The sequence below is a fragment of the Tachyglossus aculeatus genome, chromosome 4, assembly GCF_015852505.1.
Source record: "Tachyglossus aculeatus isolate mTacAcu1 chromosome 4, mTacAcu1.pri, whole genome shotgun sequence".
Taxonomy (NCBI): domain Eukaryota; kingdom Metazoa; phylum Chordata; class Mammalia; order Monotremata; family Tachyglossidae; genus Tachyglossus; species Tachyglossus aculeatus.
Window position 1 is genome coordinate 123,148,004 of NC_052069.1, and position 288,358 is coordinate 123,436,361.

At 43.3% G+C, this 288,358-nt stretch overlaps 1 protein-coding gene and 1 non-coding gene across 10 annotated transcripts; both read left to right on the top strand.

Annotated features, from left to right (window-relative positions):
* Window positions 1-66,826: 66,826 nt before the first annotated feature.
* LOC119928023 lies at window positions 66,827-66,964 on the top strand. The gene has a single exon (XR_005450984.1). It is a non-coding gene; the product is annotated as a small nucleolar RNA SNORA7 (small nucleolar RNA).
* Window positions 66,965-132,318: 65,354 nt separating this feature from the next.
* TNC (tenascin C) lies at window positions 132,319-240,653 on the top strand. Of its 9 annotated transcripts, XM_038745918.1 has the most exons (28): window positions 132,319-132,539; window positions 162,009-162,598; window positions 165,924-167,237; window positions 167,686-167,949; window positions 171,192-171,307; window positions 172,926-173,082; window positions 173,543-173,812; window positions 174,376-174,561; window positions 174,787-174,876; window positions 176,202-176,465; window positions 185,433-185,705; window positions 188,167-188,439; window positions 189,158-189,427; window positions 190,294-190,563; window positions 193,039-193,311; window positions 202,521-202,793; window positions 204,076-204,348; window positions 211,599-211,721; window positions 212,644-212,787; window positions 215,060-215,179; window positions 220,629-220,772; window positions 222,240-222,370; window positions 225,126-225,258; window positions 229,745-229,896; window positions 233,324-233,420; window positions 234,537-234,698; window positions 236,811-236,974; window positions 239,928-240,653. In XM_038745918.1, exons 2-28 carry the CDS (start codon window positions 162,142-162,144, stop codon window positions 240,036-240,038), a joined length of 6,504 nt encoding a protein of 2,167 aa, XP_038601846.1. In that variant the 5' UTR covers window positions 132,319-132,539; window positions 162,009-162,141; the 3' UTR covers window positions 240,039-240,653. The 9 variants fall into 9 exon arrangements, with proteins under 9 accessions (XP_038601846.1, XP_038601847.1, XP_038601849.1 ...); XM_038745919.1 differs by lacking the exon at window positions 190,294-190,563 and having other exon boundaries at window positions 132,320-132,539; XM_038745921.1 differs by lacking the exon at window positions 188,167-188,439 and having other exon boundaries at window positions 132,320-132,539.
* Window positions 240,654-288,358: the final 47,705 nt, after the last annotated feature.

Genomic DNA, 288,358 nt, shown 5'->3' on the forward strand with positions numbered 1-288,358 from the left:
GAACACACATGCAGGAACAGCTGGGAAGGGCGAGGGGATTAAAAATGAGTAGTTCTCTCGGGAACAGAAGCCGATTCAGGGTAATTCTATAAAGTGAGAACTGAAGGGAAAACAGAGCAATATTCTGTTGAAATTGCAGAAGCTGTCACTCTTAATAATCCTCGAGAGCTCGTGCTGAAAATAAGCTTCCCTCAAGTGAAAGAATGATGGTGAGGTACGGGTAATGAATGTGGCAGAGGAGTCAGATAACAAACAGGTGGAGGTCTTCAGCCAGCTGCCAGGACACCATCCCTCCACAGACTGAGCCCTCCCGTGGGCTGGAAGGAGTAGTCTCAAAGGAAGGAATGTTTATGGGAACTTCCAGGGGTGGAGAGGCATGACAGCTTTGAGATAGACTGGAGTTGGGTTCGTTCATTAGTAATGGAAGAAGTGCTTGTCACAGGCAATGGATGTGGGGTTTCTCTTGACCTGGATGGTGAATTATCCCAAGCAGGAAAGTGAAATGTCGTGTGTGTGTGTGTGTGTGTGTGTGTGTGTGTGTGTGTGGTATGTGTGTGCATGCGTGTGCATGTACGCGGGTTTCTGTGCATATATTGGCTAGGTTAAACCAGGCAGCGGATTGGGTGGGCTTTTAAGAAAAGGGAGGAAAATGCAGATAAGGCTGGCAATTTCTTAAATAAAATGTATGGTATTTGGCTACCAGCTAAATGGAAAAATTTTCAAATCTCTGGACCTAGCAGATCCAGGGGGAAGAATAGAAGTGAGGCCTCAGACACCAGCTTGCAGATTTCTCCTAAGACCAAGCAGCCCATGAGATCTATATTGGCTCCTTCCTGCCCTGAGGGTCTCGTGCAACCCTTCTTCTCCCTCGGTCCCTAGAAACAGGCGACTGACAGACCAGCCCTACAAAGAGGTACTGTACCCTCTGACTAAAGCCCACTAAAAATGTCCAATTACTGAATGCAAAGCCTGTCAAAAACAGAGCTGCTACTGCTTCCGCAGACTGCCTGGGTTGAATTGGCCCCGGCTCCTGTTGAGTGGAGCTTTTCATTCCTTTGTATATTTTAACGTTTTCTTCCACCCTCCCCCACCAAAAAATAGGGCAGATTTTTTCATCCAAAACCCTTTTCATCATCATTCCCTCAGGAAATAGGCCCTACCCAGCACTTCTTGGACATATGAAACCTGCACCATGCTGCATAAACACTTTAGAACATTCCCTCCCTTGCCTTGCTGTCCTCCCCAACTAGGAGAGCTCATTGAGAAGATATATATTTTCCAGCTGTTTGAATTAGGTATGTAGGGCTGTTTGGTTTTTATTCATCCCAGTCATTAAATAGTTCATTGGATTCTTTGTGTTCTTTCTGGAAGCTGGTTTCACATTGAAAACAGAACAGAAAGGAAAAGAAAGAAGAAGAAAAGAGAGCCGGAGGAGGGAGTGGAGGAAGTTCAGACGAAGGGAGTCATATCTCCTCTGGCACTTGGGTTGGGGCAGAAAAATCTGCTGCATTTTTCAGAGCAGTGTCTGCCCCTCTAGATTGTGAAGTCCTTGTGGGTAGGGAACATGTATACCACCTTTGGATACATTGTAATCTCCCAAGCACTTAGTGCGATGCTCAGCATACAGTAATGCTCAATACATACTACTGATTGACTGGTGTCATTTTGGCCAGAGACAGTTTGGCCTTGAAAGGGTACAGGGCTATGGCATAGTGGATAGAGCACAGGCCTGGGAGTCAGAAAGGTATGGGTTCTAATCCCAACTCTGCCACTTGTCTGCTGTGTAACCTTGGGCAAGTCACTTTACTTCTCTGGGCCTCAATACCCTCATCTGTAAGACGGAGATTGAGACTGTGAGCTCCATATGGGACAGGGACTGTGTCCAATCTAATTTGCTTGTACCTACCCCAGAGCTTAGTATAGTTCCAGCACATAGTAAACACTTAAAAAAATGTCATAATCATTATTATTATTATCAATCAATCAATCAATCGTATTTATTGAGCGCTTACTATGTGCAGAGCACTGTACTAAGCTCTTGGGAAGTACAAATTGGCATCACATAGAGACAGTTCCTACCCAACAGTGGGCTCACAGTCTAAAAGGGGGAGACAGAGAACAGAACCAAACATACCAACAAAATAAAATAAGTAGGATAGAAATGTACAAATAAAATAAATAAATAAATAAATAAATAAATAGAGTAATAAATATGTACAACCATATATACATATATACAGGTGCTGTGGGGAAGGGAAGGAGGTAAGATGGGGGGATGGAGAGGGGGACGAGGGGGACAGGAAAGAAGGGGCTCAGTCTGGGAAGGCCTCCTGGAGGAGGTGAGCTCTCAGCAGGGCCTTGAAGGGAGGAAGAGAGCTAACTTGGCGGATGGGCAGAGGGAGGGCATTCCAGGCCCGGGGGATGACATGGGCCGGGGGTCGATGGCGGGACAGGCGAGAGCGAGGTACAGTGAGGAGATTAGTGGTGGAGGAGCGGAGGGTGCAGGCTGGGCAGTAGAAGGAGAGAAGGGAGGTGAGGTAGGAGGGGGCGAGGTGATGGAGAGCCTTGAAGCCCAGGGTGAGGAGTTTCTGCCTGATGCGCAGATTGATCGGTAGCCACTGGAGGTTTTTGAGGAGGGGAGTAATATGTCCAGAGCGTTTCTGGACAGAGATAATCCGGGCAGCAGCATGAAGTATGGATTGAAGTGGAGAGAGACACGAGGATGGGAGATCAGAGAGAAGGCTAGTGCAGTATCATTAGGAATTATCTCAGACAAGTGTATGGTTTAGTGGAGACAACTCAGGATGTAGAGTCAGGAGACCAAGGTTCTTCTCCTGGTTTTGCCACTAGCCTCAGAAGTGACCTTGGACAAATCACCTTAACTTCTCTGTCTCTCAGTTTTCTTATCTGTGAAATGGGATAATACTCCTGTTCTCCCTCCCTCTTAAAGTGTGAGCCCTGTTGGGACAGGGACTGTGTCTGCTCTGATTATCTTGTACCTACCTCAGCCCTTGGCACATAAGTGCATAACAAATAAGGTGATCATGAGAATAATATCAGGAGGAAAGGAATGGCAGAATTGCTTTCAAGTTGCAGTATACCTTTCCCTGCAAGATGGTTTTCCTCTATCCTCTCTAGTTTCAAGCCAGCAACCTTTACAAAAGTCAGCAAGCTACAGAGACATGCTTCTGACTTGAAAAGGCATCATTGTCCCAAAAAGCCACTCCTTTCCTTAGTTGCTGATTCAATTCAAGTTTCTGCCCTTCTTTCATAGGGCCCCTAACGGTTCAGGATGTGGAATTAACTCCTAGTGGGGATACTATGTCTCTTAAAGAAAAGTCACTTCACTGGTACTCAGTAGCTGACAGCTTCTCAGTTTAATCAGGTAAAATCTAGAAAGGAGTATTTCTTAGCAAAACGTGTGATGTTATTGAACACAGAGTTTCCAGCTGAGAGCGGGTGCCAGATTTTTCAGAGGCAGAGAAAAAAAAGCCATTTCCTCATTTGGCTTATGAGTTGTCTGAAGTAAATTCTTTAGACTTGTCAGCCTTGGACTGAAGGATGGTATTTGCCTCTCGCCAATGAATGGTCACTTATAGAAGAGCATTTTCCTTGAACTGGAGTACTTTTTTAAAATGATATTTGTGCCAGGCACTGTTCTAAACTCTGGGGTAGATACAGGGTAATCTAACTGGACACAGTCTCTGGTCCCACATTGGGTTAAGAGTCTTAATCCCCATTTTACAGATGAGGTAACTGAGGCACAGCGAGGTTAAGTGACTTGTCCAAAGTCTCACAGCCAAGTGCTTACTATGTGCCAGACACTGTACTAAGCGCTGGGTAGATACTAGCTAATTGAGTTGGACACAGTCCATTTCCCACAAGGGGCTCACAACCTTAATCCCCATTTAAAATAAAGGGTAATTGAGGCAAAGAGAAGTTAAGTGACTTGTCCAAGGTCACACAAGCAGATGAGTAGCAGAACTAGAATTAGAACCTAAATCCTCTGATTCCCAGGCCTGTGCTTTTTCCACTAGACCATGCTGCTTCTTAGATTTAAGATGCCAAGAAAGCTAGGTCCTATACTCGAATGACCACAATTAGATGAAGCAGCATCTTTGCTTGAGGGGTATTTCTGCTGCTACTGCTATTGTTGCTACGTAAACACTTTTAAACCAGAATGAATGGGAAAACAACCACAATAGCAGGGTTCAGATATGACCAGAACCTGATGAGTGACTCCTCTGGCCAAACAAACATGCTTTCACATGGGAAACTGGGGAACTGCAGGGGCCATAACTGAAATGTGCTTGAGCCCAGCTCTGAGGCAGCTTACCGGCAGTCTTCTGGATAACCCAAATTAGACTGGTTTGTTCATGTTCTCTCTGTTTCTGTCTCTCTCTCTCTCTCTCTGTCTCTCTCCTACATATTTTCCATCCATCAATCATATTTATTGAGTGCTTCCTGTTTGCAAAGCACTGTACTAAGCACTTGGAAGAGTACAATATAGCAGAGTTGGTAGATGTGTTCCTTGTCCACAGCCTACAGTTCAGAGAGAAGCAGCATAGTGTAGTGGATAAAGCACAGGCCTGGGAATCATAAGATCATGATTCCACCACTTGTCTGCTGTGTGACTTTGGGCAAGTCACTTCACTTTTCTGGGCCTCAGTTACCTCATCTGTAAAATGGGGATTGAAACTTTAAGTCCCATGTGGGACAGGGACTTTGTCTAACCCAATTTGCTTGTAACCACCCCAGAGTTTAGTACAGTGCCTGGCACATAATAACTACTTAAATGCCATAATTATTGTTATTATTATTTCTATAGGAGCTTAATGATGAAAAAATATTCCAACTTAGGAAGCATCAAGATGAAGAACCATGGTTTGTCCCTGTTAGCACAGTTACCTGTCAGTTGGGAGGTTGCCAGTGATTCTTCCTCATGAAGCCATGTTTAGTCCTGCAGCAACTGTATGTACAGGCCATAGAACCTGTGTGTGGCCCACACATTCTGAGAATGCATTAGAGAAACAGCGTGGCTCAGTGGAAGGAGCCCGGGCTTTGGAGTCAGAGGTCATGGGTTTGAATCCCAGCTCAGCCACATGTCTGCTGTGTGACCTTGGGCAAGTCACTTAACTTCTCTGAGCCTCAGTTACCTCATCTGTAAAATGAGGATTATGACTGTGAGCCCCATGCAGGACAACTTGATCCCATTGTATCCCCCCAGTGCTTAGAACAGTGCTTTACACATAGTAAGCACTTAACAAATGCCATAAAAAAGGGGGATACTGCACAAGGCAGGGCATGATGGAAAGGGTGAAGCTGGAGAGCTTTCCTGTAATAGCTCTTTAGGGCACAATTCCCCAGGGTGTGAGGGGGAAAGGTTTGGAGATAGAGTTCATATATACAGCTTGCATTCCTAGTATCTTCTCTCCTAGCTACCAGCCTCAAGAAGTGTGTCCACCAAGGATTCTGTGATCCAGCCAGGTGATAACCAGGAATCAGCTAGAGGTGAGAGGCAGGTGTGCTGGACAGCTAGTGAGAGAGTCTCTTCTTTCTAAGGCTAAGAAGATCCCTCCTACTTCCATAGGTGTGAATGTAATAATAATAATCATTATTATGGTACATGTTAAGTGCCAAGCACTGTAATAAGCACTGGGGTAGATACAAGTTAATCAGGATGGATACAGTCCCTGAGCCACATGGGGCTCATAGTCTAAATCCCCATTTTACAGGTGAGGTAACTGAAGCCCAGAGAAGTTAAGTGACTTGCCAAGGTTACACAGCAGACTTGTGACAGAGCATGATTAGAACCCCTGATGTCCTAACTTCCAGGCCCATGTTTTATCAACTTATGTGAAAATTAGGCTGAGAATGGATAAAGCTTAAGTGTGGAATACCAGTCCACTGGAATACCAGGACAGGAGGGAGCAATGCTGGCTCAAACGTCTTCTGTTGGGTGCTTCCTGCATTCATACTTCCCTTCCTCCACTGCCAGAGGCTCATTGATCATTGTCTAACCTACCCCCCAAGCCCCTTACTCACATACTCAAGGATGGTAGAGGGCCAGCTTGAACTTGGAAAAGCTTGGATTTTATAACTCGAATTCCCCTGGGCTATGCTACCTGGCTCTGGCCCAGGCTCAGTTTGCCAATGGCTTTAGGAGTCCCTCTCTAAATGGGAGACTCGGTTCTTGTACCATGGGACTGACTGGGCATTTATCTCAGTAGAGGTAATGTGAGTCCCCTGTAACTCTGGAAGGACTTGAAGAACAACACGTTGATCTCCAGGACCTAAACCGCCAATGCTCAGGAAGCAAGTAGCACATGATCAGGTTCCACTGAGAAGGGGAAGGCTCTAAGGTACAATCCTTCAACATGTAACACACTGAAACAAATGCCTGTTGCCATGGAAATGCTCTACTGTGGGATGAACAAATGCATCCTGAATAGTTTCCATCCAAAAGGCTTACTGGGATTTGCCACTTTAAATTCTCTTTCATCCTTCTACTGGAGTCCAGCTGGAGCTAGAATTAGTGATGGTTTAAAAGCCTCAAAAGACTTACTGATTCAGGTCCAAAGGGCCCCCAAATTTATGTATAAACCTTCAAATTTGGAAATCTCACAAGGGTGGCATTCTCATAAAATCTCCACCCACATCCCTCATCCTCAGCCACACATCCACTCATATTTATACATCTGAGCAGGAAATGCAATAACATCCAGCCAAACTGATTTTCAAAGCATTAGGTTTTGGCAAAGGTCACAAAGCATGTTTGCCTTAAATACATCCCTGTTTATTTCTAATCCCACACATGCTTCTGGCAAAGGATAATCACAGTTGCTGCACCATCATAAGCAACTCATGAAAACACTGATTAGGGAATTTTTGGAGTCATTTTCCTCCAGAAACTGGAAACTGCATTTTGAATACCCTCCTCCAACCACCACTCCCCTGCCTCCATAAAGTTCAGATCCATTTAAGACAGATTCAGGGATGTGAACACTGAGTTCTAAAGATCTCCAAGAAAATGAATGTCCTGTCTGCCTTCCTCCAGGCCTAGGGATCAAGGCTAATATGGGCAAGGCAAAGAGAGCAATGGAGGCAAGATCTGCCAAATTCAAGACAAATTCCTGTCCTGGGCAAGCAGAAATGTTATCTGGAAAAGGCCAGGCTTCACTTGTATTGACCTTGCAATGGCCCGGCCACAGTACTACGTACTTTCTCACCCTGTCTTCCTCCTGACTTTCTCTTCACTGTGGACAGCACCACCATCTTCCCTATCTCTCAAGCCCGTAACTTTGGCATTAGCCTCAACTTATCTCTCTCATTCAACCCACATATTCAGTATGTCATAAAATACTGTCAGGTCAATCTTCACAGTATCGTTAAAATCCTCCCTTTCCTCTCATCGAAATGGCTCCTGGATAATCCAAGCACTTATTCTATCCTGCCTCAGCTTCTTCAACTGCATCCTCACTGATGTCCCTGCTTCCTGTCTCCCCCAACTCCAGTACATACTTCACTTTGCTGAGTAGATCATTTTTCTATAAAACCTTTCAGTCCATGTTTCCCCATTCCTCAAGTAGCTTCGGTGGTTGCCCATCCACATCCACATCAAATGGAAAATCCTTCCATTGGCTTTAAAACACTCAACCATTTTGCCCCCTCCTCCTTAGGTCCCTAATTTCCTAATACAACCCAGCCCACACACTTTGCTCCCGTAAGGCCAACCTAATTATTGTACTTCAATCGTGTCTATCTTGCCACTGACCTCTTGTCCGTGTCCTGCCTCTAGTCTGGAATGCCCTCCCTCTTCATATCCAGCAGATGACCACTCTCCCCACCTTCAAAACTTTGTTTTCATTTCATTTTTCTAGCTGCACACAGTTGCAGGTGAGCGCAAGGTCCAGAAAGTGGACAATTGCAGTTTTGCATTTCCTCCTGATTTTGGGCTAACTCTACTAGTATGTTTGGTTGACAACTCAAAGGCAGCATGTCCAAAACAGAATTCTTCATCTTTATACATAAACCCTGTCCTCCCCTTGACATTCCTATCACCATAAGTAGCATCACCATCTTTCCTGGGCAGGAACATGCAAACCAACTCTAGTATATTGATTTCTCCTAAGTGCTTAGTACAGTACTCTGCTCCAGAGCAAGTGCTCAATAAAGTTAATTGATTGACTGATTGTCTCACAAGCCCACAACCTTGGCATTATCCTCAACTCATCTCTCTCATTTAACCCTCACATTCAATCTGTCGCGAAATCCTAACAGTTCTTCCTTCACAAAATCCCTAGAGCCTGAGAAGCATTGTGGCCTACAGTAAACAACATGGGCCTGAGAGTTGGAAGACCTGAGTTCTAATCCCTTCTCTGCCTCTTGTCTGCTGAGTGACCTTGGTCAATCACTTCACTTATCTTAGCCTCAGTTACCTTATCTGTAAAACGGGAATTAAGACTGTGACACCCGTGGCACATAATAAGCTCTTAACAAATACCATTAAAACAAAAAACAAAAAGCAAAAAAACCCAAAAAACCCTCAAAACTAATCTTGTTTGTCTCCTTCACAAACCACAAACTCCACTTCTCTATTGCTAACCTATACTCCATACCTCAATCTCGTGTATCCCTCTACCAACCCTTCTCCCACATCCTCCCTCAGGTTTGGAACTCCCTCTTTATATTCGACAATCTACCACTCTCCCCACCTTCAAAACTCTCCAGGACCCTTGCCTGACTAAATCCTCTTTTACCCTATCTGCCCTTCCCTCTGCATTGATTATATAGTTGGCCATGTACCCCTTAAATCCTTAGATACCCATCTCAGCCCCACAATATTAATATATATCTTTATATTTTATTATTTCCCTTATCTTTAATCTATTTTATTATCTGTCTCCCCCTGAAGAATGTGAATTCCTTGTGGGCAGGAATTGAGTCTACCAACTCTGTTGTACTCTCCCAAGTGCAGAGTACAGTGCACTGCACACAATAAGGGTAGAATAAATACCATTGATTGATTGATTGAAACAGAAGCAAGAAGTTTGTTCAGGATATGTCTTTCCAGAATGCTTACCTTTCTGAGGGCAGGACTGTGAAAGCAGCCTATGGGATAGACTTAGAAGAGCAGGTGAAAGAGTGGCTGCAGGGTCTGACTGAGGTAGCAAAGTTGTTTAATTGAAGACGAATGGCAGCTGCCACAAGCAAATCCCAGGCTAAACAGGAGCAACTCAATGGTGGGATAGGTTGAGATGATTCACAAATAACAATCCTATCAGAATTAAACATCTGAGCCATGCTTTCTGATCTTGAAGAGCAAAGACGAAAGATGCTTAAAACCCTGAGGCAACTTAAACACCCATTAAGTTCAAGAGGCTTCATTTAATTTCCCGTGCAAATCCCCAAATGTGGCCTTTTTTCAATCAATCAATCAATCAATCAATCAATCGTATTTATTGAGCGCTTACTATGTGCAGAGCACTGTACTAAGCGCTTGGGAAGTACAAATTGGCATCACATAGAGACAGTCCCTGCCCAACAGTGGGCTCACAGTCTAAAAGGGGGAGACAGAGAACAGAACCAAACATACCAACAAAATAAAATAAGTAGGCTAGAAATGTACAAGTAAAATAAATAAATAAATAAATAAATAAATAGAGTAATAAATATGTACAACCGTATATACATATATACAGGTGCTGTGGGGAAGGGAAGGAGGTAAGATGGGGGGATGGAGAGGGGGACGAGGGGGACAGGAAAGAAGGGGCTCAGTCTGGGAAGGCCTCCTGGAGGAGGTGAGCTCTCAGCAGGGCCTTGAAGGGAGGAAGAGAGCTAGCTTGGCGGATGGGCAGAGGGAGGGCATTCCAGGCCCTGGGGATGACGTGGGCCGGGGGTTGATGGCGGGACAGGCGAGAGCGAGGTACAGTGAGGAGATTAGTGGTGGAGGAGCGGAGGGTGCGGGCTGGGCAGTAGAAGGAGAGAAGGGAGGTGAGGTAGGAGGGGGCGAGGTGATGGAGAGCCTTGAAGCCCAGGGTGAGGAGTTTCTGCCTGATGCGCAGATTGATCGGTAGCCATTGGAGGTTTTTGAGGAGGGGAGTAATATGTCCAGAGCGTTTCTGGACAAAGATACTTTTCAAGTAAGAGTGTCAATCACCTCTCAATTCAGTAGCTTTAAAGTATGCAGTGCCCTTAGAAATTAGTTCAGGGCTCAGAAAAATAGTTGGGAACATAGTTTTCTGGTTCTTTGACTTTTATAATAACCTTTTATAACACCTCTCTCATGTGTGTGGTAAGTTAAAGCCCCCTCTCTATCTCACAATGTCTCAATGTGACCAAAGAGATTCCCTACATAGAGAAAGGCTTTTCCCTTTGCAGAAATGAGACAACTCCAAGGTTCAGTGTGTTTAGTCATTAATCCGTGACCTTTCCTGAGTGGCAAAAGCATTGATATGAGTTTCCATTTTCTGATGGTTTGTTCAGAGCACATCAAAGTTGAAATGGTAGAGTTTGGGGTGGAATTCTTTTGATATCTGTCATAAAAGAATAAGGGGAATGTGGTTTAGGTGGATCAATCAATCGTATTTATTGAGCGCTTACTATGTGCAGAGCACTGTAGATGGGTGTAGATGGGTGGATGGGTGTGTGTATGCAGCATATACATTTTATTTCAGCAGTCAACTGGAATTTCTTGCTTTTGAATATGTACAAGTAAAATAGAGTAATAAATCTGTACAAATATATACAAGTGCTGTAGGGAGGGGAAGGAGAAAGTGGGGATGGAGAGGAGGAGAGTAAAAAGGGGGCTCAGTCTGGAAAGACCTCCTGGAGGAGGTGAGCTCTCAGTAGGGCTTTGAAGGGAGAAAGAGAGCTAGCTTGGCAGATGTGTGGAGGGAGGGCATTCCAGGCCAGGGGATGGATGTGGGCCAGGGGTCGATGGAAGTACAGGCGAGAATGAGGCACAGTGAGGAGGTTAGCAGCAGATTTGACTGCCCACTGTGTGCAGAACAATATCCTATGCAATTAGGAGAGTAAAACTGAGGTAAAAGACACAATTTTTGCCCAGAAGTTTACAATAATAGGAGAGAGAGAGAGAGAGAGAGAGAGACAGACAGACAGACACAGAGAGAGAGAGAGAGAAAGAGAGAGAGAGAGCGATGCAAAGCACAGAAGCAGCATGGCCTAGTGGAAAAAGCAAGGGCCTGGAGTCAGAGGACCTGGGCTCTAATCCCAGCTCTGCAAATTGCTTGCTGTGTGACCTTGGACAAGTCACTTAACTTCTCTGTGCCTCAGTTTCCTGAACTGTAAAATGGGGATTAGCCGGTCTCCCTCCAACTTAGACTGTGAGCCCTATGTGGGACAGGGACTGTGTCTAACCTAATTAATGTGTTTGACACATAGTAAATGCTTACCAAATACCATAAAATAAAACAAACAAAATTATTCTCACAAACAAGGAAGAACAGAATGAAGAAATGGATAGGTGAATAAGTACGTGCTGAACTAGAAGCAGGTGGAAATTGATATTCATTCAATCATATTTATTGAGCGATTGATATGTACTGCAATGCTAAAGGAGGCTGTGGGTACACAACTGCTGATGTGGTAGTTGGGAGCATATGACCAGCAGAGAAGAAAATCAATACGGGGATGCTCTCTATTATCATTTTCCAGGAATTTGAAATTGAGCTAAATTTGGTGCTTTTCCCTTTTTTTAATGGTATTTGTAAAGTGATTATTGTGTGACAGGCACTGTATTAAGTACTGGGGTAGATACAAGATTATCGGGCTGGACACTATCCATGATCCGATTGATGTTCACAGTCTTAATCCGAATTTTACAAATGATGGAGACACAGAAGTTAAATAACTTGCTCTAGGTTACACAGTAGACAAATGGCAATGCTGGGATAATAATAATAATAATAATAATAATAATAATAATAATAATAATATTTGTTAAGCACCAACTATGTGCCAAGCACGGTACTAAGCACTGGGGTGGATAGAAACTAATTGAGTTGTTCACAGTCCCTGTCCCATGTGGGGCTCACAGTCTCAACCCCCATTTTACAGATGAGGTAACTGAGGCCCAGAGAAGTGAAGTGACTTGCCCAAGGTCACATAGCAGACATGTGGAGGAGCTGGGATTAAAACACATGACCTTCTGTCTCCCAGGCCTATTCTCTATCTACTATGCCATGCAATTATTCTTAATCATTCTTATAAATTATTCTTAACAATTTAACAATACTTTCCAATTAATATCCTTCAGTTGCTCTCCAAATCCTTGGAATATGACCCCTAAACTTTTCCCACTCCCTTAAAAGGAAACACAATTGCAAAGTAAACATCCAGGCCTTTTCTCACCTCCTCCAAGAGGCCTTCCCAGATTGAGCCCCCTTTTTCTTCTCATCCTCCCATCCCTCCTGCCCTGCTTCCTTCCCCTCCACACAGCACCTGTATATATGTTTGTACAAATCTATTACTCTATTTATTTTACTTGCACATATTTACTATTCTATTTAGTCAGTTAATGATGTGCATTTAGCTTTAATTCTATTTGTTCTGATGACTTGACTCCTGTCCACATGTTTTGTTTTGTTGTATGTCTCCCCCTTCTAGACTGTGAGCCTGTTGTTGGGTAAGGACCGTCTCTATATGTTGCCAACTTATACTTCCCAAGCACTTAGTACAGTGCTCTGCACACAGTAAGTGCTCAATAAATACGATTGAATGAATGAATATTTGTGTATGACACGGTGTGACAAACATTCATCTGCTCCAGCACTTAGAACAGTGGTTGGCACATAGTAAGTACTTAACAAATACCATCATCATTATTATTATTCTAGCCCCATTAGCCAGGCTGAAATAGAGACAACAGACATTATTTTAACCTTCACCATAAAGTGAAATGTATAATAAATATCATTTGAGCCAAAAGATTATTGTCACAAGCAAAGATGAACAGGTAAACCTCATTTTAATACACTTACTTTCTAATATTTCAGCAATTAAATCTCTCCCATGTGCACAGGTGCCCTCTTATCAGACTCCATAAGATTCATGTCTGACAAAATTTCTCATCCTAGTTCTACTTTAGTTAATTAATTGCCTTTCAAGAAGAAGAAAACTATAGATTTCAATTATCATTCCACGTTTTCCCTTCCAATCTTTGTACTATCTTTACCCTAAACAACATTTCTTTACCAAATTTCAATATTCCAATTTATCCAAAATTGTACAAAAATGGAACACATTTCCTTACTTTTTTTTCCTCTACACATTGAATTAGTTCCACAGTAAGCATAACAAGTCAGGATTCCTTGTTCAAACCATCATGTTTATACTGATATACAGCCCATCTTCTAGGCTGTGAGCCCATTGTTGGGTAGGGACCATCTCTACATGTTGCCGACTTGTACTTCCCAAGCACTTAGTACAGTGCTCGGCACACAGTACATGCTCAATAAATACAATTGAATGAATATAAAGACTTGATTATATACCTCTTTTACTAATTTAACAAAATCTAATGCATTAGAATTTCAGATAGTGATTAAATCACCACTTCAACAGGCATTTCTAGCCTGGGAGAGCAATTGCAAACTCTCACTCAATCACCTCCTTTGCAATTTCACATTTTACTACCTGATGTGGGAGGCAAACATTTGATTAAGGAAGGTGTCTTTTGATTGAAGGAGGCCACCCTTTGCTTGAAGGAGGGGCCTTCTCTCAAACAAATTTCCTTTGATCTTTTAAACTGATAGTTCCAGCCCGCTAGGGTTCTTAGTCATTCATTCATTCATTCAATCATATTTATTGAGCGCTTACTGTGTGCAGAGCACTGTACTAAGTGCTTAGGAAGTACAAGTTGGCAACATATAGAGACGGTCCCTACCCAGCAGTGGGCTCACAGTCTAGAAGGGGGAGACAGAGAACGAAACAAAACATATTAACAAAATAAAATAAATAGAATAAATATGTACAAATGAAATAGAGTAATAAATACATACAAACATATACATATATACAGGTGCTGTGGGGAGAAGAAGGAGGTAAGGCGGGGGGATGGAGAGGGGGAGGAGGGGGAGAGGAAGGAGGGGGCTCAGTTTGGGAAGGCCTCCTGGAGGAGGTGAGCTCTCAGTAGGGCCTTGAAGGGAGGACGAGAGCTAGCTTGGCGGATGTGCGGAGGGAGGGCATTCTGGGCCAGGGGGATGACATGGGCTGGGGGTCGACGGCAGGACAGGTGAGAACGAGGCACGGTGAGGAGATTAGTGGCAGAGGAGCGGAGGGTGCGGACTGGGCTGTAGAAGGAGAGAAGGGAGGTGAGGTAGGAGGGGGCGAGGTGATGGAGAGCCTTGAAGCCGAGGGTGAGGAGTTTCTGCCTGATGTGTAGGTTTATTGGTAGCCACTGGAGATTTTTGAGGAGGGGAGTAACATGCCCAGAGCGTTTCTGGACAAAGACAATCTGGGCAGTGGCGTGAAGTATGGATTGAAGAGGGGAGAAACAGGAGGATGGGAGATCGGAGAGGAGGCTGACACAGTAATCCAGATGGGATAGGATGAAAGCTTGAATGAGCAGGGTAGCAGTTTGGATGGAGAGGAAAGGGCAGATCTTGGCAATGTTGTGGAGATGAGACCAGCAGGTTTTGGTGATGGCTTGGATGTGAGGGGTGAATGAGAGAGCAGAGTCGAGGATGACATCAAGGTTGCGGGCTTGTGAGATGGGAAGGATGGTAGTGCCATCAACAGTGATGGGAAAGTCAGGGAGAGGGCAGGGTTTGGGAGGGAAGACAAGGAGTTCAGTCTTGGACATGTTGAGTTTTAGGTGGCGGGCAGACAACCAGATGGAGATGTACTGAAGGCAGGAGGAGATGAGATCCTGGAGGGAGGGAGAGAGAGCAGGGGCAGAGATATAGAATTGGGTGTCCCAACAAGGCCCTGAAGGAAAGGCATTTGGGTTTCCTACACCGCAACCCCTCCCCTGCCCCAGTTTCAGATTCCTTGAAACTAACTGGGTGGATTTAAGCCGTTCATTTAAACATAACCCACTCTACATACAGAAACTCTTACACAATCGACTCTACACACAGACACTCTTACACAAATGGTTGGGGGGTGGGGGGGGAACGTTCCCAATCTGAACACATTCACACAATCTTTTCAACACTTAAAACAGAACCTGGGACACATTCACACTCTTCCACAAACAAGAGGGTGCACCCAATGCCAACACATGGACACAATCTTTTCATTCATTCATTCAATCGTATTTATTGAGTGCTTACTGTGTGCAGAGCACTGTACTAAGCGCTTGGAAAGTACAATTCGGCAACAGAGACAATCCCTATGCAACAATGGGCTCACAGTCAAAGGGGATGGGGGAGACAGACAACAAAACAAGTAGACAGGTATCAATAGCATCGCTACAAATAGAATTATAGATATATACACATCATTAACAAAATAAATAGAATAATAAATATGTACATATATACACAAGTGCTGTGGGGCAAGGAGGGTGGTAGAGCAGAGGGAGAGAGTAGGGGTGATGGAGAGAGGAGGAGAAGCAGAGGAAAAGGGGGCTCAGTCTGGGGAGGCCTCCTGGAGGAGGTGAGCTTTCAGTAGGTCTTTGAAGGGGGACATACAATAATAATAATGATGGTATTTCTTAAGCACTTACTATGTGCAAAGCACTCTTCTAAGTGCTGGGGGGTACAAGGTGATCAGGTTGTCCCACGGGGGCTCACAATCTTAATCCCCATTTTACAGATGAGGTAACTAAGGCACAGAGAAATTAAGTGACTTGCCCAAAGTCACACAACTGATAAGTGGCGGAGCTGGCACTAGAACCCATGACCTCTGACTCCCAAACCCATGCTCTTTCCACTGAGCCACACTGCTAGTTTGCTGGATGAGTGGAGGGAGGACATTCCAGCCCAGAGGTAGGATAATAATACTACTAATAATGGCATTTATAAAGCACTTACTATGTGCAAAGCACTGTTCTAAGCACTGGGGAGGTTACAAGGTGATCAGGTTGTCCCACAGAGGGCTCACAGTCTTAATCCCCATTTTACAGATGAGGTAACTGAGACACAGAGAAGTTAAGTGACTTGCCCAAGGTCACACAGCTGACAAATGGCGGAGCCGGGATTTGAACCCCTGACCTCTGATTCCAAAGCCCGTGCTTTTTCCACTGAGCCACACTGCTTCTCAAATGTGGGCCAGGGGTCGATGGTGGGACAGGCAAGAGCAAGGCACATGAAGAGTTTAGTAGCAGAGGAGTGGAGTGTGCTGGCTGGGCTGTAGAAGGAGAGAAGGGAGGTGAAGTAAGAGGGGTAAGGTGATGGAGTGATTTGAAGCCAACAGTGAATAGTTTTTGCTTGATATGAAGCTTGATAGGGAACCACTGGAGATTTTTGACGAGGGGGGTGATGTGCCCAGAACATTTCTGTAGAAAGATAATCCAGGCAGCAGAGTGAAGTATAGACTGAAGTTGGGAGAGACAGGAGGTTGGGAGATCAGAAAGGATGCTGATGCAGTAATCTAGTCGGAATATGATGAGTGATTGTACTAACAAGGTATCAGCACTTAGAACAGAATGGAGTTCCTCTGACTCCAGGACCGTGCTCTTTTCACTAGTCCATCCTGCTCCCAATATAGCCTTGTAGTGGCCCAGGACACAAGCTGAGTTCAAACAAACCAACAAATAGGTAACCCAGGAAGGCTGGGCTCAGGGCCCGTGGTCCTCAGGACTTTTGTGATGCAGTGCATGAGCATGTCCAGGGGAACTCTATGGCCTGTCTAGCTGTCTAGGCAAAGTGGAGCCTACAATTCTCATTGTTTACCCATCCAATGGATGGCATCCTGAACAGGCAGAAAGTCACCATTGCCCATATTCCTGCTGAGTCCTTCTCCGACCCTGCAGAAGTCAGATCAGTTCCTGGAGATGGCAAACCAATGTGGCCAATGGCAGAAGTGCCCAGGGCCCAAGTAGCCATAGAAGAAGCTGCAGCTTCCAGGTGGCAATCAAAGCACAGTTCCTGCCCTCTTTCCTTACCTACTGTCTGGAAACAGCACAAAAAGAGAAAACCCTTTTTTGATGCTTAGTCTAGATAATTCAGATGCCACTTTTCAATGAATTGGTTGTATTGCACTATGAGAATTTGGCGGGCACCCAACCATGGTCTATTCAGTGTCTGGAATCTTCCATAGCTGCAGTGATCTAAATGTTTCTGGTCTTGCTTCAAACAATCTAATCAGTGGTAGCAATCAATCAATCAATCAATCAATCATATTTATTGAGCACTTACTATGTGCAGAGCGCTTGGGAAGTACAAATTGGCAACACATAGAGACAGTCCCTACCCAACAGTGGGCTCACAGTCTAAAAGGGGGAGACAGAGAACAGAACCAAACATACCAACAAAATAAAATAAATAGGATAGAAATGTACAAGTAAATTAAATAAATGAATAAATGAATAGAGTAATAAATATGTACAACCATATGGGAAGGAGGTAAGATGGGGGGATGGAGAGGGGGATGAGGGGAGAGGAAGGAAGGGGCTCAGTCTGGGAAAGCCTCCTGGAGAAGGTGAGCTCTCAGCAGGGCCTTGAAGGGAGGAAGAGAGCTAGCTTGGCGGATGGGCAGAGGGAGGGCATTCCAGGCCCGGGGGATGACGTGGGCCGGGGGTCGACGGCGGGACAGGCGAGAACGAGGTACAGTGAGGAGATTAGCGGTGGAGGAGCTGAGGGTGCGGGCTGGGCTGTAGAAGGAGAGAAGGGAGGTGAGGTAGGAGGGGGCGAGGTGATGGAGAGCCTTGAAGCCCAGGGTGAGGAGTTTCTGCCTGATGCACAGATTGATTGGTAGCCACTGGAGATTTTTGAGGAGGGGAGTAATATGCCCAGAGCGTTTCTGGACAAAGTTGCTTCAGTGCATTTAATCTAAGGATTTTCTAGAAATTTATTCCTGGGAAAATAGAAACAATTTGTCTTTATTTACATATAATGGCTCCAGGGACATGGCTAGATTAGATCATTGAAATGCACAAGACTTGTCTCCTGGCTAAACTATTGGGAGGAGTTTGGTATTCATCAGAAGAAAGCTGAGAACAAGTCTTTAGGGTTTCCTCTGAGATGCAGAAATTGCACTTCTGAGAGGAGCCTGAAATTCTGCTACTCCTGCCATTTTATTTGTTTTTTTTATTTATTCATTTTTTGGTATTTGTTAAGCACTTACTATTTGCCAGGCACAGTACTGAGCTCTGGGGTAAAGACATGCTAATCAGGTTGGATACAATCCATGTCTCACAATGTGGCTCACATTCTTAATCTCCATTTTACAGATGAGGCAAATGAGGCACAGAGAAGTCAAGTGATCTGCCCAAGGTCACCCAGCAGACAAGTGGCAGAGGTGGGATTAGAACCCAGGTCTTTCTGATTCCCTGTCCCGCCCGTGCTCTATCCACTAGGACATGCTGCTTCTCAGAGTGGCCTTTTATATTTATATATAACATCCATATCTTTCTTTATATCCATGTCTTTTATATTTTAATCAGTCTAAAATATTTATTCAGCTCTTGCTCTGTAGAAAATACTATACTAAGCACTTGGGAAAGTACAATACAATAGAGTTAGTAAAAAAAAAAAACCCATCCACAAGGAGCTTTCAGATTTTGGTTTTCTTTCCTTAGATTTCTCTTCTCAGCCCCTTTTCCCCCTTATTATTAAATGGTGAGCCTCTTGTGGGCCAGGGATCCTGTCTATACCTCATCAGAGTACTTCTTTCCCAGTGTTTAATATACTTCTTTGCACACACAATACACGTTTACTAAATTCTATCCCTACTACTACTACGAGGCCCAGAGAAGTAGTCTTACCATCCTATATTAATGAGTATAAATCAATATTTGACTGGGAATTATTTCAGTTTCAAGTTAATCATAAGCATACCATAATCATAAGCATAATAAGCAGACCATAATCATAATCATAAGCATTATTTCAGTTTCAAGTTAATCAAGAGCAAACACAGATATGGCAAATGTGATGTTTTAAGATGACTATTCAATCAACTGTGCTTATTTACCTCCACTCAACAGTAGATATTGAATGTCTTCTGGATGCAAAGAGAACACTGAACTAGACACTTGGGAGAGTAGAGTGCAAGGGAAAGACCTGGTCCCTTTCCTTGGAGAGCTTATCATTTAATCTTGGGGGGTTTTTTCCCCAATAATTTGATTCCTAAATTCAAAATATTTCCAGACCAATAATGACATTTTTCTAGTTCCTAGAAATAGCACACTCAAAGAAATAGGAAAGTTCAAAAGAAAACCCCATGAAGCTGAAATCAGTTCAGACATAAACATCAGTTCAGTCAGGGCCCAACCCATAGACATCGTTATGATTAAAGAGAGGAAAATATGAGCCCTACTTCTCCTCCTGAATAGTTTATGGCGACATTAGCCCCTACTGCCGAAAACAAAGAGAGAACATTAAGCAGACACTTAAACAATCATTAATGATAGCATCCATCTCCATTAGCAAACTTCAACAGCGACCTGGAAAAGTTCCTCGGAAAAGTTTGATAAAACTGCCCCTCAGAAGTCTGTAGAAGAAGAGTAAGTTGTTACCTTGAAGTAATAAGCAGCCCCAGAGCAGTCAATATATGGGGAAGTATTGGGAATGGGGGAAAAAATAATCTACCCAATAGCAGAAACCATTTGACTTAGTTGGCCAGATATACTATGTGAGGGGTGGATACAAGCAATTCAGGTTGGACACAGTCCCTGTCCCAAGTGGGGCTCACAGTGCCAATCCCCATTTTACAGATAAGGGAACTGAGGCCCAGAGAAGTGAACTGACTTGGCCAAGGTCACACAGCAAACAAGTGGTGGAGCTGGCATTAGAGCTCATGACCTTATGACTCCCAGGCCCATGCTCTAGCCACTGTGATGCATTGAGGATGTAGCACACAAACTCAGCTTTCTGGAATTGCCAACGACAAAAACACTGTAAACCCCAAACCGACCCAAAACTCTGTCCTAATTTACAACTTTGCCCTATAACACGTGTGTTTGACCTATTGAATTTCAAAATAGTGATCAAACTCAATGTAAATAATGCCTGAATTCACTCATATTTACTGTAAATTCAAAAATAAGACAGTCTCATGAAAATATTGCCTAGCTACCAAATTTCCAAACTGTTGCCCTGGACTGCTGACAGAAAATGTTTTCCTCCCTACAATGTACAGACCCTCTCATCTAAACATCTTTTATCATCTCTTATAAGGAAATGACTCTACTGAATTTCCATTTTTTCTAGCTATCCTCAGAAGTAATCCAATTAATCCTTATTGTGCCTCCTTGAGTTTGGAAAGGGGTAAGCCCAAAGCCTGCTTGCTATTGCCTCGCTGTGGCCTTGAAAGCACTTAAGGGTGAGATAACAGGTCTCCTTGTGAGCTGGAAATGTGTTTATTAATTGTTCTACTGTACTCTCCCAAGTCTTACTTAGTACAGTGCTTTGCACACAACAAGTCCTAAATAAATATTATTGAATAAATAAATGAATGAATGAAGTGTCTGCTTTTTTGGAGCCACAAGCCATAACCCAAGGAGGCTACAACAGGGCCAGTATGGAGTCCCTGGATTCTCCAGCAGCCATGAACTCCAAGCAGGGGGCAAGCACAATTATCCCATTCACCTTCCTTCCTCCCCTTCTTGTGACTACAGTGAACTTAGAACATCTGGGTGTATTTCCTCAATGCAGTTGAAGGGAACCTCCACTTCACTTGGAGCCCCCATTTCAGTCAGGGGTAAGACCCTAAGAAGCAGGTACTTCTGCAGGAGGCCCCATTTCTTGGAGAATTTGCTCTTCTGAGCCTTTCATGGCCTTAACTGGCTTGCCACACTATGGCCTTGCCTGCTCCAGCCTAGTTCACACCAAGTCCTTCTTGGGTTCAGTATTAGTATTAGTTCAGCTTGGAATTGATTGGAGAAATAGTAATGGCAATTATTAAGTCTTCAATATGTGCTTATACTAAGCACTTAGAAAAAATACACAGGTGAATATTAGACACAGTCCCTGGCTCTCAAGGAGATCAAAATCTGAGATTGATTTGTGAGGTACAGATAGCAGAGTGGCCAAGCCAGAGCTGTTTTCAATTGTGTTTTCTCACAAAACAATGTGGTCATCTCACTCCTAACAGTAAATGTCTCAGTGAAAAACTGCAGGGGACTCCCAACTGTTCCTGGAACAAATTGAAAGGTCAGGGCTTGGGACTCAATCTTCTTGTTAGAGTTTCTCCTGACCAAGGGACTAGCTTTTATCTCTTTTCCATCTCCTATGTCTCCTCTTTTCTTGCAGTGAAATATTTCTGCTTTCTGGAACAAAGGCACACTAAAAGGAACTATAGATCAGCTATTTCAAAACCATTCTAAATCTACCCTCGGACTTTTCCATATTAGAATTACTGCCCTCTTTCTTGAATTCACATTATCCTGTGGCTTAAGGAGCAGAATGGCCTAGTGGCAAGAACACAGGCTTGGGAATCAGAGGTCATGGGTTCAAATCCTGGCTCCGCCAATTGTCAGCTGTGTGACTTTGGGCAAGTCAACTTTTCTGTGCCTCAGTTACCTTATCTGTAAAATGGGGATTGATACTTTGAGCCCCACATGGGACAATCTAATTACTTTTTATTTACCCCAGCACTTAGAACACTGCTTGGCCCATAGTAAGTGCTTAATACGATCATTATTATTATTATTACTAGTACTGTCAATTCTCTCCCATAATGCCTGTTCTCACTTCAGGTTTTGGATACAATGCTATTGGAAAGTTAGGGAATATTCTTCCAACAACATATGCTTATCTGGGAGTAAAGCGACATGGTATCCAAAAAACAGTTCTATGCATGTGTGCTGTGTCAGTCAAGACTTGCCAACTGCAAGTTTTCTTTCATTGTCATTATTATTATTAGTAGTAGTAGTAGTAGTACTGTCAATTTTCTCCGATAATGCATGTTCTCACTTCAGGTTTTGGATATAATACTATAATGAGAAGCAGCGTGGCTCAGTGGAAAGAGCCCGGACTCCCGAGCTTTGGAGTCAGGGGTCATGGGTTCGAACCCCGGCTCTGCCAATTGTCAGCAGTGTGATTTTGGGCAAGTCACTTAACTTCTCTGTGCCTCAGTTCCCTCATCTATAAAATGGGGATTAAGACTGTGAGCCCCCCATGGGACAACCTTATCACTTTGTAACCTCCCCAGCACTTAGAACAGTGCTTTGCACATAGTAAGCGCTTAATAAATACCATTATTATTATTATTATTATTGGGAAGTTAGGGAATATTCTTCCAACAACATATGCTTATCTGGGAGTAAAGCAACATGGTATCCAAAGAAACAGTTGTGTGCATGTGTGCTGTGTCAGTCAAGACATGCCAATTGCAGGCTTTCTTTCATGTAGGATTTATTAAGAATGTAATCTCCGTGTTAACAGAGAACCTACGGTAGAATCATCAAGGCAATTTCTCCCCCTCTTCCTGCAGCCATTCCATTGAATTGACAGGGCAGACCAGGAGTATCCATGGTGAGCTTTGCAGTTTTCCTGAGTAGCTGAAGAGCCAAGCTCTTAATGATTGCACTGAAGCCTGAGGGATCAACCAGCTGTCAAAAGCTGGGGCATTTTGAAACCGGGAATTCCGGAAGGCTTGATGAGGTCACTGTATGCCTCTGTCTCGACCCTTTATTGCAGGGCCACTTGCTAGAGATTACCTCATGCTAAAAGAGTTCATGTTTCTGGATCCCCTTAGTCCCTGGCCCAGCTGTTCCAACTAGTAAAATGACTTTTAGCTTGTAAAAAAAAACAACTCTCCAAATGTCTAGTTATGGAGGTTACCTAGAAAGTAACAACCACACTCAGGATTATAATTATCCTCTGTACAATGTAAAACTAATTTGTTGGTCGCAAATATTTCCTAGCTCTCTCTTTTGAAACCCCTTTAAGATAGTTGCATCTACCAAACCAGAATCAAGAAGGCCAAAATAGTTTCTGGGATACTGAGAGTGTAGGGGTGATGGATCATCAAACTTGATATCAAGATGAAGGTTTATGAAGCTGTTGTGGTATCCAACCTACTGAGATTTGTTTCTCCCCACCTTCATAGCCTTATTAAAATCACGCCTCTTCTTAGAGTCCTTCCATCATCATCATCATCATCAATCGTATTTATTGAGTGCTTACTATGTGCAGAGCACTGTACTAAGCGCTTGGGAAGTACAAATTGGCAACATATAGAGACAGTCCCTACCCAACAGTGGGCTCACAGTCTAAAAGGGGGAGACAGAGAACAAAACCAAACATACTAACAAAATAAAATAAATAGAATAGATATGTACAAGTAAAATAAATAAATAGAGTAATAAATATGTACAAACATATATACATATATACAGGTGCTGTGGGGAAGGGAAGGAGGTAAGATGAGGGGGATGGAGAGGGGGACGAGGGGGAGAGGAAGGAAGGGGCTCAGTCTGGGAAGGCCTCCTGGAGGAGGTGAGCTCTCAGTAGGGCCTTGAAGGGAGGAAGAGAGCTAGCTTGGTGGATGGGCAGAGGGAGGGCATTCCAGGCCTGGGGGATGACGTGGGCCGGGGGTCGATGGCGGGACAGGTGAGAACGAGGCACGGTGAGGAGATTAGTGGCGGAGGAGCAGAGGGTGCGGGCTGGGCTGTAGAAGGAGAGAAGGGAGGTGAGGTAGGAGGGGGCAAGGTGATGGAGAGCCTTGAAGCCCAGGGTGAGGAGTTTCTGCCTGATGTGCAGATTGATTGGTAACCACTGGAGATTTTTGAGGAGGGGAGTAATATGCCCAGAGCATTTCTGGAGAAAGATAATCCGGGCAGCAGCATGAAGTATGGATTGAAGTGGAGAGAGATACGAGGATGGGAGATCAGAGAGAAGGCTGATGCAGTAGTCCAGATGGGATAGGATGAGAGCTTGAATGAGCAGGGTAGCGGTATGGATGGAGAGGAAAGGGCGGATCTTGGCAATGTTGCGGAGTTGAGACCGGCAGGTTTTGGCTTCCCCAACTAAGCCTTCATATCCCCTACTCCCTCTTCCTTCTGTGTCACCCTTACACTTTGATTTGCATCCTTGATTCACCCCACCCTCAGCCCTACAGCACTTATGAATATTTTGGTAATTATTTTAATGTCTGTCTTCCCCTCTATACTATAAACTCCTTGTGGGCAGAGGACATGTCTTCCAACTCCGTTATATTGTACTCTCCTAAGTGCTTAGTTCAGTACTCTGCCCATTTTAAGCACTCAATAAATATGATTGATTGATTGACTGATTGAATGTATCTATGATGAAAGACATGTCTAGCTTCTGGAGCAGTTTTACCAGTGTCACTTAGGATCCCTACTTAACTCCAAAGGGCAGGACAAGATGAAGACTTGAAATGCATTCAGATCATAGGTACTGAGGCAAAACCCAGTGAATCAATCAATGGTATTTACTGTGTGCACAGCACTGTAATAATAATAATAATAATGATGATGATGGTATTTGTTAAGCACTTACAATGTGTGAAGCACTGTTCTAAGCACTGGGGGGATACAAGGTGATCAGGTTGTCCCACAGAGGGCTCACAGTCTTAATCCCCATTTTACAGATGAGGTAACTGAGGCAAAGAGAAGTTAAGTGCCTTGCCCAAGGTCACACAGCTAAGTGGTGGAGCCGGGATTCAAACCCATGACCTCGGACTCCCAGGCCCGCACTATTTCCACTGATCCACACTGTACTAAACACTTGGGAAAGTGGAGTACAATAGAATTAGTAGATATAATCCCTCTCCAGAAGGAGCTAACAGTCTACAGGGGGAGACAGACATTAAATTATGGATATGGACATAAGTGCTAGGGAGAAGGGTAGGATGAAAATCAAGTACTTAAGGGATACAGATCCAAGGGCAAGGGCAATGCAGAAGGGAAAAGGAGTAGGAGAAATGAAGTCTTAGGGAAGCTGTCTTGGAAGAGTTGTGATTTGAATAAGGTTTTGAAGGTGGCGAGTGTGGTGCTCTAGCACATAGGAAGGGGGAGTGAATTCCTGGACAGAAGAGGAAGGATATAAGCAAGAGATCAGAAGCAAGACAGATGAGACCAAGGTACAAAGGGTAGGTTAGTGTTAGAGGTGTGAAGTGAGTGGGCTGGGTTGTAGAAGGAAATCAGTGAAGCAAGATAAACCAATGGTAAAGTATTTTCTTTAATGAAGAGTGAATGGGCATCCACTGGAAATTCTTGAGGAGTGCAGAAACAAATAGAATGATTTTTTTCTTTTTTTTTGAAAAATGATCCAGACAGCAAAGCAAAACATGGACTGGAGTGGGAAGAGACAGGAGTCAGGGTGGTCAGAGGGAAGGCTAATGCAACATTTGAGGCAAGGTATGATCAGTGGTTGGATCAGCCTAGTAGCATTTTGGATGGATTTGTGTAATATTGTGAAGGCTGAACCAACAGGATTTGGTGACAGATTGAATATGTACATTCAATTCATTCATTCATTCATTCATATTTATTGAGCACTTACTGTGTGCAGGGCACTGTACTAAGCTCTTGGGAAGTACAAGTTGGCAACATATAGAGACAGTCCCTACCCAACAGCAGGCTCACAGTCTAGAAGTGAGAGAGCTAAGTCAAGGAAATAACCTTGGCCAAGGTTACAGACTTGTGAGATAGGGAGGATGGTGGGAAATCCAGGAGGAGAACAGGGTTTGGGTGGAAAGATAAGGAATTCAATTTTGGGCATGTTATTTGAGATGTTGGAAGGACATCCAGATAGAGATGTCCTAAAGGCAAACTACAGAGAAGCAGAGATGGCAGTTAAATTTGTGGAAGTGAATGAGTTCTCTGAAGGAATGTGTGTTGATGGAGAATGGAAGGAGACTCAGAACTGAGCCTTGATTCACACCAACTATCAGAGGGTGGGAGAAAGAGGAGGAGCCTATGAAAGAGGCTGAGACAGAGAAGTCAGAGAGTTAGAAGGTAAACTCAAAGAGAATAATGTCAGCAAAGCCAAGGTTAATGTTTCCAGGAGAAGGGGGTGGTCCATAGTGTTGAAGGCAACTGAGAGGTCAAAAAGAATAAGGGTGGAGCAGAGACCATTGCATTTAGCAAGAAGGAAGTCTTTGGGGCAATAATTGTGGGGGACCTTGGGGTCAAGAGAGTAGTTTTAAGGAAAGAGAATACATGAGCATGTTTAAAAGCAGTGAGGAAAAATTAATTGGGAAATGAATGGTTGAAGACCGTAGTCAGGGAGAAAAGAAGAGAGAAGGCAAGTGTTTACATAAGATACAAAGTGATGGGGTGGGAGATGCAGGTGGAGGGGGCAGATTTTGAAAAGAGTTGGGAGATCTCCTCCTGAAATAATGCTTGGAAGCATGGGAGAGCAAAAGAGGAGGAGGAGGAAGAAGGGATTGGAAAGATGCAGGAGATATTTTAGGAAGAGAATGCCTGATGGTTTCAATTTTAATCAATATGTGACCAGGTCATTGGGAGAAAGAGATTGGGTGGTTGAAGTTGGACAGGTGTTTGAGGAGGGAGTTAGATGTATGAAATAATAATGATGGTATTTGTTAAGCACTCATTATGTGCAAAGCACTGTTCTAAGTGCTGGGAGCATACAAGGTGATCAGGTTGTCCCATGTGGGGCTCACGGTCTTAATTCCCATTTTACAGATGAGGTAACTGAGGCACAGAGAAGTTAAGTGACTTGCCCAAAGTCACACAGCCGATAAACGGTGGAGCCAGTTTAGAACCCATGACCTCTGACTCCCAAGAGCATGCTCCTTCCACTGAGCCACACTGCTCAACTCAGATCTCTCATTTACCCCACACATCCAATCTTTCACCAAAAGATTGCCAGTCTCACCACCACAACAATGCCAAGATCCGCCCTTTCCTCTCCATCCAAACAGCTACCTTGCTGGTTCAATCTCTCATCCTATCCCGACTGGACTACTGCATCAGCCTCCTCTTTGATCTGCCATCCTCCTGTCTCTCCCCACTTCAGTTTATACTTCACTCTGCTGCCCAGATTATCTTTGTGCAGAAATGCTCTGGGCATGCTACTCCCCTCCTCAAAAATCTCCAGTGGCTGCCTGTCAACCTACAAATCAAGCAAAAACTTCTCACTCTTGGCTTCAAGGCTCTCCATCACCTCGCTTCCTCCTACCTCATCTCCCTTCTCTCCTTCTACAGCCCAGCCCGCACCCTCCGCTCCTTTGCCTCTAAACCGCTACTTTGCTGGTTCAATCTCTCATCCTATCCCGACTGGATTACCGCATCAGCCTCCTCTCTGATCTCCCATCCTCCTGTCTCTCCCCACTTCAGTCTGTACTTCACACTGCTGCCTGGATCATCCTTGTGCAGAAACGCTCTGGGCATGTTACTCCCCGCTTCAAAAATCTCCAGTGGCTGCCAGTCAACCTACGCATCAAGAAAAAACTCCTCACTTTTGACTTCAAGGCTCTCCATCACCTCGCCCCCTCCTACCTCACCTCCCTTCTCTCCTACAGCCCAATCAATCATATTTATTGAGCGCTTACTGTGTGCCGAGCACTGTACGAAGCGCTTGGGAAGTACAAGTCGGCATCACATAGAGACAGTCCCTACCCAGCCCACACCCTCTGCTCCTCTGCTGCTAACCTCCTCACTGTGCCTTGTTCTTGCCTGTCCCGCCGTCGACTCCCGGCCCACGTCCTTCCCCTGGCATGGAACGCCCTCCCTCCACACATCCGCCAAGCTAGCTCTCTTCCTCCCTTCAAAGCCCTACTGAGAGCTCATCTCCTCCAAGAGGCCTTCCCAGACTGAGCCCCCTTTTCCCTCTCCTCCTCCCCATCCCCCCTGCCCTACCTCCTTCCCCTCTCCATGGCACCTGTATATATGTTTGTACAGATTTATTACTCTATTTATTTTACTTGTATATATTTACTACTCTATTTATTTTGTTAATGATGTGCATCTAGCTTTATTTGTTCTGATGACTTGACACCCATCTGTGTGTTTTGTTTTGTTGTCTCTCTCCCCCTTCTAGACTGTGTGCCCATTGTTGGGTAGGGACTGTCTCTATATGTTGCCAACTTGTACTTCCCAAGTCCTTAGTACAGTGTTCTGCACACAGTAAGCACTCAATAAATACAATTGAATGAATGAATGAATGAAATAATAATAACTGTGGTATTTGTTAAGTGCTTACTATATGCCAGGCACTGTACAAAGTGCTGGAGTGAATATAGCCAATTGGATTGGATGCAGTTCCTATCCCACATGGGGCTCCCAGTCTCAATCCCCATTTTACAGATGAAGTAACTGATCCCAGAGAGCCGGGATCAGACCCCATGACCTTCTGACGCCCAGACCCTTGCTTTATCCACCATGCCACACTACTTGGCGAAGTCAATGGAAAGGAGGCAGTCAAAAAGGATGAAGAAATGATGCAGGGTAAAAGAAAAAGCAGCATTAAGGCATGTGAGAAGGATGGGGATAGTCCAATATCTGTATTTTCACCAGCAGTGCTTTGCAGTTTGAGGACAGGAGTGGACGAAGCATACTGTGGAGGTGATATAGGGTTGCAGGTTAGGGGAATAAGATAGGAAGAGGGATAGGGGAGTAAGTGAGTTGAATTCAGTGGTGAGAGCAGTTTTGAGAGCATCAAATTTTTGCCAAGAGAACTGTAGCATTTTTCTGAACAGCTTATCTAGAGCTTTTTTGGAACATGGAAAATAGCAAGATAACCAAGCAGCTGCTGCAAGATGCCTTGAAAGGGAACCCCCCTTCCTTCCCCCATGCAGGGAAGGCAGAATAAGCAATTTGAAGACATGGTAAAGGCAGCCTGGAAAATAAGACACTCTGCAAACAGAAAACACATCTTGGTAGCCAGGAATGATCTTCACCTGTACACAATGTGGAATGAAGTGTATGTATTTACAACCCTACTAAAGAAGACCTTTTTCTGGATGTACATTTTAAGTTTTGAAGCTTTTGCCTTCTCTTTATGAGGTTAAATGGTTAGCATAAGGCCACTGGATGGATTAAAAGTCTCTTCAGTTTTCTTTAGAATGATGACTTAAATTCCACTGATCTAGGGTTCATTCCACCCATCTGCTTTCTGTTGGAAGTTATGTTGTGGGGCAAAATAAAACGGTGTTATTTGTTGAGGCCAAAGGAATGGACGAGTGGAAGAAAATAGCTTGTCGGCCTCCAAATCTGGTTTTCATAAGAGGAGAAGATGTTCTTTATAGGAAACAAATATCCTAGGACATCTTCTGTCAAACTGAGACCCTTGGTTTCTTTGTATTTCCCAATCCAGTCTACAGGGCTGATTCAGTATGGGCCTGAAGAAAGTTGGAAAAGGGAAGCTGCCTTATCATCAGAGAATGCCATATCTTAATGAGCAGACTGTATAACATAATTTGAGGTTAAAATGATTTCTGAGCATTCTAGGATTAGCATGCTCATACGTCTGCACAGAGCTGTGGGACAGCTGAATTGCCCCTGTGTTGACTGGCATAGTGGCAAGCTAACTCAATCATCACTTATTTCTTATACTTATATATGTGTACATATACATATATTTATATATATGTATATATAAATGTGTACATGTGTGCATGTGTGTGTGTGTGTTTCTGTGCTGATTTTAGAGGTGACACTCCTAATTGTGATACCCTGACCAGCTGGAAATGAAATGATTAATTTGTTCTGACTCTCTTCAACATTATCTGCACCTAAATCTAGATCCTTGCTGCCCTGACAAATTTATGGCTAGTGAATTGCCATATGGAATTTCTGAGATAATCTTAAATGAAGCCTGCCCTCTGGCCACCTGGGCTGCCTGCCACAGGGGGCTCCAAAGGTCCATCTGCAAGGCTACATAATTTGACTGTGCCAAGATATGTCTGCAAATCAATTTTTTCTATGTTTGAGAGTTTCCCTCTCAGTTCCCCATTTTCCAGCTGCTTGGGCATCCTACCATTGCCCATTCTCCTCCAGTTGAATCTGCATTGCTACAGTCCTCTAGCCTGTAAGCTCAGTGTGGGCAGGGAATGTGCCTGTTTATTGTTATATTGTATTCTCCCAAGTGCTTAGTGTTCTGCACACAGCAAGCACTCAATAAATATGATTGACTGACTGCATTGCTGTGAGTTTTGCTTATGAGATCCCCAAGTAACAGGACCTAATTGAAGGCTCTTCTATACTGCTATTTGGTTTTGAGAACACAGGTGATGCTTGGGAAACTGTTCACATATCTGCATGAGACTTCTGATCTTGTTCCTGAAAACTCACAAGGAACCACTTATTCCAGTAGTGGTTCTGTTTTTTAAAGAAATACTCACTTGACGCAGAGAAAATGTGATTTTTTTACTGCAGTCACAGTGTTCAAAGGGGCTTCATTAGTAATAGTGATAATAATTATTATTATAATTGTGGTATTTAAGTGCTTACTATGTGCCAAGTATTGTACTTAGGTGCTAGGGTAGATAATAAGGTAATCAGATTAGGTATAGTCCCTTTCTCATATGGGTCTTATGGCCCAGAGGGAGACCTTAAGAGCAAATCTCTCAGAATGTATTGGTCTGAGACCTCAAGCTGGTTCCCATTTGAGGTTACTCCTTGTTAAAGCTTATCATGGGCATATGCAGTTCTGGCTTTCCAGGGCTCCTTGCTGAGAGACTTTTCATGTGGCTTGAGGTTGTGTTGGCAATTCAGGGTCTTACTGTGGGTTGTATGAGACAATCACTGCTGTAATTTGTATTGACTAGTTGCTGGGAAAATCAGATTTAGTTCGAGACACTTTCAGGACAGAACCCTTACTGCAATATGTGCTCGCTTTATTTCAAAAGCACACTGTACTTCAATCCACATTTCCCCACTCCTCTAAAACCTCCAGTAGTTGCCCATCCACCTCCTCAAACAGAAACTCCTTGCCAATGCCTTAAAAGCACACAACCAGCTCACCCCCTCCTATCTTTCTTCAATAATCTCCTAATACAACCAAGCCACATACTTCATTCCTCTAATGCCACCTTACTCACTGTAACTTCATCTCATCTACCTCCCACCAAACTCCTGCCCTTATTCTCTCTCTGGCCTGCAACTCCCTCACTTTTCATTCACAACAGACATTACTTTCCCCATCTTCAAAGCCTTATTTAAATCACATCTTCTCCACTAAGCCTTCCCCAATTAAACCATCTTTTCTTCTACTTCTCTTTTCTGCACTCTCTATGCCCTTGGATCTGTACCCTTTAAGCACATCATATTCACCCCACACGCAGCCCCACAGCACTTACATGCATATTCATAATTAATTTTAATGTCTATCTCCCCTTCTAGTCTGTAACTCTTTGCAGGCAGGGAGCCTATCTACCAACTCTATTGTATTATACTCTTCCAATCATCTAAGTGCTCTGCACACAGTAGTGCTCAATAAATCCCACTGATTGAATGAATGAAGGAAGACGAGGCAGGTGGGGAGTGGGGCAGAGGTGAATGGATTACGCAGGCATTTTCTGATCACATCCACAGTTCACCTTCTGGAAAAATCATTTCAGGTCTCGAAGTCACAAGGGATAGAGCCGGGGGAAAACAGGAGGGAGGGACACAGCCTCATCTGGTCACCCTAGTGCATAGATTTCCCCGGGCCCCTTAACTGGATTTAGAAAAGAAATAAGGATGTTCATTTGGACAACTGACATCAGTGCTTTTTCAGGTCATATCACCAGCTGTTCCAATATTCCAAGACTTATTTCTATCAACCTCCTCACAGATTTTCACGCCAACCATTTACCTCCCTGCTTCCAGTCTCTCCCCCTCCAGTCGATACTCCACTCTGCTGCCTGAATTATTTTTCTAAAATATCATTTTGCACATGCCTTTCCAGTCTTTAAAACCTCCAATGGTTGTACAACCCTCACCACATAAAACAGAAACTCCTAAATGTAAATTTTAAATCACTCAATCAGCTCTTCTGACCTTATCCTCACTCCTCTCCTACTTTACAATCCAGCCCACACATTTGGTTCCACTAATACCAATCTGCTCAATGTGGCTTCCTCTTGTCTCTCTCATGATTCAACCTCTTAGCTTACAACCTCCCTCCTGTCTAGGCCTCTCTTTCTTTTCTCATCTGGCAGAACACTGCTCCCCCATCTTCAAAGCACATCTGAATTTTCATCTCCTCCAGGTGGCCTTCCCTGATGAATCCCCAGAATACAAAGTCAGAGAAATCCATCAAACAACTGGGATGTCAGATTTGGGGAGGGAAGAAAAGAGTGAGGGATGGGTTGCAGGCCAGAGTGTCAAGTGTGAAATATACTTTGAAGGTTGCTTAGGTAAAAAATAAGATATGAGGAGAGCAGATATGTAAAGTGTGGTGAGTTAGTGGAGAGCTTTGAAGGTATGTATAAGGATCAATTCAAGTCTTCTGCTGGCTTCCTTCCTGTCTTACCATACAACTTTATTCCAATTAATGCTGCCTTCCATGGATCCAATCCTCACTCAACATTATTCTCCAGTTCCTGAGATCACAGGTTTTAAAGAAGACCTTCAGAGGTCACCTGGTCCAACCCCCTCCCTCCATTCAGGTTCCATCAAAACCACCTTGAAAAGATTGCAGTAGAAGGGATTTGGATCACTGTGAAAGAAGGACCTTCCTTACACACAGGGTGTCACTCAAATTCAACTGAAGAATCCCTTCATTATCATTATGGTAATTGTTAAGCAGGCACTATGTGTCAAGCACTGTTCTAAGTGTCTGGGTAGATTCAAGGCAATCAGGTCAGATGCAGTTACTGTTCTACAGTAAGTTCACAGTCTAAGTAGATGGAGACCAGGTATTGAATCCCCATTTTACAGATGAGGAAACTGAGGCACAGAGAAGTTCAGTGACCTACCCAAGGCCACACATCAGACAAGTGGTGGAACCAGCATTAGAACCCAGGTCTGACTCCCAGGCCTGTGCACTTTCCACTAAGCCATGCTGCTTATTCTTTCTCTTCAGATCTTCGATTAAGCATTTCCTCTTCTCCCACTCACTTCTGAATCACCCCTGAACTTGGATTTGCATCCTTTATTCATCCCACCCTCAGCACACATAGTACGTATGATACATAGCTGTAATTTATTCATGTATGTCTGTTTCTCCTGCTAAACTGTAAGCCCCCTGTGAGCAGAAAACATGTCTACCGACTCTGTTTTAACTCTCCCACAAGCTTAGTAACAGTGCTTAGTACACAGTAAGCATTTAATAAATATGATTGATTGAAAACACCTGGTATCCATGTGCACTGGATGGCAGCCTCAAGAGTCTCTTTTAGCCGCTGGTTCATATAACTGAATGTCTGAGTTAAAGCTCCAACATCCCCTCTTCTCCCACCTTGTGACTCACTGATTCTTTTTTTTTTTAAATCAGTGGAAATCATTTTTTCCTGTTTCCTCTTCTCATTGTTTCATTCTCCAGCTGTTCCACCATGTAAAACCCACGAACTTCCATCTCCCAACGTCCCCAAGGATTCTGGTGTAATTTGTTCAACCTATAGATAAGCCAAGGAGGCATTAATCCTGCTCATGAAAACACTCTGAAGAAGGCATATTTCATCTGCTTTAGGCTTGAGTCTGTCTACATAATAGGCAATGAATCACTTATTACAAAGCATTTTTTATGGCTTCATAATAAAGTGCAGAAAAATAATTTATTTCTTGATGATTACTGTTTCAATTAAAACTAAAGTAAATTTGAATACACAAAAATCTACACTTAAACTGAGTCAGTTTAGAAAGCAAATTTAAGCAATGTGAATTAGACTATAAGCTCTTTTTAAGTGGAGATAATGTCTACCAGTTTTATTGTATTGTACTCTCCTAAGTTGTATTGTATTGTATTGTACTCTCCTAAGTACAGTACTTGCACACAATGCAAGCTCAATAAATATCATTGATTGATTGAGTCACTGGTTAAAGTTCTTGGCTATTTTCAATTCACATAGGAGCCTGAATACCACATGCATCCAGGTCTCCTTTGAGCCAGTAGTTCCATTCTTGCAAAATTCCTCACTTTGCAGTATTCACCAGGCTGGATACTGGGCCCGTATGCATACACCCATGTGCACAGTTCTCTTTCATCATGCTGCATTCAAATGGGCTCACAGTTTTCAAAGAATGCTAGCTAATTCCCAAATAGATTCTAACCAAAAAGCAGAGGGAACATGTTTTAGGGCAGAACTGAGTATCCTCTGGTGCCATGTCACTCCCCAGAAGGAAGCTTACTGGTGTGGATGTGGCTGAGCCTAACCAGGCAACAGCAACTGATGAATGGGATGACCATTTCATAACCCATGCTGCCTCCTTTTGCCCTCTCCCTTTAAAAAACCAAACAGGTTTTCCTAAATAACAAGCGTTGGAGGATGTAAATGGCCAGAATAATAGTAATAATGATATATGTGAAGCACTTACTCTATGTTAAGCACTGTAAAAAGAGCTAGGGTAGATACAGTCAGGTTGGACACAGTCCCTATTCATACCATAGCCTGGATTAGTGGAAAGAGCTTGGCCTTGAGAGTCAGAGGTCATGGGTTCTAATCCTGGCTCTGCCACTTGTCAGCTGTGTGAACTTGGGTGAGCCACTTAACTTCTCTGTGCCTCAGTTACCTCATCTGTAAAATGGGGATGAAAACTGTGAGACAACCTGATGACCTTGTATCTACCCCAGCACTTAGAACAGTGCTTGGCACATAGTAAGCACTTAACAAATACCAACATTATTATAGTATAGCAGATAGAACATGGGCCTAGTACTCAGAAGGTTATGGGTTCTAATTTCAGCTTCACCACTTGTCTGCTGTGTGGCCTTGGGCAAGTCACTTCACTTCTCTATGCCTCGGTTCCCTCATCTGCAAAGTGGGGATTAAGACTGTGAGCCCCATGAGGAACAGGGACTGTGTCCAACCGAATTTGCTCGTATCCACCCCAGCACTCAGTACAGTGCCAGGCACATAGTAAGTGCTTACCAAATACCACAATTATTATCCTACATGGAGCTCATGGTCTCAAGGGGAGGAAGAACCACTATTTAATCCTCATTTTACAGGTAAGGACACAGACACAGAAAAGTTAAGTGTCATGCCCAAAGTCACAGAGCAGGCACTGGTGGAGGTAATATTAGAATTCACATTTCCTGACTCTCAGGACCTTGAACTTTCTACTAGGCTATACTGCTTCTCAGGGTAATTGCTGCTGCTCTTCATTCCACCAATCAAGGATTCAGGCACCACCTGTGAATGCTTCTCATAATTTATTTCTCTCAATTCTTCCCAAGGACTAAGTTGAACACCAAGAAACCCCATTCTTAAACTAATACTGAAAGGTCATCCTGAATATGATTCCATTTCAAATGCTTACTTTCAGTTACAGGGCAAGTCACTTAACCTTTCTGTGTCTACGTTTCCTTGTCTGCAAAGTGAGGGTAAGATACCTATTCTCCCTTCCACTTAGATTGTGATTTTCATGTGGGATGGAGATTGTGTCATATTTTTTTTGTATCAATCACAGTGCTTGATATATAGTAAGCATTTATTTGCCACCATTATTCTTAGAGGTAAAAGGCTGGGCAAATGAATATAACTCAGAGCAGTTCATTTAGTCCTTGTTAGCCTTTTGGTGGTAGGAAAATGCTTAAAATGTTATAATCATTATTACTATTATTATCATCATCATCATCATTTGTGTTTTTCATTGGCTCATGTAAATCTTCTCTCCCTAAATTATGTATAATCAAGTTGTCATCATTGATTTTACTGGCTATATTTTCCAGTAATAAAATATCATGAATAAATGCTATGAATCCTTCTTATTGCCAAGTAGTCACAGTGCAATTGGTTTAAGGCAAAACATCCATCACCAAACTTGCACATATTCTATCAGGCTGGAAGGTAGCATTTCTTACAAAGGCAGGAGAACAGAAGTGTCCAATGAGAATGTAGTGAGTTTCACTTAGAATTCTGGTTCTGCCACATGTCTGTGTGTGACTTTGGACAAGTCACTTCATTTCTCTGGGCCCCAGTTACCTCATCTGAAAAATGGGGATCAAGACTGTGAGCAACATACAGGACAGGAACTGTGTCCAACTGATAAGCTTCTATCTACCCCAGTGCTTAGTTTAGTGCCTGGAACAAAGTGCATAACAAATATCAAGAAAAAAAAGATGTGAAAAGCTCTATAGCCCCTACAGAAATCAAGCCAGCTTTCTAGTACCATTCCCTTCCAAATAAAAAAAAGTCCAATAACACATGTATACTGCCTCTCCCTAGAACAAATACCATTTCACATCCCATTCAAAATCTAGAGAAAAAATCAAACTTATTTTTATAAAGCAACCCAATCTCAATGTGGAACTTCACAAAAACTCCTATGCAAACTTGACTTCACTTGATTTCAGCAGCAGAACCTCCAGTGCCATAAAAAGATCTCTGTTTTAGCCACAGCCAGGGAGCACAAGGGCTTTCCATAACACTAAACCAAATCCTTTGAAAGAAAGCAGATCTTCCCCATGACTCACAAGACTTCTAAGGGCTTTGGGCATTTGCCAGTGGTTGATAGGATTACTCTTGCTCCAACCACAGAGGCCTTTTGCTCCAGGAGATATTAAAGAGCCCCAGAGGTGAAGGAGGGCAGAAGGATACTATTGCATGTAAAAGCTGCCCCACTGTGCTTTGTAACTTGAGTTGCCAAGGCTAAGAATTTTCTAGGCCAGTTGTCAGATCCAGACTGGAAGACCCCTATATAAATTTAAACAGTTTGGGGATTTACAAGTTTCACCTTCCAGGCAATGGAGTAGAACTTTGCAGAAGTGAGGCATAGTCACACCCTTTCCCACTTGCTGCAATTTAATTCTGCTGGGGAGCAAGACACTTGAATGGAACATATTTTCTGGTGAAACGGATTTGGTTTAGATGCTGCTGGTTCTTTCCTATCCCATTACCTTTTTTCATTCATTCACTCACTCGTATTTATTGAGCTCTTACTGTGTGCAGAGAACTGTACAAAGGGCATGGAAAAATACAATATAACAATAAAGACACATTCCCTGCCCACAACAAGCTTAAAGTCTAGAGGGGAGACAGACACAATGTTTATTTATAAATAAATAAATTACAGATATGTACATAAATACTGTGGGGCTGGTAGTGGGGATGAATAAAGGAGCAAGTCAAGTCTCTTCCAGGACTGATCCCCTTCCACTATCACCTAGTTGAAGTGAATATCATAGTTGTAACAAACGCTCTAAGATAATGTCTTGGAATAAACATCCCCACCCTCTATTAATCAATCAATTGTATTTATTGAGCACTTACTGTGTGTGGAGCACTGTACTTAGCATTTGGTAGAGTAAAATATAATAATCTGAGTTGGTTGACACATTGCCTGCACACCATAACCTTCTTACATTGTAAAGGGGGAGACAGACATTTCCATTTATTCATGAATTATGGCTATGTACATAAGTGCTGTGGGGCTGAGAGGGAGGAATAAAGACGGCAAATCCAAGTGCAAGGGTGTTACAGAAGGGAATGGGAGAAGAGGAGATAAGGGTATAGTCTGGGAAAGTTTCTTGGAGGAGATGTGCCTTCAATAAGGCTTAGAAGGAGAAGAGTAATTGTTGGATGTGAAGAGGCAGGGTGTTCCAGGCCAGAGACAAGACAGAAGATGTCTTGACAGCAGGAGGAGGAGGGAGAAGAGAGGAGGGAGGAGGGAGGGATCAGGGCTGAAGATGTAGATTTAGGAATCATCTCCATGGTAGGTGAAGCAATGGGGATGAGTGAGCTCTCCAAGTGAGCTGGTGTCAATGGAGAATAGAAGGCGAAGCAGAATTGAATTTTGAGAAACTCACAAAACTAGAGTGTGGGAGACAGAGGAAGAGCCCACACAGAGTATTGACACCTGTCTACTTGTTTTGTTTTGTTGTCTGTCTTCCCCTTCTAGACTGTGAGCCTGTTTTTGGGTAGGGACCATCGCTATATGTTGCCAATTTGTACTTTCCAAGCACTTAGTACAGTGCTCTGCACACAGTAAGCACACAGTAAATACAATTGAATGAATGAAAGAGACTGAGAATGAGCAGCCAGAGAGATAGGAAAAGAACCAGGAGAGTACAGTGTCAGTGAAGTCAAGTTTGGATAATGTCTCTAGGAGAAGGGGATGGTGAACCGTATGAAAGACAGCTGAGACATCAAGGAAGATTAGGATGGAGTAGAGCTCTTTGGATTAGGTAACAAGTCATTTGTGACCTTTGATAGGGCATGTTCTGTGGACTGAAGGGGATGGAAACCAGATTGGAGAGGGTGGAGGAGAGAATTGGACGAGAGGAACTTGAGACAGCAGGTGTACATAGCTTGCTCAAGGAATTTAGAGATTGGGTGATTACTAGAAGGAGTTATAGGGTCAAGGGAGGGTTTTTTTAGGATAGGGGAGACATGACCATGTTTGAAAGCATAGGGTGAAAAGCCATTGAAAAGCCAACAGCTGGAGATGGTGATCGGGGAAGAGAGGGGAAAGTGCTTTGATAAGGTATGAAGGGATGGGGTTAGAGGCACAGGTGGAGAGGGTGGATTTTGAGAGAAGGCAGGAGACCTCCTCTTGAGGTAATGTTGAAAAACATGGGAGAGTTGAAGATGGGGCAGGAGGAGAGAGAGAGACTGAAGAGGAGCAGGGGAGATTTTAGGGAGATCAGGCCTGACAGTTTCAATTTTCTCAATAAAGTAGGTGGCCAGGTCTTCAGTGGCCAGAGATGGGGAGGTCAGGGGAACAAGAGGTTTGAAGAGGGAGTTATACAACTGGAACAACTGGCGAGAACATTGAGTATGGGTGTCAATAAGGATGGAGAAACAATTTTGCAAGGCAGAGGAGAGGGCAAAGTTAAAGCACACAATGATAAACGAGGTACAAGGTTGGCCTCTCAAAGCTGGGCAAATAGTATTTCAATGTTAATCTACGTCTCTTGGAAGTTGATCCTCCTAACCTTTCATGGATCCTCACTGTCCTAGTGAGGACTCCCTCTTGCACATGAAGTTGAGAAATGACTGGCTAGATAGGAATGTCTAGGGACTGTCTGCAGAGGGAAGGAGGTCACAGATGAGTGAAATCAATGATCTTTACTGAGCATTTACTGTATATGGAATATCCTCTTTAGTCCTTGGGAGAATACAGCAGAACTGAAATATGTTACCTCTGCCCTCAAGGATCATATGATCTAGGATGAGGAAAGAACATTAAAATAAATTACAGTTGGGGGAAACTACAGAGTATTAGGATACGTACATATGTTCTGTGGGAGTGGAGGAAGGGATATGGACTCAAGTGCAAAGTAGATGTAGAAGGGAGTGAAAATAAGGTGGGGAGAGGAGAGGTAAATCAGGGAAGATTTCCTGCAGGAGATATAATTTTAGTAAGGCAACAGCCTGGAGATTTATTTGGCTAAATCTCCCCATGGGACTCACCTGTGTTATGCCAAGGCTGGTTACTTTGCAGAAGAAACCAATTCCCCTGTCCCAGAGTGGAGGTAGAAGTCTGCAGCACAGTGAGGTTATTTAGTCTAGTGGGAACCCTTGGAAGATAAGATGTGCTAAAACCAGCCCTTGCAGGTGGGTTGTGCATGTGTGTGTGTGTTTGTGTGTGTGCGCGCACATGCATGTATACAGAGATGTTCAATTGGCAAAGGGAGCTTCTGGCACTCAGGGAAGAGGGTTTCCACTGCAGACTAGGAGGAAAAAAAGACAGAGGTGTTGACTGAGGAGGCTGTCAGAACTACCTAAGAGCAGTTCCAAACCCCCATGGCAGTTCTCAAGGTTGGAGCAGAAAGGAAGTCCTGAAAAGGAGAATATTCAGCCGGATGGGAGAGAAGCAAATTCTTAGCTAGAACCCTGCTCCAGCTGATGTCACAGTCCTTCTTGTATCACCAGCACCATTCTGAGGAGGAGAACCCCTCACAGGAGGCAGAAGCAGGTTGTGCAAGTGGTCATGCAAAAATTGAGCACAAAAACGGCTGGGTGCATGGCATCCAGGATGATGGCATGGTGACCTATCTAGTGAGTGCAGAAAGAGGGTGTTGTTAGGCTTTCAAAGTGGGGGAGAGGGGGAAAAGGAGCTAGCATTTATTGTACTTGTGGCAGATAGGTTTGGAGGCCAAATCTAGGTTGCTAGGCAAAAGAACAAGGTCCAGGACTGACAAGCTAGCATGGTCTGAAATACTGCTGGTTTCCAGGAAGGGGATGGACAGATCCAGATGTGATGATAATGGTCACAGAAGGGGTTTAAAGAGATGTGGAACTTGGACTCAAGCAATGGGCTCCATCTGAACCAAAGTGTCACCAGGCAATGGACACTAACAAAGAAAAAGGCAGCAGAGTAGCTTTAGACTACATTTGTTTGAAGAAGTTCTAGAGGATCAGAATGGGATATAGCAATTCTGTCCCATGTTAGATTGCATGGCAGAGTTGTCTGTGGGATTCCTGGACACTTTTTGTTAATTTGCTCTGAAATGAGTCCCTTTTAAGTGGAAAGAAAATCAGGGGAAAGACTGCTATACATAAATTTTCCATTTTTACAAAGATAGATTGTCATTATCCAGAAGTATACCTGCAATTCTAGCATGCCCATTAAAGCCCCACATTGGCTCTCATCCAGTAGTGTTGAATGCAGCAATCTAGCTTGAAGATGGGCCAACAAATGGCATTTCTGGAAATAGTGGAATTGATGTCTTCTGGGATAACTGACTGGGTTTGCAAAACACCCACATTGCTCCCCAGTTTTTCAGATTTGACCAAGAACATGGCCTACAAATCTTTCCCAAGAGGAAGGGGCACCATTTAGCATGGTCCAAAACCCAACTAGGTGGCTTCTGAGGATAAATAGCTTTGGTATCTTCTATCACTTCAGTCCAGATCTATATCACTGTCACAATGCACTCAATGGGAAATCTGTGACCTGACACCAGGTGCAAAACTATATGGGCTTCAAGACCTCAAACCTCCCCTGCACTTTCTCCTAATTCCTCAGGAGCAGTTTACCATTGCACCTCAAATGCAGGTGGTAGGTGGGTCCCTCTAGACTGTAAGTTCATTATGGGTAGGGAATGTGTTTGTTTTACTGCTGTATTGTACCTTCTCAAGCACTTAGTACAGTGCTCTGCACACAGTAAGCATTCAATAAATATAACAGTAAATATGGATTGAGAGAGTTTGGAATTGCCTGGGCAATGGTTGTCATTCCATGTGCAATGCTCTGGCCAAAGTGTTGTTGAAAACAGTCCACAGACCCCCAACCCGGCTGATAATTGTCCTGATTTTTACCTTCCAGAAACATCCCTGCAGTTGGGAATGCTAGTCGCATTTCCCATCCCACCTCCACACACCCCTACCCACATCCCAGCCATTGGAAAAATTAAACCTGGAACAGACAAAAGAAAATCACATGCTATGGAGTGAACAGACCCAATGATGTAATTGGTCTTTTCCATCCCTAATTTCACATTGACATCACTCCTACCTCTTGGCTGCCTGAGAAGCCTGAGACCAGGCTAGCCAGATCTGTTAACCAGCTGAGTCATAGGTGGTGGTATGTCTACTTACTTACTCATGAGCTCTGGAGAACAGGCACATTTTTTCTGTTTGCAAATCTTGCAAGTCAAACTCCCTGCTGCTCACCCCACACCACTGTTGCTGTGTGCTATAACTGTTTCAAGAAGGAAAATCTTCAGTTTCTGCTGAAGTATTTAACACTTCAAATGCTATCTCAATATACATGATAGTCTATAACCAGACAGCTAGGGCCAACACCACCTCAGTGTTTCCATTATAAAACCAATGTGCCGAATTTTATATCTTACTTGTCGAACTGGAAAGATTGCCCCTTCATCCCAGGGATGTAACATGGGCTCCTCTATATGATGGGGGAAAATTCCATTTGAGCGGTTTAACTTTACACACACACACTAAAAAAAAAAATCAAAAGAGACTGAAGCTAGTGCTTTGAGATTTCTTTTTTTCTCCACACTAAAATTGAAACCAGTCAGTTATAGGGCCTGGGAGGAACCAAGCAGGGTGTTTTAGGGGGGAACAATAACAAAAAAAAAACCCTAAATATATGTTTGGGTACTAAGAAATGTCAGAAAGAGAGAGTGAACAGAATCTGTTTTACCATAGGATGAATGCCTAAATTGATTACCCAATCTTTCTGAACCTCTCTGGGGGAACTGGCTCTTGAGAAAATTCTAGTAGTTTCTATCCTAATCCTCCTGGACCTCTCAGCTGCCTTTGACACTGTGGACCACCCCTTCTCCTCAACACGCTATCCAACCTTGGCTTCACAGACTCTGTCCTCTCCTGGTTCTCCTCTTATCTCTCTGGCCATTCATTCTCAGTTTCTTTTGCGGTCTCCTCCTCTACCTCCTATCCCCTTACTGTAGGGGTTCCTCAAGGGTCAGTTCTTGGTCCCCTTCTGTTCTCAATCTACACTCACTCCCTTGGTGAACTCATTCGCTCCCACGGCTTCAACTATCATCTCTACGCTGATGACACCCAAATCTACATCTCTGCCTCTGCTCTCTCTCCCTCCCTCCAGGCTCATATCTCCTCCTGCCTTCAGGACATCTCCATCTGGATGTCTGTCCATCATCTAAAACTCAACATGTCCAAGACTGAACTCCTTATCTTCGCTGCCAAACCCTGCCCTCTCCCTGACTTTCCCATCACTGTTGACGGCACTACCATCCTTCTCACCATCTCACAAGCCTGCAACCTTGGTGCCATCCTCAACTCAGCTCTCTCGTACACCCCTCACATCCAATCCATCACCAAATTCTGCCGGTCTCAACTCCGCAACATCACCAAGATCCGCCCTTTCCTCTCCATCCAAACTGCTACCCTACTCGTTCAATCTCTCATCCTATCCTGACTGGATTAGTGCATCAGCTTCCTCTCCAATCTCCCATCCTCCTGTCTATCCCCACTTCAATCCGTACTGCATGCTGCTGCCCGGATCGTCTTTGTGCAGAAATGCTCTGGGCATGTTATTCCCCACCTCAAAAATCTCCAGTGGCTACCAATCAACCTACGCATCAGGCAAAAACTCCTCACCCTCAGCTTCAAGGCTCTCCATCACCTTGCCCCCTCCTACCTCACCTCCCTTCTCTCCTTCTACAGCCCAGCCCACACCCTCTGCTCCTCTGCCGCTAATCTCCTCACTGTGCCTCGTTCTTGCCTGTCCCACCGTCGACCCCTGGCCCACGTCCTCCCCTTAGCCTGGAATGCCCTCCCTCTGCACATCCACCAAGCTAGCTCTCTTCCTCCCTTCAAAGCCCTACTGAGAGCTCACCTCCTCCAGGAGGTCTTCCCAGACTGAGCCCCCTCCTTCCTCTCCCCCTACTCCCCCTCCCCATCCCCCTGCCTTACCTCCTTCCCCTCCCCACAGCACCTGTACATATGCATATATGTTTGTACATATTTATTACTCTATTTATTTATTTTACTTGTACATATTTATTCTATTTATTTTATTTGGTTTATATGTTTTGTTTTGTTGTCTGTCTCCCCCTTCTAGACTGTGAGCCCGCTGTTGGGTAGGGACCGTCTCTATATGTTGCAAACTTGTAATTCCCAAGTTCTTAGTACAGTTCTCTGCACACAGTAAGCACTCAATAAATATGATTGAATGAATGAATGAATGTTTATTATCATTATTATTATCATTATTACTATTACATATGTTCAGCACTTACTCTATGTCAAGCCCTGTACTAAGCACTGGGGTAGACACAATTAATCAGGTCTCACAGATGGCTCACAATCTAACTAAGCACTTAGTACAGTGTTCTGCACACAGTAAGCACTCAATAAATACGATTGAATGAATTAGGAGGGAGGACAGGTATTGAATCCCTATTTTACAGATGAGGAAACTGAGGCAAAGAGAAGTTTAGAGATTTGCCCAAAGTCACACAGCAGGCAAGTGGTGGAGCCCAGGCCCTCTGACTCCAAGTCCCGAGCTCTTTCTCTTAGGTCACACTGCTCCTCGTGGAAATAAGTGGCTAGGGTAGGCAGAACAGTGTTCTGAGCACCTCCTTGTGAATAGCTCTGAATTAGGTATTTGGAGTATACAAAGAAAGTTAAAAAAGAATAGTACCTGCTCCTGGGAGCTTGCGATCTGATTGTTAAGGTGATCGATGACAATCCAAAATATCTTCCAGCTAGAATCCTTCATTTCTGTATTTTCAGAGAGATATGAGACAGTCTGTTCCTCAGTCCTGAAGCATTACAATTGAGTATCTCCCATTTTAGTAATACCATAATAATAATGTCCATCGAACATATACTAAGTGCTAAACATTGCGCAGATCCAAGAGAATCATACAGTCCATGTCCCACATGGGGCTCACAATTTAAGAGGGATGGAAGGCAGGTTCCTTATCTCATTTTAGAGATGAGGAAACAGGCAAAGCTAGAATAAATAACTTGCCCTAGGTCACATGGCAGATTAGTGGAAAAGCTGGAACTTGAATTCGGGTCCTTTGATTATTTCCCCTAGGCTATGCCACCTCCTACATTTGCATTCAATCCTATGGTATTCTACAGGGTAAAGATGCTGTCAACACACACAAATGCCTGTAGTACCTTCCTTCTCAATGATTTTGCCCCACTGAAGCTGCCTTAACTGAAGCTCCTGGGTGAACTGGTTAGACACATCCACTGGGGTAGACTGTAAATTCCTACTGTGCAGGGATCACATCTACTAACTCTATTGTACTGTACTTTCCACAGTTCTCAGTACAGTGCTCTGCAGACAGCAAGCACTCAATAAATATAACTGATTGATTGATTAACAATTCAGTTCACTGGGAACTTCTGTCTACTGACTGGGCATGGATACACATAATAATAATAATAATGGTGATGATGATGATGGTATTTGTTAAGCATCATCATCATCATCATCATCATCAATCATATTTATTGAGTGCTTACTGTGTGCAGAGCACTGTACTAAACGCTTGGGAAGTACAAGTTGGCAACATATAGAGACAGTCCCTACCCAACAGTGGGCTCACAGTCTAAAATGGGGAGACAGAGAACAAAACCAAACATACTAACAAAAAAAAATAAATAGAATAGATATGTACAAGTAAAATAAATAAATAGAGTAATAAATATGTACAAACACATATACATATATACAGGTGCTGTGGGGAAGGGAAGGAGGTAAGATGGGGGATGGAGAGGGGGACGTGGGGGAGAGGAAGGAAGAGGGTCAGTCTGGGAAGGCCTCCTGGATGTGCCTAGCACTGTTCTAAGAGCTGGGGTAGGTACAAGGTAATCAGGTTGTCCCACACGGGGCTCAAGGTCTTAATCCCCATTTTACAGATAAGGTAACAGGCACAGAGAAGTTAAGTGACTCTCCCAAAGTCACACAACTAAGTGGTGGAGCCGGAATTAGAACCCACGACCTCTGACTCCCAAGTCTGTGTTCTTTCCACTAGGCCATGCTGCTTCTTTTTTCACCTCCAAAAGGAAGGAAAACCAGTGCTTAGAACAGCACATAGTAAGTGTTTAACAAATGCCATCATTATTATTATTTATTCCAAAGTGACTTCTTTCCCATTGGCCCCAAAAGTTCAGAAGCTACTAATCATAGGCTTCAAGGCTCTCCATCACTTGCTCTACCTTCATCCACAAGCCAACAACTTGTATCCTTACACCACTCAAGCTCATTTTAAGACTGTACCCACCACTTGATTCCTACCCCCCCCCACCCACAGCCACTTTCTCTTACTAAAATAATAATAATAATTGTGGTATTTCTCAAGCATTTACAAAGTGCCAAGCACTGCACTAAGCACTGGGGGAGATACAAGATACAGGTCAGACTCAGTCCTTGTCCCACATTGGACTCACAATCTAAGTAGGAAGAAGAACAGGTATCTAATTCCCATTTTATAGATAAGGAAACTGGGGAATAGAGAAGTTAAGTGACTTGCCCAAGATCACACAGCAGGCAAGTAACAGACCTGGGGTTAAAATCTGGGTCTTAGGCCCATGCTCTTTTTGCTAAGCCACACTGCAACCCTTGCTATTCTTCCTACCCACTTAGAGTCAGATAGGCCATAGCTCTCCCTATTTTATAAGCCCTCCTGAAATCCCTTCTCCCTGAGAAATCTTTCCTAATTCCCACCACCCCAACTTGTTTCAACCCAACAGTCTCTGTAAACACTTAGTTTTTTATCCCAATCCTCAGCACTTACATACGAGTTCCCTGTGGGCATGGATTGTGCCTACCAACTTTGTTAAATTCTACTCTCCCAAGTTCTTAGTACAGTGCTCTGCACATAGTAAGTGCTCAATAATTTATTGATTTAATAACAACTATTGATTGATTGACATGTACATTCAATTCTTTAATCAGATATTCCATCCTGACATAGTCATGCTTCTCTCTGTTATGCCTTTGATCTTTTTCCTGCTGCTACTCTTGGGTAAATAATTTGTGCTGGTCAGTCTCCCCTATTGGACTCTGAGCCCCTTTAGGGCAGGGATTGTGTCTTTTGTCTCATTTGTATGCTCCTACATGATATACCCAGTGCTCTGTCCATAGTAGTTGTTCAATAGATACATTGGTTGATCAATTACCCTCTGAAGACATTTGGAGGTGTTCCTAATCTCTAGCCACAGAAAAGGGGCTGGAACATTTTGAAACTCTCCATGAGAGACCCTGTAGAGCCATGCATTGTTGTGACTGGTCTTAGCCTTGATCGCAGCATTTCTTGGTAATCTAAGAGACCTTGGATCAGTTCTCTAAGTTCTTATACCACAAAGCAAGTGCCACCAGTATCCCTCCATCTTCTAAAAATATGTCTAGACATTAAGAGTTCAGATCTGCAGGGACAACCAGGGGATAGATCCTCCAATTCAACTAACTGTTAATCATCCTTTATCTAGGATTCTTCCAGTTCTCCATCTACTAATAAATACTTTCAGGAAATTCCCTTGTTAACTGACTTATATGACAACACAAGTTTGGACTGACCATGAAAGCAGCATTCTTGTTTCGATTAATAATAAAAATGACCAAGGGGAGAGAGAGAGATAGATCCTGGCACCTTAACACTCCTTTTGGGAGATATGAAGTGTGTTTGTGTGGTGGGGAAAGCCAACATCAAAAGCAGCCAAGCAGCTGCTGGGGTCATTACTAAATACTTCTTGGGTACAATACCTCAATGCTTTTACATGAGAATATTCATTCAACATCCCCCCAGGAGCACCAGACTTGGTTGCAGCTTCAGTCCAAACCAGCTGAACTCCGTCTGGATTACTACCTCATGGAGGAGAAGTAGTACGTTCACCAGAGCTCGGGCTCAGATCAGCTTCCCTTCGCTAATCAGAGAGGATCGGTGAGTTCACACTTCAGGAATGCTCAGCAAAAAACCACAACAAGAGCACGAGCAATAGGAGATGAGGAAAGTCTGTGCACAGCAGACTGACTTTTCAGCGCACTTCAAATTGGGATGACTTTGGGCATGGAGCACTGGATTTTCTGACTCATTCCCACCAAATGCCTTCAAGCACAACTCTGAGATCCCATTCCTTCTTTTCTGCCAGGAATATGGGATTTCCTAATGGTGCTGGCCTAGTGAACCAAAGAAACCCCTGGACCATCTGTCATTCACTCATTCATTCAATAGTATTTATTGAGCTCTTACTATGTGCAGAGCACTGTACTAGATGCTTGGGAGAGTACAATATAATAATAAACAGACACATTCCCTGCCCACAGTGAGCTTACATTCTCTAGGGGGAGACAGACATTAATATAAATTACAGATATGTAAATAAGTTCTGTAGGACTGGGAGAGGGAATGAATAAATGGAGCAAGTTAGGGTAAAACAGAAGGGAATGGGAGAAAAGGAAAGGAGAGCTTAGTCAGAGAAGGCCTATTGAAGGAGATGTGCCTTCAATAAGGCTTCGAAGAGGAGGAGGCTAATTATCTGTTTCATATGAGAAGGGAAGGCCTTTCAGGCCAGAGGCAGGACATGGGCAAGAGGTAGGCAGCAAGATAGACAGATCGAGGTATGGTGAGAAGGTTACTATTAGAGGAACAAAGTGTCAGTCTCACATTGGTCAACTACAAATATTTGTTAAGCATTTACCATGTGCCAGACGTCATACAAAGTGCTCGAGTAGATACAAGCTAATCAGTTTGGACATAGTCCATGTCCCACATGGAGCTCACAGTCTTATTCCCCATCTTACAGATGAAGTAACAGGAACAGAAAAGTGAAGTGACTTGCCCAAAGTCACATAGCAGATAACGGGCAGAGCCGGGATTAGAATCCAGATCCTTCTGACTGCCAGGCCCGTGCTCTATCCACCAGACCGCAGAACTCTGGATGGTACATCATTTAATTTCCCTTGTGCAGACCTAATTTATGGTTATGCTTCCGGGGCCAGCTACAGTGCTGCCATTCCAGTTGCAGGTCACTAATTAATGGCCACCACTGAAGAAAACAAAGCCTGCTGACTAGATACCATAGTGCTAGAACAGCTGATCCAAATGCCTACTTAGAACATGAAGACTAGACAAGGAAACAAAATCCTTTTCCCCCAGGTCTGATCTCCCAAACCTAAAAGTCCAGGTGAGTGTGAAGTGCTGAACCAGAAGGACCAGAACTGAAGTCAGCTTCAGCCTCAGATAGTCCCAGAAGGTCCCAGAACAAAGGATCCCAGAAAAGCAAAAGATCCCCATCAGGGTTCTGGGACTAAAAATTAGTCCAATTTCACCTCAGGCCTAAGGTTAAAGCTGGTTCACAATAAGCCCAGGGTGGTTCTCAGACTTAAATGAGCCATATTTTCCAACCCATCTCTGTGCCCCTCAAACCATCTTTGCACCCTCCATCCACTTTTTCCCCCTTCTGGACTATTTCAAAACTTGTCTGACTAGGAAAGGAGGGAAATCACCCTGGACTACCAAATATTTGCCTTGATTCATTTTTTTCCTGGTAGTTACGGGTCCAGTCATCCACCACTTCTATTAACTACACTGTGAAACCAGAAATGCTAAATTTATTTTCAACCCCAGATGTCGAAATCCCTAATTGGTCCTTTGAAGCTTTCATTCTTTTGCCTTGTTCATCATTTTCCTTCTTTAGGTTTAATGTTGAAGATTTATTTCTGAGGCATCTGTAAAATGTCTCTGATCCCAAAATAATTTGCAGATGCTAGGCTTGTCCGGGAAGTGAAAAATAGTTTGCCTAGCAGAAAGAACATGGGCCTGTAAGTCACACTTGCCTGATGTGTGACCTTAGGCTCATGCTCTGTTCACTAGGCCACACTGCTTTTCTTGAAGACAATCATTAGCTTGTCTTCACCAGCACCATCTTCTGCCTCTCAGATAAAAGAAAATATCTTAGATGCATGTCTAAATGTCATAATATAAATAATAGTAATACTAATAATTACAGTGGTTTTTGTTAAGTGCTTACTATGTGCCAAGCACAGTAAAAAGTGCTGGGGTAGGTACAAGATAATCAGGTCCCACATGGGACTCACAGTCTAAGTAGGAGGGAGAACAAGTACTGAATTCCCATTTTGGAAATGAGGGAACAGGCATAGAGAAGTTAAGTGACTTGCCCAAGGTCACACAGAAGACAAGTGGTGGAGCCTGGATTAGAACCCACATCCTCTGGCTCCCAAAAGACTATATCATGGACTATATCACAGTCCAGCAGGACTTGAAACACACATATATCATTAGTGACACACAGAAACGAGTGCTAGATCAACTATCAGCCCATACACCCCTAACTCTTGCTGATGGGCACAACCAGGGCATAAAATGGTAATATCCAAACCATCAAGATGACTAAATATTAAGCTGCTAGAAAATTAAGGCATCTTCACAGTGCTCAGGAACAATATCACAGCATCCTAATTGGAACAAGGAACCCCAGCTTCACGTATCAACAAGAACAGCAAATGGACATTTCCCAGAGGAACTGTCAACCAGGATGCCATCAAGATATATATATATATATATATATATATATATATATATATATATATAGCAAAGAGATATCAAAGGATATAGCAAAGAGACAACATCAAGACTGGGTTGATGAAACTAAGTCAGATTTAAAGACTTTAACAGAACAGGAAATGCATCAACAACTCCTAATATCATCAATCGTATTTATTGAGCGCTTACTATGTGCAGAGCACTGTACTAAGCGCTTGGGAAGTACAAATTGGCAACATATAGAGACAGTCCCTACCCAACAGTGGGCTCACAGTCTAAAAGGGGGAGACAGAGAACAAAACCAAACATACTAACAAAATAAAATAAATAGAATAGATATGTACAAATAAATAAATAGAGTAAAAAATATGTACAAACATATATACATATATACAGGCGTATATATGTCTTAATAGCTTAAGACCCTAAGAAAACAGAGGTCTACAAAAGTTCATCTCCCCTTACTCCAGTACACCTCCATTTGGATGTTGTGCCGGCACCTCAAACTCAGCTTGCCTAAAGCAGAACTCATGTTTCTCCCTAAATCCATTTCTTCCCCTAACTTTCCATCTCAGTCAGTGATACCACTATTCTTCCTGTCCCAGAAGCTCACAGTCTTATTGTCACCCCTGACTCTTCACTATCATTCAATTTTCATATCCTATCAATTGCCAAATCTGGCACTCATGCACATCTCTTGGATCCACCCTTTCCCTTCTACTGAAACTGTTCCCACTGTGGTAAAATCTCTAGCGTTACCATTGCTAGACAAATGCATCAGCCTCCTGAGTGGTCCCCCAATCTCCATCCCCTCTCCTCTCTGACCTATATTACCTGCTGCTGCATGGATCATTTTGCTGAACAGCTTGATTTACCTCCCTTCTCTCCTCCAAATCCTCTACTGGTTTCCTCTGTCTCAACATCAAAAAAAAGGTTTTACAATTGGCTTTAAGGCTCTCCACCACCTGGCCATACCTTATCTGCTCTCATTACCTCCAGTTCCTCAACTCACTGTCATTGCTCCTTCCAAGCCAATCTTTTAGCTGTATTTTGCTCTCACCTCATCCACCCCAATCCCCTTTTTCCAAGTTGGGATAGTTCTCTCTCCCCAAATCCAACAGATCACAGCTCTTCCCACATTCAAAGCTCTTCTAAAATTCCACCTTCTCCTCCTCCTTCTAGTTTTCTGCAATTGATTTCCCAGAATCCCAAAGCCATATCATCTCTTTAGCCAACTCTAGCACTTACAAACATGGTTACAAGTTCTGTGTATATGTGTATGTGTGCACACATGTGCACTCATTTATTTTGACTAACTCATAATTATTTTTGTTTATCTCTCCTGCCAACATGTAAACTCCTCATCATCAGGAAACATGTCACTTCTTTATTCTTCACTTTCTAAATGTCTAGTACAGTGCACTCCACCAAGTGGGTACTTGATAAATGCTGCTATAACTGCTACTAGTACTAAACTAAGAAACGTGCACTACCAGTGGTGGGAAGCTAACGCTGAAAAGATCCAGGGTTGTAATGAACAGGAAGAAAAGAACTAATCACCAAAGAAGTTGTGTTAGAATGTGGAAGGAACCACCCTCATCACAAAGAAAGATGAAACCATAGGTAAATGTCAAGAGAACACTAGATTATAAAATTAGATTGTAAATTCCATGAGGCCAGGGATCAGGCTTCCTTCCACTGAATGCTCCCTAGCACTTAATGCAAGGCTTGTACATTCGCTAGGTGTTCAGTAAATACCAATAATGATGATGAAGAACACAATAATGAAAAAGGAGGCTATTCTAGACGTAGAAAACCAGCCAAGATATGAAGACATAACCTCAGCATCCATTTTTAAAGACGTAAATCAAAGCCAGGAGAAACAGAAGAGCATCCAAATCTGAGGTCATTCCTTCAGAAATCAACAAATACAAGGGGGACTCAGTTCTTAAACATCTACATAAACTTATCTTCAACATAGGGGATGGCCTAACATATCAAAGTTGCCATCATTTCAAGAAGAATGGAGAGAGATGACTGTGGAAACTATAGGAGAATATTCCTGATTTCCACTGCTTTCAGGAGTCTAATAATAAATCACTGTGGTATTTGCTAAGTGTTTACTCTGTGCCAAGCACTGTCTTAAGTACTGAGGTAGATACAAGATCATCAAGTTTCATATGGGGCACACAGCCTAAGCAGGAGGGAGAACAGGTACTGAATCCCCATTTTACAGATTAGTTATTATTATTTCTATATTACATTATTATTATTGTAGAAGACCACTGGGCTAGACAAAGGCGACCTGACAGGAACTTTGTAGGGCCAGACCACCTAGGAAGGTGTGGAATCCAAAATGTTTAAGGAAGCAGAGGTGACCTCTTCCTGGGATAGTCTCTGTAAACTCCTAATACACCAGATAACCTCTTGTGCTCTCGTCCAGTCTGAGGATTCCATGACCACCTTTTCATTCACTCATTCAAATATGTATTGAGTGCTTATTGTGTGCAAGGCACTATGCTAAACCTTCCTGGTCAAGAGCAAATATCAGTCTTTGGCCAAGTCTCCACTAGGTTAACAAAATGTTCTTTCCTCCCTGTCCCACAAGCTTGCAATCTTGGTGGCTCATCTCATTACCACTAGCATTGAGGAGCAGCATGGCCTAGTGGAAAGAGAATGATCTTGGGAGTCAGAGCACCTGGGTTATAATCCCACTTCTGCCAACTGCGTGCTGGGTGACCTTGGGCAAGTTACTTAACTTCTCTGTGCCTCAGTTTCCTCATCTGCAAAATGGGTATTCAATGTACAACCTAAATAAACTGACTTAGTATTTGTCATCCTTGAAGATACCTGCAATCTGTGCTCCCGGTGAGGGACCAGGACTATGTCTGACCTGATTAACTTGTACCTTCCCCAGTGCTTAGAACAGTGTCTGGCAAAGAGTAAGTGTTTAACAAATACAATGATAATAATAATAATTATGGTATTTGTTAAGTGCAGATACTGTAATAAGTACCAGGATGGATAAAAGCAAATCGGGTTGGATACAGTCCCTGTCCCACGTGGGGCTCACAGTCTCTACCCCATGTTATAGATGAGGTAACAGGTGTAGAGAAATGAAGTGACTGGCCCACGATCACACATCAAAACGGCAGAGCCGAGATTAGAACCTATGACCTTCTGAATTCTAGGTCCATGCTCTATCCACTATGCCATGCTGCTTCCCTAATAATAATATTAATAACGCCAATAATAACATTAATTCAATCAATCTATAATGGTTTGCTTCTGTAAAATTTCATAGATTATTGGTAGAGACCATGGAGTCAATCTTGTTCATGCTGTAACAAGCTATGCCTGCTGTAAAGGTCTCCTTTGTGGTCTCCCTGCCTCCAACCTCTCTCCTGTTTATATTACATACAGCTGCCAAGACAATCTTTATAAAATGCTGAAGAGAGGATCTTGCTCCCCTTTCAAGTTCACCTTCTCAGCTCCCTCCCTCCCCCAGCCCTCTCCTAAAATAGAGCCTACTGGCTCTTATTTTGCCAGTAGACCCTCAGCTGGCCCCAACCATCAAAGAGAGGCTGAGAATCTATACCTTCAGATTCAGCAGGGAACTTCATCCTCTCCTAGGCTTGACAGATTCACAGAAGCAAAAAGAACCCCTTATCATACACATCATATAACCAGGAGCAATGGACTTAGGCTCACAGTCACCATCAGTTTTCAAGTTCTCTATCAGCTGTCTCCCTCTTCATCATCATCATCAATGGTATTTACTGGAGCTTAGCACTGTAGTAAGTGCTTAAACACTTACCTAACTTCTCTCTTCTCCATCTGTACTCCAACTCATGCTCTAAACTCCTACACAAACATTTTAAATCTCTCTTGCTCTTCATTTCTCCTACTTCTGGCCAATTATTTGCAGTGTGGCTTAGTGGAAAGAGCACGGGCTTGGGAGTCAGAGGTTGTGGATTCTAATCCTGGCTCCACCACTTATCAGCTGTGTGACTTTGGACAAGTCACTTAACTTCTCTGTGCCTCAGTTACCTCATCTGTAAAATGGGGATTAAGACTGTGAGCCCCAAGTAGGACAACCTGATTACCTTGTATCTATCCCAATGCTTAAAAAAGTGCTTGGCACATAGTAAGCACCTAACAAATACCATCATTATTATTATTATTTTTCTCAACTCCCTCCCTCCCCCAGCCCTCTCCTAAAACATCACTGGCTCTTATTTTGCCCTCAGCTGGTCCCAACCATCGAAGAGAGGCAGAGACACCATACCTTGAGATTCAATAGGGAACTTCATCCTCTCCGAGGCTTGACGGATTCACAGGAGCAAAAAGAACCCCTTATCATACACATCATATAACCATCACCATTAATAGCAGTACAGCGAGGCTCCTAGATCCCTGAGGAGCTCAGTGGAGGTTCAGCAGCTGACAAATCTTTCTCTGGAAAGGAAAAACCATTTGGGAAAATTCTATATGCAGAAAGTATCTAGAAGAATCAAAGAGAACAAAGAATAGGAATTGGAAGATTCCTACCCACTCATCTTCATGGTAGTGGTTCTAATGAGGGAGCAGAGTGAGGCACTCTGCTTGGCATGTCTTCCTCCCTTCTGCTGGATGGGGTTGCTTCAACTGAAAACATCCTGGTGACAGACCCCAAATGGAAACTTGAGAATAACACCTGACATATTCTTGCCTGGCATTTCTAGAACGAGGGACAACTCTAAAGGGGCCTGATGTCCCCTACTCCCTTCCTAGCAGGACTTCTGAATGGCTAGGGAAGCCCTGGGCTTTTTGCTGGCTCATTTCATCCTGGGAGAGAATTGTCTTCTGGAAAAGTTCTGCCAGAACATGTGTAGCTCATTTAGGGAAGTTATCTTACCAATAGGGATACTCCCTCCAACAATGATTTCTCCTTGGTAGGTCTTCCCAGTATCGACCTGCCAAATAAACATAGAACCAACTCCTTTCACAGTTGCTGGAAAAATATGCTTCTGCTTGCCATATGCTTGGCATTGACATAAATAAAATGTTCTTGCTTTCAGATTCCTTTTGTTGACAGGGGAGGGCTCTCCATTCAGACATATCCTCTTTTCCAGCACTTGTGGCTTCCATGGCATCAAAGCTGACTAGCGGATCAAAATGTACTTAGCATCCCTTTTGTAAGGTTATCCTGAAATAAAACATAGTTCTGCCATATAATAATAATGATGACATTTGTTAAGCACTTACTATGTGCCAAGCACTGTTCTAAGCACTGGGGGGATACCAGGTAATCAGGGTGTCCCACATGGGGCTCAGTCTTAATCCCCATTTTCCAGATGAGGGAACTGAGGCACAAAGAAGTTAAGTGATTTGCCCAAAGTCACACAGCTGACAAGTGGCAGAGCTGGGGTTAGAACCCATGACCTCTGACTCCCAAACCCATGCTCTGTCCTCTGAGCCATGCTTCTTCTCTATGGTTTGCTTGTTTCATGTGGGCAATTTAGACCTGGATTTGAACCTTAGGATTTTTTCCAATTCAAACAGCAGAATCAGCTACTCAAAGGAACAATGGCTTTAGTTTGTGCTAGCTCCATGTGCCAGAAGGAATCTGTTTTGCCCTGAAGCCAGAATTATATGTGATAAAGGATTTTTTTTTTTTTGTCTTTTACCTGGCCTTTCATGCCTCAAGTAATTTACACTTCCTGGCAGCATCTCCCCTATTGAAACAAAGAAGGTTGAGATTACATGGATGGTGAAGAACAAAAGTTGATTTGATTCCTATCAAGTTCTTTTGTTTTTCTGAGACATATCCTCAGTGAACCCTGCCAGGGCTTTCAACCCTAGGAAGTCTCCCAGATTACTACCCCAACCATTGAGTTTCCAAGGAAGCACCTTAGCCTAGTGGATAGATTACAGGCCTGGGAGTCAGAAGGACCTGGATTCTAATCCCAGCTCCTCTGCTTGTCTTCTGTGTGGCCTTGGACAAGGTACTTCACTTTTCTGTGTCTCAGTTCCCTTATCTGTAAAATAGGATTAAGACTGTGAGCCCTATGTGGGGCAGGAACTACGTCCAATCCAACAAGCTTCTTTCTACCCCAGTGTTTAGAACAGTGTCTGGCACATAGTACTTAACAAATGCCACAAGTATTATCATTATTGTTAATTTTAAGGAGTGAACCAGAAAAAAAAATTGTCCTGAATTAGTTGGATTATTATGCTAACTCTGCAGTTTGGTTTAGCCATGGAGCCACAGTTTCTGGGAGTTGGCTCAATAATTCCAGTATAAAATAGCATATCCAAAATCCAATTATCTGGAGAATTCAATTACTTAGTACACTGGTAGTTCTAGTTCCAGAACGGTACCTAGTTCAGTTACCTAGTGTACTGGTAATTCTAGTTCTAGAATGGTATCTAATTCAGTTACCTAGTACACTCATAGTTCTAGTTCTAGAATGTTGCCAAGTTCAGTTACCTAGTAGACTGGAAGATGCCTGGTCCAGTTGAAAGAGCATAGAACTGGGAGTCAGCGGACCTGAGTTCTTATCCTGGGTACACCACTTACCTGTCTCAGTCAACTTTGATATAAATGACTTTTTCCCCGGGTTATCATAAGTGACTAATGGGGACAATGACATCAATCAGTGCCACTTATTAATTCAATCGTATTTATTGAGCACTTACTGTGTGCAGAGCACTGTACTAAAATCTTGGGAAGTACAAGTTGGCAGCATTTACCATGTGTAGAGTTCTGTACTAAACTCCCAGGTCCTGCCCACAGGGAGTTTACAATCTAGAGGGGGAGATAGGCACTAAAATAAATTAAAGGTAGGAAGAAACAGAATGCCTAATGGGTAGAACATGGACCTGGGAGTCAAAAGGACCTGGGTTCTAATCCCAGCTCCACTATGGATTTGCTGTGTGACCTTAGGCAAGTCACTTAACTTCTCTGAGCCTCAGTTAGTTCAACTGTAAAATGGGGATTAAGACTGCGAACCCCATGTGAAATTCAACCTGATTACACTGTATCTACCCCAGCATTTAGCACAGTGTCTGACACACAGTAAGCACTTAACAAATACCATTAAAAACAGAAGCAAAAGCATTTAAATGGGTACATAAGTTCTGCCTGAGGGAAGGAGCTTGATGAGTACTCAACTGCTTAGGTGATTCGGATGTGCTGGAGTGGTAGTTGATGGGGATATAGTGTGGGAGGATTAAAGATAATTCAGGAAAGGTTTCCTGAAGAAAGTGTGATTTCAGAAGGGCTTGGGAGGTGGGGGAAAGTAATGGCCTGCCAGATGTGAAAGGGAGGAAGTTCCAAGCAAAAAGAAGGGTGAGAGCAGAAATTTGCATGACACAAATTTTGGGCAAACATAGGGTTATGTTGTGCGTGGGCCAAAAAACCAGCATAATATCAATCAACCAATAAATGGTATTTATCAAGTGCTTATTGTGTGCAGGGCAATGTACTAAATGCTCAAATCAAATTGAATGTCTTGTTTCTCTCCCAATGATTCTAAGTAAATTGATAGAATTTAGTGCAGAGCACTATCCTAAACACTGGGAGAGAATACACTGGTGGGAATTAGACACCCTCAGTCTCCATCCATCAGTAGGTTCACAATCTATGAGCTCCCTCAAGGCAAGATAGCACATTTATTAATTCCTTTTAACTGTCCCCAAAGCTTAGTACAATTATCTGCATATGGCAATCAAGCAGTGCGGCTCAGTGGGAAGTGCATGGGCTTGGGAGTCAGAGGTCATGGGTTCTAATCCTGGCTCCCCCACTTGTCTGCTGTGTGACCTTGGGCAAGTCATTTAAATTCTCTGAGCCTCAGTTACCTCATCTGTAAAATGGGAATTAAAACTGTGAGCCCCACATGGGACAACGTGATCACCTTGTATCCTCCACAGCACTTAGAACATAGTAAGTGCTTAACAGATGCCATTATTATTTATTTATTTATTATTAAACACAATTGATTGAATAGCCATAATTAAGACAATTTTTCTGATTAACAAATATTCTTGCTCCACACAGTAGGAACAACCTTCATCATTTGGAGGCAATCAAGGTGACATTAGTAGCAACTATATTTATTTTAAGTGCTATCTCTGTGCAGAGCATTGTACTAAGCCCTGGGAGGGAACACACATATGGAAATTTGACTTGTTAGTCAGTCCCTAGGCACAATTTACATGTAGTTGTCCTTAGTATTTGGAGAAGACATCTCTAACGATGAAATTCATTTGTGAGTGCACGTGCAGCTGAATAGGCAATGCAAGATCCACAGTCCCTTTTGTACATACAAAACTGTTGATCCTTTTGTTATTTTTAATGTTTGGGATGCCTGGTGTTGTTTTTCTTTTTTTCCTCCTTGTTTGTTGTTATTTTTACATTAGACACTAATGGGACACCTGTGTATCAGCTGTTTGTAAGGCACTCTCCTCTCTACAAACAATTATTTCTTCTGGAGAGACAAATGTACAATTTACATGAATACTTGGCCATATCTCCACCACATTAATTCCCACTTAAAAGGATTTGTTAAGCCATCCAAATGCTACTAGTCATAAGCCTTTTTGCACTGGCCCAAACCCATGCATCCTGGAAACAGATACAGCAAATGCTTCAGGTCTCCAGAAGGAACAAGACAACTTAAATATTGATGTTCTGGGTTCCACATGCAATTCCCAGGTCTTTGGCAGCTGTCTCTCTGACACTCATACTGCCAAAGGATTAGTTAGATCGGAATTCCAGCATCTTAAGGACTGCTGGAGGGGCCCATTGCCAGGGAGAAAACATTTGGGAAATAAAGAAGGCCAGTGAGTGTGTTTCTGTCTGATGCAGCTTGAGGAAATTCCTCCCCAATCTTGACAAAGGAACATGTTGGAATTTGCTAAAAATGTATTTTTCCAATTACTGTTTGAGAAATCACCATCTGCACATTGGACTGTGCAATGAGCACTTTCAAATTCCGAGCATGGTGATGCTTTTCCTTTAACAATGATTCATATTCTCCCAGAGTAGAAACTAGGTTCCCTTAGATGCACTTTGAAGATGGTGAATGCACTCTCTGATGGGGCCTGATTTCCAAGAAGCAGTGTAAGGCCTGGGCAAGTCTAGCTCAATAAAATAGGAGTGAGGCTTCAATCAATCAATGTGAGTGATTCCAGTGTGCTGAGCACAGTATTAAGTGTTTCAGAGAGCACAATAGATCAGGCAGAAACTCCTCACCCTCGGCTTCAAGGCTCTCCATCACTTCGCCCCCTCCTACCTTACCTCCCTTCTCTCCTTCTACAGCCCACCCCACACCCTCCATTCCTCTGCCGCTAATCTCCTCACCGTGCCTCGTTCTCGCCTGTCCCGCCATCAACCCCCGGCCCACGTCATCCCCCAGGCCTGGAATGCCCTCCCTCTGCCCATCCGCCAAGCTAGCTCTCTTCCTCCCTTCAAGGCCCTACTGAGAGCTCACCTCCTCCAGGAGGCCTTCCCAGACTGAGCCCCTTCCTTCCTCTCCCCCTCGTCCCCCTCTCCATCCCCCTCATCTTACCTCCTTCCCTTCCCCACAGCACCCGTATATATGTATATATGTTTGTACATATTTATTACTCTATTTATTTATTTATTTATTTATTTATTTTACTTGTACATATCTATTCTATTTATTTTATTTTGTTAGTAAGTTTGGTTTTGTTCTCTGTCTCCCCTTTTAGGCTGTGAGCCCACTGTTGGGTAGGGACTGTCTCTATATGTTGCCAACTTGTACTTCCCAAGCGCTTAGTACAGTGCTCTGCACACAGTAAGCGCTCAATAAATACGATTGATTGATTGATTGGTAGGCCTGATTCTGGCTGTCAAGGAATGAACCTTTTCCACAGGTACTTGCCACAAAGAGAACAGTGAGTTTGCAAAGATGATCTGATGCTTCCTATGAATTTTCCATTCCAAGGCTTGCATTCTGGTCCACTTTCAGCATCGCAGGTCTTGTTTGACACAGTCTTGCCCTGGAATTCCACTGCCGAGGTCTTTTTACCAGAGCAAAGTTTGATAAGTAATCAAACCAAACCCAAAACCCATATTGGGAGTGTGGCCAAGGAGAGGAACAATGAACCCCTAGTGGAATGGCTTGAGGGCCTCTTTACATCCTCAACTTCCAGCCTGTGATCTTCATGGCAACCAGGGATCCTTAGGTTACTCCTGAAGGGGAGGAGGAAGTGTAAGTCACATACCTTCTTTCATTCATTCAATCGTATTTATTGAGTGCTTACTGTGTGCAGAGCACTGTACTAAGCACTTGGAAAGTACAATTTGGCAACAGAGACAATCCCTACCCAACAATGGGCTCACAGCCTGGAAGTGGGGAGACAGACAAGAAAACAAAGGCAAACAAGTAGACAGGCATCAGTAGCATCAATATGAATAAACAGAATTATAGATATGTACAAATCATTAATAAAATAAATAGAATAATAAATATGTACATATACACACAAGTGCTGTGGGGTGGGGAGGGTGGTAGAGCAGAGGGAGGGAGTCAGGGCAATGGTGGGGGAGGAGAAGCAAAGGAAAAGGGGGACTCAGCCTGGGAAGGCCTCCTAGAGGTGGTGAGCTTTCAGGAGGGCCCTTCATGGATGGGCACTCCATGCTGGGCCACTAGAGGGAAAGTTCGGCAGGAAGAAGTAAAAAATAAGAGCTTCTGAATGTACAAGAGGGACAACCATCATTCAGTTTCTCCAAATATCCCGGAGAAACCATTGAAGGCAGGAATTTCAACATTTGGTGGTGTTATCTAATGGTCATACGTTCAAATGTCTAATAGCCCGGCCCAAGCAGTAAATGGGTTCTAAGTGGTTTTATGGAGATTTTCTACCAGGAATGAACCAGCACTGGGGAGAGTCTGACTGGGCTTGTCCCATGATCACCATGGCTCAGTGGACAGGCTTTGGAGTCAGAGGTCATGGGTTCAAATCCCAGCTCCACCAATTGTCAGCTGTGTGACTTCGAGCAAGTCACTTAACTTCTCTATGCCTCAGTTACCTCATCTGTAAAATGGGGATGAAGACTGTGAGCCCCCCATAGGACAACCTGATCACCTTGTAACCTCTCCAGTGCTTAGAACAGTGCTTTGCACATAGTAAGGGCTTAATAAATGCCATTATTATTATTATTATTATCAACTCCATCTACAGCCACTGTTTGCTAAATAACTCCAGATTACTTTGCAATTTATTTCTCCTCTGCCTCCCAGTGTTTCTATGTCAGTAACACTTCTAGGCTAATAACATGCTGCTGCACCTGTCTTACTAACCCCATAAAACTCTCCCTTCATGACCTGATAACTCCTATTAAGGTCACTTTAAATCTTTCATAGCATGGAGCCATGCAACAAATTTCTTGTGATCCACTGGTAAATAGACCAGGATAGAAATGTTTATGAATTCTCTTTCATTACATTGGCATAATAACACTACCATTTCAAAACTGACCCCAGGCACATGATGAACGACCAAACTACTTTATCATTTCAACAACTTCAAGCCCAGATGTAATGTTGTGCAAAGACTTTAGCATGACTTAGTGGATAGAGCACTCCTTGGATAGTGCACTCCTTCTGAGAGTCAGAAGGAGCTGGGTTCTAATTCCAGCTCTGCTACATGTCTGCTGTGTGACCTTGGGTAAGTCATATAACTTCTCTTGACCTCAGTTATCTCTCTGTAAAAGGGGGATTAAGAGTGTGACCTACATGTAGGACAGGGACAGTGTCCAACCTGATTAACTTGTATCTACCCCAGTGCTTATACAGTCATTGGCACATAGTAAGTGCTTAACAAGTACTATTGTTATTATTATTATTATTACTACAGTGATGGGGCCTAGAATGCTAAGCTAGACTGTAAACTAATTGTGTGCAGGGAATGTGTCTATCAACTCTGTTGTATTGTACCCTCTCAAGCACTTAGTACAGTGTTCTTCACACAGTGAGTGCTCAATAAATACCACTGATTAGTCAAACAAAGCTCTGAGGATATGAGTGTATGGTTACATCCCTATCACTTTACACTTACTCAGTGCCTGTGTGGGGCCTCAATCCTGTACAGATGTTGATCATTTATAACAGGTGCTTGTAATACTGATCTCCATCCCTGCCTGACTCTTTGATCTTAAGAGGACCTTTGATGTTCCTGCCCATTCCCACTCCATAAGATGTGACTTTCATGGTGGTTGCCTATGGAATAAAAGATCCCAGGCCTCTGGAATTCATTTTCCAGCTCAGTCTCACTCTCCTTTTGAGTTGGAACTGATTCCTTATGGGCCATGTTACATAATTAAGTACAGTCAGATGATGGGTACTTACCATGTTTGGGGATAACTCAATTTCTCAACAGGAATGGGTTGTCATCGCCATTGATTTCCACTTCATCTGTGATGTCAAACAGTGGCAAGTACAATCCAGCACTCTGTCAAGAAATTGAGTTATCCTTGCCCATGATGTTACCTTTTATTTCCTACCACATGGGAAGTGGAGGTGGAGACAAACCCCAATTTGCAGTTATGTGGCAGGAGATAAGACTGTCAGTCTCCCTTATGATGCTCAGATAAGAGAAAAAGACAACTGACTACTCTACTAGGGACAGATGTGCCCTACATCCCTTGAGTCAAATGAGCCAAGCAAAAATTGAGGTCAGGGTAGCTGACTGTGAGCCCACTGTAGGTAGGGTTGTCTCTATTTGTTCCTGAATTGCACTTTCCAAGTGCTTAGTACAGTGCTCTGCACACAGTAAATGCTCAATAAATACGATTGAACATTGGGTCAACCTAACCCAACCTCTGATCCTGGCCCCAACCCCTGCTCCATTCCAGGCTAAGGAGAAGGCTAAACATTAGCTGGTAAATTTGGCATTGCCCATCTGGACAACCTGCGTGAAAGATTAGGGTTTTTTTTTTTTTCTAATTACCCTCAGCCCCCAACCATGTCAATAGCTCTGTTTCTCTTGAGCACTGATCCAAAGAATTCTGAATTTAACAAAACACCCAAATAGCCACTCAGTCCAAACATGGCCCCTCATCTCTGGCTGCTTAACAGGTGTTATGTGAATTACCGGCCGATAGGCAAGGACTCCAGAGACTCCAGTAGCAGTGACATAACTGCTGAGATTGTTTAAACTACAGGGGTCCAGCTGACATGGTCAACCAGCCAAAAGGCAATGTTATTAGACCATAATCATATGAACAGAACCAGCCTGGATCAGACCAATGGTCTAGCCAGTCCAGGACACTGTAACAATTACACCACACCATCCATGGAGGATCTGTGTCCTGACTGTCCTCCTTGACATCTACCTTCATGGTTAGGTATGTAGCTTTCAGTCATGGTTGAAGAGAGAGCCTAAGCATTTCCATAATTAGAGAGAAAGAAATTATGTGTAACTGTAATTTAAAAGCCTCTCCATATATTGGTTATTCTACTATTTGCAGTCATTGATTTAGATTTCCCATTACAACATGTGTGAAAGGAGAAGGTGTGCAATGCTAGCACAGTTTGGGTGCCCTGGTGAGAGGGTCTTTTACCTCTGGGAAGCTGAGGTGTCATAAAACACATTTTGGTTTTATTGCTGGCTTTTGAATAAAGTGAGAGTACGTCTGGTTCTCATTACCAGCTTGCTCTGTCAAATTAAGGGTTGGCTTTTTCCAGCATATGCTGGAAGAGTTCTGGAATACGTCATGAACTTGGATCATTGAAAAGAAGTCTAGACCAGTGCAAATGTTGCAGAAATTGAGGATTTCATTGTTTCAGTCACCTCTCCATTGGCTATAGTTGAGAAACCAGGATTGGAAATAATTATGATAATAATCATATCTGTGGTATTTGTTAAATACTTGCTATGTGTCAAGCACTGTACTATTCATTCATTCATTCAATCGTATTACTGTACTAAGCTCTTGGGAAGTACAAGTCGGCAACATATAGAGACGGTCCCTACCCAACAACGGGCTCACAGTCTAGAAGGGGGAGACAGACAACAAAACAAAACATGTAGACAGGTGTCAAAAGCGTCAGAACAAATAGAATTAAAGCTAGATGCACATCATTAAGAAAATAAATAGAATAGTAAATATGTACAAGTAAAATAGAGTAATAAATCTGTGCAAACATATATACAGGTGCTGTGGGGAAGGGAAGGAGGTAGGGCCGGGGGGATGGGGAGGAGGAGAGGAAAAAGGGAGCTCAGTCTGGGAAGGCCTCCTAGAGGAGGTGAGCTCTTAGTAGGGCTTTGAAGGGAGAAAGAGATCTAGCTTGGCAGATGTGTGGAGGGAAGGCATTCCAGGCCAGGGGGAGGACGAGGGCCGGGGGTCAATGGTGGGACGGGCAAGAACGAGGTACAGTGAGGAGGTTAGCAGCAGAGGAACAGAGGGTGAGGAGGGTACTAAGCATTGGGGTAGATACAAGAAATTCCCCACCTGGGGTTCCTCCTGTAGACTCTAAGCTTGTTATGGGCAGCAAAAGTGTCTGCTAATTCTGTTGTGTTGCACTCTCCCAAGTCCTTAGAACAGTGTTCTGCACATAGTAAGCACTCAATAAATAAGATTGCTAGATTGATTAAATGATTGATGGGGATCACAATCTAAGTAGGAGGGAGAACAGCTACTGAATCTCCATTTTCACAGATGAGGGAACTGAGGAACAGAGAAATTAATTAACTTGCCCAAGGTCACACAGCAGACAAGTAGCAATGTAGAGATTGGAACTCAGGTCCTTTGACTCCCAGAGGTGTGCTCTTTCCACTAGGCCATGTTGATTCTCCAGGAAAAGATTAATAAAATGATATGTTATTCTAAAGTCCAGGATTGAAACCTTCCTTATTAGAGCCATTTGAGGTTTATTCCTGTTCATTTGTTCTTCCCTTTCTGGAGGAGAGATGAATGAGTAGTGGGAGAGTAAAGCAATGGGATTCAGGAAGGAGCATATATATACTGGATAAATTACAAACTGATTAATAAGTTGTGGTAAAACACTTTAATTCCAACTGTATAAATTAGAACAGAACATTTAGGGGTGAAGAATATAGAGCTCCTTCTCAGACCATCATGCTGTTTCTTGGGAGAGCATCAATTAACCAGTCACTAGTATTTGAATGCTTACTGTGTGCAGATCACTGTATTAAGCTCTTGGAGGGTACTACCCCTGCCCACAAGGAACTTACAATCTAGAAGTATAACTGGAGAGTGAGTGAGGGAATGAGCCAGTGATCAAGCGAGAGTGAGCAAATTAGTGCTATATGGATACTTCCCAAGCACTTAGTACAGTGCTCTGCACAATGGCAGCGCTCAATAAATACGACTGAATGAATACTAAGAGTTTGTCTCATTCAGGGCCTGATTTTTACTTTCCAGTTTGCTACCTGCTACCACAATTTCTCCAAAGCCTTTCCACAAGGACAGTAACCCATTTCCCAGTCACTGCCCATCAGACTGATCAGCCTGCTGCAGTGGGTTGCATGATAGCTCTCTTCCTCCCTTCAAGGCCCTGCTGAGAGCTCACCTCCTCCAGGAGGCCTTCCCAGACTGAGCCCCTTCCTTCCTCTCCCCCTCGTCCCCCTCTCCATCCCCCCATCTTACCTCCTTCCCTTCCCCACAGCACCTGTATATATGTATATATGTTTGTACATATTTTTTACTCTATTTATTTATTTATTTTATTTGTACATATCTATTCTATTTATTTTATTTTGTTAGTATGTTTGGTTTTGTTCTCTGTCTCCCCCTTTTAGACTGTGAGCCCACTGTTGGGTAGGGACTGTCTCTATATGTTGCCAATTGGTACTTCCCAAGTGCTTAGTACAGTGCTCTGCACATAGTAAGCGCTCAATAAATATGATTGATGATGATGATGATGATGATGATGATGATGATAGGGTGATAAATTTCCCTTTTTCACAAACCCACATTATCGTGATCAGTCTGTTCTGAAGTTCAGTTTCCTGCTCCAGCTGGCAAAACAAATAAGCCCAACCAACCCCCACCTCATCCCTGTCCTCCATTCCCATCCTCCTTATGGTGTTTTAAGAATTCCCTTTTCCTGGCTCCTACTTGGCCTCCACAACTATTATTTTTTTGAAATGCCTCTGCTACTCCTGTACATGTCCTGGACTTAAAGCCCCAGCCTCCAGGGCTTGGCAAAGCTACCAAGAGTAGGCCAGATGTAAGGGAAGGCAGTGGTGACCCCTCCCAGGCCTCCACATCCCCCAAGTCTGGTCCTGTCCTCATCACTCCAAAGGTGTGAAAGTAAAAGTCCTAAATTGCTACCGCTGCTCCCTTCCTTATCACATGGCTACACCATATCGGGGATGAGGCCTAGGAGACTTGAGCTTCCCTCACCATCCAATCCTGATTCTGTCTTATGCCTGAAACTTGGATGGGCTCAGGGGATGGGGCTGTAAGCCAAGGAAGGATACACGGTGGTGGTGGGGACAATTAATACATGAGAAGCAGTGTTGCCTAGTGGATAGAGCATGGGCCTGGGAGTCAGAAGGTCATGGGTTCTAATCCCAGTTTGCCGCTTATCTGCTATGTGAACTTGGGCAAATTACTTAACTTCTCTATGCCTTTTACTTCATCTGTAAAATGGGGACTAAAACTGTGAGCTCTATGTGAGACAAGGACTGTGTCTGACCCAAATATCTTGTACCCCAGCATTCCCCTCTCAGGATCCCAACTGGAGAGTTTTCACTACTCTACCAGTCTTTGCTACAGGAGGGAGAGTCGAGCAGAGGCATACCTATTCCATTTCTAGCTTGGGCAATTGCTAGCGAGTGGAAGGCAATCTGCTACACGTCAAAACTCACCTGTGCTGGGCAGTAGCAGCATGGGAGACTCAAGTTTACTGCACAGGAGAAGGTAATGGTAAACCACTTCCATATTTTTACTAATACAACTCTATGGATACACTATCAGAATGAGTGCAGATGGAGATGGGGCATTTTGGGAGAGATATGTCACCATGGGAGTCACCATGGGGTGGAGACAACTGGACAGTATAAGACAAGACCCCAGCACTTAGTGCAGTGCTTGACACATAATAAGTACTTAACAAATACCACAGTTATTAGGTGTAGTAGCAAGGAGAGAAATGAAGAGGGTCTGGAGTGACAACAAGAGAGTGGTTGGTTCAGGGCTACAGGGGTATGCAGGAGTTTGGGAATGGGTCATTTTAAAGAGCTGTAGAAGAGTCATGGTGATGAAGCTGGTGAGACCTTGGATGAGACTGGGATAAAGAGGATATTTTTGCTGTTCGTCACTCATACCTCTCAGGAGGTGAATGGGTGAGCAGTCAGCTTTCCTAACTCTACTGCTTTATCTGAACTCATGTCTCTGAGTCATTTTTCCTATCTGTGTCACCACCTTGGGTTCTCAAACGCTGCGGCCGATTTTCTCAGCTTCAAGGTTCCCCATCACCTTGCCCCCTCCTACCTCACCTCCCTTCTCTTCTTCTACAGCCCAGCCTGTACCCTCCGCTCCTCTGCTGCTAACCTCCTCACTGTATCTCGTTCTCACCTGTCCCACCATCGTCCCCCAGCCCACATACTTCCCCTGGCCTGGAATGCCCTCCCTCCATGCATCTGCCAAGCTAGCTCTCTTCCTCCCTTCAAAGCCCTACTGAGAGCTTACCTCCTCCAGCAGGCCTTCCCAGACTGAGCTCCCTTTTCCCTCTCCTCCTCCCCATCCCCCCACCCTACCTCCTTCCCCTCCCCACAGCACTTGTATATATATTTGTACAGATTCATTACTCTGTTTTACTTCTACATATTTATTATTCTATTTATTTTGTTAATGTTGTGCATATAGCTTTAATTCTATTTGTTCTGACAATATTGACACCTGTCTACATGTGTTGTTTTGTTGTCTGTCTCCCCCTTCTAGACTGTGAGCTCATTATTGGGTAGGGACCATCTCTATATGTTGCCGACTTGTAATAATAATAATAATAATAATAATAATAATAATAATGGTATTTGTTAAGTGCTTACTATGTGCAAAGCACTGTTCTAAGTGCTGGGGGGATACAAGGTGATCAGATTGTCCCACGTGGGGCTCACAATCTTAATCCTCATTTTACAGGTGAGGTAACTGAGGCCCAGAGAAGTGAAGTGACTTGCCCAAAGTCACACAGCTGACAATTGGCAGAGCTGGGATTTGAACCCATGACCTCTGACTCCAAAGCCCATGCTTTTTCCACTAAGCCATGCTGCTTCTCTTGTACTTGTACTTCCCAAGCACTTAGTACAGTGCTCTGCACACAATAACCACTCAATAAATATGATTGAATGAATGAATGAATGAATGAATGAGGAGGACATCACTCCTGTTTGCCAGCCAGGGTGGGTGTTAGGTGTCAGAATGGTGAGAATGGTGATTTATGTGGAAGCAAAATCCACCACGTTGCCACATACACTTACAGTAGCCCACTGTCAGCTCACTGCTCCCTCACAGTGATCACCACTGTGCTTCATGAAAGGTAGCTAGAAACATGCCATTCACTTTCTTCAGCTAGGAAAGGAAAAAACAAAATCAGTAAATAATAATAATGGCATTTATTATTAATAATAATAATAATGATGGCATTTATTAAGTGCTTACTATGTGCAAAGCACTGTTCCAAGTGCTGGGGAGTTTACAAGGTGATCAGATTGTCCCATGGGGGGCTCACAGTCTTAATCCCCATTTTACAGATGAGGTAACTGAGGCTCAGAGAAGTTAAGTGACTTGCCCAAAGTCACACAGCTAACAATTGGCAGAGTCAGGATTTGAACCCATGACGTCTGACTCCAAAGCCTGTGCTCTTTCCACTGAGCCATGCTGCTTCTCACAAGTAAATGAAGAAAAGATCAGGGCCACTTGTTGCAAGGCAACCAAGATGCCCAGGGGCTGGAGCAAAGTCCATGTGAGGATGGATGGGAAAGATTAAGACTCTTTGAGATTGGAAATGGTGGGATCATGATTGGAGTTTGCAAACCCTGCAGGTGTGAACAGGGCAAAGAAATAATTGTTGTGGTTCACCAAATCCTAAAACAACAGAATCCAGGTGCGCTTGTTAAAGCTTGAAGATTATGTGTTCAAAATAAACAAAATGAAACACTGGGTGAAAAAAGGGATGGAAGCACTGTTGAATTCCACCCCACAGAAAGCTAGGCAGGCTGGATGTAGCAACAGTTTCAACAGGGGTAAAGCTAAATTAATGGAGTGTCCATAACTGGTTACCAGAGGGAAAGCTAGAGATGGAGAGGGAAAAGGGTTGTTCGATGGTTAACCTCTAAACTTTAGGATAGGTGTCAAAGAAGACAAATACTGCCCGTTTAAGTGTTTAGGGGTGTCAATTCAAGATGGAATTCTGGGCTGGATGAGCAATTATTATGACCCAAGAATGATACTTTTTTTGTTTTCTTTTGGTTTTTTAAGGTACTTCCTAAGCACTTACTATGTACCAGGCACTGTACTTAGCACTGGGATAATTAGAAGCTAATCAGGTTGGACACAATCCATGTCCCACATGGGGCTCACAATATTAATCCCCACTGTGGCTCAGTGGAAAGAGCATGGGCTTGGGAGTCAGAGGTCATGGATTCTAATCCCAGCTCTGCCACTTGTCAGCCATATGAGTTTGGGCAAGTCACTTAACTTCTCTGTGCCTCAGTTCCCTCATCTGTAAAATGGGGATTAAGACTGTGAGCCCCAAGTGGGACAACCTGATTACTTTGTATCCCCCCCAGCGCTTAGAACAGTTCTTGGCATATAGTAAGCACTTAATAAATGCTATCATTATTATTACAGATGAGGTAACTAAGGCATAGAGAAGTGAAGTTACTTGCCCCACATTACACAGCAGTTAAGTGACAGAGCCAGTATTAGAACTTAGGTCTTTCTCACTTCCAGTCCCATGCTCTCCCCACTGGGACATGCTGCTTCTCCTATTCCTGATCTCTAAGGCTAGTAAATTAGAATATCAGTAAATCAATCGATTACATTCAGTGAGCACTTACTGTGTACAAAGCAGTGTACTATACACTTGGGACAGTACAACACAACAGAATTGGTATGGCTGAATTTATATTCTGTACAAATACTAAGTGCAAATCTGTCCTTTAATTTTGTTAAGAAAAGTTCAAGGGGCAGAGTAGTTTAGTAATCAAATACCAAGGTAATGTAGTCAGCATTTTATACCTTGATCATTAACTTTGGGGCAAATTTCAGCATTAAATCCATTCAATTCATATACTTCTTGGTAATTTTGAGAATAAAAATACGTCATTGTAATAAGCAACTGCAGGATTTCCTATGTCCCCAGGTTAAAATTCAAATAGAATTGTAGCCTCAAGATCAGTGATCCAAAGTATTATGTATTTTATTATCTAATAAGGATTATAATGGGTGTCCTCCAGAGAGACTGCAATTGGTTGAAAGGGGTCACTTCCAGAAAGCACTTGGAGGGAAAATCAAGGTGTAGATCCCCCTAGCTTGGACATTCCCGTCTGGGACAAAACAATTTTTTTTTTATGTTTCTTTTCCCCTCTACCAATGGTTTCTTCTTCCTCCAGCAGGGTGCTGTGCTGAGCTAAGTGTTACCTGGTTTTGATGCTCTTCATACACATCCCTTATTTGTTCATGTTTATTCAAGATGGTAGGGAGAACCAGGCTCTGCTCAATGTCCCTTATGTTGCTTCACAGGCATTTTTTTAAATACAAAGCAAATAACAATTCCAACAGTTCCCATGACCACCCAGTCGCAGCCAATCAATGTTGTCTGATGAGGTCAATAGCACCAAAGTTTGGTGTCAATCATTACTCACCAAGGGCAGCTGAGTTTGCCTCCAAATATGGATTGGAAAGTGCTAGCAAAGACTCATTACATTGCTGAAAATCTCCCCTCTGCTCCCCCAAAACCTCCGTTCTTTCACCCAGCCTGTGAAGAGCTACATGATGTTTGGGGTGTGGAGTACTTTGATTGATGATTTTGAGGTCCTGGGAATTTCTTAGTAATAATAATAGCAATAATAATAGTGGTATTTGTTAAGCACTATGTGACAAGTACTATAGTAAACAATGAGGTAGATACAAAACAATCAGATTGGACACAGACCCTGTCTCATATGAGGCTCCTGGCCTAAGGGGAAGGAGAACAGCTGGATCTGCAATGGGCTGAGATTTACATAAGAGTCATTTAGTTGGATTACGACGGTGTCTGAGCATCTTTTCAAATATACCAATCCCCAGCAGAAGGGGATGAACTGTGACTCAACATTGTGCCACCTTCCCCTCCAGTCATTTGATGCCATCAAGAAGGGTTTGAAGTACAACTCAACAGTGCGCCACCTCCCCTGACACTCATATGATGAAATCTGATGTCAGACTGGAGCCTTCCCTGCCATGCGTTTTTGAGCAGCCATGATGATGGCACAAGGGCAGCCCTGCTAGGCTGGACAGTGACCTCAGATCACCCTAGCCCAGGGGCCTCCCCTGCCCTATACCAATGCTGGTATCAGGGGACTTATTTGTTTGTTTGTTTTTTAAATAAAAAGAAAACAAACATCAAGCCTCTTGTTTCATTTCTTCCACCAACCCCAAGGCCAGGGCCAGAGGGTCCAGTATCTGACGAGGAGCTGCTGATCCTTTCCTGCTTTCCTTACTCCTGCCATTGCTCTGGAGTCTGAGGTGATGAGAAGGGAGATGGAACTCGGCAGCATGGACCCTTCCAAGGAGCCAGGATAGAGCCATTTCCATTTGTGCCACTTTCCAGCATTGAGGTGAAGGAAAAGAAGGTCTTCCCCACTCTAGCTGCTACTTCAGAGTCAGGGCTGTTGAGTGGAGAGATGGACTTCAGCCCCCCTCATCCCCCTGCCAGAGTGCCTCTCAATCCCCTCATCCTGTGGAGGAAACTACTTGTATATATGTCCACTTACACCTTTGCAGCTTCTCCAGCTCCTTTCTTTCTCCTGGAGGGATCACAGGGTGATGTGGAGAGAAAGCCCAGATGGAGATGCTTGTGTTTCAGAGGAAACCATGTATGTGTGTGTCCCCAGGGGACAGACAGTCCATGTCCTGTGCATCTCCCTTTTTCCTACAGAGCTTCACAGAGAGTCCCGCTTCCTCTTCCCCAACTCCGCCCCCTGCTCTGAAGATCGGTCAATCTAGTCATTTAAACTATGAGACATCGATGAGTCTTGGCGTGTCTTATGCTGCTGAGTCATCTCCAACCCATCGTGATTCCGTGGACACATCTCTCCCAGAATTCCCCACCTCAATCTGCAATCATTCTGGTAGTGTATCCACAGAGTTTTTATAAAACTATGGAAGTGGTTTACCATTGCCTTCTTCTGTGCAGTAAACTTAGTCACCACCCTCAACTCTCTCCCATGCCACTACTGCCCAGCATAGGTGAGTTTTGACTTGAAGCAGTTGGCCTTCTACTTGCTAGCTACTGCCCAAGCTAGGAATGGAATGGATATGCCTCTGCTTGGCAATCCCTCCCATAACCAAGAATGGTAGAGTACTGGAAACTCTCCGGGTGTGATCAATCCTGAGAGGGGCAATTGATGAGTAGCCATTATAAATTGCTTGCTTATCATATCATCTTGAAGGATTTCCCCTGAATAATGGGTAGTAACACAAAATGTGCCAATCCATCAAAGGAACAAGTATTTCATCTCCATAAAACAGATGAGGAAATTGAAGCACAGAAAAGTTGAGAGTTGCCCAAAGTCACACAAACAGGGAAGTAGCAGAGCCAGGATTAGAATCCAAGCTGAGGTTGCCCATCCACCTCTGCATCAAACAAAATCTCCTCACCATTTTCTTTAAAGCATTTAATCACCTTGCCCCATCCTACCTCACCGCAATACTCTCCTACTACAATCCAGCCTGCAGTCTTAGTTCCTCTAATGCTAACCTTCTCACTGTACCTCAGTATTGTCTATCGCACTGCCAACATCTCACCCACATTCTACCTCTGGCCTGGAACATCCTCCCCTCTCATATCAGACAGATAATTGCTCTCCCCTACTTCAAAACCTTATTTAAGGCACATCTCCTCCAAGAAGCTTTCCCTGGCTAAACTCTCCTGTCCTCTTCTCTCACTCCCTTCTGTGCAGCTCTTACTTGCTCCTTTATTCATCCTCCCTCCCATCCCCACAACACATATGTATATATCTGTAATTTATTTATTTATTTATTTATTTATTTATTTATTTATTTATTTATTTATTTATTTATCTATCTATTTATATTAATGTCTGATGCCCCCTCCAGGCTGTGAGCTCATTGTGGGCAGGAATGTGTCTGTTGTTGTACTGTACTCTTCCAAGAGCTTAGTACAGTGCTTTGCCACAGCAAGCACTCGATAAATACGATTGAATGAATGAATGAATGAATGAATGAATGAATGAATGAAGTCTTCCGATTCCCAGTCCTGTGCTCCTGACACTAGACCACACTGCTTCTCAACCGGAGCAGCCAGTGGTAATTCCTTCCCTTCCTTTCTCAAGCATCTTGGATTTGCTCCCTCTTCATTTACAGCAAGTCCAGCTACATTGTTCACCCCACAAAGAGAAATGTTCTCCTGGAAAAACCCTTTGGACCCAGGGGGTTTGTGCTAATCCAGCAAAGCAGACCCAGAAATTTTTCTCACCCTCTGGCCATAAAAACAACAAACACACATTTTCCTCTCCACACCCCTGGGGGTTTAGTCATCAATCAGCAACAGAAAAGAGGCCAATGAGCAGCTTCTAATTCAGATATCGGGAGTCGTTGGCATCATTCCTGAAAATCCCGGGAGTAAATAACCTTCACAGTGAGAGAGTTCAAAAAAGTTCCAAGCAAGGGCAGTTGAGTGTGTTGTGAGGGAATGGATGGGAGTCAGGGAGCAAGGGGGATCACAAATACAACTACTTTCTCAAAATACACTTCTGCAATTTGAATTTTATTATCATTCACACAGAGTTGGAAGATTGAATTGGGAGTCTCATTTAATTTTATGAGGGCAGACTTGAAGAGGATGAAACAAGTAATGGTCCTAGATATTGTGAAGCACCATGGTCTAGTGGAAAGAGCACAGACCTGGGTGCTAGGGTAGCTGGGTTCTAATCCTGACTTTCCCACTTGCCTGCTGTGTGACCTTGAACAAATCGCTCAACTGTGCCTCAGTTTCCTCATTTATGAAATGGAAATCAAAAACCTGCTCTCTCTTTCATTTAGGCTGTGAGCCTTGTGAGGGATAGAGACTGTGTTCAATCTGATTAACTTGTATCTACCCCAGTGCTTAGTACAATGTTTAGCACACATTGGGACTTTGAAGGTATCACAATTCTTATTATATTAAGAAAGGAGACTTATTTTTAGTATTCCTCTATCTAAAATCAAACTAAAATTTTGACGAAACCCAGAAAAAGAAGCCCTGAGTAGCTTGAAGTTAATTTTATTCATTTATTAGTTATCATCCTATCAACACTGGTAAGTATTGGTACTACTGGGTTCAATATTGTTAATTCATTCATTCAATCATATTTATTGAGTGCTTATTGTGTGCAGAGCACTGTACTAGGCAGTTGGGAGAGTACAATACAACAATAAACAGACATTCCCTGCTCACAATGAGTTTACAGTATAGAGGGGAGATGGACACTACTATAAATTAATTAATGCATAATTAATTTATCAAATTGCTATGGGATGCATATCAATCAATGATATTTTATGAGTGCTTGCTGTGTTCAGGCCACACAGTGTTTGAGAGAGAACAATACAACTGTATTGTTAGACGTGTTACCTGCTCAAACGAGTTTGCAGTGTATAGATGTCATTTCATGATTAGCTTGTATCTACCCCATAACATAAAATGGTGCTTAACTCATAGTAAGTGCTTAAGAAATGTCATTATTATTATTATCATTATTATTTCCTAGAATGGGCCTGTACTAAGGACTGCAGGAATTACCCCAAAAGGCTTGGTTCCTGCCCCTCAAGGAGCTCACCAGGTAAGTGGTGAAGGACAGTCCTTTGGAACAATAGGCATAGACTCTGATCAGCAATTACAAGTTCAACCATAACAATCAAGACAATTAAGCAATCAATCGCCTTCATTGAATGCTTACTAAGTGCAGAGCATTGGACTAAGTGCTTGGAGGAGTACAATATGACAGAGTTGGTAAATATGTTCCCTGCCCACAAGAAATGTACAGTCTAGAGGGGGAAACAGACATTAATTTGAACAAATCAATTACCATCCAGTATGTACACAGGTGCTGTGGAGCTGAGGATGGGGTGAATAAAGTGTACAAATCCAAATGCAGGAGTGTAGAAGGGATAAGGAGTAGTGGAAATGAGGGCTTGGTTGGGGAAGGCTTCTTGGAGGATGTGTGATTTTAATAAGGCTTTCAAAGTGGGAAGAGTAATAGTATGTTGGCTATGAAGAGAGTTCCAGGTGAGAGAGAAGATGTAGGCAAGAGGTCGGCTACTATCCACCCTTCCTCCCTATCTCACAAGCCCAAAATCTTGAAGTTGTCCTCAACTCATCTGTCTCATTCAACACACATATTCAATCTGCAAACAAATTCTATTGGTTCTATCTTCACAACATTGTTAAAATCCACCCTTTCCTCTTCATTCAAACTACTACTACTCAGATCCAAGTGCTTATCCTGTCTCACCTACTACTACTCAGATCCAAGTGCTTATCCTGTCTCACCTTGACTATTGTATCTGCCTCTCACCTGCCACCTGTATCTCTTTGCTCTAGTCCATAGTTCACCCAGCTGCCTAGAACATTTTTGTAAAATACGGTTAAGTTCATGTCTCCCCTATACTGAAGAGCCTCCAATGATTGCTCATCCACCTCTGCATCAAACAGAAAATCTTAACAACAATTTTAAAACTGTCAATCAGCTTGCCCCCTCCTTCCTTACCTCACTGATCTCCTACTACAGCACAGCCCTTACACTTGGCTCCAGTAGCACAAGCTGGCTTACTGTACCCTGATTTTACCTAGGTCACCTCTGACCCCTTTCCCACCTCTTCTTTCTGTCCTGGAATTCCCTATTCCTCCAATATGCCAGACTGCCACTCTCCCCACCTTCAAAGCCTTATTAAGTTCACATCTCCTCCAAGAGGCCTTCCCAGTTAAGCCCCCTTTTTCCCAGCTCCCTCTCTCTTCAACATCATCTATGCTCTTGCATCTGTGCCCTTTTGGCTTTAGGTATTCAACCACTTCCTCATCCCCATAGCACTTACGTGCTAATCCCTAATTTATTCATTTCTACATATGCCTGGCTCCCCCTCTAGACTGTAAGCTCACTGTGGACAGGAACATGTCTATCAATTCTGTTGTATTATACTCTCCCAAGCACTTAGTACATTTTGTTCACAATTATGGTTTCATAGCAGGCATGTAAACCTATCAAACCTCTGTACAGAACATTATAAAATTCATACTTTTAATTGCAATTTTTTGCTTTACGGAATTTTAGATTAGTGCACTAAAACAACATTGATTAAAAAGACATACAGGTCAATTGGCGGAAATGCTCGATCCTCTCTCGAACGGCCAGTAAAAAATCAGTACCAACACGAAACATTCAATGTTAACAGCCCCAAGGACTCCATTTCCCCAAAGAACCCAACTAGCACCACCTAGCCAATCCACTTCTTTCAACGGCAACTCTTGACCCATGAACGCAACCCACTTGCCAGTGAAACTCCATGCAAACGTCATTTAACCTGTTCCGATGCTCCAAATAGGTCCCCCGTAACAGCAAATTGAAACGTCTAGAATCCAAGTACTAGGGTTTTTTCCAAAATCTTCCCCCAAATGCATGGTTAATATTGACAAAGACTACACTTTTCCCAATAAATGCACATTTTTTAAAAGTGTTAAATATGGCCTATGTTATCACCAACTAGTCTCACTGCAGGTGTATGCCTGGTGGCTACTTATCAAAGCAGATTATGATAAGAAATTGTTCCAAATCAATATAGTTGTCAAGAGAGGGTCCCAGCCATTAAAGATTAAATCCATAACCTAAAGTTTCGATCTAAAGTTTAATCGGGCAACGGTGGAGAGAACTCTCAACTAATTTCATTTGCTGACTTTTCCTTCACTGGACTAAATAAATTGGAAGTGGCTTTTGTTGAGGAAGCAAGCTTTTAAGAGCATGCCTACCCTGTAATGCAGTTGAGATCTCTATGCACGAAATATAGTTTCAAGTTTCCAATTCTATAAACTAAGCTTACTGGTCAACAAAGTTGATAATTTACAGACGAACAGCATATTCAGTACTGTCAGGAACTCAGGAGTGAATAAATTTGAGAGCACGGGAATTACTTAGAAAAAACCACTTAATAGAAAACATTTTCTTTTAACCCAATGAAGCCTCCTCTTCCAGAGATGACATGTCAAGAAACCATTAGTTCAGCTTTACAATGATTAAAAACCATAACTGTAGGAATTTTCCTACATCACGTATCATTAACATGACATCAGTTTCTCGAGGTTCCCCAGATGATCAGCCCATGTAGCACTTAGTACAATGCTCTTTGCACAGTAAGCGTTCAGTAAATACCACTGATTGATTGACTGTAACCAGTATGGACAGGATGGGCTTGAGACAGTAAATGAGTGAAACAGAGAGGGAAACGGCAGGAGTGCAGTGCGGGTGGTGGGGTGAACACCATTAAAAATAAAAAAAGCCCCCATCCTCACCCTGCTCAAATCAGAAGTGATGCCTGAACGAACAGGGACCCTGGAGAAGAATATGGTCATTCTAGGAACAGGGTGGTTAGGGGTCACCCCGAGAAACGACCCTATGGCCAACCTCCACAGAGTGCCGCACCCTATAATGATGCCACAAGGAATGAAAACAGTGGTGACTTTTCCTCAGATACTGCATAACCAATTGTCCGAACTCTGTTCATGGTCTTCTCCCGTCTAATGGGACAGTCTATCCATATTCACCCCAACCTCACAACACTTATGTACACATCTTTAAATCATACAGTATAAATGACACATATTCATATTAATGTCTGCTTCCCCCTCTAGACTGTAAGCTTATGGGCAGGGAATGTGTCTGCTAATTCTGTTGTAAGCTCCAAAGTGCTTAGTACAGTACCTTGCACATAGTAAGTGCTCAGTATATACCACTGATTGATTGATTGACAGTCAAAGTGCTGTTCTTTACAATGTTGATTGGCAGCCCAGTAGGGGTATTGCTGGAACGTAGCCCATACCTTGAACCTCAGGATGCTCAAGAGGCCAGGGAGCTTTGTAGATGGTGTTAATTCCATGGGGTCTATTTGGAAGCCAGTCAAGAAGGATCTAGACTTTGAGACCCAGCTAGGTTGGGGAGGGGATCCAAGAGGACAGGATCCAAACTCCTCACTCTTGGCTTCAAAGCTCTCCATCACCTTGCCCCCTCCTACCTCACCTCCCTTCTCTCCTTCTACAGCCCAGCCCGCACCCTCCACTCCCTGGCGCTAATCTCCTCATAGTGCCTCGTTCTCGCCTGTCCCACTGTCGACCCCCTGCCCACGTCATCCCCCTGGCCTGGAATGCCCTCCCTCCACACATCCATCAAACTAGCTCTCTTCCTCCCTTCAAAGCCCTACTGAGAGCTCACCTCCTCCAGGAGGCCTTCCCAGACTGAGTCCCCTTTGTCCTTTCCTCCTCCCCATCCCCCGCGCTACCACCGTCCCCTCCCCACAGCACTTGTATATATTTGTACAGATTTATTACTCTATGTATTTCATTTGTACATATTTACTATTCTATTTATTTTGCTAATGATGTGCATATAGCTATAATTCTATTTGTTCTGACGATTTTGACACCTTTCTAGATGTTTTGTTTCGTTGTCTGTCTACCCCTTCTGGACTTTGAGCTCGTTGTTGGGTAGGGACTGTCTCTACACGTTGCCAACTTGTACTTACCAAGCACTTAGTACATTGCTCTGCACACAGTAAGCACTCAATAAATACGATTGAATGAATGAATGAATGAATGACAGCAGCAAAGACTTGCAAAGGCAAAGAAGGGGTGGCTAGAAAAAATGACCCTACATCTTCCTAGGGAAGAACAAGTTGCCCTCAAGAAGTCCTTACTCTACCCAGCCTGTCTCATCAATCAATCAGTGGTAATTATTGACTGCTTACTATGTGCAGGGCACTGTACTAAATGCTGTCTCCAGCGACCAGGACTGGAAGAGAAAATGCTATTGAATCTTTTTCAAGGAATGCCCCGTTTTCTGTCAGAAATGATTCTCCAACCATCAGTGAAACAAGACATCCAAAAAAAATCTCCCTGTTGTTCAACTTAACCTTTGTTCCGGCCAACGTCTGACCAGAGGTTCTATTTTAAAACTAATAGACTCCCTCCTTCAGCTCTCTCCCCCATTCACACAAGTAGGATGTCCATGTTTGTTTCTCTCTGAGCATTTATACATAATTAATCACTTCCCTCATCAATCAGGCTTTCCAGCTTTTTCATTACTTTTCTTCTACTGTGCACTGAATCCCCTCCAATTTGTCAACATATTTCTGGCCCCAGCCAAAATAGGATTGATTACCATGTCCTAAATGTGGTCTAACCAGAAATACCCTAAATTACAGGCAAAAGTTCTGGGATGAAATTAAATAATGAGTGAAAATAAAAAGTCTGTTGTGTTCTATCATTAGTTGCCCATTGTGGTGGATGTACTGGGTTTTTTTTTAAAGCCTCTATTTCAAATAACAAAATTCAGAGGTTTCCATGGGGGACGTCCTTTGGGGCCTTCTGCAGGCCACCTTGGTGATGATTCATTGGATATATTTGTGTAAGCAATGTGAAGTCATTAGAGCAATGGATTAAAACTAAGCAGTTATTTTTCCCCCCAGGATAAACATCCCCTCCTGTGAAGATAACTTCCAAATGAACAACAAAGCCTTGAAGTCAGTGTGTGAGCTCTATGCCTCCTACCTACATCTATCGACTATTCATAGTTGGCCTTTCAAAATGCTGGATTGCAGAATTTCACTCATCTCTGTCACGGTGAGTACACTGTGTACAGAGAGCAAAGCATGTGCCCAAGGATTGCTGTCACCAAAGAAACAGCCCAAGAGTCTTTCATAGCAATGCTTAATGCTGGATTTTCTAAGCGGACCACTTAAATCACATAAAGAAACCCCACAATAAAATCTGGGCAAGAACTCCCACAATCTTACCCTGAATCTCTTGAGAATGGATGTGGGGATACGGGACTGGGGAATTTGGCCTGATTGGAATGGACAGATGAAGGAAACTTTGCCCCTGAGCCAACTTCATATGACTCGTGCTTTTAGCTCCCACTTCCAACCTAAAAGACGAATTGGTGTGTGTACATGTTTCTGGGTCTGTGTACGTGTGGGTGTATGTAGAATTGCTTGAATTTTGAAAATTTTGCTCTGAGTGCCTATAGAGCACCATGGAGGGAAATTGAAAAGAAGTGATCCCTATCCTTGCCCTCAAGAAGTTTACAATCTAATAATGGAGCCAGATCAGTAACAGATAGTGTTGCTGTTGAGGAATTTTATGAGAAAATCACTTTTTTGTATAGTCACTGTCCCATATGGGACTCACAATATAAGGAGGCGTTAGATTAGCAATTTAATCCTCATTTTACAGATGAAGAAAATTAGGTAACTAGTTACATGTCATGGGTAAAACAATCAATCATATTTGAGCACTTTCTGTGTGCAGAGCACTGTACTAAGCACTTGGGAGAGTACAATATAGCAGAGTTGGTAGACACATTCCCTTCCCACAACAAATTTACAGTCTAGAAGGGGAAGACAGACATTAATATAAATAAATAAATTACAGATATGTACCTAAGTGCTGTGAGGTTGAGGGAGGATTGAACATAGATTGCAAATTCAAGTTCAAGGGTGACACAGAAGAGAGTCGGAGAAGAGGAAATGAGGGCCTAGTCGAGGAAGGCCTCTTGGAGGAGAAGTGCCTTGACGGTGGGGAGAGTGACCTTCAGTCGGATACGAAGAGGGAGGACATTCCATGCTGGAGGCAGGAGGTGATCAAGAGGTTGGCAGCGAGGTAGACAAGATTGAGGTTCAGTGAGTAGGTTGGCATTAAAGGAGGGATGTGTAAGAAAATTTAATAGGTTCTAAGCACGATACTAATCCCTGGGATAATAATAATAATTGTATTTGTTAAGCTATATGCCAAGCTCTGTTCTAAGTGCTGGGGTAGATACAAGGTTATCAGGTTGTCCCATGTGGGGCTCACAGTCTTAATCCCCATTGTACAGATGATGTAACTGAGGCACAGAGAAGTTAAGTGACTTACCCCAAGTCACACAGCTGACATATGGAGGAGCCGGATTTAGAATCCACGACCTCGGATTCCCAAGCCCGTGCTCTATGCAAGTCAGACACAGGGACCTTGAACTGCATTTTCTAAATCTCCTATGATATCCAGGAAAATACACTGCCCCAAAGAGAAGGTGGTTTAGAAACTTCATTTCCCAAGACAGAGATGGCCATGTGTAAATAAAATCTGTAAAGAGGCATTATGGAATTTTGAAAGGCATGAGCATGCAGTCAGATGGTGTGGCCAATTTTCAGGACTGTCCCACCAGGTACAGAACATGGTCACCCTGACCATAGAGCAACCAGCTTTATTTTTTATTTTTCATGGTATTTGTTAAGTGCTTACTTTGTGCCAGATTATGTACTAAGTACTGGGGTAGATACAAGATAATTGGGTTGGACACAACAGAGCTCACAATTTTAATACACATTTTACAGACGAAGTAACAGTCACAGAGAAGTTAAGTGACTTATCCAAGGTCACATAGCAGACAAGTGGTGGACCCAGGATTAGAACCCAGGTCCTCTGCCTCCCATGTTCTTTCTTTCCACTAGAACATTCTTTCCACTAGATCAAGCTGCTTCTCTGGAGTGTCTTGTGGTCATCCACTCTCTGCCCAAGCCTAGCCTAGTGCAGTTTTGTAGTAGCAAGAATTGTTCCACATCTGTCAACTTCCTAGTTGACAATTGTGCCTAACCAAGTGATACTACAGAGGGCTTTTATGTGGGAAATAAGCTCCTTCTCTGGGGAAGATATGAGCATCTCTACGGTGTGAGGCTTATATCACAAGAAGTCTGATGTGTGACATCTATAGCAATTATATTCATATATACCAACTTTTTATCTCACTCACCACCCAGACTGGTCCTAGTTAAATCTGTCCAAATCCTCAGCAAAACTAACCCTGTTTTCTGCCACAATCTTTCCACTGTTTTTGGAGCACAGCCTGATTTGGGGGCTGGAACCTGGGGCTGCCAGCCCCTATTGCAAACACCACTCAATCCTCCAGACAGATTTCATTTTCAGCTTTACTCTGGCTGGGCAACCTGACCAGGGGTATGGTCCCCCAATACTAGCAATTTGCTTCAGATGCATAGCCTCCTGTGCTTCCTGGATGGGATTGACCAACCAGTAATCCTGGGGGTGAAAGGGCTGGAGTAATCATAGCTCCAAGAATCCAGCAGTAAACATTCTCTTGGATGACTTACTGTCTGTCCCAGTGTTTTGTCAATCTTTTTGTAACGGGAATTTCTGCAGAATGAGATCAGTCACTCACTGTTCTGGACAGAGAGAGAGAGAGAGAGAGAGAGAGTGTGTGTGTGTGAGAGAGAGAGAGAGCATGTGTGTGTGTGTTTGTGTGTGTGTGTGTGAGTGAGTAAAGAAACAAAACGTCTGCTGGGAGGTTACCTCCCATCCACATGCAACAGAGTCGGCAGAAAAATGTTTCATCATCCCAGCCCTGACCTTGCACTTTGAGGAGAAAGTGAGTGGAATCCAGGCCAGCTCTGAATGCCAAAGTGAGAGATTCCAACTTAGCAGCTGTTACAGGCATCCAGGGAAGTTATTCTGATGTCCTCTGATAGGCCTACAAGGGAATGGATCAATGACAATGTGTAAGGCAGACAGTATGTTCTGTTTTCATCTTGTTTGCCCATAAATGAGGGTGCTAGGTGCCATTGCGGTTGTTTGTCAGTGGCAGGTGTCAGAGAAGCTTTGGCATGGGGAATGTCGAGGAAATGGGCTGGATGCAAGGTACTGGGCATTGGCTGTTTCATGATCCAGGTCAGCAACAGTGCCAAGTCAGAGGATAAAAGTCAACAACCAGACATCTCTGTGTGTCTGGCCTCACAACACTTGCTTCAGTTACTGCAGATGGAGCCACAGACATTCAGAGTAGGAGAAAGCCTCACATACTAGCATGGCAAGCGTACGTCATGCCATCATTTGAAACCTACACTTTCTCGGTGGTGTGAGCCTCTGGAACTGTCAATCTGAATAGCAGATCAGTACACTGTCAACACTCAGAGTATCCAGGCCAAAAACTGAATAATTTTTCAGCTCCATTGACCCCTCTAACCTTGGGGAAGCTATAGTTGTACATCATCCGAGGTGTGAAGGATGACAGGGTAGGCTTTACCAGGATCGTTTCTAAATCCTCTTGTAGATCTTACAAGCTCCTGAGGGCAGGAACCATCCAATCAATAGTATCTATTAAGCCCATACTCTGTGGGAATCGTTGTGCTAAGCACTTTGGAGGGTGAAAAAGAGGCAGCAGACACGATATCAGCCATCAAGGAGTTTGAGATCTAGAGGAGGAGATAGACGCTAAAATAAAATTACAGATAGGAGGAAGTAACAGCTAAGTATGCAAGGTGTCAATGGCAAGATAGAAGAGGCACAAGACAACAGGTTGACATTAGAATAAAACATTTGGAAAGGCTTACAATGGGAGAGGAGCAAGGATAAGTAAGGGGAATAGTTGATTCAGTATCTAAAAGGTGATTTTTCTTTAACATCCCAGGGCTCAGCAAAGAGCTCAAATTACAAATTGAAGGAGACCACAATCTGGAGTAGGTAAGAAGAAAGGCCGATGGGGAGATCAGTGCTGAGCCACTCCCTGGGGTGTGCTGGTTTTGTTGTTGTTGTTGTTGTTTGTTTGTTTTTGTTGTATTTGCTAAACACTTACTGTGCTCCAGACACTTTACTTAGCACTGGATTAGACACAAATTTTTTATCACGGACACAGTCACTGTCATACATAGAGCTCACAGTCTTAATCCTCATTTTGCAGATGAGGTAGCTGAGGCACGGAGAAGTTAAGGAACTTGCCCAAGGATACGCAGCAGACAAGTGGCAGAGCCAGAATTAGAACCCAGATCCTTCTGACTCCTAGGTCTATGCTCTGTCCACTAGGTCACACTGCTTCTCTGCTCCTTTGTTGCTCATCAGTACCCATCAAGTGGTTGAGAAAAGCCTTCATATAAGATCAAGTAGTCCTTGGAGGAGGGATTTGAAGGGCGGGAAAACTTGTGAAATGGAACGCTGTTTCAGGAGAGTGGGTTAGCATGAAAGGATGTCTCTTAGTCACGTACCCACAGTTGGATGTCTCATCAAAGTTCCTCACCCTCTGGGTCCTTAAACAATTTATATCCCCAACCAGGGCAGGCCTTTCTGACGAGGTTACCCCTCTTCATCAAGATCCAGTCTCGGCCTACTAATCTCCTCTCAGTTTACACCTCAGCCATCTCTCTCATAGGCCTCTCAGCCTTCCCTCCTCTCAGCACTGGCCCTGACTCTTTAAATCCCATTTGTGGGATGCAGAGTGGTCTAATGGATAAAGCATGGGGTTGGGAGCCAGAGGACTTGGGTTATAATCCTGGATCCACCACTGGCCTGCTGTGTGTCTTTGGGCAAGTCACTTCACTGTGCTTCAGTTTCGTCAACTGAAACATGGGAATTCAAAACCCGCTCATCCTCTTACTTAAACTGTGAGCCCTATGTGGAACAGGAAGTGTGTCTGACTGATTAAGTTATATTTACCCTATGCTTAGTACAGTGTTTGACACAGAGTAAGAATATAAATATCATGAAAAAAGAGTTGATTTTTTTTCTCTCTCCCTATTCCAAACTCTCACAAATGTTTCTCAAGGATAAGGACCTTGTCATTTTCTCCCTCTGAAAAATGTCCCAAAGATTTCAATATAAACATTTGGAAAGTTTGATTAAAAAAAATAAGAGCCACCCACATTTCAAGAGGTCAAGGGCACCAGGCCTGAGACATGTGTTTGGAGTTTACAAGCTAAACAAAAACCCAGATAACAGGGAAGCATTTAGTCCAACCACAGTGATAAGGGAGATTGCTGCAAGGGGAACTTCTCTTCAAAAGCTGTTCTTCAAATCCTAACATAACATACGTTGCCCTTTCACCCCTCTAAGTTGGTCACTTGAATAACCTAGCAAAAAAGAAAAATGACTCTGAGGCATGGTTTACTGAATAGTTCATGGCAGCTTGTGGTTTCTAGCTCTGGAAGAAGTGAGCTAAACAGAGGAATGTGGAGATGGAGCCAGGCGATTGAACTTGAAGTTTGCTCTTAACATAATAATAATTAATAATTATGGTATTTGTTAAGCATTTACTATGTGTAAGGCACTGTTCTAAGCACAGGGGTACATACAAGGTAATCAGATTGTCCCATGTTGGGCTCACAGTCTCAATCCCCATTTTGCAGCTGAGGTAACTGAGGCATAGAGAAGTTAAGTGGCTTGCCCAAGGTCACACAGCAGACAGGTTGCAGACGGGATTAGAACCCACATCCTCTGACTCCCAAGCCTGTACTCTTTCCACTAAGCCATGCTGCTTCTCTTAGCTCCAGTGAGGTTATTGCTCCAGCTCTTGCTTCCATTTCATTTCCAATAATTAGAGCCTTTGGCTGGTTCTAGGAGCCACTGACATTTAAGTGGGTAAAGATTAAAAAAGAGGCCACTATATGAAACATAGTCACATCTCCCCATGGTCACTCTGTTTCTATAAGGAGGGTCACTAAGTCAATGGGATTTGAAATCTGCCCCTGAAATATTTTTTTTCACCCTAACCCATGGGGCGCCAGAGCCCACATGGTGCAGCCTGGAGCCTCTGGTGGTCTCACTTTCTCCCCTTAAAGGGGCACACAATGGGCAGAAATTACATCTATAGGTGCTTGGTAAGTTGTGGTGGTTCCTCACTCTAGACATGTTTAGTTTGAGATAGGGAGAGGGCTGAACCCTGTGCCCTGACTAATGCTGACATATTCTGCATTTTAGACTTAATAAAATTTAATCCATTTTCTTGCAGTTCTGAGTTCATTTTCCTTGTTCTCTCTTGTTGCCCTCCTCCCATTAAACTGTGAGACCCTGGAGGCCCAGGGCCTGAGTAATTCTCCTGTGCTTAGTTCATCCCACTTTTCTAAGTGAGTCATCCTATGTATACTTCACTTAATCATTCATTCTCTTATCACTTCTTATGAGTTGTATCTTTATTTTCCCTTTTGTTCCCACTCTATGAGTGTTCCCTAAACCTGCCTGTCTGCAATTAGGTTGCAAACTCCTCTTACATTATAATTTTGTTGGGTCTTGCCTAATCTGTTGTACTGTTCCAAACACTTAGTATGGCACTCGGCACACAGTAAGTACTCAGTAAATACCTGTGCTTGATTTCATTGTAATCTTCACCAAGTAGAGTGCTCTTTACACCCATTCCAAAGAGCCAAAATTTGTCAGACTGCAACACAGAATATGGTAACATTTGGGCATCAAATTCTATACCAATTTGAAGGACTATAAGGCTGCTGAGATGTCCAACCTCCTATATGGCAGGGAGACCTGAATCTATTTCAGGAGACACATCCAGCTTCTAGAGCAGTGAACTGTTGGGAGACCAGTGCAGCAGAAAGTCCAGCCTAGTGGGCTGCAATTTGTATAAGGGTACCTCTCCTTGACTAAGGACCAAGATTAAGATGGATTGAATGGAGATTGCTCAGAGAGGAAGGCAGAGCTACCCCTGTCCACTGTCCCTGCCCCACAGACCCTGAAGCAAACATTGCCCAAAAGGGCAGTGTGCCAAGTGATAACAAGACTGACCCCAGCATCTCAAAGGACAAAATTCTGCCCCTTGACCAAGGAACTTCCTCAATCAAACAAGCATTCAATGGTATTTACTGAGTGCAGTGTACTGTACTAAGTGTTTGACTGTAAGTTTCTTGTGGGCGGGGAACATGTCTATCAACTCTGATGAATTGTACTTTCCCAAGTGTTTAGTACAGTGCTCTGCACACAGTAAGTGCTCAATAAATACAGTTGATTGATTGATTCACACAGATGAATGTGCTCTTACCATTAGTAATGTCACCATTGAAAATAAGGACTGCTTAGGTAAACAGATGCAGACATAGCAGCATGAGAAGCAGCAGGGTATAGTGAATAGCGCATGGGCTTGGGAGTCAGGGTTCTAATCCTGGCACTGCCACATGTCTGCTGTGTGACCATGGGCAAGTTACTTTACATCTCTGTGTCTCAGTTACCTCATATGTAAAATGGGGATTAAGACCGTGGAACCCGATATGGGACAGGCACTTTGTCTAACCAGATTTGCTTGTATCCACCCAAGTGCTTAGTATAGTGCTTGGCACATAGTAAGCACTAAACAAATACCACAATTATTATCATTATTATTATGTAGATATAGATATAGTCAATAAATACCAAAGATTATAAGCACTCAATAAATGTTAGAAACAATTTGAGAATGAACAGCAAAAAATAATTTTAAATGCAGTGCCTACTGACTTTATTATACTCTCCCAAGTGCTTAGTACAATGCTATGCACAGAGTAAGCAGTCAGTAAATACCACTGATAGATCAATTCTTATGTGGGGGGGAGATGTCCAACTATGAAATACAAAGATGATTTAGTTTGATATTTTTTAATCTATATTTTCAAATTGAATGAGGAAGCTAACTCAAAGTATGTAAGGTAAAAATCAGCGAATTCAGGAAGCTTATTACAAGAGGATTCCATCCCGGAGTTGAAGACTCATCCCTCCTGAATCTCAAAATTGTCAAATAAGTTTGGGAGAAAAGGGTGCTCAAGTTGTATGGGGAGGGGAATTGGGTGAGTTTCTCCCCCAGTCCCTTCCAATATTCAAAGCTCTCACAGACCTCTGTATGGGACCCCTTCTTTTTCCCTGTGAAAGTGTATGGGATTGCTTTATTTTCTTGAGGACAAGTTTTGGAGACTAGCTAAGACAGGGTCAGAAGGATACAAACCAGAGACTGGGCCCTGAAAGTATGGATTTCTGACCATCTTGTTTCTCTTAAACCCTATCTGCCATTACTGTGGTGTGTTTGCATCAAAGGACAAAAGCTATACCTAGCAATTATTCCAGAGGAGGAGTTATGAGGCCAGGAGGCTTTCTTGGCAAAGGAACTATCTGCCTCAAGGGAGTGCTCCCCCACCCAGAGTGTGGCATTCCCCACCTACACATCTTCTTAAATCAACAAAAACCAATTACTGTCCTGGAGACATCTGGCAGCCCCAGACAGAGCTACAGATGTGGTTGAGGAATCTGAACAGAGACATTTGACAAGAGATCTTGAATGAGGATGTAGCATGCGAATACTCCTCATGGCATCATTTTTAAGCTGAGCTTGTTTTGAAGGTAGGTTTTCCCTCACCAAAAGCCCAGAAGCAAACTCTGGAGAAAGAGGATGACATGTCCGTCTTCTGCCCAGGAAGATCAGACTTTGTTCTGAGTCATTTCCAACAGAAAAAGAAGAAAAATCCCACAAGTCATGAGGAATACTTTGCTTCACACTCTACTGTTTCTCATTTATCAGAGCTTTTTTGACCCCAGCTTAGTGATATCTATCAATCAGTTGATAATATTTGAGTGCTCACTGTGTGCAGAACACTGTACTAAGACCTTTGGAAAAGGACAATATAATATAATAATTAGAGAAGCAGCGTGGGTCAGTGGAAAGAGCCCAGGCTTGGGAGACAGAGGTCATGGGTTCTAATCCCCGCTCCACCACTTGTCAGCTGTGTGACCTTGGGCAACTCACTTAACTTCTCTGGGCCTCAGTTATCCCATCTGTAAAATTGGGATTAAGACTGTGAGCCCCTCGTGGGACAACCTGATCATCTTGTATCTCCTCCCCCCAGCACTTAGAACAGTGCTTCACATTCATTCATTCAATTGTATTTACTTGAGCGCTTACTGTGTGCAGAGCACTGTACTAAGCGCTTGGGTGCACATAGTAAGCACTTAACAAATGCCATCACTATTATTATTATTATTATTATAGATTTGGTAGGCACATTCCCTGCCCCAACAAGCTTGCAATCAACAACTGATGCTATCAAGGACAGGGATTGTAAGGGATTACCTCTGCCTGAGTCTCTTTCCAACAAACTGGAACATCTGCAGATTTCTGGTGCAAATTAACCCCAACTATAGTAGCAGTAGGAATACTAGAATTTATAGAGTTCCTGTTTGGTACAGTGTAATGTATTAGACAATTGGGAACTGCCAAGATGGAGCTGATACGCTAATGCGGAAGGGTTGTAGGGATGAAGAATAACAAAATATTTACAACTAGGGAGGCCGGTGTTAAATAAAGTTGACATATGTATACATGTAAAGTGCTAAGGAAGATGTAAATAAGTCTATAAGCCCCACAGGACTTAAATACATAGCTGTAATGCATTTGTTTATATTAATGTCTTCTCCTCTTCTAGATAGTAAGCTTGATATGGGCAGGGAATGTGCTTACCAAACTGTTCTATTGTACTCCCCCAAACCCTTAGTACAATGATTTGCACACAGTAAGCACTCAATAAATACGATTAAGTGATTGTTTGCAGCAATGTGGGACCCAAACGTTGAGCTTAAGCAGGCCAGAAATTAAACTAGGGGAGTTTGGGGGTGGTTTCTTCCTGGAATGACCATCACCATCATGCAGGACATTTGCTCCAACTGGAAAAATGATTTCCTGTGACATTGCCTGTGATTAAATGCCAGGCCCAGGCTGTGCTAGGTACAGCTCCTTAAGACTTTGGCACCAAGATCCAGATATGGACAGTCGTAAGGTCACTGATTGTTACAGTATCCAAGGCCGAGGAATAAACAAGAGAATGACTACATACACTCCCATCTCTCGATTTTGAATTACAGAGTCTCCTTTCACAAATAACAGACAAGCCTCAGTCTAGTCACAAAGACTCTGGAACCAAGAATCTGCTCAAAAGCAGAGTAGAGCACAGCAGAGCACAGCAATTATAGCACTAGAGCCTTGTGCACTACCACTCGCATGTTTTCATCCCTACCTGTTATATTGCCATAAGACTGTGCTTAGAACAGTGCAAAGCACATAGTTAACTTTTAACAAATACCATAATTATTAGACTGTAAACTTCTTGGAGGCAGGGATCATGTCTACCAACTCTATTGTATTGTACTCTGCCAAAGGCTTAGTACAGTGCCCTGAGTAAAATAAGCATTCAAATACTCTTGTTGATTGCTGGAGCAAGAGGTGCAACAAGTGAATTAGCAGGCTAAGGTCCAGCACCACAGCAAAGTACATACAAGATTTTTTACATGCAAAAATGCACTGATAGCCAAAGTGACAGTAGCATAGTCCCAAAGCTGTGTTCTAATGCTAGAGACTGGCAGGCTGTTGCCAGGATCAACACCAAGGTAGCCTCTGTGGTCTTTGCTGCCCACATTAGTCAGGTATTTTTGGGAATCTTGTTGAGCCCATCCACCACCCAAGAGGTATAAATGGTCAGAACCTTCAGCACTGAGGACATAGTCCTAGGAGACATCCACTCCATCTGCCTAAGCCATCCCCATGTGGCAGTGAGGTATGGATATAACTTATGAGGGAAGAACCATTCTTACTGGATGGACAGATGTTATATATATTGAAGTGGGGTTGTTGGCCAGCCTCTGGCTCTTGACTGGACAGGATTCAATACCTAGAGTTTGGACAAGACCCCAAGTCTGCCTAGGGTAGACAAGACCTCTTTCTACAAGAGAAGATCCTCAAACCCTCAGGTTCTAAAGGGGTCAAATGGAAACAGCTTCATTTTGAAAGCAATAAAGCAAGGGATTTGCAAATACTTCTTTTTGTCATTGATTTCTGGGGAGAGCTGAGTATCTGTGCTTTGAACTCTGGCTAACACTACTCTTTGGACATGTGATGTCCAGACTGACCACCTAACAGCAGGTTCCTAAGAGAGTGAGAACATTTGAATCATTTTCCACTTCCCCCAGAATCACATGGATTTGGGGGAAGGTCATGAGGCTCCTTGATAGATTAAAGGGGTGGGGCAAAAGAGCTGGAGGAAGGAACTTGCCAACCAGTCATACAAAGTGATGGGGATTCCAGAGTCAGGGGGACCAAAGCACCCCAAGATGTTATCCCTTGCTCATCCTCCAAATTGTTGTTTCACCTGGGAGCTATATTTGCCCCAAGAACATTTAGCTCTCATAATAACTATTTGCACTGGAACAAGTCCCTCCAAAGTATACCTGCCCCAACCTGGGACTGGAAACTATGATCCTTTCATTTCCTGACACAGGCAACCATCTGCATCCTAAAGAAGTTAGGCATTCATCCACCTGGGGGCAGGTGTAGTGGATATAGCATGGACTTGAGAGTCAGAAGGTCATGGGTTCAAATCTTGGCTTCTCCACTTGTCTGCTGTGTGACCTTGGGCAAATTACTTAACTTCTCTGGGCCTCAGTTACCTCATCTGTAAAATGGGGATAGAGAATATGAGCCCCACATGGGGCAGGGACTGTGTCCAACCCGATTTACTTGTATCCACCCCAGTGCTTAGTACAGTGCCTGGCACATAGAAAGGGCTTAACAATTACCACTAAAAGAAAAAAGACAGGGCTAGAGAAGAAATGCTCAAGGAATCTCTTGATTTCCAGCTCTGCCTCTACCTGTCTGACTTACTCTGGGTCTTAGTCCCTTTGCTCTCCAAATGAAAGTCATGCTGCCTTATCCAAATGCACTAGATACTAAATAAATGATATTATTGAGAACTTTACTGTGTGGAGAGCACTGTATTAAATGCCCGAGTAAAATACAAAAGAGTTCGTAGACATGATCCTTGTCCACAATGAGTTTACAATCTAGTGGGGGAGGCAGATATTAATATAAATAAATATAATAAGTGGCTGAAATGCATATTGGGATAACAAGGCGAATAAACTTTAGTGCTGATATATACTTTAAATATGTGGCTCTTCATGTTCCACGTTTATCTTGTGTGAAACCACAGCAAAGGGAAGTTGGATACCCATTTCTGGCTCTCATTAGTTCTGCTTGGGTGCCAGATAAGCTTAACTAAGTGAAAGCAGTTTCCTGGACATAAACAACTTTTCATTTTCCTAATAAATAATCCATTGGATGTTTGCTCTCCACAAAAATTCAGGCTCAGAGAAAGGGTAAGCATCAGTGATGGGTGTAAATGTCCAGCATTACAAAGATAATTTCAGGCTCATTTTAGTTCAGTCAAGAAAGTATATTTATAGAGTGCTTATTGTGTGCAGAGTCCTGTATTTAGAGATTGGGAGAGTACAATATAACAGAGTTGGTGAACACATTCCCTGTCCACAATGAGCAGTCAATCTAGAGGGGGAGATGGACATTAAACTAAATAAATTAAGTATATGTGCATTAAGTGCTGAGGGATTGGGGGCGGGGGGGGAATAAAGGGTGCAAGTGTAAATGTGACCCAGAAGGGAATGGGAGAAGAGGAAATGAGGGATTAGTCAGGGAAAGGCTTGTGGAGGAGATGTGCTTTAATAAAATGGAGAGAGTGATTGTCGGTCAGATATGAAGAGGGCAGGGAATTCCAGGCCAGAGGCAGGAGGTGAGCAAGGGTTCTGAAACAAGATAAAAAGATCAAGTGAGTAAGTTGGAACTGGAAGAGCTAAGTGTGTGGACTGGCAAGTAGTAACAAATCAGGGAGGTAAGATTGTGTGGGGGCAAAGCGATTCAGTGGTTTAAAGCTCAAATATGGCAGTTTCTGTTTGAAGTGGAGGTAGAAGGGCAATCACTACAGTTTCTGGAGGAATGGGGAAACAAGAACAGAATGGTTTCACAGAAAAAATGATCCAGGTGGCAGAGTAAAGTGTGGACAGAAATGAAGAGGGACAGGAGGCAGGAAGGTCAGCAAGGAAACTGTTACATTAATCAAGGAGGGATAGGATGAGTGCTTGGATTATCACGGGAGCAGTTTGAATGAAGAGGTAAGGGTGGATTTCAGCAATGTTGTGAATGCTGAACTGACAGGATTTGATGACAAATTGAATGTGTGGGTTGAATGAGAGTGGTGAATAGAGGATAATGCCAATGTTATGGGCTTGTGAGACATGGAGGATGGTGCTGTCTGCAATAATAGGAAACTCAGAAAGAGGGCAGGGTTTGGGTAGAAATATGAGGAGTTCTGCTTTGGGCATGTTAGTTCTGTGGGGTTCGTGGGACATCGAAGTAGAGATCCTGAAGGCAGGAAGAAATATGAGACTGCAGAGAAGGAGAGAGATCAGGGCTGGAGATGTAAATTTGTGAATTATCCACAAAGAGATGGTAGTTGAAGCCATGGAAGCAAATGAGTACTCCAAGGGAGTGGGTGTAGATGGAGAATAGAAGAGGACCCAGAACTGAACCTTGTGGGACTCCCAGGGTTATGGGGTGGGAGACAGAGGAGGAGTCCATGAAAGAAACTGAGAAGACAGTGTCAGTGAAGCCAAGGTTGGATAATGTTTCCAGGAGAAGGGGGGTGGTCTACAGTATTGAAGGCAGCTGAGAGATAGAGAAGGATTAGGATGAAGCAGAGACCATTTGATTTGGCAAGAAGGATATCATTGGTGACCTTTGAGAGGGCAGTTTCAGTGGAATGAAAGAGGCAGAATCCAGGATGGAGGGGTCAAGAAGAGAATTAGAGAATCAGAAGTGGAGGCACCAGGTATAGACAACTTGTTCAAGGAGTATGGAATGGTAGCATGGAGATGGGGCAATAACCAGAGGGAGCAGTGGGTTTATTTTAGGAGAGCGGAGTCATAAGCATGTTTGAAAGCAATGAGGAAGAAGCTAATGGAGAGTGAGTAGTTGAAGATGGTGGTCAAGGAAGGAAGAAAGGAGTTGACAAATGCTTTGATAAGGTGTGAAGGAATGGAGTCAGAGGTGCAGGTGAAGGGGGTGGATTTGAAAAGGAGGCAGGAGATTTCTTCTTGAAATACCCCTTTGGGAAAGTTGGGAGAGTTGAAGAAGGGGCAGGAGGAGGGAGGGATTGGAGAGAAGTAGGGGAGATTTTTAGGAAGATCATGCCTGATAGTTTCCATTTTCTCAATAAAGTACATGGTCAGGTCATTAAGGGCAAGAGTTGGGGGAGGCAGGGAGACAAGAAGGTTGAAACAATAGGCAAGGACAATAGCACAAGAATCAATAAGGATGGAAAAGTAATTTTGCCAGGCAGAGGAGAGGGCAGAGTTGAAGCAGGCAAGGCTGAACTTGAGGTGGATGAGGTGGGCCCGATATCTGGATTTCCACCTGCAGTACTCCACAGCTCATGCACAGGAGCAAAGAAAGCAGACTAGAGGTGATCCAGGGATGAGGGTTAGTGGTATGAGATCGGTAAAGGGGTAGGTGAGTGAGCAAGTTGTGTTAAGAGGGTGGTGTTGTGGCCTTCAATTTGGTCATCGAGGGAAGGTAATTTGAGTTTGAAGACTAAGTGGGGCATGATGACTCAAGACAATTGGATGGGGTCAAAAGATTGGCGCTCTCTGAGGGGGAACAGGATAGATTTGGGAGGAGAGGGTTTGTGGGAGAGAAGGCAGGTGAGGAAGTAGTCATCAGTGAGAATTCAGAGTTGGTGAGGGTAGAGATTGTACAGTAACTAGAGATGATGAGTTTGAGTTCACAGCTCACTCAGCTATTAACCGGATGTTATAATTAAGCAAAAGGATTGGTGCCTAGCAGCACATTCTGTAAGACAAGGATTTTGTGATTGAGGAGAGCCTCTTCAGGGCACAGATTTTCATTCTGTCAGCAGCCGTCCTACTTCCTCTTCAACCCTGCAAGTGAGTGTGTGGAGCGGAGTAAGACCTGACTCATGCAACCAGACCTGAAACATTTTAGCAAATTTAAGACAAAATACAAGGGGAAAATGAAGCTGTTTGCTTAAACAAACCAGCATTTGCCTTTCAGGGGAGATATATATACATTATGTATAATATGTGTGTGTGTGTGTGTGTGTCTGCGTGTGTGTCTGCGTGTGTGTATAGATATAGATATATAGATATAAATAAATATATCTATATATACACATACATACACACATTATACATACAGTATATATATAATATAAAATTTATTGACTGCAATGAAATGAGATCCAGAGGTCTGGATCCAATTGGGAATGGAATCTTTATAGAAATCCAAAAAGTTCAGACTGAGGGACACATGCACTCTAGTCCTAGGCTAGTGCAGCTATAGTTCTATACTTCAGTCTGTACTTTACACTGCTGCCCAGATCATCTCTGTGCAGAAACGCTCTGGGCATGTTACTCCCCTCCTCAAAAATCTCCAGTGGCTACCAATAAACCTAAGCATCAGGCAGAAACTCCACTCAGCTTCAAGGCTCTCCATCACCTCACCCCCTCCTACCTCACCTCCCTTCTCTCCTTCTATAGCCCAGCCCGCACCCTCCACTCCTCCGCCACTAACCTCCTCACTTTACCTCGTTCTCGTCTGTCCCGCCGTCGACCCCCGGCCCACGTCCTCCCCCTGGCCTGGAATGCCCTCCCTCCGCACATCCGCCAAGCTACCTCTCTTCCTCCCCTCAAAGCCCAACTGAGAGCTCACTTCCTCCAGGAGGCCTTCCCAGACTGAGCCCCCTTTTTCCTCTCCTCCTCCCCATCCCCGCTGCCCTACCTCCTTCCCCTCCCCACAGCACCTGCATATATGTTTGTACAAATTTATTACTCTATTTATTTTACTTGTACATATTTACTATTCTATTTTGTTAATGATGTGCCTCTAGCTTTACTTCTATTTATTCTGATTAATTGGCACCTGTCCACATGTTTTGTTGTCTGTCTCCCCCTTCTAGACTGTGAGCCCGTTGCTGGGTAGGGACCGTCTCTATATGTTGCCAACTTGTACTTCCCAAGCACTTAGTACAGTGCTCTGCACACAGTAAGCACTCAATAAATATGATTGAATGAATGAATGAATGCAGCTCAAGCTGTTTTGGCTTAGCTGTGTAGACACTAACGTTCAGACTTTTTTAGACACTTTTTTTGCAAAAAGCATCTCCATTGCTTTATCTTAGGGATCCTCTCCCTTGATGAAAATAATAATAATAATAATAATAATAATAACATATATTAAGATCTTGCTATATGCTATCATACTAACTGCTTGGTAGATACAAGATAATCATGTAAGACACAGTACCTGTCCCACAAGGGGTTTATAGTCTAAGCAGGGGAGATAAGGGAACAGATATTTAATTCCCATTTTACAGGTGAGGAAAATGAGGCACAGGGAAGTGAAGTGACTTGCCCAAGGTCACATAGCAGACATATAGAGGATCTGAGACTACAACCCAGGTCCTCTGACTCCCAGTCACGTGCTTCTTCTACCAGCCCATGCAAGAACCAGTCAAATTCTGAAAGCAGGTCAATCGGTTGCCTAGGGTACTAGGTTTGCTCTTTGTCTCCGAAAGCTCTGGGACTTGGGTAGACCGAGGACAGGAAGCTCAGAATAATACATTATGGAAAATCCTCCTGCAGGGAAGAGGGGAAACCCAGACAAAGGTTTCCAGATGGGGAGTGTTTCCTCTCTCCAGGACATACAGGTTTTGATGAGCAATTCAACTGTGACTCAGAAAGCTTCCACAGAAAACAGTTCTCTTATTTCGATTTTGCCTTCCTGCCTATTAATTGTTCCAGTTTCCATTCTTACCAGTTCTCTGCTCATGGAGCCCTGGACTATTGAGAAAGGAAGAGAAAGATTGATTTCCTCCTGGAAATCCCCCCACTCCAGCCCTGCCACAACCAAACCCACACCTTAAAGGTCCAGCCCTAAAATGTGCATGCAGGCAAGATAGGGACTTCCCAATATTTTCCTTTCATATTTTCAGCTACTATTTTAGGTTTGTTTAGGGATATTGAGGGCCTCATGGGTTTCCATGTGAACAAAACTATTGCCTCCAGCCTCAGATTGTGCAGTGCACAAATGATCCTAGTTCGGAATCGAAATGAGAGGCAAGAGAAATTTCAGAAGCAGGTGAGCATCCAGAGAGCAACGGAACCATGAGCAGTCATAGAGAATGAATGCTGCTGGAGGGGGTATTGGCAGTGAGTCAACATAGAGGCTCACGCAATGGAATAAAGAGAGATTGCATATTCAACTGAGATGTTGTCAGGGAATCACTGGTCCTCAGGGTGGGCTGGGATAGCCTGGTTGAAATTTCTGTAAGAACCACTGGCACCTCTACCTGGTGCTGGCAACTTAGGCAATTGACTGACTGACAATCAATGGAATTGGAGGGCTTACTGTGTGCAGTTACTGAATCAATCAACCTTATTTATTGAGTGCTTATGTGTGCAGAACACTGTACAAAGCACTTGGGAGAGTGCAATAAAATGGTATTGGCAAATAGGTTCCCTGCCCATAGTGACCTTATTGAAGCTTGCTTTCTTCATTAGTGACCCTCTTCTGTGAATGTCCCTTTCTATATTATGTGACACTTGTAGTGTCACTATTAGTACTATTAAGAAGCAGTATGACAGTGGAAAGAGCACAGACTTGGGAGGCAGAGGGTCTGAGTTCTAATCCCAACTCCATTACTTACCTGCTGGGTGACCTTGGGCAAGTCACTTAATTTTTCTGTGCCTCAGAACTGCAAAATGAGGATTCAGTACTTGTTCTCTCTCCTTCTTAAACTGAGCCACACATGAGACTTGATTATCTTTTATCTACTCCAGCACTTAATACAGCACTTCGCAATATAGTAAGCACTTAAACACAATTATTATTATTAGTAGTAGCATTTCATAAGTGCTTACTGTGTGCTGGGAAGCACTTAAACACTATTATTAGTAGTAGTAGTAGCATTTCATAAGTGCTTACTGTGTGCTGGGAATTAGACATTCATTCAATTGTATTTGTTGAGCTCTTACTGGGTGCAAAGTACTGTACTAAGCATTTGGGAGAGTACAATGTAACAACAGACACATTCCCTGCCCACAGTAACCACACAGTCTAGAAGGGGAGACAGCCACTAATGTACATAAATAAATGTTACCGATATATTCATATGTGCCATGGGGATGGGAGGCAGGTGAATGAAGGAAACAAGTTAGGGTAATGCAGAAGGGAGTGGGAGAAAAGGAGATGAGCACTTCGCCAGGGAAATCTTCTTGAAGGAGATGTCCCCTCAATAAGGTTTTGAAGTGGGGGAGAGCAATTATCTGTCTGATGGACATGGTCCCTGTCTCTTTAGGGGCTCATTAATATAAAAGCCATAGAGGGAGCCACAGTTCCTAGAGGTAGTAAATAATGCTACCACATGATCAGGAATGGCCCATACTAGACATAAAGAGCTTAGAACAGTGCTTTGCCATAGTAAGTGCTTAACAAATACCATCATTATTATTATAGAGTCCTGTTGCAAATGACTATGTTTATGTTGATTATGTCTCCTGTCAGGAACCATGGGAGTGCCTTAGCCATAAAACTTCAGTCCAGAGAACCTGCAAAAAGGAATTGATTATAGGGATACTGGCATGTTCAGCAGCAGCCAACTTGTATCTACCCCAGCACTTAGAATAGTGGGTGGCACATTTTAAACCCTTAACAAACACCATCATTACTCACATGTTATTCTCCTTATCAGTTGTGTGACAGGAGGGATATGTAATAATAATAATAATGATGGCATTTGTTAAGTGCGTACTATATGCAAAGCACTGTTCTAAGTGCTGGGGGGATAGAAGGTGAGCTGGTTGTTCCACATGGGGCTCACAGTCTTAACCCCCATTTTACAGATGAGTTAATTGAGGCTCAGAGAAGTTAAGTGATTTACCCAATGTCACACAGCAGACATGTGGCAGAATGGGGATTCAAACCTATGACCTCTGACTCCAAAGTCCGTGTTCTTTCCACTGAGCCACGCTGCTTCTCTAGGTAAGCAGCAGCTACAAATTAATACTTACCCTTTCCATATAAGGTCATGTTCAGCTGGAACCATTTTTAAATAGTTTCTAATCACTGTGTTAAACAATTTTGTAATTTTCACCATTTGTGAGCCATTCATTGTTAACTTCAGCTGCTTTCAACTAGCAGATGGATTTACTATTCTTATAGATATTTTCAGGGATGTTTATGCTTCAGTCTTTCCTCAGTAAGCAGCATAGTCTAGTAGAAAGAGCACAGGCCTGGGAGTCAGAGGACCTAGGTTCAAATCCTGGCTCCACCAGTAGCTTGTTATGTGACCTTGGACAAATCACTTCACTTTCCTTTGCCTCACATTATTCAACTGTAAAATGGGAGTTAACGATCTGTTCTCCCTCCTATTTAGAATGTGAGCTCCATTCAGGATAGGGACTGTGTCTGACCTAATTAACTTGTACTTACCCAAGTGATTAGAACAGTTCAACACATAGTAAGTGCTAAAATTACTATAAAATAAAAAAGTAAGAAATTCAGGATTCTTAATCTGAAAAGTCTGTAAATTCTTTTTTTCACCTAATCCAAGTGCCTCTTACTGTACTATAAATTTATTTCTGCTTAGTCTGCATCTTCTGCATATTAACTCTTAATTTTCTGACAGATGGTTTTCAAGTCCACTCATGTGCTTTTCTCCTCCAGTATAAAAATCTCAGTTGTGCTGGGCATCTTCTAAACGATTCTAAAGCAATACAGTTTGAGTTTTCATAACTTTCTACTAGCTCTAATTGAGCAATAGCTATACTAGAGGCAGAGTTAGGGGAACGATGAACCTTAATGAGTGAAAATGCTACCATGTCAAATTCAGTTGACATAGTATTTACAAATTGAATTTTTGCATAGCAATTGAAATGACAGTAAAAGGATGAAAATACACAAGTAAATGGTTCTACCGCCACAAGAAGTAACTAACGTCACAGGTACCTAGAAAATCTCAAAGGAAGCTTTGTCTTCCTCTAATTTCTCACAAAGTAAATATGATCTTAGATGAAGATTCAGTGTAGAAAAAGATTCACTCCTTACCACTACAGTCATTCCACTAAGAGTCCATAACAATTCTCTTTATTTGATGGGTGACAATGGGGTCATCATTCCACAACAGTAGCAGAATTTCCAAAGTAATAAATTTGTATCTACTCCAGCATTTAGAACAGTGCTTGACACATTAGTAAGCAATTAAAAATAAAATTGTTTTTTTAAAGTCAAAGGAGTCAGATCCCAGCAATTCACAAAGTTCAAGAAGGGGAACAGTAACAGAGATATTGAAGAAGGGACTAGGAAAGAGCAATGGGTCACAAGGAAGTACCACCAACTTCGGGTCAAGACAGGGAATGAGAAACTACCATATAATAAAAATTATGGTATTTGTTAAGCACTTACTATGTGCCAATCACTGTTGTGAGCACTGAGGTAGATGCATGGTAATAGGGTTGTCTCATGTGGGGCTCAGTCTTAATCCCCATTTTACAGATGAAGTAACTGAAGCACAGGAAAGTTAAGTGGCTTGCCCAAGGTCATACAGCAGACAAGTGGCAGAGCAAGGATTAGAACCCATGACCTCTGACTCCCAAGCCTATGCTCTTTCCACTAAGCCACACCGCTCCTCACCATATCTGGGAAGTCTACCTGATCCACCATAGTTGTCATGATCAGAGATTTGACATCAGAATCTACTGGGTCACCAAAGGCAAATGGTGTATGCTAGGATCTGAAGGAGAATTCATCATTTCCCTCAATATAATTTGGGGTTGTTTTGCTGTATGACAAAGAAGTAGGGCTAAAAATGATTGAACACTCCAAGCTCAACATCATTCAAGTCAGAAAAGGATTAAGGTCTCCGGCCAGCCACTCCTAAGTAAGGCAGCATTACACTGAGGAACAGGTAACAAAACAAGTAAGATTTAATTTGGAACTTAACAAGAAACAATCCAAAATATTGAGGGAGAGGGTCAGAAGGATGTTACCTACAGCTCCTGGAGGTTTTTAGGGCTGATTAACAAACCACACAACTAATGGGTTCGTCATGTGGACTCATGGCCTGAGCTACTTAGGAGATCCCTGAAAACCTGAGTTGAAGCTGAAATTATCCACCAACACTACCTGTAACCAAATTCACACACACTAACCTGCCTTCTTATCTTAGTTGTGGCTTGGAGTGAGAGAAATAACTTACCAAATGTAGTGATCAGGTTTCAGGTATCTCAGAACAGAACTCACATTTCCTATCACATGATCACCTTCTAGCACAGGGGACTAATTTCCTTCCCTCTCTTCCCACATCAGAACTCAGCTTTGTCCCCAGTGGACCCTATGGGTCCAAAAGCCACTTTCTCTGCAGATTTTTCCAACTCTCTGGAAGGGGAATCTGGAGAACATAGGATAGTCACATGTGGCTTGGCTAGTGGGCTCTGCCTCTTGGCTAGTGAACTCTGCCTGAAGTTCACCACTTCAGATCGTTTTCTCCCATTTATTACCATTGTCCCAGTGTATTCATCAAATCCCCACACATAGTTGGTTCAATTCTAGACAAAACTATAATAAAGATGCTGACTTTGAGGGGCTGTGGAAAGAAATTGTACTAAAACAGTATAATCTATAGAGTTGGCATTCAGATTTGAACATGACACTACTTAGTATATGATTATATCAGCTAGTGAGGATGTTGCTGATGAGACAAATGGGAGACAGGCAATCTTCCCACACTGTGTACTATTAGGATTGCCCCTTGGTGAGTTGTACTGGCTATGAATGCTTTCATTTTTTATGTGCCTTAGTACAGTGCTCTGCACACAGTAAGTGCTCAATAAATACAATTGAATGAATGTGCCAGGCAATGCATTAAGGGCTGGGATAGATAAAACATTGTCAGGTAGGACACAGTCCCTGTCCTGCGTGGCCTCACAGTTTTTAATCCCCATTTTACACATGAGGTAACTGAGGCACAGAGAAGTTAAGTGACTTGCCCAAGGTCACACAGCATACAAGTGAGGGAGCTGGGGTTCCAACCCAGGTCCTTTTGACTCCCAGGCTCATGTTCTTTCCACTAGGCCAGACTGCTTTCTTTTCTCTTTCTTGGTGTCTTATTGTTCCAGAAGCCTCCAAAACAGACACTCAATTTCTGATTATTGCATGCTAGCCTGACCTATTTTCTGTGGTTGTCTCCCACATCAACCAATCAGTCAATTGTATTTATTGAGCACTTGCTGATTGGAGGGTACTGAACTAAGACCTTAGGAAAGTACAGTACAACAGAGTGAGTAGACATGATCCCTGCTCACAAGGTGTTTACACTCTACAGGGGAAGACAGACATTAAAATAGATTAGGAGTAATGGAAATAGAGTATAAGAATATTTGCACAAGTGTTGTAAGCTGGGGTGAGTGTCAAGGTGCTTTAGTGGTCCACAGCCAAGTGCGTAGTTGACCCAAAGGAGAGGATGAATAGGGGAAATAGAGGGCTTTGTTTGAGAAGGACCTTTCAAGGCTATGCAATTTTAATAAAGCTTTAAAGGTGGAGTGAGTGGTGGTCTCCCCTCTCAGGGTCACACCAGGAGAGTTTACAGTACTCTACCTCTCTTGACTACAGAAGGGAGAGTCAAACAGAGGCATTTCCATTCCTAACTTGGGCAGTGGCTAGCAAATGGAAGGCAATCTGCTACAAGACAAAACTCAGCTGTGCTTGGTATGGGAGACAGTCGAGGGCAGAGACTTAGAAGGAGGCAATGGTAAACCACTTCCATATTCTTACCAAGAAAACTCTATGGATACACTACCAGAACAATTGCAGATGGAGGTGGGACATTCTGGGAGAGATGTGTCCATGGCTTCAGTATGGGTCGGAGTCGACTCGACAGAATAGGCAAAGTGGTCTGTCATAAGGACATGGGCAAGAGGTCAGCGGAGAGACTTATGAGACTGAGGTACATTGAGCAGGTTGGCGTTACATGAGCGAAGTGAGCATGCTGGGTTGCAGTAGGAAATCAAAGAAGCAAGGTAGAAGGGGGAGACCTGAGTGAGTTATTTAAACCCAATGATAAGGAGTTTCTGTTTGATATGCAGGTGGATGAGCAACCACTGGAGGTTCTTGAGGAGTGGAGAGATATGAACTGAACATTTTTTTAGAAAAATGATCCAGGACAGCAGAGAGAAGAAAGGACTGGAGTGGGAGAGAGACTGGAGCCAGAGAGGTCAGTGAGGAGGTTGATACAATAGTCAAGGTGGGATTATAGGATAATTCCCAGTGGGATGTGAAGTAATATTGATTCTGCTCCTTCATACTAACTAGAAATCCAGCAGAAAACATCTAGCTTCATAACTACTTCTTAAACTAATATAAAGGATACGTCCTTTTCTCTTTCTTCCCACATATAAAACTCTCACTCTGTTCAGGGCATTGTACTAAACACTTGGGAGACTACAGTATAATTAGTAGAGGCTATCCCTGCCCTCTAGGAGCTCACCATGTAGCAGACCCTGGGTGGCTCAGTGGAAAGAGCACAGGCTTTGGAGTCAGAGGTCATGGGTTTGTATCCCAGCTCCGCCACATATCTGCTGTGTGACCCTGGGCCAGTCACTTAACTTCTCAGAGCCTCCATTACCTCATCTGTAAAAAGGGATGAAGACTGTGAGCCCCATGTGGGACAACCTGATCACCTTGTAACCCCCCAGCGCTTAGAACAGTGCTTTGCACATAGTAAGCACTTAACAAATGCTATTATTATTATTATTATTATTATTATTATTATTATTATTATATGACAAGTGATTGGATCCAGATACTTTACACATATATCAAACATCCTGTCTGAGAACTTGGGCTATGAGTTCCTAGAAAGTAGAATCCTAGCACAGAATCCAGAACCATTTACCCAGTGGGCAGTTAGTGATTAGCTCACTCAGTGAATCAATCAATTAACAGATCATATTTACTGAACATTTACTGAATGCAAAATGCTTGGAACAATACAACAGTAAACCAACAAAAGTAAGAAATACATTCCCTCTTCTCAAGGATCTGATTAATGTGGGAGCCAGATAGGCAGACAAAAGTGATTTACAAATAATGGGACCAGGAAGAAGAACAAGGTATTAGCAAGGCATTAACAAGTTCCATACAAATGTTTTAAGATTAAACATCTGAATAAACAATTGTATACACAAATAGTAGGAGCTGGAGAAAGAACAAGGGGATAACCAGATATTAGCAAGACATTAATAAGGTCCAACCAAATCTTTCAGTATTAAATAGCTGAAAAAAGAATAAGATTTACAAATGCATTTATCTACTGGGGTTGTTATTACATGTTCAAGTGTTAAGGCTAGCTATTGGGTTTACAGGACAAAGTTGTTGTGAATTAAGTGGGAAAAGTTCCCTGGAGGAGGTGGGATTTTAAGGACTGCTTTGAAGATGTATAGATCTTTGAAGATGTGGAGATTTGCGGTGGGAGGAGTTTCAGGCTAGAGGGACAGTGTCAGCAAGGGACAAGGGATAAATACAATTAAAAAGGTGAGTTTGGGAGGTGCTTACAGGGCTAGAAGAGTCGTAGCAGAACAGAGCTGATATGTAAAAGGAAGAAAACAGGTCAAGGACCTTGAAGCCAGAATTAAAAGGATTTTTCTTGGTGCAAAGGGGCTAGGAATTCATTGGAGATTTTTGAGGAGTGGAGAGGTGAGTGAAGCCATGTTTCAGGGAGATAATAATAATAATAAAGATGGTATTTGTTAAGTGCTTACTATGTGCCAAACATTGTTCTAAGCACTGGGTTACATACAAGGTAAGCAGGTTCCTCATGGGACTCATAGTCTTAATACCTATTTTATAGATGAAGTAACTGAGGCACAGAAAAGTTAAGTGACTTGCCCAAAGTCACACAGCTGACAAGGGACAGAGCTGGAATTAGAACCCATGACTTCTAGCTCCCAAACCAGTGCTTTTTCCACTAAGCCACACTGCTGATTGGGGCAGCAGCATGGAGGGTGGACTCTAAGGGAAAGAGAAGCTGAAGGCCAGTGAAGATCCAAGGACAATAGTCTGTTCTATGACAAGCAGTACATTAGTGGTATTTATTTAGCACTTACTGGATTCAGAGCACTGTTCTAATTGCTTGGGTGTGTAAAATGTAGCTGAGTTGGTAGACACATTCCCTGCCCACAGACCTTCAGTCTAGGAGAGGAGATGGACATTAATATGAATAAATAATTTAAAGATATATACATAAGTGCTTTGAGGTAGAGAATGAGGTGAATACAAAATGTCCAAAGGATATGGATCCAGGTGCATTGATGACACAGATTGGGGAGGGAGAAAGGGAAAGCAGGGCTTAACCGGGGAAGGCCTCTTGGAGATGTGACTACCTCCTTCTTAAACTGTGAACCTGTTGTGGGACAGGGATTATGTCTGTCCTGCTGACTTAAGTTGTATCTACCCCAGTGCTCAGAACAATGTGCTTGACACATAGCAATTGTTTAACAAATTATTATTATTGTTATTACCATAATTATCATCTTTGTTATGACAAGAGCTTGAACCAGGGAATAGCTGATTGTGGAGAGGAAGGTGCAGAAATGGAAAATATTGTGGAGAAAGAACAAGTAAAATTCTGGCATTTAGCCAGATTTAATGTGATCTCTGAATGGCAGTGAGGAGTCAAAAATGAAAACAAGAATGTGTAATTCTGGGACTGGGAAGGTGAGGATGTTACTGTTTCAAATGTGAAAGGAAGGAGGAGGTGAGGATTTAAGAGGAAAGAAAAAGTCAATTTTAGACATGTTGAGTTTGAGGGTTCTGTGGGGAATCCAAGTAAAGATGTCCTGGAGGCAAGAAGAAATGAGGAGTGAAGAGTTAGGTGAGAGACTGGGGTAGAATTAGACATCAATCAGTGGTGCTTACTAAGCACTTACTGCAAGCTATCTACTAAGTGCTTTATACTGGTGATATCTGAAGCCATTTTTGTGCAGGAGTGGCTCCTTGGCTGTGAGTGTACAGAAAACCGAGTAAGGGATGCAGAGTAGAACCATTTGGGATCCCCACAGTTAGGCAGCAAGAAGTAGGTGATAATTCTGCAAATTAGACTAAGAAGGAGAAGTGAATGAGGTTGTAAAAGAATCAAATGAGTGCAGTATTCTGGAACCAAGGTCTGAAAGTGGTTAGAGGAAATGGAGAAGCAGCATTGTCTAGTGGACAGAGCACAGGCCTGGGAGTCAGAAGGACCTGGGTTCTAATCCAGTCTCTGCTACATGTCTGCTGTGTGACCCTGTGCAAGGCATTTCACTTCCCTGTGCCTCAGTTCCCTCATTTGTAAAATGGGGATTAAGACTGTGAGCCTCATGTGGGACAGGGACTGTGTCCAACCTGATTATTTTGTCTCTACCCCAAAGCTTAGTACAGTGCTTGGCACATGGTAAACACTTAACAAATGCCACAATTCTTATTATCATAATAATATAATGATAATAATAATATAATAATAACAATAATAAAAGGATTGACTAAATCCCGATTCATTTCCTGGAACCAGACAGTACTCTTCAACCCCTGGGGTCAGACAGACACACAGACAGATTTGCAGGCTAGAAAGAATGGGGTCACTTTGGAACACCACCCACATAATGACCAAGCAATGTCTTACATTATTAAACTGCTGAGGAGATGTATTGGAAGATATTATCCACATCCTGAATCACCTCTATCCACATACATTTTCCCCAAGACCATTAATTTTCCCTCCCCAGGGAGACCTTACACACAGTTAATAGGAAACAGGAATTGTTTGTCAGTCCCCCTGCCAGACAGAAGCCTTTTTGATTCTGTATAATTCCTACCATTTTCAGACCCCTACAAGACCTCCGGGAAAAATAATGATTTCTTCACACCTATTCCTCCAAGTTTAATAACAATAAAAAAATCCATCTGAATCCTGAAAGGCAAGATTCCAGGAACTCTTTCACATTTCTGACCAGAGTTTCCAGTAAGATGGGCCTCAGCCTACTGAATGGAAAATATGTCATCACTCTCTTCCCCCACGCTGCAGCAGACGGACAGAGTCTGGCTGAGATGTGCTGCTTTCCAGGGCTGTGCAGATGCCAGAACGGTACTGAAAGACGTAAGCCTGTGAGTGGAGTGTGATTGTAGTCAGACTTGTAAATACTCAGTGAGGAAGAGGAAAGGGGGGTCAGGAGGAAAAGGTGGGGGCGGAGAGGCCATGGGGTAGGCAAGTTCGTTGCATTACACAACCAACTAAGAATGGCAGTTTGCAAAACGGACCCTATAAATGCCATGACTTCACTAACATTCCTTGAGCAATGTGAGCATGGATCTGAATGGCTTCTTTTCCAAAGAAGGAGTGCGAGAACTTTAAAGCTTTGGATTGTATGTGTTCCTGTGGGACTGGCATCAGAAGTCTTAGCACCTTCCACTGACACAAGCTTCCAGCACAAAAACGAAGGCATCGTTGCTCAGCTGAGCTATGGCTGGAATTATGCATGTGGATATTGCCACTTGTATGTCCATTGTTCACCCCTTACCCTCAGCCCTCTGGTCTGCCACATCCTTCATCCTTCAAATCCTTTTTTCAAAGTCATCTTGACCAGGAGTCTTCCCCTGATTAATCCCCACTTTTCTAAGTATGCCACCCCATCGGTCATAACTCAGTACTCCTGTGTACATGCGTGCATGAATACATATATGTATAAGTGTGTGGAAATTAGTTTGTTATGGATTTGATTTTATCATTTCTTTCTCTTTTCCCTGCAGTATATTTGTCCAAACGGGCGTTTGCCCCCTGCATTAGATTGTAAACCTCATAAGGGCGGGGATCATATCTTTCAATTCATTTGTATGTTCCCAAGTCCTTAATACAGCACTCTGCCCCTGGGGGTTGTTCAGTTAATGTTTCTGCTGCTAATGAAGATGAAAAGGAGGAGGAGGAGGAGGAATAATAATAATAATGATGGTATTTATTAAGCTCTAACTGTGCCAGGCACTGTACTAAGTCCTGGGGTGGATACAAGTAAATCAGGTTGGACACAGTCCCTGTCCCAAGTGAGGCTCACAGTTTCCATCCCCATATTACAGGTGAGGGAACTGAGGCCCAGAGGAGTGAAGTGACTTGTCCAAGGTCACACAGCAGACAAGTAGTGGAGAAGAAGTAAGACTTGAAGGAGTATAAAAAAATGTTACTTTGCTGGTTCATGTACTTATCATATGCTGCCTCAACTGCTGCATCAGCCTCCTTACTGACCGCCCTGCTTCCAGTCTCTCCCATTCCAGTCCATACTTCACTCTCCTGCCCAGATCATTTTTCTAAAAAAAGGCAGTCCACATCTCTCCACCTTTGAAAAACCTCCGATGGTTGTCCATCCCTCTCATGCAAACTGAAACTTCTTATCATCAGCTTTATCGCCAGTAAACAACCCCTTGGAATTGGACATTCTGACCTAATCAGAGAGATGAGATCCCCAAAGGAATTAGCAGAGTCCATCCATTTTTGCCTCCTCCCTATCCATCTCCAGGACTCTCCTAAGGCAAGGAAATTCTGGTGGGAATGGAGGGTCCCAGCCCCTCAAGGGTCCCACAAACTCTGGCCTGGAGCAGACAACCTGGAGTCAGTACCCCAGAGGAAGGTCCCCAAGACAAAACAGAACACTTTAGACCCTCTCAAAGTATCCAAAGTCCACTTATGACTTCAGAAATCCTTGAAGTGGCTCAGAGCAGTGGCTAACAGTGCTGCCCAGCAAATTAGACCAAAGGGCCATTTCTTGAAAGTAATCCCAGTAGGTCCTGGTCCCACTTTGACCTGAGGACCCCGGGGCTCCAGTCTCCCTGTCTCCACAGGACTGAAACCAAAGTCCTGTTCTATCCCGCAGTTCCCGCCTCCTCTCCCCTCCCCATCTCCAGTTCTCTGCTCTGTTTCTCTGTCTCCATGGACCAGAAGCATGGCTTAGTGGATAGAGCATGGGCCTGGGAGTCAGGTCAGGGGTTCTAATCCCAGCTCTGCCAGTTGTCTGCTGTGTGACCTTGGAGAAGTCTTTTCACTTCTCTGTGCCTCAGTTACCTCATCTGTAAAATGGGGATTAAGACTGTGAGCTCTACAAGGAACAGGGGCTGTGTCCAACCCGATTTGCTTGTGCCCACCCAGCACTTAGTACAGTGCCTGGAACATAGTAAATGCTTAACACATATCACAATTATTATTATTATTATAGTTTAAGCAAACAAGAGGGCAAGACAACCTTATCTGTAAAGTGGGGATTAAGACTGTGAACCTCACGTGGGACACTGACTGTGTCAGATCTGATTAGTTTGTATCTACCCCAGCATTTAGTACAATGTCTGGTACATAGTAAATGCTTTAACAAATACCATAAAATAAAATAAAAGTTGGGAATTTCTGATGTTAATTCTCTGCTCAGTTAGAGGATAATTTGTGAGACACTTTTCATTATTGTTCCATTATCTGAGTTAACCAATACCTGAGCCTCAATGCCTTTGTCTGTAAAATGGAAGGAAAATTCCAATAGCCTCCATGCTACACAGTTGTGAAGGAACTCAAGAGATTTGTATATAATTTGCAGTTCTTTGCAAGTAATTGCTGTCTGACTGTCTCCCCTATTAGATTGCATTTTTGAACACAGGGAACAATGTATTGCTTTAGATGTCCTCTCTCAAGTGTTCAGTAAAGTGCTCTTCAGTCAGTAGGTGCCCAACTAAGATGATTGGATGGTTGATTAATTGATACTTTTAAAATGCTTTGGCAATCTGTGATATTCTCTGTAGCACAGGTAGTTAAATGAATCCATTCTCTCCCAGTGCGAAATACAGTGTTCTGCACATAATAAGAGATTTTAAAATATCATTACTATCTTCTTTTTCCCTTCCTCTGTTCAGGTTGTTGACAGTCACAGCCTGGTCCCTTCAGCATTGCCCTCTGCATCAGGCCGAGGCCCACCTAACCCCCAGGCTGCCTTCATGGGTTCATTCATTCCTTCAGTGGTATTTATTGAGTGCTTACTGTGTGCAGAGCACTGTACTAAGCACTTGGGAGAGTACAATATAACAATAAACAGACACATTTCTTGCCCACAACAAGCTTACAGTCTAGAAGTGGGGAGACAGACTTTAATATAAATAAATAGAATACAGATATGTACATAAGTGCTTTGGGACTTGGAGCAGGGAAGAACAAAGGGAGCAAGTCAGGGCGACGCAGAATGGAGTGGAAGAAGAGGAAAGGTGGGGGCTTATTCGGGGAAGGCCTACTGGAGGAGAGGTGCCTTCAATAAGGCTTTGAGGTGGGGGAGAGTAATTGTCTGTTGGACTTGAGGAGGGAGGCATTCCAGGTCAGAGGCAAGATATGGGCAAAGTGTTGGCAGTGAGAAGGTTAGTATTAGAGGAGCTAAGTGTGCAGGCTGGGTTGTAGGAGGAGACAATGTGAAGGAGTGCTTAAAACCAGTGGAGAGGAGTTTTTGTTTGATGTGGATGTAGATGGGCAACCACTGGAATTTTTTGAGGAGTGGAGTGACATGTCCTGAACATTTTGGTAGAAAAATGATCCAGACAGTAGAGTGAAGTGTGGACTGCAGTGGGGAGAGATAGGAGGGTAGGGGTTCAGCAAGGAGGCTGATGCAGTAATCTAAGCGGAATAAGATGAGTGACCGTATTAACATGGTAGCAGTTTGGATGGAGAGGTGAAGAATAGTAATAATGGAATTTGTTTAGAGTTTACTATGTGCCAAGCACTGCTGGGATAGATACAAGGTAATTAGGTCAGATTCAGTCCATGTCCTACATTGGTCTCACAATCTAAATAGGAAGGTATTGAATTCCCATTTTACAAGTGAGGAAATCAAGGTAAAGAAAAGCCACATCACTTGCTCAAAGTGCCAAAGCAGGCAAATGGCAGTGCTGGGATTAGAATCCAGAGGTAAACAATGGCATCATCACCCCTAATCTTTTTCTTCTCCTTTCTTCCTTTTCCTATCTCTCTTTTTTCCTTCTTCCTCTTCCCTTCCTCATCTCTTCCTTTGTACTTCGTCTTATCCCTGTTTGCTTTCCCCTCTTTCACCCTCTTGAAATCCTCTCTCCACAACTTCTGTTCCCCTTCTCATCCTTTCTGCTCTCTTCTGGCCAGTTGCAATAAGGCTCTATGCTTCTTTGACCCCAGGCTCATCCTGTCTAAGATGAATGGATGTCTGGTCAATTTACTGTGATATTTTCAGTCTCAAGGTTCCACAAATACATAAAGATGAATTGAGATGATTGGACTAATTTTCACATTTAGGTTTAATTGGGACAGCACTAGGAAAGAGTGCAGCACATTGCCAGGTACAGGCAAGAATTTGACATGTAGGACTCATTTATAGTCAAAGTGTTTGCTTCAAAAAAGTGTTCATTTAACCAAGGTTGTTCTGATCCAAACTAAGAATCTAACTTGCCTGGCCAGTTCTTTTTTGATGGTGTTTGTTAAACACTTATACCATGTGCCATGCACTGTACTAAGCTCTGGGATAGATACAAACTAATCAGGTTGAACACAGCCCATATCCCATATGGGCTCACAGTCATAATCCCCATTTTACAGATGAGGTAATTGAGGCACAGATAAGTGATTTGCCCAAGGTAACACAGCGGAAAAGTGATGGAACCAGGATTAAAAACCCAGGTTCTTCTGATTTCCAAGCCCATGTTCTATCCACTAAGCCATGCTGCTTCCCAAAAAAATGGTAGTCATTAAGAACTTACTATATGTCATCCACTGTACTAAATGCTGGGATAGGTACAAGATAATCAGTTTGGACACAGCTGATGTCCCACATGGGGTTCACAGCTATAATACCTATTTTTTATGGATGAGGGAAGTGAGGCACAGGGAAGTAAGTGACTTACCCAAAGTCACACAGCAAACAAGTGGTGAATCTGAGATTAGAACTCAATCCTCTTACTCCTAGGTCTGTGACCTTTCCACTAGGCCATGCTGCTTCTCTGGCATTTGTGGCCTTTAAACCTTAGGTGGTCTCCTCTCTACTCCACCCTCAGAAGTTCTGCCTTCAAGAAGTTTCAGCTTAAATGAATGGGATTTGTCAGGCTTCCAGATTGGTTGACTGTAATTTCCTTCAAGGCAGAGATCACGTCTACTAATTCTACTATACTTTTCCATTCACTTAGTACAGTGCTCTTACCAGAGTAGGGAGAGCATTGCTCATGATTGATTGAAAAACCCAATTGATTGATAGGTAGAGTCTGATCCTCTATTTTAGCATGCCTGAGTAAATGGCTCTCCATCACAGTAAGCTTGCATAAAATGCAGGAAGAGTTCGAGCTGAATAATAGGAAGCTGGATAATTTGAGTTAAAGGCAATTCCCTTGGTCCAGATCTAAATAGATGTAAATATATATTTATGATGTAGCTAATTACTGGTGGACACTAAGCATATCTGCCAAATTTCCTCATTTTCTCTCCTAACTTCATTTGAACTGCAATTCCTTAAGGTGAAAGGCCGTTGAGAAATGATGTCAGTTTCTGTTTTGCAGTCACGGCTGTCTTCAGTGTAATAGGAGTTGGCCACTGAGAATCTGACTCAGCAAGAGGTCACCTGTTTTGAGGTTTCCCTCCATTCCCGTAGAAGCAGGAGCTGGATATGAAGAGAGGTATATAGGCTCTCACTGACAATGCCAGAAAGAACCCAGGCAACAATGTCTCCCCACGTATCTTTGTCTGCTTTTGGCATGTGACCTCATACCCTAGCATACCACCATAGAACTCTAGTTCCGAGGGCCCCCAACAGCAAGGAAAACATGGTTTCTATTAAGGGCTGATTATGTGCCAAGCATTATACTAAGCACTGTGGTGACCAGACCAGACGTAGTCCCTGTCCCACATGAGGTCCACAGTCTAAGGGGAAGGGAGAATGGGAATTTATTTCCCACTGTATAGATGAGGAAGCTGAGGCACCCAAGAGCCTTCATCCTCTAGAGAGTACAGACTTTCCCAACAAAGGTGAAAGAAAATTTGAGGAAATTTGACCTGCCCTTGCCTGAATTCTCTGCCATTCCTAGATCTAAATTCAGATTTCAAACTTTTGATGGCCTCAGTAGTTCTATATGTGACTTACAGAATGTAACACTGTGGATCAGACCTTCCTGTGAAAGAAAAAGTGTAAGCTTACAAGCCCCACTTGGGGGCTGGGTCTTTGGTGATCTGAGGGTCCACCTGGAAAGCTGACCATTGGACCTTCACCAGATGAGTCTAATGAGCAGCCATTAGGTCTTTCTGGTTGTACATAATTTCCATGGAAACTGAACTAGGTCTTCCCTGTTCTCACACCCATCCAAGAAACTTAGGGGGAAAGGTCTTTTGAAGATGCATTAATCCATTATCCAGGAGCCCAGTTGGCAAATTACAGCCTAAAGTGTTCCCTAGGGACTTGAAAAAATCATTGCCATTTCAATTCAGAAGCAGCATTTGTATCATCTCACTTTTTATTAATGGTATTTGTTAAGTGCTTACTATATGCCAGGCACTGGACTGAGCACTGGGCGAGTTGCGATCAGGTTGGGCACAGTCCATGCCCCACCCGTGGCTCACAGTTTCAATCCCCATTGTACAGATGAGGTAACTGAGGCACAGGGAAATAAAGGGACTTGCCCAAAGTCACTCAGCACACCAGTAGCTGAGCTGGGATCAAAACCCAGGTCTTTCTGACTCCAAAGCCCCTGTTCTATCCACTAAGGCATGCTTCTTCTCTCCAGTGGGGGTACAGACTGGACCACACTAAGGTAACCAAGTAGCCACTTGATGGTGAGCTAAAATAGGGAAATAGCAAACAAGGAAGACAGAAAAAAAGTCTTAAAGATGCAATTAAGCAAAGCCTCAGGTGGTATATCTGGAGACAATTGTTAGGCAACAGCAGCAGAAGAGAAGTCAATAAGGTGTGCAGAAACTTCTGCAATATTGTGGTAAGTAGTGTGGCTCAGTGGAAAGAGCATGGGCTTTGGAGTCAGAGGACATGGGTTCAAATCCCAGCTCTGTCACTTGTCAGCTGTGTGACTTTGGGCAAGTCACTTAACTTCTCTGTGCCTGGGGATTAAGATTGTGAGCCCCATTTGGGACAACCTGATCACCTTGTAAGCTCCCCAGTGCTTAGAACAGTGCTTTGCACATAGTAAGCACATAATACATGCCATTATTACTTGGTGCTGAAAGGAAGAAATCACCTAGCCCTGGAAGTAAAAAATGCAATAAGGCAGCAAGGGACAGTCTTTAAATGCACACAATGCAGAAGGGCTCAATGAGTTACCCATCTGCTTTACCAATCACACTTCCACAAACAAATTAATATCTCACTGTCAGCAGGGTTGGTTTTGAACCCTAACAGCAAAGCTTTCTATTGATCTTTATCTTTATTGTATTTCTCTTCATACTATTCGGTGCATGTATGGGGCAGAAGATTTGGGTGGCTGTATGTTCAAATTAGAAATGAGAGCAATTACTGTTTGAAGACAAGCTGAACCCTTTCTTTCCTTGTGTGCCTAAGAATCTCTCCACCAGTAGAGAGAAGCAATATGACCTAGTGGATAGAGAATGGGCCGGGGAGTCAGAGGGACCTGAGTTCTAATCCCAGATCACTGCTGAGTGACCCTAGGCAAGTCACTTCACTTCCCTAGGCCTCAGCTACCTCATATTTAAAATGGAGATTAATAGTGTGAGTCCTTTGTGGGGCAGGGACTGTGACAAACCAGATTACTTGTATCTACCCCAGGACTTAGTACAGCACCTGGCACAAAATAAGCACTTACCAAATACCATAAAATAAAGAAAGGAAGGCACTAGGCAGCACCCACATTCAAATTTCATATGACATCCCTACAGCCCTCTGACTGAGCAGGATGCCAGGACCAGTTACTCCTAGGACAGGTGGTTCCAGCTTCTTGGGCAAAGGATGGGCTTCCTCAGTCTGGGGGAAAAAGCATCCATTGTGCTTCATTAATAGGTTATTATTTCCCCTGATAACCTGACCGCATATGAGATCATTGGATCAGACAGAAACAAGAAAGAAAGAAAAAAAATCAAAGTAGACAACGAATTTGTTCATTGTTCCCAGGAGCCTGGAGGGAACAGGTAGTCTGGTGCATGTCTGCTTCCTCCCTCTTAGTCCCACTTTCCTGTTGAACTTTTAAAGAACGAAGTCAGATGGCCCAAGCTTCCCAGTGGAAAACAAGGAATGAGATTACTCCCACTATGAACTCTCCCACATCCATCAACCCTGAATTCTCCCAGGATCTGAATTGCAGATGGCCAGACAGATAAGCCTGGTGACCTCACATCATCATCATTCCCACAAAGGGTTGGTGCCAAGGTGTGTTTGTGTGTGTCCACTAATACTACCATATTCTCCAATGAGCTCGGCAGAGTGTAGAGCACTCAATGATGTAAGTTGCTTGTGGGCAGGGATCATGTCTTCTAAATCTGTTATACTGTACTCTCCCAAGCTCTTGTGTAGTGTTCTGCACACAGTAAGCTCTTAATGAATATAATTGAAGGAGAGGGGAACGGAGAGGGAAAGTGTTTGTTATTTCATAGACAAGCAGCTTGGAGAAATGGGAAGTTCTCTGTGTCCATCTCCTTTCTATTTTTGGTCTTCTTCCCTGTGCGTTCCCCAATTTTGGGCCGCTCAGAGATTCCCCCAAACTCTGCTATGATCAATCCTCATTCTCCAGTCAGTGGGTGAAATAAAGTAGGAGCCCTCAGAAATATTCGAGCATTGGGGATTTTGCTGTTCCTGGATTTGGGGTGAGAGAGGAGAGGGCTAGTATTAGTTTTAAAGTTTAGTTTGTGTGTGTTTGGTCTTTTTATAGTTGATGGTACTTAATAAGGATTTACTATATGCAAGGCACTGTACTTAGCAATGGGGTAGATACAAGATAATATGGTTAGACCATTCCCTGTTTCATATGGGACTCACAGTTTAAATATGAGGTAACTGAGGCATAGAGAAGTTGAGTGACTTGACCAAGGTCATGCAACAAGCAAGTGACAGAGTTGGAATTGGATCCCAGGACGTCTGACTTCAAAGTTAGTTCTCTTTCCATTAGGCCTCACTCTGTTGAAACACACTAAGTTCCTTGTGTGGGGAACAGCCTTCAGTTCATTTTTGTTTTTGTACATTCCCAACCATATTATTGAGGAGCAGCATGGCTCAGTGGAAAGAGCATGGGTTTGGGTGTCAGAGATCATGGGTTCTAATCCCGGCTCTGCCACTTGTCAGCTCTGTGACTTTGGGCAAGTCACTTAACTTCTCCGTGCTTCAGTTACCTCATCTGTAATAGGGGGATTAAGACTGTGAGCGCTATGTGGGACAACCTGATCACCTTGTACCCACACCAGAACTCAGAACAGTGCTTTGCACATAGTAAGTGCTTAACAAATGCTATTATCATTATTATTATTATTATTATTATTATCATCATCACCATAATTATCGTTATCTTTATTATTATGGACCAGGTACAAGCTCAAAATACAACTTCTTAGTTCATCTACCTCTGTCTGTTTTCCAGGATTTAGATTTGAGATTATTTTCTGTGACAGTCTCCATCAGCTCAGGAGCCTGGCCTGAGCACCCCCTAACCTGCTCCAGATAAGAGACCCAAGTGGGGAATTGATTTACGTATTTAAACATCATTAAGCATCAACAAGAACTTAATGAAAAGGCTTCCAGCTTTGAGGTAGGTACTTACTGCCTCCAAAAGGAAGCTGAATATACTAAATAAAGGTGTAACCTTGAAATTTTTCAATTATTACACTATTTTATGAATTACTATCTCTAACTTCTTGTAACTCAACAAAAAACAAGCAAGGGAAGCAGAGAGTAAGAAAAGGCGGTCCAGAAGATGGTTTCCATAGGCTGGAGGAAGGAGAAGAGGCTGAAATTGTCACCAGAGGCTGATAGAGGCTGATAGAGGCTCCAGCATTTCCTTTCGAGTGTGGGGAAAGAAAGTGGATGGAGGGCTTTACTGTAAATGGACCACAGCTTTTGAAACATCAAGTGGGACTGAAGATGGGACCTGTATGGTCAGGACAGAAAGTCAAGAAGACAGAGATGCTGCTGCCACCTGATACTGCCAGTTTCCGGGCTTCCTGTGCAGCCATCCCTAGCACTGTTGAAACCCCCTTCATGCCAGCCACAAGTGGAACTTTGAGGTGTCCCACTGGCAATATTGAAGGTAAAAGATTATGGTCCTAAATGGGGGACAATAATAATAATAATAATAATAATACTGTTATCATTATTGCTATTATTATTATTATATTTATTAAGTGCTTACTACATGTCAAGCACTTTTCTAAGTGCTGGGGTAAATATGAATTAATGAAGTTGGGCACAGTCCCTTTTCCATTTGGGGCTCACAGTAGGGAGTGGGATTTAATCCCCATTTTAAAGGTGAGGAAACTGACGCACAGAGAAGTGAAGTGACTTGTCCAAGGTCACACAGCAAGAAATTGACAGAGCCAGGATTAGAACTTCAGTCCTCTGACTCCCACACTCGTGTTCTTTCCATTGGGCAATTCTTTCACTACTATTACTACTGCTACTACTACCTATTAAGCACTGTGTGCCAAGCATTGTGCTCAGCACTGGGGTTGATACAAAGTATTCAGCTTAGACACAACCTTTCACACACATGCAAAAATCAAAAACAAAAGTTTAAAAAGAAACTCCCTCTCCATTCACATTCAACAGACCATCACTCTCCCCACCTTCAAAGCCTTATTAAAATCACATCTCCTCCAAGAGGCCTTCCCTGAATAAGCCTTCATTTCCCTACTCCCTCTCCCTTCTGCATCACCCTTGCATTAGATTTGTATCCTTTATTCATCCCACTCTCAGCCCCAGAACTCTTATGCATCTGTAATTAATTTTACTGTCTCCCCGTCTAGACTGTAAGCGCCTGGTAGCAAGAAATATGACTACCAACTCTGTTATATTGTACTCTCCCAAGCACTTAGTACAGTGCTCTGCACATAGTATGTACTCAACAAATATTGATTGACTAATAATTAATGGTTACTTCAAATGAAGGAGCTTTGAATATGGTGAGATTCCAGAAATAATAACAATATAGAGCTATACTTAGAGGATTTATATGTGTTGGTAAAGTTCAGAAGAGAAAATAACATGATTAGAAAATAGAGGGTTGGTATTTCTTCTTAAAAATTGTCTATCAGAAAATCAAAGGCAAATCAGACCACTGATCACGTGTCAAACCAGACTTGTGTTTGCAGGTCACACTGAAGAGTTTCCTCCCTCTTCCCAAACCCAACCTAACCTGCCCACCACAGTTCGTGGAACCATCATGACCTGCTTTTTTTAAGGAATAATAATAATAATAATAATAATGGCATTTGTTGTTGTTGTTGTTGTCTTATGCTTTCGAGTCACGTCCAACCCATAGTGATGCCATGGACACATCTCTTCCAGAACGCCCCACCTCCATCTACAATCATTCTCGTAGTGTATCCATAGAGTTTTCTTGGTAAAAATATGGAAGCTGTTTACCATTGCCTCCTTCCATGCAGTAAAATCAAGTCTCCACCCTCGACTCTCTCCCATGCACAGCATGGGTGAGTTTTGACATGTAGCAGATTGCCTTCCACTTGCTAGCTACTGCCCATTCTGGGAATGAAATGGATATGCCTCTGCTTGACTCTCCCTCCCAAAGTGGAGACTGGTAGAGTACTGGAAACTCTCCAGGTGTGACCCTGAGAGGGTGGTATTTGTTAAGCCCTTACTAAGTGTCAGTCACTGAGTGCTTACTATATGTCATGTTCTAAGTGCTGGTGTAGGTAAAAGCTAAGTAGGTCGGACAAATGGAGCTCACAGTCTCAGTAGAAGGGAGAACAGTTAATTCTCATTTTACAGTTGAGCACAGAAAAGTTAAGTGACTTGTCCAAGGTCACACAGTAGACAAGTAGCAGAGTCGGGATTAGAACCTGTGTCCTCTGACTCCCAGACCCATGACCTTTCCACTAGGCCACGCTGCCTCTCTTGTGGCTTTAAGGGTCAGGGTAGTGGTACCTCTGCTGCTCTGGTAATGACAATAGGAGTAATTCTACACATTCACAAAAGCAGGAGTAAACTTCTGGTCCAACCACATCCTGGAAGAGTTAAGTCCAACCTCAGTCCCTGCCTCAACCCTGTCCCGTCATCATCATCATCATCATCAGTATTTATTGAGCACTTACTATGTGCAGAGGACTCTACTAAGTGCTGGGATGAATATGATACAATAGAGCTGGTAGACACATGTCCTGTCCACAATGATCTTCCAGTCTAGAGGGAGAGACAGACATAAATATATATAAATAATTAATAATGAATAATTTTTAGATAAGTGCATAAGTACTGTGGAGTTGAGGGTGGGAGGAATACTAAATACCCAAATACCACAAATCAAAGTTCCCTAATTCAGCCCCTCCTACAGTGATATTTTAAGCACTTACTATGATGGCATGTACTGTGCTAAACTTTGGAATAGTTGTAGGAAGAACAGATATACACAATCCTTCTCTCATATGGGGCTCTCAGTCTATCTAGGAGGGAGAACAGGAATTGAATCTTCATTTTATGGATGAGAAAGCCGATGCCCAGAGAAAGTTAATGGCTTGCCCAAGGTTATGCAGGAGACAAGTGGTGAAGCCGGGATCCTCAACCTAATAAGACTGAGCAGAGGGAGCAGATGAGGCATGTGCTTCCAGAGTTTCTGAGCCCCAGTGAAAAGATCCTAAAATAGCTTTCTACCTGTGCATTGATCCATTTGTGGCTGTTTTTAGACTGGCCCCTCTTAAGACTCTCTAGTCTCCGTGGAAACCCAAGGAATGAGGAGGAGTGCTGGAAAACCACACGGAAATGATTATTTAATGGAGTTTGTGTCTCCAGAGGCCAATAACTGACCAATTCCATGGGTGTCTGTGTAGTTAGAACATGACAGAAGAACATGGATACATTAGAACAGGATGAAAAATCATCTCCAATCTCAGCCCTGAAGCAGTGCATAGCAACCTTAAGGGGGATTGGTCTGTTGGAAAGGAAACTATCTTCACCAATTATTATCACAGTTCCTCCCCAAGCCACTGCCACTGGAATGCATAAGGCACAGAGAAGATGAAGACAACAGAAGCTGAGCTTTCAGAGGGCTCAGAAGACTTACTAGTCCTTTGTTCATCATCATCATCAATCGCATTTATTGAGCGCTTACTGTGTGCAGAGCACTGTACTAAGTGCTTGGGAAGTACAAGTTGGCAACATATAGAGACAGTCCCTACCCAACAGTGGGCTCACAGTCTAAAACATCTGCCTTTGTTGCAAGGCAGATGATTTGTTTCCCTGTTAATTAGCACCAAGAGAGGCTTTCAGTCCAGTGGACTTGTTTGGATGTATTTTGCCTTTGCTCAAGGCCATTTGCCATGGCCAAAACTTCCTCGGTGGGCCAGGCGGTATCCACCTGGAATACATTCTCTCCATTTTATACATCTCATTTCTCTTCAATGCTCCTGTTAGTTCAAGCTCAGCCACCTCAAAGTGCAGGCCAATCTGAGCACAGATACCTCCGGGGCAGTGGCTCAGATTGGGGAATGTCTGTGGCTTCTTTCCCTCTATTAAATTAGTGCTCTATGCTAATCCTCTGCTGAACAGCCAGTTCTGAGACAGCCCAGGGCATTGTTAAAAGGAGGTTCTTCTGACATGCCTCAGCAGTCTCTGACGTAAAAGTAGAGGGACTCCCATCCAGGAAACCAGATAGGACATGCAAGGGGGACCCAGCCTAAAATCCACAAAGAGGATGAGGAGTTATGCGCTTAGCTGCTGGGTAATTGGAGCTGTTCTCATCACTCCCTGCCAACATTCAACATTGACAAGTACTTTTCACCCAAGGGCCTTCTGAGAACAGATCAAGTGCCTTGAATTCACCCTCTTAGATATTATTGTTTCCACTTCTCCAGTTCTGTCTTCCAAACCTTCATTCTGCCCCACTTTCCCCACAGACTCAACAGCACCTCTAATTTGACCCTCCCTCAGGTTCATGACCTTTGAATTATCTTCAGCTCATCTCTTCCCTTCCTCCCCTTCCTTCAGTTAATGGCCAAGTGCTCCCAACCTTTCCCCAGTAAACCCTTAGAACTGCAACTTTTTCTCCAACCCTAATCCACTGCTGTAAGTCAGTTTCTATTCAGCTCAATTAATCAAACAGTGGCATTAATTGAGCACACACTGTGTGCAGAGCACTGTACTTAGTGTTTGGGAAAGTACAATATAACAGACTTGGTAGGCAAGATCTTTGCCCACAAGTACCTAGAATGCAGCCCGTCTCACCTCCGCAACATTGCCAAGATCCGCCCTTTCCTCTCCATCCAAACTGCTACCCTGCTCATTCAAGCTCTCATCCTATCCAGTCTGGATTACTGTATCAGCCTCCTCTCCGATCTCCCGTCCTCCTGTCTCTCCCCTCTTCAATCCATACTTCATGTCCAGAGTGTTTCTGGACATGTTACTCCCCTCCTCAAAAATCTCCAGTGGCTACCAATCAACCTATGCATCAGGCAAAAACTCTTCACCCTTGGCTTCAAGGCTCTCCATCACCTCACCCCCTCCTACCTCACCTCCCTTCTCTCCTTCTACAGCCCAGTCTGCAGCCTCCACTCCTCTGACTCTAATCTCCTCACCGTGCCTTGTTCTCGCCTGTCCCGCCATCGACTCCCGGCCCACGTCATACCCCTGGCCTGGAATGCCCTCCCTCCGCACATCCGCCAAGCTAGCTCTCTTCCTCCCTTCAAGGCCCTACTGAGAGCTCACCTCCCCCAGGAGGCCTTCCCAGACTAAGCTCCCTCCTTCCTCTCCCCCTCACCCCCCTCTCCATCCTCCCCGCCTTACCTCCTTCCCCTCCCCGCAGCACCTGTATATATGTATATATGTTTGTATGTATTTATTACTCTATTTATTTATTTATTTCATTTGTACATATTTATTCTATTTATTTTATTTTGTTAATATGTTTTGTTTTGTTCTCTGTCTCCCCCTTCTAGACTGTTAGCCCACTGTTGGGTAGGGACCATCTCTATATGTTGCCAACTTGTACTTCCCAAGTGCTTAGTAGAGTGCTCTGCGCACAGTAAGTGCTCAATAAATATGATCAAATGAATGAATGAATGAATGCAATAATCTTTTTCCTGGTCTCCCCAATTCTAGGCTTCCACTATTCCAGTCTCTCCTGACCGTAATAATAAGGAACATCTTCATAAGCATTGCTTTAATCATTTTTTTAAATTGCTATTTTTAAGTGCTCAACAGGCACTGTACTAAGCACTGGGGTAGATACAAGATATTCAGGCTGGACACAGTCCAGGTCCCACTTGTAACTCACAGTCTTAATCCCCATTTTATAGATGAGGTAATTTAGGCACAGAGAAATTAAGTGACCTACCCAAGGTCACACAAATAGAAAAGTGATGGAGCCAGAATTAGAATCCATGTGCTTCTGACTCCCAGGCTTGTGGTCTATCCACCTGGCAATTATGATTCCATCACTTGGAATGAATAAAACTCCTAACCTTGGCCTTCAACTGGCCTTCCTAATTTATTTTCTTTTACCTTCATCTCCACTCATACTTGTATTTTCCCCACCAGCCAAACAGCTCCCTGGGCCACATTTATCTCTCCCACCCCAAGCCATGGTTCATATTATTCCCACACCACTACAAAGTTTCCTGCCAAGGTAACAGAGCTCAGCACTGGAAAGACACACAAAAAAACACCCACTTTGAAGCACACTCTTTTACAATGCTCCATTCCAACTCTTTGGCTATACCTCCACCCATGGCTTCCAGAATCTTTAATTTTCTATACCTGTGTATCAGTGATTTTATTCATTTACTTGTAAGCTATATATTTATGTTAGTTCCATCTCTTCCATCTTGCTGGAAGCTACTCCAAGATGAAAACATGTTTTGGATTGTCCATTGGAATTTCTTCATTATACCCACTATGGTACTTTACCCCAAGTGGGAGCTCAGTAAATTAGTGTGGAAGCATAAGAACATCAGTAAAGGCAACCAGAATGAGAACATTGGTCCATCATTCGTTCATTTCCTTCAATTGAATTTATTGAGCACTTACTATGTGCCAAGCACTGTACTAAGCACTTGGGAGAGTATAACAATGAACAGACACATTCCCTGCCCACCACAAGTTCACATCCAGCCCAATACTCTGTTTCTATCTATGGTACCAAAGGATGCTTGGAAAGAATAGCATCATGCCTCTTTCCTCATCATTCATCTTCACATTAGTGATGTACCATTCTTAACTCCCCTTTAAATCATCTGAATTGTCTATGAATGCAATTAAACCTTTTTTGTCTTCTAACAACCTTATCTGCTCTTTCGTTCTACTCACTGTTGCCTCTATCTGTAAATATATCAAAATCCTTTTTGAAGAAGTAGATGTTTTGACATACCCCATTTCCTGTGATGATACTTTTCGTACACTTACCACCTGCTGTTTGAAGATGTGCTTCCTTTTATTTGACTTCAATTTTCATTTTGGTTTCATAGAATTAGTTGGCCAACAATTCTATAGCCATCCTATTTCACTAGTCCGTGATTTTGCAATCTCCAATTAGTGACAGAAAAGTTTGAGGAATCAATTTATGGCTTCACTTCCCTGCATGAAGAGGAGAGTGTATAAGGTACTTCCCTCTAACCAGTTAAAAATCACAAGATGACTACTACTTCTTGAGAGAGCCTCCTTATTTTAGCCATTCAAGACACTGTTTAGAAAGTTGTGGCCCATGTTCAAGAACAGGTGTATAAAATTAGATACATCCAAAAAAAATACACTTTAAATCAATCACATGGAAGGGGTTATGCAGAATGTGCTATGTGCTGGGTAATGAATGTACATGCTATGGTGCATATATACCTGTGGTATTATTTTACAGGCAGCTGGACATAAGGAATGTCTACCCTACTCTATACGAATTAAGAGAAGAAAAAAGAAAAAGGAGCTTTTGGTGCAATATCTCATCAATCCATCAATCAATCAATGGTACTTACTGAGCACTTACTTTGTGCAGAGGATTGTCCTAAGTGCTTGGGAGCATACAATACAGCAGAAGTAGCGGACATGTTCCCTCCCATAATGAGCTTACTCTCTGTAGGGGAAGACAGACATTAATATGAATAAATAAGCAATTTATAATATGCAATTTAAAGATTATATTTATAAGTGCTGTGGGGTTGGGGATGGGGCAAATATCAGATGTCCAAGGGTCATAGATCCAAGGGCACAGGTGATGCAGAAGGGAGAGCAAGCCAGGGAAAAAAGGGCTTACTCAGAGAAAGCCTTTTGGAGGAATGCTTTGAACATGCAGAGAATGGTGGTCCGGTGTAAATGTAGAGGGAGGGAATTTCAGGCAAGGGGGAGGATGTGCGAAAGGGGTCTGCAAAGAGATAAATGAAATCAGGGCACAGCGTCACTTGAGGAATGGAATATGTGGGCTGGGCTGTAGTAGGAGATCAGTGAAGTAAGGTAGGATGGCATGAGCTGATTGAGTGCTTTAAAGCCAATTGTAAGGAGTTTCTGTTTGATGCAGAGGTGGTTGAGTGCAGAGGTTCTTGAGGAGTGGGGAGACATGGACTGAACAATTTTGTTAATAAATGATCTGTGCAGCAGAGTGAAGTAAGGACTGGAGTGGGGAGAGACAGGAGACCTGGAGGTCAGAGAGGAGGCTTCTCCCCCTTCTAGACTGCTCTCCTCCTTCTAGACTGTGAGTCCGTTGTTGGGTAGGGACTGTCTCTATACGTTGCCGACTTGTACTTCCCAAGTGCTTAGTACAGTGTTCTGCACACAGCAAGAGCTCAATAAATATGATTGAATGAAGGAATGAATGAGGCAGATGCAGTAGTCTTGACAGGAAAGGATAAGTGCTTGGATCAGTATGGTAGCAGATTGGATGGAGAGGAAAGAGAAGTACAACATAACCATGAGAGACACTGTTTCCTAGTGGCTAGAGCACGGTCTTGGGAGTCAGATGGACATGGGTTTTAGTTATGGCTCTGCCAAGTGTCTGGTGTGTGACCTTGGGCAAGTTCCTTAACCTCTCTGTGACTCAGGTTGCCTCACCTGTAAAATGAGGATCAAGACTGTGAACCCCACATGGGATGGGGACTGTGTCCAACCTAATTAGCTTGTATCTACCACAGTGCTTAGAACAGTGCCTGGAAAATGGTAAATGCTTAACAAATACCATAATAATAAATAAAAAAGGCTTCCAGTTGAGCTGTTCAATATTTGAAACACTGACAAGTATTTACTTTGGAGCTGGGCCCTCTTCCCAGTCTCTCGAGGTGAGATTAACCATGGAGGTGGCAGGATTAAAAATGTTGATTTAACCTTGATTCATTTCATATGCCACTTTGGTTCATCCTACTTCATTTTTTCACAAATCCTGAGGTCACTCTATAGGATTCAAAATGGTGTAGTCCATTGCTTCAAAGTCTCTCCCTCCATTTTAGGCCCTGAAATTTCACAGCACAAACTCTGGCCTTCGAAACAGGAGCATTAATGACCTGGAGTCCCTTCAGATGACTTCAACTCCCTCCCTCTCTAGAATAACATTCCCAAAGCCAGAACTGCTTTGATCCAGCATTCTTTATATCAGGGGCACGTTTATTTAAAATATGAGCCTGAGCCAGGTCCTCACCTAGAGATAACCACTTCATAGAGCATTGAGCAGTCAGTAGTTTAGTACCTCTTTAAGCAATACTTCTTCTATAGACCTTCTGAGGTTAACGTTTATTGCAATTAATAGTACTTATAATGGTATCAAATAAGTGGCATTTAAGTGCTTACTGTGTGCCACGTACTGTACTAAGCACTGAGGCCTTCCCAGACTGAGCCCCCTCCTCCTTTCCCCCTCGTCCCCCTCCTCATCCCCCCTGCCCTACCTCCTTCCCCTCCCCACAGCACCTGTATATATGTTTGTACATATTTATTACTCTATTTTACTTGTACATATTTACTATTCTATTTATTTTATTTTGTTAATATGTTTTGTTTTGTTGTCTGTCTCTAGACTGTGAGTCCGCTGTTGGGTAGGGACCCTCTCTATATGTTGCCAACTTGTACTTCCCAAGCGCTTAGTACAGTGCTCTGCACACAGTAAGTGCTCAATAAATACAATTGTATGAATGAATGAATATAAAATAATCAAGTCCCACAAGGGGCTCACATTCTAAGAAGGAGGGAGAACAGGTACTGAATCTCCATTTTGAAAATGAAGGAACTAAGGCAAAGAGAATAAATAATAAATGATGGCATTTACTAAGTGCTTACTATGTGCAAAGCACTTTTCTAAGTGCTGAGGAGGTTACAAGATGATAAGGTTGTCCTACGGGGGCTCACAGTCTTAATCCCCATTTTACAGATGAGGTAACTGAATCACAGAGAAGTTAAGTGACTTGCCCAAAGTCACACAGCTGACAATTAGCAGAGCTGGGATTTGAACCCATGACTTCTGACTCCAAAACCCACGCTCTTTCCACTGAGCCTCGCTGCTTCTCCTAGAAGTTAAGTGACTTGCCCAAAGTCACACAGCCGGTAAATGCCAGAACTGGGATTAGAAGCTAGTTGCTTTTACTCCCAGGCCCATGCCTTTTTCCATTAGTCCACATTGATAAATGACTACAGGGAGCCAACCACTGTGCTAAACATAGGTTCAGCTGAAAGGAAATTAGACTCAATTTGGTCCTTTTCCAACATGGGAATAAGAGGAAGGGAGAGCAGGTATTTAATCCTCATTTCATACCACAGTATTCGAGAGCAGAGCTGGGACTAGAACTCAGATCTCCTAACTTCTAGTCCCTTGCTCTCTCCACTAGCCCAAACTACCTCCTTTATTGGTCTATTTGTTAATAAGGTTTCCTTAATAGCTAAAATGGAGTTACTGGCAACCCCAGAAAGGAGGAGCAAGTTGAATATAAGGCACATACAATGAATCCCAAGAATAATGAGCAAGGTTTTCTTCGGCAAACATCCAGCAGAATCCCAGGAAATAACAGGCATGAGTAGTCCCACTTATTCCCATTCAATCAATCAATTCATCAATAGTATTTATTGAGCACTTACAGAGTACAGAGCACCCTGCTAAATGTTTTAGAAAGTACAATACAGTAGATTTGATAGAACTGTCCCCTGACCCCAAGAAGCTTACAGTTTAGAGGAGAAGACAGGCATTACAATAAATTATGGATGTGTACAGAAGTGCTGTTTAACCGAGGGTGTGGTGAATATCAAATGATTAAGGGGTACAGATCCAAGTATAAAGATGATGTAGAAGGGAGAGGGAGTAGGGGAAATGAAGGTTTAGTTCAGGAAAGATCTCAACTCACCATACTTCGTTCTCCTTTAAATCACAACTCCAAGTCCACCTCCTCCAGGAAGTTTGCTTTGATTAACCTCCCCTACTCACCTCCTGTACAGACACATTCAGCTTTGCAGTAGCTGACTATGTATTCTACACAATCACTTTCTTAGCCTATCACTCTCTATTATGCAAACAGGAAACCAAATGTCCATTAGACAAATTGAAATGAAAGTGTGGAGGTAGGAGAGAAGGACTAAAGGGAAATATGATAAAAGTTTCCAAATCTGGTACCAAAATCAGAAGCAGATATAAACAAGAGTGCAAGTGGAACTCAGCAAGATCAAACAAATAACCCAAAATGGCCCTTAGAGGAGTTTGGATCTAGAAAGTGTCAAAGAGGAAAATCCACAGAGTCACAGGCAAGCTTATCCACACAGGTCACCCAAAGAGAAGCACATAGTCTTGATAGAGTCAGAGAGAGCTGCAGTAAGAAAAAGGACTACAGCAAGAGAAAGGCAGACCGAAACAAAATGGATGGATACATACCTCAAACACACTGTTCCAGTGGATGGATACATACCTCAAACACACTGTTCCAAGATCATTTTAGGGAAGATGGAGAGGAGTTGGGAGACATTATTCTACTAAGTGAATTCTACAGTGGAAATTTGTACTGTGGAAATTGACCACATAAGGGACAAATTAAAGTTCTTTTTGTTTAGATTAAAATACAAACAACTAAACTGGGTAGTATCCCAATGATAGTAACAGTACATCATAGATTTCCAGACTGATAGATTCTCTAGGACTCTAATCAGTCCACCTCCTCACTTATTCATCTCCCTTTCCTCAGGTATCTTTCCCCATTCATCTCAGCTCCTTCTCTAACTCACTCCCTTCCTCAAAAATTAATTATCTTGACCCTTGCACCCCCTCTGACTTTCACCCAACCCTAGATAAACTCCATGACTGACAACTGTTCCTTGCCTACAACTTTCTCCTTGACTCCTCTATGTCTGCATTTGCATTTAAATCAAACCATCTTCACGAAAGAACTAGAGAATTACCTATAGCCAAAACCATTGGCCTCCTTATCATTGTCCCTCTCTTCAATCTCTCTGCAGCTCTTGATGCCATTCACCATCCTTTCTCTCTTGGTTTGCCCAAACGGTCCAATAACCAAATCCATAATAAGCCCACAGTCACCAATATCCAACTGAAAACAGCAACCCAGAGCCAAGGCCAAGAAGGACTGAATCTGCATTCAAAGTTTGAGTCTGAATGGGGCCCACCAGACTGTAGGTTGAAAGTTGTCCCAGGTTTCTCCTGTGTTCTAGAGACACTTAACTACAAAGCATGCTTAGCCCTGATTCCCTGCTAACAAGGCAGGATTCTTTTGTCATAATTCAGCCAGTAGGTTGAACCATCCTCAACTTTGTTCATGCTAAGAAGGCAACTCTTGTCTGGAAATTAGGACCTGATGGGAGCCTCCTATTTGATTATTGTTTCTTCTGGGGCAACATCATTTTTTGCTGAAGAAGTAGTAATGGAGAGGAATTGTAGTCCCATGATCCTCTTCCATCAGCCTACCTGGGCTGTAGGAATAGCCCTGAGGATCTCCCAGGGAATAGTGAAGTGAAGTGGACTGGAGTGGGAAAACATCTGAAAAGATTAAGAAAAAGTTGAAAAACATTCTCTGTAACAGGGGAATAGTAATAATAATTATTATGGTACTTGTTTTTAAGCACCTTAATATGTGCCATGCACTGCTGTAAGTTCTGGTGAAGATACAAATTAATCAGGTTGTACATAGTCCCTGTCCCACATCTGGCTCCCAGTCTTAATCCCCATTTTATAGATGAGGTAACTGAGGCCCAGAGAAGTTAAGTGACTTGTCCAAGGTCTCACAGCAGACATGTGGCAGAGCCAGAATTAGAACCCACAACTCCTGACTCCCAGGCCCGTGCTCTATCCATTAAGCCACGCTGCTTCTCTCTAGTGGATGTCTGGGATGTTTAATGGCAATGTTCCCAGACCACAGAAATGCCCAACATGCTTGCATGGTGCCATTCAACATACTGTTGGGTTGATGCTTAATGTTGGGTTTGCCCCATGAAGACTTGGTCCAAATAATAATAACAATAGTTGCTTTCATTAGCCTTTTACTGTATGTCAAGCACCGTGCTAAACTCTGGGATAGATTCTTCACAATCCGATCAGAAAGGGTTTCTCATAGTGTTCACAGTCTTGTACCCACTTTACAGATAAGAAAAGTGAGGCACTAAGAAGTTAACTGACTCGCCCAAGTTCGCACAGCAGAATTTACTCCTCAAAATTCTATTCAAAGCACACCCTCCACACCACAGCCAGAAATTGAAATGAAGAGAAATTGCTATTTCATTGGACAGACTTCAAGAAAGTCTGAATTTCATCCAACAGGAAGGGGGTGAAATTGGTCAAATTTGGAGATCCACGTAAGCAATGACAACATCTGTTTGGGACTGGAACCCTAAAGCCTTCTGCTACTGAAAAACTTGCTTTCTTTAAACAGTCAGAATTTCCAAACAATCCACTCTTTATTGCCGTACAAAGTACTGGAATTTAAATAAACTTTTAGTTTGGAACTATTTATGGATCTTCTTATTGTCCGGGAGAACTGCTATGAGTTATGAGTTATGAAATCCACTCATAACTAGGGCATCTTAAGGAGCAAACTAGTCATGGCCCCACATGATGTAGTGAGCAGATGTAGATTTTGAGGATTAATAATAATAATGATAATTGTAGTATTTTTTAAGAGCTGTACATTGGGGTAGCTACAAGATAATCAGATCAGACAGTCTCTATTTCACATAGAACTTTCAGTCTAATAAGATGGAGAATAGATACTGAATCCCCATTTTACAAATGAGGAAATGGAAACACAGAAAAGTTAAGTGACTTACCCAAGGTCACACAGCAGCCAAGTTAGTATGAAAGGGGAATTCTGGGGTATAAGACTCAGGCATCTGAGTGACCTGGGAATAAATCCATGGACCCTTGTGCAGAACCGAAGCCTCAGACCAGGAGAATGCATGCAGAAAGAGGTGAATGGCTGCCTGGACTTGTGTTCATTTTCCCTGGTTAACTTGTTTTGAAAAGTTCTGCATATTCAGCCACTTGGGGAGGGTGACATGTATGAGCTGCCATGACTGTCTCCTGCCAAGAGGTGGAAGTACATTGCTGTGGAGATGTGCCTGGGGAGCCCTCCCTCAGATGCTGCCTTCATCTGCCCTTTGGCCCTGTTTCATGGTGGGAAGAGCCACACACGAGAGGAAGAGGAAGCCCAAGGTACCATTGAAAGTACTAGCCCTGCACGTCCATTTTCCCCTTGCTGCCAGGCAACAAACAGAAGCAGCAGGGAACAGGCCGCAGCAGAGATATAATAATGCCCAATCAAGTGAGGATCACATAGCCCTAATCTAGATAACCCAATTCAAAAGAGTTGGACACATTTCAAGTTGGCCATAGCATGAAAGCATTGAGCGCCCTGTGATAGTGGCTGCCTGTCAACCTACGAATCAAGCGAAAACTCCTCATTCTCGGCTTCAAAGCTCTCCATCACCTCACCCCCTCCTACCTCCCCTCCCTTCTCTCCTTCTACAGCCCAGCCCACACCCTCTGCTCCTCTGCAGCTACCTCCTCACTGTGCCTTGTTCTCACCTGGAAAGTGCTCAATAAAAACGATTGAATGAATGAATGAATGAATTTGATCATATTTATTGAGCGCTTACTGTGTGCAGAGCACTGTACTAAGCGCTTGGTGAAGAATGAATGATAGACCAGGTGTGAAGATGTGGAGAGGCAGGTGCTGTTGACCCCTTCTGGGTCACATTTAGGACCCCAAACCAAACCATGTATCCTCTCTCAACATACTCCATCACAACCCCCATCTAAGCCTGTTTTATCCAGACCCCGTAAAAAGCCAAATTCCCCATCTTTTTAATATGCTTTCACCCTTCTTTCCAAGAAATCAGTATGGCTTAATTTAGGGAATTTTTCTCTCTTTCTCTTTGATTGGGGAGGAATGGAGCAGCTCTTAAATGATTACTTCATATCAGCATGGGGTTATAGTTACCAGAGTGTAGGAATAATAGCAACAAAACACCCTAAATCCCATCCCAATCTTGCCTCACTTCCCTTCTGTTTCATAATTAGAACTTTTCATAGATTTTTATGACGAGCCTAGAGGCAAAATACTTCTACCCTGTGTCATTTACTATCCCAATCTTGCCTCACTTCGCTTCTGTTTCACAATTAGAACTATGGATTGTTTTGAAGAGCCTAGAGGCAAAATACTTCTCCCCTGTGTCATTTCCTAGCAGCCAATTCTTCAAGGGAGAGGGGTTTTCCTTCTTCAGCCATACATTGTATTCAAATGCATGTGTGTATTTCTGGCTGCTGCTGTTCTTGGGAGTGAGTGAATGAGTGTCTTTCATGAGCTAACCAGTTGCTGGGAAGCTGTTCCTTTAATTCCACCAACAGAGAGTTGAAAGCCTGCCCGGAGGCATCCCATTACAAGGGGAAGGAGCCAGGAATCTCCACAGCTATATAAATTCAGCAAAAACTGTCTGCAGTGGTTACAGTGTGTCTTACTGTCAAACATCTCTCTTGCATACACTCACTCACACACACACACACACACACACTCACACAGGAGTGCTCACAAACTTTAGATTAGAAGAAAACTTCCCCAGTTTTCACAGAAGAACAGCAACAAGGTGGGAGATTTTTAATTTATTTAATGGAGACTGTTCACAGTAGGAACTAATACCCATCCACGTCTGGAAGGTAAGCCCATTTGATCATTGTTACAAGAGAGCGGGAAATAGATTTTAAGCTGATGATAAAGAAATGACTTTTCCAGAACTTTGTCACTTCTACATCATTCTGCCTGAATGATCCAACTTTTCCACCGGGAAAGCCAATCTGGTGGAAATTTGAAGGGGAGATTATCTTGTGATTTGCTTCTCCTGAAGCAAAATACAAGTAAATAGGGTAAATAATAGTAATTCATCCTTGGCAAGTCTCTGCAACGCATTTATGAATGGTGGGAGTGTAAAGTACGGTACCTAAAGAAATGAATACTAGAGTGTAAAGAGCCAAACACTGAAATACTTGATCCTGTACTTGTCCTTCTGTTCATTTTACACAACGTGTTTCAGAGGCCAGAGTTTTAAATCAGTTCCGTTATTACACTGATATGGCAAGGATGCAAACTTGGGACTTGTGCTGTTGTTGAACTTACAGGTTGTAGCTTTCTCCCTTCTTCTGAGGTAAGTCATAGTTTTCCTCTCCTTGTGGGTAAAAGCTTGCTTCTGAAGTCCAGAGGCAGCCCCACGCTGGGAAGAAAATATTAAAAGGGGATTCTCACTCTGCTTGCCAGGGTCTAACAAATGTTTTTCCTAGAGCTAAGGTTCATCCCTGCCAGCTGAAAAATGAGCCACTTTTCTATATCTAATGGCATTTCCTGAGCTTAATTTTGGACGTTTTCTATGTCTGCTGGTTTCTAGCTTGATTGGCAGTGCCTGAGTCCTTAGTGTGTGCAATGATAGGGATTTTGTGTTGGCTTTGGTGAATGGTGTGTCTGAATGAAGGTGGCAGCACTGGACTGTTTAAACTACTGATTACCACTTCAATACTAAGTGCAGTTACAGTATTCTTTAGTTATGTTTCTGGGCTTTAAAATGAATCTTTGACTTATGAAAGCACATAATCTTTCTGTGTGTAGAGACATTCCGCTACAGAAGGCCATTTTAAACACTATATTGCTTTGTGGTTCAAATGAAAAAAACGCTATATTATACAAGAGACTTGCCTTGAGTTAAAATAAATGTCCCTTTGCTGAGGTATTTGTTTTCCTTTATAGAGGTTGGCCCAATGGATAGCATGAATACCAACTAATATCCACTATGCAAGACTTTTCTTATTCAGGTACTCTCTAACAGTTACCATTTAGGGTCTATTCCTTTGGAGGACTGGCCCTTTTCATTCATTCATTCATTCAATCGTATTTATTGAGCACTTACTGTGTGCAGAGCACTGTACTAAGCACTTGGGAAGTACAAGTTGGTAACATATAGAGATGGTCCCTACCAAACAGTCTAGAAGGGGGAGACAGACAACAAAACAAAACATATTAACAAAATGAAATAAATAGAATAAATATGTACAAGTAAAATAGAGTAATAAATATGTACAAACATATATACATATATATAGCCCCTGTGGAGAGGGGAAGGAGGTAAGGTGGGGGTGATGGGGAGGGGGGAGGGGAGAGGAAGGAGGGGGCTCAGTCTGGGAAGGCCTCCTGGAGGAGGTGATCTCTCAGTAGGGCCTTGAAGGGAGGAAGAGAGCTAGCTTGGCGGATGTGCAGAGGGAGGGCATTCCAGGCTATGGGGAGGACGTGGGCCAGAGATCGACAGCGGGACAGGCGAGAACGAGGCACAGTGAGGAGGTTAGCAGCCAAGGTGAGGAGGGTGCGGGCTGGGGTGTAGAAGGAAAGAAGGGAGGTGAGGTGGGGGGGGGGGGGCGCAAGGTGATGGAGAGCCTTGAAGCAGAGAGGAGGGGGTGAGGTGATGGACAGCCTTGAAGCCGAGAGTGAAGAGTTTTTGCCTGATGCGTAGGTTGATTGGTAGCCACTGGAGATTTTTGAGGAGGGGAGTAACATGCCCAGAGCGTTTCTGCACAAAGATGATCCGCGCAGCAGTGTGAAGTATAGATTGAAGTGGGGAGAGACAGGAGGACAGGAGATCAGAGAGGAGGCTGATGCTGTAATGCAGTCGGGATAGGATGAGAGAATGAACCAGCAGGGTAGCAGTTTGGATGAAGAGGAAAGGGTGGATCTTAGCGATGTTGTGGAGGTGAGAGCGGCACTTTTTGGTGATGGATTGGATGTGAGGGGTGAATGAGAGAGCAGAGTCGAGGATGACATCTGAATATGGAAATCTGAATGAGATGGTGTAATAATAATAATAATAATGGCATTTGTTAAGCACTTACTATGTGCAAAGCACTGTTCTAAGTACAGGGAGGATACAAGGTGATCAGGTTGTCCCACATGTCTCTCACAATCAATCCCCATTTTACAGATGAGGTAACTGAGTCACAGAGAAGTTAAGTGACTTGCCCAAAGTCACAAAGCTGACAAGCAGCGGAGCCAGGATTAGAACCCATGACCTCTGACTTCCAAGCCCATGCTCTTTCCATTGAGCCATGCTGCTTCTTAGTTTGGCTCCTCTATAAATTGAGCATTTTTAAAACACATTTCATTTTGTACCTCTGTGATTGTAAGCGGAAATATAGTGTATTTTAAAAGTCAAGAAGTTAAGTGACTTGCCTGAAATCACACAGCTGACAAGTGGTGGAGCCAGGATTAGAACCCATGATCTCTGACTCCCAAGCCCATGCTCTTTCCACTGAGCCACGCTGCTTCTTATTTTGGATCCTCTATAAATTGAGCATTTTTAAAACACATTTCATTTTGTACCTCTATGATTGTAAGTGGAAATATAGTGTATTTTAAAAGTCAGAATCTCCTGAATACTTTTCTCTGTGTTGTAATAGCATCATCCAACTGATCACTGTGATTTGGGAAAAGATAAAGGTTTAAAAGGCCTTCTAAAGAAAGTCCTTATATGCCTTCTCTCCTAAAATAACCAACAATAAGTTCTACATTTTTAAATGGAGTTTGGCCAATTCTAAATACACTGAACGATACTGGAGACTTTCAAGACTCTTCTGTATAGTAAGGTTCCCACAAATGTATTTTAAATAATTATTCCAATTAACCTGGGTCAGAAATTATACAGTCCACTCTCCCATCCCGTTAATTATTCTTCACAACAATTTGTTCAGCCATCATGTCTTTATGCAAGTCACCCTCAGGAAACCAACACTGAAAGTCCAGGATCTTAATCCTCCTGTAACAGAGTCACTAGTAGAATGGCCAAGCCCAAGTAAGGCTTTGCAATCCCAGTTTTAGTAACTTGGTGTGACTAAGTCAACTGAAGTTGATCTACAGGAGTGGGAGGTAGAGGTTAGCAGGAGAAATGCAAACTACTCCTGCAAAAGAGATTCTGAACTATTCACTGCTCTTCTCTCATCCTGACATTTGTGCCGCCCTCTGAAACTTGTGAAAGTGAGAAACAACATGACCTAGTGGAAAGGGTATGGGCCTGGGATTCAGAGGACCTCGGTTCTAATCCCAAATCTGCCACTTGTCTGCTGCGTGACCTTGAATAAGTCACACAACTTCTCTATGCCTGAGTTCCCTCATATGTAAAATGGGGATTAAGACTGTGAGTCCCATTTGGTAGTGGACTCTGCCCAACCTGATTATCTTTTATCTACCCCAGTGCTTAGTACAATACCTGGAACATAGTAAGCTCTTAAGAAATACCATTTAAAATTGGAATTTGAAAGTTTGATTTAAATATTCTGTTAATTATTATTTGCTGATTATCCGTGGGTTGGAATTTTGGTGGGAAAAATAACTTTTTTGATTAAACTTGCTGCAGTTTTATTAGACTGACTGCCAATAAGTCAGCAAAGCTAAACTATCATATAATTTTTATGGTGTTTCTTTTGCACTTACTTTGCAAAGGAGTTTGAAGTTGAAAGAATGAATGATAGTATGTTCTTTGTAAACCTTGCTCTTTCCTGTGCCAATAGTGCTAAGACCACATTCTCCTTTGTGTACTTTCCATTTTCCTTTGTTTGTAGTCAAACAGCAGTGCTTACTTTAATTAGCAATTCCCATTGAAGTTAGCCTTTGCCTCAGAAGAACATCTACACAGAATCATTCATTCATTCATTCATTCATTCAGTTCATTTATTCATTCATTCAATCGTATTTATTGAGTGCTTCATGTGTGCAGAGCACTGTACTAAGCGCTTGGGAAGTACAAGTTTACTAGAGCCAAGGTTGGGAGATATGGGGAGTCATTCAGACAATTTGGGAGTCCGATAGAAATCTGCTGTTTTTCTGGGGCAGAGAATGGTATTGATATTAACTCTGTGATTCTGATGAATCAGCTGAGGGAGTCAAGTACTCCAGAACTTATCTCTTATCTCCATGGTCTTTGTCAAAGACTGGACTCCACCAAAGCAAATTCTCAATGTGAGTCCTGGAAGTTCAAATTTCAATTTGAAGATAAATAAAAAGTAATTTTCCAGTTTCAGTCGGTCAATAAAGGACATCCTCTAACTTGCAAAGTAACCACAAAGTTCATTACACACCAAAAATTACTCCTCTACTGAGGCTAAATGGGTTTAAACATTCTTTGGTAGATGAATCTTAGCAAATGCATACTATCAATCAATCGATCGTATTTATTGAGCACTTACTGTGTGCACAGCACTGTACTAAACGCTTGGGAAGCACAAGTTCGCAACATATAGAGACAGTCCCTACCCAACAGTGGGCTCACAGACTAGAAGGGGGAGACAGAGAACAAAACCAAAGATATTAACAAAATGAAATAAATAGAATAGATATGTACAAGTAAAATAAATAGAGTAATGAATATGTACAAACATATATACATATATATAGGTGCTGTGGGGAAGGAAAGGAGGTAAGATGGGGATATATACATACAAAAGCCTCAGTCTCATGAGTGAAACATTTCCTTAATATATATTAATACCTACATACACACACATAAGATGCATATATGTATATATACACATATACATATAATATCCATATATTATTATATTATTATATATCATTATTAGTACTTAGAACAGTGCGTTGCACATAGTAAGCACTTAATAAATGCCATCATCATGATATAGAATCAGGGTCGCACCTGGAGAGTTTCCAGTAATAATAATGATGGTATTCATTAAGCGCTGACTATGTGCAGAGCACTGTTCTAAGCACTGGGGAGGTTACAAGGTGATGGGGTTGTCCCACGGGGGGCTCCCACTTTTAATCCCCATACTAGTTCTTTGGGAACTGAGATTACAGAGTGAAAAGGAAATCAGAAAGTTCAGACCAAAATGAAACTTCAACTTCTGAGGTTTTTGAGGGTTAACTTAAAAAGCAGCCACTTTTCAGTGTTTCAGCCTCCTTTCAGCCACTGAATCGTGGCTCATTCAGTAAGCCTATCACATGTGGGACAACTTGACCTTCAGTTTTCTTCCTGAAAATAGGAAATGAGTATTACAATGTGGTTGGCAATACTTCTCTATTTCCTTCTCCATCACTTTGGCAGTAATTCCACATGGGACGATATCCATTTTCCTTTTGCCCCATCTATTATGAAGCAAAAGCAAAGTATTCATTTTTGGACCATGGCATAAATGGAAATAATGTCCCGTCTACATATACATTTGGTCCATCTGTATGTGGAAATCAAAAGGCTAATTCATTCCAAGTTGACTCAGCCTTTGGAAATTTCCTCAAGTTCACAAATCCTTAATTGTGCTGTCACTGAACTTTTAAACAGGATAATCTAGCCTGGTGCCAGCAGCTAGCCCTCCAAACCAGTGAATCTCTGTGTTCAAATAGCCGGGGACATTATGTATTCTTGGGAAGCAAAGAATTCCATTGTCAATTTGCCTTCAGTCTTTCTTTACCTACTACCATATTAGAGATCCATTATTACAGAGCAATGGAGAAACAGAGCTCCATCCACTTACAAATATCACATACCCAGAAGGTCTTTCCCCTGGGAGTGGCAATTGAAACCCAGGAAGGAAATAATCTTCAATTCAGACTACTTATTTGGGAATCTTTACCCAGATTTTAAAAGTTCATGGTCAACACCTTTAATTCCAATTGTTCTCTGATTAGGAATACCTAGAGGTCCCCCAAAAGTTATTTGTCCATGTAATATTTTAGAGATAGAGAAAAAAGGAACTTACTGTGGGCAGGGAACATGTCTACCAACTCTGTTGTATTGTACTCTCCCAAGTGCTTAGTGCAGTGCTCTGCACACTGTAAGTGCTCAATAAATGACATTGATTGATTGATTGATGGAACCAGCAAGCCCAACTTCTCAACCAATGATATTTTGCATAAGATATAGTTTCAGGATACAGAGAATCTATCCACTGGTCAGTTCCCTAACTGATTACACAATCACTGTCCACTTATCTAGCAATGAGCCCTCTTTGTGCTTCCAATGGCAGGCTCTGTAATAACTCAAGCTCCATGCAACTCCAATATCATCTGCTATTTGATCCCAAAATATCCCACAAGGTCATGCACAGGGCTCTGTGGCATGTTGCCTGGATGTCACAGATTTGACAAGAATGTGATACACCTGCCCTCAGCTGCCATGTATCCCCTCTCTTACTGCAAGGGTAATGTCCTCACCAGGACCTTTCCACTTAGAGATGCTTGAGGAGACTGCTAAGCTTCTTTCCTCCCCAGAGAGCTAACTTGACTGGGAAAGCCAAGGGAACTGGCTTTCTTTCACATCAGCAGGTGTCAGAAGCTGAAGATATAGCAGGTGGATTGAAGCTGGGCTTTACAGCTCAGGGAGGATGGTTATATGGAGTGAGACAGACATTCTTGGTTTAAAGCAAATCTTGAAAGAATCACTAAACAAGTGTAAGACATGTGCTGGCCAGCCTATCCTTTCTTCGGGATGTATATCTAAAAATCAGAGTTTCTTTTTTCTTTTCTTTCCTTTTCTGTAGACTAGAACAGATCAGTGTTTCTTTGAAAGTGGGAGAGACACACATGGGGAATTCAGGAAATGTCAGCAACCAGGAGAGGAATTACCTAGGACAGAGAAAGAGCAGTGATGGGAGGAGGCAATGATCAGCCTACTTGTCCTATCACCAATAAACTTCCCATAACATCCTGATTAGATTGAAAGTTCCTTGAGAGGAGGAAATGTGTCTTCTGTTTTTGTGCCCTCCCATGCTCTTAGTTCAGGGTTTTGCATTCAGTAGGTACTCAAACAATTCCATTGTTTGGCTGATTGATTGACTGATTGAATGAGCTCCAGGTCCAGAATGGTTGAATAGTTTTACCTCCTTCCTTCCCTCCATTCAGCTTTATTGCCTGGCTCTGACCCAGAAGTCCACAGTTCTCGAATCTTACTTTAGAAGAAAAAAAAATATCATCCACAAAACATTCTAAGACATGTTGGGAGGATTTAGCCTGGATAACCCCCTACTACTGGTGAAGCCTTGTTGAATCAGGTTCTGGGCTGAGAACTTCACTATAGTGAGAAGGTACAAGGGCACAGTTAATGCCTGTACATTAAAAGCTGCTGGTATTATATTGTGGGATTTTATAAACCCTTTGTATTTCATGGTCTAACTCTAGCACAGAGATGGAATCAAGCAAAAGCCCTACTCTCCATGTTCAACTAAGTTGATAATTTAATTTTGCAGAGTACTCTGCCCACCATACTCCTAATAGCAAAATACTTTCTTAGAAACAGTTTGAAATGGGGTGGAATGAAATCTCAAAACAAGGCTGGGACTAATAAATTCCAAACCATTTGGGGCTTACCCAGAGCAGTCCTCCCACTGTAGGCTAGCTAATGGAATCCTGGGACAACCTTTTACACTCAACAATGACATCAGAGGCGATTAAGCAAAATAACAAACTGGGATAAAACCAGGGTGAAGTATGGTTTTCAACTCCTAATGGTGTTGTGTTTTTTTTCTGCTAAGCCTTTTATAAATGGAACTTTTTCTGGTTCCAAGCAATCGCTGAATGGAAGAGCCCCTTTAGCAAACTGGGGCTGTGTTTAACTTTTCCACTGCATTCTATAATCAAAGCATATGTTTTTAATCAAAGCCCTAAGGAAATTTTAGGTTGAGGGAAGAAGGGGGAGGCTAATAGAGATACACCATTTCTCTTCATTCCTAGGGCAGTGTGTATCTTTTGAGAGACTCTGGTTTAGTGTTTCCAAGACATTTGTCTAAGAAATATTTTCCTCAAGGGGATGATCTTTTTGTTCGAGAGAAATGCAGGGAGCACTTTCTAGCTTTGGTTACTTCCTTGCTCAAGTGTGATCACCAAACAATAGGATAAGCAAGAATTAATGTTTCTCCCTTTGTGTTCATCGCAGCATAGGATGATATCATAGTATCTGACAGAACTAGGCTACCAGAGCAGCAAACCAGGTAATAGTCCTAGGGGGTGGAGTTCCAGGAACATCTACTGTTTCCATGAATAACCTGGATATTGATGATGATGATACTTGGAATATGTAGCCTGTTTTCAAAACTATTTCCAAAGTGCATCGCCATCAATGATCTTTTATCTTCACAGCATCTCGGTGAGGAAAGGAGAATTAGGTAATAGTTTTTTTTCCCATTTTACAGATCAGTCAGTCAGTGAATCCTATTTACTGAGCACTTACTATGTGCAGAACATGTACTAAGCTCTTGGGAGAGTACAGTGTAACAATAAACAGATACATTCCCTGTCCACAACAAGCTTACAATCTAGAGGGGAAGACAGACTTAAATATAAAAAAATACAGATATGCACAAAAGTGCTGTGAGGCTGGGAGGGGGGAAGAATAAAGGGAATAAATCAGGGCAATGCAGAAGAAAGTCGGAGGTGAGGAAAGGAGGGCGTAGTCCGGGAAGGCCTCTTGAGGAGAGGCTTTCGATAAGGCTTTAAAGGTGGGGAGAATAATTATCTGTCGGATACAAGGAGGGAGGGCATTCCAGGCCAGAGCCAGAACATGGGCAAGAGATTGGCGGTAAGATGGATGAGATCAAGGTACAGTAAGAAGGTTATCATTACAGTAGTGAAGTGTGTGTGCTGTGTTGTAGTAGATGAATGAAAAAGGCACAGAGAGGGTAAGCAAAATGCCTGAGGACACACAGCTGGTCTCCAGCAGATGAGGGACTAGAACCCAGGACTCCTGACTCCCAGACCTGGAATTTTTCCAGTTGATGTAAAATATGCATGATTTAGGATATTTTGCTTCTAGTACCAAGGACAGAGGAGTTCTGGCCTGGGGGTTCATGCTGTCTAAATAGCCACAGACAAGTTCAAACCTAGAGTAGATCTCAATAAATGGATTTTTTTAGTCAATCATTCTATCCAAGCAAGAGAATCTGCAAGTCTCTCTCCTCAGGTGGGAGTAAACACTGTCCCTGATCACAGAGCAGTCCATGATCCTAAGGGACTTACCAGAAAGCATATGCGATGATCCTGCAAAGCAACATCCAACCCTTTGCCTGAGGGGGGTGGAGGGGGAAGGGGCATCTGCACCCCCATGCAACTAAACATCCTCCTCAGGTCTTCATCCTGAGCCAGTCTGATATGCAATGTCCAGTCTGTGGTCACAATGGCATATATGAGTTGCAACAGGCCCAAGGGAAACTCTGGGTTATAACACTGAGCAGTTATAAGATTTAGTAGTCATTTACTCTTCCTGCAGTTGAGGCCTTTGGCCCATAGTCAGTCTCTAAAGACTTGGGTTACGTGAATGGGTGAGATGAGCCCATCTCTCTCACCTATCCAGGTGGGATGAGCCAAAATCTGCTAGTTAGGGACAAAGAAAGATCTTTCCTTCTGGTCTAAGGTCTCTGATTGGTTAGAGTCAATCCACCAGTCAATTGATCAACAGTCCATCCCCATTTTGTTGTGAACTTGTACTTCCCAAGCGCTTAGTACAGTGTTCTGCACACAGTAAGCGCTCAATAAATACGATTGATTGATTGATTGAAGATATGGTCAGAGGGGCAAAGGAAGTCCTGGTAATGATTAATGAATCTGACTTCTGAAGTTAGAAGATGAGTGAAAAAAATCCATTGTGTTTAGGTTGAGAATCCTATAATCCTTTTGATCCAAATCCACAACTGGACAAGTTAGGGTTTGGAATCTCCTTAGAAGAAAGATTGGCCCTGCTGCTATACTACAGGGCTAATTAATTCCTAGTCATCAGTGAGATCACTGGAACAACCCATAACAAAGCCATACCTGGTCAGTGCTTGGCAGTGCATCACTACTTACCTTGAATCACTGACATCTGCCCAGGAAATAATGAGCTTGGTACAGTGCAAGTTGGCAGAGATCTTCCATTTACCAAAGGAAGTTTATATAGCTTTAAGGTCAGATCCAGGCATCTCCTGCAAAATTCCTGAGAGAGAGAGAGAGAGAGAGAGAGAGAGAGAGAGAGAGAGAGAGAGAGAGAGAGAGAGAGAAAGGGAGAGAGAGAGAGAGAGAGAAAGGGAGAGAGAGAGAGAGAGAGAGAGAGAGCAAATGCTTATTCATTTAGAACTAAAGCTTCCAATCAGTTTCAGAAGGAGCAGTAGATGATTTTACAGAATTAATTAGGCCAAATGTGAGCAAGATGGTTACATTCTCAGTATTTTCAGTGGGCATGAATTTCACCCTATTTAGCTGTGGAAATCCATTTCTCTAACATTCCCCAGGGAAGGCAGGAGGTGCTGTATATATGAAAAACAGCACATGGCTTCTAAGGCATTAGAACAAGCTGAGGCGGGGTGGTTGATGTGAGCTCGCAATGGGCTGAGGAAGGTGAACATATGGATTCCTTTTTTTTTCCCAGTCATCATGTTGTGGTTTTACTTCTGGCCAGGACACTTCTATCACATCTTTTTCTGTTTTTAGGACAGAACCAATTTTCCCCCTCGTCTCCCCTCCACTCCCAGATGTTCACTCTCCTCTCAAATCTTGCTGATTTGAATAACCTACTGAGCCCACCAGTGCCAGCCCTTGGGAAAGCTGATGCCACCCCAGCATAGGTGCCATTGAAAACTGCTCTACCATAAATAATTGTTCAAGAAGAAACGTACCCTTTGCTTTCTTTTTTTTTTTTCATTTGGCTAGTAAGCATTCCTCTTCTTTGTCTGGCAGATAAATCACTCTGACCTGAGTGAACATTCTTTATCCTTAACATAAAGTCCTGTTTCCAGAAATGAAGCTTAAATTTCCAGACCCACAGAAATGATTCCAGTTGCTGACTAATTTATTTGAGGCTTTTTTATCTTTTCAGAGGCAGAGTGTTCCTAGGATGGGCCTGGGGTTCTCAATCTCCTACAATTGAACCTCTTTATTCTTTACCACGTTTAACTGATGTTAGCCCCTCTAGACGGATCTCTAACACAGACTGATACTTCATTTGGAGTTCACAGTGGGTTTTTCTCCCAAACTAAAAAGTAATAGTAACTTCCAAGTCTGAGAATAGCTATGAGGCTGAGGTGATGGGAGAAGAAAGGGGACAGTTTGAGAAGGAGGGCAATGCCATTCTTCAATAATGTTCATCATCATCAATTATACGTATTGAGACCTCACTTTGTGTACCACATGTACTAAATGCTTGGAAGAGTACAATACAATGGAGTTGGTAGACACATTCTCTGCCCACAACAGGCACACAGGTCTTGAGACAGTCTTACACTCTAGACTGCTAAGAGCACTCTGAAGACAAGGGCAGGAAGGGTCTTTAAATAATGGTTTAAATAACTGAAATAACTGTTCCTCCTCCTCTTTACTAAGTATTAGTTCTCCTGCTGATTTAGAACATTAAGTGATCTCCTTCTGTTTGTTTTATCTTCTCTGGCATTGATAGAGTGAACTCCATTCCAGGATATTCCTGGAAAAAGCGCCCTGGGTGTTCTGAGGTTTGAGTTTTTATTGATTTTATTGGGCTACACCATGTTTTGCTTTGGGTTCTCCTTAATCCCTTAATTCCTTTCCAAACTTAACAACTGTTCAGTTTGAGTCCAGAGGTGGCTGAGCCAAGTCAAAGAGCTGGAATTTTCCTTCTCATTACTGATAACATAATAATGTACATTGTTGAATTTAATGAGAAGAATCATAAGTGGCATTCTATGATATCATATCAAAATTACCACAACACCGACATGAATCGGGTAGAATATGATGCAAATTTTCCAGGAATGTTGTTTCATTCAAAAAGCTACATCCCATTGTCTTTCACTAGGATGCAATAATTTAAAATCTATTGTTTACTGCAAACTGACTTTAAGCAGTTGCAGAAAGGTAAACATGAAATTCTAAGGACTTCAGTGTTAGATATATATATCAGGAAAATGATGCAGAAATCCAGGAAGCACACAACACAATTTTTGATAAAATGGAGTTTGCAGAAATGCAAATACTGTTTTGTAGGAGGTACACCTGTACTATTCTTATCCTCTTTTAATTAACCAGATTTCCCAGGAACACCTGTATGGCTCAAAATTAGGCCCCAGGTTAAGAGACAAAGAAAGAGTAAATCCACATATTAAAAGTCTTGTCCAAGGCCACCAACCTAGCTAATTCCAGAACTAGCAAAATGTCACAGCCCTTAAATATGCTATTTTTGTGTTGAGACCCCAAATACTTTCAAAAGAAACCCTTAGGGAATGTGCCTGTCATATTGTTGTGTCATACTCTCTTAGGCACTTAGTACAGTGCCCTGCACACAGTAAGCACTCCATAAATATGATTGATTGACTGATTGATTGATCCATTTCTCAAGGACAAAGTGGCAAATAGTGGCAAATAGAGTCTGGAAAACAATGTCAGGAAATTACAAAGATGAAGGCTCAGGTAGGCACAATGAACAGCCTATCTGATCTTCGTGTCCACTTGATTGATAGAAGGCACATCCCCTCTCCACCTACTGTGCAGAGTTTCTTAGAATTCCACAAAACCAAAGGACCCCAGTAAAGCTTAGAGGAGCTGACCACTTTCCCTGGCTATGTGTGCATGGGCCAATTGGGGTGGATGGGGAGACATTTCAAATGGTATCTGATTGTTGAGCAGAATGTAAAACATGAAGGAGATGGGAATGAAAATTGATCCCAGCAACAGTCAATCTATCTTTCAATAGTATTTATGGAGTGCTTACCCTATGCAGAGAGCTGTACCAAGTACACTTTTGAGAGTACCATAGAGGCAGCAGATATGATCCTTGCCCCCAAACAGCTTACAATATAGCTGGGGAAACAGAGAATAAAATAAGTTACAGGTAGAGAGAAGCAGTAGAGTACAAAGCTAGGTACATATTCACTTACTGAATGAAAACTGATCTCCCGAAGACCTGAACAAAAGCAACAAGAAGGAAGACTGTTTTTTTGGAGGGAATTCTTCTTTTCTTATTGCATGTTTTTTTCCAAGTTTTGTTCTTCCTTCCATGAAAATCAGATCCTGGAAGTGCCACAATTGTTTTCTTTTCTTAGAAAATAAATAGCAAGGGGTACTTTGAAAAATGTCCTTTTCAAAAGTTGAAATCATATGCAATTTGAATTCTATGTGGTTTGTACAGATCCATGGGTCTAATCATAAGCATCTGGGAGTTTCTTAGGCCTACTCAAATCTTTCCACAGTGTCTGGATGGAAGCACATTCTGAGGATTCAGATTTAGGGACTCAATTTGGCTTTAGGGTTGAAATCTTAGTGACAACACCAGGAAAGCGCTCAGGCTCTAAGGGAATTCAACCCCTCTTGAACCCACCTCCCCTTCTAGTTATCACCCTATCTTCCTCCTACCATTCCTTTCCAAACTCCTTGAACGAGTCGTGTACACCCGCTGCCTAGAATTCCTCAACGCCAACTCTCTCCTCAACCCCCTTCAATCTGGCTTCTGTCCCATACATTCCACCGAAACTGCCCTCTGAAAGGTCACCAATGACCTCCTGCTTGCCAAAGCCAATGGATCCTACTCTATCCTAATCCTCCCCAACCTCTCAGCTGCCTTCAACACTGTCGACCATGCCCTTCTCAAAAATTCATTCATTCAATCGTATTTATTGAGCGCTTACTGTGTGCAGAGCACTGTACTAAGCACTTGGGAAGTACACGGTGGCACTCAACATGCTATCCAACCTTGGCTTCAAAGACTCTGTCCTTTCCTGATTCTCCTCTTATCTCTCCTGCCGTTCATTCTCAGTTTCTTTTGCAGGCTCCTCCTCCCCCTCACATCCCCTTACTATGGGGGTTCCTCAAGGGTCAGTTCTTGGTCCCCTTCAGTTCTCTATCTACACTCACTCCCTTGGTGAACTCATTCACTCCCATGGCTTCAACTATCACCTCTATGCTGATGACACCCAAATCTATATCTCTGCCCCTGCTCTCACTCCTTCCCTTCAGGCTCGTGTCTCCTCCTGCCTTCAAGACATCTCCATCTGGATGTCTGCCCGCCATCTAAAACTCAATGTGTCCAAGACTGAACTTCTTTTCTTCCCAAACCTTGCCCTCTCCCTGACTTTCCCATCACTGTTGAGGGCACTACCATCCTTCTCACCATCTCACAAGCCCGCAACCTTGGTGTCATCCTCGACTCCACTCTCTCGTTCACCCCTCACATCCAATCTGTCACCAAAAACTGCTGCTCTCACCTCCACAACATTGCTAAGATATGCCCTTTCCTCTCCATCCAAACTGCTACACTACTGGTTCAATCTCTCATCCTATACCAACTGGATTACTGTATCAGCCTCCTCTCCGATCCCCCATCTTCCTGTCTCTCCCCACTTCAATCTATACTTCACGCTGCTGCCCGGATCATCTTTGTGCAGAAACGCTCTGGGCATGTTACTCCCCTCATCAAAAATCTCCAGTGGCTACCAATCAACCTATGCATTAGGCAAAAACTCCTCACTCTCAGCTTCAAGGCTCTCCATCACCTTGCCTCCTCCTACCTCACCTCCCTTCTTTCCTTCTATAGCCCAGCCCACACCCTCCGCTCCTCTGCCACTAACCTCCTCATTGTGCCTCATTCTCGCCTGTCCCGCCGTCGACCCCCAGCCCACATCCTCCCACTGGCCTGGAATGCCCTCCCTCTGCACATCTGCCATACTAGCTCTCTTCCTCCCTACAAAGCCCTACTGAGAGCTCACCTCCTCCAGGAGGCCTTCCCAGACTGAGCCCCCCATTCCTCTCCCCCTCCGCCATCCCCCCTGCCCTACCTCCTTCCCCTCCCCACAGCACCTGTATATATGTTTGTACATATTTATTACTGTATTTACTTTACTTGTGCATATTTACTATTCTCTTTATTTTATTTTGTTAATATGTTTTGTTTTGTTGTCTGTCTCCCCGTTCTAGACTGTGAGCCCGCTTTTGGGTAGGGACTGTCTCTATATGTTGCCAACTTCTACTTCCCAAGTGCTTAGTACAGTGCTCTGCACACAGTAAGTGCTCAATAAATATGACTGAATGAATGAATGAACTCACCAGTAGCTTTTCACAATTAAACTTGATCTCCTGACATCAGCTCAAATGCAAAGTTAAACTAAAGTTCAATGCACCAAGAATATTAAAACAATCTGATGGAACTAAAGTTGACCTAAAATTCCTAGAGGAATTAGGAATTAAAAACTTCCAATTCTGAAAAAATGGGTTGGGTCATGAAACCCCAGGAAGTTCAAAGAGATGAGTGAGCTAACAAAGACACTTAAGAAACAATGCCACAGAATCATAGAGCTTATGAAGTCTGATATGCCATCATGCTTTGCTGCCCTCCAACAACAGTGTTATTGGGCAGCATTTGTTACAACCTGTGCCAAGCAAAGGTCCTGGCAATTTCCAGTGTAGTTTGTTTTTCAGCCATTCAGATCATCCACTGTTAAGCAAACAGATATCGTATTGAATGGATTTTGTGGATGCAAGTGACCTGGGGGATTTGACTGGCAGAGAGAAGGGCAGTCCTTAATCTATCTCTGGAAAGTACCCAGAATTAAAAAAAAAATACTCAGTCCACATCTTCCTCTATCCTCAAAAATTTCCATTAGTTGCCCATCCATCTTCTCCACAAACAGAAACTTGCTATCATCAGCTTTAAAACACTGAATCAGTTTTCTCTCTCCTATATTATCTCTGATCTACTACAACCTAACCATCTCACTTTGCTCTTCTAATACCAACATACTCACTGAATCTCAGTATCATCATTCACTTTGCCCATGTCCTTCCTATGTGATCTGGGATTACTTCCCCCTTCGTATCTGACAGACTACCAGTCCATCAGCCCTCACTTCCCCACCTAGATCCTTCTTCATCCTCTACTCACTTGGGCCTATTCCCCTTAAGTACTTTGATATTCACCTCTCCCCTTACCCCCAGCACTTATGTTCATATCCATCTATAATTTATTTTAATGCTTGTCTCCCCATCTAGTCTGCAAACTCTTTGTGGGCAGAGATCATGTCTACCTACTTTATTGTACTGTATTCTCCTAAGTGCTTAGTACAGTGCTCTGCACACAGTATGCACTCAATATTGTCACGGGTTGACAATATTAATTGAATCATGGTATTGTTAAAGTCTTACTAAGCACAGTACTAAATGCTGAGGCAGATATAAAATAACCAGGTTGGACACTGTCCATGTCCCACATGGGGCTGAGAGTCTAAATAGGAGGGAGAACAAATAATGAATCTTCCATTTTACAGATGAGGTACCTGAGGCACAGAGAAGTTAAGTGATTTGTCCAAGGTCACACAACAGGCAAATAATAATAATGATGACATTTATTAAGCACTTACTATGTGCAAAGCACATTCTAAGGCAAATGGTAGAGCTGGGATTAGAATCCAGGTCCTCTGATTCCCAGGCCCAGGCTCTATCCACTAGGCCACAGTACTTCCCACACTAAACAGGACTACTCAAACCTGTCAGAGAAGTACATAGATTGAATTTCCTAGTTTGAGGCTACCCCAATCCATTAGGTTTTGGTGGAGCAGACACAATCTATCTCAGCTTCTCCTCAATTTCTGAGACATAACTTTGCCTCTCCATGTTCCTTGTCTCCAAAAGAATGGCTGGTTTGGATTTTGAAATATAGTGACATTAACATTTGACACTCTCCTCAAAGACCCCCCACAGGACCCCAGGTTGCCTGACCACCCAGAACTCTTCCAGATATATCAATCAGTGGTATTTACTTACTGTTTGCAGAGCACCATACTAAGGAACTCAGAGTCTAACAGGGAAGACAGATATTAAAATTAATTGAAACATAAGGGAAACAACTTGGTAAAAGGATATGTAAATCAGTGCTAAAGGTGTGAGATTGTGAAGGAGCTTACATAGGTGCTGGGGGTGGGACTAAGTGCATGAGAGGGGCAGTAGGAAGGGAAAATAGGGTTGGGGAATGAGAGTTTAGTCTGGGAAGGCTTCCATGAGGAGATATGGAAAGCTTGGCATAGTAGATAGGGCACAGGCCTGAGAATCAAAAGGTCATGTGTTATAATCCAGGCTCCACTACTTGTGTGCTGTTTGGATTTGGGTAAGTCACTTCACTTCTCTGTGCCTCAGTTATTTCACCTGTGAAATGGGTATTGAGACTGTGAGCCCCATATGGGACAGGGACTGTGTCCAACCTGATTTGCTTGTAGTACTAGGACTTACAATAATAATACAAATAGGACTTTGAAGAAGAACAAGAAGAATGATGGTATCTAAGAAGTTACTATGTGACAGGCACTGTACTTAGCGCTGGTGTGAATACAAGCAAATCGAGTTGGAAACAGTCCCTGTCCCATGTGGAGCTCACAGTCTCAATCCCCATTTTACAGATGAGGTAACTAACGTGCAGAGAAGTGAAGTGACTTGACCAAGGTCACACATCAGACACATAGCAGAGCTGGAATTAGAACCCATGACCTTCTGACTTTCAGGCCTAGTTCTTTATCCAGTACTCCATGCTGCTTCTCTTTGAAGAGAGGGAAAATGCTTGTAGATCAGATATGTAGAGGAAAGAAGTTCAAGGCAGTAAGGATTACAAAAGAAGGGTTCAATGGTAGGTGAGGTGAGAGCAAGAGGCAGTGAGTAGGTTGGCATTAGAGAAGCAGTGTGGACTAGTGGATAGAGCGTGGGCCTGGGAGTCAGAAGAACCTGGGTTCTAATCTCAACTCCACCTCTTGTCTGCTGTGTGACCATGGGTAAGTCGCTTCACTTCTCTGTGCCTTGATTCCCTCATCTGTAAAATGTAGATGAAGACTGTGAGCCCCATGTGGGACAGGGACTGTGTCCAACCCAATTTGCTTGTATCTAACCCAGAAGTTTGTACAGTGCCTGGCACATAGTAAGCTCTTAACAAATACTACAGTCATTATTATTATTCAGAGTGAAGTGTGCAGGATGGGCTTTAGTGGGAAAGGAATGAGGATAAGTAAGGGGAAGAGAGCTGATTGAGTGTCCTGAAACCAACGGTGAGGAGTTTCTGCTTGATGGGAAGAGGGATAGGCAACCATTGAAGGCATTTAGGAGTGGAGAGACTTGCAAAGAATGATTTTTTTGGAACAATGACCCAGGCTGCCAGCTGAAGTATGGACTGGAGAGGGGAGAACCTGGAAGCAGGGAGGTCTGAGAGAAGCTGTGTGGTTAGTGGATAGAGAACAAGCCCGGGAGTCAAAGGGCCTAAGTTCTAAACCCAGCTCTGCCACTTGCCTGCTGTGTGACCTTGGGCAAGTCACTTAACTTCTCTGTACCTCAGTTGCCTCATCTGTAAAATGAGTATTAAGCCCCACGTGAGACAAGGACTGTGTCCAACCTGATTAGCTCTACCCCTGGACTTAGAGCAGTGCCTGGCACATAATAATGGCTTAACAAACACCATGAAGAAAAAAAAAAAAAAGCTGATGCAGTTGTTGAGATGGGCTATGATCCAGGTCCCCTTAGAACTGCCTGGGCTACTCAGTATTGCTCCAGCTTGGATTAGTCTCCTGAGAAATCCCAAAGGGTCAAAGCTCCAGTGTCTGTGCCAACCATAGGCAGCATCTCCCTATTTGGCATTACTCCCTTTGTACCCAGGAATCTGCCAATATCTGGTCCTCTGAGGCTGCTGCCAATGGAGTACAACTGGGCATGTTACCCTCTGAGATGTTGCCCTTGAGCCTTTTGTTCTGGAGTAGGCTGTGGTTAGAACTACAGCAAATTATTCCAACAGCAAAGCTTTACTGGCCCCTAGAACTATCTTCCTATAAAGCAGTGCCTCAAGGGAGAGACGTCAACTCCGGGCCATCTGGCTCCCTTTATTCTGCCAAGGCAAAGAAGGCCTAATACAGCAAATACCCTGTTACCAAAATGATTTTAAATGCTCGGGGCCACTTTTTTATGGTACTTGTTAAGCACACATTTTGTGCTAGGCATTGTACAAAGTGCTGGAGTAGATACAATCTAATCTGATTGGACATAGTCCATGTGTCAAATGGGGCTCATAGTCTTAATCCCCATTTTACAGATGTCCAAGGTCAAAAGCAGACAAGTGGCGTAACCGGGATTAGAACTCAGGTTCTTCTGACTTCCAGGCCTGTGCTCTATCCAGTAGGCCATGCTGCCTCTTCCCAAGAAGCTTGAAGTATCATCCCCATTTCACAAATAGGAAAACTAAATGTTATGGCCAAGATTCCATCCCAGACCCTGCTTTCAAAATGCCTTACAGCCTCTTCTCAGTGAAAAGAGCACGGGCTTGGGAGTCAGAGGTCATGGATTCTAATCCTGGCTCCGCCGCTTGTCAGCTGTGTGACTTTGGGCAAGTCATTTAACTTCTCTGTGCCTCATTTACCTCATCTGTAAAATGGGGATTAAGACTGTGAACCCCACTTGGGCCAACCTCATCACCTTGTATCCCCTCCAGTGCTTAGAACAGTGCTTTGCACATAGTAAGTCCTTAACAAATGCTATTATTATTATTATTATTATTATTATTATTATTATTATTATTATTATTATTCTGACCAGAGCTCTATTAGTAAAAGCCTCTTTAAGAGTGGATAGACTCCTGAAGTAGCAGATTCAGACCAGACAATCATGTTCCCAATAAAAGCTGCATTTGAGTTTTAGCTTCCTTGACCTGCTGGAGTGTTTCTTTAATTATTCTTTTAAAGCAGCAGAGACACACAGCTCTCTTGTTCAGCAGAGGAGATCAAAAGTTCTTGAAAAATCAACACATGAAGCAGTTTCCTGGCCTCTCTCTTCCTTCCTGACACATTCCAAACTGGGATTTATGGTAGTTATGAAGGACAGGGGTGAGGAATTTTCAGAACCTTTGAGAACATCCACACACCATCTCTCTGCTTGACTAAGTGCACACAATAAAACTCCAGTTTGCAGCCGGAGGAGGTAAATTTGGTATTAGATGCCTGATGTTCTGCCAAGATGATGTGGAAAGTATCCATCTGGCACCTCTGGATAATCAAGCCCCCTTGTCCCTCCCTCCTCTATCCTCAAAAAAGGAAATTTTATGTTCTTGCCTCTAATTCTGCACTATTAATGAAAACTATTCATGAGCTATTAAAGATGAAGTCATGAGTGACTCATTCTAAAACTTGGACCCAGTCATTAGAGGTTATCTCTATTTATCCCAAGCTAAATTAATTGTTGGCAAGCAGGATGCACTATAAAGATTGTTGATTCTTGTTTTCAGAAGTGCCCTCCTTCCTCCTGGGAAGAACTAAAATTAACAATTAGCATAGTTGATTCTTCTAAAAAATTAGATTAAGATGATATGTACTCAAACTGAGAGCACCTAAGAGTGATTGCAGAGTTGAAGCAGGAAATTGGGTATCAGTAGTCCTGTTACCTGCTTCTGGGATGGTCTAGCAAAGGGTCCATCCACCCTCCCTACCTCATTTTTATTTAGAGGCAAGAACATAACATTTCCTCTTTGGAGAAGCAGCAAGGCACAGTGGATAGAGCACAGGCCTGGGAGTCAGAAGGTCATGGGTTCTAATCCTGGTTCCACCACTTTTCTGCTGTCTGACCTTGGGCAAATCACTTCATTTCTCTGGGCCTCTGTTACTTCATCTGTAAAATGGAGATTGAGACTGTGAGCCCCATGTAGGACAGGGACTGTGTCCAACCCAATTTGCTTGTATCCACCCCAGCACTTAGTATAGTGCCTGGCACATAGTCAGCACTTAACTAATATCATAATAATTATTATTATTGTTATTTCCATCTTAAAAATGGAATACCATTCTCCCTGGGAATATCCAAAAATGAATATCCAGAAAAACTAATGGAATTTATTAAGTGTTTACTATGTGGAAAACATTGTACTTAGGGCTTGGGAGGGTACCAGACAACAGAGTTGAAAGACATGTTTCCCTGCTCTGAAGGAACTTATAGCCTAGAGGGATAGTTGTTTAAATTGAACTGTGTGCCCCATGCATCCAAGGGATCCCCTCAAAAATCTCCAGTGGCTACCAATCAATCAATCTGCGCATCAGGCAGAAACTCCTCACCTTGGGCTTCAAGGCTCTCCATCACCTTGCCCCCTCCTACCTCACCTCCCTTCTCTCCTTCTATAGCCCAGCCCGCACCCTCCGCTCCTCTGCTGCTAATCTCCTCACCGTACCTCGTTCTCGCCTGTCCCGCCATCGACCCCCGGCCCATGTCATCCCCCGGGCCTGGAATGCCCTCCCTCTGCCCATCCGCCAAGCTAGCTCTCTTCCTCCCTTCAAGGCCCTATTGAGAGCTCACCTCCTCCAGGAGGCCTTCCCAGACTGAACCCTTCCCTCCTCTCCCCCTCGTCCGCCTCTCCATCCCCCCCATCTTACCTCCTTCCCTTCCCCACAGCACCTGTATATATGTATATATGGTTGTACATATTTATTGCTCTATTTATTCATTTATTTTACTTGTACATATCTATTCCATTTTATTTTGTTAGTATGTTTGGTTTTGTTCTCTGTCTCCCCCTTTTAGACTGTGAGCCCACTGTTGGGCAGGGACTGTCTCTATATGTTGCCAATTTGTACTTCCCAAGTGCTTAGTACAGTGCTCTGCACACAGTAAGTGCTCAATAAATACGATTGATGATGATGATGATTTTTAAACTCCTTCCCAGACTCTATTATACTTCTTTGAAATTTTAAGTAGTTCCTTAAATACTCTCTTCAAACATGCTCAATTGATATTAACCCTACTACCAAGCACTTTCTTATTTAGTTAAGAATGACTAAATCCCCAAATTTGGGGATGAAGTCTTGTCCAACTGACAGGGGTGTGTCTAAACCATGTTTTACCTTGTTGTGCTGGAGAGAGGGACAACTATCTCATGGCTTCACCTCATATACTGTTGCCACTGTTGGAGACACTGGTCTGGCCAACAAATGGCTTTAATTTTGTTCTTATTTTGTTCTATGACCACTACCAGCCATCCCATAGTGTGTAATGTTTGTTATAAGGAGGCAGGGCAAGAGTGTGTGAATTACTTAGCGAATTCATCACCACTGCTGCAGAAACTTCTTATATGACTTTTCTGCTGGTGGTAGGGCATATCTCTCCTCTCTTAACCTTGGGTATCTGAACAATGCTCATCCCAATGACTGGGGGCCAGAAAGTGTGCCTAATTATGTTTTCATGGGCCCAGTGTACTTATTACAAGAGTAATACAATAAGAGTAATACAACCTCACTGTCATCGGAATCATCTTTGAGCCTCAGGACAATTACTGAGAGCATCAGCTTATTTCTCCCCTGCTTCTTCACTGGACATCCCTGAGCTACAAAAAAACAGCCAATGTTTAGTACAGTGCCTATGGAGAAGCAGCGTGGCTCAGTGGAAAGAGCACGGGCTTTAGAGTCAGAGGTCATGGGTTCGAATCCCAGCTCCACCACATGTCTGTTGTGTGACCTTGGGCAAGTCTCTTAACTTCTTTGAGCCTCAGTTACCTCATCTGTAAAATGGGGATTAAGACTGTAAGCCCCATGTGGGACAAACTGATCACCTTGTATCCCCCCCAGTGCTTAGAACAGTGCTTCGCTCATAGTAAGCACTTAACAAATGCCATCATTATTATTATTATTATTAAGTGCTTAACAAATGCCATTTAAAAAAAAAACACAGCCCAACACCTTGATCCAATTCAGAATATTCACTGTTGCAGAGAAAGCTGTTTTGTCTGGTTCTGGATACTTTCCCTAGTTGGAAGGGAAGATCCTGTTGATGAAAAAGAAGGAAGTTTCAATCAACCAATCAATCAATGATATTTGAGTACTTACTTTGTGAGGAATAGTGACTACTATAGAGTTGGTAGGCCTAATCCCTGACCTCAAGGGATACAGTCAAGTGAGGGAAACAATCAATCAACAGAATTTAATGAGAGCTTTACTGTGTGCAGAATACTCTACTCAGTGCTGGCAAAAGACCATACAATAGAGTTGGTAGACGAGATCCCTGCCAACAAAGGAACAGAGTTTAAGAGTACAGTCACAGCTGCTGAGGATGATGGTGGGGTGAGTATTAAAGTGCTTAGGGCTACAAACTCTAGTGAATAGGTGATTCAGGAGGGAGGGATAAAAAGGTAGGGAGTTGAGAGGTTACTCAGAGACGGCCTTCTGGAGGAGATATGATTTTAGAAGAAATTGCTCTCCCTTCAGCAAAGAGCAGAAATGGAAGAGTTCACTCCTTTGATCCCTAGAGTGAGGATTACTTTGGAAGGCTGCAGTAGCAACAATAAAGGCTGTAATTGCTATGTATCATTCCAGCATTCAGTGCCCTGGAGTGATTTAAATGAGTTTGATTTGCAGGCACGATTCCTGATTATGGTTGGGCGTGTAAATGTTCCAAATGAGAAAGATTGAAATAGCTTCAGGCCATGGCAGAGGAGTGGTGAACTGTGAATAGGTCAGCAGCATTCACCCATTGGTGCTGGGATAAATCTTTAAGTCCCTTCCTTTTTTTCATCCTAAAATAGTGCTAAGGGACAAGACTCCTGAGTCCTCTCTGTCATTGCCTCCCATTCTACAGCTGAGTTACTGAGATGAGTTTAGAGGTGTTGGACAGAATCCAACTCCCGATTTATTTCCTTAACAGGGGGGATTCCTTCTGCTGTACCTCTGGGCTAGGAAATATTTTTTTTCTGACTCCTTTTTGGCAGAGCATTCTGAATTGTAAATCTATCCCAATAAGATCAGTTGCATATGATTGTGCAAAGGCAGAGTTGGAAGGGGCAGAGTCTCCAGGCTGATGTCCTGACTGCAGGCTATGACTGGGTTTCTGTACATTGGAAAATGTGGACTGAAATGGCCCTTGGAAGGCACAAACCATCTGTCTTCCCCTCAAGACTGTAAGTTCATTGTGGGAAGGGACTATGCCTACCAACTTTGGTGTACTCTCCCAAGCATTTAGTGCAATGCTCTGCCCACAGTGAGCACTCAATAAACACCACCGAAGGAAGTGGAATAGTGAGCTGAAGTCCATTCTGACCCGAAGATTTAAGGGAGGATTTTCTCCTGTTTTCTGGGAGGAAATGAATTGAAGCCACAAACATATGCCTAGGCCTCTCCCCCAAAACCTAAAACAACAATCATGAGGAACAAAAAGAGGGAGAACTTTTCAGTGAGAAGTTTGGAACTGACCCAAATGTACGGCTATTCCATCTGACAGTGGGATTGGACTATGAAACTTTCTCGATCCTCTTGCTCTGAATTAGAGGGCCTCTTTGAGCACCAGGCTTCATTTCCTCTCCCACCTGTCAGAATGTGAAAGTAGGCTCCAGGTGGTTGTGAGAGGCACCATGCTTCACTGTGAGCCTGTTGTTGAGTAGGTATTGTCTCTATTTGTTGCCAAACTGTACTTTCCAAGCAGTTAGTACAGTGTTCTGCACACAGTAAGTGCTCAATAAATACGACTGAATAAATTAAGTAGACATCTAGTGCACAGTGCAACCTTGGCAGAAGTTGTGTCTTCATCACTCTGCTGGTGGTTCTCCCTCTTGATTTCCTTTTGTCTACCTTTTCTTAATAAAACTCCAAAAAAATTTTTTTCTCCTACCAAACTGTGCGCCATTCTCTTCTGCTGAGTAATAACTCTTAATAAATCTATAGTCACTTATTGTCCTTCCCTCAGTTTCCTCTTCTTCATCCTCTCCTCTTTCATCATTACATTTTGGCTCCAGTTCATGCAGAGAATTGTTGAAGGTGCTAGAGAGAGTACAATAGAATCAAAAGACATGATCCCTGCCCTTCAGGAGCTTACAATCAAACCAATTCACTTCAATCATCAGTTACCACAGTTGTATATTAGTAGAGAGTAGCAACATGGTCTAGTGGAAAGAGCACGGGCCTGGGAGTTAGATGACCTATGGTTCTAACCTTGATGCTGCTACTTGTCTACTGTGTGACCTTGGCCAAGTCATTTAACTTGTCTGTTCTTCAGTCTCCTCATCTGTAAAATGGGATGCAATGCCTATTCTCCTTCCTACTTCGACTATGAGCTATACATGGGACAGAAGCTGTGTCTGACAATTTGTATCTACCCAGTGTTTGGAATAGTGCTTGGCACATAGTAAGTGTTTAATGAAAAAAAAATGATAATAATAAAACCAATAATAATAGCAACATTAATGTGAAATCAACTTCCAAGAAAAATTGAGAAGCTAGTAAATACATTAGGGATGGAACCTCTTCAGAAAGCAGTATTCATAAACCATGATTTTTATACTGTATAAAGCCTCAGAGACACCATTTTGATAACATTTCAGTAACAAGAGTAACGATGAAATTATATATTTATTCATCACTTTTCTCAAATTCACCGTTGTCCTTTATTATCTTTTCAGCAACTCTTTCATGGCAAGAGTAGATAATGTTTTGCCCAGTATCATTTATGGGGAAAGTGAACCACAGAAGGGTTGTGACTTGCTCAGGGTCCCAGATGAGAACAGAGACTAAAATTCAGATCTTTGAACTCTTAGTCCAACGCTGTAGTCTCTAAATCATGCTGCCTTTTGTTGCCTAATACATTTTAGAGATTCCATGGGGAATCATCATCCAAGGTAGAAATACCACTGTGTGCCAAGAATACCTTTACTAAGAAATATGATACTTTCCAGAATGTGAAAACCTAACTTTTTCCTGACTGTGTTATTTCAAACCATTGCATATAGAGGCAGAGAAAATCAGGGCTAACAATAAATACATGTTTTTGGCATGTTTTTCCCCAGTCAGCTTCACAGCTACTGGCTAACTGGTGGTTTTTATCCTTCAGAAAAAATGTAGACTAGGACACCTGGAGACATAACTGCAGTCCTCTACTCTTTCTAGTTTTACTCCATGTAGAAAGGACACTGAGAAGAATCTTAGGAAGTCATTTGTCCATATTTTCCACTACTGGGGTCGAACAGCTCCAGGGTCATCAATTACCAGGGAAAGGAGCAAATCATGCGCAATTGCCTTGATACCCAAGTCCCCTGATGAGATGAGGAAAACTGCCAACTCTTTGGATTGGGAGGTCTGTTCTCTTTAGAGAGCTCTGAGAGGTGAAAATGATGGAAATAATGTCAATCAATTGGATGTTCTGACATCCCAGTTCCTGGGGTGACCTTGCCTTAGTGGTCCATTGCTCTAGAATAATTAATGACTTCAAGTGGTAGTTAGCCCAAAAAAGATCAATCAATCAGTGGTATTTAATTAGCATTTACTATTTGCAGAGCACTGTACTAAACACTATATCTTCAATATAACAGAATTAGTGGACATGACCCTACCCATAAGGAGCTTACATTCTAGAGGATATGCCAAGAATTGCTTTTTCTCTCCAACAAATCACTTGGCCCAATGTAGACCCAGCCTCTAGTATATTAAAAAAAAGACACTCTCTCCACGCCCTGGGCTGGTCATGGGCCTCAGAGTGCTGTTGGATAAAATCTAGATACCAGACTAAACTTGTCCACCTAAAAGTTAATCCTTGCCTACTTTAACAGTACCCTCTCCTCTACCCAGCAAATTTAATTCTCCATCCTTATTGATTCCCATGCCCATTGCCCTCACCAGTTGTTCCAGACATAATTCCCTCCTTAACTCCCTTTTCCCCCCACCCATCCCATCTCTTGCCATTAATGACCTGGCCACATACTTTACTGAGAAAAATTGAAACCAACAGGAATGATCTCCCTAAACTCTTCCCTGCTCCTCTCCAGTCCCTCCCTCCATCTGACCCTTCTTGAACTCTTCCATTTTTCCCAGCAGTATCCAAAGAGGGGGTCTCCTGTCTCCTGTCAAAATATGCCAGCTCCACCTGTGCCTCCAATGTCATCCCTTCACACCTTATCAAAGCACTCTCTCCCTCTATTCCTCCTTCCCGATGACCATCTTCAACTGTATGCTCTCCAATGGCTTTTCCCCCACTGCTTTCAAACATGCTCATTTTTCTCTTATCCTAAAACAACCCTCCCTTGACCCCACTACTCCCTCCAGTTATCATCCCATTTCCCTCCTACCATTCCTCTTCAAATTCCTTGAGTGAGTTGTCTACACCCGCTGTCTCCAGTTCCTCTCATCCATTTCTCTCTTTGACCTCCTCCAATCTGGCTTCCACCCACTTCACTCCATAGAAGTCACCCTCTCAAAGGTCACAAATGATCTTCTTCTTGCCAAAATTGATCACCCCTGTCTCCTGGAAACATTATGCACCCATCTCCAGCTTCACTGACACTGTTCTCTCCTGGTTCTCCTCCTATCTTTCTGACTTCTCTTTCTCAGTCTCTCTCTCAGGTTCTTCCTCTGCCTTCCACCCCAAGTCTCAGCTCTGGGTCCCCTCCTATTCTCCTATTCTCCAGCCAGATTAGAACTGACATGATTTTATGAGTCCCAGTCCTGTGCTCTATGCACTAGGCCATGCGGTGCCTGCCACATAGTAAGCACTTAACAAATATCACTAAAAATCTCCCCTTGATTGTCTCTATATAGCCCAGTGCTTAGCGCAGTGTCTGACATATAGTAAGCACCTAACAAATTCCATTAAAAAAATCAATTAATATTCTCAATGACATTTTTTGAGCCCTTACTGTGTGCAGAGCACTGTAATAAGGGCTTGGGAGAGTAACATATAAAAGAGATAACAGACATATTCCACACACGGAGATCTCTGGTCTCTAGATCCCCTCCACTTATTCCAGGCCATCGTGCCCCATTTGAACTTTCTACCCGACCTCAGTTTCAGGAACAGGCACAGATCCACACCCTCAATTCTGTCCTGTCCGAATTTGATTCCTTTGCCTCTCTGCTTCAGACTTTGACTTACAGGTTTCCGAAGCAGGAGCTGAAGGGTGGCATGAAAAAAGTGTTCAAAGTTTCCTTATCTTGGCTCATCATGTCCGCTGAGTACTTTAATAGATTTTTCTAGGCTTCAGGATACAGGACAAGAGATCCCTCCAACCCGACACTCCTTTAGAATAGCAGGTCCACCCTGAGCTTCTAAAATCTATCACTTCAGAATAAGATCTATGGAATGGACTAATGGGTCCATTACAAAATGGTCAAGATGACTCCATGTCAAGGTCTTCTCTAGTACTTTCCTGAGTACACCCATGGGTTATCAATAAATGATCTGTCATCCAGAGCAGTGACCTCAACTTACTTGTTTCCAGAAGACTGCTAGTTTGGGATTGGGGGCAAGAGATCTGGATTTTTGTGACTGTTTCCTAAAGTTTATATTACTTCTTAGTAATAACCTCCCCAGGAAAAACTCCTGGCAAAACAGTGGAAATAATTATTGGTTCTCCCAACAAGACTTCCTCCCGTATCCTGAGTATTGCATATTTACTTTGTTGCCTCCAGGCTAAAGGAATGTAGTGCCCTCACTAAGGTCAACCAGAAGAGAGAGACACTGCTCAAAACGTCTTCATGAGGTCATTTCACTGACAGAATGGCAAAACTGTAGCACATAGAATCAACCTTTCTATGAGACATATTCCACACACGGAGATCTCTGATCTCAATCAGTCTTTACTGAGCACTGTTTCTGCACGGAGCACTATAAGAAATTCCTGGAAGAGTATAATACAATAGAATTAGTAGACTGGATCTCTGCTCTGAAGGAGCTTACAGTCTAGTGGGAAAGGAAATGAAAGATCAGAATAACATCAACCAGGGACTGGACCAAAGGAATCATTCTGCAGAGTGTCAGGAATTATTGGCCCTTAACAATCTATTAAAGTATAAGCTTCTAGAGGGCAGGAACCGTGTCTTCTACTCCCATTGTAGAGGCCTAGGCATCTAGTACTGTTCTCTGCACCTAGTAGGTCAATAATGATCATCTATTAATCAATCAGTGGGGTTAATGGAGCAGCTATTTTGGGCAGAGCACCGTAATAAGTGCTTGGTAGTTGGTAGGCATAATCCCCACCGTCAAAGACCTTAAAGTCAAGTGAAATCAATCAGTGGTATTTATTGAGTACTTACTGTGTGCAGAGCACTGTCTTAAGCACTTGGAAGAGGACAATTCAATGGAGTTGATAGACACATTCCCTGCCCAGGACGAGCTTCCAGTCCAGAGGATGATGATAAATTCCCAACAATGAAGATAACTGTCCCTTTACTACTGTATTCCACTTGTAGGAACATCACTGTTTTGGGAAGAGAAAGGAAGATCCACTTGGCCCTCAGCCAGACTACCAAATTCCTGCTTCAACCGGTGAAAGCAAAACGGCATTAAGATCGCGGCCACGTCCCTAGAGAGCTGAAATCCATCATGGGGGCCCTCACCCGGGTGCTGGCCTGCACACTCCTAGTCTTGCTCTACCACCTGGCAGATGGTGGCCTCATCAAGAAGATCATCCGGCACAAGCGGCAGAGCGGGGTAAACATCACGATGCTGGAGAACAGCGAGCCAGTGGTGTTTAACCACGTCTATAACATCAAGTTGCCTGTAGGATCTCACTGCTCAGTGGACCTGGACAACCCCAGTGGAGAAAAGAACCTGGTCTCAGAGGACGAGTCAGGGAACCACTTCCAGGAGCATACTGTGAACCAGGAGAACCAGATTGTCTTCACCCACCGCATCAACATCCCCCGGCGGGCCTGTGGCTGTGCCGCAGCCCCCGATGTCAAGGATCTGCTGAGCAGACTGGAAGAGCTGGAGGGGCTGGTGTCCTCCCTGAGAGAGTTGTGTGCCACTGGGGCCGGCTGCCGCCCGCAGCCCGCAGAAGGTACATGTGGGCTAAGCAAGCGGTCCGGGACCACGGGGATAGGCTTCCTGGGCATGGTCCTATCTTGAAGGGAATGGGGGAAACTCCTAGGAGCATGGAGCACCCACTTTACACACTCACCAAACCCCGTTATGAAGGGCTTGAGGGTGGCTACTCTACGGTACTCTCCCAAGCGCTTAATACATTGCTGTGTACATGGTATGTACTGAATTAATACCTTCAATTGACTGATTGATTGGGAAAGTGGCAAGGTAGGGAACCCTCTTCCTCTCCCTGAAGTGCCCCCCTTTTCCCATGTGGAGCTCACAGTCTTAATTCCCATTTTAAAGATGAGGTAAGGGCTTACTATGTTACAAGCCCAATATTAAGTGCGGGAGAAGACACAGGATAATCACATCAGACACCCTCCTAGTCCCACAATCTAAGAGGAAGAATGGATATTTAATCCCCAATTTAGAGATAAGGAAACTATAGCAAAGAAAAGTTAAGTAACTTGCTCAATGTCACATAGAAAGCAAGTCTGTCCATCTGTCTGTCCATCTGTCTGTCCGCAAACCCGTCTGTTGGCCCATCAGTCCATCAGTCTGTCCAGATGTCCATCCATCCATGTCTCTCATCCATCTGTCCGTCTATCCATCCATCCGTCTGTCTGTCCATCTGATTGTCCATCCACCTGTATGTCTGTCTGTTCATCCATCTGTCCATCCATCCATCTGTCCATACATCTGTCCATCAGTCCATCAGTCCATAAGTTTGTCCGTCCATCTGTCTCTCCAACTGCCTGACCATTTATCTGTCCATCCGTCTGTCTGTCCATCTGTCCATCCGTCTATGGTCCGTCCAACCATCCGTCCGGCCATCAGTCCGTCTGTCCATCTGTCTGTCCATCAGTCCATCTGTTTGTCCATCTGTCAGCCCATGTCTGTCCACCCATCCATCTGTCCGTCCATCCATCTGTCAGTCCTTCCGTCTGTCTGTCCATCTGTCCGTCCGTCTGTCCTTCCCTCCATCTGTTCATCCATCTGTCGGTCTGTCTTTCCACCTTTCCATCTATCTGTCTATCCTTCCGTCTGTGTGCCCATCTGTCCATCCATCAGCCGGACAGACATGTGTCCACAGGCTCCTGGCTCCTGCTCCTCCTCCCCCACCCTGCCCCCAGGGGAGCGGACAGGGTCCCCTTACAGGGAAGCTTGGTGCAGGATGGGGGATGGGTGGAGGGTCACCCGCCCAGACCCACAGCTTTCATCTCCCCGGTAAAGGAAGGGGAGAGCGGGGCATTCTGGGGCAGGAAATATTAACAGCAGCAACAACAGCATTCATTCATTCATTCATATTTATTGAGTGCTTACTCTGTGCAAAGCACTCTACTAAGCTCTTGGGAAAGTACAGTACAGTACAACAATGAATAGTGACATTCCTTACCCACAACGAGCTCACAGTGTAGAGTGGGGGAGACAGACATCAATACGAGTAAATAAAATTACAGATATGTACACAATTTCAGCTGTGGGGCTGGAAGCTGGGGAAGAGCAAAGAGATGTTGTGTGATCTTGGGAAAGTCACTGCACTTCACTGTGCCTCAGTTACCTCATCTGTAAAATGAGGAATGAGACTGTGAGCCCCACATGAGATGGGGACTTTGTCCAACTCTATTTGCTTGTATCTACCCTAGCGCTAAAGACAGCGCCTAGCACAGAGTAAACACTTGACAAATACCATCATTATCATTATTATTATAAATAAAATTACAGATACGTGCACAATAACGATAATAATCACAACATCCATAGTAATCACAACAACACTTCAAGTTGATAACCACTGCCACCTCACCTTGCCCCCTCCTACCTCACCTCCCTTCTCTCCATCTCCAGCCCAGCCCGCACACTCTGCTCCTCTGCCGCTAACCTCCTTACTGGGCCTTGTTCTTGCCTGTCCTGTCGACGACCCCTGGCCCATGTCCTACCCCTGGCCTGGAATGCCCTCCCTTCCATACATCTGCCAAACTAGCTCTATTCCTCCCTTCAAAACCCTACTGAGAGCTCACCTCCTCCAGGAGGCCTTCCCAGACTGAGTCCCTTTTTTCCTCTCCTCCTCCCTATCCTCCCCTCTGCCCTACCTCCTTCCCCTCCCCACAGCACTTGTATATATTTGTACAGATTTATTACTCTATTTATTTTACCTGTACATATTTACTAATCTATTTTGTTAATGATGTGCATATAGCTTTAATTCTATTTGTTCTGACGCTTTTGACACTTGTCTACATGTTTTGTTTTGTTGTCTGTCTCCCACTTCTAGACTGTGAGACCGTTATTGGGTAGGGACTGTCTCTATCTGTTGCCGACTTGTACTTCCCAAGAACTTAGTACAGTGCTCAGCACATAGTAAGCACTCAATCAATATGAATTGAATGAATGAATGAAAGTTGGACATAGTCCCTGTCCCACATTGGGCTCACAGTCTTAATCCCATTTTTTACAGATGAGGTTACTGAAGCACAGAGATGTTAAGTGACTTGCCCAAGGTCACACAGTAGCCTCTTTAGTGGGCTACAATTCAGTAGGATAAATATAAAAAATATTTCTATCATTTGTCTTGACATCATGAAAATCAGAAGCATAAATCCATGTATTTCCCAGGATTGAAATTATATTTGTTTTTGAGTCATTGATAAGAGAGAGACTTCAGTAATATCTGCATGCTCTTGTTTACAGAATATTTTAACCTGAGGTCCTCATTCCAAGGGTTGTGGTCTGAGCCAGGACTCAGAAGACAGGCAGGGCCCTTCACAGATATTTTTAAATGGTTCACAACAAAGGATAATTGTGCTCTTGCCCTCAAAAAGCTAGGCTAAGACTTGGCAAGGCAGATATTCAGTCAACATCAATGTGTACAGATACGGTAATTACAAGGGTGATTTGAGTGGAAAGGAGGAAGTCGGTGATTGTGCTGCCTTGTTGAGAAATGGGGACTGTAAATTGGGGAATTGCTAAATACGATATAAGGTTGGTCATATTGCGCAATCCATCAGTCAATCAATGGCATTTATAGAGTGCTTACTATGTGCAGAGCACTGTATTAAGTGCTTGGGAGAGTGCAATATTCTACAGAGTTGGTAGATGTTCTCTGTCTACCTTGAGCTTATCCATAACATAATTCAAGATGAATCCTGGAAATGCCTCCTTGAAAGTTTGAGAGCCTTTTCCCAGTTGCACTGAGTTGGGAGAGGGGCCAGAGGACCCCATTGCTCAATCATCTGATCAGATTTGGGCCCCAAGACCACGAGTTGGGTGTGAAGGCTGTTATTTCTTGTGTTGAACAGGTCGCCTGGACACAACACCTTTCTGCAACGGCCGGGGCAACTACAGCACAGAAAGCTGCGGGTGCATCTGTGAGTCGGGCTGGAAGGGCCCCAACTGCTCAGAGCCGGACTGTCTCAGCAACTGCCACAACAGAGGCCAGTGCATCAACGGGCAGTGCGTCTGTGACGACGGCTTCATGGGCGAAGACTGCAGTCAGCCGGCCTGCCCCAACGACTGCAACGACCAGGGAAAATGCATCAGTGGGGTCTGCGTGTGCTTCGACGGGTACACCGGCCCTGACTGCAACAGGGAGGTCTGTCCCCTGCCCTGCAGCGAGCACGGCAGGTGCGTGAACGGACAGTGCATATGCCAAGAGGGCTTCTCTGGGGAGGACTGCCAGGAGCCGCTGTGCCTCAACAACTGCTACAACCGTGGGCGCTGCGTGGAGAACGAGTGTGTGTGTGATGAGGGCTACACAGGTGATGACTGCAGCGAGTTGATCTGCCCCAATGACTGCTACGACCGGGGCCACTGCATCAATGGGACCTGCTTCTGCGAGAAAGGATTTACAGGAGAAGATTGCGGCCAGCGCACGTGCCCCAACGATTGTAACCAGCGTGGCCGCTGCGAGAATGGGCGATGCGTCTGTGACGACGGGTTCTTGGGGGATGATTGCAGTGAAAGGAGGTGCCCTGGGGACTGCAACGACCACGGCCGCTGCGTCCACGGGCAGTGCGTGTGTGACGAGGGCTACACTGGGGAGGACTGCAGTGCTCTGCGGTGCCCCAGTGACTGCAACAATCACGGCAGCTGCGTAGACGGAAAGTGCGTGTGTGAGTTGGGCTTCATGGGGCACGACTGCGGGGACATGCGCTGCCCTGGGGACTGTCACCAGCATGGACGCTGCATGAACGGAATGTGCGTGTGCGACGAGGGGTACAAGGGTGAGGACTGCCATGAGCGGAGGTGCCCCAAAGACTGCAGCGGCCATGGCCGCTGTGCCGATGGCAAGTGCGTGTGTGATGAAGGGTTTGCCGGAGAAGACTGTGGAGAGCTGAGTTGCCCCAACGACTGCCACAAGCAAGGGCGCTGTGTGAACGGCCAGTGCGTGTGCCACGAGGGCTTCGAGGGCAAAGACTGCAAAGACCCCAGGTGTCCCCATGACTGCCACCAGCAGGGGCACTGTGTCCATGGCCAGTGTGTCTGCCATGACGGGTTCCAGGGTGTCGACTGCCAGGAACGGTCCTGCCCGAACGACTGCAGCCACCATGGCCAGTGCGTGGATGGGCGCTGTGTCTGCCATGATGGTTATATGGGTGAAGACTGCTCAGAAGGTAGGTTTACTAGCCCAGTAGCCTTCAGATCAGGCAAGAGGAAAGGATGGGACTTGAATGTTTTAGCGGGGATGGTAGCCTGATCGTTCCAGAGGAAAGAGACATTATTTCAGAATAACCCACTGGGAAGACTTTAAGCCCCCAAATGGCGTTAGAGCTGGTTTTCTTTCCTGTTAACGGAATCCTTTTACTTCCATTGTCATCTCCCTCAGGACCCAGACCCTGCCTGTAATCTTCAGGTTCCCCTCTCGGAGAGATGTCTCCAGGTAGCTCTGTGCCCTTCCACAAGATGGACAGCCTGCTAAGTGAGAACAGGCTTGAAACACTGCTGTGTGTCATGGTTTAATTGCCAGTCCAAGAGCCATCGGCCGGAGGGAACTCGCTGGGGGAAACTGGTTGTTCAAGGGAACGTCTCCCTGATGGAGACTCTGTTTCTTATTCTTGGCAGTATCCCCTCCCAGGGACCTGATTGTGACTGAAGTGACAGAACAAACGGTCAACTTAGCATGGGACAATGAGATGAAGGTCACGGAATATCTCATCACCTACACCCCCACACACATGGATGGTCTGGAGATGAAGTTCAGGGTGCCCGGAGACCAGACCTCCACCACCGTCCGGGAGCTGGAGCCTGGCGTGGAATATTTCATCAGGGTCTTTGCCATCCTTGAGAACAAGCAGAGCATTCCGGTTAGCGCCAGGGTGGCCACATGTGAGTGCAAAGAATTGTTCTGATAATAACGATAAAAATCATGATGGTATTTGTCAAGTGCATACCATGTGTCGAGCACTGTTCTAAGACCTGGGGTAGACACAAGCTAATCAGCTTGGACATAGTCTCTGTCCCCCATGGGGTTCACAGTTCTAATTCCTGTCCTACAGATGAAGTAACTGAAGTACAGAAAGGCAAAATGATTTGCTGGAGGTCATGCAGCAGGAAAGTGAGGAAGTCAGAATTAGAACCCAGGTCCTTCTCACTCCAAGGCCCATGCTGTATCCACCAGGCAGTTTTCTGCTAACCTGGGTTCATAATACCTAGATGGAACATGAGAGAGAGTAGCTTTCATCGCTTTCATCCTAAGAAATCAAACCAATGAGTCCTCTCCTTCTAGTCTCTAGAATAATAATAATAATGATGGCATTTATTAAGCTCCTAGACTCAAGAAGCAGCATGACCTTGTGGAAGGAGCATGGGCCTGGCAGTCAGAGGACCATTTCTTTTTTTTTAATGGTATTTGTTAAGCACTTCCTCTGTGCCACAAACACTGTACTAAGTCCTGGGGTAGGTACAAGGTAATCAGGTTGCACACAGTCATCATCTCCATTTGACACATTAGGTAAGTGAAGCACAGAGATATTAAATGACTTTCCCAAGGTCACACAGCAGACAGGTGGTTGATATGGGTTATACTCCTGGCTCTACCGTGTGCCTACTGCGTGACCTGGGGAAGTCACTTACCTTCTCCATGCATCAATTTCCTCAACTGTAAAATAGGGATTAAATAGCAGCATGGCTCAGTGGAAAGAGCCCAGGCTTTAGAGTCCGAGGTCATGGGTTCAAATCCCAGCTCCTCCACTTGTCAGCTGTGTGACTTTGGGCAAATCACTTCACTTCTCCGTGCCTCAGGTACCTCATCTGTAAAATGGGGGTGAAGACTGTGAGCCCCTCGTGGAGAAACCTGATCACCCTGTAACCTTTCCAGCGCTTAGAACAGTGCTTTGCACATAGTAAGCACTTAATAAATGCCATTATTATTATTATTAAGTGGGCCCCTTGTGGAACAAGAACTGTGTCCAACTCAATTATCTTGATTCTACCACAGTGCTTAACATAGTAAGGGTATCACAAACACCACAAGTATTATTAGTTTAGTTCTCTCTCTTTTGGGAGTCAATCAACGGCATTTATTGAGTGCTTACTATTTGCAGAGTACTGTATTAAGAGCTTGGGAGAGTATAGTGCAACAGAATTAGCAGACATGTTCTCTGCCCATAACACGTTTACAGTCTAGGGAAGGACGAAGGTGGGGGGCACTAGCGGGCAGGAGGCATAAGGGAGAGATTTGGACAATTACCTCCCTTTTCAGCCACACAGTACTGCCAGAGTGAGGCAGGGATAGTCGAGGGGGAGGCAAAGAGGAGATCAGCTCAATTTAGTTATTCAAGAACTCACTGGCAGGCAGGGGCAGCTGCACCTTCTGCATTAATAGCTCCTGCTTGCCTCAGGGAAAGGGTATTTTGTAATGTGGTATTATTTGTATTCCTATCTAGCTCCTCATTTACGATGATCAAAAAACAGCACTTCTCCTTTCCTTGACACTTTGGGTTGGGTCCTCACAGAGCTTTTCAGCCCATTCCCAGTCCATTTGCAAACTCAAGCGTTTTATCCCAGAAATCACTGCCACATAGCTTTCCGGTCACCTTTAGATGGAAAAGAGGATTGGGCTCCAGGAGGCAGGACAAAGAAGGGGAGGAAGGGCACAGAAAGGGGGGACAGAGAAAAATCGATCAATCAGTTAATGGTATTTAATCTCTTGGATGAGTACAATACAACAGAACTGATAGACACGTTCTCCACCCATAAGGAGCTTACAGTCTAGAGGAATATTATTAGATTACAAGCAGGAGCAAGGAAATTAGAGGAGGAAGGAAAAGACAGGAAATGAGGGAGGATCTGTGCTGTAATCCAGAGAGTCCCAGTAAACGGACCGAGTCCACAGCTACCAGGCCTGGCCTTTTGCCACAGCCTGGCGGGTGTTTGCTTCCATCCAGAAATCCCCTGGGAGATCCAGGTGAAGGGACACATAGACAGATGGACAGATGAATGGATGGACAGACAGGTGGACAGACAGAAAGATGGGTGGAGAGACAGACGGAGAGAGACAGAAGGACAGACAAGCAGATGGATGGACAGACAGATAGGCAGACGGAAGGATGGACAGAGAGATGGACAGAAAGATGGACGGAGAGATAGGTGGACAGACAGATGGACAGATGGATAGATGGACAGACGGACGGATAGATGGATAGACAGACAGACAAATGCACAGACAGACAGATGGAAAGACAGACGGAAAGATGGACAGACAGATGGAAGGACAGATAGACGGATGAATACACAGACAGACGGACATACAGACAGACAAGACAGATGGATGGAAATATGGACAGACAGACAGACGGATGGATGGATGGATGGACAGACAGAAGGACGGACGGATGGATGGATGGATGGACAGATGAACAGACAGATGGATGGCACAAATACCTGGTACTCTACCTGGCACATAGTCAGCAGAGGCATTGCATTTTTTTCTTTTAAGTTACTTGTTAAGAACTTACTTTGTGCCAAGCACTGTACTGGGCCTAGGGGTAGATACAAGATAATTAGTCTGGACACAGTCCCTGTCCTATCTGGGGCTCACAGTCTAAGATGGAGGGAATATGATTTAATACCCATTTTACAGTTGAGGAAAATGAGGCACAGAGAAGTTGGGTGACTTTTTCAAGGTCACTCAGCAGGCAGGTGTTGGGGATGGGACCCAACAAACCCAGGTTTTTTGACTCCCAAGCCCATGCTCTTTACACTAGGCCACACTGGATTGTTATTTCAGTTCCTTTTCTAACTTTCTAACTTGAATATATATGTACGAAATGGAGATAGTGCTGTCCTTGTATAGCATTAGAGACAGGTTACAGCATGTTATCGCCTGGGCGGTGAAACCTGCCTTCTAACTCTGGAACATCAACACAGAATGGATCCGTGGCAGACAGTACCTCACAGAGCCTGCCTGTGCTAGGAGAAGCCTGCCGCCTCTAGAGTTTGGTAAAGTGGTTCATTGTTTAGCCGCCAATATTTCACCATCCCCTAGCTCTATTTTTTCCACCCTAGTATTCTCCCTCAATTCCACTGTCGACCAGCTCATGGCTGCATGTTTCCCCTATTCTCCCCAGATCTTCCAGCCCCGGAAGGTTTAAAGTTCAAATCAGTTAAAGAAACCTCTGTGGAAGTGGAGTGGGACCCTCTGGATATCGCCTTTGAAAAGTGGGAGATCATCTTCAGGAACATGGTAAGGGCAGGGTGTGGCCACAAGGAGAATCTGGCTTGGATCTAGCAGAATCTTAAAGGATTGACTAGGATTTTTGCTTTGGAATTATTTTTTTGTTGTGGGGAAGGAGGGAGAAATGCAACCAACTAGTGCTTTCTGGGTGATTAGCTGGGTGGGTGAGCAGAGGCGGTTATTCCCCTCGGGCCATTGGGTGGTCAACAGAGGTTTTAGCCTCTCCTACACTTCATTAACTTTGTCCCCAAAATGTTGGAATATTACAACTACTCTGGCTAAACAACCACTCTGAAACTTCTATGCTTCTGGGTTTGGGGCTCAGAACAGAGCTTTGGAATGACTGGTGAATCCTAGAGCACAAGCATTACACCCTAGGGTTACCTAACTCAGAAGGACTTGAAAATTTAGCATCCCCCAAAATCTCTTGGTTAAATAGCCCACATAGTGCCAGGGAGGGAGTGAATAAGGGAGAAAAAAAGGGAGGGATGAAGAGGTCTTGAGGCTCACTCTGAGGCTCAAGACCAAGATGTTCCTCCCCTGGATGTCAGGTCAAGTATCAATTTGCAGTTCCAGAGAGATGAATTTATTGACCTTCTGAAAGAAGAGAGTCTGACAATAATAATAATAATAACAATAATAATAATAATAATGATAGTATTTATTAAGTGCTTACTATGTGCCAAGCACTATTCTAAGCAATGGGGTAGTTACAGGGTAGTCAGGTTGTCCCACGTGTGAGCCCACTGTTGGGTAGGGATTGTCTCTATTTGTTGCTGAATTGTACTTTCCAAATGCTTAGTACAGTGCTCTGCACACAGTAAGCACTCAGTAAATACAATTGAATGAATGAATGGGGCTCACAGTTTAATCCCCATTTTACAGATGAGGAAACTGAGGCACAGAGAAGTTAAGTGGCTTGCCCAAGATCACACAGCAGGCATGTGGTGGAGCTGGAATTAGAATCCACGTCCTCTGACTCCCAATCCCGTGTACTTTCCACTAAGGCAAATGTACAATAATAATAATAATAATAATGATGATGGTATTTGTTAAGCGCTTACTATGTGCAAAGCACTGTTCTAAGCGCTGGGATAGATACAAGGTTATCAGGTTGTCCCACTTGGGGCTCACAGTCTTGATCCCCATTTTACAGATAAGGTAACTGAGGCACCTAGAAGTTAAGTGACTTGCCCAAAGTCACACAGCTGACAAGTGGCGGAGTCGGGAGTAGAACCCACAACCACTGACTCCCAAGTCCCTGCTCTTTCCACTAAGCCATGCTGCTTCTCTACAATAGACTTGGTTGACACAATCCTTGCTATCAAGTGTCCTAGTCTGACGATACATTCTACCCAGACATTTTTGTCCAATCTATTGTTCTGCCCCCTGGTTATACACCATAACGGATGTATGGGGAGTGACAAAAGAGACTGCAAGATACAGTCTCTGCCCTCAAGGAGCTTCTAATTTAATTGACCTCATTCTATTCTAAAGACACATAAGGCCAGTCCCACATCCAAATGGTGAATTCTTCAAACTCAGGAGAAAATAAAGGTTGTTCTTTAGGCTGAGGGAAGAGACCCCTTTCAAATCAAACCCTCACCCTGAACCCTCTTTATTTCAGAACAAAGATGATGGGGAAGAGATCACCAGTAGCCTAAGAAGACCAGAGACGACCTATCAGCAAACAGGCCTGGCTCCCGGCCAGGAGTACGAGATCTCCCTGCACATTGTGAAGAATAACACGCGTGGGCCTGGACTCAAGAAGGTGACCACCACAAGTGAGTACCAGTTGTTGGTCCTGTCACTAGGAACCACCTGTCTAGGTGCTTCTCTAGGAGTCACTCTGGAGAATCACTGAAAAAGTTCTGCAGATAAGTCATGAAAAGTTGGTTAAGCTCATGAAGATGCTACTTGAATACACATGGGCTCCTCTTGATTACCATGGTATTAGGCATGATTGACAACTGCTCCCTGAGATTGACCACTCATCAGTCCCTGCAGCAGCCCTGCAGCAGTGCTCTGCCAGGGTCAGAAATGGGTCATATTTAACCAATCTCCTCTGTGTCCAGAGGGTCTGGTCTGGTAAAGATCCATTTGACATCTCCATAATGGTGCCAGTCCTCAGTTAAATGTGAACTTCCTCTGACTGGCCATCTGAGACCAACTGGAGACCATCTCTTGCTATCCCTCCAGTACCTCAAGGTAATCATCTTCATGCTCTGTATTTTTGTTCCCCAGGATTGGATGCTCCCAGTCAGATAGAGGTGAAAGATGTCACGGACACCACCGCTCTGATCACATGGTTCAAGCCTTTAGCTGAAATTGACATCATTGAGCTCTCCTATGGCACTAAAGGTGTTCCTGGAGATGTTACCACCATTGAGTTCTCTAGTGACGAAAACCAGTATTCGATTGATAACCTGAAACCAGACACCGAATATGAGGTGTCACTCATCTCAAGAAGAGGAGATATGACAAGTAACCCAGGAAAGGAAACATTCACCACAGGTAACAGATGCTTCCATTTTGATGATTTGCATCCTGGGACATTCCTTAACAGGACTGCATAACTGGGTTGCTAGCTGACTTAAGAAGAAGTGGTCCCACTGGTAAAGCTAAAGTCAAAGACAGATTTCTTTGAGATGAAGTCAGCTAGTGTTATCATTAAATTCTCCTTTTCCCACCAAAATAAGGGAGATTGCATTAAGTAAGCATGAGAAGTAGGGTGGTCTAATGGAAAGAGCATGGGCCTGGGAGTCAGAGGACCTGGGTTCGAATCCTGACTACAACACTTTTTTGTTGCTTGACCTTGGGCAAGGCATTTAACTTCTCCGTACCACAGTTACCTCATTTGTAAAATAGGAATTAAGACCGTGAGTCCTATGTGGGACAGGAACTGTGTCCAACTCAATTATCTTAGATCTTTCCCAGCGCTTAGTACAGTACCTAGCACATAGTACGTACTTTACAAACACCATTTAAAAAAAAATAGAGAGTCATCATGGGCTAGAACCCAAGTTCTTCACTTCAGAATGCCTCCTAGAGTTTGAATAAGGAAACTGCTTTTCCAGGCCTGGATGCCCCCAGGAATCTGAAACGGGTCTCCCAGACTGACAGTAGCATCACCTTGGAGTGGAAGAATGGGAAAGCTGATATTGACAATTACAGAATCAAATTTGCTCCTATCGCTGGAGGGGACCATGCTGAGAGGGATGTGCTGAGGAGCAAGCAGCCTACAACCCGAGTCACGCTCACAGGTAGGTTTGCACTCTGTCCAAGTCACACCTCAGCCTCAGCCCTGGGGATTCAGAAAAAATTCAAGATTCCTGAGAAACTGGAAACCTTGATTTTGGGACTAGCTTGTCCCAAAAGTCCACTCTTTACTGGGCCCCCTGCTCCTGAAAAATATTTTCCAAGAAAGGGATGATACCAACTCTTTCCCAGCTCAAATTGAGTTTTCATTCTTCCACCTTTTCTCTTAGATTTAAGACCAGGAACTGAATACGGTATTGGAGTGACTGCAGTCAAGAACGACAAAGAAAGTAACCCTGCCACCATTAATGCTGCTACTGGTAAGAACTATTTCTATTGAGGAACTGAAGAAAACTATTTACAATTGATGATGATGATGATAGGAGACCAAAATAAATTTGGAGCCATCACCAGAAGCAAACAATCAGTCATATTTATTGAGTGCCTACTGGGTGCAGAGCACTGTACTTAGCACTTGTGGGAGAGGACAATAGAGTAAGAGTGTACACAGTCTCTGCCCTCAGTCTACTGGGGGAGACTGACACGAATCCACCCATCACAAATTGTCAGAGGAGGAGAAAGAAAGCACAGTACAGCCATTTATAGCACAACACATGGACAAAAAAAGGGTACATTAATGTAAATTAAGAATATACATAAATGCTAAGGGCAGATTTTCAATAGATGTGACCTGGCACAGCACATCTTAAATAGGCAATGCCTACTGGAGGAGGTCTATGAAGATGAGAAAAGTTGTTATCTGCTGAATTTGAAGAGGGAGGGAGCTCCAGGCAAAAGGAAAGTTACAAGCAAGGCAATGGAGACAAAAGAGTTGATTAGGCTACCTTGAGAGGAACAGAGAGTATGAGCTGGAATGCAGTTAGGAGAAGATGGTGGATAAATAATAATGAGAGAGCTGATGGTGCCACTTAAAGCTCATGGTCAGGAGAAAATGAACCTAAGTAGAGAGGGCTTTGGGAATCCAGATTCCTGGGCTCTAATTTCAGCAGACCTCCCGATGTGCTGTGTGACCTTATCAAGTTACTTAATATTGAGGACCCCAGTAGCTCCATCTGTAAAATAGGATCTGTATATTCCTCTCCCACCCTCACGGAAATGCTGTAAGGAGAAGTGAGATGTATAATTCAACATTTGTGAGATGGGAGGTGAGATTCAACATTCTGGAAAAACTGAGCACTATAAGTCTGTGAAATTATGTTGTTAGGAAAATGTTTCCTTACAAAACTGCTTTTTATTCATGTACTTAATTGTATTTATTGAGCGCTTATTGTGTGTAGAGCACAGTACTATGCGCTTGGGAAGTACAAATCGTCAACATATGGCAACGGTCCCTACCCAACAATGGGCTCACAGTCTAGAGAGGGGTAGGGGTGCAGGAAGAAAGAGAGAGGGGGAAGGAGGTAGGAAGAAATAGAGATAGTACTGCTGAAGTAAAGGTACTGATGTGTTTGGACTCCAAAGGTGAATTTGAAGGTTTCTAGACTAGGGTTTGTCCCCCAAATCAGTGAGCGGCACTAGAGTTGGCTAGAACTGTCAGAAAAAATGACTCCGGATTAAGGGTGGGGGAAATTCCTCGCATACCATTATGGTCCAAGGCATGATGCAGGCTCTTAATTCCTTGTAGATTTGGATGCCCCTAAAGAACTCCAGGTTTCAGAACGTACCGAGACCTCACTGTCCCTGCTGTGGAGAAGACCTCTGGCCAAATTTGACCGTTACCGCCTCACCTACAATTCCTCTTCTGGCAAACACCATGAAATGGAGTTGCCAGGGGGCACAAGTTCTTATGTTCTGAGAGGTCTGAATCCTGGCATCGAATATTCCATAAACCTAGTAGCTGAGAAAGGAAGACACAAGAGCAAAGCGGCCCGAGTGAAGGGTGCAACAGGTGAGTCACCTCCTTTGAGACAGGGGTGCTGAGTCAGTTGTCTTAGGGATGTCTCTGCAGGCTACCGTCCAGTCCATGGTGCTTGCATAATCAAGAGACTGCTAATTCATCCACAGGGTTGGTAGTCTGTAACCTCTGGTCTCAAAGTTTTCTTTGCATTAGTTATTTGTGTTCCTTTTTAAGGAATATAAATATCATATAAAGGGGTGCTATTCAACTCTTTATTCCTCAGAGATCGTAATGCTTCACAAGTTTTCTTTCTAGTGAGAATGTACCTATTCTTATTTAATGATTACTCTCGTTTTTCTCCTAGCTGGTGTAGGAGAATCAAACATTAATAGTTTCTTTCTTTTTCTTTCTATTTTAGGAAAGCGTGAGACAAGTACATTAACCTATCTGATTTTTTTTCCTTTACGGGTTCTAATTGCAGGCTGTTCTCTTTCCTCTTAAGGCATCACAGACTCAAGATGTGCATAGACCCTAATGTAACAAGACTTCTTTCTCCTTTCTCCTTCTTTCTCCTTTACTCCTCTCCCATAGAAGTTCAAAGATAGTGACTGGTTTTCCCAACCAAGCAAACAATGCTTCCTTTATGGTCTTCTTTATCTGATTGTTGGGAAGTTAGGGGAGCAAAGGCTTAGACGGGCAATCAGGGTCCCAGAGCTCAGTGGATGTCTCTTTATTGACAAATCAAAAGGTAATGCTTGTGAAAACTGGAGAATTTGGACTTTTCCATGGAAACATTCAATAATTTTGTAAATGATCAACTGGGCTTGAATAGAAGAGTAATCTATTCCTGTGTTTTTAAATAAGAACAGAGTGGAAAAAATGCCGGTAGCAGGACGGAGGTCAAGAAGTTGGTGGCATTTAGATTGCAGCACCTGGCTTTGTCAAATACTATTGCAAAATCTGGTGGGGGGGTGGTAAATGAGTAAGAACCTCCTCTCTGAGTAATTTCCTGAATTTTCAATCCTGTAGGAGCAAGTCAGTGAGTGCCTCAGTGTGCAGAGCCAGGGTACTCCACCCAGCTACTGTGTTGACCCCTCCTGTGTCCAGACTCTCCAAAAAAGGGCATCTATTGCACCTTTGTAGCCTCAGGGACTTGGAAACTATCTGCTGGGTGAACTCCTTCTTCCAAGAGGAACCCCTCAGCTGTGCACTGGAAGATACATATTGTCATGGCTTGGGGTCAAAATGGCTCTGCCTCAGGCCAAATGAATATGGGACCCATTGGGTCCCAGAGGGTAATTGTAGATTCAAGGCTTCCAGGGAGCCCAGAGACTGAACTCTGACTGGGCTCTCATCATGAGTTCTCCAATCCCCACAGTAGAATAATGTAAAGTATATAGTGGTGGTGAGTTTTAATATTGGTTTCCTCAGCTATCGGTCCTTGTGAATTGAGCTGTCATACCACAGTCAAGGTCATCAAGGGGCCTGGCCCTCCTGATCAGTGGATGGGGAAGAACTCTGTGAACCTGGGTCTAAACCTTCAGCTAACCCTCACGATTCATATCAAGAAACCAGAACCCTCAAGGTTACATGAGCTAACTCTTGTCCCTCTGACAAGTGGAATTTATGGAAATTATTGGTCTTGCAGAACACATCCAGTTTGGCTTTTCAGAATCCAAAGATGATAAAAAATATCAACAGTGGCCCTCAGTTCTCTGGTACAGTGACTCTTTGGGTCAGACCATTCTCTCAGAGACATGATCATAGCTTGTTATCACTGGCCTTCGGATAGACCTGTCTAGAGAGTATGAACCACTAGGCACTGCTACCCGATAGGAGTATTTCCAGTTGTAAAGAATGATATTCCTTATCGGGTGGAAGAGGAACCACAAGGGAGAAGTAACATCTGGGCTTGTGTGGTGATTTTCCATGCCCTCACCACTATCCTCTCTCAGGATATAATCTTGTTACATCTCAACCTAGTTTCATCCAGGCTGAGCAGTTCTTGTCTCCTCCATCTCTTCTGATGAGGAAGCAGCTCCATTGGAGAGGAGAGGTAGGAGGCATAAGGAGTGCAGCAATATACACCCACTCACCCTCTCCTATGTCCTTTCTGAGCTTCCAGCCATGGATGAGGAACGTGAAAACTATGGGGTCAGGGACCCGGTTACTGCACCACCCAGGGCTCAGGCCAACGACCGGACCTTTCATACCCTCATCAGAGCTGGAGCTCGAGGCCTTGGGCAAGACTTGCCTGGGAATTTCTGAGATTAGCCTTCTTGAGTAAAAGCAGACTTTGAGCAGAAACTGTTTCTCAGCCTTTCCTACAAGGTTGCTGAATCAAGAGAAGCATTTGCAAAGCTCCAGCAGAGATGGACCCAGGTTCCTGTTAGGCGGTAATTAGCCTGATTAGGGATGAGAAAACTTAGATACTCCAAAAGTAAAAATAAGAGCTGGAGAGGAGAAAGAGCAAAGTATATGTAGGCATATATTTAATAATAATAATTAGTAACTATGGTATTTATTAAGCATTTACTAGGTGCCAGGCACTCTATTAAGTGCTGGAAAGGATACATGCAAATTGGGTTGGACATAATGTCTGTCTCACATGGAGCTCAGTGTCTTAATTCCCATTTTACAGATGAGGTAACTGAAGCATGAGGTAAATGAAGCACATAGAAGTCAAGTGACTTGTCCAAGGCCACGCAGCAGACATGTAGCAGAGCTGAGTTTAGAACCCAGGTCCTTCTGATTCCCAAGCCCATTCTCTATCCACTAGGCCATGTCACTCCTCTACAGATATATAATATATAGGTGTATAGAATATAAAGAGAAAGACAAATATATATCTTCATATAAGTATGAAGATATTTACATATATATATACATATATATAATAAACATATATGAATATATCTCATCCCTTTCCTTCTTTGAGAGTTTCTGAGTCAGGCCACTTTCCTTCCCCCAAGCCAAATATAACACATGTTATTTTACCCTCTGGCTACAGCAGGAAGCTAAATACCCCAGCTCCACTTAGTCATGGGGAAGTCCTCGACCCCTGCCAGAGAAGGCCAGTAAAGACCATAAACTGATCTCCAAATGAAATGACTCTTTATTCCCTCATGCCTAGTAAGGGCATCCCAGGGGCATAGTTTGGAAACAGTGGCTTCATTCATACAGTTTTTCACTCTTATTACATATTGAAAATGAATCAAGAGGAATATATCCTGCATTAGACTGAATTTTCCTTTCTGGATAGAAAGAGATTGGGGTGGGGGGAGAGAGTGAGAAGGACTGAATGACTCTCTAGGGTGGTCTTTCCTACTTGCACTAGTCTCTTCCCACTCTGCTTTTGATGATTTGACACCAAAGTTGGTGGCACTGGGCCACCTTTTCCTATTCACAAGTGGAACTGTGGGGATTTGTCCCCCCACTACATATTTCAGTTCTTCCATGTTTCATGCCCCACTTGACAGCAGTAAAGTTAAATGCTACCATCCAGTCAATCATTACAATAGAGTACAATATAACAGAATTGGTAGATACATTCCCTGCCAAGACATTTCCAGCAAAAACAAAAGTTTCTGAGGTCATGTCTAACCTGGTCTGGAGTCAACTTTCCACTATGCGTTGAGACTAGTCCTTTGCTACCTGAACTTGTCATTTTGTCTACATATCTCATAGAACTGAATTGTCTTTACTGGGACTCAGGGTGCTGGGACAATGTTGCTTCTGAGCTAGGGAAGGAGATGCCTAAGAACCTTGAACATTCTAGTATAACTTGATTTCTCTATAGTCTCTCATCCAGAAAAAGCTAGTCTACTTTGCCTAAGAACTGAATGCTCCAGAGCAGGTTAATATTCAGAGAAACTTAAGGATCTGCCATTGACTGTCCAGAGGTTTATGTCCTGAAGGATAAAAAGCCAGAGAATTCACACACAGGGAGCTTGTGGGAAACATCTGTTTTCACTAACAACACAGCAGCATTCCTCATCTCTGCTCCTTGTCTACTTCACTTTCAGAACTACCATTTCACTCTTTTCACTCCAAAGACACAGAAGGAGTTTTCTTGTAGCAATTTCTATCATTACTGAAAACACACAGCAAACAAGGAGAACATTATCTGGTTATGAAGGGACAAAGATGTCTATATTTGTCTCATTCTCTGCCTTACACCATTTTATCTCAATTTTTGATTCTTTCCTATCTGAGAAAACACAGCCCTTGCTAAGAAGGGTGGTCATAAACTAGTTCATGGGGTAGCATATTGAAACAAATGAACAAATCATGTAAAACCTGAATGCCTACTTGGAATTCTTCCACTATCATGCAGGTCTATAATGCAGACCTTTTGCACAGTCTGCCTTCAACCTTCTAGATTCCATCTTAGACATGAGTGGTATGTCAAAGCAATCGTGATGTATAAACTGGAGAAAGTGGCTTTCAATTGCTTTGAACAGTTTGAGAAATGTCTGTTCTTAAGTGCACATTTTATGAAGGTTCTGACAGGGTCCTTTTAAGAGTTGGTCTTCATTTTCTCTTTTCTCCCCTAGAAATTTGGATGCAGTATTAGGCTATATCTCAAAATTGAGAATGTGGGCAAGGCGCTTCATCTCAGTTGACTCCCTTAGTGCTTCCATCCACTGACAGGGATGAAGCAGTTTGGATGCTCTTTATACATTAGAAATTCAACAATTCAGCACCATTGTCCCTGGAAACCATTCTGTCTGTCAAAGGCTATACTGAATGTCGTTCTCGACTCCTAAACTCCAAACTGGATTCATCCTTCTAACCTGCTCATTCATCTTGGATTAGACATGATAATCTCGAGTTACATGCTGGAAACCATAGTCGTAATAGGATCTCACAAATAAAAGTGAGTCTCATTGATCACACCAACTAAATAATAATGATAATTATGGTACTTGTTAAGTGCTTACTATGTACCAAGCACTGTTCTAAGCACTGGGGTAGTTACAAGGTAATCAGGTTGGATACAGTCCCTGTCCCACATGGGGCTCACAATCTTAATCCCAATTTTGTAGATGAGTGAAATGAGGAACAGAGAAATTAAATGACTTGCCTAAGGTCACACAGAAGATAACTGGCAGAGCCGAGATTAGAACCCAGGTCCTCTGACTCCTAAGCCTCTGCTCTTGCCAGTAGGTTATGCTGCTTCTCTACACAAAAGGATCTTCCCCTCAAGGTTCCATCACATAGGCTAACTCCCAATGGGCACCTCTAGCCAAGGTTGAAGTTCTTCCTAGTGTAAATGTCAGTGCCAAGTTACAAAGTGTTATCTTGGGAGCTCCCAAAGAGAGGAATTTTCCTGAATAAATCCCCAAGAATTCATTTGAAAAACAATTTTTCAGTGGAAACCAGGTAACTTCATGGAAATGTCACACATGCGTGGAATGGTTCAACAATTCTTAGTTGTCCATCCACATCTCTTATTCATCTGGGAACTAGGCATCATCCTCTCTTTAATCCAGCTAAAACTGTTGTAGATGATACTGCAGTATTAACCCTTGTGCCATTTGGCAGTTTTTCCCATTACTTTTCCCTGCCACACAGCAGTCATGAAGCATGCTTTCATCATGCCTAGATGCCATGTCAAGCACTTCAGGACGCAACTCTTCATTGCGTTGGCTGCTCCCTCCCAGCATTTAGTGCAGTGCTCTGCACACAATCAGCACTTAATAAATATTACTGCTGCTACTACTACGACCACTACTACTACTCAATTTACTTTGCAGTAAAAATACTTACTGCATGTGCAAAGTGGTGGGTTGATTTAATTCTCTGGCTGTGAGGAGATTTTACATTTTTATTGCGTTGGATATTTTCTGGATGGCTTTTGACCATTTTGTACATTCCCAAGTGCTTAGTACAGGGCTCTGCAGACAGTAAGTGCTCAATAATTTTTATTGACTGACTGCCTGAGTGATGTTTAGGGATGAACTGCCTGACACTTCTTTGGCTTTCTGGTAAGTTTTTAGAAGAAATCATTTCCAGACCTTTGGTTTTCTTTTCTCTGCTGCATGCCAATATCTTTGGATTAAGGATTTTAACTAAAACATACTTCATCTGCCATTTCACATGCAAATCTAATAGGTGGTCAGTGTAGTTACTTTGTTCTATATTTAAACATAGACTCAGCCCCCAAACAGTAGCTAACTTGTTTTGATTTTTTGGTTTGTAGATTTCAGTGGCAGTCTAGTGAAAGTGAAATAGAGCTTCCCTTGAATTCTTGATCTCACAATGACAAGAATTTAGCTAGACTCAACCAAACAACCCCGATCAGGTCAGCATCACCTTATCAGCCACATCGTGTCAATGGGTCTTTGACTAGTCATTGGTATTTCATTAAACATGTCATGGAATAAGGGTCTCCAACTTAGTTGGCTTATTGTGAGAAAAACTTCCGTACAATCCAACATTTGCCTCCCTGTTTCTTTGCCATCTTGGTTTCTACTTGTAAAATACCTGTCTTTCATGGTTTGGAGGGGGCTGCATTTTGAAATTTTATATCAGATTTTATACTTCCCACGTCAGTTTTTTGTTTCTTTTTTTTCTTGCTTAACCAGTGGCATTGAATTGTCCTGCATGTGCTGTTTACTAGCTAAAACTGAGGACAAGGCAGACTAAGGCATTTATCTGGGACAAATCCAATTCCAGAGCATATGTACATTTGTTGAAATTGCCCAGGATGGTCCACAAAAATCTTGACTGTCCCAACTAAATCCAGGATTTATGGCCAAGCTACTGAGGATCATTCTCTCTTTTTGTTTGCATGCCAAGAGGGGAGCTGATGAGGCATCAATACCCTCGAACTATCTCAGCCTCAAATAGCAGTAGCCTTGGGTGTATGGCATATTGAGACAGGAAGACTTTATGTTCTCATTCCAACAAAGTAGAGAAGCAGCGTGGCTCAGTGGAAAGAGCATGGGCTTGGGGGTCAGAGGTTATGGGTTCAGATCCTGGCTCCATCACTTAGCTGTGTGACTTTGGGCAAGTCACTTCACTTTTCTGGGTCTCAGTTTCCTCATCTGTAAAATGGGAATTAAGACTGTGAGCCCCATGTGGGATAACCTGATCACCTTGTATCCTCCCCAGTGCTTAGAACAGTGCTTTGCACATAGTAAGTGCTTAACAAATGCCATTATTATTATTATTATTATTATTAAAGGTGAATTTGTATAGGCTGTAGACATACTGTTTGCACAGAAAGGATGATGTTCAGAAAAAGGGTGGGACTCATCAGGAATAGAAATTTCCCTTTTTCTGTTAAGATATTCTAGAGAAACAGTGTGGCTTAGTGTCAAGAGCCTGGGCCGAGAGTCAGAAGGTCCTGGGTTCTAACCCCAGCTATACCATTTGTCTGCTGTGTGACCTTGGGCAAGTCACTTAACTTCTCTGTGCCTCAGTTACCTCATCTGTAAAATGGGGATGTAGACTGTGAGCCCCATGCGGGACAACCTGATTATCCTGTATCTAACAGCACTTAGAACAGTGCTTGGCACATAGTAAGTGTTTAACAAATACCATCATTATTATTATCATTATTATTGCTCTTCTGTTTATGATCCTATTTTGATTTATAATGAAATGATAATAGATGTATATACATACATACCTTTCTTAAAAGACAATATGGCTGAGGGTGTAATTTCATCCGTGGGTGTGAGTGTCACTGAAGGACAGTCTCTCCCACTGAACCTGGAAAACTTAGATGGGCACATATTCTAGTCCAATAAAATATGCATCCCTACTTAAGTAGGGAGACACCAAATGACATTTCCACCTCTTCAACCAGTGTGTCACAACTTTGGACTGTTCCCTCATTTAGGACTTTAGTTCAGGGGCAGGGCAGGGCAATTTCACCAGTTGTGGTGATGGGTAGTGCCAAGCCAGCCACACTCTCTGGCCTTGATCTCATGTGTTCCCCAGCCCACTGTGCAAGAAGGCTGGCAGCAGTAGCGGGGGCACTCTGTGTAATTCAGTTGCAGTAGATGCTGCTTTGGCAACTGGAAAAATAATGTGATGGAAAATTCCTTAGTGGAAACCAAACCAAATGTCCTGGGTGAAACTAACTCAAGGGAGGATATAAACAGAACTGGTCCCATGATTCCTAGGAGCAAAAGAGTTTGCATACTCTAGCCCTAGAAGTTTTTAATGATATGGTATCACTCCATCCTTTTTCTCAAACTCAGAAACATCAGAGCTTCATGTGAATGACTTTTGCCCTCTTGATCAAGCCTGCATGGCTCCCTAACACTTAGGTCCCCTGCGTGGTATGAAGAAATAAGGAGCTACTAAGAGGGCTAAATGAAACTTCAGATGCCAGACACAACATAGGCCACCCCTGAGTCTTCGAACAGATAATGTCTGGAGTCCTCTTTTGGTCCCCATGGGTAGATTAAACCACCTGAGTCCTTATTCTCTTTATTTGCTACTAGGATCATGACATGGATATAACTTATGGTATGAACTCTTATTAAAGAATAGATTGAAGTTTGTGACCTTATTTGAATCCTGATGTAAACAGAGAATCTCACCCACATCGTACAAAGTGAGAAATTTGGAATAAGATGTAGGAGAATCTAAGAAGATCATTATTTCTGAATATTAAACCAACTTTACAGATAGGTTCAAAACATTCACCATGCCCAAAGAAAAAAAATTCCCTCCAATCCCCAGATTAGCAGCACCAGTGTAATCATGCATCTGGCAACAATGAACATCACCAGGTGAAGCAGCCCAGAGCTGGTGTTGCATGTTGTAGTTATTTTTATGCTATTAAGTGTATATCCTGCTGAATGTCTGATTGCTCTCAGTCCCTGAGCCTGAGTTAGCAGTGCCATGCATACTTTTTGGAGTTGGCTAATGTTAAGTTCATTCAAAATCTTTCAACAGATACAACTCAAATCTGTTTAACGAGTTCTGTTTTCTTGGTTCCTTGCCTTGAGATGGTTTGTGACTTTTGTGACTGATCAATTCTCTGTCCTTATCCAGAGGAGGCACCTGAGCTGGGAGATTTATCGGTGTCAGAGGTTAGCTGGGAGGCCCTCCAAGTCAACTGGACAGCAGCTGATGGGGCCTATGAGGAGTTTGTCATTCAGGTGCAGGAGGCTGACAATCTGGAGGAGGCTAAGAATGTCACGGTGCCTGGTGTCTTGAGATCTGTGGACATTATTGGGCTCAAGGCTGCTACACCTTATAAAGTCACTGCTTATGGGGTGAATCAGGGCTACCACACAAAGCCCCTGTCTGCTGAAGTCTCCACAGGTATTGTCCTAATTTATTGATCCTCAAACAGGGATTTCTAAGGGTTGTAATCACAGAACCAAATGCAAGCCTCAAAATAGGTCAGATGGGATAATCCCCTAAAAGGGCAGCTGTGTCTCAGAATACTGCCAAATTTTTTAATGGCAATTTGCTTTATGGTTGTGTTCACTGCTTTTGAGAAGAGTTGTGATGATAGATAAAAAGGGGAAATTCTGGTAATTTCTGAGATATGAGCAAGAGGGAAGGAGATTGTTCGAGAAGTAGGCACTCCTTCATTTCTGCCCTCCTCATCACTCTCCTTAATGATTCTGAGCTGCCTCCTGGATTATCAAGCAGTCATTTAATCAGTGGAATAATAATAATAATAATAATAATAATAATAATAATAATAATAATAATAATGGTACTTGTTAAGTGCTTACTATGTGCCAAGTACTGTTCTAAATGCTGGGGTAGGTACAAGTTAATCAGGTTGGATACAGTCCCTTTCCCACTTGGGGTTCACATTCTTGATCCCCATTTAACAGATGAGGGAACTGAGGCCCAAAGAAGTGAAGTGACTTGCCTAAGGTCACACTCCTTAGACACTCCGAGCCACCAGCAGGCAAGGGTGGCCCATGATTGGGGCCTCACTTGAAAGTCTATTTTGTACACAGCACTGAACTAAGATTTTGGGATAGTATAATACAACAGAGTTGGTAGACGTGGTCTGGAGGGGGAGACAGATTTTAATATAAATAAATTACTGGTATGTACAAAAGTGCTGTGGGGCTGAGGGTGGGGTGAATATCAAATCCTTAAAGGATACAGAAAACAAGTGCATAAATGACACAGAAGGGAGAGGAAGGTTGTTAAGGGACAAGCAAATGGAAGCAGAAGAGATTCCATGAGTAGCTCCATCTTCTCCGACTGAACCAAGATTTTCCAGGTGTTTCCAGTGGGTTGTTTGCTCCCCAAGTTGCTCCTCATTAAAGGAGTAAGAGCATAAATTAGTGTAATTTGGAGTGTACCTGCCTTTAGGGCAGGTAACATGTCACTTCATTATTCTGAACTTCCCAAGCATCCAATACAGTGCACCACACCAAATGGTATGCTCAATAAATGTTCTTACTAATATACTAATACTATCATTACTACTAGAAGCCACCCCCTTCCTGTTCCCACTGGCCCACTCAGGATTTTCCCAGGATTCTAAAGGGTTGCTCCCTAAGTGGCCCCTCCTTAAAAAGAGACAAGAGACAATTCCCATGAATGGAAAAAATGTCTTTGCTTTTCCTCACCCTTAGACCTGTTCTCCCTTCAAGAGGGAGGGAAGAGAATACAAAGAGACTGAATAGAGAGACAAATTAATAAAAATGGGTGAAAGGTTTTATAGTCATCAAAACTAGCTTTAAATCTCTTCTAGGTACTAATGGCTTGAACCCTGAGTAACAAACAATTATCTGTCCTCATTCAGTGGAAACACCCAAGCTGGGAGATTTAATGGTGTCAGAGGTTAGCTGGGATGCCCTCAAAGTCAACTGGATGGCACAAGGTGGGGCCCATGAGAAGTTTGTCATTCAGGTGCAGGAGGCTGACAATCTGGAGGAAATTAAGAATGTCACGGTGCCGGGCATCTTGAGATCTGTGGACGTGGCTGGACTCAAGTCTGGCACACCTTACAGAATTACCATCTATGGGGTGATTCGGGGGTTCACCACAAAACCGCTTTCTGTTGAAAGTATCACAGGTACATGACCTAATTCACTAATCCACATAACCTTAGTTTTTTACCTGAAGGACAGGTAGATTTGTCACTGGGAAACATGTGACTTTATAGTGTTTACTCTTCATAAGGTGAAGAGTTTGTACCATGCCAGATCATCATTAATCATCCCAACTGTAAACTTAACATACTATCTTGGAAACATCCTTGCTTTCTCCTAATTATAAAATATTCTTACTTTTTATAATCAATAATAACCAACACTTTTCCAAAGGAATACACATCTCCCATTCAAGCTGCAAATTAATCCCTTAATGAGATATCTGTGTGTGCAAACTCTGAGCCTGAGTTTAGAGTGATTTGGAATTGGGAAAATGTTAATAGATTCAAAGGCATCTTGATGTTGAGTTTGGAATCATTATTGCTCAGTAAGTCAAAATTCTAGGTTAAGAAACAAAGGAGACCTACATATTTCTCAGCCAACAATAGGATTTTTAAATGTAGATTGTCCATTACAATCTACTCCTAATAGCCAAGGACTAGGGACAAAAATATTGTACTTCAAGTGACCACAGCAGTTTCTAGTGCCAAAAACCTGTTGTCTGTAGTATACTGAGAAGTCAGGTGATTAACTCTTAACAAGACATACCCATACTTACCTAATGCAAGTAGATCTTATCCCTTCTATTCCTAGATTCTGAAACTTTTGTTGCTCTGCCATTTTCCGTAACCAAGTAATTCTCTGTCCTTATTCAGAGCAAGTGCCAGAGCTGGGAAACCTGACGGTGTCAGAGCTTAGCTGGGAATCTCTCAAAGTCAACTGGTCAGCTGCCGATGGGGTCTTTGAGCACTTTGTCCTGGCTGTGCAGGAGGCTGGCGGTCTGGGAGGATCTCGCCATCTCACCATCCCCGGTGGCCTGCGGTCTGTACATGTCACTGGCCTTCAAAGGGGAGCATTGTATAGAATCACACTACATGGTGTGACCAAAGGCCTCAAGACTGAACCCCTTATTGCTGAAGTGACAACAGGTACCTGTCAGTAAGCCATCCCAAAATTCCCTGTTCTCTTGACTACTGAGACTCATTCCCTGCTCCTGAAATGGGGAAATTATTATTATTATTATTATGTTAAATGCATACTATGTGCCAGGCACTGTACTAAGCACAGGGGAAAATACAAGACAATCAGCTCAAACATAGTCTCTGTCCTATGTGGGCCTCTCAGTCTAAATGGGAGGAAAAATGGGTATTGAATCCCCATTTTACAGATGAGGAAATTAAGGCACAGAGGAGGTAAGTTCAAGGTCACCCAGCAGACAAGTAGAAGAGCCAGAATTAGAATCTAGGTCCTATGACTCCCAGAACCGTGCTCTTTCCACTTATCTATGCTGCTTCTCAGAGCCTCTTAGATAAATGAAAACCTAGAGCGCCTTTTAATTTGGTAAAGAAGTGTTGCTTAACTAATCAACACTGGGGTTGGAGTTAAAATGTCTCTCCTACCAAGCTAGATCAATACGATTTTCCCAAGTTACTAGTTGGCTTTCATAGTTTGGTGTTCCCCTAAGATGAATAATGTCATCTTCACAAAGAATAGCCAACCCTCCCTCAGACAATGCGAATCACTCATACCAAAAAGGGCTCCGATTATGTGGCACTTTGAAAGGAAATTTGGGATCAGACCCACAACCCTGTTGGCTTATATTGCTTCCAAACAGGAGTAACTAACTGACTCTCTGTCCTTATTCAGAGGAGGCACCTCACCTGGGAATGTTAACAGTCTCAAACATTAGCTGGGAGGCTCTCAAGCTCAACTGGATATCTGATGTGGCCTTTGAGAACTTTGTCATTCAGGTGCAGGAGTTTCATGATCCAGAGGAAACCCAGAATCTCACAGTCCCTAGAGGACTGACCTTCTTGGAAGTGTCAGGCCTCAAGGCATCAACACCTTACAGAATCACCTTGTATGGTGTGATTGGAGGCTACACTTCTGAACCCCTTTCAGCGCAAGCTACCACAGGTATTGTCTTTTGAACCCACACTCTACAGCCTTTCCTTTTCAGTGCACAGTGTGGTTTTATATTTGCTGAGGCCAAGAAAAAGGTTAACTTCAAATAGCTCAGAAGCTCCATTTGACCCTGAAAAGTAACAAAAGCTGGGACTCGGAATCAGGATTAACCTCAACCTCTCTGAACTAGCAATAGGACAAGATTTTATGTCCCCATTAAACGATTAAGGAATCAGTCCTGCAGGCCACAATGCAGTATTATTGATTGGACCTCTTTAAATGGTTTCATCAGATCATGTTGGTCTATTTTTTAAAAAATTTTACTTTATTTTACCTGAAAACACTTTACCGGAAGAATCACTCAGAAAATGAGAAACAGTCTGGAAAGCCAAACACCACGGGAAATTAGGGATCCCTAGAGGAGTACAAAGGCAGGCTTAGTCTAAAGCCTGATCTTTCTTCCCCATATGAAGGAAACATTCTGAGGAGGAATGTAACTGTTCTGCCAGGATTAGACAGACTTTATGTTTCATAAATTGTCACAATTCATTTGTTGAGATCATGATATTATATTTAGAAGGGAAAACAGCTTAAGAAATTCCCCAAGAAATGTACCTTTAAAGCTCCCATTAAATTTTCCAAATGAGAACACATATGCTAGTCAGGCATATTTCCACAACCAACCCAGTGATATTTCCACCCTAAATGAAGGAAGCCTAGAGGCTTGAATGGAAAAATGGGACAAATGCAGATGCTTAGTGAATACAATTTAAATAAACTAATACAAACCATTGAAAGTGACTTCTCATGGTTGGGTGGGGAGATGTGCCTTCGCTTTTTTCATTCGAGTGACTGACTAACTTTCTGTCCTTGTCCAGAGGAGGCACCCGAACTGGGAGAGGTAACAGTATCAGAGGTTAGCTGGGAGGCCCTCCAAGTCAACTGGACAGCAGCCGATGGGGCCTATGAGGAATTTGTCATTCAGGTGCAGGAGGCTGACAATCTGGAGGCACAGAATCTCACGGTCCCTGGAGGACTGAGATCTGTGGACGTGACTGGGCTCAAGGCTGCCACTCTCTATAAAGTCACCATCTTCGGTTTGATTCAGGGCTACAGAACAAATCCCCTATTTGCTGAAGTCTCCACAGGTATCTTCTTTAAATACAATTTCATGTACATAGTCATGCCACTTGAATTCAAGTTTATCACACACACACACACACACACACACACACACACACACACACACACACACTGCCCCCGCCCCCCGCATCTGATTTAACTGAACTTTATTTGTGCTCCTCTTGGCTGCCAAGTTTGACCTGTTCGAGATCAGGGGTATATTCAAGGTGCTGCATGGATCCAGGGGCAGCTTTATGGCTGAAATGAGGGTGCATGATGCTACCTGGTTTTTAGGCTCCCTATGCCTAAGACTAGGGCTCTGGGCATCCTGGCTGAGCTCAACCCAGCATGCTCTGAACAAGTCTAGTTTGGATGTTGTACCCTTTGCCATGGCCGTTACTCTCGGGATAGGAATGGTCACTGTAAAATGTCATTCGCCTCCTGAGTCAGCTTCGCTTGTGCAGTGGTTGGAAACAGTGAAAGTTCCCACTCCCACAGAGGTGAGTTTTGGTGATGCACAGATTATTTCTTTTGGGAATCTCTGCTGAGGGCAAGCTGTTAAGTTGCGAATGGTGTCTCCTCGGTTCATGATGAAACCAAGGCTGTGAATGCTACCTTCATCAATACTCAATGAGCTTTTCTTCTCCCTGGCCTAAGTAACTCCCTGGAAATAAGTGGTCTAGGGAGGTGCAGTCCCTCTATCAGGCTACAAGAGGACCATTTATTTTATCAGTCTAGGGTTGTAGAGCTTCATACTATGTAAAATCCTGTGGCCCCCTACCCAAGGACCTAAACTAATGTTTAGGAAGCATGTATTAAATGGGGAAATCTGAATCACTGTATTATGCGATTCAGTACTCCTCTGGTTGCGTCACCACAATTCTCTTTTTCTTTACACTCCAGCCTCACCTTTAAATTTATTAGTGTGCTCCCATTTGCTACACTTATTTATACTAAAGGTCATAAGCAATTTCAAACTTGGTCAGACTCACAGTCCATTCAGCACAGAATCCTATCACAATCCCTGGTTATCTTTTATCTACTCCAGAGATTAGTACCATGTTTGGCATATAGTAAGTGCTTAATAAATGCCACTGTTATTACAACTGTATACCTTGTATCCCTTCTTTCCCATCTCTCCTTCTTCCCCTGCTGTCCCTACCAAAAAGTATCTTTGTCTCAATTTTTCAAATATTCCACATAGTATGTAACTATGTAACCAAGTAACTCAGTCATACCACAAGGGCAGGAAAGTCTGAATTACTAGGAAATTGTAGTTGGATAGATTTGGCCTTAGACTTTTTTTAGGGCTATTTCCTGATACTCCTTCCCCTTTTATTTTCTTCTCTGGGGCCAAAGAGAGTATAATCCAAGGGAGCTATGTAGAGGCTTTGCATTTCCTAATGAGGTCATATAACTATTAATAATTGAGATTTTTCCATTTCTGATGAATCACTTGGCAAACAGGACTTGAGGACTGCTGATTAATTTCACAGAAAATCCATTAGACCTGTGCCTCACCAACACTCTTGAGAATTGCTCTGGGATACCTAACAGATATATTTCTTGCCAAAAAGATAGGTCTACCTTCAATACAGTACTCACCTCTGTGAGAATTGTTAATTGTGTCTTCTTTAAAAAAAGTTTTCACTGTTGGCTGAAGAGAGTGGCTTGTATCCGGCTGGGCTAGGCTTAGCTAGTTTAGTGTGAGTGGGACATTTTCCTTGTCACACATTTGCACATATATGGTAAATGATGAAAAATATTTAAATGGGATAAATGAATACAAGCAAGGTTTGAGAATGGCTAGGAATGGCTTTTCCAGCTTTGTTTGATTAGCTTGAAGGACACAGAAGATGCTAAAATGATAGGATGATCTATTCTACTTACAAGTCATTGCCAGGGAAGGAGCTTTAACGAATTGCCTTTGGGAGGATGGTGTCAGGATTCCCGAATTCTCATTCTAATCAGTGGCAGTGTCTTCCAAGGGAAAGACACTTTGTGGGAAACAGGAATGTCCCTGCCTGTCAGTCATCTCAGGGCAGATTATATGCTGCTAATTTAAAAATCTAAGAAAGGTGGATCAAAAGAGGACTGAATACTCTCTTCCTCTAGCTACATTCCATCTTCCTCCTAAGGTACTCCATAACTCTGAATCATTTTCCCTGGTAACAGAGAAGCTGACAAATAAGGGGCTTGGAATTCAGCCAATTCTTTACTGCAGTCTCTCGATTTTCCAGGAGCCTTTAAGCCTTAAGAGCTGCATGCCAGTGCAGGAGCATGGAAACTTGCTTTAACCATACTGCTCTCTTTCTCCTAGGCTTGTATGTCTACCTCTGTGTCTTGGAACCTTTATGATTTAAAGTGTTTAAGTTCAAAACTCCTACTCTGATTCCAGTTTCAGCTCTATTTAACAAGAATGTACTCTCAATGCCCGAAGTGCATTAAAGACAAGGTTGTAATTCTGATTATTTTTCTTCTTCCCTTCTTCCTCTTTTCAGCAAAGGAACCAGAAGTTGGGAATTTAACCATTTCCAGCATAACACATGAAAGCTTCAACCTCTCCTGGACAGCACCTGATGAGGCTTTTGAAACTTTTACCATTGAAATTATTGATTCCAATAGGTTGCTGGAACCCCTGGAATTCAACATCTCGGGCACTTTACGGACCATGCATATCTCAGGGCTTTTCCCCAACACTGATTTCATTGCCTACCTCTCTGGAGTCGCACCTGGGGTCCATACAAAAGCTATAAGTGCTGCAGCTACTACAGGTATATGTGTCTCTACCTCTATCCATTTCTAATGCTTCTTTTTCCAGATTCTGATTTGCAGGCTTGGTTTTTTTTTTCCTTCTCTGTTGCCCCCTCACTTATGGCCCAGTCTTTCCTCCCTGTGTTCCAACGAACATCAGTATTCTAGCTCCCAAGCTCGAGACCACCCAATTTATGGGACAGTCAGCAGGAACCTCAGCTGAACAATTGATCTTACTTCTCTCCCAACAGCAGGGGCAGATTGAACCAGTTGCCATCTCTGGGTCCTGAGCTTACTTCCTCCCTTCTGTGTTGAATGATAATATCTGATATTATCACAAAATTGTAATTCAATATACATTTCTGTTTAATACCCTATGAATTTTCTTGGACATTTACACTACCCAAAATCTCATCTTCCTTTCAGCAGGGGAGTGGATGATGTCTCAGGTGAGTGATGACAATCATTCCATGACATCTCATCTTTCTCTTTTGTCTGAGCTGATTCTCTTGTATCTACTCCAAGGCTTAGCAGAGTGCTTTACATTTAGTAAACACTTAACAAAAATGCCATGCCTGTTATTATTTTTGTTTCTAAGTTCCTCTCAACCCTTTCTTCAGAAACCCATTTTTTAAAAATTATCCATCTGTTTTAAATACATGACCAATGAACTTCAGAGGCATACCATTCATGCAAGGAATCTGGCTCTACTGGATATTGTCTTGCAATGTATTCCTCTAAGTTGAAGGGTGTAAATTGCCATGGGCAAAGCTATGTATCTATATCTTGGATCTTTACTAGAAAAGCTTTTGAAGAGTTGCCACCCCCCTTTCACCCTCACCCCATAAAATAAAGTGAGTAGCTATAGGTCAAACCCTATAGAGCCCAGGAGGAATATGCCACTGCCCAATAACAACAAAGAACAGCAGTTTTACAGAAAAAGATGAAGGTCAGCCAGGCCCAAGGGCAGACTAAAGAGTTGCTGTTTCCCCCAAAAGTTAGTCTGGTCAGTCTGAGTTGCTGTTTACTAGCTCTTCTTTCTGTAGTTAGTGGGGAGAGTTTCTTTTTCAACAACATTATGAAGCCAAACCCATCCTGATTTTTGAATGAAAGCTAGAGTTTAAAGCTACCCAAACTACCAACATGGTTGTAAACTGGGCCTTTCACCCCAGTGTCTGAAGGCACCCATCAAACTGTCTCTTACCTCTACAAGATTGAAAATTTTGTTGACATTAATCAATCAGTTATATTTACTAAGCCCTTGGGAGAGTACAATACAATAGAGTTGGTGGACATGATCCCACAATGAGTTTATAATCTAGATGGGAAGATGGACATTATTTGGGCTTCTGATGGCCTCTGATAGGCTACCAAATCAGAAAAAGGAAATAGTAGCAACCCCTTAGCACCATTTCTAGGAGGAATCACTCTGCTCCCCATCTCCTCCCCTTTTTAAGGGTATTTATTAAATGATAACTATGTGCTAGTCACTGTATTAAGCACTGGGGTAGATACAAATTAATCTGGTCTAATGATACCTTAAGAAAAAAAATACTTTTTTATTGACCTCTTGGAGAAGAGACACTAGATCTCTAAACTATAAGAACAGCTGAATCAGAAAACAGAAAGTACCAGTGAGAAATATATTGTTTTAATCACCTTCAGCCAAGAATCCTTTGACCCAAAACAAGGCCCCAAGAGCCTTGAGCTTCCAGATTTAAGCCTGACTGTATTGAAGCAGGGAGGAGAGAAGAGTGGAGGAAGACTACATATTTTTCTATAATGTTATTTCTGGAGAGTGGAAGTGTGGTGTGGAGGTTGCCATAAAAAATTTGATGGAGGTGAAGAGAGGTAGGGCAGCTCATTAAAAGGTTCCTAGCCTAGGTATATGCTCTGCCATACCTTTATCTTTGTGGCAGGCTACTTACTGAGCACTTACTGTGTGCATCTAACTTCTCCCATTAGCAGAGCTTCCACAACTCAGTATTTGTATGCTTTCAGAAAAAAAAAATTGCTTCTTAGCAATTGCCCCTTAGATTTGTGAAGTGCAGAAAGGCATGTCCTTCACTAGATCCTCTCCAAACTCAACCTTCCCCGACCAAGGTTACTTCGGGGAAAAAAAAGGAAAATCCCTTACAGAATGTATTTGTTCTTGCTATCATTTAATATTTATTGAGCCTTAGGCCATGGAAAGTTTCACTGGATGGGTCCTGCTATAAAGGTATTCAACTCAGATGTGGCTGACACAGAATACTAATACCATTTGAGTGTTGTTTTCTCTTTAGTAAGCAGGTCCTTGTTTATCGAGTTAAACTGGGTTGCTGTGAAATGACAAAAACAATGATATTAACCACCGTAATTTAACTGTCTACACTGCCTAGCAAATCCAATGGACAGGGGTCCTGTAATCAAAATTATTTGGTACCATTGAACCAGTTGCAAAGAGGATTTTTACCCACCCATGAACTACGATGCCTTCTTAGAGCTGCTCAAATGCTAACCCCTTGAAGTATCTAGACTATCCCCAGACACTTTTCAAAGACTTGATAATGACCACCTTCATTTTATTGACCATCACAGAATCCTAAGAGGCTATCAGAATACCCCTTAAATGGTATATTTGAAAGTTTGGATGAACACTCCTATCTCAGAAAATCAGAAAAAAAAAAACACCACCAGTCTCCAACAGGTGTTTTGAATCTACCTTTAAAGGGTTTTTTAACAAAGGATGACATTTTCATGGATTTAGTCTTATGTATTTAAAGCTGTGCTTTAATTCACCCTCTTTTCCATTTTTTCCCCTTTCTATAGTAGCTGAACCACTCCTTAGCCAATTCACTGCCACCAGTGTTACTTCAGGCAGCATGTTGCTCTCGTGGAAAGCTCAGGATGCCGCCTTTGATAGCTTTGTTTTAGAAGTTAGGAATTCTGACATCCCTCTGGACTCTGAGGTACAAACGGTACCCGGGGCCTTAAGAAACTCCATAATCACCAACCTCAGAGCTTCCACTAATTACACTATCCAACTTCATGGGCTGATGGACGGGCAGAATGCTCAGACCCTGATGGCCCAGGCAACCACAGGTATTTCATCTTCGTAGATTTTCTCTCGTTATTATCTTCATTGTCCATTGATCTTGGCTTGGATATGGTTCCGAACTGAGGGTTCACTTCCTCTTTCACTTCTACCAGACCTTTCTCTTTGGGAAAATAGAAGGAGGGGCAAGAGGGTAGGGGACTATTGGAAAAGGTAAATCCCAAGGTGTTCTTTAAAGACAGATACATGGAAGTCATGAATAGGGCTACAAGTATCCCCCTGCAATAAGGAAGTTTAATGGTAACCTCTGCTTGTTTTCTAAATATACACACATGCTTTTAGAAACTTCCTCTGGCTATGTGTATATACATATTCATATATATATACATATATATGAATCTTGTTTTGCTCCTCCAGTTGAATCTCTAAAACATTCTTGCATCCAATCTTGAGAAAAGTCTTCATTGTTCCAATTGTATCCATCCTCATCTGCCTGAAACCTTCTGAATCATTGTAATGGATGTATTTCTTATTTACAAGGGAGATATCTGCATGCCAATTCGGCCTCTGCTCCAATATCCCTCCTTGCCCTGTTGACTCCTAATGGGTGTTTTATATGGCATGCTAAGAAAAGAGACACACAAACCCAAAGCAATGACTGCATGTACTGGTCCACAAATCTAGTGGAGTTTGCAGGAGCATTGTTTACCTGCCACTTCTACTCTTACTTCTCTAGCAAGAACCTTGTCTTGTTAGGAGAGTATGGCCTTTCTTGATGATGGGTTGAGCAAATTATCCCTGCCCAAAGGAAAATGCACCTTCCTAAATGGCTTGAAGCCTTTCTAGCCACACAGGGCAATACTCCCAAATGGGATGCATGTAGCCACTTCCCAAATCAGTTATCATTCTTTCCTGGATACTGGGAGCATGTCAAGGAATGCATTTGGGGATTAGGGGAGGAAGGAAAGATAAAACAAAGTAAGTCCCTTTTTGCATGAAGCACGGACAGCAAATCTCTCATTGGGTTTTTCTCTCTCTTTCAATCCCTTTGCATCTCAAACTATTTCCAACCCTCTTAGACTTCCCCAAGAGTCTAGGAGCTGTCTTAGTCCATCTCTCCCCTGCAAACTTGATATGGATTGTGAGCATGTTGCTTCTGTCGGTCATTCTGGCAGCAAGGGGTCAGTTCCAGTTTGAATTCTTAAATGGGGGCACCCCAGCCCATCTTTGGTCAAATACAGGGAAAGAGGAAACGAACCCCATTTGGATTCATTGTCTCTGGGTTTAGCTGCCTTATATTGCATCTTGAGATTGTGCAGATACTAGGCATCAACAAATTCCCACACTGGAAAAGATGTTTTAAAACTGTTTACAACATGGAGTGATTACTTGTGTCTGAGCAATGTGTTTTAATTCACATTCATAAGTGTTAGGAATTTTGTTTTCCTGTGAATTATTGTTGTCAGACCTGTAGATTTATACTTCTTTGTGTCCCTGCAGAGTCCACTGGTTCCAAAAATATGCTCCCAAATCCACCCATTGCTGTCCCTCAAGCATTTATGATCAGAAGAACTCTTCTTCCAAACAGTTTGGGAAAAACCCTCAGTCACACACTGCTATGTTATTCATCAATTATTTCCCAAGTTCAGTCTGGATGGTATCCATCATAGATGCTCTAGTGTTTAAGTGCTCAGCCACTAACATGGCAGAGCCTTACTAGAATCACATTATCTCCAAGAAGCCTTCTTAGTCCAGTGGGTATCATGAATACTGATGCTGTCTGATGAGCCAATTTTTGGATCATATTCAGTACAGTAAGCAGTGAAGATGGGTGGGATAATCTCAAGGGGGAATTAATTCTAGTAGAGTTCCCTCATTGCCAGATTCTCCAAAGAAAGGACATTCTCCAGTAGGAGACCCTAGGGAATATTCCCTTTAGCCATTTTGGCTTGGAGCTGCACAGCAGGAATTTCAATAACCACTCTAGCTGCTGAATTTTGGTTAAATGCTAATTTTCAAGTAGACATAATAGTCTGCACATTTATCTGGTTTCACCAGGAATGTTGTTAGTTAGTTGTATTTATTGAGAGCTTACTGTGTGCAGAGCACTGGATTAGGCACTTGGGAGAGTACAGTATAACAAGAAGCAGACACATTCCCTACCCACAGTGAACTTGCATCAATCAGTCAGTTGTATTCATTGAGGACTTGCTGTGTTCAGGGCACTGTACTAAGTGCTTGTGAGAGCACAATTCAACAGAGTCAGTAGACAGGTTGTCTGCCTCCAAATGAAGCAGCATGGCCTAATGGAAAGAGCATGCACTTTGGAGTCAGAGGACTTGGGTTCCAATCCAGGCTCTGCCACTTGTCTTAGTGACCTCGAGCAAGTCACAATTTCTCTAGGCTTCAGTTTCATCACCTGTGAAATGGGGATTAAAAATCTATTCTCTCTCCTACTTAGACTGTGAGTCCCTGGTGGGATAAGGATTGTGTCCAACCTGATTACTTTGTATCTATCCCCTTTCTTAGTACAGTGCTTGGCACATAAGTGCTATGTGCCACACATGTACTATGATTTTCAGTCTAGAGGAGGAACTTCCAGTCTAGACTCAAATAAATCATCTGTAAAACTCCTGAATCCTCCAGAGATTTCTGCAACGAATTAATGGCCTCAGTCAATCAATGGTATTTATTGAGTGCTTATGGTGTGCAGAGCATTGTACTAAATACTTGGGGGAGAGTATAATCCAACAGAGTTGGTAGATACTTTTTTATGATATTTGTTAAGTGCTTACTTTATGCCAGGCACCATTCTAAATGCTGGGGTAGATACACTGTAACCAGATTGGACGCAGTCCATGTCCCACATGGGGCTTACAGTTTTAATATCCTTTTTACAAATGAGTTAACTGAGGCACAGAGAAGTGAAGTGACTTGCCCAAGGTCACATTGCAAAGTGGCAAAACCAGAATTAGAATCCAGGTCCCTTTTTAGTCCCAGCCAGTGCTCTATCCATTAGGTGCTTCTCATTCCCTGCTCACAATGAGTTTACAGGCCCCATGCTTATCTAAGACAAATAAGTTGCCAAAAGAAAAATAAGAAACTCCATAAGGCTTAAATCAATGTTATGCCAGATTTTTAAATGGGCAAGTTCTGGAAGCCTAAGTCATTTTTATGCTGGCAGAGGAAAATATATATATATATATATCCTTTAGAAAGAAGTGTCTTCCTGTGTAAAAAGCACTATATGCTCCAGCAGGTTTTGAAAATAATTTGCTTTATGCAAGCATGGAAACAGCCTTGAAAAATCATATGGGCAGATCTGCAGACTTAAAATTATTCAACTCTTTATATGTTAAACTACCCACAGGGTAGCTCTCTTCCCCTTCCCACAATAACCCTTTCTTTCTGCCTGTGTTCCTTTCCTTCAGAGCCAGAACCTCAGTTGGGCATGATAACTCTTACCAATGTTACCCCTGGCAGCTTCAACCTCTCATGGACCACAAGTGTCGGGCATTTTGCAAAGTTTGTTATCCATGTTAGAGATTCTCAGTCCCTGCTCAAGCCCCAGGAGTACACAGTCCCAGGAGAGGTCCGCAGTACTCCCATCACAGGCTTGGTAGAGTATACTGGCTATGACATTAGCATTAGGGGACGGACACTTGCTGGGGACTTCACTGAGCCTCTGACTGCCTTTGTCACCACAGGTACTGTTCAGAGGTTAAATATATGCATTGACCATTTGATGAGAGTTTATTGGGGCTTCGGAGGGACTGGGAGAGCCGGGGAGGAGGATTGATCCTTCTCACTAATGTTTACTCCAGGCACAGGGCTGAAGAGCACTGGACAGCAGGATGGGGTGAGGCAGCTCTCTCAAAAACCTCCCTCCAAGTCTTTTTTTCCTCACCGTGGTGTTTGCTCTCCTGCTGCTGACTACTGAACACTTTCTATGTGTTTTTCACACACCCCCATTAAGAGAGAGACAACAACTCCCCTCCAGCACATTCAGGAAATGACCTCAGGAGATACTATTGCAGCAAAGTCATCCACAAACTCCACCTGAGCTAATGTAATAATAATAATAATGGCATTTATTAAACACTTACTGTGTGCAAAGCACTGTTCTACGTGCTGGGGAGGTTACAAGGTGATCAGGTTGTCCCACGGGGGCGCTCACAGTCTTAATCCACATTTTACAGATGACGTAACTGAGGCACAGAGAAGTTAAGTGACTTGCCCAAAGTCACACAGCTGACAATTGGTGGAGTTGGAATTTGAACCCATGACCTCTGACTCCAAAGCCCATTCTCTTTCCACTAAGCCATGCTGCTTCCCCACCCGAAGGCATGTATTCTAAGAGAAACCTGAGGGGTCATTTAGTCCTTTCTCCTGCACACCCAAACAGGGCTCAACTCTAACCATCCCATAATGACTGCTTCTTCCCTTTTCTTCATCATTTCCCTTAAGTTGGCATCACCCAGTATCAGAACACTCCACACTATTAGAACTACTTCTGATGGTTCTGTATGTCAGAAAAGGGCTAGTTCACATCATTCATTTTCTAGTCAGCCAAATGGGGCCAAAGAGGTGATACATGCTGGAAAGCAGCTCCCTCATCAGATTCCCAGAGCACACAAATCCAGAGATTACTAGAAATATCTCACTTGCCAACTCATCTTTTAAAATATGCAGTCAGATCACCACACTGAACCAGATAACCCTCAGTAACCAGAATGTGCCTTGGCTGGTAGATTGGGCGTCGGTGAGGCTTAAAAGGCCTTCCAGCTTTTAAACAGGGTGTACTTTAGTCACAGGCAGAATCTGGATGATTGAATTCAATTTCTAGAGGCTCCTAGTAGCTTCTCCAAAAAGTAATTAGTCCAACTCCACATCTGGCCGGCATATTGGCTGATTCAGATAAATGTCTGCCATCAGCAAATGATAATTCCTTGGACAAACAGCATGTCTGATGAGTAATTAATGAAATTACTCAGAGAAGAACCACGTCAGGGTTTCCACCAAAGACGTCAACACCACATGTTGCTTCCCATTTTGCTTAAGACGAACCCATAGAGTAAGGAGCATTAAAAAAACCCACAGCTTGTAAATGCAAAGCAAAATAGCAACGCTATCTCAGTTTCAACAGTTATCAAGAAGAACCTTAATGAATATTTAAAGCAGTTTTTAATGGACTATGGAAAAAATGGCAAAATAACCCATTCTTAAAAAAAAAATCTGCTTAATAGGCTCAGATGTTCATATTGCTTGTACCAGCCTTTACAGGCTCATGTTTTCAGCTAGAGAGGATGAAGGCAGAGAGAAACCAAAAGAAAGAAGCTACTGAATTTTTGCTACTTGAGTAGTCTGTGACTCTCATTAGAATCATTTTGGCTCCACTCGAAGCCTCATTTCTTCCTTTACTGGGGTTTTGAGTCCAAGCTCCTTATGGGAAATATTTCAAAGTATAAACACAAGTATTTCAGAAAAAAATCAATCCCTTACGCACTTCCATATGGACATAGGAAAGTTAAGCTCCATACTATCATAATGGGTGTGGGCTGGGTTTTTTCATCTTTTCCTATTTCTAAAATCCTGCAGAACTAGGCCCTGGGCCTGCAGCCAACTGCAGTAAAATAGAAAGTTCACAATCATCAGCAGTAGCAGCAAAAACTGTCAGGAGGAATTTTGTTACATGGAGAGAAAATAGAAAATTGATACTCACCATCGTGCACAGAAACCTTTTGTGATATTGCATTAGGGCAAACAAAATCTGGAATCTCATAGTTGTTGATGTAAGGGGGAAGATACAGCTGTCTGTCTTCTGTGAGATGATTAGTTCCTTCAAATATTTGGGAAAATCCATCGATATTAACCAGTTTCTTAAAATATTATTTCCGGGGACTAAGGTTTATCTCTTGCCAAGACCTTCATTTGGTTCTAGGTCTGCTGACTTGGAAACAGGATGAAAAGCTAAAAAAAAAGGTGGAATTTCACACCCAGAAATAATGTACAAGTGGGCAGGTGGGAGGAGATGGAAGCAGACGATTATCAAAACCTTCCTGTTCTGTGGTGTTAGCCTTGCCCTCGGAAGAAATTCATATCTATTTGCCATATTTCCCATTGTGTAGACATATAGAGATTTAGTCATCCAAGTTACTAATCTGCACTATTTTCACACCTCCCTTCTTTCAGAGGCCTTGCCCCCACTGGAAAACCTAACCATTTCCAACATTAATCCTTACGGGTTCACAATCTCCTGGACGGCATCGGAGAATGCCTTTGACAGCTTTTTAGTAACCGTGGTGGATTCTGGCAAGCTCCTGGACCCGCAGGAGTTCCTGCTTCCAGGAGCCCAGCGGCAACTGGCGCTTAAAGGCCTCATAACTGGCATTGGCTATGAGGTTATGCTTTACGGCTTGGCACAAGGGCATCAAACAAGGCCCTTGAGTGCTGGGGTTGTTACAGGTATTTCAATTCAAGTGAGCCCCTGTCTTCTGTCTCCTCCTTCTCCTCATCCTCCTCCATCCTTTCTTCCTCTTCCATATTGCCATCTGGACAACATTCCATGCCATCCATATGCCAAACCGGCATGGCTTCTGCATCCCTTTCCTCCTCGTGATTCTCAATTCCATGAGAGATCTCTTCTCTCATGATTTCTGGCCCCATTTCCCACTGAGTATTTCCCTGTCCAATTCTCCAGACAGAAGCTCCCAGCTGATCTGAGAAGTTGACAATATTCCCAGTTTTCCTCTCATGCCCTTTGGCTGATTTGATACATCTTGCAATGGAAGAAACACACAATCTCTTCCCCATCTGCATTCATCCTGGCTGCTCTCCTGCTACATTTCAGCTTTCTCAAAAGAAATATGTTCATTTACATGCTGTGCAATCTGTCAGTTGCAACATATACACCCCAAAATTATCTGGCAAAATATTTGCTAGAACATTAAGTATAGACTATTTTGTATGGAGAAATGCAAACTTTGCAAGCATCCTAAACACAGACTAAATACATAATCATCTGAGAGTTTGCTAGAACTATGCCATAAGAAGCAAAGCATCACGTCACTAGAAACCTACAAATTCACTGTATGAATTTTGCCAGGTGGATGCCCCCTAGAGAATTCCTAAATAAAAATGTAAGATAGAACCCTTTGACCTTGAAACTGAGGTTCCTGGAACCACCTTGGTTATTCTTTTCACAGATCAGGATTGATACCCAAAGAATGGAACATATGCTTGCCCTCTTTTTTTTTGCAAAAAACCCTCAGGAAAAATGCTAAAGCTCACAGGAAGAAAGCAAAAAATAACAAAACTACTTTTGAAAACTTGGCTCAAGCTAAGGAAAAACACAATAGACCGCATTATCATGTCAATGTGAGAGAGCATTAGCATCCATTTATTTTTATTTTCCAGAAAGGTTTCACCCAGGATGACCATATCTAATGATTATCACTGAACAAATAACCTGCCACTTAGTTTTAACTTGGTTAAAATTGTATTGGAGGGGGCAAATAGAGTGTGTCTAGCTAACAGCTTTTATATGCAAACTCACTTGCTTGTCCTCTGTGCCAATCACATTCTCACAGAATCTTTCCCTTCTTGTCTTCGTTACCATGTGAGAGTTTCATTTCTTGGAGTTGGGCCAAGGCATCATACCCCATACCACAACCCCCCTGAATAGCAACTCATAACCAGCTGTTCAAATGATTTTCTTTCCTCCCTTCCACTATTTTCTCCTTTCTAGAAGCAGAACCCGAAGTCGACAACCTTCTAGTTTCAGATGCTATACCGGATGGCTTCCGGCTGTCTTGGACGGCCGATGAAGGAGCTTTCGACAATTTTGTTCTTAGAATCAGGGATACCAAAAGGGAGTCTGACCCACTGGAAATCACTATAGTAGCCTCTGAGCGTACCAGAGATATAACAGGTCTCAAAGAGGGCACGGAGTATGACATTGAACTATATGGAATAATCAACGGACAGAGATCCCAGCCAGTAAATGCTGTGGCGACAACAGGTATCGTGTCTACAGGCGAAAGAGAGGGGGAAAGTGGGGCATGTCCTTTGTGTTAATTGTATTGCTACCTTTTGGTAAATTTCACTTTCTGACCTGAAGATATTGTTACCTCTGTATTTCTAGGACTTCATTGTGACTGAAAAAAAAAACAAAAAAAAAACAGTCTTTTTGGCCACCTCTAGGCTGGCATCATCGTGTCTTAATGCAACTGACCATAACGGCAGACTCAACTCCAAAGGATAGAATTTGAATAAGCCTTTCAGAACACTGTCAGTAATTATCAGCAAGAGGGACCAGTGGGTTTCGATGGATAAAGCACCATTCTCAGGGACATTCTCTGGGTGCTAGCCCAACCTCCCCAGTGCCATAGTGTAGTGGATAGAGCACAGGCCTGGAAGGCAGAAGATCATGGGCTCTAATCCCAGTTCTACCATTTGTCTGCTGTGTGGACTTGGGCAAGTCACTTAACATCTCTGTGCCTCAATTACCGCACCTGTAAAATGGGGATTAAGATTATGATCCCCATGTAGGGCAGGGACTATATCAAACCCAATTTGCTTGTATCCACCCCAACACTTAGTACAGTGCCTGGCACATAGTAAGAGCTTAAATATAATCATAAATGTTATATTATTATTATTATTATGACCAAAAGACCATGCCCTCCCAGAATGGGGAGAAAAAAAATCTATGTTTTCCTTATCCTTCAATCACTTCATATGGCCCCATTATTTTCATCTTAACTGAGCTGGAAGAGATCACCCAGTTACAAGGCAGGTGTAGAGATATTTCAGTTTTCCCCACGTTTGGAGAGCCTTTCCCCTTATTCATTCAAGAGAAGAAGGTAAGCAAGACTAGAGCAGCACAGGGAAGCTTTGATCTTCAAAATAATAATAAATAATAATAATAATAATGGCATTTGTTAAGTGCTTACTATGTGCCAAGTACTGTTCTAAGCACTGGGGTAGATACAAGGTAAGCAGGTTGTTCCATGTGGAGCTCACAGTCTTAATTTCCATTTTACAGATGAGGTAACAGGCCCAGAGAAGTTAAGTGGCTTGCCTAGTCACACAGCAGACAAAACTGTGCCATACCTAGTACATGGGCTTCTTTAGCATCTGATTGGTCAGGCAATGCAATAAGTAAGGACAACACACACTCTGTTACCCAACTCTCATTGTAATATTTCTTTTAGAAAAATAGCCAAAGTGACTCCACAGGAATAACAGAAAGTTTTCCCTCCCCAACGATAAATCTTGTATCCTAGGAAAGAAAATGCTGAAAAAAATCAGCTCTCTCTGCCAAGGTTAAACCACACCTTCCCCGACTTCCAGGATATTTATGGAAATTACTGCCAGTTTGAATTCTCCTTTTCTTCTCCACATTCTGAATGATTTAGAAGCCTGTCAGCAATTATAGCCAATGGTTTAAAGGAGATAAATAGCCTGTGGTTAAATGATAAGCAGGCTGATTCATAACTTCCCTAGTAAAGAAACATTTTATTCTTTAGGCTACTCTGTCACAACTGAGCATACTTTCTTCCAGCAAATGGCTAATTAGGGTCTATGCCTAGCCAGGGGCTGGTGGTATTTTACTACAAAAATATTGATATTTTGTGGAGTTTAAACTAAGGAAGTACCATTGCGGCTTCTTATCTGAGTGAATCTTTTGCTTTGCACATAGTAAATGCTTAATACCACAATAATCATTATTATTATTAAACGAAGTGTGAATGTTGAAATCCTGTCAGCAGCTTGTCAAAGAGCTAGATGGGTAAAATGATGAAACACCAGTCTCCTCTTCCCAGTTTACTTGTTCAACTGTCTTCCTGCTGAGGACATTGTCTAAGCTCCTGCTTCTGTCTGAGGAACTGAGAGACTTTAATCAGAACTATTTAAGGAGTATGCACTGTGTGCAGAGCCCACTTGGGAAATACAATAGCATTGATAGGCACGATCCCTGCCTTCAAGCAGGGGAGATAGAAGTTAAAATAAAGTAGAGATTATGAGGAAGGCATGAAGTATGAAGATATATACATCAGTATTTCTTTGGGGTGTGAATACTCAAGGGCTTAGGAGACACACAAATAGCAGTAGGGGTTTGTAAAGTAGGGAGATGAGAAATTAATTGGGAAAGGCCTCCTGAAGGAGATGTGATTTTTGTAAGGCTTTGAAAATGAAGAGAGCAGTGATTCATCCAATATAAAGTGGGAGGGAGTTCCAGGCAGGAGGGAAGGTGTGACCAAGAAGTCAGAGGTTGGAGACGAAAGAGCATAGCACAGTACAGAAACTAGTTTGCCTTGAGAGAAACAGAGATTGCAAGCTGAGGTGTAGTGGGAGGTGAGAGTGCAAGTGCAGGATGGAGGGAGCTAATTGTGTGCCTTAAATCTGTTGGTCAGGAGCTTCTGTTTGATGTGGAGATGAATGCGAAACTTTTGGAGATTTTTGAGGTGAGAGGAGATGGGCACAGATTGAGATTATGGAAAAATGACTCAGGCAGTTCATGGAAATACAGATTGAAGAGGGAAGAGGTCAGAAGTAGGGAGATCTACATCCCCAATTGAAACACTTTTTGGTGGGTTTTTGTCATACAGACTTCAATCAATCATACTTGTTGAGCACTTACTGTGTGCAGAGTACGGTACTAAGCACTTGTGAGAGTACAATTTAACAGAGTTGGTAGATATATTTCCTTTCTACAACAAGCTCATAGTCTAGACAGGGAAATAGACATTAATATAAATGAATAAATTATGGATATGTACATAAATGCTGTGGGGTTGAGGAACTTAGTGAGAACTGAATGATTAAATGTGATTTCATTGCTTTGACGGAAAGATTTTCTACATGAATTCTATTCTCAGGATTAAATCAACTTGGGAAAATTAGAATCGGGTTGAAGTTGCAATTTTTCACAAATCAGAGCTCATCATTCTAATATCTGAATCCCTCTTCTCCTATCTCTCCTGAGCTATTTTAAGGCATTGGTAAAAAATACCTGCATTTTTCTTGGTGCATGTGCAAATATTATATTAATGGGATTTGGCCCCTTTCTGTCCCTCTCAGGAAAGGTCTGACCTCAGACCCGAGCATAGCTCATCTCACTCTGGCATGAAAACATTTCTTTCTTAGGAACACAAGGTCCTGGGATTTTAAAATGTTTGGATGAGTCTGGAGTGGGATGGAGCGTGGAACAGGGGCTGGAGAAGGAGGCAATGTAAATGGGTTCAGAAGATTCCCTCTATCTAACCCATAAATTTCAGAATTCTACATTGTTACTCTCTGCTTTCATTTTTGCTTTTGCATTCTCTTGAGATTGTATAAACTGTTGACTTCCCTGCTTGGTTTAGCCCTTCTGGAAATAGAGTCAAGTCAGGGTGTGGAAAAAAGAATGCAGGCTAGTGGGAGTTAAGAAACAGCCTTCAGTTGTTCCCTGTTACTCTCTCAGACAGACCTAGAGGTTAACCTAGAGAACTTATACCAGAAGCAGCTGCCAGAACACAATCCACGACCCCTGGTCTTGTCTGTAATAATGGGTTTGGGAGAGAGAGAGAGCAGCAAAAGCCAGGACAGTTATTTTTTCCCCTGTGGTGGATATGGGAAGCCTGATTTCAAAATTTGGCTTACTCCCCCACCCTCTGTCTCCTCTCGTATAGACTGTGAGCCCACTGTTGGTGTTGCCAATGTGTACTTCCCAAGCGCTTAGTACAGTGCTCTGCACACAGTAAGTGCTCAATAAATACGATTGATTGATTTATGATCAACCTTCCGTTTCTCGGCAACTGTTAACTTGCCTTGTCTCCACTTTGAAACACGCATGCATTAAAAATGGCTCCCTAGAAGAGCTCAGTATCAAACAGGCCCTACTGATGGGGTTGTCACTGATTGGCTATGGGAAGATGCCAGTTGGATGCAGCTTTTGATCCTCCTATCCATGAACTTAGGGTCTTTTCACTATACTCTTTTTTTAGGGACATGGACACTACCTCTACAAAGTCATTTAGGCCAACTCAGGGCAGATTTACTTTGAGCAATAGTGTAAGAGCCTCTCACTTTACCATTTGATGAGAGTAACTTTTAAGCCCTGTCCCAAGTCAGGCTCTTTTTGTTAAGAGGTGCCCACATCCAAGAGAGTGTCCTAAGAAGCAAGGCTAGTTTGATGGGCCCTAGACCCCATGTTTATTTTTTCTTTGCGGTAGAGTTGGTGGGAGGAGTACCATGATGAGGGAAACAGAATGGTTAAGAGTCAAAAGTCCATATATCTAGAATGTCCTATCCCCACTGGGGTGCAATCTAAATAGGAGAGAGAACAGATATTTCATCCCCATTTTACAGATGATTAAACAGACACAGGGAAGTTAAGTGACTTACCCAAGGTCACATAACAGGCAACTAGCAGAGTCAGAATTAGAACCCAGGTCCTCTGATTCCCAGGCCCATGCTCCTTCCATTAGGCCAACCTTACTTCTCTTCTGTTGTAACTCTCAAAGAGCTCCCCCTATCTCCTCTCTGCTAACATCTCTATCCATTTCCCTGACAATCCCTGACTTCACCTGCCACCCACCCTCAGTCTATTTCCAGTGATTGGCTGATTTTCCTCACCTGCCTTCCAGAATGGGTGTCTCCCATGCCAGCTGATTGTTTTTGTGACAATCTTCAGAGTACCAGCTGATTCAAAAAATGAGCATGTCTAAACACTGCTTACCCTTGTCAGCAGCACTGATTTGAAAAGCATTTTGAGTTTCTCTAGAGTATGTCTAAACTGAATTTGAATCACCTGGAAACATCATTCAACCTCAACTTCACTGACACTGTTCTCTCCTGGTTCTCCTCTATCTCTCTGGCTGCTCATTTTCAGCCTCTTTCATGGGCTCCTCCTATACCTCCCACCCCCTAACTGTGGAGGTCCCTCAAGGTTCAGTTTTGGGTCCCCTTCTATTCTCTACACCCACTTCCTGGGAGAACTCATTCACTTCCATGGCTTTAACTACCACCTCTATATGGATGATTTCCAGATCTATATCTCCAGCCCTTATTTCACTCCCTCTCTATAGCCTCACCTTTCCTCCTGTCTTCAGGACATCTGTACTTGGATGTCCTACCATCACTTCAAATTTAACATGTCCAAAACAGAGCTCCTTATCTTCCCACACACACCCTGTCCTCCCCTGACTTTCCCATCACTGTAGACAGCCCCACCATGCTTCCTGTCTCTCAAGTCTGTAACCATGGAGTTATCCTTGACTTCTCCCTCTCATTCAACCCACATATTCAATCTATCATTAATTCCTGTTGGTTCGAACCTTCATGACATCTCTAAAATCTGCCCTTTCCTCTTCAGCCAAACTGCTACCACGTTAATCCAAGCACTTATCCTATACTGCCTTGATTACTGCATCAGCCTCCTTGCAGACCTCCCTACCTCCTGTCTCTCCCCACTCCAGTCTATACTTGACTCTGCTGCCTGGATCATTTTTCTGCAAAAACAGTCAGTCCACATTTCTCCACTCCTCAAGAACCTCCAGTTGTTGCCCATATACCTCTGCCTCTAACAGAAACTCCTTACCATCCACTTTAAAGCACTTGCTCAACTTGCCTCCTCCCACATCACCTCACATCACTGCTCTCCTACTACAATCCTACCTGCACACTTTGCTCCTTGAAAGCCTGTGAACTCACTGTACCTTGATCTCATATATCTTGCCACCAAACTCTCACCCCATCCTGCCTCTGGCTTGGAACAAATCAATCAATCATATTTTTTGAGCACTGTGTACAGAGCACTGTACTAAGCACTTGGGAGAGTACAACATAACAATATAATAGACACAGTCCCTGCCCACAATGAGTTTATACTCTAAATGGGACTGGAACACCTTCACTCCTCATATGTGACAGACAATTACTCTCCCCACATACAAACCCTTTCTTAAGGCACTTCTTCTCCAAGTGGCCTTCCCTAACTAAACCCTCATTTCCTTTTCTCCCATTCCCTTCTGCATCATCCTGATTTGTTCTCTTTATTTACCTCACTTCAGCCCCACAGGACGTATGTACATATCTGTAAGTTATTCATTTATATTAGTGTTTGTCACCCACTTTGGGCTCATTATGGGCAGGGAATTCATCTGATATATTGTACACCCCCAACTGCTTAGTACAGTGCTCTGCTCACAGTAAGTGTTCAGTAAAATATGATCGGTTAATTAATAGATAGTGAGGGATTTGCCTTAATCTCTCAGTGTTGGTATCCCTTGAAACCATGGCAGCATGAGCCTTTATGCTCATTTTCACTTCTATCACCTTTCAAAGACATTAAAAGTATACGATTATTTCCAAACAGCATGAATCACATTCCAGGGAAACACTGGGCTCTTTAAGGCTAAGACATCAAATTCCTAATTTGCTTATCTTTCACAGTTTGCCTCCCAAAACCATTTCAGGAAAACCTTTTAACCTGGCTATTATTGTTTAAATAAGACAAGAGGATAAATTCAGGCAATTTTATATTTAAATTAATTTACGTTAAGAGATCAGCTGAATGCAGAGACCTGGGTTCAAGTCCTGATTTTTCTTTGTCCAGCTGGTTGTCCTTGGGCAAGTCACATAACCTGTGCCTACACAGATCCATTTATAAAATGGAATACTAATCAATGCTTGACACTTCCTATGATCCAGGATATAGTTGGATGAAATGACATCAGATATTTATATGAAAGTAGAGTATGTTATTGAAACCTTTATTTGAATGCTCTAATTGAGATTTAATTGGTGTCTTTAAGCATTGAACTTTGCCCTGTAGGCCAAAGACAGTTAGAAAAAGCAGAACAGAAAAAAAAACTGCATGAAAAACCCTGGTTAGAAAATAATAAGTTGCATAGTACGTCATGACAGCAAACAACATTGTCTCTCAGGATTTTCTGCTTTTACACTTCCTGAAATCTTCATTACTTTCTTGGAAGTAAATTGATGCTAGCATTCCACTTGGATAAAATATTAAAAAATGGGTTTATGACAGTGTACCCTATTGCAGAAAGCAGGAAACAAAATCAGAAGAATTAATTGTTTTCTACCAAGTTATGAAACTGAACTGCAGAAAATTTGAATTTTCCATTCTAAAGCCTGGCTGAGTTTGGTGGGCTTTGTAACACAAGAGGCTGCAAGTAACGAGTAATTGCCACTGGCTGAGTTGGGTTTTTTGACAGTTTTGTGTTTTTTGGGGGTGGTGTTGTTTTGTTTTTCCGGTGGCAGCTGTGGGAGCACCAAGAGAGATTTCCTTCTCTGACATCACGGACAACTCCGCCACGGTCAGCTGGACACCTCCGAGAGCACAAGTTCAGGGGTACCGAATCACCTATGTCCCTATTACAGGAGGTGAGAGACCCAGACTTGAGCAAAAGGAATTTGGGAATCCTAGTGTTTGGGGAGAAGGTCAGAGGTTAAAGCAAGAGGATTTGGGTAACCTGATGAGCGGGAAAAGGGGCAGGGAAGAAAAATTGAAGTGTGTGGGAAGTGGTTGGCAGAATTTACTGGATCTTGAGAAGGTTCATTTCAACATTTCAGGCCTCCCACATTGATTTAGAAAAAGTAGAGATCCCACAAATTTCCATTTTGTCGCCCACCTCCCTATCAGGCTGTTAGGTCACTGAGGGAGTTGATATTTGTTAAATACCCTGAGCTCGTTAGTCGATGAACCTACCAATAATTATAATGGTGGAATTGTTAATTGATTATTGTCATGTGCAGTGGTAAATACAAGATACTCATATACATCTCATAAGGACTCAGGAAAGTGCACATTGTGTATAAAGGCAGAAGTACTAATAGATGTTACCCCTTTCTTTTAAAAATACAAAACGGGTGGAACAAAGGAAGTTTAGACCTTGAAATTGAAGTGTGATTTCTACAGGTAGTAACTGATATGTTCCTATGAATGAGAACCCAGGTTTAACAGATGGCTTTATATTACCTAGTTCATTTTCAGTAATCTTCATGGGAAAAGTCAAGTAAAATTGTACCGACCCAAAGCTGAAAGGAAACGTACCATTTTAAGCATTTTCTGACTTCAGGTTTTCCCTCTCTTGCCTTAGTTTTTGGCACCTTGCACCAACGGAAAAATATTTAAAAAAAAGCTTCTCCATTTCCAGCCAGAGGCTGGGAGAAAATTACAATATAAGGAAACTTTTGCAAAATGCATTTTGAAATTGACTCTAATCCATTAGGTGTAGAAGTAAAAAACATTGTATTCCAAATACGGGCTGATCTGAAGCTCCTCTCCACTTCTGGTGGTTCTTAGGTTCTCCCTCAGTGGTGACGGTTGGTGGGACAGTGACACAGACACCCTTGGTGAAGCTGATCCCTGGGATCGAATACGTTGTCAGCATCATCTCGGTCAAGGGATTTGAGGAAAGCGAACCCATCTCTGGATCCCTTACTACAGGTATCATCCCATTTCAGAGCAACTGGGTGCATTTTGGGTTCAAGATCATCCATTTTATCCTACCAACAGGAGGTGGGTTTGGATGACCAAATCCTAGGGAGACCAAGTACAAGGTCTTTTTAATTGACTGATTAAGTGTGCCATCACTGAGTGCTTCTTCATTTTTATTTGCTGTTGATCTGGACGATAATGAGAGGGAAAAGCGATTTGTGGGTAACTAATAATTGTGGAATCTATTGATCACTTACGGTATGTCAAGCAATATAATAATAATAACTATGGTATTTGTTCTAAGCACTGGAGTAGGTTCAAGATCAGACATAGTCCCTATCCCACATGGGGTTTACATTCTAAGAGGGATGGAGAAAAAGTATTGACTCCCCATTTTACAGGTGGTTAAACTGAGGCACAGAGAAGTTAAATAATAATAGTAATAATTGTGGTATTTGTTAAATGCTTACTATGTGCCAGGCACAATATGAAGTGCTGGGGTGGATACAAGCAAATCAGATTGGACACAGTCCCTGTCCCATATGGGGTTTAATCCCCATTTTCCAGATGAGGTAAGTGATGCACCCAGGCATGTGCTCTTTCCATTAGGATTTGTGCAAGTCCAAGCTGTCATAATGGAGGACAGGTCTCTTTGTCAACTGAAATATCAACAGACCATAAGTAAGGTCATATTGGGTTAGACCCGTGGTCCTTCCATCCCAGCATTATGCTGGGCTCAATTGGCAATTCAGCCAAAGAGGAATGTAACAAGCATGAAAACGTGCTTGAGGAAACTGAGGAAACATGACTTCTAATCCTGACTCCTTCAATTACCTGCTCTGTGACTTTAGGAAAGTCATATAATGCCTCTGTGCCTCTGCTTCCTCAAATATAAAATGGGAATTAGTGGAAAGAGCACAGGCTTGGGAGTCAGAGGCCGTGAATTCTAATCCCAGCTCCGCCATTTATCAGCTGTGTGATTTTGGGCAAGTCACTTAACTTCTCTGTGCCTCAGTTACCTCATCTGGAAAATGGGGATTAAGATTGTGGGATAACCTGATTACCTTGTATCTACCCCAGGGCTTAGAACAGTGCTTGGCACATAGCACTTAACTAATGTCATTATTATTATTATTCATGTTCTCCTTCTCCTTTAGACTGAGTCCCATATGGGACAGGGATTGTGCCTGGCCTGATAACCTGGTATTTACCTCATGTTTTTACAGTGCTTGGCTCACAGAAAGAGCATAATAATTATCATTATTATTGTTACTATTATTAAATGGCCTTCCCAGTAGTTCTTCCAAGTTGGAAAGTAGTGCTCTGGCAGCAGATGGCTTAACCAAATCAGGACCTCCACCTTAATTCATTGCCTAGAGAGAACAATCTCCTTTCTTTTTTCCTCTTTTAGTTAACTAATGGCCTAAGGGGGCAGGGCAAGACCCTTCTTATAGAGTAGAAAAACCCTGCTACCCCTTCCTTTATGCCTCCTCTTCTTCCTAATAGCAGAAGCAGGAGAGGAGGGTGGGCAGAAGCTGGAAGTCACAAGGGTCAGAGTCATCTTTCAAGACTGCTCATCAGCTCCTCACTGGGGCAAACTCCCACTCCAGCCTCAAGCCAGTTAGGAGGAATTTATAGGAGCTCAAACAGTAGCTCTACCTCTAAGCAGGGAGTCAATCTTAATGAATAGTCAATCTTAATGAATACTGTTACCTCTTTCACCTTGAGGAGGAAGGAGAGGAAGACAATGCAGCATTTTTTAGGAAAGGAGAAGTTCAACTAATTGAGTGAGGGATGGGCCACCCTGAGCCCCATGAAACTTGAATGTAGTGTGATGGCCAAGCCCCAAAGGTGGACATTCTGAGCTCTGAGCTCACCATGGGAAGGGTCCACTGGGCAGTAGTGGAATGAGATATATGTAGCTTCAAGGTAGGATTGCAAGCCAATGCCCACATCCTTCCCCATCTATCCCTTCAGGTCCCAGGCACTGAGTGTGAGCAATGGAGTTAGGGACGGAGCAGCAGCCTTTCCCACTAAGGTCCAGGACCTGCTCAGGAGCACCCAGGGGGAGCTCCTGAAGCTCCCAGACCCCGGGCTTCAAGTTCCAGGCCCAGACTTGCAGGTCCCCCTTCTCTAGCACTCACCAACCTCAAGGACCACCCCCACACCTCCCAGGTCATTAGAAAGTTATGGATGCCCAAGGCAGCACTGTGGACCCTTTTAGTGCCCCCTCAAAGCAACTGCACAAATGTTTCTCACATGGTACTATCTTCTTCTCCAGCTCTGGACAGTCCATCTGGCCTGGTAGCAGCAAATGTCACAGACTCAGAGGCTTTGGCTATGTGGCAGCCTGCGATTGCCACTGTGGACAATTACGTGATCTCCTATGTGGGTGGAAACGGTAAGACAACAGCACTTACGTACATATCTGTAATTTTATTTATCCCTTTGCTCTTCCCCCCTCCCAGCCCGAAAGCACTTATGGAGATATCTATAATTTTATTTATTTGTATTGTCTGTATCCCTCACGCAATGTGGGCAGGGAATGTCACTGTTTATGGTTGTATTGTACTTTCCCAAGTGCTTAGTACAGTGCTCTGCACACAGTAAGTACTCAGTAAATACAACTGCAGTAAATACAACTGAATGAATGAATGAAGGAAGGAAGAATTCCCCCATGCCCTGCTGCTGACGGACTTCCTCCAACCTGGAGGTCCTGCAAGCTCTTTAATAATAATAATAATAATAATAATAATGGTATTTGTTGTTAAGTACTTACTATGTGCAAAGCACTGTTCTAAGCGCTGGGCAGGTTACAAGGTGATCAGGTTGTCCCACGGGGGGCTCACAGTTTTAATCCCCATTTTACAGATGAGGGAACTGAGGCACAGAGAAGTTAAGTGACTTGCCCAAAGTTACACAGTTGACAGTTGGCGGAGCTGGGATTTGAACCCATGACCTCTGACTCCAAAACCCGTGTTCTTTCCACTGAGCTATGCTGCTTCTACAGATATCAGGCTGCTGATCAGAGCAGTTGGGGGCTGTGGGTGGAACTTCCTGGAGCAGGTCATTAAGGAGTAGAATTTTCTGGGGTGATGGAGACAGCTTGATGATATCTTGCATGATGTTGCTGAGGGTAAGACTAGGGAATGATGGAAGTGAAATTTTTTCTTATCCAATGGAAAGCTTTCATCAAGCCCTGTATACCTATTTTCCTCTCGCTTGGTCCTCTGTGGAAATGAAGAAGAGCTTATTAGCAATATCTTAAATAAAACACTTCCAGTACTTGACTTTAATCTTCCTTTAGGTCATTGTGCTCCTGGCTAAAATCCTCAGTCCCTTTAACCATTCCTAATAGGACTTATTTTCCATACTTTTAATCATTTCCCCTCTCTTCTCTCCAGTTTCTCTACACCCTAAAGTATAGGCTAAAACTGGACCTGGTACTTTAATAATGTTGGATCAATATAATAACAATAACTATTCTATTTAAGAACTTACTATGTATCAATTGCTGTACTAAGTGCTGGGGTAAATTCAAGATAATCAGGTCCCACAGTCTAAATAAGAGGGAGAACAGATATTGAATCCCCATTTTGCAGATGATTAAGTGATTTCTCCCAGGTTACAGAGCAGGTCAGTAGTGGATCCGGGATTAGAACCCAGGCTTTCTGACTCTCAGGCTCATACTCTTCCACTAGGCCACAATGCTTCTAGTGGTGGGACAATTATTTCCCATTTTCCACATCAGCCCAGTAACAGATTAGCTTAATGTATTCAGCTTAATGTATTCAGGGTCGTGAAAAATATTTTCTCAGATATTTTTGTGCCTGTATAGTCTCCCACCCTACCCCCAGCAGCAGGGGGAATCTTTTGGTATAAATTTCTGCTTTCTGCAGAGTTGGCAATGCCATACAATTAAATATCACCTTCAGACTTGATGAGTAGCTTCTCAATTTCCTCATTCAAGTCACTAGTAACAATGAAGAATGCAGCCAATCTCTGAACAATGTTGGAGGGATGCTCCCCGCAAACTTGCACTGGGCTTTCAGAAGCCAACCACTCAGGGGCAAATTCAAGACAGGGTTCCAGCCCTGTTATTCATTCATTAACTTATTCATTGTCTTATTTTCAACATCATCATCAATCGTATTTATTGAGTGCTTACTGTGTGCAGAGCACTGTACTAAGCGCTTGGGAAGTACAAGTTGGCAACATATAGAGACAGTCCCTACCCAATAGTGGGCTCACAGTCTAAAAGTGCTTACTGTGGGCAGAGCACTAAACTAAGTACTTGGAAAGTACAATTCAGCAACAGAGACAATCCCTGCCCACAACAGACTCACACTCTAGAAGAGGGGTGGGGGGGCCCAGGGCCCACACTGTGGCAGGATAGGGTAACACACTCTATTCCTAGAAAACACCAGGGACCAGTTCTGGAGCTTATCTTAAGGTGAAACTGAACCAGTGGAACCACAGGTTGGAGTCCTTTCAGGATGAACCCCAATTTTTTGGGGAGTCCTTGAGCCAATCTGATCTCTTAGTGTTGGCCTGGACATGGAACGAAATCAGTTAGGTGGAACCTGGACCCCCAGGATGGTGCTATCCTGGAAAGATCCCGCCTCCCCCCAGGCCTGAGCCCAAACATGGCCAGACTTTGGGGGGCTGGGGAGCTAAGCATTTATTGAATGCTTAGAGTGTACAATATAACAGACACATTCCCTGCCCACACTGAATTTACAGTGTAGAGGAGATAATCAGGTTGGACACAGTCCATATCCTACATGGGGCTCACAGTCTTAACCTCCATTTTACAGAAGAGGAATCTGAGACACACAGAAGTTAAGTGACTTGCCTAAGGGCACACAGCACACAAACGGCAATGTCGAGATTAGAATACAGATTCTTCTGTCTCTCAGGCCTGGATTCTATCCACTAGACTATGCTGATTTGGTAAGGTGCCTCACAGAAGTAACTGGGGTGAGCAAGATGACAAAACATTCTAGCACTCTCTGGGGTGCCTCCAATCCCATGTCAGAAAGAAGCTTGTCAACAGGTGTTGGCAGTTGTGTTGATTTCCTGTTTTCTCCAGCAACAATTCATGGCTTCAGACTTATTTCAACACTCTTAATGGGTTCCATCTGCCTACTGTAAGGATCCCAGTTACCATCATGAATTCACTGCTCAGATGTGGCTTGTGGATTGGATGTAACCATAGCCACTAGTCGGAACAGCTAGATGTTGAGACTGGAGCATGGTGAGAGGCAGTTTGCTTTTTCTAGCAAATGAAAGAGATGACTGTAAAGACCCAGGTGTTTACTCCTTACAGGAGATGCAGCTTAAATAAACATGAGAACCTCACAGTCCATCTTGGCTAGACTAGTCATGATAGAGGTTGACCAGAATGTGAACAATGTGTTAGAGGTCAACAAGGCCTTAGTAAAGAAACACACTTACTCATATTAAATGGCTGCTCTTCAATGGTTTTATTTTGAAACCTCAGTCAAGACCTTTGGTGGGAGGTGAGACATTTTACACATGTGGCTCAGACTGTAGTCAAGCAAAACAAGAAGATATTTTGGTTATATCCAGTAGATCTTCTCAGAACATTCCATCTAAGAAAAACAAAACTCCAAAGGCTAGGCTCATTTCCAGATTGACCAGTTCCTTCACCACTGTGCTCCTCCCCCTAACCTGCCCAACTCCTTCCAAGTAGAGTGGGCCCCCTCAGAAAGTCCAACCAAAGTCTAACCCCCTTCCATCCCTTGACTTCCATCCATTCCCTTCGATCCCTCAACTCCTCCAGGAGAGAGTCAAAGCATTGGAAACTTGGCACCTGGCCAGTAACAGGCAGATGAAGGCTCAAAATCCCAGAAGTCCACAGTGGGAGGTAGGAGCAGAAGCTCTGGTTGAAAAGTTCATTTTTGGCAACTGTCAGAAAGAATGACCTAGGGTAGCAGAGAACAAGCTCATTTGGATTTGCAGTCCTTCATTGTTGAAGACTCTGGTTTATTCTGGAAACTAAGCAATAGTTAAGCTACTCAATCAAATGCTTAGTATACTGCGTTACACCCAGAGGGCTCTCAATAAATACTGCTATTACTAATAATAATGATAATAATAACAATGATGGCATTTGTTAAGCACTTACTATGTGCAAAGCATTGTTCTAAGCACTGGGGAGGATACAAGGTGATCAGGTTGTCCCAATTGGGGATCACAGTCTTCATCTCCATTTTACAGATGAGGTAACTGAGGCACAGAGAAGTTAAGTGACTTGCCCAAAGTCACGCAGCTGACAAGTGGCAGAGCCAGGATTTGAACCCATGACCTCCCAAGCCCGGGCTCTATCCACTGAGCCACACTGCTTCTCTGCTTTTACTACAACTTCTACTAGTATTTATTGAGCACCTACTGCATTCTCTTATCAGTAATTTATTTTAATGTCTAGGCTTTGAGCTCTTCTAAACTGTGAGTTCCATGTAGGCAGGAAATGCTTCTACCATCTCTAGTGTATTGCTCTGACAAGTGCCTTATACAGTGCTTGGCACACAGTAGGTGCTCAGTGAATACCACTGATTGATTATTTAGACTGTGAGCCCCATGAGGCTCAGGGAATGTGTCCAATTTGACTAACTTGTATCTTCCCCAGAACTCAGAACAGTGCTTGGCACATAGTAAGTACTTAGCAAGTACCATAATAACAATAATAGTAATCATAATTAACTGAATGATCAGATTTGCTACAAGTTGTTGTGAGAACACTAATGATTAAGTGATGCTGAAGTGATGAACCATCAGTAGTGGGGATAAAATAACCTGAGGAGAGTTCAGATTAATTGGAGACAGCCTCTTGGAGGATATGTTTTTTTCAGAAGGGCTTTACAGATGGAAAGTGGTGTAGCCTATTGCATTTGAATGGGAGAGAGGTTCCAGGCAGGAGGGAGGGTGTGACCAGGTGGTCAGTGGTGGGAAAGACAAGAAAGAGGCACAGTGAATAGATAAGCTTAAAAGAAACAATGGGGAAAGAGAGGCAGGAGGAACCAGTGAGATACCCAGACATTGGGATGCCAGTTGGGCCAGGCTCAACCAGGACTCTTTACAGCTCCTGTCTTCCAAGTCAGCTTTCTACTTGGTCCTCTGCTACTCCTCAGAGGAGCGGCAAGGAAAAATGGTGATTGGTCAGAAACTCCTGAAACACATGCCCTAGCATCCTTGCTGCTTTGTTGCTGTAGATTTGCCTTGAAGTCTAAGGCAACAGGGTAGACCCAGCAGAAATCAGCTGCCAGCCTGAAAGGGAATAATTAAGCACTGCCTCTTTTTTTCATAGTCCTATGGTGAGTTTTCTGAAATCATTATTTGTGAATGAACTTTTGAGTAGCTTTGGGACTGGAGGTGTTCTCTCAGCCTAGTGATGTAGGAAGAAAGAGAAGAGATAATTGGCAAGAGGGAAAAAGGATAATTTCAGAAATGCAAATGGTAGTGTGGGGTGGGTGAATGACTTTTGAAATCTCTTTGCAAGGTAGTGTTAGTTCTGTTCAGTTGGTTGGCCAATTGAAAAGCTCCAGTCTGCTGCATATGGAAAGAATCTTCTGATTCCAAGCATTCCTTGTGATTTAATTCTTGGAACATCCAATTTTCATAGGATAAATCCTTTGTACATGAGGTGATCACTTGACCGAAGTGTTGGTATGAGTCATTTTCAAGATGAAATTCAGTTTTCCATAAGGGTCACTTGCAAGTTTCATGTTCAAAGTGGATGGGGTACAAGCTGGATTTGCTATTTCCACTTTCTGTTCATGGCTCTTCCAGGCTGACCTAACTACCTTCCATCATGTCTTTGCATTTAGAGCCTGAAGTGACTCGGACAGTATCTGGTAACACAGTCGAATATGCTTTGAGTGACCTGAAGCCAGCCACTGATTATACACTCAGGATCTTTGCAGAAAAAGGACCCCTGAAGAGCTCTATCTTAACGACCAAATTCACAACAGGTAGGATGTTGATTATTTGAAACCATCTTTGCCCAGGAAAAAGCACTTATTAAAAGGCCTCTGGAGGAAGGTATTCAGTGAAGTCATTAAACTGCCCCCACTACACACTTGGCCTTTTTAAACTGAAATAACTTTATTTTCCCAGTGGGAAATTAGTTTTAGTGGAAATCTTTTTCAATGGAAAAGCATGCTGATGAGCAAGAAACTAAGTACGTTAAAGAAAGATGTAGCATGCAGGGATTCCAAGGCCTCACTTGATTTGTAAATTTGGCCCATTTGTGGATTTTAGGGAGCAACTCGATGCACTCCATCACACTCTCTTTACTCCATTTGTTCCAGCGGCCTTTAGCCAGCAGAATATTTTGTTTACTAATACCAAGGGCATGTATTTGTCCTTTATGATTCCTTGCATTTTAGTATATTGGTGTTTCCCAACTCCGTTGGACTAGATGCTCCTTGTGGGCAGGGGCTAGTTCTGGTCCTTTCTCTGTAATTCATTACAAGTCAGGTTCTGGCTTTGTACCATGGGTCTCTCAGCCACTATTGTTGACTGATTCTCTGCTTAGTCCAGTGAAATCTTCGGTCCGGGTCTCAGTCTTTCTATGGATACAGAAAAAGGAATGATAAATGGGAAATTTGATTCCCTAAACCTCTCTTTCCCAGAGGAGGTCCCTGTTTACTTTCAGTCTTTGTCCTAGTATCTCCAAAGAGAAAACTGTTTAGCACACCTGGACAACAGCAGTGATCAAACCCTCAAAGGGGGAGCCCCACAGCACTTATGTACATATCTGTAATTTATTTATAGTAATGTCTCTTTTCCCCTCTAGACTGTAAGCTCGCTATGGGCAGGGAATGTGTTTATATTGTTATGTTGTACTCTCCCAAGCACTTAATACAGTGCTCTGCAAACAGAAAGCACTCAATAAATACCACTGACTGACTAACCCCAGGACAAACAGAAGTCTAATAAATGATCTTCCTGGAGCTGGGGGAGAATGACTGTGCTAAGTCCCCAGAGAGATTCCTTGTGGACCTAAGTAAGAGGGGAAGGGAATGTGGTCTCTGCCTAGTGTCCACAGTAGTAGGATAATGCTCAGCATCTTTGCAAAGATGCATGAGATGATGCATAACACCAGTTAATGAGAAAGTCAAAAAGCCATTCCTCTTCTCCCTCCTCCTTCCTATTATGGATGTGCAGAGCTGCTGGCCACAGGGAAGGCAGGACTGAGTGGGATGTCAATCTTCCAATATTCAGACCCCACAACTCATGGGTTCCTGATTTCCCAATCTCTGAGAGGCCTGGGTCCAACAAATCTCACCCTTCTGGCCCTCCCCGATCCCCAAAGAGAGAAGATTGTGAATTTTAGCTGCTCAGGGTTGCTGATGCTGACCACATGACAATGATCTCCCCCTACTCTCTTCTCTATCTTCTTTACTAATCCTGGTCCCAATCCCCTGTCCCCACAGAACTCGATTCTCCAAGAGATTTAATTGCCTCAGATGTTCAGTCAGAAGCGGCTCTGTTGAGCTGGAGACCTCCACAGGCCTCAGTCACTGGCTACCTTCTGATGTACGAGTCCGTGGATGGCACTGTCAAGGTGAGACATTGGTTGTGTTTTTGAAAACAACAAGCTCATGGCAGCATGATGTCTGAAAGGTTAGATTCACGTCCGGACAGGACTGAGTCTCACCCAGCAATGTGGCTCAGTATATTAAAGTGATTCTGACACCACCAGGTTTCTTGCTGAGCATTAGGAATGACTCTGAGTTTGCAGTGGATGCGATGAGGCCCTTTGGGCAATATCACTGAACCTTCCTGAAAGAGAATTTTCTTCTAAGAAACTCTGTTGTCCATCTGAGGTTCCCAGAGCACAAGAAGAGAAAGACTAGATGAAAAGTATAACATATTTTTAAAGAAAGCAAATGCACACTGGAGAGCAGGAAGGATACTTACTTTCAGAAATTATGTAGTGGAGGCACCTTTCAATCCAGGATTTGATCTCTAAGGACACATATAATAACCCCTTTCTGGTCCAGATTTTCCCAAGCACCTACATCAGTTCCTGACATCTCAAGAGAGAGATGGTTGCCCTTTCAGGCCAGTGAGGGACTATTTGGTATGGTACCCCATATCCAGGAAGAGGAGAGATGTGCCAAGAAGTCTCTGGCACCCACTTGGCTGTGTGACTCCCAAGAAAGGGGAGAATCTCCTATATGCCCCTCAAGTGGGTATCCTGGTAGGAACATATTACGTGATTATGTCCATTCTGTTGCAGCACGGGTCAGCCTTAGCTGGCTTAACACATGGCTTAGAAAATACTTTCTTGGAACAGGTTTGGAAGGTTTACAAGTAACTGTATACTTAGTGAATGTAATGAATCCTGCAGGATACATGACCACAAGCCTTGCAATGAACTGGTGTTATGTTGACAGGTAATGGGCCCGGGGCCCTCAGTAAATTCATCGGTACTGAATGAATGCACATCTAGGAACCTTTTCCATCTACTCCTGGACTCACTTGGCTTCACATTTTTTCAATGGTATTTGTTAAGGGCTTACTATGTGCCAGACACTGCACTATGTCCTGAGGTAGATACAAGATAATCAGTTTGGACACTTTCCATATTCCCCATGAGGCTCATAGTCTTAATACCCATTTTACAGATGAGGCAACTGAATCACAGAGAAGTAAAGTGACTTGCCCAAGGTCACACAGCAGACAAGTGGTGGAGCTGGAACTAGAATCCAGGTCATTTTGATTCCCAGGCCTGTGTTTTATCTCCAAGGCCACACTCCTTCTCTACTTTTATGGCCCATACTCAAGCCATGTGTTGAGGCAAAAACTTAAGGATTAGACATATATAAATAACAGATATTCCAGTTGAGTTTGAGGAGATGGTAGAGGATGATGTCAAGAAATATCCCTTAATGTCTGATTTCCTTATTGGCCAGAATTCAGAGAAATCCTCTTTTAACATCTCCTAAGCATCACTGTTAACAAAGGGTTTTGCTCTCAGAATGGCCAAAGCCAGTAAAGTGACATTGCCGTCCTTTCTCCCAGGTAATTAGTACAGTACTCAGCATGCAGTAAAAACAATAAATACCACCAATTTATTGATTAATTAATTAGAAGACACTTCCTGGATCTGGGAAACTCCCACTTGTTCTGCCTGGCCAGGTACATTTTAGAACAATGCACGTGCCAGTGTTGGGCAATGGGTAGGGTCCTCTACCCACACAGGGGTTAAACTTTTCTTTGACACCCCTACTGAGTTCTAGAAAGTTTTAGTGGGTCCAGTCCCAGGAGTTCTAGGTCCCCATGAATATTTTTATGTTTTTAGAGAAATATACAAAGCTCCCAAAGTTGGGATTACTCCTATTCAGCTAGTCTCAAAACTCCCAGCTGTTCTACTCCTTTGAAATGCTTAGATTCCTATATCTAGGCAGGAGCATGTTCAGTCTGAGTCCCAAAATGAGGCTCACCCTTCACTTCCTTCTCCACTCAATCAATCGTATTTATTGAGTGCTTACTGTGTGCAGAGCACTGTACTAAGCGCTTGGGAAGTACAAGTTGGCAACATATAGAGACAGTCCCTACCCAACAGTGGGCTCACAGTCTAGTCCCCCTTGATGCCCTTGCTCCTCTGGCCTCCATAATCCTGAGAGGGAAAGCAAAGGGATCACATCACATTGATAAGATTCCCAGGAAAAATAGTATGGTCAGTCCAACCCCATGGGCCACATAAGTTAGGTAAAATCTGCATCTTAGGATTTCCTTTGCCTTTCCTGAAAATAGTCAAAGGTTTTCAAAGGCAAATACTCCAACTGGGCCAAGTCTACCACTCTCACTCCTGCCCATCAGCAATGACTGGGGGAGGTGGGTCCCCCTGGCCCCCAGTGAAAGGAAAGGTAAAGAAAGGCCCATTCTAGCATAGGAAGGGCAAGACACAGAGCTGCCTATTGTGGCCTTGAAAAGATATTCCCTTGGTTGTGAATCTTATCACTGACTTTTAGTCAATCAGTTAATGGCATTTTTTGAGCACTTAATGTGTGCTGAGTTCTGTACTAAATTATTGGGAGAGTACAGTACTACCTAGTAGCCTAGGTTCATTTTCAAGCATCCCTGCAGAATGCTGTCACTACAAGTATGGATTCTCCTGCAGATCCCACCAGGGTTCCTAAGGCCCCCCCATTCAGAACAGATTAATTTCCTTCCTGGTTCCCTAGAGAGGGCAGTGCAGTATTTAAATGATCTGATAAAGAAACAACACTCCCAGTGCAATGGATGACTCCTAGAAATCTGCCCTCTGAATCGCTCATTCCAGACATCACTGTGTTCTCTTCTTCCCTTAGGAGGTCATCGTGGGACCCGACACAAACACCTACAGCCTCACTGACCTGAACCCATCCACTCACTACACAACAAAGGTCCAGGCACTGAACGGAGACCTAAAGAGCAAGATCATCCAGACCTTCTTCACCACCAGTAAAGAGCCCACAGAGCAGGGAGTGGGGTGGGGATAAGGGTGGGTGGAGGCGGGACAGGGGCAGGGTTCCCTTTTCCCTATGTTGACGGTTTCATTCTGCACTTCATCCTTACACTGCTGCAGGCATTGACCAAAGATGATGAGGATAGTAACAATAATATTAATAACAATAATATTAATAATCAGTAAATCATATTTACTAAGCACTTACTGCGTGCAGAGCACAGCACTAAGCAATTGAGAGAGTACAATCTTACCTAGTTGGTAGGCACATTCCCTGACCAAAATGAGCTTGGTATTTAGTAACTGCTTACTATGTGTCAAACACTGTACTAAGTCCTGGGCTAGTTACAAGATAATCAAGTCAGATATAGTCCCTGGCCTACTTTGGACTCACAAGGAAAAGGAGAACTGGTATTTAATCACCATTTTACAGATGAGGAAACTGAGGCCCAGGGAACTTTAATCTGCAATAGGAATCGAGAAAGGAGCAGATGGTAGTTTCCCAGTAGGCCAAGCTGTAAGCAGATCATATAGCAGAAACATAGAGATGGAGAGAAACAAACCAGGGAAAAAACAAGAGACACAGGTAGGAGAAAGGCACACATACACACTCCCACTCACCCAGAAGATCATCCCCTTGGCAGTAATGGTAGCAGCCAGAGAGGGATGCAGTGGCAATGCCTCTCCTCCAACTCTGCCAGAGCCTGTTTCACTGCTCCTACCCCAGCCTAAGACTGTGGTTGCAGTCAACAGGATCATAGGACTTCCAAGTTTCCAGTGAGGGGAAGCTCTTTGCTGAGTTTTGGGGGGATTTTTTTGTTTGTTTTTTAAATGGCATTTGCTAAGCTCTTACGATATGTCAGACACTGTACTAAACAATGGGGTACGTACAATTTAATCAGGTTGGACATAGTCCCTGTCCCACATGGAGCTCACAGTCTTAATCCCCATTTTACATATGAGGGAACTGAGGCCCAGTGAAGTGAGTTATGCAAGGTCACACAGCAGACAAGTAGCAGAGCTGGGATTAGAACCCAGATCCTTCTGACTCCCAGGTCCGTGATCTATCCAATAGGCCATGTTGCTTCTGGGGACCCTGAAACTCAGGGAGCAGCAGCTGCAGCCCTCCATCTCCCTCCAGCTCAGGGCAGGAGCCTCCATCATAATCAGGGTCCTACCTCTGGCCTAGAATGCCCTCCCTCCACACATCTGCCAAACTAGCTCTCTTCCTCCCTTCAAAGTCCTACTGAGAGCTCACCTCCTCCAGGAGACCTTCCCAGACTGAGCCCCCCCTTATCCTCTGCTCCTCCTCCCTTCCCCATCGCCCCCTCCCTTCCTCTGTCCTACCCCCTTCCCCTCCCCACAGCAGTTGTGTATATTTGTACATATTCATTACTCTATTTTATTAATGATGTGTATATATCTATAATTCTATTTTTTATGGTATTGACACCTGTCTACTTGTTCTGTTTTGCTGTCTGTCTCCCCCTTCTAGACTGTGAGCCCGTTGTTGGGTAGGAACTGTCTCTATCTGTTTCTGAATTGTACTTTCCAAGCGCTTAGTACAGTGCTCTGCACGCAGTAAGTGCTCAATCAATCAATCAATCAATCAATCGTATTTATTGAGCACTTACTGTGTGCAGAGCACTGTACTAAGTGCTTGGGAAGTACAAGTTGGCAACATATAGAGACAGTCCCTACCCAACAGTGGGCTCACAGTCTAGAAGGGGGAGACAGAACAAAACCAAACATATTAACAAAATAAAATAGAATAGATATGTACAAGTAAAATAAATAGAGTAATAAATATGTACAAACATATATACATATATACAGGTGCTGTGGGGAAGGGAAAGAAGTTAGATGGGGGGGATGGAGAGGGGGACGAGGGAGAGAGGAAGGAGGGGGCTCAGTCTGGGAAGGCCTCCTGGAGAAGGTGAGCTCTCAGTAGGGCCTTGAAGGGAGGAAGAGAGCTAGCTTGGTGGATGGGCAGAGGGAGGGCATTCCAGGCCAGGGGGATGACATGCACCAGGGGTCGACGGCGGGACAGGCGAGAACGAGGCACAGTGAGGAGATTAGCGGCAGAGGAGCGGAGGGTGCGGACTGGGCTGTAGAAGGAGAGAAGGGAGGTGAGGTAGGAGGGGACAAGGTGAAGGAGAGCCTTGAAGCCGAGGGTGAGGAGTTTCTGCCTGATGCGCAGATTGATTGGTAGCCACTGGAGATTTTTGAGGAGGGGAGTAACATGCCCAGAGTGTTTCTGGACAAAGACAATCTGGGCAGCAGCATGAAGTATGGATTGAAGTGGGGAGAGACACGAGGATGGGAGATCAGAGAGAAGGTTGATGCAGTAGTCCGACGGAATAGGATGAGAGCTTGAACGAGCAGGGTAGTGGTTTGGATGGAGAGGAAAGGGCATATCTTGGCAATGTTGCGGAGCTGAGACTGGCAGGTTTTGGTGACAGCTTGGGTGTGAGGGGTGAATGAGAGAGCGGAGTCGAGGATGACACCAAGGTTATGGGCTTGTGAGACGGGAAGGATGGTAGTGCCGTCAACAGTGATGGGAAAGTCAGGGAGAGGGCAGGGTTTGGGAGGGAAGACAAGGAGTTCAGTCTTGGACATGTTGAGTTTTAGGTGGCGGGCAGACATCCAGATGGAGATATCCTGAAGGCAGGAGGAGATGTGAGCCTGGAGGGAGGGGGAGAGAGCAGGGGCAGAGATGTAGATTTGGGTGTCATCAGCGTAGAGATGATAGTTGAAGCCATGGGAGCGAATGAGGTCACCAAGGGAGAGAGTGTAGATTGAGAACAGAAGGGGACCAAGAACTGAACCTTGGTGAACCCCCACAGTAAGGGGATGGGAGGGGGAGGAGGAGCCTGCAAAAGAGACTGAGAATGAACAACCGGAGAGATAAGAGGAGAACCAGGAGAGGATGGAGTCTGTGAAGCCAAGGTTGGATAGCGTGTTGAGGAGAAGGGGGTGGTCCACAGTGTCGAAGGCAGCTGAGAGGTCGAGGAGGATTAGAATAGAGTATGAGCCATTGGATTTGGCAAGCAGGAGATCATTGGTGACCTTTGAGAGGGCAGTTTCCGTGGAATGTAGGGGATGGAAGCCAGACTGGAGGGGGTCGAGGAGAGAGTTGGTGTTGAAGAAATAAATGATTGAATGAATGAATGAATGAAAGGGAAGCAGTATGGCCTAGTGGAAAAAGCCTGGGACTGGGAGTCAGAAGGACCTGGGTTCTAAACCCAGCTCTACCACTTATCTGCTGTGGGACCTTGATCAATGCACTTAGCTTCTCTGTGTCTCTGTTAGCTCATCTGTAAAATGGGGCTTAAGACTGTGAGCCACATGTGGGACATGGACTGTGTCCAACCTGATTATCTTGTATCTGTCCCAATGCTTAGTACAGTGTCTGGCACACAGTTAGTGCTGAACAATGTACTGTACTCTCCCAAGCTCTTAGTACAGTGCTCTGCATATAGTAAGTGCTCAATAAATATGATTAACTACCTTTTTTTTTTAAAGGGAAGCCCTGATTCAAACCCTTTGGTCATGCAGTGCCAGGCTTGCTAATGGATCCATTAGCACTTTCATGCAGGCACCATTCTAGGGGACAGTGCTGGGGGAAGGGAAGAGGGTGTGCATGACACAAAAAAATCCTCAAGAGTATACTTTAATAGCAACCCTGCCCTTGCAGGGAATTCAGTTTGTTACTTCAAGGCATTAGCAACAAAGTGATTTGAAATGTCAGGTCCCATCCCAGACAAAACAGGTACAAAAAAATGTGAAACAGTCCCAACCCTTCTTTCTGGCCAGGCCCACAATTTCAGCCCCAGAATAGAGGGACATTTTGAATTGTTCACTATCTTTGCCTCAGCCTTTTAGATTAAACTCCAGACTGTTCATTGACTCATCAAGGCTTGCAAAGGCCACATGATGCTGAAGATCAAATCTCCTGGTCTAGATTCAGTTTCCCTTGTCTGTTCCTCGGCTCACCCTCCCTGAGCACTGAGAACTTGAGCAGTCTACCCTCTTGTCAGGTCTCATGCTCAATTCCCTTATCACCCACAATCTGTTTCAGGACTGGAAGTTAAGGAAACGCTCCCAATTAATACACCTGGAATTTGTCTCCTGTATTTTTCCAAAATACTTCCATGTCACTGATCTTGTTTTTGACTGACTGATCTTCATGTCCCTATGACATACCTGAGAGGTAGGTTGAGGCAGGAATTTGCAGGCTCATGTTCAAAAAAGGAAACTGAGAAACAGAACCGTTAAGTGGCTTATCTAGACTCACACAGCTGTCAATTCAAGTGCTGGAACTAGAATTTGGGGCCTCTGATTCCCAAACTCATGCCTCTCTAGACCACATAACTCCTTAGTGAGATTTAAGCCCTGTGATTCTGGATTCCTCTGTGATATACAATTCATCTAAAACTTGAAAAGATTTTCAGAGTTGTTTCCTGTCTTCTTTACTTCTAGCTGGGCTCCTCTACCCTTACCCTAAGGACTGTTCTCAGACAATGCTGAATGGCGAGACCACCTCCGGCCTCTACACAATCTACCTGAATGGAGATAAGGCTCAGGCCATCGATGTCTTCTGTGACATGACTTCTGATGGAGGTGGATGGATTGTGAGTATGAATAAATGGAAGTCCTCATAGTGACGCCATTTTGGCTACACCCCTTTGAATGCTTGGCAAAAGCCAAAATAATGAATGGGAGAAATGGAAATGCCTAAGGATAGTCAATCATCCACCAATAGAGCATCTAATATCCAGCTGTCACTGGTCCCACCTTCAGTAGAGGATGCCAGATTAGTCCAGCTCCCTTCTTCGTAGGGAAAGACATAGGGCTGATAATTTAGGTACTTCCTGCTGGATGCTTGAACTGGTAGAGAATCTTTGCTTCATATGGGCCCTGGCCCAGCAGCAGATGGACTCTGTCAGCCTGAATGAGGTTCAGCCGCTGCCCCAGTTGCTTATGTCCAGGATTTGATCCCCTACAGGGCCAGAGACGTGACACCCTCCCCCCCCAAACCCCCACTAGTCCCCAGCCAGGGGGAAAGATTCAAGATCCACATTAACGCCAACATTAGGAAAGAGACAGTTGCATCCTGATACTGCCACTACTGAAGACCCCAAAACCCAGTTTGCCTGGAGAAAGCTTGCTCAGGGCCCTCAACTCATTAATTTCCACTATGAATATTAGCAGAGAGTCATGCGTTCAGCATCTCTAAGAAATAGCTGTCAGGGCAACAAATCTGTGCCATGGTCTTGACTTCCTTTGAGCTACAAATATTCACTGTTGCCATATGCACCAGGGCAGGGAAAGTGTAGCAGTCTAAGAATTGTAATAGTAGTAATAACCATAATAATTGTAATGATGGTATTTGTTAAGCTCTTATTAAGTGCCAAACACTGTACTAAGAGCACTGTAGATGCAAGATGTTCAAGTTGGACACAGTCCCATTCCCACATGAGGCTCACACTCTAAGCAGAGGGAATATGATTTAATCCTCATTTTACAGATGAGGAAATTGAGACACAGAAAAATTAAGTGACTTGCCCAAGGTCACACAACAGACAAGTGATTAAGCTGGGATTAGATCCCACATCCTCTTCCTCCTAGGCCTTTGCTCTTTGCATGTGGTGTGCTTTTTTGGATTCTTATGATTAGGCTTAAATATTTAAAATGTTCCCATTGTCCAAGAGCTTCTGGATCCATACATCCAATGTAAATCAAATATTTCTAGATATATGGAATTTAAGTCCCCATAGATAGATAAGGGTAAAGCAAAGTAATAATAATGATAATTGTTATTATTGTATTTGTTCAGTGCATACAATGTGTCATTGGGGAACATACAAGTTAATCAGAATGGTCACAGTTCCTGTCCAATTAAGAAGAGTGTCCCTCCTACTTTTTTTATGGTATTTGTTAAGTGCTTACCTCGCTGTGAACCAGGCACTGAAATAAGTAATGGGGTAGATACAAGCAAATGATGTCAGACAGAGCCCCTGCCCTACATGGGGCTCATGGTCTTAATCTCCATTTTATAGATGAGGTAATTGAGGCACAGAGGAGTTAAGTGACTTGCCCAAGCAAGTCACATAGCCAACAGATTACACCCAACTGTTTCTGACTCCTAGGCCCATGCTCCATCAACTAGGTAACACTGCCTCAGTGTCTAAGTAGGAGAAAGAACAGGTATTTAAAATCCACAAAGAACACCAGATCATAGGACGGGTCATACATTTTTCCATTATCCTTAGCTCTTTAGAAGATGCAAGGAGATGCAGAGTTTAGAAGGCTTAGAAAATTCCCTAGGCCTAGTCCTTCCTAGGAAAAAGAAGAATAGCAATTAATGTGAAAGATCATCTTTATTTTCATAAGAGTGAATGTGGAGACAATCTCTGAGGGAGATAGGGCCCAGATTCATTCAATCAATTTTTGAGCACTTTCTTTATTCTGAGCACTGTACTAAGCACTTTGGAAAGTACAATATAACAGTAAACAGACAAGTTCCCTGCCCACAATGGATAAAGCCCTATGAGATGCAATATGAGCACTTGGAATTTGGATGAGAATGGGCAGTTAAGTGAATCCGAGCAGCGAGAGTGAAAGTTACTACACGTCACATCCAACCAAAGCTTGTTCCCCCTAGCTGAAAACCCAGCTGGGACCTGGCGAAGAATGATTCCTTTTCATTCATTTCATTCAATTGTATTTATTGAGCACTTACTATGTGCAGAGCACTGTACTAAGCACTTGGGAAAGTACAACAGTAAACAGTGACATTAACCACCAGCAATGAGCTCACAATCTAGGGTGGGGGAGACAGATATCAATACAAATAAATAAAATTACAGATATGTACATAAGTGCTCTGGGGCTGGGAGTGGGGAAGAGCAAAGGGATTATATAAAATTACAGATATGTACATAAGTGCTTCGGGGCTGGGAAGGGGGAAGAGTGAAGAGAGCAAGTCAGGGCAAGGCAGAAGGGAGTGGGAGATAAAGAAAAGTGGGGCTTAGTCTGGGAAGACCTCATGGACGAGATGTGTCTTCAATAAGACTTTGAAGCAGGGGAGAGTAGTTGTCTGTCAGATTAGAGGGAGGGTGTTCCAGGCCAGAGGCAGGACAAGGGCAAGGGGTCAGTCACGAGACAGGTGAGATTGGGGCACATTAAAAAGGTTAACACTGGAGGAGTGAAGTGTATGGGCTGGGTCGTAGAAGGAGAGAAGCAAGGTGAGGTAGGAGCAGGTAAGGTGATGGAGTTCTTTAAAGCCAGTGGAGAGGAGTTTTTGTTTGATGCGGAGCAACCATTGGAGTTTTGTGAGGAGTGGGGTGGTGTGTCTAGAACATTTTTGTAGAAAAATGATCTGGGTAGCAGAGTGAAGTATGGGCTGGAGTTAGAAAAAACAGGAGGCTGAGAGTTCAGCAAGGAGGCTGATTCAGTGATAATAATAATAATGATAATGATGGCATTTGTTAGGCACTTACTATGTGGGGAGCACTGTTCTAAGCACTGGGGGGATACAAGGTGATCAGGTTGTCCCACATGGGGCTCATAGTCTTAATCTCCATTTTACAGATGAGGTAACTGAGGCTCAGAGAAGTTAAGTGACTTACCCAAAGTCACACAACAGACATCTGGTGGAGCTGGGATTAGAACCCATGACCTCTAACTCCCAAGCCCATGCTCTTTCCACTGAGCCATGCTGCTTCTCAGTAATCCAGGCAGGATAGGATGTGTGATCATATCAATGTGGTAGCAGAGTGGATGGAGAGGAAAGGGCAGATTTTAGCAATGTTATGAAGGTGGGACGGAGAGGATTTGGTGACGGATTGAATATGTGGGTTGAATGATAGAGGAGCCAAGGATGATGCCAGGCTACTGGCTTGTGAGATAGGAAGACACTGTGTGTGTCTACAGTGTTAGGAAAGCCAGGAGAAGGACAGGTTTTGGGTGGAAAGATAAGGAACAGGTGTAGGTGACCCATTTATGCATGTGTTTTCCACCAAGTCCTCAAATCCAGTAATACCTATTGGTTTGTAGGTATTTCTGAGACGCAGCAATGGAAGACAAGACTTCTATCAGAACTGGAGAACCTATGCTGCAGGATTTGGGAATCGCAAAGATGAATTCTGGCTAGGTAAGGCTCTCTCAACACCTTCAATTCCAATCTCTTTCTCCCTCACCCTCCCTTCACCTTCACACCGACCAAATATACTCCAAGGAAAGCAGGTTGATTTTGACAATTTGTGGGCAAGTGGAGAGTTGCTTGTTGGTTTCCTTACTTTTTTTAAAAAAAAGAGGGTTTTTTAAGTGCTTACTACTAAGTGCTGGGGTAGAAACAAGATAATAAGCTCAGAGGCAGTCCCTGTCTCACATAAGGCTCATATTCTAGGTTGGAGAGAGGAAGAATTAATCCTTATTTTACAGATGAAGGAAATGAGGCTGTGACTTGCCCATGGGAGAATTGAATCATTAATTCACCAATTCATTTATTCACTTTTGTTCACTGACTTTTTTTCCATTCAGTAGTGCTTTTTGAGCACCACCTGGGCATAGAGCATATTCTAGTGTCTACTTTGTGCAGCATTTTATATTTGGCATCTGCCATGTGCAGAACAATGTATTGAGTGATTACTAAGAGGGAGGCACCTATGCCATTTTGAGCACTGTAATGGTTGTCTAATGTGTACAGGGTGCTATACTGAGTTCATAGGAGTATACAATAAAAGTAAGGGTCCCTGCCCTCAAGGAGCTTACAGTGTAATGGAGGAAAAGAGGGAAAATGTAGGTATTACTAGTAATTGTAAGAATATGCAAAGGTATGGAAAACAAATAAATGAATAAGAAATGGCCTTTGTACATGATGATGAAGTGGTAAGGGTGCCAGAAGGAGAAAGTTCTAACTGCAAAGACACTAATGGTAAATTTAAAATGATGTGTCCATTTTTTGAATAAACTTGCCCTTACCTAGCCTCTTTGGCCACCACACGAACCCTCAGAATATGTGCAATGTCCATTACCAAACATTCATGCTTTTAATCACTTAGTAGCTAGCTCTACACACAGTCAGTGCTCAATAAATGCCATTGATCGATTGATTTTAATGCCTGTCACTCCCTCTTGACTGTAGGCTCCTTGTGGGCAGGGAAGATGTCTACCAACTCTGTTATGCTCTTCCCAAGTACTCAGTACAGTGTTCTGTACACAATAAGGACTCAATAAATAAAGTTGATTGATTGTCTATTTTATGTAGGGTTGGACAACCTCCACAAAATCACTGCCCAGGGCCAGTATGAATTGCGGGTGGATCTGCGAGATCAAGGAGACACAGCCTATGCCACCTACAACAAGTTCAGCGTTGGAGATTCTAAGAGCCGTTACAAGCTCAACGTGGAAGGATATAGCGGGACAGCAGGTAGGCCCGAGTGGTGATTTTAAGCACTGAAGGGATGAAAAGCCTCTCTTTTTGAAAACCCACCATTCCTAGAGAACAGTGTTCTGCCAGTGCAGAGAACGAAACAACAGTGTAACAAGCTCATCCAGTTGACTCTCAGTACAACATGAGTGGATTTTTTTCCAGCAGGACAGCCACACCTCCAGTCTTAGCCCACATCACGATACCTACAGCCCACAAATGCAGTTTTCTTCAGTTGACTTGATGCCCTCTTCTCATCTCTTATACAGCAGGCCTCTCTCCCCAGCCCAAGACACAGTCTCCTACTGGAGCACCCATGCCACTTCTCCCTTCTTTTGACAGGGGTCAGTGAGACTTGGACCTAGCTGTGCTGCAATCAAGACATAATTTGTTTCAGAACTGCAAGAGGGAGGTGCTGATTTTTCGCTGATTGCCTCCGCCCTTAGGGATTGTTTTACCTTTTCAAACGAGCTGTTTTTCAAATAGTTGCTTAGGTTATTCGCTAAAGGGGGTAGTTGGAGCTTGGTTGACAAAGGGCCAAGATTTCAATGGCAGAGCATTCTGCCCCACCGTAAGAGGGAGGGAGTGGGGTGGATGTTCTTATGTGCTTTAACCACTGGGAGGAAGTACCTCCCATCCAATCAGCACTGTGAGTGCTGGGATTACGCTCATATAGCATCTGCTTGAGGAAAATATAAAGTAATGCTGCAAAGGCAGTTACTACTGAAACCAGGGAGAAACACAGAGAAGCAGGAGCCAAACTAGGATTGTGGATTACTGGGACTTTGTTCAGAGGCATTGCCTTGCATTTTACTACTTGGTAGAAAAAGATTCATTAAGGAACCATTTTACAGAAAGGGTTTCCAAGCGAGATTTGCAAATTCACACCATGTGCTGTTTTCAGGGACAGATGGAAAGGTTGCCTTCCTGTAATTGAACACTGAGGAGAAAATGCATTTTTTCACTTCAATTCATAAATATAAGTCGGGTCAAATGGGGCTCTGCAGGAGGATTTTGGAAATTAGTTAGAAAACCCAAGATAGCCTCACCTAGCACCTTGCAGTATCAACCCCTTCATTGTGCCTCGTTCTCACCTGTCCTGCCGTCGACCCGCGGCCCACATCCTCCCCCTGGCCTGGAATGCCCTCCCTCCACACATCTGCCAAGCTAGCTCTCTTCCTCCCTTCAAAGCCCTACTGAGAGCTCACCTCCTCCAGGAGGCCTTCCCAGACTAAGCCCCCTCCTTCCTCTCCCCCTCCTCCCACTCCCCATCCCCCCTGCCTTACCTCCTTCCCCTCCCCACAGCACCTGTATATACGTTTGTACATATTTATTACTCTATTTTACTTGTACATATTTACTATTCTATGTATTTTATTTTGTTAATATGTTTTGTTTTGTTGTCTGTCTCCCCATTCTAGACTGTGAGCCCGCTGTTGGGTAGGGACAGTCTCTATATGTTGCCAAGTTGTACTTCCCAAGTGCTTAGTACAGTGCTCTGCACATAGTAAGCGCTCAATAAATACAATTGAATGAATGAATGAACCCAAATCTGCCTTTCCCCCGACTTAGCCACTGCATCAGCTCCCAGTGAATGTTCCATTAGCCCTGTTGCAATGTGCTCAGAAATGCTGAGATGTATATATCTGCATCTTGAAGTCATTTGGTGTACACAGAACCAAAGGAGGAATTTACTGTTAGGGGAAATCAATAAATTAAACTAAAACTAAGTTTGCAATTCCAAATAGCTAATATAAACCACGTGTGTTGTTTAAACTGAGGGAAGACAAGAAGGCAGACACAGTGAGGGAAGTGGAGACAATGATCACTGATCAGAACAATATTTAAAAAATAAAAAGTATGCACTGATTTATATGCTGATAGCCAACATGAGACAATGATCACTGATCAGAACAATATTTAAAAAATAAAAAGTATGCACTGTTTTATATGTTGATAGCCAACACGTAACCCTAGCAGTTGATCATTACAGATGGAAAATTGGTTGGTTTGGTACACCTCACTCCTGGAAACTTGTTTCTTACTTGAGCTATTCTGGACCATCAGAGAAGAAACTAAAGTGTCAATTTTTATACCTTTTTTTCCATTCAGGTGACTCCATGACTTATCACACTGGACGCACTTTCTCCACATATGATAAAGACACAGACTCTGCCATCACAAACTGTGCTTTGTCCTATAAAGGAGCCTTCTGGTATAAGAACTGTCACCGAGTCAATCTGATGGGTAGATATGGTGATAATAGTCACAGCCAGGTGAGTGGATCAGTCACCCATTCAGAGCATTTATCCAAAGAACATGAGATTCCCCATCACTCTTTTTTTACTGAGTGCCTAAAATGTATATCATGTTTGAAGTACTTCCTTCTTCCAATTCGTTAAGTGCTTACTATGTGTCAAGCACCTTTCTAAATACTGGGGTAGATAGAAGTTATTCAGGTTGGGCACAGTCCCTAACCCACCTGGGGCTTACAGTCTAACTAGGAGGGAAAATGAGTATTTAATCTCCATTTTATAGATGAGGAAACTGAGGCACAGAGTAGTTAAGTGACTTGCTCAAGGTCACACAGCAAGCAAGTGCTAGAACTGGGATTAGAACCCAGGTCTTCTACCTCTCAGGACATGATCTTTCCACTAGGCCATGCTGCTTTCTGAAACTACATCTTTGCCAGAAGAGGGCTTCTGCCAACTCATTTAGAATCTCCCCACCTTATAATAATAATGATATTTGTTAAGAACTTACTGTGTGAGCACTGTTCTAAGCACAGCAATAGATGTAAGTTAATCAGGTTGAACTTTATATCCTATAACTGCCTTGCCAGCACTTCCATGAATGCCTAAGCTTTTAAGCACTGATAACCCACCATTGATATTATTAATGATTTAAAATTCAGCCAGTAAACAAATGCATCTTGGCAAGATTGCTTAGAGCAGCCCAGTGGTCCTCCTCCTCTCTCTCCCCTCCATACCTGCCCAATAGAAAATTTCCAGCTTCTAGAATGCATGAAGATTCCACTTCTCCTTTCAACCTGGGCTCCTGCAGAAGGTGGCTGTAAGGTGCCTCCTTGTCACAAAGCATTGTTAGCGGAAGAGAAAAAAAGGGCTGGGAGTCAAGCCTCAGGGCTCTGGACTCCCTAACAGGTCTTGTTTCCAGCAGACCCAATGCTTCATAATGAAATCTCCAGCCATCCTAGCAACTGAATAATAATAATAATAGTGATAATAATGGTATTTAAGTGCTTACTTGTGTCAAGCACTGGGGTAAAGTACAATCAGATTGGACATAGTCCCTGTCTCACTTGAGGTTTATAGACTAGGGGGATGGAGAAGTATTGAACCGCCATTTTACAGATGAGGAAATTGAAGCTCAGAGAAGTTAAGTAACTTGCCCTAGGTCACACAGCAGGCAAATTGTGAAGCCACAATTAGAACCCAGACCTCCTAACTCCCCATCCACCAACACCCCCTCATCCCTCGACTACCACTTGACAGGGGGCTTTTCCACATGCACTGAACACACAGTCCCTACCTGCCCTTTAGAAATTTAGAAGCTGAAAAAAAAAAAACAGGAAATAAGACAAAAGCATTTTCTTCTACACTCAGACATCTCTATACACACACAGATACAACCATATGATATGTTCTTCTGTTTCTTTTTTAATAGCAAAAAGAATCTTCGAGTCAGTTGAAAAAGAGAAAGGAAGGAAGTGTGAGAAAACATCTGAGAGTAGATAGTACCCAGAAAGTTTTCCCCTGGGCCTCCAGAGAAATTTCTCCTATGTCTCTGAAGCAATCAGATGACTTTATTTGTAGATCAATTGCTGCAAGCACTTATGTTTGTAACATCTTTTTTATGGTATTTGTTAAGCACTTACTATGTGCCAGGCACTGTACTAATCAAGTTGGACACAATCCATGTCCCACATGGGGCTCACAATTTTAATCACCATTTTCCAGATGAGGTAACTGAGGCGCAGAGAAGTTAAGTAATTTACCCAAGGTCCAACAGCAGACAAGTGGCGGGATTGGGATTAGATCCCAGGTCCTTCTGACTCCCAGACCCATGCTCTATCCACTAGGCCACGCTGCTTTTTGCCATTCCTAAATTCAACCAATTCCTAAATGTGCTGCCATTCTTAAATTCAACCAGAGGCTGAAGGGAGAAGTCTCCTGAGACAGGGAATTCCTTCTTAACGTTCTTATCTTTGTTTTCATTTCACCAGCAAGTCAGTTCTTCACAATATTCCTAATCTGGGATTAAACCCTGTGCTAGAAGGAGTGAGGAGTTGACAAAAGGGATCATGCAGTTTCCCTGGTCCCACATTCTCCCCATTTAGGTAGCCGATTGGGAAAAGTAGCAGCGTGGCCTAGTGAGTAGAACATGGGCCTGGGAGTCAGAGGGACCTGGGCTCTAATCCTGGCTCTGCCACTTGTCTGCTGTTAAGTCACATCATTTCTCTGGGCCTGTTACCTCATCTGTAAAATGAATATTAAAACTGTGAGCTCCACGTGGGTCACAGACTGTGTCCAAACGGATTAGCTAGGATCTATCCCAGTGCTTATTACAGTACCTGGTACATAGGAAATGTTTAACAAATACCATTAAAAAAATTAAAATGTAAGTAGTGACTCAGTGGATGGTGCAGCAAAGTTTGTCCCACTCCCAGTGGCATCTATTGTATGAATTAATGGATCTGAGGAGCTCAGAAGCCCTGATGAATCAAACATTCTGGCTCCTGATGAGGTCTTTACTAGGCGGCTTCACATTAAGGTTTCTGGGGGTTTGCTGGGAGGTTTGCTGGGAGTGCTGTCAGTTCATTTGACTGACATGTCCAGGGCTCCAGTTAAGGCCACTTTCTCTGCACTGTGAATACAGAAATCATCATGAGAGTAATAATAGTAATTTGTATTTGTTAAGGTCTTACTATGTACCAAGGACTGTACTAAGCACTAGGGTAGAGATGACACAACCCACATGGTGAACCAAATGAAGGGCCCTGGGGAAAAAAGCAGGTGGAGAAAAGTTCCAGGGTGCACATTCTTACTGTAGAGACAAGACTAGAGAGCTAAGGGAGAAGGGACGAGGATGTTGCTGAATCTTTTCCAATGTCATTTCGGTCCCCAAGACTTGCTAATTCAAGGCATGGATGAAATGGGAGAAATGGGTCCTATTACTCACCACCAGCCCTGCGGCATTTCTCTTTTGTAGGGCGTGAACTGGTTCCACTGGAAGGGCCATGAACATTCAATCCAGTTTGCCGAGATGAAGTTGAGACCTTCCAGCTTCCGGAATTTGGAAGGCAGGAGGAAGAGGGCATGAAATTGTCGCGCTGCAGAGGGCAGTGTCAGAGGGAGGGAAAGAAGTCTGGAGTTACAAAAGGATCTTACCAAAGCATCAGTGCCGCTGGTCTAACCAGGCCCACCAGAGTCTTGACAGAAGGCTTAGCAAACCACAGCAGTATCTGGCACCACAGAGCAGCCCTCACACTCTCCACGGTAACATCCTTCACACCAAAGACGACAATCTCAAAAGGGTTTTTCATTTTGTATTTTTTGTTTCTGCAGAAATCTTCCAGTGACATTCTTATGTGTTCTTTTTACTCTTCGGTGGCTCTGGGGAGGGATGGGGAGCAAGCTATTCATTGGTAGTTTGTTTTAGAACCAGCCGTATTTTACACAAATTGTATTATTAATTATCATTATTATTATTAGCTATAATTAAATGTTTGTCATTGGAAGGCATTTTTGTACATTTTCTACAACCAAGACAGAAAAAATGAAACAGTTTCAATTTTAAGCATATGGTTAATATTATTAATGTTATAATAATAATAATGATAATAATAAACTAAATGTTTTTAAAGTGATCCATGCTTTCCAAAACACAGCAGGACAGTGTCTGATTGTATTTTTTTTAAATAAAAGCACAATTACTTTTAAATGAATTTCCTGTGCTTTTTTATATGTTGAGTCTGTGAACCACCAGACCAGTCTTCTCTGAGGAAAGGGAGAAAGAATTGATTAGAAGAGTAACATGGGCAAATGACTCATTTGGGAATGAAGAACCATTAGGTTGGCTGAGGATGGCGGTGCATCCATTTCAAGGCAGCCTATGGAGGCTGTTGAGAAATGGAGGTCAGGATTTCCTGCTCAAAAGTGTGACTGGGACACATTTTTCAAGAAATCCTACCAGTTTTCCTCTCTCACCCCCTCCTCGCATGAAAGCCCTGAATTAGAAACCCTTGTATAAATAACAGACTCACTGTTTAATCTGCAAAGAGCCTTTTAAACAGTTCCTGTGAACCATCCTCTTCAAACAAAGGCAATAAACGGTTTCTGGGTTAAAAGAATGCCTTACCCCTCCTTACAAGGTTTCTCTCATTCTCCCAAGCCAACTTTCCTGCCTTGGCTTTCTTGGAGACAGGATCAGGAAGAAAGGGACCGGATCCACACACCGGCTGTGAACTGGACTGCCCTCTCAGGCTCTGGGTACCTCCCGCTGAGGCCTGCCCCTTGGGGAATCAAAAGAGCTGGCTGGGCTCCATGAGGTTTAAGTTCACATTTTAAAGCTCCTTACTAGCATAATAGTCTTGTCTCCAACAGCATCTTTCTTTCCTAGGGCTTCAATCCTGTCTGCCCCTCTGCCCTCCCTTCTCTCATTCCCCCACCCTCTACAGCCAATTTAATAGCCAGGCCTTTACTGGGAATGTTACTAGCGAGAATTCTCTTCAAATGCCTCATTAAATTAGCCCTGGGTTCAAAAGCTGTGGAGGAGAGTGCCTGGCATTGACCAAGGCTTCCCAGCTTCTGCAGTGGCTCTATTCCATGAGCTGAGCTCTCTGCCACAGCTGCTGTCATTTCTCCCCACACGACTGCCCCCACCATCACTGCAATAGCCACTTTCCTACTGTGGGGCTTCAGATCACTTTAGTCTTTGCACTGGTAGGAGTCAATCAGATCCTTTCACCTTCAGTGGCTGGCAGATCTGACTGACATACAGAACACTCTGAATTTTTTTAATGCAACCCCTCATCTCCCCAGAGTTACTCAGTTAAGGTGGAGAACTTACTTCATGAAAAATGTCTCCTGCATTTTGTCTCCTTCTTGGGTTTGTTATCCTTCTTTCCCCACCCCTTTGGCAATTGATGGAGGTGGGTGCTGACAGAGTGAAAACCAAGGTGTCAACCCCGAGTTCTGGAGTTGTCTTTGGACAGTGGGTCGCTTCTCCCGTGGGATTTCCACTCCCAACTGGTGAAATGGGAAATGGGAGTGCAGGCAGGAATAACTGGAGTGAACTACCACCTGATGTTAGATCAGCAATTGGCAAACACACTCCCTTCACCATGTTTGCTTTCTTTCCCATCCACTTTCCCTCCCACCTCTGAGAGTCCCTGCTCCCTTTTCTCCCACTCCCGTCTACATCACCTTTGCACTTGGATTTGCACCCTTTATTCACCCCATTTATGTATATCCGTAATTAACTTATTAATTTTTATGTCTCTCTCCCCTTTTAAACTGTAAACTCCTTGTAGGCAGGGAACATGCCTCTGAACTCAGTTGTATTGTACTCTCCCAAGTGCTCTGCAGACAGTAAGTGCTCAATAAATACCTTTATTTAGTAGGGGAATGATTGATTTCTGGCATGCTCCATGCCTGTGATAAAAGCTGTTCCCCTGCACTCTTGGACTCCTCCAATATTGCCAACAAAAGCGCTGCGATAACCATTGCCTTCCTTCCCACTGCCTGAATCCCCTTCTGGCATGTTCTGCGCCTACTGGGACTGGGATAAAAGCTGCTTCTGTGAGACGTTGTGAGACCCACTCCACCCCACCAGTACTTAAAGCCCATTTTGTATCTTTGTTCATGTTGTGCTTTACTGTTTCATCACTCTGTCTCTAATCCCACTTATACACTTAGATTATGAGCCCCCCAAGGGAGAGGGACTGGGTCTAATTCCTAACTCTGTATACTCTTCTAGAACTTGTTTACAAAAAACAAGAGGTTTGACTCACAATCCCATTTCTGCTCTTTCCTGTTTCTTTCCCCCTGGTTGCTGACTGCTGACTCCCCCTGGTCACCCAAGAGGTCCCTGACTTTGGTAACCCATTCTTTAATTCATGAGTCATTGACCCCAGTTCAAGGCTTTCCCCATTTCCCACCTTGGTCATCCTCCACCGTCTCCCCCGCTGCCAACTCCACCACTTATTCTCCCTTCATCCCAACCCAGTGCTACCCCAGGGACTCTGACCAGCTCTCAACATTGCAGGGCTCAAAGACACTTGCAAACTGCAGAGCAGAGAAGGGGCCTAGTTGCAAGGTCCAACGTGTTGGAGCTGGAGAAAAGGTGAACAAAATTTGCAAGGATACATATAGAATCCAAAGTCTGCTGGGGCATGGCAGGAGAGGCCAGATGGTGAGTTTGGATGTGGGGAGAAGGTCAGGAAATAGGTCAATGTGTGTGTGCCTTGTGGCAGGCAGGTGGGAAGGGGACATGTTTTGGGGGAACTATGTCCCTGTCTGTAATTTATTTATTTATATCCCCCTCTAGACTTTAAGCTTGTTGTGGGCAGAGAATGTGTCTACCAGCTCTGTTATATTGTACTCTACCAAGCATTTAGTACAGTGCTCTGCACACAGTAAGCACTCAATAAATACAATTGATTGATTGAAATGGACAAAACCATGAATTAATGGATTAGTGGGGAGACAGTGGGGCCATTTCCCCTGCAAATTCACAAAAGCAGAGATTTATTTAACCACCCCATAAGATGAAGTGACTTCCACTGAATGGAGGTGGAACTCTATAATAATAATAATAATGATAATAATTGTGGTGTTTGTTAAGTCCCTTACTATGACCCAGCCACTGTACTAAGTGCTGTGGTGGATACAAGCAAATTGGGTTGGACAAAGCCCCTGTCCCACATGGGGCTCACAGTCTCAATCCCCATAGGGAAGCAGTGTGGCTCAGTGGAAAGAGCACGGGCTTGGGAGTCAGAGGTCGTGGGTTCTACTTCCGCTCCACCACTTGTCTGCTGTGTGACATTGGGCAAGTTACTTAACTTTTCTGTGCCTCAGTTCCCTCATCTGTAAAATAGGGATTAAGACTGTGAGCCCCATGTGGGACAACCTGATAGTAAGCACTTAACAAATACCATGATTATTATTTTACAGATGATGGAACTGAGGCACAGAGAAGTGAAGTGACTTATCCAAGGTCACACAGCAGACAAGAGGCAGAGCCAGGATTAGAACCCATAGAGACCAAGTACTACAGTGGATTACTGCATCAGCCTCCTCTTTGATCTTCCATCCTCCTGTCTCTTCCCACTTCAGTCTATACTTCATGCCACTGCCCAGATCATCTTTGTGCAGAAACGCTCTGGGCATGTTACTCCCCTCCTCAAAAATCTCCAGTGGCTGCCTGTCAACCTATGCATCAAGCAAAAACTCCTCACTCTCAGCTTCAAGGCTCTAAATCACCTCGTCCCCTCCTACCTCACTTCCCTTCTCTCCTTCTACAGCCCACCCCGCACCCTCCACTCCTCTGCCGCTAACCTCCACACTGTACCTCGTTCTCGCCTGTCCCGCCGTTGACCCCCGGCCAATGTCTTCCCCCTGGCCTGGAATGCCCTCCCTCCACACATCCGCCAAGATAGCTCTCTTCCCCCTTCAAAGCCCTACTGAGAGCTCACCTGCTCCAAGAGGCCTTCCCAGACTGAGCCCCCTTTTTGCTTCCCCTCCCCACAGCACCTGTATATATGTTTGTACAGATTTATTGCTCTTTTTATTTTACTTGTACATATTTACTATTCTATTTATTTTATTAAAGATGCATATATAGCTATAATTCTATTTATTCTGATGGTATTGACACCTGTCTACTTGTTTTGTTTTGTTGTTTGTCTCCCCCTTCTGGACTGTGAGCCCATTGTTGGGTAGGGACCATCTCTATAAGTTGCCAATTTGTACTTCCCAAGGGCTTAGTACAGTGCTGTGCACACAGTAAGTGCTCAGTAAATACAATTGAATGAATGAATGAATGAATGAGAAGAATGAGGTTAGACCTGTGAATTCCATTTCCATCTTGAAAACAATTGCTCCTCATATGCTTTACATTCATGTGATTCCCTCATGGACTGATTTGTGCTTAATCATATCTTCTTTTTGATTATGAGGTTTGCTAAGGATTGAGAAAGGATTAGCTGGGACACACCTCTGGTACTCCTGGGTTATTGTTTCTTTGGTGTAAAACATCCCAAGTGAGTGAGGGAATATGTCCCTCAAGTACTCTTCCACTCACTTGTAATGTTTTACACTCAAGAGAGTGCAAGGACTAGTTGAGAGACATATTCTCCCAATGCCAAAGTGTCCCCACCAGATCCCCAGTACTGGGAGCTCTGACTTCCAATCAGACACCAAAGCTGAAGCTTCCAGCCTCAGCTCTGAGACCTACAGGTAGATCAGAGAGACAGGTACCAGGTGGGCCCTCTGTGCCAGGGATCTCTAAGCTGTGTAGTGGCAGGAAAATGGGGGGCCCAGTGTGATACTGGAGGGTTCAGAGGGGTTGCAACTGATCCTGAGGGATCTGTCCAGAATGAGGTTGCTTCTCTCTAGGAGCTGACACTGCCCCCAGACAGTGAAATCCCTGCACAAAGCCAAGGGGAGATGAAAGAGAATCCTGCCCCCTTCTCCCAAACTGAAACACCAAGAAAGAAGACTCCTTCTGCCCCTACCTTTCTGTTCTCTCACCTGGAAGGGAAAATTGTGCCTGATGAATTTTTTAATCACATAAAATGAGCTGAGGATTAGAGTGGAGTTGGACTAGTGTTTGAGAATCCAGACCCAATGCTAAGGAATCATCTTCATCTGGGACTACAGCCAAGGAATGCCCCAGAACACTATGTACACATCTCTAAATGCTGTTCCTTCCCCCTACCTGTAATTTATTTTAGGGTCTGCCTCCCCAGCTATATTGTAAGCCCCTTGGGGATAGCAATAGTTTCTACTAATTGTATTGGAGTGCTCAATACAGTGCTTGGTATACAAGAGCTCAAGGAATACTATTGATCGACAATGAACGTGAAATACAGTGGCCGTCTTGAGTGCTGAATATGGCTGAGCCCTTGAAACAATCTAGGAAACACTGAGTGGCCCTAGAGTCCCTTTGTAGCTGCAGAGAAGAGAAGAGGGTCGCTGAGAAAAATCCTAAGGAACGGACTCCTACTGAGGTGAAGTGCAGCCCAGGCAAAAGGAGAACGATGGTGGCTAAATTGGTGCTCCATCCCTAGCTCTGTAAGCCAGCCACTGTGAGTCATTCCTTCATTGCTAGCATGCACTGAGCATCTACTGTATGTCCCATGATGCTCTGGGACATGGCCACCCCACTAGGATACAAGCTGAAAGTGGTTGCTGCCTACAGGAGCGCACAAGGAGGTGAAGATCCCGAGAAGAATTGGTCTGAGCCATTGCCAACCTTGGTTAAAGAGAAGATCCCACACTGAAAGGCCCCAGTGCCGGCTTGCTCAGCCTCATTCAAGGGGACAGGAATGCCATCCAGAGTTTCAACTCCATTCAGCCCTTTGCATTATCTAAGCATGGCTTAGTTCACTACAAATACTCACTTGCTACCATTGTCCATGTGTGTGATCCCATTGCAGAGGCATGTCAAGCCTTCTGGCCATATATCCATCACAATATTCCTCCTGCAACAAAGGTAAAAGTCACTCTTCTCCCACAAGCCTGGGACAACAACAGGCTCTCCACCACATCTGGGTAGTACTACACAACTCTCTGAAGCAAGCAAAAAGCACTTACTATCCCTTTTTTATATGGTATCTGTTAATTATAATAATAATTGTATTTATTAGGCGCTTACTAGAGAAGCAACATGGCTCAGTGGAAAGAGCATGGGCTTGGGAATCAGAGGTCATGGGTTCTAATCCCGGCTCCACCACATGTCTGCTGTGTGACCTTGGGCAAGTCATTTAACTTCTCTGAGCCTCAGTTACCTCATCTGTAAAATGGGGACTAAGACTGTGAGTCCCACATGGGACAGCCTGATCACCCTATATCCCCCCAGTGCTTAGAACAGTGCTTCACACATAGTAAGTGCTTAACAAATGCCATTATTATTATTATTATTATGTGCCAGGCATGGTACCTAAGTGCTTGAGTGGGCAATACAAGCAAATTGGGTTGGACACAGTCCCACATGGAGCTCACAAGTGCTCAGCACTTAGAACAGTGCTTTGCACATAGTAAGTGCTTAATAAATGCCATTATTATTATTATTATTATTAATCTTCATTTTACAGATGAGGTAACTGAAGCACAGAGAAGTGAAGTGACTTGCCCAAGGTCACATAGCAAACAAGTGGTAGAGCCAGGATTAGAACCCATGACCTTCTGACTCCCAGGCCCATGTTCTATCCATTAGTCCACTGCACCGACTATGTGCCATGCATCATACTAAGCACTGGGGTAGATACAAGATAATTAGATTAGACAGAGTCCATGTCCCACATGGGGCTCACAGTTTTCATCCCCAATTTAAAGAGATGTCAAGTAACTTGCCTAAAGTCACACAGCAGACAAGTGCATAAGTCTGGATTAGAATCCATGTCCTTTGACCCCCAGGCAGTGTAGCAAGGGCCTGGGAGTCAGAAAGTCATGGGTTCTAATCCGGCTCTGCCATCTGTCAGCTGTGTGCCCTTGGGCAAATCATTTCACTGGGTCTCAGTTACCTCATCTGTAAAATAAGGATTATAAGTGTGAGCCCTATGTAGGAAAGGGACTGTGTCAACCTAACTTGACTCTACCCCAGCACTTAGAACAGTGCTTGGCACATAGTAACCACTTAACAAGTTCCATATTTATTATTATTATTAATTATTGTTTCCATTAGGCCATACTTTCAAAGCTTTGGACGACAGACAAAATCTGAACTGTTCTGATGGAGATACGAAGGTGAAGAGCCTGAGGTCTTTCTGCTCATTTTGTGTTTATCATCTTCCTTGCCCTTTATATTTTGCTCATCTTTTCTTTATGGTTCTGTCACCAGCTCCTTCCCCAGCTTATTCTTAGAATGTGAGCCATATGAATGCCAGGGACTATATCTTTATAATAATAATAATGGTATTTACTAAGCTCTTACTATGTGCAAAGCACTGTTCTAAGTACTGGGGAGGTTACAAGGTGATCAGGTTGTCCCACGGGGGGCTCACTGTCTTCATCCCCATTTTACAGCTGAGGTAACTGAGGCAGAGAGAAGTTAAGTGGCTTGCCCAAAGTCACACAGCTGACAAGTGGCAGAGTCGGGATTTGAACCCATGACCTATGACTCCAAAGCCCGTGGTCTTTCCACTGAGCCATGCTGCTTCTCATCCACGTATTTATCCATGTATTTATCTCATCCATGTATTTCTTTCCCAGAACTTATATAATGCTTTGCACATAGTAAGCACTTAATAAATTATATTACTACTACTGCTAGCTAAGGCAATAGGTGCCTTCTCCTTGACAGCTGAATTTGTTCATTCATCCAGTCGTATTTAGTGGGTGCTTATTGTGTGCACAGCACCCGACTAAGCGCTTAGGAGAATATGATGCAACAATAAATGGACACATTCCCTACTCACAATGAGTTTACAGTCTACAGGATATAAATCAATCAACCAAATGTAATTATTGAGTGCTTCCTATGCACATAGCACTGTGCAAAGTGCTTGGGAGAGTACAATAAATAGAGTTGGTAGACATGATTAACTTATATCTACCCTAGCACTTAGAACAGTGCATGACACATAGTAAATGCTCTAATAACATAACAATAACAACCCTAATAATAATAATAATAGTCCCTGCCCCCAAAGAACATTAGTCCAGTGGGTGAGGCAAATATGAAAATAAATTACAGGATTTTCCTCAACCAGACTGTGTTGGGCAGCCCTATGTTCACTTTTGGGACATGAACCAGCAACCACTATTGGGGAACTGGAGGGCCAGGGCACTGCCCACTATCCCCCTCATTGCACATCCAACCAATATCAGTTTCCCCTGGCTCTTAGATGGGAATCTGTGTTTGACTAGCAGACATAGTGAAGTAGGAAGACAGAATGTTTACTTTCTCCACTGAAGAAAGGGAACTCCTTTTCTTCCAGGTGCATATATCCTATTGGGGCTGCTTCTCTCTCCAGAGGCCCATTGGCCTGGTTAAAAACCTTAACTGTTCTCTAACTGTTCTAAATGGAACTGAACTGAGGGAAAGCACAGGGGGTTGGAAACAAGCACTTTTGCCGCCAGCAGATGGCAGAAGACACTCAATAATAGCCTTATCATGCTCAGCTCTTCCTCTCCAAAAGCACAAGAGCGCAGATGGGAAACGATTACATGACAATTATCCAGTTTATCTGGTCGGTGTAGAGCTGAAAGCTGCAGGCACTCAGAACCAGGGACTGGAAACTGTAGTGCTGAAGGACCCAGGATTATCACTGAGATGTGGTTCTCTCCAAGGATTAGGCCCACTCTGTACTCTCCAGAGGGCAGTGTGGTCTCGTGAAAAGAGCTTGCACCTGGGAGTCAGAGGACCTAGGTTCTAATCACAGCTCTGCCAACCACCTGATGTGTGACCTTGGACAAGTCACTTTACCTACTCTGTGGTTCAGTTCTGTCAACTGAAAAATGGTGATTCAGTATCTGCTTTCCCTTCTACTTAGACTGTGAGTCCCATGTGGGACAGGGGTTGTATCTATCACATATCTACTTCAACATTTAGGACAGTGCTTGACATATGGTAATATTAGTGGTATTTGCTAAGTGCTTACTATGCATCAAGCACTGTATTAAGCCCTGGGGTATATACAAGATAATCAGGTCCCACATGGGGCTCACAGACTAAATAGGAGGGAGAACTGGTATGGAATCCCCATTTTGCTGATGAGGGAACTGAGTCTTGGAGAAGTTAAGTGACTAGCCCGAGATCACACAGCAGGTAGTTGGTGGAGGTGGATTTGGAACCCAAGTCCTCTGACTCTCAGGCCCATGATTTTTCCACTAGGCCACCCCATGCCTCACTTTCTCTTCTTTGGAAGCCCAGGTCATCCACCTCTGCCACTCACTACAACTATCTGAGAGGCTTTGATCGTTTTCTCTTCTTTTTCACCCCTAATCTGATCCTCAGGGACTTCAACATTCACCAGGTTGTCTCTGATGGTCCCTCAGCAGCCAGCTTCCTCTTACACTCCACAAACCTCCTGCTTCAACCCACCTCATCCACACACTAACTTGGACATACCCTAGATCCCATCCTCACTATAGCATTTTTAACCTCACCAACACTGAAATATCACTCTCCAACCGCTACTTCTTCAAATGCCATCTCACTCCCACACCCCTTTCCCACAAAATTGTTTTCTCCCGCTACAAAGACCTCCCTTTGTTAGATTCCATCCACTTACCCTAAATCATATGTTCCACTTTAGATCCCTACCATACCTCCCCTCTCTTGATACTCACATCCGTGCCCACAACATCACCTTCTCCTCCCATTCAAACACTTCCCCAGCCCTCACACCATCCCCTCTCCCCAATTCCCCACCAACTCCACCAACAAAATAGTCTCAACCAAGTGTGGTCTGCTTTTTTAAAATGGTATTTGTTAAGTGCTTACTGTATGGCAGGCATTGTTCTAAGAGCTGGGGACCTGTCTTCTGCTGCTGAGTTGTCTATGACCCATAGCAAACCTATGGACACATCTCTCCCAGAAACCCCCGCCTCCAACTGCAATCGTTCCGGTGTTGTATCCATAGAGTTTTCTTGTTAAAAATACAGAAGTGGTTTACTATTGCCTTCTTCCATGCAGTAAACTTGAGTCTCTGCCCTAGACTCTCTCTTATGCTGCTTTCGCCCAGCACAGGTGAGTTTTGACTTGGAACAGATTGTCTTCCACTTGCTAGCCACTGCCCAAGCTAGGAGTGGAATGGGTATGCCTCTGCTTGACCTTCCCTCCCATAGCTTAGACTGGTAGGGTAGTGGAAACTCTCCAGGATCAGTCCGGAGAGGGGAAGAGCTGGGGTAGATGCAAGTTAATCAGTTGAACACAGACCGACATTGAGCTCATGGTTTTAATCTCCATTTTACAGATGAGGTAACTGAGGCACAGAGAAGTGAAGTGACTTGTCCAAGGTTACATAGCAGACAAGTGGCAGAGCTGGGTTAGAACCCAGGTCCTACTGTCTCCCAGGCCCTTGTTCTACCCACTAGACCATGCTGCTTCTCTGCAGCATCTGTTCTATAATGGGAAAGCTTCCCTTCATCTTTGACCTGTTCCTGACCCAATAATTGCTCTTCCTAATTATTACAGAAACCCGACATACCAGATGAATCAAGCAAAAATTCCTCAGTCGACATCAAGCCTCTCCATCACCTCGCCCCCACGTACCTCACCTCCCTTCTCTCCTTCTACAGCCCAGCCCAGACCCTCTGCTCCTCCGCTGCTAACCTCCTCACTGTACATTGTTCTCACTTGTCCCACCATCGACCCCCGGCCCACGTCCTTCCCCTGGCCTGGAATGCCCTCCCTCCACACATCCGCCAAGCTAGCTCTCTTCCTCCCTTCAAAGCCCTACTGAGAGCTCACCTCCTCCAGGAGGCCTTCCCAGACTGAGCCCCCTTTTCCCTCTCCTGCTCCCCATCCCCCCTGCCCTACCTCCTTCCCCTCCCCACAGCACCTGTATATATTTGTACAGAATTATTACTCTATTTATTTTACTTGTACATATTTACTATTCTATTTATTTTGTTTATGATGTGCATATAGCTTTAATTCTATTTGTTCTGACAATTTTGACACTGTCTACATGTTTTGTTTTGTTGTCTGTCTCCCCCTTCTAGACTATAAACGCGTTGTTGGGTAGGGACCGTCTCTATATGTTGCCGACTTGTACTTCCCAAGCTCTTAGTACAGTGTTCTGCACACAGTAAACGCTCAATAAATATGATTGAATGAATGATACTGTCTTCCCTGCTGCTTTCTCCAGAGAGGGTCTCATCTTCTCCCACTCCCCAAGATTCACTGGGAAAGGAGGAGGCATCAGATTCCTCTTTGCTTCCCAAATCCCTGATTCATGGTTAGAACATGGGCCTGGCAGTCAGGGGAACAGGGTTCTAACCCCAGCTCCTCCATTTGCTGTGTGACCCTCGACAAATCACTTCATTTTAAAATGGAGATTAAGATGGTGAGCCCCATGTGATACATGGACTAAGTGTAACCTGATTAGCTTGTATCGACTCAAGCACTAAGCACAGTGCATGGCACATAGTAAGCACTTCACAAATACCATTAAAGAAAATTCCACCTTTTCATCATCCCACTTCCCCCATCCTTTTCTTTCCCTATGAAGCCCATATCATTAGCCTCTATCATCCACTCCAGTTACTAGCCATGTCAACTTCTGGCCCCCAGGCTATGCTTCCAACTTTCTGAAAGATTTTGATCCCTTTCTCAAATACCTTTTCCCTTTCACCATCCCTACATTGATCCTTGGGGATGTCAATATCAATGTGGATGTTCCCAATGTCCCTTCTACAACCCACTTCCTCTAACTCTTTAACTCCATTGATCTCCTGCTCCCCATCACCCTTGCCACTCAGACACACATTTAATCCCATCATCTCTGGTCTCTGTATGATCTCTCCCCTCATAAACTCTGAAATCCCTCTATCTAACAACAATCTCCTCACCTGCCTTCTCTCCCACACATGGACTTTAACCTAATCCTCCTCCCACTCTTGGCTGCCTTTCACATTTTGTGGACCATTATCCACTCCCAGACCACTATCTACTCCCAGAGACACTTTTAAACCTTGGTTGCACTGATACAGTTCTCTCAGCTGGTTCTCGCCTTACAGCTGGTTCTCCCCTTACAGCTCTGGCTGCTCCTTGGCAGTCTTTTTCTCCAGCTATTCTTTCAGCCCTCACTTTTGGTGTTTCCCAAGGTTCCACTTTAGCAGCATGGCTAATGGATAGAGCAGGAGCCTGGGAGTCAGAAGGACTTGGGTTCTAATCCAACTTCACCACTTGTCTGCTATGTGACCTTGAGCAAGTCACTTCACTTCTCTGTGCCTCAGTTACCTCAACTGTAAAATGGGGATTAAGACTGTGAGCTGCATGTGAGACAGGGAATGTGTCCAACCTGATTAGTTTGTATTTACCCCAGTGCTTAGAACAGTGCTTGACACATAGTAAGCGCTTAACAAATACCATCATCATCTAAGTGTCCTGCTCATCACACTCTTCACCTTGTACTCACTTTCTCAGTGAGCTCATTCACGCCCATAACTTTCATTACCTCTTCTATACGATGATTCCTTAATCTACCTTGCCAGTCCTAGCCTAATAAGAACAATGATAATTGTCATATCTGTTAATTGCTTACTATCTGCCAAGCACTGAACAGATTACTGGGTTAGATACTTTATATGCAGATTGGACATAGTCTTTGTGGTCTGCCCACAGAACGTGTGTAATAAATACTATTAAGTCAGTGATAGATAGCTGAAATGGATCATTTAAGGAAAAGAAGCATTTTTAGAACTAATAATGAGACTGGTGTTTCATTTGCAAATATTTGTGCAAACACAAGTGTAAAAGATCCTCACAGCGAAGCATCATCATCTGGAGCAACAGATTTTAAACCTGAACTGTTGCAGGTCCTGGAAGATTAAGAATGTCACTGGTTTCTTATTCCCTCCTCACCTCTCATTCTCTGATATTTTTATCCTTTTCTTCGTACCTCTTTTCCCCATTTTCCTCTTCTCTGTGTCATCCTGCACCACCACTTCCTCTTCTTTTTCCTCCTCCATCACCTCCTCCTCTTCTTTTTCCTCCTCAATCACCTCCTCTTCCTTGTCTTGGTGTCCTCTTTCTCCTCTTCTTTCTTCAAAAATTTCTTCTTCTTCTTTCCCCACCTCTTATTTCCCGGTTCTCTTTTTTCTTTTTAGTACCCTGGCCACATTACCCCTTTCCTTTTTATCTGCCCTTCCTCTTCCTCCTCTGTAAGTTCTTGTAGCAGTGATAATAATAATCATAATTATGGCATTTATTATGTGCTTACTATGTGTCAAGCACTATTCTAAGTTCTGGGGAAGATAAAAGTTAAACATGCCAGACACAGTCCCTGGCCTATATGGGGTTCACTGTCTAAGTTGTAGGGAGAACATTTACTGAATACCTATTTTACAGATGAGAAAACTGAGGCACAGAGAGGTCAAGTGACTTTTCTAAGGTCACACAGCAGGCAAGTGGCCTAGTGGATAGAACACAGGCCCAGGAGTCAGAAGGACCTGGGTTCTAATCCCGGCTCTGCCAATGGTCTGCTGTGTGGCCTTGGGATAAGTCACTTAACTTCTCTATTCCTCAGTTACCTCACCTGTAAAATGGGGATTAAGACTGTGAGCTTTATGTGGAACAGGAACCATGACCAACCTGATTATCTTGTAGCTGCCCCAGTGCTTAGTACGGTGCCTGGCACATAGTAAGTGCTTAACAAATACCAAAAAAAAAAGTGACAGAGTTCTTTGATTTCCAGGCAGGTGCTCCTACCAAATCTGTTGTATTGTTCTCTCCCAAATAGTACAGTGTTCTGCACACAATAAGTGTTCAATAATTGAGTATTGATTAATCTCCACTAGGCCAAAGATTCCCAGTGACTGTAAACTTTAAACCCCTTTATATCTTTCTGTATCCCCAGGCAACAAAAGCTTACTAGTGACCTTGGTGATGCCAGTATTAACACACCAGGTCTAACCACAAGAGGGTGCCAAGTTGGGTATCAATATAATAATACATTTTCATAACAATGAACTTGGACCTACCCTCTTTCTTGAACAAACAACGGAAATGGAGCAGGAAAATTACTTGGCCAAACACTGTCTTATTCAGAGCTTATATAGACACTTCTTGATTCAGCATTTTCCAATATTTATCTGTTCTATGAGTCTTAATTCACCACCTCAACTTGGAAATACGAGAGGAAAGAAATACGAGTGAATAGCTAAAGTATGATGAAGCCTCATATCATAAAGCTACATGACATGCTGTCTGAGGAAGGTTTTGGTAAGATGACCTATATAGAGAAATTGCTAAATATTATTTCCCTCATGTCAACTTTCTGGCAAGGGACCTTGATAAGTCATAAATGTGGCCAGCTCACAGATGCACATTTGAAAAGCATCAGACAGACACTTTGTAAGTGGCCAAATGTTGAAAGTTTGGGACTGAATTTTTCCCATTCCTCAAGGTCCTGGGAAAACTCTGGAGTAATGCACTGAAATCTCTGCCAGAACCTGTAATAATCTTGCCATGGCTTTGTAATTGCAACAAGGATACAATACCAAGTGCCAAAAAACTCTCCCATAAATCTTCAAGGTCCCACTGGAAAGTCCAGTAAAATCTTCCTGTGAGTCAACCTCCTCTTTTTTTAACTGGTATTTGTTAAATGCTTACTATGCACCAGATACTGTACTAACAAATGCCATAGTAATAATAATAATTAGTAGTAGTAGTAGTAGTAGTAATAGATACAAGCTGGGGTAGATAAAAGCTAATCAGGTTGGACACAGGCTCTGTCCCATATGGAGCTCACAGTCTTATTCCACATTCTACAGATGAAGTGCCTAAGGCAGAGAGAAGTGAAGTGACTTACTCAAGGTCACATAGAGGTCAAATGGAGGAGTCAGAATTAGATCCCTGGTCTTTCTGACTCCTAGGTCAGAGCTCTTTCCACTAGTCCACCCTTCTTCTCCTTTAATTCATGTACCCATTTCTATGGACAGGAAGGGCATTATTTTGTCTCTCACAAAGTTTTTTCTGTTGTCCATTTCTCCAGAAAAAGTGTTTCTTATTTCAGATTACTTTGGATTGGTTTGATGAACTTGGAGATCAGTATGTCTTTCAGTGCTTTACAGAGAGAATCAAGGAGACTTGTTCCTTCTCAGGAATTGCCTTTAGGCTCTTAGGCCTTGGGTTGATTGATTTCTAAGCAGAGTAGATAATCTCTAAGGTATCTAGATAGAAAGTTATCATTTGGGCTTGCGGAGTAAAATGTGTTATACTAAAGGCAAATCAAGGAGAGATTCTGCTCAGTCACCCACTCTCCTTCTGTGTATGGGAGCTAGTGGAAATAACATACATTTTCAAGATGGCATCATTGTTGTTTTCTTCTAGAAGGAAGGGGAGAGCAATGGTTGCAGGATCATGATTACAAGCAGCATGGCCTAGTGAAAAGAGTACAGTCTGGGAGTCGGGGATCTGGGTTCTAATCCTGGCTCCACCTCTTGCCTGTTTTGTGACCTTGGGCAAATCACTTAACTTCTCTGTGCCTCAGTTTACCTCATATGTAAAATGGGGGTTAGCACTATGAGCCCCATTTGAGACAGAGACTTTGTCCAACCTGATTAGCTTGTATCTACTTAGGACTTAGTACAGTTCCTGGCACATAAATTCTTAACAAATAACATAAAAAGATAGCATTATCATTATAGTAAGTATTTTTGAGCACCTACTGTGTGCAAAACATTGCACTAAGCACTTGAAAACATACAATCAAGGGAAAAGATGTATCAACTTTCTTGGGGTTTACAATGCAGTGATGTGATGACTGGTGCACAACTGATTCAGGAGAAATGGAGGGAACAATATCAAGGCCACTATACGTTCTTGAATTTGATGAATGTATTTACCACATAAAGCAGAATTTGGCTCTGGCAATCTCTAAATAAGTAAAGCTGCCCTGGGAAACACATCAAAATATTGAGATTGTTCCCTGATGATATGGAGGCTGAGTCAGAATAGCAGGCAGCCTATTTGTTCCTTTCCCCTCATTACTAGCCATGCTGCTTCATCTTCTGCCTATATTCGTGTTTATTAATGTTTAGAAAAGCAGTGTGGCCTGGTGGAAATAGTTCGGGGCTGCGAGTCAGGAGATCTGGGTTCTAATCCCAGCTCCGCCATTTACCTTCTGCGTGAAATTGGGCAAGTCATTAGATTCTCTGTGTCTCAAGTTCACCCATTTGCAAAATGGGGATTTAATATCTGTTCTTTCTTCTACATAGATTCTGAGCCTGTTGTGCACCCTGCTTGTCTTAGTACAATGCTTGGCATTTAGTAAGCACTTAACAAATACCAAAATTATTATTATACTATTATTATTGATCAACTCTGTTGATTTATCCATTCATTGTATATTTATTTTATTGCTGGTTTTTGTTCTTATCATTCTTATCCCTATTCTTTCTCTTTTTTCAGTGGTTTTCTCTGGTTATTTTTGTCTTCTGGTTTCCCCCACTGAATTCCAAGCTCCTTGAGTATGTCTGTCTCTCTCCCATTCTAGGTACTAAGTTCTTTGTGGGAAGGGAACATGTTTAGTCATTCATTCATTCAATCATATTTATTGAACCCTTACTGTGTGCAGAGCACTCTACTAAGCCCTTGGGAGAGTACAATAAAACAATAAACAGACACATTCCCTGCCTACAAATAAGCTTCTGTTATACTGTACTCTCCCAAGCATTTATTATAGTGTCCTGCATACAGTAAGTGCTTAATAAATACCAATGATTGATCATTGATTTTTTTTACAGTATTTGTTAAGCATTTAGTGTGTCAGGTACTGTACTAAATGCAGGGGTAGATACAAGCTAATGAAGTCTTCCAAGTCCATGTTCCAGCTCACAGTCTTAATCCCTACTTTACAGAAGAGGTAACAGAGGCACAGAGAAGTGAAGTGATTGGTCCAAGGTCATATAGCAGACAGATGGCAGAGCCAGGATTAGAACCCAAGTTGTCTGACTTCTAGACTCATGCTCTTTCCATTAGGCAGCACTGCTTCTCACATTGATTGAGGGCAGGGACTGTGTTCTTTTACTCTATTGCATGCTCCTGATAGGAGACCACTATAGCATATAGATCAGGCTAGCAAGTCACAATCAGGACAGAGGAAGTACAATGACTGGAATGCTAAGAAGCAGCTCCCAAACAGACACAGGGTCCTGGACAGGATGAACCCATCATCAAACTATCAACAGTATTCATAGAACACTTTGTGTAAAGCACTGTACCAAACGCTTGGGAGAGCACAATAGAGTTAGTGGATACAATCCCTGCTCTCAGAGAGCTTCCATTATAGAAGAGGAAACACTCAGTAAAATACATTACAGGTAGGGTACTAGAGTTTAAATATATACATAAAGCAGAAAGGATCTAACCTTAAATGAAAACAATGTAGCTGAAAGGGTCCTCCATTGGTGTTTTCAGCCACATTCACACATATCAACACTACCTTAGAGTCAATAGCTTCATTTTTGAGAACAAAACACAGATGTACACCCAAACACCTAGTACAACACCTTTTTTTCATACTTGCTAAGTGCATTTTATGTGCCAGGAATTGAACTAAATGCTGGCTTAACACACAGTAGATGTTCATTTATTACTTTTTTATGGTATTTGTTAAGCATTTACTGTGTTCCAGGCACTGTTTTAAGCACCTGGTTAGATACAAAGCAATCAGGTTGAACACAGTCCTTCTCCCACGTGTGGCTCAAAGTCACATTTTACACAGGAGGGAACTGAGGCATAGAGGAAATTAAGTGACCTGACCAAAGTCACGTAGCAGACAAGTTGTGATTGAATGATGATGATGATGATGATGATGGCATTTGTCAGGTGTTTACTGTGTGCAAAGCACTGTTCTAAGCGCTAGGGGGGAATGCAAGGTGATCAGGTTGCCCCACGTGGGGCTCGCAGTCTTCATCCCCATTTTACAAATGAGGTAACTGCGGCTCAGAGAAGTTAAGTGAGTTGCCCAAGGTCACAAAGCAGACATGTGGCAGAGCAGGAATTCGAACCCATGAACTCTGACTCCAAAGCCCGGGCTCTTTCCACTGAGCCACACTGCTGCTTCTTCCCCTTCTGGGGTGCACAGCGGCAGTAAGTCACCACCACACCCCCTGGGCCCGGTATTGATGGCCGGTTGTTTGGACTTCCCCAGAGTTTAGCACAGTGCTGTGCGCACAGTAAGCGCTCAACAAATACCATTGAAAGAATGAATGCCTGTTGGCTCATTTTGCTCTCTTTTCTCCACCCTTCTGGACTGTGAGCCCGTTGTGGGCAGGGATTATCTCTCTCTGTTGCTGAATTGCACTTACCCAGTGCTTAGTACAGTGCTATGCGCACAGTAAGTGCTCAATAAATAGGATTGAATGAATGAATGCCTGTTGGCTCGTTTTAATAATAATAATAATGATAGCATTTATTGAGCACTTACTATGCGCAGAACACTGTACTAAGCACTGGGGAGGTTACAAGGTGATCAGGTTGTCCCAAGGGAGCTCACACTCTTAATCCCCATTTTACAGATGAGGTAACTGAGGCACAGAGAAGTTAAGTGACTTGCCCCAATCACACAGCTGGTAATTGGTGGAGCCAGGATTTGAACCCATGACCTCTGACTCCAAAGCCCATGCTCTTTCCACTGAGCCACGCTGCTTCTACAGGTTCATTTTGCTGTCTTGTCTCCCCCCTCTGGACTGTGAGCCCGTTGTGGGCAGGGATTGGCTCTCTTTGTTGCTGAATTGTACTTTCCCAGTGCTTAGTACAGTGCTCTGCACACAGTAAGACTTCAGTAAATGCGATTGAATGAATGGATGCCTGTTGACTCATTTTCCTGTCTGTCTCCCCGCTTCTGGACTATGAGCCCGTTGTGGGCAGGAATTATCTCTCTTTGTTGCTGAATTGTATTTACCCAATGCTTAGTACAGTGCTCTGCACACCGTAAGCACTCAATAAAGGGATTGAATGAATGAATGCCTGTTGGCTCGTTTTACTGTCTTGTCTCCCCCCTTCTGGACTGTGAGCCCGCTGTGGGCGGGGATTGGCTCTCTTTGTTGCTGAATTGTACTTCCCCAGTGCTTAGTACAGTGCTCTGCACACAGTAAGTGCTCAATAAATACCATTGAATGAATGAATGGTGCTGGGACTAGAACCCTGGTCCTTCTGACTCTTAGGCCCGTGCTCTTTCAAATAAGTCATGCTGGTTCTATTATTAATTACTATGGGAAGAACTTTCCTATGCAGCAATACTAGAGGATGCAATAACAAATTAGAGGCTGTTAGAATATGATTTAAGTTCTCTCATAAACACATCCAAATCAACAAGTTAATAGCAGCATTAGAAGTCTTACATCAGTAATGCAAGAATTCCCTTAGATTTGTATGCTGAAACTACACACCTCAGAACTGATCAATCGTATTTATTGTGTACTGTGTGCAGAGCACTGTACTAAATGCTTGGAAGAGAACAATGCAACAGAATTGGCAGACAGCTTTCCTGCCCCCAAGGAACTTAAGACTGGAAGCGCTATGGACACATGGACTGTGTCCCATCTGACTAGCTTGTGTCTACTGCAGCACTTAGTACAGTGCCTGGTATATAGTAAGCACTTGGCAAATACCATAAAAATGGAGCTTTCAGTCTGAAGGTAGGAGCTGACAGTCTACAATCTCAGAAGCCATGCAGATTATTTTCCAATGTTTTTTCAGACAGAAAAGAATGAAGTTCAATTACTTAACCTGATAAAGACAGTATGGCTGGTAAATGATGCTGATGATGCTGTAAAAGGAGCCAGGTGTGTTTTCTGTATGAGCTCCAGGTCTCACAGCTGTAGTGAAGGTTGCCCAACACATCAGCTCTGTAAACATTTAATTTGGTCTGAATCTGATACCATGCTCCATGACACTGCTCTGCAGACTCCCAGAGGACATGCTAGCCTTCTTGACTGAGTTGTCTACTTCTTTCTTTCTTATTGTGCTGTTGGTCAGCAGTTGGGTAGGGACTGTCTCTATATGTTGCCAATTTGTACTTCCCAAGCGCTTAGTACAATGCTCTGCACATAGTAAGCGCTCAATAAATACGATTGATGATTCTCCCTAGGGAACTGAATTTTGCGCCAGAGAATTTTTGGTTGTCTGTATGGCTTCCCTATAAAGGCTGCAACATCACCTCAGTTTTATTCAATCAATCAATCAATCATATGTATTACAACAATAATACAATACAATTAGAAGATATGTTCCCTGCCCATAACGAGCTTACATTCTAGAGAGTGAGATAGACATTAATATGAAATGATAAGTAATTTATTATAATATATAATTTAAAGATTTGTACATAAATTATATAGGGTTGCGGGTGGGGAGAATATCAAGTATCCAAAGGTCACAGATCTAAATGACTTGTTAGTCCTGGCTGGTTAGGTGAAATGAGTCACACGTAACATTCCACGACAGACTGGATAACAAGCAATGAGGTTACATAATCACTCCACCAGCATCCAAACAAAACTGGTCAAACTGCACCTTTGCTAGGTCACCCATGCAAGGAGAATGGCCAAGAGTCAGAATCCTCTACACTATAAACTTTCTGTGGGCAAGGAATGTGTCTGTTATATTGTTGTGGTGTAATCTCCCAAGCGCTTAGTACAGTGCTCTGCACACAGTGCGTGCTCAATAAATATGATTGATTGATTGATACTCAGTTGCTCTAAAGTGAGCTGAAGATGGGGAACTGTGCAGAAGATATATTTTGGAAACTCACATAAGCTATACTTTAACTGATGTACCATAGCTGGGACTAGTCACCATGGCATAGTTGAAAAAGAAAGAGCCTGAGAGTCAGAAGACCTGGGTTCTAATCCCAGGAGTGCTACCCACCTATTGCATGTCCTTGTGCAAATTTCTTCATCTATAAAATGAGGATTAAATAGTTGCGTCCCTTCCTACTTAAGACTGTGAGAACCATGTGGGACAGGGACTGGGTCTAACAATTATCTTGTATCAGATGCACGACAGGGGTGCGATTTTCATGAGGTGGTTGGTAGTCTGATAGATTTGTCTAGGCATCCTATCAATTCTACCAATCCTGAGGTGAAGTGTTGAACTACAGTCCAACATGGCATGCCTCCACCAGCCAGCCAGTCATATGACACAAACTGATGCCTGCCCAGGGTTCAGCCCTACTGGGCTGGGCAGTGGCTGCAGTAGTCCCTGGTCTAGGTGTTACTTGTGCTTTGGACCACTGCTGGTGCCAGAGAATTATCAGGTTTTGGGGTCAGGAAAACAAATCCAGAGAGTGAGCTAAATAGGGAGAAAAAAGAGAAAAAGGTAGAGGAGGAAGACAGACAAAGGTGGGGATGATATTCACTCCTCCCCAACACATACACAACAAAGTGCCCACAGAACTCACTGAGAATTCTTCACTATGGACACCCAAGCAAGGCCATGAAAGTTCATCCTTCCTCAGTGATATTTCTCAACCTTCCACAATTTACCTCTCTCCCAGCCTTGTGCCAGGGCAGGCCAATTCCCTGATGCCACCATGTTCCCTGCTGGGAACTTTGACCTCTGGGCTCATTTTCTTTAGGACCCCAGATCACTTCCTGGAAGTTGAGGTCAGCCAAAGGGGCTGTGGTGGCAAGCAGATGAGGAGTGGAAAAGGCTTCTCCCTGAACAACAGTCTCCTCTGCCCATCACTCAGAATGACGGTAAGTAGTAGGCCAGGTGGCAGACCGCAATTTGAAGGGAAGGATGGCACCCAGAGTTTGCGGACTGTCGTGCAAACTCAAGTTGTAGGATGTAGGATGTAATGTAGGATGGCTAGTCACTGTTCACTATGAACAGGATGGGCAGGCATCTCTTTTTAATTTATCTATGTGCCCTCTGATTTAGATGGAGAAAAGGCTGCAGTTATTCTCATCAGTCTGAACTACCTTAGGTTAAGCAGTATTTTGGAAATTATTAGTCTGGACTGTCCCTTTTTGGGTGGGAGTGCTAATGTGCTCCCAGTGGGATGTCAAGAGCATGGGCACCTAACCCTCTCCCTGATCTCTTAAGCTTGACGGAGAGGAGAATTGATGCAGACATTTAACAGCTTTTTCTTTGCTGGGACAACACCCCCACCCCCTTCCCCAAGAAAGGGAAAGAGCTGTACCCTCACTCATATTTTTCAGTTTTACACATGTCTTGGAAACAGAGGGCAGGTGTGAGAATCAGTGCAGTGGACTCCCAGCAGTCCCAGCCAATGGTTCCATACAACTCCAACCCAGGATTGACCCAGGCAAACATTACTCCCCATTTTGGTCACAGTGGACCTTTACACATGGGGCTCACAGACACCCAGAAGGTGAGTCAAACATGTACCTCATGGTCCCCCACTGCTACTTGTAAGGTTTTTTATGGTATTTCTTAAGTGCTTACTATGGGCCAGGCACTGTTCTATGATCTGAAGTAGATGCAAGGTAATCAGGTTTGACACAATCCCTGTCCCATATGGGGCTCACAGTCTTAATCCCTAAGGCACAGAGAAGTGAAGTGGCTTGCCCAAGGTCACACAGCAGACAAATGGCAGAGCCAGGATTAGAACCCAGTCTTTTTGACTCCCAGGCCTGTGCTCTATCCACAGGGACAAACTACTTCTGGCTGCAGCCAGGCAACAAGAAGAGAACTTCGGAGTGCATCCCTCACCTCTGGCTTCTAGGTCTGGGTTCCTATTCCAGGATAGAGAGGGCAGTGTTTCAGCAGCTGCCACTGTAGCTCTCAACTATGCCAAGGCTAAGGCAAGCTGTGCGTATGCCCCTCCCAATTCACATACTCGGGTAGCAGCAGCTGCAGCAGTGGGGCCCTCCTTTTCATTTTTCCCACTCCCTCTCTGTCCCCTTGATTTGCTCCTTTATTCATCCTCCCTCCCAGGCCCAAAGCACTTTTGTACTTACCTGTTATTTTGTTTATTTATATAGTCTGTCTCCCCCTCTCAACTATAAGCAGGGAATATGTCTGTTATATTGTTACATTTTACTTTTCCAACCACTTAGTACAGTGCTCTGCACACTGTAAGCACTCAATAATTATGATTGGCTGACTGACTAATGGCAGCAGGAGACCCTTGAACCTTGAGCAGAGAGCCCTCAGGGTCTGAGGGGGTGGGTCTCTCTCTTTCTCTCCCTCCCTCTCTTTCTCCCTCTCTCTCTTTTCTAGCCACTCTTGCTGCTGGAATATTCCTACAGTTCTTGCACTGGTCTTTGCTGCTGGTGGAGTCATTTCTGTTCAAGGGGAAAATCATCTGGATGAAAATGTTTAAATCTGGGTGGTTGTGTATGATTATGTACGTATGTAAGTTGAGGCATGGGGGAAGTTGAGGGGTGACTGTCTTTCTTTGATGTTTCTGGTGTCTGTGTTTCTCTGCCTGTCTCTATGTAATTGTTTCTGTGTCTGTCTATAGATCTATCTCAACATCTCTTTGTGACTCACTCCATCATTTTTACTGCCATATATCTCTCTTTCTCTTCTGACCCACCCTCAGTCTGTCTCCATTTTTATCTCCATCTCCCTTCTTGTCGTCTTTTCCCCTTAATCTTGAACTGATGCCTACCCCTTACATGCCCACGTGGATTTCCCAGCCATTAATACTGTACTTATAAGAAAACTGGTCAATAGACAAGATTACTTTTACTCATTTTCTGTTTTATATTACTGCTTTAAGTTGCTAATAAATGTACAAAAAATTGAAAAGTAATTTGTAGATTCTCTGAAGTGTGACTTACGGATAAATGTATCACCAAATAGGCCAGTCGGCAGAAGAAAATTTAATACCTACCTCTTACCTGTGTCAGTGCACACAGTAGGGACTTAATAAATGTCTTTACTATTACTACCACCACCACCTCCTTGGCCTTGTGGATGGCAATTTCCCCTCTCCCCAGGGGATTCCTGCCCCTCAACTCTTCACCTCTCACTCCATAGAAAGGGGAAGCATTAAGCTGATTTGAACTGATTAGTAAAATACCAACTTCCTGGAAGGTTCAACTTCACTACTTTGGGGGTTCTGAAGTATTGTGATTGGCAGCTCAGACTATTGCGCACTACTTAATTTGACTAAAACTGAGCAATTCTCCCTCACAATGGCCCCTAATCATTCATCATCATTCTATGGCTTGACAAGACTCAGGGCACAAATCCCTCGGGTTATAGTACCAGGAAGCTCAAGACCCCAAGCCTAGGATATCATGCTCAGTTTCTGTCAGAGTTTGCAAGGGCCCCAGAGCCTCCCCAATTAGATGTTTGCAATCCAATCACCATTGCATAGTGTTACAGTGCTGGCAAGATGATGCCATGGGGTCAGCACCTCACACAATGAATGGCCAGCGTGGACACCTCTTTCCTTGCAAATTAAGCTTGGCTTGGCTGTAGGGTCAGAAGCCATGGGAAATAACGTGGTCTAGTGGAAAGTGGATAGGCCTGGGAACCAGGGACTAGGGTTCTAATACTGACTCTGTCACTTTCCAGGTGTGTGACCTTGGGCAAGTTGTTCAAGTTCTCTGTACCCCAGTTTCCTCATCGATAAAATGGGGATTAAATCCTACTCATGCCTACTTAGACTGTGAGCCCCATGTGGGACAGGGACTATGTCTAAACTGATTAACATGTAGCTATCCCAGCATTTAGTAAGTCCTGGAACATAGTAAGCACTGAATAAATATCATTAAAATAAATGGACTGTGGCATTTGGGAGCAAAAGAACTGACTTTGCCATGTAGTCTTCCCCAGGGAGAAAGAATGGCAGAGCAAGCAGAACCCACGTTTTAGCTCTCATGCTTCCTCCAAGAAATAGTGTAGTCTGCTAAAGCCAAAATGCTCCCGTCAGGACACAAAGGGATGAGTGAGATGGAAACTGTAAATGAAAGCAAGCTCAGCACTTCCATCAGCTTTCCCATCAGTATACATTTTCACTCCAAACATTTAGTAAAATGGGCTCAGTGTGAAAACCCTGGCTGGAGCTCAGCCCATTCTAATACCCCCAGGACTATTCTGTTGGTGGAGCTGGCTCATCTGTCATTTCTCTCTAATATCTCATAAGCTCCAGTTTTCCCTAAGGCTCATGAGGATATGGCTTCACAGACTTGGGAGAATGTGATTTCATAGGACCCCCTCTTCCCTGCCCCTTCTGTATTCTTTCACCTCCCTGGGCCAGACTTGGATAGAGGAATGTCTATCCAGGCAGCAGCAGCAGCAGAACCCAGACTGAGCAACCTCCCAGGGAAGAAAATAAATATCCATCCAGGACCAGCCAAGAAACCACAGAGCTCTGGTCTGGTCACTACCAGCTCCCCATCCCCCGTGTGACCCCCCTTCAAGCACACCCCCCTCCCTGAACAAAGAAAGCCATTATGGTTCAGAGCCCATGGTGACTTGACCTCCTTGCAGAGTCTCTCCTCCCAGAGAAACAAAGCAGACTATACTGGGACTGTCCCCATAGTCCCCACACTATACTAGGGGTAATCAGAAACCTACATGTCTACCACACACCCAGGGGACCACCCACACAATTCCTCAAACAATTGGGAACCTCATCCCAACCAGGTCCAGAGAGGCCAGAGTGAAAGCACACCAGGTCCTAAATTCCCCTTTCCCCATGTAGACTCTTGATGGACAGTAGTGGGATGATTAGAGAAAAGAATCCACTGGAAGTGAACATGAACAAAGACCAAATTCTGTGTTTTTCTGAATAGATATATTTAGTGAAAACCATAGTGCGGGTGGTGTGGAATAGCAATTAGGGCCTGTCCCTAAGGTGGATAAATAGCTGATGAAAACCTAGGGATAAGCCTGAATGAATCATCGTCAGCCTCTCTCTCTTCCTGACACACTTTGCAAGCCGTCACTCCCCACAAAACGCCCAAGAGCACTAAATGCTGACATGCTTTTCTAGGCAGCTGAGCAGGAAAGGTTACAGAACAGCTTTGCAAGCTTAGGGAGGCGGGGGTGAGAAGCCACGAGGATGTACTTTGCTGTGTGGTACACGTGCTGCTCCCTTCTGTAAGATTGGTTCCATCCTGTCCAAAGACTTCAGAGAGGTGCTAGACTGATACTGCCTTCACCTTCAGCCTCAGATCTTCCCTGGGTGGGCACGAAAACATGCTTCTCAGTGACCTCTGCCCTTTAAGGTTACAGTGGGGAGGAGGAATGACTTAGATGGGGAAGAGCAGGGACCAGAGAGAGAAGCCAAAGGTTTCATTATATGTAATACGTCACAGCAGCACACCACTGAGGGTGAACCCAACATAAAGAGACTCATCTCCTAGGACCTCACTGGGATTTAGGAACAACAAAAAAACCCCCCACATCTTAAAGACATTTCCAGGCTCTGTGCCTTCCACTCTGCCCTTCTCCTGATGCAGTGTTGTGATACTCTAAATATGTAGTCAGGACTACACTCCACATCCACTTCTGGGATTCTGAGAAAATATCACCACACTGATGTACTTCTTTGTTATGGATAAAGTGCCATCCTGGGCATTTTAACTGAGGGAGCGGTGGGATCAGAAAGAGAAGGAGACAGAGAGAGAGATAGAAACAGAGAAAGAAGGACTAGGGGGAGAGAATCAGGAGAATAATGTGACAGGACAAAGTGTAGGGAGGACAACATTTCTCTGGGGTCCCATAGTCAAATCAACGAGTCAGTAGTATTTATTGGGTCCTAACTCTTCAGTGCACTGCACTAAGCCCTTGGGAGAGTACAATACAACAAAGATAGACTCGATCCCTGCCCTCAAGAATCTTACAATCTAGAGTTGGTATAATAAGTTGCAGGTTAGAGGAAAACAACCAAATTTAAAGATATGTACATAAATGTTATCTTATGGAAGGGGTGAGGTGAATACCTAAGGGTTTATGAGGGTGAGGACTCAAGTGTATAGGTGATGTGGAAGTGTTGAAGTGACAATAGAATGAGAAATTGGGTGAGGAGGTAAGACATTAGTCAGGGAAGACCTCTGGAGGCGATATGATTTTAGAATGGCTATGAAGAAGGGGAGAATGGTGCTCCGACGGAGATGAAGGGAGAGGGAATGCCAAGCAGAAAGGAGGATGTGAGCAAGAAGTCGGCCATGAAAGAGATAAGAAAGAGGCACAGTGAGTAGGTAGGCTGTAAAGTGAAGCTTGTGGGAGGGGAGGAAGGATTAGTAGGGGGCAGAGAAAGCTGACTGAGGGCCTTAAAACTGATGGTCAGGAGCTTCTGCTTGATGCAGGAAGTAATGGTCAACCACTGGACTTATTTGAGGATGGGGATGTGAGCACAAAGTGATGTTTTAGAAAAATGATCCAGTCAGCAGAGTGAAATATGGACTGGGAGAAAATGGAGTGAAAGAAGTCTGTGAGGAAGTTGATGCAGAACTTGAGTCAGGATATGGCAAGTGTTTGGCCCAGTGTATGCTGGAGAATTTCTGCATATCTCAAGTGATATGCAGACTTGGTAGACACATTCCCTGCCCATAACAACAAGATTGTGAGCCCGATGTGGAACAGGGACTGTGTCCAACCTGACAAACTTGTATCTACCCAAATGCTTTGTACAGTGCCTAGCACATAGTAAGTGCTTAACAAATACCACAATTATTATTATTATTATTACGGACTGAACGGTTTTGTAGATAAATGATCTGAGCAGCAGAGAGAAGTATGGACTACAGTGGGAGAGAGATGGAGGCAGGGCGATCACAAGGAGGTTGATGCAGTAATCAAGGAGGGATAGGCTAAGTGCTTGCATTGACATGGTATCAGTTTGGATGGAGATGAAAGGGTGAATTTTAGTGATGTCATAAAGGGTGAACCGACAGGATTTGGTGACAGACTGAATATGTTAATTGAATGAGAGAAATGAGTTGGGGATAAACCAAGGTTATGGGCTTGTGAGACAGGAAGAGTGGTGGTGGTGCTGCCTTACAGTGATGAGAAAGTCGGGGGAAAGACAAGGTTTGGGTGGGAAGATTACAAATTCCGTTATGTATATGTTAAATTTGAGGTGTCAGTGGGACATCCAAGTAGAGATGTCCTGAAGGCAGGAGGAAATACAGGACTGCAGAGAAGAAGAGATATCAGGGCAAGAGATGGTTTTTTTATTGGGTAAGACACATGAGGAGATGGACTAGCAGCAGATGACCAAGCAGCTGCTAGGTGGTGACCTGAAAGTGGGGCAAACCCAACCACTGAGGACCAAATAAATATAAAGACATAGTGAAGCATTGTCTCAACAAATGTGACATAAAAACACTGTGACCTAGTGGAAAGAATAGGCTTGAGAGTCGAAGGACCTGGATTCTAATCCCAGCTCTACCACTTGCCTTCTGTGCGACCTTGGGCAAATCACTTAACTTTTTTATACCTCAGTTTCTTCATTTGTGAAATGGGGATTCAATGCCGTGTCCTCCCTCCTCCTTAGACAGGGAGCCTTTATGGGAAAGGGTCTCTGTCTGACCTGATTATCTTATGTTAACCCCAGAATTCAGTACAGTGGTTGGCATGTAGTAAGTACTTAACTAACATCACAATTATTATTATTAATGTTATCATTATTGTTATTATTGTTACAAACAGACTTGTGAGATCACCACAACGGACAGACAGGCCTGGAGTAACAATCCTCTCTGTTGGCTCCCCTGCGCCTTCAAATATGCTCAAGCTTCTCTTCTATGAGTCCCATCCAAGGGAAAGAACACATGTCTGACAGTCAGGAGACTTGGGTTCTAGTCCCAGTTCTGCCAGTTGGGATTATGTCAACAGCAGCAGAGATTTCTGTCCGAAGGTGTCGGTAGAAAGGGACAGAGAGGCAGCTTCGGGAGGAATGGGAGCACGGCTCACTGCAATGTCCCTCCTCCCTCTTTCCTCACTTGTCCTCAACCAACTCCACCTTGTCTTTAGGCCAGTGACTAACATATATATATTTTTAATAGTATTAATTAAGCACTTATTATGTGCCAGGGACTGTTCTAAGCGCTGGGGTAGGTATAGGGTAATCAGGTTGGACTCAGTTTCCTCTCTCACATAAGACTCACAAACTTAATCCCCAAGTTGCAGATTAGGTAACAGAGATGCACAGAGATTTGAGTGATTTGCCCAACGTCCCACAGAAGACAAGTGGAGGAGCCAGGATCAGAACCTAGGTCCTTAGACTCCCAGGCCCGTGCTCTTTCTACTAGGCCACATTTTCTCTCACTAGGCCATACTGTTTAGACAATAGACGAGATGACGAGACACTGTGATTGCTGATCTTATTCAGTCATCTTGGAGGACTTTGCCAAATAAGTGGGTTGTAGTTCAAAATGGTGATAGGTGACTCTTCCGTCACAAACTCCACCACTTATGGCAAAGACCCACCAAGCAGAGCTAAGGTAAGAACTCAGGCCTCCTGATTCCCAAAATGGTGCTCTTTCCACTGGACAAACAGCAAGAGTTTTGTTCCTAAAATGTTACCTTTCTCATAACTCATCTCTCCTCAAACCTTCCACTGAAATTTCCCATTTCCCGTCACATCAATCTATTGCTCCTGACCTTTGGCCTTTAGGTTCTCCTCTAGCTCTCTCCTTACATATTTCCCTCTTCACCTGCTACCCTCAAGCTTAGTCTTTGAGCTCCTCCCTAGAGAACATTTTCACTCTCCCCTCTGCTGCTTCTGGGCCCCTGTTCATGACCCCATCCTCCACCTGTAACTCCAACACCTCAATGCATAGTAACTCATCCGGCACCTGTAGTATTTGCATATTTAATACCCATACACAGCACAGATGTACATATAAAAATATTTATGTATAAAGCCTAGATATAGATTCAATAATTTATTTTGCTATGTTAATCTGGCATATAATTGTGGTTTTTGTTAAGTGCTTACTATTGCTAACTGTGTGCCAAGCACTACACTAAGCACTGGAGGAGATACATGATCATCAGGTCCCATATGGGGCTCACAGTCTAAGTAGCAAGGAGAATAGGTATTTAATCCCCATTTTGCAGATGAAAAAATGAGGCACAGAAAAGTTAAGTGACTTGTGCAAAGTCACACAGCAGGAAAGTGTGAGAGCCAGGATTAGAATCCAGCTCCTCTGTCTCCCAGGCCCATGCTCTTTGCACTCGGCCACAGTACTTCTCTATTAATATTCAGTCTACTCCCTAAATGTTCCTTTTCTTTCTACTGCTGTAATCAATTATACATATTCTGTGTGTCTGCCTTCCTGATTAGCTCCAACTGAGGAAGAATTATTTCATTTGTCCACTTGTTCTTTTGTACTGCACTTAATACATTGCTCTGCACACATCAAGTGCTCAAAAAATACCCTTGATTACTTCTTTCCAAGGCACTTCATTCATTTATTCAATCATATGTATTGAGCGCTTGCTGTGTGCAGAACACTGTACTAAGCACTTGGGAAGTACAAATCGGCAACATATAGAGACTGTCCCTACCCAACAATGGGCTCATAGTCTAGAAGGGGGAGACAGACAAAAAAAAACAAAACAAGTAAACAGGTGTCAATACCATCAGAATAAATAGAATTATAGCTATATACACATCATTACTAAAGTAAATAGAGTAATAAATATGTACAAATATACACAAGTGCTGTGGGGTGGGGAAGGGGGAAGTGCAAATGGAGGGGTGGAGCAATGGGGAGGGGAGGAGGAGGAGGAGGAGAGGAAACGGTGGGGGGTGGGGGGGCTCAGTATAGTACAAAGAACTCTATAGGCACTGTTACTACTATCCTGGAATTTTCTCCCCTTTCAAATCTGCCCTACCATAGTTCTTGTCATCCTCAAAGCTGTCCTGAAATCCTGCCACCTCTCCTTAGGTCTTCCACCTATCTTCTGAAAGAAGCCTTCCCCAATTAGGCCTTTTTTCCCCCAACTCCTTTTCCCTTCTGAATCACCTATGCACTTGAATGTGTACCCTGGGGCACTTGCTATTGTACCCTACCCTCTGTACCAGGACACTTGACACTTTATTAACATATCCATAATTTATTTGTTTATATCGATGTCTGTGGACAGTAAGCTTCTTGTGGGAAGGGAATGCATCTACCAACTCTGTTTTATTGTACTCTCCCAAGCACTTAGTATAGTGCCCTGAACACAATAAACACTCAATAAATACCATTGATTGAGTGATTGATTTGTACCCTCTACTGTAATGCCCTAAGGGTTAAATACAATGCCTGGCCCTCAATAGGTATTCAATACATACTAGTAGTCAAAGGATAGTGAATGGTACAAAGATCTTTTTCAGTTATACCACTAGCAGGACCTTTATCCAAGGAGTAGAAAAATTCCGCAATAAGAAGTCTTCAATGCTCAACTACTAGATTATTCGATTGTTAAATTGACCACAGGGTATAGTGTGTCCTAGGGGAAAGAATCAGGACTCAGAGTCATCAGACCCTACTAGAGTCCTGACTCTAGTATTAGCTTTCTGTGTGACTTTGGGCAAGTCATTTAAACTCTCCATGACTCAAGTTCCTCATCTGTATAGAGAAGATAAAATACTTGCTCTCCCTCCCTTTAAGACTGTGAGCTCCATGTAGAACAGGGACTGTATTCACTTTCTTTACCTTCAATCTACCCCAAAGTTTAGGCACAGTGCTTGGAACGTAGTAAGCACTTAATATTTTTCTTATTATCATTACTAATATTAGTGTAAGAAGGCACACATTTTCTCTCTTGCACTAAGATACAGGTATAGCACAGTCTGCATGCAATGGCATGCCAGAGATTTCAATGATCTCATACGTAGTGTCTGTTTCCCCTTCTATTAATGTCTGTCTCCACCTCTAGACCGTAAGATAATTGTGGGCAGGGAGTGTGTCTACCAACTCTGTAATATTGTACTCTCTGTAATTTAGTACAGTGCTCTGCCCACAGTAAGTGCTCAATATCAGTGATTGACTGATTGATGGATTACAAGAAACCTAATCTAGCCTGAATCAGAGGTATTCCATCTTCCTAAAAGGACCCTATAAATGGGAATGAATATAAGTCCCCAACAGCAACTGAAAGGGAATATCTGTTGTTTCTGGGATCCTAGTTTCACGGACTTACTGTGTGCAGAGCACTCTACAAAGCACTTGGAGAGTACCATATAATAGAGTTGGTAGACATGTTCCCTACTCACAAGAACCTTACAATCTAGAGAGGGAGACAGACACTAAAATAAAAAATTATGGTTATGTACATAAATGCTGGGTTGAATAAACAGAACAAATCCAAGTGCAAAGGCGATACAGTTTTACTGCAGCTGTAAGGCTCCTTCTTCATCAGTCCTAATCCCTGACCAGTGGCCCCAGCCACCTACACAATTTCTGAGCAACCACTAAGTTACTTTAACACAGTATGACTTGAACTGGGCTGCCAAGGGGTGGCTTTGATGTCATGTAAAAGCACAACATAGTGTTGGAAGCATTTGAAAAGCCTGATGAGCTCACATAGAAAGACAAAGAGATTAAACACCATTCTTGTGCTGTCTTGGCCAAAAGAAAATAAGCATAATGGGCCACTTTATAATAAAATACACAATCATTGTATAGAATTACTGCCACATTTAATTTTCAGAGTGGTCATGAAATGACTTTAGCCATAAGCACCATGTCTCTCCATGTATGACTTCAACTTCAAATCAGAAGGGTGGAGATATAGGAGAGAGAGAGAGAGAGAGAGAGAGAGAGAGAGAGAGAGAGAGAGAGAGAGAGAGAGAGAGAGATTGAGAGAGAGAGAGAGAGAGAGATTGAGAGAGAGAGAGAGAGAGAGAGAGAGAGAGAGAGTGAGTGTTCATGTGTCCACACACCTATTGTTGTTCTTAGCTCTCAAACACTTTTTCCAAGCGACATACTGGCCATTTAGTATGAATAATGAAATTCTAACTTCATGTGCCAAGGCAATGTTGATTGCTAGAGGGAGGGTAATCAATCAATCAACAGTACTTATTGAGTGCTTACTATGTGCAGAGCTCTGTACTAAGCACTTGGGAGAGTACAGTATAATCAAGTTGATAGTCACATTCCTTGCCCAGAATGAGCTTACAGTCTAGAGGGATAACAGTGATGGTCCTGCTAGAACGTTCTCGTGGAAAGAATTCAAGAAGAAGCCTTGATGAAATGGAAAGCAAAGGGAAATAAAGTCATGGCATCTTTGTAAGCAATCCATTCACTGTACAGAAATGAGAGACCCCTTTCCCTTTAACTTGTTTTCTTCTTTATTCCTTCTGCTTCCTCAGAGAGAGGTCAGGGCAGATTGGAGTTGGAGGAAATTGGTATTAAGGCTTCCAGATGGCAAATTGCCACTGAGGAACTGGGTAGGAGGGGAAAGAAAATCTGACCTTCTCAGAGTTCACAGCAGAAGTTCCCAAAGGTAACAGCCAATGGCTCCTCTCCCTAAGTCATCCCAGAGTCCCTATCTTTTCAGACAGCCATTCTGAAGTTCTCTGCTGGGTCAAGCTTAGAAGAGTGTTTGACACACTGTAAGTGTCTAACAAATACCATTATTATTATTGTTATATTATTATTATTATCAAAAGCTTGTTGAGGGCAAGAATCCTGCCTACTAATTCTAATGTACTCTCCCAAGCACTTAGGCCTGTATTCTGGCCAAAGTGCTCAATGTATGTTATTAATTGATTGAGGATTTGATTGGAGGAGACTGAAACTACCATCCAAATGAGGTTTCTGGATTTCATTTTTCAAGGTGGGCAGCTCTCCTTCATTTGATCAGACCATGGAGGATGGCAGAAGTAGTATTTTACTGAGTACTCCAAATATCATGCTCCCTTTTGGATAATAACCAAGGCTAAAGAAAGGCAAAGCCTCTCGTCACAAGGAACTATTCAGATCTTTCTCTGTAACATGTACTTTCTCCATAACATGTACTTTCTCCTCCACGTCAAAGCCCATTTGCTGTGGTAACTGGTCTGTAACTGAAACTCCTAAACAGACAAGAGGAGATGAAGTCAGGAGAACAAGGATTTTGCTCACTAAAACTACTTGTTCACATTATGACCACGTATTTTCCTAAAGAGAAACATCATTCAGCTTCCTGTGCTCTTACTGTAAATTCAAAGTTTATATGCACCTAAAGGAAAGAGAAAGAAAGTGTGTGTGTGCGTGAGAGAGAGAGAATGAGAGAGAAAGGAGAGAATATAGCATCTTAGGATGCCTTATGCATTCATGTGCATAGCTAGCCTCACTTAAGATACCCCTGCTCTCCTCAGCTTGGTCCTCCTCTGGAATAGGTAAGGTAGCAGATAAAAATGAATGAATGAATAAATAAATAAATAAATAATGGTATTTGTTAAGTGCTTAGTATATGCCAGGCACTGTTCTAAGAACTGGGGTAGATACTAGATAATCAGGTGGGACACAGTCCCTGTCCCACATAGGGCTCACAGTCTTAGTCCCCATTTTATACGTGAGGGAACTGAGGCACAGAGAAGTTTAGTGACTTGTCCAAGGTTACGCAGAAGACAAGTGGCAGGGTCAGGATTAGACCTCAGGTCCTTCTTACTCCCAGACCTGTGCTCTAGCCACTAGGACATGCAAATGAGATCTGAGTCCCCAAAAAATAAAATCCAAGGACCAAGAGTTTCAATTAGTTCTTTCCCACCCATTATTCTTTGTTTCTGCCATATGTCCCCAAATCACGGTCCTTGAAGAGCAGAAGAATATTGCGAGTGTCTCCACTTACTGATTTTTCTTTCCTTAGCAAGTAGAAATTTTTTTATGGTATTTGTTAAATGCTTACTATGTGTCAAGTAGTGTTCTAAGCACTGGGGAAGGTACAAGCTAATTAGGTCAGACATAGTCCCTGTCCTGCCTTGGACTCACAGTCTGAGTAGGAGGGAAAACAGTTGAGCAAATTGAGGTACAGAGAAGTTAAGTGACTTGCCCAAGGTCACACAAAAAGCAATTGGCTGAGCTGGGATTAAAACCCAGATCCTTCTGACTGCCAAGCCTTTGCTTTCTCCCATAGGCCATGCTGCTTCTCTGGAAATGTCAGAGATTCTTTTCAGAAAGTCTGCTTTTGTGAAATTTTCCACCAAGATTTGGACACACAGCCCCAAGTCCTAGATGGTTGGATGAGGTCCTAAAACATAACTCTATCTGGTACGCACAATGGCGAAGAGATAAATTTTAGCCAGAAACCCTAACTATAGGCCTTTCAGCCTTTAAGCAGAGAAGCACACAAATTATAAAATCTATTTTGTCTAACTGTATTTCCTTTTAGGCATTTATAGTTAAAAAGATGATTGCAACATCTGGAAAATGACATTTCTTGTTTCTTCTCTCTTCTTTGATTCATTTCCACTCCCATTTCTTAACACCTTCTCAAATCCACAAGACAACTTAACATCACTATTGAACTCTTACTCCAGCCCTTTGTTTCTTTTCTTCTCCCTTAGAGCTTCCCTGGAAGAATTTGGAGGTTGGGGGGGATGATTTTGACACCTGTCTACATGTTTGGTTTTGTTGTCTGTCTCCCTCTTCTAGACAGTGAGCCCGTTGTTGAGTAGGGACCGTCTCTATATGCTTCTGACTTGTACTTCCCAAGCACTTAGTGCAGTGCTCTGCACACAGTAAGTGCTCAATAAATACGACTGAATGAATGAATGAAAGTTTCCAGTGGGAGGCAGAATCTTGGAGCCAAAGAGTCTGATGAAAAGGAAGAGAGGGGCACTAAGATAATAAGAGAATGAATGAGGACAAAGAGGAAAGGGAAGAGGCAATGAGATGTCTCCCATGACGTGGTTCCCCAGGAACAGACTCCTGTTCTCCATACCACTGCAGTGGAATGAGCCCTCCCCATCGCTCAGGGATAAAGTGCAGGTCAAATGAGTGAATAAGCCCTAGTCTCCCTACAATGGGAGGGCTTTTCTCTGCACACCAAGAGGATACCATCCCTTTTGGCCATATCGATGAGGAAGCTGCAATTCCGGAGGCTGTCTCTGGCCCAGGTTGCCTGGGGAGACGGGTCTTCTGAAACACCCTGAAGGGCTTTGCCTTCACAACTTCTCTTTTCATTTCCTTTTTGAGGTTTAGCTGTGGAACGGTCATGTGCAGGACATCTGAAGAAGCCAACGATCGTCACACATGACATCCACCTCAGAGTGGCTGTGGAGCCTTTCTGTTGAGCCTCAGCCTTCACTGATGGCAAAGAGAAAGGGCAACAGACCATATCGAGACCCCAGGTGGTGCCACTCACCCAGAATAAAGCCACTGACCAGGGTGGTATACGTCAGTTGCCTGTCTGGTTTTTAGAGTACATGTTTTTTGCTGTTAAGGAGGCCTAGGCCAAACTGCACTTATACATCTAAGCCTGGTCTGGCATACACTGATCTCCAAGCTTGGGAAAGAATGACCTTTATTTGCTGCCACTGATTTGGGCAGCACAATCATTTGGGCCACTGATTACTTGGGTGAGCACTACTGAGTTTGCCTCAGGAAATGGTGACTGACTGGGAGTAGAACTGAGGAAAACACACAGTTCCTGCCCTCAAGAAACTGACAATCTAATATTAGAGGAGACTAACTGACTCAAGAAATTCACAAGACTGTCTCTCCCACCAGACTAACAGATCTTTTAAGGCAAGGATCTTGCCTCCTATGTACTGTACTCTCCCAAGCATTTAGAATACCTTCAGCAAACAGTGGATGTTTGCTACAAAGTATTAGTTGCTGGATTGATTGGAAATGCTGCAACTGTTGATGGAACATGAGCTACACTGTTTCTGGGTTAGATCATTATTCCTCTCAGCCAAGTATGCAGTCTCTGTATGTGTGCTCCACAGAACACATGGAGCTGAAGAGTGATGATTGATCTCTGGTTTTTCACTGTCAGGATGGGATGTCTCATTTTGGATGAGATATTATCCAAATATCTGTGCAGATATTATTGATTGATTGACTGATTATACATCAGCTCTCTGAGTATCCTATCATCCTTTCTCTTAACATACCAACCACAGAGAAAGTGGGCTACATCAAAAATTGCTTCAATGCTGGCATACTTCACTGTTTGTGATTCTAACTTACCATCTCAATTTCATAAAGCTGGCATGGATAGAACTACTTTTAAAAGTATATCTGGCTTCTGTGGTAAGCTTAGGTCTTACAATGATGAAACTGGTTGGACACTACAATTCCTCAAAAGACTTCTGATGTGGCCTATTGCCCCATCATGTACTCCAGTGGACAGTCTAGGCTCTAGGTTTTGTTTTCTGCTTCTGGACCTATGTTTCAATAATGTGCTGCCTAAATAGCAGAATCCCTGATGATATCCAATTCTACGTTTCATTTGGAGTGTCCAATATAGGCTAGTATACACCTTGATCTTCAGAGTAATTGTCCATGTGACTCATTTCATTTTGAAAAGTGGTTCATAAACCATCTGCAGATTAGAATGTGTGTTTCTAAGGCATAGTCATCATAATATAATAGTTCCTGTATGAGTGATTCAAGGACTTTTGAAAATGCTCTCAGTTGGAAAAGTTTCCCCAAGCATCAGGATCATATTCTGATACTAACTAAAAAGTCCCTTATCAGATTTGGGCCAGTACACAGCCCTGACTTCTTCCACGTGTCAAGGTGATGTGTCAAGGTCAGACAAGGTCTTTTTATTCTGACTCAGCCAGTCCGTCATCACGGAGAGAGGGTTAGACTCTTGATCATCATTGTAGGGCTAAGAGGTATCTACTTTGCATTTTGAGTTATTGGGGGATAGCAGGCAAACTTGACTGTGGCTTTTCTGGGACTTCGCTACTAATAGGGCTTAGCTTGCTAACAAACAGTAACAGTGGTAGCTTTTTGTCCTTTCATTCAATCATTCAGTCATATTTATTGAGCACTTGCTGTGTGCAAAGCACTGTACTAAGCCCTTGGGAGAGTACAATACAACACATTCCCTGCCCACAACGACCTCCCCATGTCCCTCCTCCACTCTTTCCCCTCATTTTGCCCCTTCCTCTCCCTTCGTCCATCTCTCATTTGTCCTCTCTACTTCCCATTCTCTATCTTGCTACCCACCCTCTATCAGTTTTATGCCAAGTTTTTTCCCCACATAATAGCCATGGCAGGTTGCTCCTGTCACCCCCTCCAACCCCACTGCTGCTGCCACTATTGCTCAGCTGCCATGCTAGCTGCCTCTGCCCACTACCAGCCACTGGGTCTTCCTCTTCACCCCTCATCAGATGGTATCTTACTGGCATCCTTGGCTGAGCATCAGGCCTAGTGGAATGAACACAGGGCTGGGAGTCAGAAGGACCTGGATTCTAATCCTTGATTCACCACTTGTCTGCTGTGTGACCTTGGGCAGGTCACTTACCTTCTTTGTGCCTCAGTTACCTCATCTCTAAAATGGGGATTAAGACTGTGAGTCTCATGTAGGAAGGGACTGTGTCCAACCTAATTAGCTTGTATCTACCCCAGCACTTAAAAGATTGCTTGACACAAAGTAGGTGCTCAACAAATGCCAGCAATACCTCCCTATGTGAAGATACCTGAAGCAGGATCATAAGAATAATAACTGTGGTAAATGTGCCAGATGCAGTACTAAGTGCTGGGGTAGATATGACACAATCAGGTCAGACACAGTCCCTGTCCCACATGGGGCTCACATTTTAATTAGGAGGGAGAAACAGGTATTAAATCGTCATTAGACAGACAAGAAACTGAGGCAAAGAGAAGTTAAGAGATTTACTCAGGTTCACCCAGTAGGAAACTAGTGGAACTGAGATTAGAACACTCGTTCTCTGATACCTAAGCCTGTACTATTTCCCTAGGCCACACTTATTAGTCTCTTAGACTATGGGACTTAGGGTAGATCCTTGTTCATACTGTTGGGTCCCTGAAAGCAGAAGAGATGGCTTGGAAGTCATATGGGAGGGAAATCAATGGCATCACCCCTCCAGTCTGAATCTTTTGGGGGCTATAGGCCTCATCACCCCTACAAAGTGGTTGCCTAGGGTAGTGCTTAAACAGTAATACAACTTCACATTGTTCTTGCACCTTTGCAAAAGAAGTGCTTTTATTCAATGGTTTCAATCAATCAATCTCACCTGTCTCACTGCCAAGCCCTGATCCATGTCCTTCCTACCTCTGGCCTGAAAAGCCCTCCCTCCTCAAATCTGCCAGCCAATTACTCTCCCCTATTCAAAGTCTTACTGAAGGCACAACTCCTCCAAAAGGTCTTCCCAGACTAAGCTCCACTTTTCCTCATCTCCCACTCCCCTCTGCATCACCCTGATTTGCTCCCTTTTCTCTTCCCCCCCACCCCACAATGCTTATGTATATATCTGTAATTTTATTTATTTATATTGCTGTCTATTTGTATTGATGCCTGTCTCCCCACCTCTAGATTGTGAGCTCATTGTGGTCAGGGATTGTCATTCATTATTTCTGTATTGTAGTTTCTCAAGTGCTTAGCACAGTGCTCTGCACACAGTAAGTGCTCAATAAATATGATTGATTGAATGAATGAATGAATGGTATCTACTGAGCACTAGCTGTATGTGGAGCCCTGTACTAAGCACTTGGGAGAGTATAATGAAATAGAATCGGTAGCCATATACCCTGCCTTCCCTGACTAAGCCCTCCTTTCATTGTCACATTTACTGAGCACTTACTGTGTGCAGAGCACTGTATTAAGCACTTGGAAAGTACAATTCAGCAATAGAGACAATCCCTGCCCACATCAGGCTTACAGTTTAGAGAGACTCAAGAGTCTTTCCTCTTCTCCCACTCTCTCTGCATTGCCCTGACTTGCTGCCTTTATTCACCCCCTCTCCTAGCCCCACAGCACTTAGGTACATAACTGTCATTTTATTTCTTTGTATTAACATCTGTCTCCCACTCTAGACTGTAAGCTCATTGTGGGCAGGGAATGTGTCTGTTATATTTTTAAATAGTAATAATAATAATTATTATGGTACTTGTTAAGCACTTACTATGTGACAAGCACTGTTTTAAACACTGGGGTAGATATAAGTTAATCAAGTTGGACACAGCCCCTGTACAACATGGAGCTCACAGTCTTAATCCCCACTTTACAAATGAGGTAGGTAACTGTTGCCCATACAAGTTGTAACTTAACCAAGGTCACACAGCAGACATGCGGTAGAGCTGGAATTAGAACCCAGGTCCTTCTGACTCTCTTCCAAGTGCTCAGTTCTCTGCACAAGGTAAGCACTCAATAAAAACGAATGGCTGACTGCCCACAAGGAGCTTATATCACTGCCATTTCATGTGTCTGTTTCTGGGAGGTGGGGGTTCAACTAGTATTATTTGACTGAATTTCCTCGTGGGGAAATGTCCCTTGACAGTAAGATGTCAGGACTTGCCCAGTGGCTCAGTTGATGGCATAGAAAAAAGGAGCATCACAGACCCCATGAGGCTCAACATGGCATACCAAATGTTCAGCCAAATGGGACCTGTTTGAATAAGGGTGCAGGGAATTATTACCTTGCTTTTTCAAAGCTTCAACCTGTCCTGGGCAGATGTCAGGCCACGGCTTGGGGCCTGCAGTTAAACTAGACTGGACCAAGAAACAGAATAATGAAGACCAGCAAAATTGAGAAGCTGCAAGACTTAATGGTAAGAGCCCAAAAAGGAGAATCAGGAGACCTGGGTTCTTATTCTGACTTCATCACTTGCCTGTTGTTTGACCTGGATCAAATCGCTTAACTTCTCTGGGCTTCAGTTTCCTCATCTGTAAAATAGGGATTAAATGCTTGTTTGCTTGTTCCCTCTCCCCCTTAGACTGAGAGTCTGTGCCGGGTCTGATTATTTTGTATATATTCAGTTCTTGGCATGTAGTGATTAACAAATACAGTTATAAATTATTAAGGTTGTTAATACTTGAAAGTTTGGAAATTAAGGACATTTTCCTCCATTTGACTAAACATTATTGCTGTGAGTTTAGCCAGAAAAAACTGGTCCAAGAAATACATGACAGGCTGGTAAAATAATTTTTCAAGCTGAGAGATCATTTAGGGATTCTGCAATGCTAAATTAAGACTTGGACCTGACAAATGTTAAATGGGAACAATTGTAACAAAAATAGACTAATCACATTTAGTTTGAGGACTATAATTTTCTTTCTTTGGGGACTATCCTTTGAGAGTTTGATAGTAACTGAGCTTCACTGTAAAAATTTTGGTGCCTTCCAAGGATGATTTCAGGAGTAGCTTTTTGATACTAAGTACACTGAAAGTGCCACTCCCCTCTGCCAGGCTGAACACACCAGAACCACTAACTCACAGCTTTTCTCTTGCTATCTGTCTGCCAGGCAGACAGTCAATCGAATATATTAGCATTTACAGTGTGTAGAGCACTGTACTAAGTGCTTGAGAAAGTACAATATAACACATTCCCTGCCCACAGTAAACTTAGGCTCTTTCATCTGCAGTGTTTTTATCAGCTGGAAGCAATTCCAAATGTATCTGAAGAAAGGGTAGGCCCAGCATTCCAAGGGAATTGGGAAAAATGAAAAAGTGATATTTTAAATATAGGATGATATTAAGTAATATGTGAAGGTGGTGTAGGTTAGTGAAAGAGTCAGGAGACCTGGATTCTAGTCCCAGCAACATCACTTGCCTGTTGTGTGACCTTGGACAAGTCACTTCACCTCTTTGTGCCTTATGTTCCTCATCAGTAAAATTAGGATAACATACCTGTCCTCCCTTCCTCCTAGACTGTGAGTCCCTGTGTTGATCAAGGGATGTGCTCAATTTAATTATCAGGTATCAGCCCAAGCATTTAGCAGAGTGCTTGGTCCATGGTAAGTGCTTAGTATATACCATCATCTCCACATAGGCTCAGGAACAGCTAAAGTCAACTGGAGTATGTGTGAGAGCAGTGGGAGGTGGGTGGGGGGGAGGGTCCATGGGCACCACATGCTGAATATGAAGGAGCAAAATAGTGCCATTATTGTAAGAAACCAGTATGATAATGGGACATATATCTCAAAGAATTGGGATGTTGTCTTTCCATTCTGCATTATACTAGCCAGATCCTTCCTATAGTATTGTCTCTAGCCTGGTCTCTGCACCTTAGAAGGATGTGGAAAGTTAGCAAGGGTTCAGGAAAAAAATGTCAAAAATGATTAAATAATTTGATTGTTGATCCTACAAAGAAAGATGAAAGGAATTGGATTGGTTTTATCTGGAGAAGAGAGACAAACGTGTAACTTAATAATGATCTTCAAGCCTATGGAAGGGGATTTTTATCATTGTCATTGCTATATTATTATTTTTATTGTCATATTTTAAGCCCATGTGTGTCAAAAACTGCTCTAATCCTTGGGGTAGATACAAATTAATCAGGTTGGACACAGTCCTTGACCTAAATGAAATTTGTGGTCTAAATATAAGGGAGACTAGGAGAACTGTAAAATCCTTATGTTAGAGTTAAGGAAACTAAAGCAGAGAAGTTAAGTGACTTGCCCAAGGTCACACAGAAAGCAATTGGCAGAACCAGACTTGAACCCAGGTCCTTTGGCCCATAATCTCTCCATTAGGCCATGCTATTTCTCATTCCCTTTTATGGGAAAGATATTTATCCGGGGTTCTCAGGCCAAACAAAAGGATTTGGGCTGAAGTTAAAGCAAGAGAGATTTGGGTTAGACATAAAGAAGGACCATCTGACCCCTAGGGCAACAATACGCTAGAATACAGCATCGAAGGAGGCTTGAGGATTCTCAGCCTAAAGAATCTGTAAACAAAAAGAATGGAGGCAAGTAACTGGATCACATGACTTTAAAGAACCCTTGTACTCTAATGTTCTAGAAAACAAGGTTACAGAATTGATTTGTTCAATTTCCTCACTGTGTTGGTTCCACCATCAAAAGACCTGTGCAAATATAGCAGCTCAAATAAAGTGTTAGTGTCAATGTACCAGAGAGATTTGATCAGAACTAAACAGCAAGGTTTCCTCACAAGCAATGTTTGGAGATGTACTGACGTTTGATTTTGTCTTTTCTTTAAACTCCTTTTTTACTTCTTTACATCTAAAGAGTGTCATGAATTTGTATGTGCGAAATCATATCCCAAACAGATGAAAGCAAAATCTTGGTTGAGGTATTTTAGAAAGGTAATTAGAAAAGTATCTATTTGTGTTAACCAAAATAGTTCACTGAGATGACTACATTCTATTGATGTAATTTACACTCATTCATTCAGTTGTATTTATGGAGTGCTTACTATGTGCAGAGTACTGTACTAAGTGCTTGGAAAGTACAATTTAGCAACAGATAGAGACAATCCCTACCCAACAACAGGTTCACAGTCCAGACTCTTGAGGTTCTAGGTGCCTGAGGCCTGCACTGCAGCTCCCGGAGGCTCTAGGTTCCTGAGGCAGCTCCTGTGCCCACTCTTAGTGCCTAGATCATTGAGGTTGTAGACTCAGAACTCCCTCCCACTTCATGCATGAAAGACAACAAAACTCCCCAACTTTAAAACCTTTTAACAATCATATCTCCCCCAAGAGGCCTTTGGAGACTAAGCCCTCATTTCCCCTGGAGTGGAGTTGGAATGGGGCCCTCAAGCACCTAGAACCTCGGGAGTCTAGAACCTCGATGATCTAGAACCTCAGAAGGCAGTAACTCCCAAGAAACCAGAAACCTGGGAGCCAGGGACGTCAGTGATCTAAAACCTCAGTGATCTAGAACCTCAGGAACCTAGAGCCTCCGGGCACTGGAGCTGCCTCGGGAACATAGAACCCCTGGATGCCAAAGCAGCCTTGGGAACCAAGAGCTTCTGGGCACTGGAACTGCCTCAGGAACCTAGAGCCTTGGGGCGCTGGAGCCCCCAGATGCCAGAGCTGCCTCAGGAACCTAGAGCCTCGGGAAGCTAGAGTCTAGAAACTCGACGCTCTAGAACCCCAGTGACCTAGAACCTCAATGACCTAGAACCCTGTGATCTAGAACCTCAATGATCTGGAACCTCAGTGAACTAGAACCTTTGTGATCTAAAACCTCAATGATCTAGAGCCTTGGTGATCTAGAACCTTGATGACGTAGAACCTCGATGATCTGGAACCTCAGTGATCTAGAACCTCAACGATCTAGCGCCTTGGTGATCTAGAACCTCAATGATCTAGAGCCTCCCAAGTCTAGAACCTTGGTGATCTAGAACCTCACGAGTCTAGAACCTCGATAATTTAGGTGCTAAGACTGGGCATGGGAGGAACCTAGAGCCTTGGAGCGCTGGAGCCCCCATGTGCTGGAGTTGCCTTGGGCACCTAGAGCCTCGGGACTCCGGAGGAACCTAGATCCTTGGGGTTCCAGAACCCCAAATTATCACTGAAGCTTCACATTCTTTGTAATATGGAGACTTGAAGAAGTTAGCCTGGCCTTCCAACTTCCAAACAAGGTAGCCCACCTTAGAACGATTCAGTGAACCACACATCTCTGAGTCAATTCAATTCTGGCATCCATGCCTTACAAAATGACCTAAACCTTTGTTTAAAGAAGGAATGTGAAATCAAAACCAGGTTTCCATCAAAATCTGAGGCAAACTCTGAATTTAATTTTCTGAACCCCTGAAGAAAGCTATGAAACGTGGGTAACTGCCAGCAGGGGCCAGAATGACCCAGAGATAAATTTACCCTGTTGACTAGAGTCCTGACCTCCCTCCAGTCCCTCTTCCTTCCTCTAAACCAAGTGAATATCTCCAACCGCATTTTCAAAAGAATGGTCCAGGATTGGCAACATGTGCTTTGTGCCCTTCTTTTTTCCAAATTCTGCCCTTCTTTCTTCCAAATTCCCTGTAAACCATTTATCAGCATATCCCCTAGAAAAAGATTTTGGATCGAGGGACCGAGACATCTGTATTAGCTTTGACCCAAGCCTCCATCCCACCATCTGAGAGATGGGGCAATAGGTGATAAGAACACGTAGCCCCACCCACCATCCACACCACTGGGGCCATTATGGCCAATGTGGTAAAAACCACTGGCCCTTGGACTGTCCCATGGACATTTCCACTGCAATCATCCTGCACATCACTCACTGGGGCCTGGAGGAACTGGGCATAGAGCAACCCGAGCAGGACCATTCAAGTAACAGCTTGCAGCAGCAGCTATGGTGGCAGCAGGAAAGGCAAACCCCAACCACTCTTGCTCTGCCCTCAACTTTCTCCTGACCCACTAGGCATCCGTTCAGTGAGTAAGTATTTCTATGTGATTGTACATGTACATGTGTATGGGTGTGTTTGTGTAAGAGGATGGGGTCCACAAACCAGTCTGTGGAGCATTTTCTATTTAAGGGCATCAGACAATGAATGAACTGCATTCACCTGTATCAGATGATCAAGGTCTGGTGACATGCCTCTGAAAGTGGCTCCAAGATACATCAGTCAATCAAACGATGGTGTATATTGAGCTTTTACTGTGTGCAGAGTATTTTGGAGAGTACACTATAACAAAGTTGGTAGACACATGCCCTTCCCACAAGGATCTTGCAGTCTCAAGTGAGACAGACTTCAAAATAATTATAGCTATGTACATAAGTACTGTGGGTGCTGAGGGTAAGGTGAATATAGGGTACAAATCCAGTGCAAGGATAACATAGAAAGGAGAGGGTGTAGAGGACATGAGGGTTTTGTCAGGGAAGGCTTCTTGGAGGAGATGTGATTTTAACGTGGCTTTGAAGCTGGAGAGAGAGATGGTGTCAGATATGAAGAGGGAAGGGAGTTCCAGGCCAGAAGGAGGGCATAGGTGAGGCGTGACTTAGATGAGATGGAGATACAGTGATTAGGTTGGCATTAGAGGAGTGAAGTGTGTGGGCTGGGTTGTAATAAGAAACCAGGGTGTTAATGTAGGACAGTGCAAGGTAATGGAGGGCTATAAAGTCCATGGTGAGGAGCTTTTGTTTGATCATGGAGGTGGATAGGCAACCCCTGGAGGTTCTTGGGGAGTGGAGAAACATGGGCTAAGTGTGTAATGGTTGCCATCTTGGGCACCCATCCTCACAGTTAGGGATGAGCCCATTCCACACCCCTATTGTCCCCTTAACATCCTTGCCTTTCCCTACGGTATTTATTAAACAATCAATCAGTTAAGCCTTACTTTGTGCCAGGCACTGTTCTAAGCACAGGGGTAGGTACAAGATAATCAGGTTGGACATAGGCCTTATCCCACATGGGGCTCACAATCTAAGTAGGACTGAGAACAGGTATTTCATCCCCATTTTATAAATGAGAAAACTGAGGCACAGAGTTGCCCAAGGATATGACACAGACAAGTGGCAGAGTTAGGTGTAGAACCAAGATCCTCTGATTCCCAGGCCCAGATTCTTTCCAGTAGGCCATACTGTTTTAATCCATTCTGGACTGCTTGTCCATAACTTTCCCTGAACCCTTCTTCCTTCTGTCTTCATCTCTTTGCATACACTATTCTTTCTTCGATTTCTCCGTGTCTATCTCTTTCCCTCTCTCTTTTGTCATTCTTTCTTTCCTGGATTTTCCTCCCTCCATTTTAGTACTGCTGACGTCTACCTGGAAGCTGCACTCCAAAAATAAGTTCTGCTTCAAGGAAGCACCACCACTCCTCCATAGCCCCTTCACCCTCTGCCCCCACCCGTCTCCCCACCCCTAAGCGTACACAGAGTTCCAGGAAACAAGGTCACAGAATTGGGGCTGTGGGCTTACATGTCTGGGCATGCCTCTGCAAGTCTTGTGTTAGGCCAGCAGTTGCCTAGGCGTTCTAGAGGACTCTCTCCTGCTCCCAGACCTGTTGCATCCTGGGTGTGACAATGAAGCTCCCTGAGATAGCAGCATGGTGGGGAAACAGAGCAGAAGACTGGAAAAGCCCAAAATGCTTCTGGCATGCTGGTGCCAGGGTCTAAACTGACACTCTGTCCTAGGCTTGAGGTCTCCACAAATTATTTACATTAGGCTTAGATGAACTTGGCATGAAATGGGAGATTTTCCTGAGGCAGTGGTGACTAGTGGAAAGAGCACTGCCATAGCATTTTTGAAGACCCATGTTCTAATTCCTGCCTCACCACTTGTCTGTTGAGTGATCCTGAGCAAGTCACTTAATCCATCAGTACCTGAGTCTCCTTATCTGTAAAAATGGTGATTAAATACCTGTTCTCCTTCCCCTTTAGACTGTGAGCCCATTGTGAGATAGGAGTTATATTCAACATGATTAACCCCAGTGTTTAATAACGTGTTTGGCACAGAGTTAGTGCTTAACAAATACCACAGTTAATTCTTATTAGTTACTAGTCAGTAACAGATCTAACCACGGGAAGAATCCTCTCTAAGCATTTTTTTTTTAAATGGAAGAATCCTCTCCAAGCATTTTTTTTAAATGGTAGTTGTGCCAGGCACTGTATTAAGCTCTGGGCTAGACACAAAGTAATCAAGCTAGACACAGTCCCTGTTCCGCATAGGACTCACAATCTCAATTCCCATTTTACAGATGATATAACTGAGGCATGGAGAATTTAAATGACGTGCCCAAGGTCAAACAGCAGACAAGTGGCAGAGCCGGGATTAGAATTAGGTCCTCTGATTTCCAGGGTCAAGCTCTTTCTTGTAGGTTAAGCTGCTTCTCTAGGCACTCAGAATAGGCACATTCACATAAACCCTTTGGCTTGGGTTTGGCAAGCTTACCTGGGATGCAATCATTTTGTTCCCAACTCTTAACCTAAACTGCAGTGATGACCAAGTGTTTAAGTCTCTGAATGCAGTGCTGAAAACAGACTGAGCGATATCACCACTT

Coding starts and splice junctions, on each gene's coding strand:
- TNC (XM_038745918.1), top strand. CDS start 162,142: ATGGGGGCCCTCACCCGGGTGCTGGCCTGCACACTCCTAGTCTTGCTC. Junction 173,813..174,375: donor AAAGGAAACATTCACCACAG/GTAACAGATGCT, acceptor CTGCTTTTCCAG/GCCTGGATGCCCCCAGGAAT. Junction 233,421..234,536: donor CAAAGATGAATTCTGGCTAG/GTAAGGCTCTCT, acceptor TATTTTATGTAG/GGTTGGACAACCTCCACAAA.